General features: G+C 41.9%; 2 protein-coding genes across 9 annotated transcripts; both read right to left on the bottom strand.

Moving 5' to 3' along the window:
* Nucleotides 1–82,246: 82,246 nt before the first annotated feature.
* Nucleotides 82,247–215,867, bottom strand: INSC (INSC spindle orientation adaptor protein). 5 transcript variants are annotated; one of them, XM_053562570.1, is made up of 13 exons: nucleotides 215,670–215,867; nucleotides 174,912–175,012; nucleotides 154,935–155,280; nucleotides 153,859–153,911; nucleotides 152,835–152,958; nucleotides 137,992–138,105; nucleotides 131,639–131,764; nucleotides 110,474–110,645; nucleotides 105,677–105,855; nucleotides 94,851–94,917; nucleotides 91,599–91,754; nucleotides 88,527–88,603; nucleotides 82,247–82,874 (listed from the first exon to the last, which is right to left on the bottom strand). In XM_053562570.1, the coding sequence occupies exons 1-13, from the start codon at nucleotides 215,763–215,765 to the stop codon at nucleotides 82,746–82,748; spliced, it is 1,740 nt and encodes a 579-aa protein (XP_053418545.1). In that variant the 5' UTR covers nucleotides 215,766–215,867; the 3' UTR covers nucleotides 82,247–82,745. The 5 variants fall into 5 exon arrangements, with proteins under 5 accessions (XP_053418545.1, XP_053418546.1, XP_053418544.1 ...); XM_053562571.1 differs by lacking the exon at nucleotides 215,670–215,867 and adding an exon at nucleotides 200,579–200,622; XM_053562569.1 differs by lacking the exon at nucleotides 215,670–215,867 and adding an exon at nucleotides 183,909–184,018.
* Nucleotides 215,868–247,120: 31,253 nt separating this feature from the next.
* On the bottom strand, nucleotides 247,121–252,276 carry CALCB (calcitonin related polypeptide beta). Of its 4 annotated transcripts, XM_053561902.1 has the most exons (6): nucleotides 252,199–252,228; nucleotides 251,522–251,572; nucleotides 251,097–251,191; nucleotides 250,730–250,867; nucleotides 248,221–248,405; nucleotides 247,121–247,595 (listed from the first exon to the last, which is right to left on the bottom strand). In XM_053561902.1, exons 3-5 carry the CDS (start codon nucleotides 251,180–251,182, stop codon nucleotides 248,246–248,248), a joined length of 384 nt encoding a protein of 127 aa, XP_053417877.1. In that variant the 5' UTR covers nucleotides 251,183–251,191; nucleotides 251,522–251,572; nucleotides 252,199–252,228; the 3' UTR covers nucleotides 247,121–247,595; nucleotides 248,221–248,245. The 4 variants fall into 4 exon arrangements, with proteins under 4 accessions (XP_053417877.1, XP_053417875.1, XP_053417876.1 ...); XM_053561900.1 differs by lacking the exon at nucleotides 251,522–251,572 and having other exon boundaries at nucleotides 252,199–252,276; XM_053561901.1 differs by lacking the exon at nucleotides 252,199–252,228 and having other exon boundaries at nucleotides 251,522–251,742.
* Between the last annotated feature and the right edge of the window lie 36,082 nt (nucleotides 252,277–288,358).

The raw sequence follows: 288,358 nt of genomic DNA on the forward strand, positions 1-288,358 counted from the left end.
AAATATGACCTTGAGCATGGAAATGAACCTCTCTGAACCTAAATGTCAAAGGTGGCTAATAAGACCAATTTCCCAGACTTCATAGCCTTGTGATACAGCTCTTTATAATGAAGTTGATGATCTTGAGATTAGAATGTCCTGGATTATCCAGGGATACTCTAAATCCAACAACAAATGCCCTTACGGAAGAGGGAGAAGAGACAGAGGAGAAGCCACGTGAAAGCGCTGAGACAGACGCGGGAGTGAGGCAGGCATGAGCCCAGGAAGGCCTGAAGCCCCAGACGCTGGAATAGCCTCTTCCCTGGAGCATTTGGGAGCATCACTCTGCGGACTCTTTGACCTTGAATTTCCAGCCCCCTGGAATGATGAGGGAGTACATTTCTGTTGCTTTAAACCACCACGTTTTGGTCATTTGTCAAGGCGTCCCTGCAAAACCAACATAAAGATATTATTGTCCTTGTTTTATAGAGAAGACATCAAGGCTTCCAGAAGGGTGACCTACCTCAAGCCACTCAGACAGAATACACAGAGCTGGGATTTGAACACAGGTCTGCCTGACAGCGTAGTAGCCACTCTTAACCAGCACTTCAAGTCAAATAAGTGGTGCAGTGTGCCAAGTCCTGGGCCAGGTGCATGACAGATACCCCGAGAGCACTAACTCACTCATTCTACCTAAACTTTCCCTTCCTGTTGCCCATTCTACCAACTGGTCATTATAGGGTGAAACATCAGACGACTCTGTTTCTGCTAATCCTGAGCTGATGCATCACCTGTCCTGGACTGGCCTTCCACCTGGGATACAGTTACACACATCTAGAAGGTCCTTAAGAATCGACTTGTCTCATAAGTATTTCAGCTCCATGGCAGCTGGTGGAAAAGATAGATTGGGGCCTGTGCCTTGAGTTAATGTCAGTCTGAATTGAAGATGTGCCAGAATCATCAGGACAGATTCTTTAATTAACCTGCTAATCCTGTCAGGGATTGGGTTCACTCTCCTTCTCCAGGAATGTGTTATGTGTCTCTTCTTTCACCACTTTGTCATTTGCTCTATTTCAGAGTCAAGGTGTCCTTTAAGCTGTGTTTTAAAAGACTTTCTGTCCTCCAAGTCAACAGCTGTTGGAGAAGTGGCTCCACAAACAGTATCTCACTGCTTACCCATCACAGCTTTTCTCACAGCACTTGCTCATGGCAGGCCGTCAGCAATCTCGAGGCAATAAATACATACTGAGCCACTATTGTGTGTCTAGCCCTGTTCTGTACATTGCAAAAGACAAAAGAATGGATAAGAACTAGGTCTTGCCTTCATGCACCTGCTTTCAGGGAGGCATAAAATAAAGTGAGTGACTATAGTGTTTCCCAATATGTCCACCTCATGGTAGCCACAGAAAATAATAATAATTTTGAGAGCAGACAGGGATTAATTCGCAAGATGGTTTGTGGTCAGAGGCAACCAGCCCAGAGGCTCCAGCTTCCCAGGCCACACAAACTGGGGGGCCACTGGCTGTACACATTAGTAATCCATTCACCCTCGGGAAAACTTGCTACAGAAAACCATAATTCTCATCTTTCCTCATTGCAGGCACTTGTGTTTCACAGATGCATTCTGCAACTAAAAACCAATATGGGCAGAACTTTTCCGATTTGTAGAACACAGGACATTTCTTTAGCTAGAACCTTTTTTCCCACAATTGAAAACCTCAGAGTCAGCTATCCCTAGATGGCCAGACCAGCCTCACAGGAAACAAAATGAATGGGCAAGGAACATGTTATTAGCAGGAAAACTCAAAGACAATTGATAATGTTTAGTTCAACAGCTTGTTTTGTTCCTTATTTTATGTGAAGACTTGGGGGAAGAGAAGGTTTACAATTGGTTTCCTGGTGTGTGCATTTAGAGAGAGGATCATTCAAAAGAATCTATAAAAAGGGTTCTGATTTCTAGGCGTTTCACAAGTTGAACAGTTTTTGAAAACCATTGAAACAAAGTGAAAACTAATTCATCTGTCCTCCAGAACAGAACAAATTGGTGCTCTGGAGGTTATACAATTTTTATGTATAATGAATGAACGGATGAAGACATGAATTTCATCTTCCAAAGTTACCCTTACTTGGATTCGTTATTAACCTGTTGTTTTCGTCGATCCAATACAGCGTGTTAGGGGAAAGGAAGCTGGTGAGACAGCCCAGCATCATTGTGATGTACCAAGAAAGACAACAAACCTCAGTGGTTTCCTGCCAGAAATGCACAACATCCTTCTAACCATGAGAGAATGTCAGAGAAACCCAAAATGAGAGACAAGTTACAAAACAGATGACTTATACTGGATGCTTTAAAATATATCAAAATCTTATGGCTCAGCACCTATAGCTCAAGCAGCTAGGGTGCCAACCACATACACTGGAACTGGTGAGTTCGAATCCAGCCTGGGCCCACCAAACAATGACAACTATAACCAAAAAATAGCTGGGCGTTGTGGCAGGCACCTGTAGTCCCAGCTACTTGAGAGGCTGAGGCAAGAGGATCCCTTAAGTCCAGGAGTTAGAGGTTGCTGTGAGCTGTGACGCCACAGCACTCTACCCAGCTTGAGACTCTGTCTCCAAAAAGACAGCTTGAGACTCTGTCTCCAAAAAAAAAAAAAAAAAATCTTCAGACTAAATAGATAAAAGCAGATCAAACATTTATGAAAATTATAGGCCAGGGATACTATACAGGACATTATTAGAATGATTAGTCAGTTGATATCAATGTTAAATTTCTTGGGTTTGATCATTATACTGCAATTAGGTAAGGAAATAACTTTGTAATCGCATCTTCTTTAGAAGACCACACTGAAACATTTTGAGATCAAGGAGCATTTATAGAATAATAAAAGAGAAATGTGGCAAAAGGTGACAAATGTTGACAATTGGTGAAAGACATATGAGAGCTCTTTTACTATGATTGAAGCATTTATGTAAGATTAAAGTATTTCAAGTTAAAAAAACTGAAGATATTCAAATCATGAAAAATATATTGTGTATTTTCCATTGCTTTCCACTTCTGTATTCTTTGTTCCCTTCTTCTATTGCTTTCACAACTTCCACCAAAAAAAAAGTAAAAAAAAAAGGAAGAGTGAATCTGAAATCCTCTAACACCACAGGTTTTACTAACAAAGTAGGAAAAGTTCACGGATGCTCTGAAAATGTATTGGTTGAAGAGCAAGTAAAGAATCACAGTGGGAAGAGCTTGGCTTCTTTCTGCCACATGTCCTTGGTCATTATATATGGCCCCTTCCTCTGAAACATTTTCTAAACATTCCCCAACATTTAAGTTTAGAGAATGTGTTTCAAGAAGGGACCACACGTGGAGGAGACAGCATGACCTCTCAAAAATAGCCTCTCACACTGAAATTTTTCATATTTAAGCCTGACCAAATCATCTCTCATCTTGCCTAACAAGGGCTGGGTACTAATTTTCTCGAGCTGCCATAACAAAGTGCCACAGACTGGGTGGATTAAACAACAGCAGTTTTTCGTCTTACAGTTCTGGAGGGATACACACACTTCCTAAGATGAAATTAATTAATGATATTAATTAATATGACTAGTTTACAGATTTATGATCAATCCTAAAGTTGATGGTTTGGGGTGAGAAAGTGGACAGTTTACAAGAAAGAGATAGCAAACTAATAAACTTGTTTTCTGTTCCCCAATTCCCTAAATTAGTGGCTTCCCATCTGTTTAAGGAACCAAAGACCTGCGCTTAGCACAGAGGCTCCAGTCATCGTGGTGCTGAAAGACTCGACATCCCCAAGTATAAATTACAAGGTGTATGAAATGTAATCCTAACTATAAAACCATACAAAGTTTAGGCTAAAATAAAGTCCGGGTTTTTATCTCAATGGCATCAGGGTTCCTGCTCTAGCCCCATGTCCTATAATGAGCCCTTGATTAAAATCTGTTGGTTTAAAAAAAAAAAAATTACCTTTCATTATGATGCATTTCCTCATATTGAGAGTAACAATTTCCATTTGTGATGATCAGTCACAACATAGATGCAAATGCACTAAGTAAAATGAGGTGTATCAGAGCAACTGTCTTATAAAAGACTATTTTACATCCTAACCCAGCACGAGGAGAATTGCTCTTGCACTATGTACTATATGCAAATGCTCAGATTATAGCTAATTATATTGTTGCAAAGCAGAGCCAAGAATCTGCTACAATACTCCTACTCTCCTTGGGAAACACACCATGAAAAGAACTTTTTTTCCCTCCTTTGTAAATTACACTATGATATAATTGGGTCTCACTGTTCATGTAACACTCCGTTCAGGGATAGCGCAAGAGAAACGAACAATGTCTTACTAAGTTCCTGTTAAGATCATTAAATGTAGATCACAACACACTAGCAGACGCCCAAACCTTAATGTGTCACAGTAACAAAACCAGGAAAAGAAAAAAGTGACAAGCTGCGTCATATTATTTTTGTCTTACAATGGAGTTTAAGGTAATAAAGTGTTAATGAATTCGGCCCTGCGTAGTTGGCATTGTGAGAGAACTTTTTTTTTATTTTTTACTACTTTGTAGGAAAAAAATTGTCATATTCTGTTAGGCAGCTGTTTAGAGAAAAGCTTTGACAGTGTATAATTGACTCTATTTTTACCGCATTTTCATACGGCATTGTTAGGATTATATACTGTACTGAGTTCTGCTGTTCAGTTTTCCATACTAAGAAAATTTCCTCTTAGATGATTTTCTGCTGGAGATGAACTACAGCCCTGCTAACCAGCCAGAAGTGACACGTCCCCAGTTCCTCTCACTGGACACCTTTGTTTTCAGCAGGAAAGAACCTCTACGATAAACCCCCTCATTCCATTCTAACATGGAAGAATGTATAAACGTATTTCTGTAAGTACACACACACAGAGCCATCAAAGTGGTCACAGCATAGGTCTCAGAGGTTCTTTCCAGGAGGTAAGAGTTTGAGAATTGATGGTTTTTCCTTTTGAGGTTTTTGTTTTTGCTTTTAACAAAATTCTTTTGTCAAGAGCTTCTTTCTTTTGGGTGGGGTGTGCTAATAAGTTAGGCTCGTATCACCGTGCTCTGCCCACTTCTCCATGCTGGTTAGATATTGCAAACACACTTGAGAACCAGTTATTCCTAAAATCTTGTTCATTTTAAAATTTAGTTTCAATTCCTTTTAGATCCATATCAACATGTTATATATTCTAAGATCCCTCATTTGTCTCTGTTTTCCTCCACTTGTAACAAGGTAATATTGCCTTGTGGTTGGGAAGATCATGAAACTATTCAACAGCCAGCGTGACAGGGGCCCACTCACCAGAACACACAGTGGCTACAAACAATCCAGGCTGCCATCCTGGACATCAGCGACAGTTAAGACCATTTCCTTTCAGAGCCAGAAAGATTTATGTTGTAGTTTTGGCTCCATCACATAGTGACCATGGGACCTTAGGCCAGTTAACCTCTTAAAGCCAGTTCAAATGGTACAACCTCATGAGGGTATTGTGAAGATTAAGTGAGAAAACGCATTTATAAAGCACTTAGCAACATGTCCCGTATATAGTGAGTATTCAATAAGTGATTGCTGTAGCTGTTATGATCCATGACGGACAAGAACCCAGTGCATTAATTTTTTTTTAATAAAAGGGAGGCATTAATACTCTTGTCTTGACAAACTGTAAATTGATTCTCTGACTCTCCCGCCCCCACCCCCATTTGTGCACCTTCCCCTTGCCTATTCATATTTTTCCGTGAACTTGTGGTTGCTGCCAAATGAGTAGAGCAAAACGGGAGCTCAATTTATTCAAAACTGCATGTGTCAATGTCACCATGTGAAAAACGTGCCATCCCTCAGGCCATCACTTCCATCACACACACACATATGGAAAAACACATGGTATGTGTCTGAACGGTTCTGCAGATCTCTAAGGAAGGAAATGCCACTGTTACTCAGTGGAGAAGTGATCACGTATGAACAAATGATTACTTTTATAATAGTGACATTAACCGCCACAACTTGCACATGCTTTCTATATATATTTCTGGCTTTACCCCTCACTGCAGTCCTCTAAGATAGGCAGCATCATGATATCTATTTTACAGATCAAGAAGCTGAGGCACAAAGAGGTTAAGTGACTTGTCCAAGATCACATAGAAAGTTAAGGTCTGAGCTGGGATTCTCACCAGGAAATCTGGCTCTGGAGAGTATTGGTATTGGTTCTTTGTCTGACAGTTAAGTTTGTGAACTCACCCTAGAAAAAGTGCTACATACTTCGTTGATGAATATCACTATGGTCAACTTTGAATGACTGACTCTGGGGAGCTACACACGGATGCCAGAGCCTAGTCCACCCTTCAAAGCAATTTTGGAACTCTTTTTCTGGAATGGCCATCAAAGCTGTCTTTGTATTACCCTTGATGTCCTGAATGTCATCAAAATACCTTCCTTTCTTTTTTTAAAAAAATACCTTCCTTTCAATATTCCCTTTAAGTAAAGAAAAAAGTCATTGAGGGCCATTATCAGATGAGTAAGGGAGGGGGTGTTCCAAAACAGTTATTTGTTCACTGGCTAAAAACTCCCTCACAGACAGTGTCACATGAGCTGGTGCCTTGTTGTGAAGCAATAGCTATTAATTGCTGGCCAAAATTTTCAATTAATATTTTCCTAACTGTTTCTCTGTTGATATTTACTTGGTCTGCTATGCTTCTCTCAGTCCACTGATGATTCTGATCCCACGATTCAACGAATTTTTGCTATGTTTTTGTCAGTTCTGCTCATTACTGGTCACCTCTTCATCCATGATGCTTTCTCCCTCCCCACTTAGAAAAAATGTTTATTCCATTTGTACATTGCTGTTTCCTTCACAGCATTATTCCCATAAGCTTGGAACATGTTCCTGATTTCACTTTCACTCTTGCCAAGTTTAACAAGAAATTTACAAATGTTGCTTTGGTGCTCTAATTTTGGTGCTCTAATTCAAGCTCCCACATTCTCACTAGGGCACACAAAAATAAGCAACACTAATGAACTCCACTCAGCAAGACACCACCACATGTGGACATGAACACAGGTGTGAGGCACTGGCATACTAAAGTCATGAAACTATACTGTTTGTACAGTTTGTACAGTGCTGCTAACCTAACCGCACAGTGGCAATTTTGCACACAGTGGCAAATTAGAGAATTTAATTGTCAGACCTTTGTATGATCTAATATTTACCACTTTTTGAACATGACCTCTGTGCCAGGCACCCTCTGTTTGTGGTATCTCCTTTACTTACCCAATATCACAGTTAGTAAAGGATTTGACTCCAAACCTAGGCCTGGTTCCAAAGTCTTGCTGTCAGTCTCTAGAATATATCAGGTCCCAAGTTAATGGTGGCTTTGGAGGAAACTAGCAAACCCAGCTCATGTGTCACCTCCCTGAGAAATGGCTCCTTCAACACCTGCCAACACTTATCTCACCTTACTGGGAACCCACATAACATTTAGCACCTGCATCTCAAGAGTTTAATATCTTTGGGTTCCATAATCGTGTCACATGAGTTACTCGAAGCTCTCCAAAGAAAAATGTAAGTCACTTAAGAGCCGGGCTCATACCTTTCCCTAGAAGCTCTCCCTGAGCTTCTGGTTCAGAATTAGGCACATAATGAATATGCTTCCATTCATGGAGGATTTTATGTGAAATCTGAAGAATAGAGGTACCTGAGAAAAAGATCTGGGCAATCTATGTACCCCAAATTCTCACCCTTGGTTCATGCTCCAATTATCCCTTTCATAAGACAGAACCTTGTCACTTTGTATCAACAGCAAAACTCACAGAGCAGCAGAGACAATGTCATCCTCAGAATAACTTCTAAAGAAACAAGTGCAGAATGGAACGTACTCTCAATGCAAGTTTCATGATAATTTTATTAAAGGACCGGTCAAACTAGTGCCTTTTATGTGACTAACTTAACGTTTTGATGATGGCTTCATCTAATTCTCTCTTAAAAGCCCCATTGCCACTGCTGTGACATTGGTACTGATTCTCATTAACTCTTCAAAGTGTTCTTCCTGTCTATGACCTCTCCCTGTCATCCTGTATATGGCAAAAATAAAATGCTGGGTGATTACCAACTTCATTTCCTTTGCCCTCTGGGCACATGGATGGGTAGCATTCATAGCCCTTGTAGGTAGGTGAGGCCTTATAACTAGGTTCTGACAAATGAAATGTAGGCCGTTGTCATGCAGCCACTTCCAGTGTGGCCCACAAAAATCCCCCATGTGTGATCTTTCACTCTCCTCCCATCTCACGGTGACTATATATTTACATTTGACATTGCAAATGGGAGCACAGGGTGGAAGGGCCCAGGTTCCCGGAGACCCTAGTCAACCATTTGACAGAAAACTGCCTGACCCTCATCGAACTGGGGAGAAAAACAAAAATTATATTGGATTCTGATCTTCTGCAGTTGTTTGTTTAGCAGTTGGGGGTTACTTAACTATAATCCCCTCTATGATTATAGAAGTTGAGATGAATCAACTTTATGTAGAACTCCAATCATATCATGTCTGGAACTTACCAGGCCTTCTCTATCCCACAAAGGAGAGTTTTCTGGCCATATAGCATGGTTTGCTCATCTCTGAATCCCCAGTACTTACCCCAGGGCCTGAGGCAGAGAAGCCAACTAATAAACCTCTTTATTCAGTAAATATTTGAGAGAGTCCACAGCATACCTAACATTGTCACAGGCACGGAGGAGGCCAGGTGAACTAGATAAATGCTCTGATTTCCTAGAGGTTATATTTTATTAGGAGGAACAGACCGTAACATACAAACAAATAAATATGCATATAATTTCAGATCCTTATAGGTAAAATGAACAAAATGAAGTGAAACAATGGTACAGAGACTGACTTAGGCTGGAGGACCACTGCTCACAGTCAGAGAGAGGCTTCTCCAAGAAGACATTTGAACTAAGACTTGTTATTCATATACTCATTTAGCAAATATCTCTTGAGCACTTAATATGTGTTACTTGTTGTGCTAGGAGTGAGATAAAAATATTGGTAGATGTTTGCTGAGTGAATAAAAAAATTAGCATGAAATCTCATTCTTTTGTTTGGCATTTCTCACCTAGCTTCAATTTACCTTTGACAAAGAGGTATCAAGACAGAGAAGGGAGAAAAAGAGACAAAAAGTAAGTGTCTCAGTCTATGCAAGCTGCTGTAACAAAATACCTTAGACTGGGTAATTTATAAACAACAGAGATCTATTGTTCATACTTCTGGAGACTGGGAAGTCCAAGACTAAGGTGCCAGCAGACTCAGTTTCTTGTGGGGGCTTGCTCTCTGCTTCAGTGATGGCATTTTCTTGCTGAGTTCTCATAAGACAAACAAGCTTCCTCAGGTCACTTTTATAAGGGCATTAGTCCCATTAATGAGGGTGGATTTCATGACATAATTACTTCCCAAAGGCCCCATGTCTTAATAGTATCACCTTGAGGGATAGATTTCACCATAAGAATTGTGGAGAGATACAAAAATTCAGACCATAGCATTCCACACCTGATCCCCCCCAATTCATATCCTTCTCTCATGCAAAATACATTCCTTTCATCTCAACAGCCTCAGAAGTCTTAACTCATTCCAATATCAACTGTAAAGTCAGACTCAAAGTCTCATCTAAATATCAGCTCACTCCAGATACGGATGAGACTCAAGGTGTAATGCATCCTGAGGCAAATTTCTATCCAGCTGTGAATCTATAAAATCAAAGACATGTGCTTCCAAAATACCAATGGTGGTACCAGCATAGAATAGCCATTCTTATTCCAAAAGGAAAAATAAGAAGGAAGAAAGAGGTATCTGAGCAAACAACATTAAATCTCAAGGTTAGAGAACCATCTTCTTTGACTCCATGTCCTACCTCTGGACATACTGGAGTGAGGTTTGGGCCCCTGGTCTCCAGGTGGCCCCATACCCCCAGCTCTGCTGAGCACAGCCTATACCACAGGTCTCACAGATTGGAATTTAGTGCCTAAGTCTCTCTCAGGTTAGAGTTGCTGATTGGTGGTGACTCCACAGTTCTAGTACTCAGGGGGCAGTCTTGCTCCCATCCATCCCAGCTCTCTCTTCTGCTCTTGACCTCTTTCTTTCTCATGCCTAAATGTTTGACACCCTGTCCTTTTTCCTGGAAACACTGGCCACCCCCATTCTTTATCCAGTTAATTTCTCATCCTTATGTACTCAATTCAGTATCTCTTCTTTTAAGATATGATTCCTCTAGATGAGAGTTTCTCAATAGCAACACTATTGACATTTTGAGCCAGAGGATTCTTTGTTGGGGGTTGAGGGAACTGTCCTGTCTGGCATAGAATGTTTGCTAGCATCCCCAGCCTCAACCCTTTTGAGGCCAGTAGCAAACCTCCACTGCACTTGTGACAACCAAATATGTCTCCGGACATTGCCAAACATCCTCTGGGGGGACAAAAATCATCCACAGTTAAAAGCCGCTGCTTTGGATTGAGAAGGATGATCTTTCCCTACGTTCCCAGGAAATCCCTGTGATACACCCCAGCCTGTCTTCGATTTTAAAATACTAGGTTATAATGGCCACCTCCCTGCCCCCTATAAAACACCAGGGGAAGGAACCTGTGCCAGCATATATGGCTGAAACATGGCTGACTTGCAATATGTGTGAACAAATTATGCCTTCAGGAATAGAAAATATGCACCTCATCTCCCCATACTTCCCTTCAAATTAGACGTTCTTACCCAGGTGCTCTCTTTGTTGGACTCTCTGAGAAGCTGGACTTTTGTAAATACAAGTTGCTACTGCTCTTGTCCAGATCCTAGTCATGAAGAAAGTCAAGTTTTTTGGTTTCTTTCTAGGATTTAGTGTCAAATTTAAATTCAAACTTAAAAACTTTGCTCAGCCCCCACCCCAACCAAATAATAGCTTAGTACTAGTCTGAAAACCTCAGTTCCTTGAGAGTGGTTGGCCTTTTTTACTTATTTTGATATCTTTACCTATGCCCAGTTGCCCAGCACTATCTCCTGTATAGTCACTTACTGGGCAACAAACATGCATGCACTTTGTATAGGACACTCACTCAGAAAATATGTATTGAATACCTGCTGTGTACCAAGAGAATTCACACAGACACAGTTGTGTACCATAAATCTACCTCTATGGCTGCATATGATGACCAGGACCCACATAGACACAGGATACACACAGGGCATAAAGGCAGCCATTATAACCCAGTATTATGAATGCTAAGGATTCACAGATAAACATTCCACAAATGGGACCACATACGTGAGGATACATGAAAGTACATGCAGACACAGAACAGTGTACTATACACATGTATATGGTCCTACAAATGAAAGCCTATTACAGAAGAGTGTTGGGGCAAGTGACAGAAACTCAACTCATATTGGCTTTAATTAAAGAATCAAGGTCAGGTGGGGTCAATGATGCTGGGGGCCAAGCAAGGGTACAGCTGAGGATCAACTGAACTCAAACATGGAATTTATTGACTTTTTGACTATCTTTGGTCCCGATTTCTCTGTGTTCACTTCACACAGAAAGTATTTAGTCAAAAGTGAAAGACATGACCTCTTCCCATATATGGGAAACATAACTACCTCCTTATTCCCATTCCTAGATTACAATGGCTAGAAAGTAGATACATGGTAAGGTAAATACAAGTGTTTTCTGGTTCCAAAACCAAATCCAAGGGATGAGACAATTGATCCTGGTGACCTTCTGTTTTAGTCAGCTTAGGGACAGATCATGCTGTAGCAACAAAATTAAAACAACAATAAAATCTTAAAATCTCTATGGCTCACTCCCATAAGGCTTATTTCTCACTTGCATTACATGTTGGTCATGGGTTGGCTATGGCAAGCTTTACGTCACCTCCTCTTGGTACCCATTTTGATGGAACAGACTTTATTTGAATACCCCAAATATCATGGCAGGGGGAAAGGAGAAAAGGTGGCAAGCCATGAAAGAGCTTTTAGAACTTCTGTTCAAATGTGACATGTGTCATCATGGCTGTCATTACATTGGCCAAGAAAGTTGTTCTGCCATCCTGACATCAATGGCAGAATAAGGCAATAGCATTTTGAAGAACAATACAATCTATCACATCATCTCCTAAATATCCAGGACTAGATGTGTGGGCCCTCGAATTGAGTCATCCCTTGACAAATTAATTGAGCCCAGAGTTAGGATCAGGTCATACCAACATGGTAGTTCCAGCAATAATGCTGAGAATAAGGAAAGGACAAATAGTTGCTCCAAATGGAGATTGCTAGGTGGGAAATACCATTGTGTTATAGGGATACTATGGATGAACTGAAGTGCAAGTATGTAGTCATTGCCATAAACCATACATTGTGCACACACCGATATGGGCACACTTATGCAGACATTTACACACATGTGCACACATGCATACATATGAATCTGTAGTGGTGTATGTGTGTGCACATGTGCATGCACAATGCACACATTGGTCTTCCTTCTACCCTCATTTAAATGTCAACCCATGCACGCATGCCATCCTCAGGCACATATACACACTCTAGCTCAGCAGGAAGTGACTGTTTCTGTGGCTGGAGAGATCAAAGGCAGCTGCTCCCTCTGCATATTTAAGGAACCCCTGCTGTGCCCCTGTAGCTCTTAGCTGAGCCCCCTTCCTAGCCAAAGCCCCACTCAGGGGAAATGCCTCCCATCCCCCAGGGGAAAGGCTTTGGAATCTAATCCCTTTCTTGCCCAAGCCTTTTAGAAGGGACCCAGAGAGAATCCCCAAGAAGGCCTGGAGGAGATTCCTGGCCCCAGCTCCAGAGCTCACTGCTGTAGTCAGGGGTATCAGGCAGAGCAGACAGCCCCACTGGTCAGCCACGTTCAGGCCCAGGGAAGGAAGAATTCACACTGCCCCTTCACAGAGAACTTATATGACCTCCCAAGGAACACTCACGCTGTTCAGTGGCCCAAGTAGGATTTGAGTCTTTGTGGAGTACTACCCAATTGGGGAGCTCAGCCCCAGGTCATATTCCTAGATTTGCCAGAAATCTTACTTGAGCCAGTCACTTCCCCCTCTGAGCCTAAATTTCCTATAACTGTAAGAATCCAGAGCTACCAGTGACCCTTCAATCCAGGAATGCACACCTGCCCTGCTCCAACCTGTAGCATGCCATCGCAAGAATCATACATCTACCCTTCTGAACCAACTCTGGAGGCAGCCCCTGAATAATTTTGCACAAAATACTTTTTATAGAGATACTAATTCATCAAAGTAGGCACATGAAAGGAAACCTATTAGCAGGTTTCCTGAAGTCCAGGATTACAGCTCTGATGTAATCCTAGGACGTCATTGAACTGATGAGAAAAACGAGGCTCAGAGGAGAGAAACTTTTTCCAATTGCCCAGAAGGCAGTTAGGGAAGCAGAAATAGATGAACCCTCATTGCTTGCCTCTTCTTCCCACCCAGTTTTCATCCAAAAGTGGCAAATAGGTTTCATCTTATTTGCCACCTCTAACCATTTGACAATGGCTTCATGAACATGCTTTGAAAAGAATCCCAAGACTTAAGGTTAATTACGACCACTTGATATCATCACTGGTGTGCCCTATTCTGGACTCCGTTACATTTATTTGGAAGTAAATAATATACTTTTCTCTACATGTAAGAAAACAATCCTAGCCAGCCTACCAAATGATATATACTGTTTTCCAAAAATAAAGATGATTTGGATTGACATTAATTTCCCATACTCCTAATTTCCTAATCCCTTTACCAGAAATAGGCATTGTTAACACTTCAGTACATAACTTTCCAGGATTTTTCCATACATACTTTGTTTACTTGGTGAATATTTTTTTATAGCCTACCTTTCTTTTCATATCTTATTTTATTCATCTACAGCATTATTTTAACTCACTGTTCTTTGTGTGGTTATATTATATTTTATTTAACCAATACCTATCATATTGATATTTAGATTGTTTTCAATTAAATATCATTATCATAAAAAACATTATAACTAAATCTTTGCACATCTTCATGGTACATAATTTCCTTAGATTAAATTTCTAAAATTTGAGAGTTGGATGTATGAATAGTTTAAGAATATTTTTTACCTAATCCAAACTGCCTTACAGAAAAATTTGTACCAATTTACTAATTCTGTCACTTCTCTAGAACTTCCCCCAAACCAGATATTTCATTTTTAAATCTTTGCTTCTTAACACTTGTGAACATGAAAACGGAGTGATGCACTTTGGAGGGGTCCCCTGGGTACCCTGTGGGACACAGGCATCAACTGTGGAAATGGACATGTTGATTTATCAAAGTGGACAAGTGTCAGCATCATTTGAAGAAAAGGTGCTGACATATCAGATCATGGGACAATGCTTCCCATAATGGCATTGCATAGGCCCAGATTTAACACAATGCAGAATGCTATCTCCCTAGCCAGACAGCAAGCCCTGTGAGGGCAGAGATCATGCCATATTTGCCTCTGAAACCTACTGGGGCCTAGTGCAGAGCCCTGCACAGAAGTAGTGTCTCTAAGTCACTTGTCTTCATCTCTGTCAATAATGAGATTTATTGGTACTTAAGGCATCCAACCTCTGGTTTCACTCAGAAAACTGAAAAGAGAAATGGCCTGGCTCAGGGGAACAGCCATGGTCCTCATGCTGGAACATGGACCTCTGAATAAATAAATGAAGTTTGGATTCAGTTCTGGGCTCAAGTCCTAATTCACCTCCTTACTTTGGACAAGTTTATTAACCTCTCCAAATCTACTTGCCTCATGTGAAAAAAGAGATAATAATACCATCTCCATAGGCTAGGGTAAGTAAATGAGATAATGCAAATGAAAAGGTTTGCGAAGAACAGACACTATATTCACACACACACTATATATGTGTCTATTTTTTTCCTTATGGTCATATCAAACACACGGAGTTGTTTTATGGATGCCCTTCATCTGGGACACAAATGCACTTAAGATTTATCAATTCAACATTTCTCCTTTTATTTAAAAATCCTAATAAATGATTAGGGTCAGGCAAACAGATCCAAGTTTGAATTCTAGCTTCATCACTTCATAGTTTTGTGTCCTTGCATATGAAACCGAAATATTTTGAATCCTGAGTCACCTTGACTATAAAATCTGATGTGAGAACCAAAGGAAATGATATAAGTGCTCAGCCCAGCCTAGAGGTATAGCAGGAACTCAAGAAATAAACCCCCACCTCTCTAACAACTACAGGAAGGTTCCATCTATCAACCAACTTCAGCCTTTTATCTGTCTTCTTTTGTTGGGTTATGAATCACCCTAAAACTTCCCCACTTAAAATAACTCAGAATTCTGTGGATCATCACTTTGGGCCAGGATTAGCAGGGTGGTTCTTCTGTCAGTGTTTGCTGAGCTCATTTGTTTGACTACAGTCCGCTTAGTCCATGGCCTCACTCACACTTTGGCTGATGGATGAATATTGGTAGAGACAAATGAGGTAACTAGATCTTGGGGCTCACCATCTATCAGGCTATTTGGGGCTCATTCACATGATGGGGAGTGCAGATTTTCAAGAGGAACGAGAAGGCAGGTCACTGAGCACAAGTTTCCTAATGCCTCCCTGCCAAAGCCAAGAACATAGCCAAGCCCAGATTAAAAAGCTGAAGAAATAAACTCTATCTCTGGATGGCAAGAGCTCCAAAATCACATTATCGAGGTGTATCTATACTGGCATGAAAAGAATTCGTGGTCATTTTTGCAATCTTTTTCAAAGGTGAGTTCTTCTTCCGGGGCTGTCTGTGCTGTACGGCACAATCTTTCACCCAGAAAGCAAATATCCTCTATGCATGTCAGAAAAGTCTTCCATAACTTCCCCAGAGTTCCCTCAAATCAGTGCCAAAATGGTGCCATGATCTTTAGCCTAGAAGCATGCCGAGCAGGAGACGGAGACAAAAGAACAAATGCTTAAATTATCCGATGAATGTCAGATACATTAAACTAATTTATGTAATAATGTAAGCACAGTGATGGGAAGGTAATATGAGAGACATAAATTATACATTATTATTGTCAGCTCCAGCACTTATCTTAGTAGCGTGTCAAAATACATCCTGATATGTTAACATTTATAGAAATGAACAACAAGTGCTTGTGCTCAGGGATCCGGCAGTGAGAGGCCGGATGTCATTTGCATGTGTGCACCAAGCCGTCATTGTCTTTCCTGGGACTGACAAGGTAAGAAATGGGTGCCTCATGTGCTCAGCTTCCCTAGAGAGCCCTGGGCTGGAATCCGCCTGGCAAGGGCTGCAGGGTATATTAATGTAGGCAGTCATGAAAGCACATCCTCTTGGAGTCAAACTCACAACTTGCCAAGACGTGCTCTGAGTCTTTTCACCTCTCCAAATCTCAGTTTCCACACCTGTGAAATGGGAATAATAAATCTTTGAAAAATGACTATAAGGAAAAAAAGAAATTATTTTGTTTTTCTTGTCACTATCGAGTAGTGGTGACAGGAATTTAAAGCAAGCATAGGCCTTAGAAGTCTTAAAAAAAAAAAAAAAGCTGCCACACCCATCCCAAGTGCAGCTGGTGACTGCCTGACCATTGTTTTGTTTATCTCCATTCCATCCATAAGTTACTGCCTCATGTTCTCCATGCCCTATTGTGCTAATGGCTAGACTATAATCCTCATGTACAGTGTACAGGACTACAAAGCTCCTAATAGAAACATCCTAGGCCTGGTAAGCTCCACATGGAACTGTGGGTTGATTCTGAACACATCCAAGGAAGGCCTGGAAGGCCTCTGAGGCAGGCAAGACTCAGGATCTTAGAGACTCAGAAATCTCTAGACATCAGAGGAGTAGAATAGATCCCATAGGGAAATGCAACCCTGGAAAGGGAATCTGGCACACAGGGTCAAGCAGGTAGGCAGCCATTCTCAGGAGGAATGAATGCCCCAAGCATAAGCAGCCTGGGCCATGCATACACCCTGACTTCAGGAGCTCAGTGGAGAGCCCCCCAAAGCAAGGCAGAAGCAGATCAAAGCTGTTTAAATTCTGCCTGCCCAGTATACCTGCTGGCCTGCACATAAGGACAAACTGAATCTAGTGAGGCAAAAGGGTTAGTGACTTTAGAATTGGGGAGTTTGGGAAACAGAATCCAGACATGAGGGGGAGGCAGCCATGGTCCTGATGCTGGCACCTGGATCCCTGAATCTATCTCATTACTCCTCTCTTTCCTTAAGGCCCCACTTTATAGGCCTGTATTTCTTCCATGGTATGAACTTAGGCAAGTCTGGATCCCCTTATAGATCTCTGTTTTTCCATTTCCACCATTAGCCATAGAAGCCTCTTAGTGTGTGCCTCTTCTGGACCAATCGCCCAGGTCCAGCACCTGAGAATGGCGGTAACACCTCCTTAAACATTGCAAACTGGTTTCCCTCCCTGCCTTATCCTCATTCTGGCCCTCCCCTCCCTACTCCCAGGGTCTGTGTGAAGTTCTGGGGTTACAACAACAAGTATATTTGAAGTTTCCAAAAACATCTTCAAGGCCATGCATGCTCTGCCATAATACTACTGGACTTCTAATTCAACAAGTCAAAATAAATACATCCTAGCATGTAATAGCAGATTACCAAGGAAGCACACCATTAGAATATGACCTCCTCAAGGTCAGAATGCTTTTTCTAAAACCATCTATATATCACCATTTGCCCAGCCATGTCTAATGTGCTTTAGACGAAAGTCAGGAAATGTTTCATGACTGAGAAGTTGAGGATCATTCTTAAGAGAAAACTAGTGGAGAACAGACTCCTTTTTTTGTTGAATACATTCTGGTTGGTATGGCCAGACCAACACATGACATTCAACTAGAGCAGAGGTCAGCAGACTATAACCCCCAGACCAAGGATGGCTCCAACCCCTGCTTTCATAAATAAAATTCTATTGGAGCACAGCCACTCCCATTTTATCAGCTATAGCTGCTTTCACTTTGCAATGGCAGAGTTGAGTGGTTATGATTGTCCTTCACAGAAAAAGTTTGCTGAACTCTGAACTGGAGAATCATGGACTATAATGCCTAGTCAAGTGTAGACTGCCATGTGAACAGACCCTGAAAACTCTGTTTATACTATTTATTTCCTCCACAATAGAGAAGGTACCTTCTTCAACTCAGTTTTCCTAGGCATTGTTTTGTCCAGATGCCCCACCACCTGAGGGAGCAAGAGAGTGAAGGTGCCCAAGAAACTGGCTTCAGTTGACAGAAAGGCCATCCTGTCTTCATCTGATCTATAACCCCCCTGGCACCCAACTAGCAATATCGTTTCCCCCATCTCCTTGCAAAGGCAAGCAACTTTGCCCACCCATTTGCCATTCGACAAAAGTCTTTTAAACAGATGACTTTTAATAAGTTAATCCATTCATTGTCTGGAGCTCTGAAAACTGACATAAAAGCACAATGACGCCTAATTAAACTTGTTCTGTGAAAACTAATTTGTCAAACCCAGAAGCACAGTTCATAGATAAATGCTAATATTTGAAAGTCAAATTAAAGTTGAAAAGGTTTGTAATAACAGTTAATTAACTCTTGTTTTGTTTTCCTTCACTGCAAACTTGAACCAACTGCATTGCGGGTGCCTCTTTAACATTTTGGACCACAAAGATAAAATTCAAAGCTTTGAGATATGCCTTTGATGTTGGTATTCTCTGCAGATTCGATATTATTTTAAGTCTCTTTGTTTAAAAATTCATTTTTATTATCCCTGCATGAAATGCATGGCAATTCCCCAAATAACGAGCCATCAGTGCAATTAACATCGTCGATCGACACCAGCGTCCTGATAATTAATACAGACGCGCTGCCTCCCCAGCGAGAACTGTGAGGGCTTGATTTTTCAGAGCAACTGTTCATTTACAGACTCAGCTTCAACCTAATGAAAATGGATTGTGAAACTTTAATGAACAAGACTTTGCTGTCATAATAATAAAGACTTTGAAACAACGTGGAGGCCTCCATAGCAAGCGTCTGGCGCTGTGCTTGTTGCTACGGTACATCAAACCAATTAAGCCATATGATGAATATTTACACCGAGGTTTTTTTCAACTCTATGACATAAGACAAACTCGTAAAAGTGAGCATTAATTCTGCATCAACAGTTTCTGACACTACATTGCGGCAAAGATGCATCCGCCCAGCCAAGAGGCTCTGTCTGCCCACCTCTGTTTTGTCTTAATAGATGTCAACAAAGGATTAGAAAATTCTGAAAATCTAATTTGCGTATGCAGGTTGTGAATACACGTGAACACCTTAAGGTGTGTCTGTGTTTATGTGTATGTGTGTATTTTGCTTGCAGGCATGTATATAATAGCCCCCATGGGGGTCTGTGTCTGAATGTGAGCATCCCTGTCCCTTTGGGGGAGTGAGTGCCTCTTTGTCCAGGTGGATCTATGGGTGTGCATGGATTCATCTCCCTGTGCATGTACAATAGGTGTGTATACGTCTATATCTCTGGGAATGTGTATACAAGAGTGATTTTGTGGGTTGGGTTGGGTTTATGTAAGACTTTTTTTTTTTTGTGGTTTTTGGCCAGGGCTAGGTTTGAATCCACCACCTCCAGCATATGGGACCAGCGCCCTACTCCTTGAGCCACAGGCGCCACCCAAGACTATTTTTTTAATACCCACTCAACAATATTTATTGAGTATCCATTATGTAGAGTTACAATGGTTTTGAAATCTTTGAAAGCACCTCTGCTCATGGAGCTATGATCTGGTGGGGGGCTATACATATCAATTAATAGCCAATCACAGTGAAGCAGAATAAATGCTAGGATAGGGAAAGAGAGTGTGTTTTTAGTATGCATAGCTGGGATATATAGCACAAATTAAGAGAAATCAGGAGTTTTCTCAGAGGAAGTGCTACTTAAGCTGGGGCCTGAAAATTAGGAGTTAGCCAGGCAAAGGAAGGGAAGCCAGATGAAGAAGGGGTACCTAGATACTTTTGTGTGTATCTGTGCATTGGTCAGATGGTTTTTGCCAGAGTCACAGGCAAGACTACATGTATGCTTTGAGCCACTCGTTCATGCATATCGTTCTATATTCCCAGGCTGAGAATCATGGCACTCTCTCTGGAAATATCTCAAACTGATGTCATTCCTCTGGATTGTAAATGATCAATTGGAGAGTAAAGGATATGTTTTTGGAAGGCTCAAGGCTGTAACTCTGGATCTAATGATCACTTGCCCCCATTTCTAATCTAACCCAAGTTTTCAAGTCAAGCTTTCATGTACCAACTGCTGCCTACAGCTCTTATTTACAGATGCATAGAAGGTCCCAGGGGTTAATGGATAATGGATTTACTCTCTGATTTTGAACTTAACCTCAGTGGCTTAGGAATCTTGAAGTCCATCTACTCATAGAAGTAAGAGTGCCAAATATAGGCAAGCCAACCAAATTGCCACACACAATTGTCGGGACACAAAAGAGGAAGTCCTGACAGGAGTACAGTAAAAGCATTGTCCTGTCTAAAGGTCCCCTCTCTTTGCAACGTCCCCAGGGGGCCTCTACTGAAATATTGTCAGTGGCTGGGAATTCATCTCAATGATGAATTCTATCTTGTGCTACAGAATTAAACCAGAGTTAAAATCCATCTCACTATTGCTTCTGCTCACTGGTATAACACTGAGTGCTTCCTGCGTGAGCCCCTCTTTCCATTAAGATAAAGGAAGCAGTGAGGACGTGTGCTCCCCTTCAGGATGTGCTCCTGGTTGGTGGTGTCCATCCTCCTTGGTGGGCTTCAGTAGGTCTCTGAACTACAGACCATGAGGCAGTCTGACTGGCACCGACTCCTGGGACCATCTGACCAGCCTACTCTGCAGCAGAGCTGAAGGAAGACCATGTGCTTTGGTCAGGTTTGGGTCTGTACAGCCTCTGCTGGTCAGATCGCAGGAGATAGTGTCCCATTCCATTAGACTTTACCTCCTCCTCTGTCCTCGAGATTGAGGTTCGGGACCCTTGTGAATCATCACCCTAGGAAGCCAAAGATCTACAAAGTGCTTAGCAAGTGGTTTGGAAGAAGTGCCCACTTTGTATGTGTTATTATTACTATTATTATTGCTGTTCCTTAGTAATAGAATCACAAGTGATTAGCAAAGGGGAGACAATAAGGCTCATCCAAGACCCTAAACTGCCTTCCATGAACTGAAATTGTGCTGATAAGGAAATATGGGTTCTAATTAAGGTTCTATCATGAACAATTCTGAGGAGAAGGAAGAGGATGGTGATAATTTTGATGAAAAGAGCCACAGCAAGGGCAATCACCATTTCTACCATTGCACCAAGCACATTGAATTGGATATTTACAACCAACTTACAAAGGGAATACTATTATTTGTCCCCATTTTACAGATGAGGAAACTGAGGGTTAGAAAGGTTAAGTAACTTGCCAAGCTCATGTAACTGGTAAGTGATAAGATTAAAATCCTAGTGATCCAAGAGTCCCTGAGACCTGGCTTTTATTAATAGTTGCTGTCACTAACTTGCTGCATGAGTTTGGACAATACCTTTCCCCTTTTTGGGCCTCAAGTCCCAGGACTTTTATAATTCTGGTAGGCAAAAAACTTGGACTTGAGAAAGGTTCCCGGGAGCTGAATTCCCCCTCTGGGGTCACCACCCTCTACCTTCCTGCATATGAATTCCTGCCTGGCTGCCAGGGCAGCTCTCAGGCTCATCTGAACATGCAAATCAGAATTAATTATTCAAGACTGGGCTTACTTTGCATACCAATTCCATTTTCTTCTGTGTGGGAAGGTTCTCACCCCTTTTAACAGTTTAGAATAATGTGCATCAGACCTCCAAAATGAAAACAAAAGTTAAAAAAAAAAAAAACTGGAGGAAGAGGGATAAGCTGGTTTCTTTTGCTGGTTGCTCTGCCTGGCTGGGGCTGAGCTGAAGCTGGCTGGAGACCAGAAGGGCAGAGTCCCCAGCAGGCTCGAGTAGCCTCTGCTGTTGGTGGACAAGGGTTCTTGAATTTCCAGATCATGGATAGCTTTAGAATCTGATGAAGGCTATGGAATCCCTACTCCAGAAAAAATGCAAATGCAAAATGTGTGTACAACTATGAGATGTTCTCTGAGAAGAACATCTCTGTAAGACCCCTGGTTGTAGCTCAAATCAGGACTAAGATGAAGCTGAAGCCTACTGGATTCCTGGGCATGTAAGTGTGTCAAGGAGAGTTAGAAAATATACCTGAGGCACTGGTCCCTAACCTCAGAAGGCACAGTTTGCCAGAACTGCCTAAAGACCCCCACCCACCACCCAGCCCTGTCCTTGATTGAAACAAAGTTGGCCCAGGGCCCATCTCAAGGCACCAGAGATTTGATCCTCTTCAACCACATTCCTGCAAAAGATATCGAAATATTATTTCTAAATTATTATATTATAGAGAACCATAGGTATAAAAATGACCAAGAACTTGTCCAAATCACATGGGGTTAGGAGCAGCTAGGATTTGAATTCTGTTCTCCCATCGTGCCACACTCATTGCAACTAGACCCTTGAGAATAAAGTAACTTATCTCTGAGTAGGGTAATCACGAGTCCAGTTGCTGATATTTTATGTTTTTTTCCAATTTGCTATAATGAAAAGTTTTGTCTTATGGTGAAAAACAAATGAAATGGATATTAGAAATTAGAAAGTCTCTGAGAACAGAGACAAATGACCTCTACCACCACTGCAACAACCCATAAAAGTTGGTTTAACACGTAGGAATGACAAGCAGAGAAAATTGGCCAGAGGAGAAACAGAAGAATGAACCATGTGCTTAGAAAGAGGCAGAGAGCAGAAAGTAGGGTGTTATGCTATCATTCCTCCCCAGAAAAAGAGAGAAAGAGTCCCACCCTGGCTCTTGCCTCCCTCAGGAGACCTAGCTGTGCTTCTATTAAGAGTTCTGTGATACAGCTTTCATCTTTCCAACAAGTCTCCCATTTGCCCAAGCTGGTTTGAGTGGGATTAGTCTCCTGGAACCAAATGATACCTAAGACTGTGTGAAGCCTAACACAACTCATGTGCCTACCCTAGGATTGAATGTCTGGGACATCTGAGAGACTGGGGATGACATCTGAGAAATTATGTGTAACAGCTGCTTGGGTGTGTTTGTGTAACAGGCTGAGGGTGTGTAACATTCAAGCGTTTGTGACATCTTGAGAGAGTGTATGTGAGAGATCAAAGTAAGTGTATATATCACTGGAATAAGTATGCATAGCTAGCTGGAGTCAATAAATGTTTAAATCTGTGAACTGTCAGTTGTGATTTCTATCAATTTCCCCTCCACAATCTGGTCTTACACTCAGCTGAAGAGTCCCATTTTGTGTGAATCTCACCTGGGATCAGGGAGGAATTTCTCTGGAGGCTTTTGTGCCTAGGTTCACAGATCATCACAGAGAGGAGCAGCCAGTCAAAGTTGATTTCTCTGCAATCCCTTCAAAAAACTCAAGCCCTGGGCCAAGGGGCAGCTCACCCTAATTTTAGGGTCAAGTTAGGGCCTCTCATCTGAAAGTCAAAATGACAGTTGGGTGAATTCAGGGCAGAAATAACCATTCCTGTGTCATGGCACAGGTAAGTGAAAATTGAGGTCCACAGTGACGAAAGGACTTGTCCAAATCACATGGGGTTAGGAGCAGCTAGGATTTGAATTCTGTTCTCCCATCATGCCACACTCATTGCAACTAGACTCTGCAGATATAATTGTCAGTTTTACTCAGACCTACCCTGGTTTCAGTTCACTTCCAAGTTCATATCAACAGCTCTCACGTGGGCATCCATGGCAACACTGAGCCTGTGGCAGCAGAAGTAACTGCAGACCACACTTGCCGGTGGCTTTGAGCCCACTGGCAAAGGGTTGACATAGAAACGAAGGATATTGAGCCTGTGAAGTACACAGGCCTATACCTGAGAGATGCCAGGAAGGCAGACTCATTCTGTTGGTTTCTTGGAATGGATGTTATTTGGAGGACCAAGGGCATAGAGATTGCTGCATGATGAAGCCCTACTAAAAGGGATAAAGCAGAATCCAGAAAGCCCAGAGATACATGGCCTGGTCAAGCACTTCTAAAGCTCTAGCAGGAAAATGGGAAGACTCTAGCAATATCTAATGGACACTAGGAAGGCATTTTAACTTGGCTGAAGCCTAAGACTGTATTGTTTCACCAACTGCTGAAGCCTCGGAGAAGTGTGCCATCAGCAGCTGGCCTTGTCGCTACTGTTTCCAGACCTATTCAGCCTCTGGGGACCATCTTCAGTGGCCGATAAAACTGGATTAATTTTGAATCTAATCCCCAAATGATGTCTGCCTTTCCCAGATGTGAATTCCAACTGGACTTGAAGCTCCAACAGAATTTACCCTCAAAAGGGAGCCCTCTGGCTCTAGTCCTACCCTCACCCAGGAACAATATCTATCCCTGACAACTCACCAACTCACTGTGAATAAATCTATCAGAGCCATTCCTGGGAGCAGGATTTTATGGAAAAGGTGTGGTGGGCATATACAGCACCTGGCTAAGGTGGGGGAAAGGAGGAGAATGTAGGAAGATAAAGATGACAAGCTGAAGGCCCAGATGACAAATGCTTTCCCCCATCAATTTGCAGAAGGCTGGTCCCTCACATTTAAAGTGGCAGTCCTTGTGACTGAGCAATAAGAAAATGATTTCTGCATGTTAGGCACAGTTTTAAGAATTTTATATTTATTAACTCTCTTAATCTGTGTTTGCTCCAGCTCTTGGACTCACTTGCTACTTTGCACTGATAAATTAATTTATGGGCTAAAAGATGAGCAAAATGACTAAGACGGATGGGTGTGATCATGAGACAGTAAGAAAAAGAAATAGAATAGCCTAGAGGGTAACTCCTTTGTGTCACTGATATTAGTTTGGAAAACATGTTCCTGCCCTATATTCTCAATAAACTATTTTCAGTAGATCTATTTTATCCTAGCTGTCTTTTTTCCACTTGGCTATGAAACCATTGAATGAAAAATGGTAGATTTCAATTAGAAATAGAAGACGAAATCACAAGCACCACTATTAATGAGGTGATTTAAAAATATATATATATATTCAATCAAAAGTAATTGAGGCTGAGCATAGTAAGTCATGGAAAATTATAAACTATGCCCACTCTAGGGCATGACTGACTATTAAAATCTTTTTCACACCATTGCCTACAGAAAGCAGCTGGGCACCATGCCACCAGGGAGGTGGCAGCAGAATGGCCTCATTCCCTAAACAGGCTTGCAAAAAAGAGAACAATCAGTTGGATTGCTGAATCAAATTTAACTCTTTTTACGCCATGCCAAGTGGATTTTTAACAAAGAATAGTTAAGAATTGACTTCTCAAGAGCAAGTCATGAAATGGTTTATTCATTTGGAAAACATTTCTTGAATACATTTATTGAAGATCCACTATACACTTTTGTATTGGTTATCCCATTAATTCACAAAACAACTCTCTATAGCCCATTTTATAACTGTCATTTATAAAGGCGGAAATGAGTTCACAGAAGCTAAAGTGATTTGCCCAAAGTCACGAAGTTGCTCCATGGCAGATCTGCTGTCCAATATTTTGACTCCACCCCCAGCGTTCTTCTCATGGCCTCACAGATGGCCAATTTGCTAGTTCTGCACGCTGTAGCCATGGCTCAATAAAGACCAACAAATCAGTTATGATTTAATAAAAAAAATTAAAAAAAAAAAAAAAAAGACCAACAAATCTTAGTACACCAGAATTTCCGGCACCTAGGGATTTTCTTTAACATCCTTCTCCGTTTTACTCAGAGTTAAAGAGAAAACCCTTCTGTGTCAATCTCGGTAGCTGGTAAGTTTGGAACGATGTCTGGATCTCTTTTCAGGTACTGGCCAGTGCAGCAAACATGGTGGAACTGGAATATTTCTAGGAAGGAACCACTTCGAGAAATGACGTCTTTGCAAGTATTTCTCACTGTCCAGAACTGTGAATGGATTTGGAGGGAAGGTGAGAATCTGAGGATCCCAGAATGTCCAAGCCCTCTAATCAGCCCCTCATCCTTCTGGGACCCTTTTCTTTCCCCTTCCCCACACCTGTAGGACAGAATAGGACATTAAAAAAGGCAGAGGCTTGGATGTCTCGTATATGAGCTGATCCTAGCATCTATATTTGTTAATTCTATTTAGGCAAAGCATTTAGTTATCCAGAACCTATTTTGTCAAGGTTTGAGGCCACACTGTATGAGGCAAAGAACTTTGAACCAAAGAACATTTAACAAAACTCCAGGCTCAAATTCACCATCTATTACTGGTGTGACCATGGGATATTTATTTAATGTCTGATTCTCAATTTCTTCAACTTTAGGTGGAACTAATATACTCATTTACTTCACAAGATGGTTGTAAAGATGAAGTAATATCGGGTGGCGCCTGTGGCTCAAAGGAGTAGGGCACCAGCCGCATATGCCGGAGGTGGAAGGTTCAAACCCAGCCCCAGCCAAAAACTGCAAAAAAAAAAAAAAAAAAGAAGAAGAAGAAGAAGAAGTAATATCATAAATAAGAAAGTATCTGGAACATTAAAAGTGCTGTAAAAATTCTATCTGTCTTATTATTGTGACCTGTCTCAACAGAATCTCGATCTCTGACACATGCAATTAAGCCCTAAAACAGCATGAAAAGAGCAAAAGCTTTGGGATCAGACTGATGGTGGTTCAAACTTTGAATCTACCATTTATGCTTTGAATGCCCATGAACAAATTGATTACCCTTGCAGAATCTAGTTTTTCACCTACAGAGTGAAAATAGCACTTTCCTCATCGTGTTGGGGAGACAATTTCAATGGTGGGCTAGTAAATGTTTAACAACAACAAAAATAAATAAATAGCCACAAGCCCCACTTCTCACGTTTGCTGGTTTCCGTGCTGTAAACACTTTCACAGAGGCCAGCTTCAAGTTGGCCAAGTTGGGAAGAGATGCACGTAACTGGCTCTCCCAAGTGGGCCTGAGCCGGCCCATCCCTCAGATTAGATGAGTTAATGAATAAGAAGACATAGGACAGGTTTCCACTTACTGGGAAATCAATAAATGTTCATTAACTTTTATTTAACTTGGGCCCTGTCCTCCAAATCTCAGAATTGGAGGCAAACACTAAAACAAGCCAGGAAAAAGAGAATCTGTGATAAGCAGGTGCATTGCTGGAGTAAAGAAGGCAAAAACTGGAAGGAAGGGGCATCCTGGCACTGCTGTGAGGACAGATAACTAGAGAAAGCTAATCAGCAGAAAAAGAAGACTCTTTTCCCAAAGGTCTGAATGTAATGAGGGACCTGGATTTTATACCCACTCTCAGTACCATCCAGACCCTCTTCACTCCACCATCATCTAGGTAACTGGGGCAGTGTGGGATTAGTTGCCTGGCAACAATGCTCACCTTTTTACCCCTCTGCACACCCCTGTGCCCTGACCTCTGGTGACATTTCCCTTCCACAGCCTGCTGCCTATCCCTGTAACACATCTTTTCTGCAGCCGCTGACCCCTGGCTAAGCCAAGACTAGGGGGCATCCAGCTAGGGTACACCTGCCCAGAAATGCACAATTCTGCCTACTCTCATGTAAGAAAAGCATCAAAGACAAAGAGCTCGGACAAGTAGCCAGGAGATTTGGATTTAGTCTCAGCTTCACACCGGACCAGCTGCTGTGGGACCTTGGGAAGATTGCTTGACTTCTCTGAGATTTTGTTTCTTCATCCGCCAAATGGAGATTTTCCTCAAATCTGTACAACGGGGATTTTCTTTCATCTGTGAAATAGGGGATTATAATGCCTGCAGGGACGTCCACAGAGAGTTGTCCGCAGGTCTATGTGTATGACAGTCCTCTGATGTACATCAAATGCAAAAGAAGGTGATTATTACATTCAAACAGACCTCGAGCCTCTCTAGAGTTCCCCAAAGCCAGGCTGAGGCCTTGGCATCAGAAAACCAAGAGATGAATGAAGCCAAATCTCTTCCAGGACAAAGCAGGTGACATGTTCTAATGGATTCTGAAGAGGGTTTGTGTCCTGCCCTTAGCTGTTGTAGCACCGTTTGTACAGGCAGCCGGAATCCAGCCCAACAGCGAGAAGAAAATTGGCAGCCTGGGGAAGTGAGCAGCGCTCAGGTTGGACTTGATTAGGGACCAATTTGGGCCTGTTAGCTGAGCCTCCAGTATCATCTCAGCCAATTACTGGCCCAGCCTGGCCTGCAGCTGGCTTCTCCCTTCCAAGTGAGACACTTTTATTTCCAGAGCTCTCCCCTGCGCCTGAGGCAAGAGACCAGGGTGACTGTGGCCCATTAAAAAGATGGAGAGAGAAATAATTCACTCAGTAAGGTAATGGTGTGGGTGGGGCCTGAACTGGAGCTTTAATTAAAATTTAAAAAAAAAACCTCAATAAACAGTCTTGTGGCTTGAGTATAATAAGTATGAGAATTTATAAACTCTCCCAGCTATGGGACTCTGATGACTATTAAACTTCGCGTCTGGCAGAGGAATTTTGCCTGATGGGCTAACTGTGCTACTCCACCTCTGCCAAGCCAAACAGGCTGGCAACCTAAGCGGGAGGCCAGCAAAGTCTTGCTAAGACTACCCCCTACCCCTCAAGAGCTTCTTGGGTTCAGCTATCCCCCAGTCAGGGCTGGCCCTCAGGAAAACCAGTGTGTGCCAAAGGACTCTCCTTCCGGTTCATTTCCCAGCCTCTGCAGGAACCTGGCCCTCGCTCTTGCCTTTCTCTAGTCAAAGCATTGCTCCCAGGAACGCAAGAGAGGGCTCAATCTCAGAATAATGTGTTGCCTCTTCCCTAGCGCTAGTGCTGCCTTCTTACTGAACCACCTTCACTCTTCAGCACAGCATTCGAAGCCCCCACAATCTGGCTCATTCTCGGCTCATTTCTTGCTATTCTTTACTTCCCACTTGCCCCTTTCTGCACTCTTCAGATGGTCTCTTGCCTGTGGGCCTGTGCTTATGCTGTCCTTCTACCTAGAACATACACACCCTTATATTCTTGCCTGGTATATAGAACAGTCGCTAAGTGAATGAACCCTAGGGCCAACATAGAGTTAAATTCCAACTCTACCCCTCACCAACTGTTAAACTTAGGGCAAGTTTCTTCACATGTTAGTGCCTCCAATTCCTCAACTATAAAAAGCAGATTATGACATTGTGAGGCTTAAATATGCGTGAGCGTGTGTGTGCGCACGCATGTATTGTGTTTGGTACATAGTAGGCATTACATAGTTAACTTGTTATTGTTCTCTTTTAAGATAAAACATTAGCAAAATACATGACCTTCAGGCCCAATCCATCTGCCTGATTTCATAAATAAAGTTTGAGTGGCACACAGCCACACCACTGTTTGCCATTTATCTAGGACTGCTTTCCTGCTAAAGTGGTAGAGTGAGGCATTTGGGACAGAGACTATGTGGCCCCTAACAGGGCCTATTGACTATCTGTCTGTTTGAAGAACATTTCTGTTGACCCCTACTTTAAGATTCAGTTAAAGAACATGCTGACTCTAACACCTCCATCCTCAGGCTGCAGTAGGCACCCTTTCTTTATGTCCCCATGTCCCCTGAACCTTTCCCTTTTGAATGTTTATTACAGTATTTCAATGACCTGTTAGGGTGTCTGTTTCCATCATTGGAATGTGAGCTTTTCAAGGAAAGGTGCCACATTTCTTCACTTGCTCTTCTTTCACAGGGCATAACCAAATGAATTATGAATAATGGATGATCTAGAAAGAGATTCTACCCTGAGCAAAAAAAAAAAAAAAGACCCAAGTATAAATCTAGTAAGTGAACAATATCATGCAATTTGGAATGGGAGAAACCAGCTCACTGAGTGGGGGAAGGTTCTCAGCTTGGATACTGTAATCTGTGCTCCACAAGACAGGGTCATTTCAGAATGACATAGCTTCAAAAACCTGAGCTGATGCAGGAGAAGAAAGGACAGCGTCCTGTGAAGTTTGAAGAAATGTTCATGATAAAGCAGAGATGGGTCTGGAGCTCAGAAGCATAACAGGAAATAACATTCCTGAGTCATATGAAGGCTGGGATGATAGAAAAATGTTCAAGTCTGAGGTTTTCTAGAACTTTCTTCTGCCTACCTTTGGTCAAGAAAAGCAGGACATTTAAGGCTTGGAGATAAAGGTGAGGGATGCTGTAACTTTGATGTATACCTGATGTCACCTTCATACAAGCAGGGTTTACTAAGTTTAAACTCGGAAGAAACTACCTGGTCTTAACACCAGGTACAGAAAGCTTTCTACATGGCATGGAGGAAGGAGGGGATTTGGCCATGGCAGGTGAACAAATAGACAAAAAAGGAACCTCAGTCTCTGCCTTCAGGAAGGTCATCATCTAATGAGAAGTTAAAACCAGTAGGACTGCAATCGTCCTCATAAATCTGCGTGAAAACCCAACCAACAACGTGTACAATAAACCCTAGAGACTGGATTGGATCATATTACTGTGAAATCTCGGGTTAACCAAAGATTCCCAGCCAGTGACGCACTTACTGTAAGCAATATTTAAAACAATAAAACCTCCTGTAACAGGAAAAGAATTCAAAGAAGCCCTTGGGGTCCTTGTTAAAAGGTTTGGCCTATATAAACACTTGCTGCTATGTAAATTGGGTATCCAAGAACAGAGAGGGAAAGATCAGGTGAGATGGAACTTTGACAGATACCAGTGGGACCAAGGTCAGCAGAAATCCCAGAATGAGAAGGCAACAAAATCTCAGCATTTTCTGAAATGTATTCCTTAGGATGTTTCTAGATATTTTACCTAGAAATGGTTTTTTTTGTGTGTGTTTTTTTAATGTGCCTGCAGTAGAACTTTTAGTATGTCATTATGCAGGGTGACTCTTACTTAAATGTACACTGTTTCTTAAATGCGTTATATTTATTTGAGCAGGAAATATATTTTCTACAGAGAATTACCCAGCTCTCATGGTCTTCAGAGCAAACTTATGGATAAAGGTAACACTGTGAGCTCTTTGAAGAAAGCATGACTTGCCTTATCTTTTTTTGGTATCCTCATCACCCAGATCAGAACTTTGCACAAAGTGCTTAGTGGATGGAATCGAACTAAAGTAAGAGGCTGATATCCTGAGCTTGAGTCACTGATCTACCCTAGCCTCAGGCCTGTGTAGCCTAGAGAAGGTAGAGAGAAGTTCAATGAGGATGTTTCTCCAGTTTCCAGACTCCTATTAATCTCAACTTAAAACCCTGAAAGTTTTCCAGAAGCTTGGATAGTTCAGGTACTTCTCCCATCAGCTTTAGATAAAGAATACTTTTCCTTGAGAGATAATTGAGTCAGATTCTTCTGAAATGGTGAAGTCCCCAGGACTGTCCTTCAGTACTTCAGATGACCAAGCAACTCAAGACTCTTCCACAGTAGCTATTACACAAGAAAAATGTCGGGTGTCAATTTTATCAGCAATCAGCAAATTTTCCAAGCTGATTCCATTTTAGAGAATGTTACAACAGGAATGTGCATGCCAGATGTAAATCAATTTCTAATATTCTCCACGAACCAAATTCTATGCTGTGCGCTTACCTACACTATCGAAATGCCTGAAAATTCTAGAAATCATTTTATCGGCTACATTAATTTCCTCTTGAAACATCTCAACCTATCAACTCATAATGAACCATCAGAATTCTCCAATTGCATTTAAATATGTTAATAATCATAAGTAAACAAACCCAAGGCTGAAACTGTCCACAAAGAATGGAGGGCAGCCTGTTGGAGGTTCACAAACACAATGTAGAATAATTATACGCTCAAACACTTAACCTTGGGAACATGCAGAAAATTTACAAAGATCAATTGCTCATAAAAAAAAGAAAAAAATTTTAATCAAATGAGAAAGTTATCTAGTAAATGGTTAGAAAATTTATGGGAATTTCTTTGATAACACCATTTTGATTTGATTAGTTGTACTATTTTTGTATCTTTAGTAAACAGAGTTTGATTATACCACCGAGCTCCTTTTTTTCCGGAAATATTACACACTCATTACTGGCTAAGAAGAAAGTGAAGAAGGATTCAAAAAATACTTTTAAAATGATCGTCCAGCCTCTGTCTCCTTCTCCTTGTTTGTTAGTTGTATTCATTTTCCCAGGGCTGCCACATCAATCACCAGAGACTGGGTGGATCACACAACAGGAATTTATTTTCTCATGATTCTGGAAGTCAGAAGTCAGAAATCAAGGTGTCAGCAGGATTGATTTCTGCTGAGGCCTCTCCCTTGGCTTGTACATGGCCCTTTTCCCCTTGTGTCTTCACCTGGACTTTCCTGTGCCCTTTCGTGTCCAAATTTCTTCTTGTTGTAAGGAGTCAGTCAGACTGGTTGAGAACATACCTGTGCATTAAAATACCATAGAACCATAAAAAGGATGAGGCCCAGGTATGTGTTGTTTGAAAATGAAAAAATGTTGGGCCTTTGTTAATTAAAAAAGAAAAAAATCTGGATAATTAACGAGATATATGCGGTCAATCCTCTGTATTTATAGGTTCCACCAACCACAGATTAGAAATATTTGGGAAAAAAACAGTAAAAAATCACAACAAAATAAAATAATGCAAATAAAAACAATGCAGTATAACAACTATTTACACAGCATTTACATGGTATTAGGTATTATAAGTAATCTAGGGATTATGTAAGTATACAGGAAAATGTGAGAAAGTAATATGCAAATCTACACCATTTTATATGAGGAGAAGTATAATGAACATCTTTGGATTTTTGTATGGTAAAGCAGGGTCCTGGAACAAAACCCCTACAGATACAACTATAAATATATAGTTGTCCCTATATAAATCTCTCTCTCTCTCCATATATATGTGCCCTTTCCCTGTGCCCTTCTGTGTCCAAATTTCTTCTTGTTGTAAGGAGCCAGTCATATTGGTTGAGAACATACTTGTGCAGAAAATTATATATGTGTGTTATATATACATATGCGTATATATAACATATGTATACATAACATATGCGTATATATAACACACATATATAATTTTCTTGTTTCAAATAAGAATCTAATATAGATGAATAAAAATATGGATCAACTGAGAGATAATTATAGATTACGGAAAAATATAGATCAATTGTTACCAGTACTTACCTTTGATTGGGGAAGTTTAAACGTGATGTTTTGTTTGTTTACTTATCTGTTTACCTAATTTTTAAAAAATAAAATATACATTGCTAATGCAATAAAAAATTAAAATTACAAAAGCAAAAAAACTCTGCTAATTTCCCCTTCCTCACAGATATAAGTTCAAGCTTCTTAGTTTGACATTCATAAATCTTCGCCCTGACAACAGACTACCTTTCCAGGTGTACCCCCTGCCACCCCACCCCACCGTCTCCTCCCCGACACTCCCTGTTCCCCAGCATGTCATACCGTCTCCCCTCTGTACCTTTTCATTCATTTTTCTTTCTACCAGATTGACCCCTAGTCATTCTTTAAAACTCATATCAAACATCATCTCTGTGTGAAATTTTTCTACCCCTCAAGATGTAGCTGCTCTCTCTTCTGGACCCCGCAGTTTTTTGTTTATGGTTCTATTGCAAGAAGTAGATTCTTGTAATTTTGATTACTTTTTGTTTCTTTTACTCCTCCATAGAAACTTCAAAGACTGTATCAGGATCTTAGGAGTTAATAGCCCATGAGATGCTGGTCCCCTGTGCTGACATAGAATCCTCACTGTAGAGCCGAGTGGGAGGACCAAAGGAAACCTGAGCCCTGCTACAAAGTGGGACTTTATGGGGTCATCATGTCCTTCCTAATCTGTAGACGTTCAGACTGTGGTCCATGGAGGTCTCACTGTCACTGAATTCACCCCTAGCTACCTCCAATGAGGGAAGGAAACCAGCACAGAAACTGATGTTCTTATCAGTTGCTCTTAAAGGGCCACTGCATTCTCCTGACCCAATTTTTCCCACTAACTCAAGAACCAGTGAGAAGAACCTCTGAGCCATCATCCACACTTATCATTCCATTACCCTGTTCCCATGTATGGATCAGAAATACCTTCCCAGGATGCTGAAAGTCCTGCCCTGACCCCATTCCTCACCTCCTGCCATCCTCCTCTCTGACTTTCACGAACTGATTCTTGCCTCTCCATGATGAAGGGATGTTTTTATCAGTTGCTCTTAAAGGGCCACATTATTATTTTTCTTCTTCTTTATATTGTAGCAAACCTTTCCATATTTACAGAAGTAAATATTGACAAAGCTCATCATCTTCTGTCAAGTTTCCTGTACCCTAAAGGTTTGAGGCTTCTTTTCCTGCTGCCTTTTAAACCTTCTTAAAATGGAAGCACAAAAAGAGAGTTTACTCCCTGGAAACAGCATTGTAAACATCACTTCTTGGCATAACCCATGGATGCCAAGAGGTCTGGAAAAAAAAAAAAGCAGCATAAGTCAGAATCACAAAGATATAGGAACAACCCAAGTGCCCTTCAGCACATGAATGGATTAATAAATTGAAGTATATGTATACTACAGAATACTATTCAGCCATGAAAATATGGAGATTTTGTATCTTTTTTAACAACCTGGATGGATTTGGAGAACATTCTTTTTAAGCATGCAAGAATAGAAAAACAAGCATCACATGTACTTAGTATTGAATTGGAACACGTAGATTATCAACTACATGCTCACATGAGAGGAAAGCTCAATTAAACTCAAGAGGGGGGAAGGCGGAAAAGAGTTGAGAAAGTTTCCACGCAACAGGTGCATTGCACAGGTATACAGCACACTTCCTGGGTGAAGAGCACAACTGTAACTCCGACTTTAACCTCACAAAAGCAAATTGTTTAACTTCATCATATATACCCTCATCTTGATCTGTAATAAAAAAACAAAACCCAAAACAATAAAAGCTAACATGGATGTGAACAGAAAGGAACTCTTATACACTGGCGGTAAAACTGCAATGTTACATGGAAATTCCTCAAAGAATTAAAAGGAGAACCATCATTTGGCCCAGGAGTCCCACTGTTGAGTATTTACCCCAAGGAAGCAAAAAAGTAATTTTGTCAAAAAGACACCTGCACTCAAATGTTTATCACAGCGCACTTCACAATCACACAGATGTGAATCAACCCAAGTGCTCGTCAATACATGAGTAGATTAATAAAATGTGGAATGTGTATACCATGGAGTACTACTCAACCATAAAAAATGGTGAACTAATACTTTTTGTAAGCATCTGGATGGAACCAGAAACCATCCTTTTAAGCGAAGTATTGCAAGAATGGAGAAACGAACACCACATATACTCACTGTTAAACTGGAACTACTTTATCAACACCCATATGCACATTTGGCAGTAAAAGTCAATGGAAAGCAAATAGGTGGGAGGGAGAAAAAGGGAAGGGTAAATTCACGCCTAATAATAGGTACAATGCACACTAACTAGGTGATTGATGGGCACACTTATAACTTTGACTCAAACTTTACAATAGCAATCCTTGTAACATTCTGAAATAAGAAAAAAGAAAGCTGTGTCTGGAGGGCAAATGTCCAGGGAGTGGATGGTGGATGTCCCTCCCCCTGCACTGTGTGAGTGGGAATGCGTGGGTGTGCAGTCTCACACCTAGGGAGGTACCTCCCTTGCTTTCTTCTTAATTTCATGACCTTCTGCTCTCCAAACCACCTACAGGACACTTATCAGAGCTTATTCAAACTCACCACCCACACTGAGAGGGAACAACAAAAGGGAATGGGGAGACACATTGGTACAGCCTTCACTGGTGTCCTCTCCCTCCTCGGGGGCTCCCTCCCACCTGAAATCAGGGGTATCCAAATGCAGACAGAAGAGATCAAACTATCATTCTTTGCCAAAGATACGATCTTCTATCTATAAAACCCCAAAGACTTGCCAACAGATTCCTGGAATTGATGAATAAATTGTTAAAAAAAATTAATGTACACAAATCGATCGCATTCCTCTACACCAACTATGGTCAATTTGAGAATCAAATCAAAGATTCAATACCTTTCCCAATAGCAACAAAGAAAACAAAATACTTAGGAATATGTTTAACGGAGGAAGTAAAAGATACCTATAGGGAAAACTATGAGTTGCTGAAGGAAGAAATTGCAGAGGATGTAAACAAATGGGAAAATATATTATGCTCATGGAAAAGCCAAAAGAAAAAAAGTTTGGATTCTCTTTGGAAAACTGTTCACAGCAGTCCTCCTTGTCTATAGAAAAATGTAAGGGTGTTCAGATTTTCTTTATTTCGTCACAAAGAGTGAATTGGAGCCGTCTACCCTTACAAAGGGCACGATGGTGACATCACTGTCTTAGTCCATCTAGGCCACTAGATCACTCTACTACGGACTGGATGGCTCCTATACAACAGGAATTTACTTCTCACACTTCTGGAGGCTGGGATCCGAGAAGGAGGCCCTGGCAGATTTGGGGTCTGGGGAGGGCCCATTCCATAGGTGGTGGCTTCTCGGTGCATCTTCACAGGGCAGAAGGGCCAAAGCAGCTCCAGGGACCTCTTATTTAATCACCTCTCCAAGCCCCCACTTCTTAATACCATCACTGTGCAGCTTAGAATTTCAATGTAGGAATTGGGGGGGAGGGGAGAAAAAATATTCCAACCCTAACAGTCATCTTCCTAGTCTCAATTTCCGAATGTATGAAAACAGAACAGAACCTCCCGAGACTCTTCATTAACTTCTCTCATCCCCCAGGTCCTCACTGCAGTCCAAGTCGCATCATCTTTTACCTAGACAGGTGCTGTGTCATCACCAAGCTCGCTGCTGAAGTCAGCTGGCATTTTGTCACAGCAAGACTTCCTCTGTGAAAGAAGCAGTTCATTGATTTGCAGTCACAGGAAGCTCCTTGTCTACTTGCCCACTGACTGGTAACAAACAGTCCTAGAGCCACATCAGTCCACGGACCTCACTTGGTGTGGTTGATTATCCACTTTAAAATTTCATGTTGCATTTTTTTCATTGAGTTAAATGGTATGCTTAGTAAAGTATGTAATATGCACCAATCTTACCCATGCAATTTAATAATTTTTTTGCATATACATACTGTATAAGCACCATCTGGAAATACCATGCTTTCAGCACCCCACACCCTTCCTTTGAGCCCCCTCTGGGTGAATATCAGCCCTCTCAGAGGCAACCACTGTCCGGACTCTGTCACCAGAGATTAGTGTTGTCTGTTCTTGAACTTACTATGAATAAATTGTATCCCGTGTGCACTGTTGTGTCTGGCTTCTTTCATTCAAGGCTAAGTCTGTGATTGTCATCCATATTATTGTGTGGACAATAGTTTATTCTTTCTTAGGATCCCTAATTTTATTTTCATCAATCCTGACTTCCTCTCTGCGCTCTCTCTGGTCTCTTTTCTTCTCTATGAACATGCCAGGCATCGTCCAGCTAAATACTTTCATACGAGTGAGTACTCTACCTTACTTATAGCATGTTTTTCCTTTTCTTTCTCTTCTCACCCAAATATATTTCCTCCTTTAGACCTCAGATCCGATCCCCCTTCCTTAGGGCAAGCTTTTTCTAACTGCTACTACCCTTGTCTGAGGCTAGACAAGGTCACGTATTATATTCTCCACTTGTTTTCTTCGCCGATTATGCTCAGTCTTCTCCTTGAGACTGTTTTCTTCCTGGGAGCAGGACCCATGCACACCCTTTGTTTTCACCATGACATCCTCAGTTCCCATTGTTATAGATGCTCAGATATTTCTTGAACACGTGCATAAATGAGGAAAGTGCCCAGCTCAGTGCCTGGCCCACAGAAGCCTCCTTCCCTCCTCGTGTTGTTATAAAGTCTGAATACTGCACATTTTGTGTTCTCTGCCTAGGCAATCCCTACTCTTGGGAAGAAGTCCTGGAAGAAATCATATCGCTACTCTTATTCACAATGATTTCTGAAACATTTTCGCCAGAGACGTTCTTTTGAGACTAAAGGAAGCACTGCCTTGTGCTTCATAATAGAGTGTGACATTTCTCTGAGTTTTCTTTAGAGCTCTTCCAAGAAGGACCCCTTTCTGAACCATTAAGAAGGGTGTGCATGAGGATATATGCACAGACATAAAAGGACCAGGAGGAAATACAATAAAATGTTAACACTGGCTTTCTTGGGACGGAGGAACTGTGCAAGATATTTTTCTGCACACTTTACTGTAACTTCTAAATATTCTATAGTGAGCATACACTGTGTTCATAATAATAATAATACAGCCCTATTTTTAAGGAAAAGATACCTTTGGTATGTCTTCAGTGACACAGGAGGAAATCTCAAATTATATTTTATTGTTGAAACACACATAATTCCACAGTCTAGGAAAGCAAGCCCTGGTTGGAGGCCTAGTAGAAGGTAAAGGGCGTGTAATGATCAGGGTCTGTCTGCAGCCCTGGAATGGGATTCCTGCCTGTCTAGGGACCGCACAGACATTCTGGGTCCAAACAAGCCAGGAAAGCTTCCTGGGCCTCTGAAAGAAAGTTGCAGATCCTCCAGAGACAAAGTGACGTCTCTGAGTTTCTACACATATTTGAGAACAATTTTCCTGGCCTTCACCTCTTAGGTTGTTTTGTTTTGTCTTTGCCAGATTAAACTTCCTCATTTGAGTAAAATGGTCCTCAAATGACCTTATTCCCATCACCCTCATTACCTTCATCTTTGGCAGCTCCCAGTATTAATTATCTCTTTTAAAATCTGCTTCTATTGGCTGAACACAGCATGTAGGCCTGATTTGACTGTGGGAGGCTGCATGAGAGCCATCACCTCCCTTGTTTTGAACACTATACACTCATTAAGATCCAACTACTGTGGAGAGGTTAAGAGCAGAAAATCTCTAACCAGACTGCTTCCTTCAAATCCCAGCTCTGACATTAGCTGTGTGATGCTGACCTAGTTTCTGGACGTCTCTGTTCCTCCATCATGTTAAAAATGGTGATGGTAATGAACCAGAAGTAGCTAGGAGGATTAACCAGGTTCATCCCCATAAAGCACTTACAACAGCATCTGGCACAAGGAGAGGGCTACCTAAATGTTAACTGTTATTATTAACTGTGGCCAAAACAGCGGTGGTTTTCATTTAGGCGTTTCTGTTTTGTTTCTGTGAAGAGTTTAGCTGCGAAAACTCCCCATTGACTGGAAAAGATTGAAGTTAAAACCCCTTATATCTTAGAATTCCCCCAACTAAGAACTGTGCAACTGATTTTCGAACCTAGAGGCGGCAAAATGAATTTGCATTTTTCCCAGAGAAATTCCAGCGGGAAAGTGAGAGACAAAGTGAGAGGGGAGCAGAGAAAGAACAGTGACAGAGAAACGGAGACGGAAACGTAACAGATTGAAACTGCTAGCCTGCATCAGGAATGAGGGCCTCAGAAAAGCTGTTCATTTCCCAACTGGGTTTTCTTTTTTGTGGCTTCTTTCCTTCTTTTCATTTGTGTTCACACTTCTCCCTCTTGTGGCTCATCAGAAAATCACAGGTGTTCCTTGCTTTTCAATGACTTTCAAAGCTGGTGAACATTCAAGGCCAGCAGTTCCAAACAAGGCAGCTGGGGCAAACCCCACCTGAATCCTAGGAAGGGGAAGAGACAGCTTGGGGAGAGGAGGCCAGGCTACATCCTAATCCCTGCCTGCTCCTGATCCGAGTGTCATGTGATCAGAAAGAACCTTCTTTCTTGTCGTTAAAGGGAAGAAGAGCTCCAAAAATGGCCCGTAGGGCTGGGTCCTTTCAGGGTTAGTCCCCCAAAAGGTTTTGATAGGGGATGGATACTTTTATGGTCAGACCCGGTAGGAGAGACAAATGATAAAAATGAGTCCAAGAGAGAACAGTAGCCATCATTGCTGATACTCACCCTCCCTAAGCCAGCTCCCTGTCTTTGTGCAGACTTACAACCTTTGCGACTAGAATGTCACCCTTTCATGACACCTTTTGCCAAAAAGTGTTTTCTCTTCCCCCTCCCCACAGCACGTAACCTATGACCATAAAGTGGCACCAATCAGCTTTGCTTTCTATCACAATGACAGTGAGACTCTGTCTTAAAAAAAAAAAAAAGCTTTAATAATTTAAAAATAAAGTAAATGCCTGGGTAAGAAATAAAATCAGGGTACAAATCAAAATTAATTTCTCAGACTTGAGGCCACAGATGGGCTTTAGGAGTTATAAAGCTCCGGAAATTTTTAAGTACGAGTTTCATGTTAGCGAGGTTCTGTAGGGCAGTGATTTCCAGCCGGTGCGCCACAGCACACTGGTGTGCTGTGAGAGGATCTTTGGTGTGCTCTGAAAAATTTTAAAGATCATTAGCTAAATTATTTTTGAAAGAAGTTCAAAGTGCAGTAAGTATATTCTTTTTTTACTCTTTTTTTTTTTTTGATCAACATAATTTAAGTGTGCCATGGGAGTTTAACTATAAGTTCAAGGGTTTTGATGGATAAAAAAGGGTAAAAAACACTGCTCTAGGGAAAATGTTTTTTCTCTTTCATTGATTTTCAAGAGGTTTGTAATACACCACCCCCACAAAAAAATGTTAAAATAGTAACCTAAAGAGAATCCCCCAAATTGCTATTACCAGACACGTGAGAATCAACAGCCACAGAGTAATAGACTGAACTAATCAAATTGCAGAGACAAGAAATACCTTTACCAAGATGTAGCCAAGATCTCCACATCCAGATGGGGAAACTAAACCCAAAGAGAGGTCAGTGAGTTGGACTCCAATAAATTCAACATGTTTCACTGGCTCATAAATGACAGCCAGGCCCATAATGGTCTTCTTGTGCCATGGGGAATCTCCCCCCCAGAAAAACCATCCTGCAAAACGTCACCAGACAATGGTCATCTTGTCAGTCCTCATAGTCAAGGACATGCTTCTCTGTTCTGAACCAGATGACCGCATTCTTTCAGAGCTGATCGCAAAGGAAGCTTTGTTGACGGGGTTCTGGGCATCTCAGTGGGACTAGGGACACTCTCAGCTTTAGGGAAAAAGGAGTCGGCCACTAACTAAGATTGATGGGTGGTGCCAGTCCTGGCAGGCCCAACACAATGTGAGGATGGCCAAGTGGGGGGAGAAAATTCGTTTGCAAGATTAGAACGTATTAACACAAGTCAGACAACTGTCATGTCACAGTTCTTCACCATAATGCTGATTGGCAGGCAGGCATTTCTGATTCTGATGGCCACGGAGGCGAGGCGTCTGCAATCTGTCTCGCATGACATCCTGTCGGCTAGCAAATCCCCCCTGCTAGAGAAGTCCTCTTTTCTTAGAAAATGTGTCCCCTGAGTCTTGTTTGGCAGGCCCCTAGACCAAAGGTGCATGGCAAGGTGAGCAAGGGCCACGGAGGATGTGGTGGCTGCCAAGAACTTCAGCTGAAGAGGAAAGATAGGCTTTCTAAGCTCAAGGCAACAAGTGCTTTCTGATCACTCACAGGCCTGGTAACAGGCTGGGAATAGCAGGAAGATGCAAGAGATATCAAAAACGATAATCCCTGACTAAAGGAATGTCTAATCCCACTAGGGAGCCCAGACCTACACATGTGGCCAAGTTCAATAAGGGTGCAAAGCAGGCCACATATGTAGGTCATCAAGGCCTGACTGAGGCCAAGCATCTGACTAATGAATGCCTGATTGTCTCTGCCCCACTCGCTCTTCTCTGGACTCGACAGGAGCTCAGTAGATCAGCATAGCAATTCATTACCATCCAAGCTAGAAGCACTTGGAAATAGTCATAACCAGCTTATCCTCAAATCCTGGGTCCCATTCTTTCCTTATTGTTTTGCATTGTTTAAAATTTTGATTGTGGGTCTTCTAAATTGTTTTTATTAAATATTGGGTAAATATAAAAGAATATTTATAAAGATATGTGTATTAGTTCAGGTTGTTAAATTGTAGTGACAAACAATCCTAAAATGCCAGTGGCTTAACATAATAAGCATGGACTTCACACCTCTGCAAAATCAGCTGCTGGTCCAGATACTTCTCGAGGGTCTTTTCCATAAATCCATGCTGCTTTGATTTTATGACTCCTCTATCTCCACATGAGGCCATGGAAGAGGAAGAGTTAGCTGAAAGATCATACACCAACCTTTTCATGCTTTGCTCCAGAAGTAATACACATATACACACATGTGCACACGCGCGCGCGCGCACACACACACACACACACACACACACACACACACCAGTTCCTTGGCTTGAACCTGTTCATGACCTTGTCTAACTTCAAAGTTGTGGAGACTGGCAAGGAGAGGTGAAATGTTTTTGCACAATATTTGAGCATAGAGTAAACATTTTCATAGTCATCAGCAAGAGTTGTTTTTCTTTTTCTTTTGTACTTTTAAGAAACAGCCTATTTTTTAAATTCCTAAATATTAAGGGAGTATAAGTGTTTTTGGTTACATAGATCACTTTTGTAACTACTTGAGAACCGGCTATAGGTGTGCATTATGCAGTGTTCATTGTACCCTTTAGGTAGCTTTCTGCCCCTTTCCTTCTCCTCTGACCCCCTTGATGGATTTCCACTGAGCTTTACTTTCCTCTGTGCCCATATGTGTCCATCAGTTAGTTCCAGTTTAATAATGAGTACATGTGGTGTTTGTTTTTCCAATTTTGAAATACTTCGCTTAGGAAAATTGTCTCAAGTTTCATATAAATTATTGCAAAAAGCATTAACTTACCCTTTTTAAGGCTGAGTAGTACTCTAAGGTATACATATATCACATTTTATTAATCCATTCATCAATTACTGGGCACTTGGGTCAATTCCACGTCTTTGCAATTATGAATTGTGCTGCGGCAGACATTTGAACACAGGTGTCCTTTTGCTAGAAAGATTTCTTTTCCTTTGGGTAGATACCCTGTAGTGGGATTGCTAATCCAATTATAGGTCTACTTTTACTTCTATGAGCAATCTCCATACTGTTTTCCACAGAGGTTGTACTAATTGGCAGTCCCACCAACAGTGGGCAAGTTTTCCTTTCTCTCTGCATCTATCCCAGTATCTGTTGTTTTCAGACTTTTTAATAAAAGCCATTCTGACAGAGGTAAGGTGATAGATATTTCATTGTGGTTTTAATTTGCATTTCCTAATGATTGCTGACATTGAGCATTTTTTCTTATATTCATTGGCCATTTAGACAAATCCTTCTTTGCAAAGCTTCTGTTCACGTCTCACGAGCAGGTTTAAGAAAATGAACATTACAGTATATGCTCTGTGTGCCCGTCTCACGTGTCAGTTCTTTTTCTTCTTCCTCAAAGAACTATCTTCCTGGGGTTTATACTTGTCATTTTATTATTTTTCTTTATAATTTCATCACACATTTTTGTTTCTTTAACATATTACTCAGTTTTGCATTTCCTGAACTTCAAATAAATAGAATCACTCCGTATTTTGTGACTTTACTTTTGTTCAGTCTTGTTTTACTAAGATTTATTCATTTTTTCCTGCATAACTTCATTTATTTTTCACTGTTTTGTACTCCCTCAATTATTTGAAGAAATATAATAAGATATGTACCCAGTATACTGTCAAGTGGACATTTGGGTTGTCTCCACTTCGGATATCATAAAGGGTGCTGTTATTCCCATTTTTATACTTGTCTCTTAATGAACTTTAGCAAAAATTTCTCTGCAAAAAGTTGTCCAAATAAGGGAGTGAAAAAAAAGTTATCTAAGATAACTCACAGTATCTGAAAAGCAAGTAGGAATGATGAGCAAATAGGTGGTAAATATATGCATCTAAACAAATTTTGACTCTACAAAAATAAAATGATGTTTTATAAGCTAATAAATAAGTATAAACATACCAATACATAAGTAAATAACATTTCTGTGGCAAGGATTGATGGAAGAAAAAATAATTTGTTCAAAAGAACTAAAATATGATCACATAGAACTTGGAGCTAAGCAGATTTGCTATTGAGCCAGGTATGGGTTGAAAGAAGATGGAAGAATTGGACCCAGGTCCTAATCTAAGACTTTTAGTCTGACCAACTGAAAGGAAGTTTTCCCCATCTGAGATGAAGATGATTAGAAGGGCACAGACAGAACCCTCCCAGAGATGGAAAATCATCCAGGCCATCTGATATAAAGGATTTCTTTCTTATAGAAAACATTTATATGTAAGTCCTCAGTGAAAATTTTCAGAATAACGAAAATGTCAACAGTGTAAATCCAGATTACTCCTCTTGAAGAAGACCTGAAGGTTGATCAATTATGCAGAAGCAGCATGATGATTAGTAAATTCTCAGGAATTTGAGAGTAACCTGATATAAGGGTGTACATGGGATAACCACAAGGAGCACCATTTAACCATGACATAGAGGGAAGAGCCACTTACCCCCAGGGAATTGTATAACACAGTGACCTTGACCCAATCACTCTAATTTTATTTAGAAGAGTCATGGAGACAGAGAGGCCTGAGCCTATGCAGGAAGTATCTATAATGAAAAGCTTCCTTGGTGACAAGTGAATTGTCCTGAACTGAAACCTGCCGTGGAAGAAAGTCTGATGTTGGCTTAGAAGGCCAGCCTAATTGATTATGTGAAAAAGTTGCTTCCTAAATTCCTAAAAAAATCCATAAATATTAGATTTATGGGGAAAACTTTGATTCCCGTGGAGCTAAGCAATAAAGACTTGAACGAAAGAGTCAGACAAGAGGATGTCATGTAGGACACTGTTCAGAAGATGATCTCATTCATCTAAACCATCTGCTCCACACCGCACGGTCCTCCTTGCCATTGCTACAAAAGAAACTCCCATGAGAGTCTTTGAAGAAAAAGAAACAAAATCCAGAAGACACTAGGGATTCCAATCAGCCACGAATGGAGGGGGGGAAAAGTACCATATCACTTCCAAGTGGGGGAAAAAAGGCCTTTAGAAAATGGAGAAGTTGAAAAGCATTACACTGTTAAGTGCTAAAGATGTTGAAAGACCGTGGCCGTTTGATTTCAGATTAGAAGAAGAGACATTAGTGCCTTAAAAGGAGGCTCAGAATATGTAGAAACAGTCATGAAACATCATAATTGTGATTACTTGAATATTTGATAGGCTGATTTAGTATATAATAGGCAAAGATTTAATCAAAGTGCTCATTCCAAAAGGATAACTGAGTATTCTGAAAGTTCGAGCACCTGGAAGAGGAAGAGTATTGCTGTATTGATAAAATAATAATTGTTAATGAAATATATACACCTTTGAAAACAAAATTGTTGACATACTGAGTAGAGTATCATTGTTTCACAAGCAGTGACTGCTAGTTAATTAGGATATTTTATCATAAGGAATTCAAATTCAAATGAATGTAAAAATGTGAAAATTGCAGATTACCCTGTATTTCTTTGTATGAATAACAGATGTTACATTTTCTGTATCAATTCAAAGTTGGTAATGTAGGTAGTTAGGATAATTCTTACTTTCAAATATCATTTTTTTAAAAAAACTAAAGATATAGGAAAAATTGCCAAGTGTATAGGCTATCTATATACAGTAATATGAAATTTCAGCTTTCGTGACCATGTTAAGAAGGATTAGGTTGAGGTTATAGTACTATTATAAAAGTGCTATGAGCCAGGCATTGTGGTGGGTGCCTATAGTCCTAGCTACTTGGGAGGCTGAGGCAAGAGAATTGCCTATGCCCAAGAGCTGGAGGTTACTGTGAGCTGTGATGCCACAGCACTCTACGGAGGGTGACAAAGTGAGACTCTGTCTCTAAAAAAAAAACAACAAAAAAAAAAACTGCTATGGCTGGGTGAGTGAAATATAACATAGACAAACTCTGAATAATTATGTAACTTGGCCAGTTCTGATGTGAACAACAGTTAGCTTGGATTGGATCATAAAGTACTTCATTTATTGCTATCATAGCAACTCCTTTCTCTGTAACATCATCTCTTCTGGGAGGTTGAAGACGAATACTTTGTATAGGTCAAGGTATAGTTGATGTCTCCAGTCATCTGTTTCACAATATTATCTGATATTTTAGATATTATCACTTCTGCCATCCTGATTTTTCTATTTTTGAATCTAATCCTCCATTGATCAAGGATCAGATCTATTTAAAGGGACCAGTCTGAGTTAATTCCATTATCACCCAAAAGATGTCAACTATATTTTTATTATGTATTAAAAGATAATTTAATAACAAGGAAAGGATTTTCTGACCACATTAGTTCTTTTATAGTCAATAACTATCTGAATTTTGTTATTAATGGAAAGGCAACTTCTGCTTTTGTCCAAGATGTAGTAACAGGGACTGGACTTGATTTTCTTCTGAAGCAATTAAAGATTGAACAAAATATACAGATCAATTGGTTTTGAACACAGGACATCAATCAATGTAGGACAACAAGTTCTATGGGAGAGAAGAAACAAAGGAAATGAGACTTTTGGTTGTCCCATGTCCCTGCCTGATGTGCCCTATGATAATCCCCGTGTTACTGTCTGATGAGCATTTCCAGGTCATTGTGCAGGAATTTCCAGGCCATTGTGGAATGCAGGCAGAGCCTGGTAGTCTCCCTGAATTGAGAAGGTGGAGTTGGGAGTCTGAGAAGCCAAGGTAGCAAGAATTAATGGAGCAGATTACAAAGCAAGACAGCTCTGAAGATCAGGAGGCCTTTCTCAAGTTTTTAGTTGCTTAATAATACTTGTGGGTATATGAGGAAACTACCTAAGGCCAGTGAAAGAACTACTCAAAGGATTAAAGTAAACAATATCTAGTGCTATTACAGGGCCCAAATACTCTCTGTTCCCACCAGCCAGAATGGAAAAATCATATAATTTATAAGACATCAACTTCAGGGAGCTAAGAAAACCACTGTCTCAGTAGTGAGGAAAATTTATCACAAAATAGGGGATACTCTGGTTCTCTCTAATGAAAATTATAAGCAATTGTTTGAAAGCCAAAAACTTTTTCAAATAACTATATACTAGCAAAAGTTCAAGAATATGTATATAAGAAAACAAAAATATCCCACAACCTAAAAGTAAAATTCACAATGTCTTGAATCCAACAAATAATAATAAGGCATGAAAAAAGGCATAAAAGTAGAATCCATAATGATAAAAATAAATCTATAAAAACTGATCCTAAAATGGCACAGATGATAGAATTATTATAGGATATGAAAATAGTCACTATATTGTTTATGTAGAGAGCATGTTTTTTTTTTTTTTCTTTTTATTGTTGGGGATTCATTGAGGGTAAAATAAGCCAGGTTACACTGATTGCAATTGTTAGGTAAAATCCCTCTTGCAATCATGTCTTGCCCCCATAAAGTGTGACACACACCAAGGCCCCACCCACCTCCCTCCTTCCCTCTTTCCATTTCCCCCCCCATAACCATAATTGTCATTAATTGTCCTCATATCAAAATTGAGTACATAGGATTCATGCTTCTCCATTCTTGTGATGCTTTACTAAGAATAATGTCTTCCACGTCCATCCAGGTTAATACGAAGGATGTAAAGTCTCCATTTTTTTTTTTTTTATTGTTGGGGATTCATTGAGGGTACGATAAGCCAGTTACACTGATTGCAGTTGTTAGGTAAAGTCCCTCTTGCAATCATGTCTTGCTCCCATAAAGTGTGACACACACTAAGGCCCCACCCTCCTCCCTCCATCCCTCTTTCTGCTTCCCCCCCCATAACCTTAATTGTCATTAATTGTCCTCATATCAAGATTGAGTACATAGGATTCATGCTTCTCCATTTTTGTGATGCTTTACTAAGAATAATGTCTTCCACGTCCATCCAGGTTAATACGAAGGATGTAAAGTCTCCATTTTTTTTAATGGCTGAATAGTATTCCATGGTATACATATACCACAGCTTGTTAATCCATTCCTGGGTTGGTGGGCATTTAGGCTGTTTCCACATTTTGGCAATTGTAAATTGAGCTGCAATAAACAGTCTAGTACAAGTGTCCTTAATGATAAAAGGATTTCTTTCCTTCTGGGTAGATGCCCAGTAATGGGATTGCAGGATCAAATGGGAGGTCTAGCTTGAGTGCTTTGAGGTTTCTCCATACTTCCTTCCAGAAAGGTTGTACCAGTTTGTAGTCCCACCAGCAGTGTAAAAGTGTTCCCTTCTCTCCACATCCACGCCAGCATCTGCAGTTTTGAGATTTTGTGATGTGGGCCATTCTCACTGGGGTTAGATGATATCTCAGGGTTGTTTTGATTTGCATTTCTCTAATATATAGAGATGATGAACATTTTTTCATGTGTTTGTTAGCCATTCGTCTGTCGTCTTTAGAGAAAGTTCTATTCATGTCTCTTGCCCATTGATATAAGGGATTGTTGGCTTTTTTCATGTGGATTAATTTTTCTCTATAGATACTAGTTATCAAGCTTTTGTCTGATTGAAAATATGCAAATATCCTTTCCCATTGTGTAGGTTGTCTCTTTGCTTTGGTTATTGTCTCCTTAGCTGTACAGAAGCTTTTCAGTTTAATGAAGTCCCATTTGTTTATTTTTGTTGTTGTTGCAATTGCCATGGCAGTCTTCTTCATGAAGTCTTTCCCCAGGCCAATATCTTCCAGTGTTTTTCCTATGCTTTCTTGGAGGATTTTTATTGTTTCATGCCTTAAGTTTAAGTCCTTTATCCATCTTGAATCAATTTTTGTGAGTGGGGAAAGGTGTGGGTCAAGTTTCAGTCTTTTACATGTAGACATCCAGTTCTCCCAACACCATTTATTGAATAGGGAGTCTTTCCCCCAAGGTATGTTCTTGTTTGGTTTATCAAAGATTAGGTGGTTGTAAGATGTTAGTTTCATTTCTTGGTTTTCAATTCGATTCCAAGTGTCTATGTCTCTGTTTTTGTACCAGTACCATGCTGTCTTGAGCACTAAGGCTTTGTAGTACAGACTAAAATCTGGTATGCTGATGCCCCCAGCTTTATTTTTGTTACAGAGAACTGCCTTAGCTATACGGGGTTTTTTCCGGTTCCATACAAAACACAGAATCATTTTTTCCAAATCTTGAAAGTACGATGTTGGTATTTTGATAGGAATGGCATTGAATAGGTAGATTGCTTTGGGAAGTATAGACATTTTAACAATGTTGATTCTTCCCATCCATGAGCATGGTATGTTCTTCCATTTGTTAATATCCTCTGCTATTTCCTTTCTGAGGATTTCATAGTTTTCTTTATAGAGGTCCTTCACCTCCTTCGTTAGGTATATTCCTAGGTATTTCATTTTCTTTGAGACTATGGTGAAGGGAGTTGTGTCCTTAATTAGCTTTTCATCTTGACTGTTATTGGTGTACACAAAGGCTACTGACTTGTGGACATTGATTTTGTATCCTGAAACATTACTGTATTTTTTGATGACTTCTAGGAGTCTTGTGGTTGAGTCTTTGGGGTTCTCTAAGTATAAGATCATGTCGTCAGCAAAGAGGGAGAGTTTGACCTCCTCTGCTCCCATTTGGATTCCCTTTATTTCCTTGTCTTGCCTAATTGTATTGGCTAGAACTTCCAGCACTATGTTGAATAGTAAAGGTGACAGAGGACAACCTTGTCTGGTTCCAGTTCTAAGAGGAAAAGCTTTCAGTTTTACTCCATTCAGTAAAATATTGGCTGTGGGTTTGTCATAGATAGCTTCAATCAGTTTTAGAAATGTGCCACCTATGCCTATACTCTTCAGTGTTCTAATTAGAAAAGGATGCTGGATCTTATCAAATGCTTTTTCTGCATCTATTGAGAGGATCATGTGATCTTTATTTTTGCCTCTGTTAATATGGTGGATAACGTTTATAGACTTGTGTATGTTAAACCAGCCTTGCATCCCTGGGATGAAGCCTACTTGATCATGATGAATAACTTTTTTGATGATAAGCTGTAATCTATTGGCTAGGATTTTGTTGAGAATTTTTGCGTCTATGTTCATGAATGAGATTGGTCTGAAATTCTCCTTTTTGTTTGGGTCTTTTCCTGGTTTTGGTATCAGGGTGATGTTTGCTTCATAGAATGTGTTGGGGAAGATTCCTTCTTCCTCAATTTTTTGGAATAATTTCTGCAGTACAGGAATAAGCTCTTCCTTGAAGGTTTGATAGAATTCTGGAGTGAAGCCATCTGGACCAGGGCATTTTTTGGTTGGAAGATTTTTTATTGTTTCTTTGATCTCAGTGCTTGAAATTGGTCTTTTCAGGAGCTCTATTTCTTCCTGGCTGAGTCTAGGGAGAGGGTGTGATTCCAAATATTGATGCATTTCTTTCACATTGTCAAATTTCTGGGCATAGAGTTTCTGGTAGTATTCAGAGATGATCTCTTGTATCTCTGTGGGATCAGTTGTTATTTCCCCTTTATCATTTCTGATTGAGGTTACTAGAGATTTTACTTTTCTATTCCTCGTTAGTCTGGCCAATGGTTTATCTATTTTATTTATTTTTTCAAAAAACCAACTCCTTGTTTCATTAATTTTCTGAATGATTCTTTTGTTTTCAATTTCATTGATCTCTGATTTGAATTTGGATATTTCTTTTCTTCTACTGAGTTTAGGCTTAGATTGTTCTACTTTTTCCAATTCCATAAGATGGCTTGTGAGATTGTTGATGTGCTCTCTTTCTGTTTTTCGAATGTAGGCATCTAAAGCGATGAATTTTCCTCTCAAATCTGCTTTTGCAGTATCCCACAGGTTTTGGTAGCTTGTGTCCTCATTGTTGTTATGCTCAAGGAAGTTAATGATTTCCTGTTTTATTTCTTCCTTCACCCATCTGTTATTCAACAGAAGATTGTTTAGTTTCCATGCCTTTGGGTGGAGTCGAGCATTTTTGTTAGAGTTGAGTTCCACCTTTAGTGCCTTATGGTCTGAGAAGATACAAGGTAAAATTTCAATTCTTTTCATTCTGTTGATAATTGTTTTGTGTCCCAGGATATGATCAATTTTGGAGAATGTTCTGTGGGGTGATGAGAAAAATGTATATTCTTTATCTTTGGGATGGAGTGTTCTATATGCGTCTATCAAGCACAGTTGTTCTAGGGTCTCATTTAAGTCTCTTATATCCTTGTTTAATTTCTGTTTAGAGGATCTGTCCAGCTCTGTAAGAGGAGTGTTAAGATCCCCTGTTATTATGGTGTTATAGGATATCATATTGCTCAGACTGAGTAAGGTCTGTTTCAAGAATCTGGGAGCATTTAAATTGGGTGCATAAATATTTAGAATTGAAATGTCTTCTTGTTGTATTTTTCCCTTGACCAATATAAAGTGACCATCTTTGTCTTTTTTGACTTTAGTTACTTTAAATCCACATGTATCTGAAAATAAGATTGCAACTCCTCTTTTCTTCTGAATTCCATTTCCCTGAAAAATTGCCTTCCAACCCTTGACTCGGAGCTTTAATTTGTCCTTTGAAGCCAGGTGTGTTTCTTGCAGACAGCAAATGGATGGCTTGTGTTTTTTAATCCAGTCAACCAATCTATGTCTCTTCAGTGGGGAGTTCAAGCTATTAACATTTATTGAGATAATTGATAAGTGTGGTAGTATTTTATTCGTCTTATTTGGTGAGAGTCCATTGCTTAGTTTTATCTTTTGCATCAGTGTGGAGGTTTGGTTCTGTCCTTTAATTTCTGAGTTCTTACTTTGCTGCTGATCCATTGTGGTGGTCAGTGTGCAGAACAGGTTGAAGTATTTCCTGTAGAGCTGGTCTTGTTGTGGCGAATTTCCTCAGTGTTTGTATATCTGTAAATTATTTGATTTCTCCGTCAATTTTGAAGCTTAGCTTAGCAGGGTACAGAATTCTGGGCTGGAAATTGTTCTGTTTAAGTAGATTAAAGGTAGATGACCATTGTCTTCTTGCTTGGAAAGTTTCATTAGAGAAGTCTATAGTCACTCTGATGGATTTGCCCCTGTAGGTCAACTGGCGCTTACTCCTGGCAGCTTGCAGAATCTTTTCTTTTGTCTTGACTTTGGACAGGTTCATCACAATGTGTCTTGGAGAAGCTCGGTTAGAGTTGAGGCGACCTGGGGTCCGACAGCCCTCTGAAAGCAGTGTGTCAGAATCTTTGGTGATATTTGGGAAATTTTCTTTTATAATATTCTCTGGTATGGCTTCCATTCCTCTGGGGCATTCTTCTTCCCCTTCTGGAATTCCTATAACTCGTATGTTGGAACGCTTCATAAAGTCCCATAATTCTGACAGTGAATGTTCTGCTTTCTCTCTCTTCTTTTCTGCCTCTTTTACTATCTGAGTTATCTCAAAAACTTTGTCTTCTACCTCTGAAATTCTTTCTTCTGCATGGTCTAACCTGTTGCTGATACTTTCCATTGCATCTTTAAGTTCCCTGATTGACTGTTTCATTTCCTTCAGCTCTGCTATATCCTTTTTATGTTCTTCATATTGTTCATCTCTGATTTGATTCTGTTTTTGGATTTCCTTTTGGTTATTTTCCACTTTATTAGCAGTTTCCTTCATTGTTTCCATCATTTCTTTCATTGTTTTCAACATGCATTTTCTAAATTCCCTTTCTGTCATTCCTAACATTTCTGTATAGGTGGAATCCTCTGCAGTAGCTACCTCATGGTCCCTTGGTGGGGTTGTTCTGGACTGGTTCTTCATGTTGCCTGGAGTTTTCTGCTGATTCTTCCTCATGAGTGATTTCTTTTATCTGTTTCCTTGCCCTAATTTTCCTTTCACTTCCTCTTGCTCTTTAAGTTCTCGTGCCTGTGCACGAAGGGTTACAGGACCAGAAGGGTGGGAAGGTTTAAGAACAAAAAAGGGATGAAAGAAAGGAGGACCGAGTGATAAGGAAAAAAAAGGAAAATAGAGAAAGGAGAGGGGGTGGGTAAAAAGAATATTGACAGAAAGAGGGAGACAGAGCAATATAGGTGTACAGTAGGGTACTTTGATACAACCTAAAAAAAAAACCACCTTCTGGGGGTGCCCAGTTGGGTGGTTCCCTTGAGGTCAGCAGCTCTTTGCTAACCTGATCAGACACAGTACCCCACCTCCACCAAGTAGAGAGGAAAGACAAAAATGCTATAAATCAAACCAAAACAAGCAAACAGAATACTTTATGGGATAAAATTGGCTGGAAAAACCAAATAATAGTGGTAGAAACACTAACAAAAATGAAGTTCTAATTATTGAAATAGGCAGCAATGGGAAATTATAATTAAACTAGAAAAATTGAGAAAGAAAAGGATCTGTATGGAAAAGGTTGAACTTAAAAAACAAAACAACAATCCACAACATCAAAATAAACAAAAAAAAACAACCAAACCAAAAAAAAAAAAAAAAAATAACACACAACCAAAACCAAAGCAGTATGTATATGTTATTAAATATTGTCTGGGCAACACGTGGTCTTCTGGGGTATGAGATGTTAATCACAGTTCTGATACGACTGGAGGCTGCTAGTTTCTCAAACCCCAGCAGGTAGACACCCTAAATCTCTCTTCAGCCCACTTAAAAGGCACTTTGAACTTGTTCACTTACTGAGCAGAAGCTTTCTCAGGGAAGTGCTTGTCGCTGGAATCACTGCTGAACTGGCTATCCACTTACCCTGTGTGTCAAAACTGGTCTCCCTCTGCCCCCGAGGGTTAGGGCTGCAAGGCGGCTCAGACCCCGCCCTTAGGCTACTTGGTCGCTGGGTTACCAGCTCCCACCCAATTCCAGCTCTGCGACCCTGAGGGCGGAGCTTGCCGGGGCAGATCACTCACAATGTCTGCCTGTGACCCAGAGCCAAACACTATTAGCTCCGTCTGGCTCAGCGGCTCAGACTGGGGCCCTAGACAAGGGCCAAAGTTCTCCGCACTCCCGCTCAGGCTCTCCCCAAGGCAGTTCAGCTGAGTGCCAAGTCCAAAGACATCAAAACAGTTTTCACAGGTAAGGCCTTTCTGGTTTGCAGTCTCGCTGCTACTGAACTTACAGTTGCGGGCGGGTTTAGACGGATTGAACACACACGACCACTTGCCGGTTTTCCACAGCTTTAGTCCTCCTCTTGGGGTCCAGAAGTCTCTCGCTGACTCCTTGTATCCTCTCAGGGGTGATGATAGGCAGATCCCCCCAGCCAGAGATGCCTGGAGTCCTATATCCCCAGACTCACGGTGCCTAGATGCAAGGAAGCTGTTACTTGGCTGCCATCTTGCTCCGCCTCCGAGAGCATGTTAAGTTAAGAAGGCAGAGGAAAGATAGAGCATATGAAGAAATAAATGTTACTTTTTAAAATTTATTTTTATTTTTATTTTCTTTTTTTATTTTTTTGAGATAGAGTCTCAAGCTGTTGCCCTGGGTTCACAGCTCACAGCAACCTCAAACTCTTGGGCTTAAGCGATTCTCTTGCCTCAGCCTCCCAAGTAGATGGGATTACAAGCACCCACCACAAGGAGAGGCTACTTTTTGGTTGTAGTCGCCATTATTGTTTGACAGGCCCAGGCTGGATTCGAACCTGCCAGTTCTGGTGTGGGCTGCTGGCGCCCTAGCCGCTAAGCAACAGGCACTGAGCCAATAACAATATTTTTAAAAGACCTAAACCGAACATTTAAGGATAAAAACTGCCAAGTCTAAGATGAGAAGATATTAGATGACTCAAACAGCAGACTAGATATTGCAGTAGAAAGTTTTAGTTGACTTTAAGACATAGCAATAGAAACTATCCAAAATAAAACAAATTTTAACAAAAACTTAGAAAACAATTAGCAGAATATGAATGAGCTGTGGGAAATTTTCAAACTTTTGTTCAAAATGCATGTATTCGAGTTCCTGAATGAGAGGATCCAGAAATCTGAAAAGACTGAAATCACAATAATCATGAAAAAAGTTACATAAGGGTATATCAAAATCTAATTGATTAAGACAATAAAATGATAAAGAAAAATTTTAAAACCTACTAGAGATTAAAAACACAATGTATAGAGGAGCAAAGATAAGAATGACAACAAACCTCTCAATAGAAACAATGCAACCCAGAAGATAGAGAGCAAAAATAAATGGGGCCGGGAGAAGAGTGACCAAAAAAACCCCAAAGAAACAAACAAACAAACGAAAAAAAAAACTGTTAACCAAGAACTTTATATCCTGCAAGAAATACTTTTTCAATCATACGACATGCAAAGGCTGTAATTCAATAATACTGGTAGACGTATGCTACAAGAAATATTAAAAGAAGTTCTTCAGATAGTAGAAAAATGACACCAAATAGAATTCTGAATTTACACAAAGAAATAAAAATTGTAGGCAATAGCATCCATTTACTCCTTCATTGATTGATAGAAACCTTGATATAGCATAAGGTCAATATCTCTGGGTGTCTTCTCATCATTACTCTTTAACCCAGTCATGAAAATTTTCATTCCTAACCTTACTTGAGAAATTATGTGAAATGGGTGGGAGATTATCTTTGATGTTAAAATTATGACTTTTGAAGTATACAGAGAAAAATATATCTTTTTTCTGAGATCTATTTTACTTTATGATGGAAACAGTGTTCAAATTTCCACTTTTCTGTGTGTACTGGACCAGCATCCCATTGCTCACTGATTTTGGATACAGTTACAATGGTGTTCCCTTATACCACAAGCATGTGCATAACAAGACCACTTCTAATTTGGACATGGAATTTTATGTTATCTGTGATAGCAGCCAGGGCATATAGGAAAAATATTTGCCTTTCTTCTGGCCCCTAATTATACCCATTTAAGAAAAGTTCTACTTCCTTTTCTTGGTTCACTTTCTGTAAAATTTAGTGATTCATTCCTCACAAATGACGGACATAACCAGCAAATCTCTTTCTCATTACATATGTGTAACAATAAGTGATCTGAAAATTGCTAATGGACTGCTATGAAGACAATCGCAGTTCCTAAAGTATTTGTAAATGTTTCTATTCTGGTGTGTGTCCCTGCCATTCAAATTTTGAATAATGTACAAAGTGGCTTTTTGAGATCACACATGTCATCCACTGATTAAATTCCATCCCTGATTGAAGATAAACACAAGTATGACATGTCCCTTCAACTCGTCATTTAAAATGTGGATCAAGAACTGATCTGGAGAATGCAGGGTGCCTTCATTACTTCCTATGGAACATCTGGAGTATATGAAATCCATTGCTGCCTTTGTCTGTTTCAATGCTTCCTTGATGACTGTTATTCACATTTCTTCTTTGACACACTCCCTGTGAATGACTATGGCATTTCTCATTGAAGCTGCATTCAACTCTGAACTTTCCTTTTAAAATATATACATCCAAATTAGAGGCTGAACAGGGGCTTCCCTCTATTCCTGTGAGGTCTTCAAAATACATCTTTCTCTTTTCTAGCCAGTTCCTGGTATAGTCACATTAATGAGCAATGGTCAGTATTCTTTGTTATGATACTTGCCCTACATATTCCAAAATTCCATGTCATTGATGTAAAAGCTATGAGAGCTCACACTCCTCTTAATTGAAAAAAGAGTCAAGAAATTATCTGAACACAATATGTGGATCTTTCCCTGGTCTTATGAACATATCTGAACGAACTTATAAATCATTTTACCTGATTTGAGACCTTATAACATCTCTTTGACAAAAAGTTGGCAAGCTGATGCTTTTGGACTTATTTGAGTGGCCCAAAAAGTAAAATTGTGATGTTTCTCTCTTTTACTCTTAATAAAATAAATGAACCTAGAAATGCTTGTATAGAGGCTTAAAAATATCAAACTGAGCTTTGAAAAACAACAGATGATATTTCATTGAAGAAGAGTGGTCTTCATGTCTCTTTTATCCTTTCTCTATTAGTGTTAGAGTGTCCCATCCCCTTACAAATTGTATACAAATGTGTGATGTTTCGCTTTTCCTCTGAATCAAAGGGACACCCCTCATATTTACCATAAGACTATGGATTGGACTCCACCTATTTATGGGCAAATGACATGAGAACCAGTGAAACAAATTGCTCTGTTCTTAGAGTCATTCTAAAAAGTTCTTTGTTTAACCTATTTTATTCTGTTTTCCAAAAGTACAAGTAATATCCCCTAAGGACAAAACTAATTCTTGAGTAGATTATTTTTTCTTCACATCTGAGAAGAATTTGAGACGTCAACCCTATGTTCTGGTAGGTTATCCCTTATCCCCCTAGACCCCCACCATTCCTACAAATCATGTCAGAACTGAAGCAAACATGTCTGTGGTCTCAGGCCCAGTGGCCTTTTTCCCTGTGAATACCTTCAGAAACTTCTAGCCTGACAGAATAACAAGACTCTTGCGGATTTTATTTAGACAAAGAATTCTATGTGCTTTAAGTTTTAGATAAATTTTACTATGATGACTGAAAAAAATATTGCTAAAATATAAGGATAAAGAAAGATTAAAAGAAAAAACCCTGAAAAAATACCTACCATACCAAAGGAATAATAAGGATTTTTTAATGAAATAAACATATAATAAACATATAATGAAATAAACATATAATAAATAAACACAAAAAATAAACATATAATGGAGACAATATATACAACCGTGAATTAGTTCTTTTAATGGACTAATAGAATTTACAAACTTCTGGAAAACTTGATCAATACACAAGATAAAAGCTCAAAAATACTAGGAATGAGTAATGGGACATAATTCAGATTGAGCAGACTGTAAGTGGCAATAAAGGAATATTTTGACATTTTTATGTCAATAAATAATTGAAACATGAATTACAAAATCCTCCAAAACTCCAATTTACTATAACTGACTCTAGGGGAAAAAAGGTAAATAGTCCAATTATCCCTAAATAAATTGAATGGATACTTGAAAAATCTTTTCATAAAGAACACTAGATTATTTTACTGGAAAATAATATTGATCATTCAAAATATTCCTATCTTACAAATTATTCCCCAAAAGAAACTTGTATAAATTTTATTGAAGATAGCACAGTTTTGATTCTGAAAATCAACATGATTAAAACAAGAAGGAAATTAGCTAACCAGGAGATATTGCAGGGTTCTTCTGCCGGAAGTACATCTTTACAGTAAGTCTATTTGCATTCAAAGAACACATACGAAGACCTTAGAATACATTCGTCCCACTCAATTTACACATTATTATTGTTGTGTGTCTTAATTTAAGCTTATTTTTCTTAACCTGCAAACACTCCTATTACTGATTTATACAATGTCCTGCTCGCTTTATTTTTCATTCCTTCTAGCATCTCAGATCTTCCTTCTAGGATCACATTTCTTCTGCTTCAAATACATTCTTTATGGTTCTCTTTAATAAAAATTGATGACAAATTCTTAGTTATTGTTTATCTAAAAGTCTCATTCTCCTTTTATTCTTGAAAAATATTTCCAAATCAAAAATTACTTAATCTCAGTATGTGGTAGACAGAATATAGTCCCCTCCCCAAAGATGTCCACACTCATTCCTGCAACCTATGAATAGGTTACATTACAGGACAAAGGGAGATTTGCAGATACAATCAGGTTATTGGCCTTTAAAGAAGGGGAGTATTCTGGGATATCTAGGAGGATCCAGTCTAACCCACAAGAACCTTTAAAAGCAGAGGACTTTCTCTGCCTTCAGTCAGAGAGATGCAGCAGCAGAAGTCCCAAAGATTTCGAGTCTGAAAAGAAGTTGAGGTTCTGTTTCTCGTTCTGACATAGAAGGACCCATGTGCAAGAGTGAGAGAGAGGCCTCTAGGATCTGAGGGCTGTCCCCAGATGACAACCAGCAAAGAAACAGCAACTTCAGCCCTACAGCTGCAAGGAACTGGATTATGCCAACAACCACAAGGAGCTTGGAAATGGCTTTTCCCCAGAGCCAGTAAGAGTGCAGCTGGATGACAGCTGGATTTCAGCTTTGTGGGACTCAGAGCAGAGAAACAAGCTGAGCCCAGCTGAACTTCTGACCCACAGAACTATGAGATAATATATTTGTGTTGTTTTAAGCTGGTAAATTTGTGGTGATGTGTTAGGATAGCAATAGAAAAATCAATACGCAGTACATTGACAATATCACACTTAAGGTTTTCATTTCTGCTGTTGAGAAACCAGCTGCTTTTCTAATTATCAAATTATCACTTTTAAAGTTATCTGGTTTTCTTTCTTCTATTTGCCTTTAAGATCTTGTTAAATGAAACTGATGTTCTACAGTTTCATTTTTAAATATCTACATGTGGCTTTCTTTGTATTTATCCTGCTGGGAAAGCATGGAGTTTCTGAATGGGGTTATGATGTCTTTCACCAGTGTTGGAAATTTTGAACCCTTACATCTTCAAATATGAGCTCCACCCATTCTCTCTTTCCTCCTCTTTTGGAATCCAGTTTAATATATGTTGAAACCTATTGACTCTGTACTTAATTTTTCTTAACTTTTCTTCTATTTCATCTATCAAAGACTATCAAATGTAAAGGTATATCTTCCATTTCATTAGTTCACTCTTCAGCTGCTTCTAATCTGCTTTTAAAACTATTAAATTCTTATTTCAATTATTTTATTTTTATTAATTTTAGAAGTTCCAATTTTTTTCTTTTTTAAATCCATTTTGTTATTTTAATAGTCTTGCTCTTTCCTGATTCAAATATTGTGAATCTCCTTTTTATATCACTAAAAATTAAATGTTTTATCTGAGAAGCCAGACCTCTACATTCAGTAAAGTTCTAGTTCTAAATTTTACTTCTGACTCTTTTTCAGAATGGTATATTTTCTTCTGTTTCTCCTGGGATTTTTAGACTATGTTCATATATCTTAAAACTTTATCTGTGACAGTACTTTGAGGCTTTTGAAATTGTTTTCCCAGAGAGAATTGTGTCTTCATCTGATTAAAGGACCACTCTCAGAGCAGTTCCCCTTTGCCTCAGTCACAAAAGCTCTGTTATTCTGCCATCCTTACATGTTTATGTATCAGGCTCCAGAAGTAGATGCGTATTTCTCAAAAGTAGGTTCCTACTCTTCCATTTATCTGTACCCTGGGGTCTACTGTGATCTCCATAACATCAATATAATATAATAACTATTTTAAACATACAAAAAACAAGAGCAACTAACTGGCATTTTGTATTGTACGTTTAGTGTGCTAGGCTCTGCGCTAGACATATCCCATAGAGTATTTCTAATGCTTACAATGATGAGGTTGGGGTTACTCTCATTTTCTAGTTGTTGACTTGGATTTCCACTTAGATTTGGGTGATTCCCTTACCTGTATTCTGTCTTATGACATCAAGCAAAGACAAAGGCAATCATTTACAAAATGAATAAATTAGGTCATTACAATTCATCATGGAAGTGCTTCTCAAATCCATCACACTGCCATCCTTTAACATATCCAGTCAAGAGCACAGTAGCTGGATGGACCCAAATGACATTTACGGTCACTATCCTGTGTCCAAGGAAGGTAGAACTGGTTAGAAACTTGCTTCCAGAATCGAACAGAATAGAGATTGAGCAGGGTTCATAGTTTGGGGGATGTAAGCCAGCCTCCTCCATCAAGATGGGTTGGGTAGGCTTCTTTCTACTAACCCATAGCTGTTGGGTCTGTATCAACTTTGGCTGCAAAACCAAAGCTCCATCTATTCAGACTTCACTTTTTGCCCACTGGTCATTCTGCCATTTTCACCTTCTGATTCTCTCATGTCAGAAAACAGAGAGCTGTGGTTCAAGTACAAACACTAAGATTATGTGTGTTTTCTACTGTTCAGATGCACAAAACAGACCTGAGTGAGATCTGATAATTTTTTTCTGCCCAGCAATTATAATCAAATGCAGACAATATATTTAGTGGAATGAGTATAGGCTTTGGAGTCAGATAAAACTAAGTTCCTATCCTGGGTCTCATTAGTCATGAAATTTGTGGTAAAATATTTAAACTCTCCGAGACAAAGTTTCTCATCTGTAAACTGGGTGTGATAGTATCAGTGAGAATGAAATCCAAGGATGCGTGTAAACTGTCTAGGACTTAAATAAATTCTCATCTCTTTCCCACATCCTGTTCCTTCAACAGAAAGAATCTGAGAGCTTTTGCCTAACAGTACACAAATTATGACTGAAAGTTGCTTCAAAATCCAATTTCTACTTAAATCATACGACTCTTTCTTATATTGAGAAAGTATGACATGGAAAAGAGAAAAAAAAGTGTTGTGTATGTCCCAACCTTGTCAGTAGAAAACAATTATAATTCCATTATTATCTATGGGAGTACCTTTCAACATGTGTGCCACAATGAAATTCTTTTAAAAATAATCCCCACTCTTAAAAATAATTTCCCTGTCAACCTGCAGCTACTAAGTAATCATTTACTTTCTTGTCTTTATTAAGCAACAAAAATGTCTAATGACTACTAGAGTTTTTGAGGAGATGTATCCAGCTGATTATCTGAACTGCTTCCTCTTAGTTCATGCATCTAATTTACGCTTTTACAGACTCCCCAACAGATCTAGAGAACCAAGGTAGACTGCAATTTGATTCTGGAGAGATATCTGTGCAGGGAACTTGCATCTAGAGCCCAGTGGACCAGGATTTGACAAGATTTCCTTTGTAGTCTCGCTTTGCTACACAAAGGACAGAGCAATCGCTGAGTTGAGCCCTGAAAACAAAGACTTTGTTTTGTATGGTTACCACATACATTTTGTATGGCCCCTTCCTCTCTCTTTGGAATTTGACAAGCAAATTGGCATTTGTGTTTGCTGAGACTGTCATAGAATAGTGATTGTTAATTATACCCTAGATGTCCTGCCTCATTCTGCCATAGATGTATTATGCTAAATGTGTGCAGTGAGCAAAAGATCTTAAATTTGATTTCAAGTTGCATATCTCAGCATGCTGCCAGATCCGCCTCCAGTCAGAGAGCTCCTTAAGGGGTCTGCTTGGGGTCCTCCTGCTCCTGAATTCCTGGTTCTAACTTAGACCAGGAGGTATTCAAAGAATCCAGCAGATGTCAGTATGAATTCTTGAGTCTCTCCAGGTTGGATAGTAACAGATCAAATCGCATCACGCATTGCCCTAGAGAGAGGTCTCTCAACAGGATACTGTAGGAGTTTTAACTGCAGAGACTTTATTTTCTGTAAGGATCTGCTCCTCTAATTGGTAAAATTCTGACCTTACATCGTAACCCCAAAGCTGGATGAATGATGCAGTCGCAATTACAAAAAACCTTTATGAGAATACACAAGAGAATAAGGTAGCTGTTTCTAAAAATAAAAAGCTGCCCATGCCAGCCATCTGGTTTCCCCTGTGTAATTGGTCTGGATCAATTCTCAGTATCTTCAGTCTCTGACCCAGCAGGCTTTCCTTTTATAAGCAAAGAGGGGCAGGGCTTTAGATCAATTACAGCTTTAGAATCAACAACCACAGACAATACTGCGATGCTGGTCTTAGGCCTAAATATCTCTTTTATTCTTTTGGGGATAGTTTACATATCCCAAGTACATAGAATAATATATATAACAAGCACCCTAATGTCCACTCTACAGATTTAACAACTATAGTAATATTTTACCATATATACTACAGGTATTTTATTTATTGCCAGTGAAATAAAGTTCTCATAGGCCCCTCCCCAATCCCACTGCTTTTCCTGCCTCCTCCAGGGGTAGACGTTATCTTGAAGTTCATGTATATCCTTCCCACTTGTGTTGGTTTCCTGGGGTTGTCCTAACAAACTACCACAAGCTACATGACTTAACCCACACAAATGTATTGTCACATGGTTCTGGAGGCTGGAAGTTGGAGATTAAGGCGGTGACAGGGCTGTGCTCCCTCAGAAGGCACTAGAGCAGTGGTTCTCAACCTTCCTAATGCCGTGGCCCTTTAATAACAATTCTTGTGGGTCACAACCCACAGGTTGAGAACCGCTGCACTAGAGAAAGCGTCTGCTCCAGGCTTCTCTCCTGGCTTCTGGTGGCTCCTTCACTCGAAGCAGCATGACTCTAACCTCACGTGCATTCTTCCTGTGTGTCTGTACCCAAGTCTCCCCTCTTTATAAGGACACCGGCCATATTGGACTGGGGGCCCACCCTACTGTGGCGTGACCTTTTCTTAACTAAGTACATCTACAACAAGCCTATTTCAAAATAGGAGGACGGGTGCTGGGGTTAGAACCTCCACTGGGAGGTACTGAGAGTTAGAACTTCAACATGTAAATTTGGGGTGGGGCACAAAATGCAACCTATAACACTGCTCATGTATTAATACTTTCACTATATGTGGTTTTTCTATAAACATAGAAAACATGTATACTAATGCATATGTATTCTATATTCATACTATAAACATACTATAGTATTTTGATTTTGTGTGTATTCAACTTATTATAAGTGGCATTCTACTGTGTTTATCTTTTATAATATCCTTTTTTTACTGAACAGTATGTTTCTGAGATGTATCCCTGTGACAAAGGTTTCCAGTCTTTCATAGTATTGTGTTGTGTGAACCACTATAAATCTCTCCTATATACTAAAATTTGAAATATCTACAAAGTTCAAAAGGCCATCTGATCAGTAAATAATAACATGCATCTTGGGCTTGGACTATGTTAGCTCTCTGGATCCGGCCCATGCCAAGATTATGTGACTCTTCAACTGAGTTTCCTGATTTTTGTACCTTTGTCATTTCAGGCCTCAGCAGGCTCTATGGGAAGGAAGTTTCAGGCAGCAAGAGGAGAGCCATGTAACTGTTGGAAAATATCACTAAACAACAAAGAAAAGAAAAAAGACATTTGAAATGGTGAATATGTTTTGAAATTTAAGTTTGGTTTGAGAGAGCCCTGGGATGGCAGCAAAATGTCCCAAGCTGAAAGGATAGACCTTTAGGAGGAAGGCAGAGGCTGAAGATCAGGTGTATGAGCCCCCCCCACCACCCCAGCTTCCTCTAGGAAGGAGAAAACCCCACTGTCCTTAGATCAGGAGTCACAGTGAGTCCCCAACCCTGTAAGGGCTGTTAATGAGTAACCTGGAAGGCACAGAAGAGCTGTAGCCTCATCTGCTCATCTGAGGTCTCCCCATCCAAGGTTTCAGCCATGGGCAACCTGCGATTTGACAAAATAAAGGAAATTTCCTTCTTAAGGGTAGAAGATACAGATTGCCTGAGGTGGGTTCATGCGGCCCACCACAGCAAGGAGAGAAAGGGTCAGTGGTGCATCCAAGCACTCCAGAAGCCCATCAAAATCAGGTACCAAGTGACAGACAAGGAAATGGTCTTGCTGAGCAAGTTCTCAGAGAAAGTAAGAATGCCCACTGGTCACTTGACTCAACTACAACTTAGATGGAGTGACAAAAGGGATTGCTTCTGAGGAGCAATCCAGAGAAAGAGAGTTGGCTCAGGGCCACATTCTTCCTTTTTGATGGTGTGACGTCCGGGTGTGAGCCCCTCCTGCTTTGTTGTACCTCCATCTTTATTACTCTCGTAAAATCCTGAGTGGGGGAGCTGCATGTTATTCCCCAAAACTGGGTCCTTGAAGAAAATGCTTGGACAATCAAATGAGATTTGTCTTCTGGAGATGAGAAATGAGGTTAGATATGGAATTTTAAGGAAAGACCTCCACTTTCCTTGCTGGATACCTGGGGCCTTTAAAATGTCTTGGGCAAAGTTTGGAAATTCTCTCTAAAGACATCCATACAGGCTGGGTGTGGTGGCTCACCTTGTAATCCTAGCACCCTGGGAGGCTGAGGAGGGTGGATTGCTCTGAGCTCAGAGGTTCGAGACCAGCATGAGCCAGAGTGAGACCCATCTCTACCAAAAAAAAGATGGGCACTCTGGCAGGTGCCTGTAGTCCCTGCTACTTGGGAGGCTGAGGCAAGAGAATCACTTAAGCCCAAGAGTTGGAGGTTGCTGTGAGCTATGATGCCACAGTACTCTACTGAGGGCCACAAAGTGAGACTCTGTCTCAATAAAAAGAAAGGAAGGAAAAAAGAAAGAAGGAAGGAAGGAAGGAAGTAAAGAAGAAAATAAAAAGAAAGAACTTCAAGCTAAGAAGATTGAAAGCCAATTGAAACCAAAATTAAAAAAAAAAAAAAACACAACAAAAATTGGGAAAAAAAAAATCCCAACAACAAAGACATCCATACAAAAGTGCCAAACTGAGGCAAGGTGGTGAATTTCTTCAAGTGGGTCATGGGATGCATTTCTCAGGCTGAATCATTTCAATGGAACTCCCCAGATGGACTTTTAAATTGAGAATTACTTGGTTTGATGTAACCACGTCAGATTGTATATAAAAAAATCAATACATTGTACCCCACATATGCATAAATGTATTCAGGATCTATGTGTATTTGACTTAATAAAAAAATAAAATAAAATAAATTGAGAATTACTTTAGATGTATAGGTAAGTTAATTTATTAAATTTTAACATGGGAGAAATCTAAAGGATAAACTTGCCAAACACTGTTAGAAACCAGCATGTCTCTTCCCACCCTTGTTTTCAAGGCTCGTGGATTCAGCTGAAAGCACAGTGCAGTTGAGAGCAGTGGGAAAAGTCAGGCCTACAAAATGGGGCTAACACCCTGGAAGTTGTTGTTTCCCCAGCCTTCCCTGAAAGGAGAGACCTAAGAAACCTCACCCATTTGTAGGGTGACTCCCACATTCCACCTGTAGTCCATGGTCATCGGGGCCTGCACTTTTTTTTTTTTTTTTTTTTGAGATAGAAGTTCACAGCAACCTCCAACTCCCGGGCTAAAGCGATTCTCCTGCCTTAGCGTCCCGAGTAGCTGGGACTACAGGTGGCCACCACAATGACAATGCCTGGCTATTTTTTTGGCTGCACTTGTCATTGTTTAGCAAATCCAGACTGGGCTTGAAACCAACAGCCTCAGTATATGTGGCCAGCATCCTACTCACTGAGCTACGGCACCGAGCCAGAACTAAGTTTATTTTAAGAGTTGATGGTGGGATAGACCTCCAGGAGGACTCCTTCAGCCTCAAGGTGGAGGAGAGAAAAACTATTCTCTTGAAAGAAAATGCCAGGCTAACCCTGTGGGGTAACTGACAAGGTTCTCATTTCCATGTGTTGCCAAAAATTGAAAGTAAGCAAATAGTCCTTTGTGGGTTTTTCTGTAAATTTCTCTTTGGGCTCCACAGTTGTTTGGGGAGACTTGAAGTCTGAGACTTACACACACACACACACACATATACGTGTACTTATCTATAAATATCCTCTTTTTTTCTGTTATAGCCCCAAAAGCTGCTTGAGAAATTCAGATAAAAAAATCGTGGTGAAGAAGACAATAAGATTGTGGATATAAATAGAATCTCTATAAAAGGACCATCAGAAACATCTAATAAAAAGAAATTTTAAAGCAAGTGTTCCCAAAGTCTATCACTGCTTTAAAAATGGAACTGATAATGGATAGCATTCATTTAGATTTGCCTTTGATGTTTTACTCTGAAACTAGAATAAAGAGTAGCTATTTTAGAGATTTTCCTAGTACTGATCAAGAATTGCACAGAATTTTAATTTTCATTATTTAAATTATATTTCATTCCCATTCCTATTCTCTTTTCCCCTGAAATAATTTTCATAATTATTATTGTAATTTTAACAAGTTAGTATAGATTGTGTATCTATAAGGAATTAATTAATTTATTTTTAATGAGGCAAACAATTTATTTTCAAATAAGGTAAAAATTTGGAGTTTTCCAAGTTGTTATACTTCTACTATTAAGATCACACATAGTGTCTGGGCTTAATTTATATAATAAAATATGTGTATCAAGTAGTACGATCATGATCTTTAGATTTAGACAGTCTTTGGTCAAATTCTGTCTCCTGTTACTAGTTACAAGATCTTGTTCATTATAGTCTCTCTGAACCAGTTTCCTATTTTTAAAACAGGATAAATAATCACTACTTAGCAGGATTATGTTAGAAATTGAGTGAAGTAGTGTATGTACAGGGCCTGACATAGAACAGGTGCTCAAAACAATGGCAACTATGGTGGTAGCTTGTCACTTCTTGAAGCCAAGTCCCAGTTCTTCCATTTACTCTCTCTATAAATTTAGGCATGTCTCTTTACTCCTAGATGTAGTATGTAGAGACAACCCTAGATGGTCTCACAGGATTAATTATCTCTGTTTCTAATGCACTATGGATCTACACTTGCAATGCTGTCAAGAGAAATCAGACAAGGTGAATGGCTGCAAAGGTGGGATTTAATTAACTTTAACTATAGCCTTGTTTATTGAACACTTACCATTAGATACTATCCTGTTTATTTTTAATGTATTAAACTGTTTAATTCTCATACCCTATGATTAACACACTATCATTATCCCATCTTACAGATGAGGCAAATGAGGCACAGAGACATACGAATCTGGCCCAAGTGGTAAAGCCAGGATTCAGTCTGAAGTTTCAACAACTGTGCTTTACAGATTTTCTGAAAGGATTAACTTATCCACAACTAACCTACCACACTCCACTCTAAAATCAAAGGTAATTCCAGCACTTTATTCTTTTCTTTCTTTTTTTTTTTTTTCTTTTTGTGATTAAGTCTCACTCTGCCACACTGGATAGACCGCCATGGAGTCATAACTCACAGCAATCTCAAACTCTTGGGTTTGAGCAATCCTCTTCTCTCAGCCTCCCAAGTAGCTAGGACTACAGGTGTGCACCACAATACCCAGCTAGTTTTTCTATTTTTAGTAGAGACGGGGGTCTCACTCTTGCTCTGTGTGGTCTTGAACTCCTGAGCTCAAGCAATCCACCTGCATCAGCCTCCCAGAGTGCTGGGATTACAGGAGTGAGCCACTTTATTCATTTTTATTCTTCTTTCCTGAGCCTAGAGCAGCCCCTTGTGATAGCTGTGCTGGCGCATGATGGCTCTAAGAAGGTAAAGAGCCATTTCTACCTTTCTAGTTAAGTTTCTTGTGCTAAGTTCCTACTTTTATACTAATTATAATAGTTTCTGAAGTTAAACAGATGTGGGTTCAATCCCACATCAATCCTAACATTTTGATTTAGACGATGCTATTTAACCTCTCCAAGTCTCAATTTCCCATCTATAATAGAGAGTATAAATGGAAATATTAATAATAGCGCCTTGCTCATGAAGGTGAGAATAAGAGGTAATATTACAATATTACATGTAAAGCAAGTGGATGCAGGAGGTGCCCCATGAATGGGATAAGCTTTAATTCAATCTTTGGGGCCTACTTCCAACTAGCGAAAGATTCCATCAACTCTCCCTTGTTCTGAGTCTCAGAATGAAAGTCTTTGCCCCAGGGTCTCTGTCATGATTTCCTGTTATGGCAGCCTAAAAGCCCAGAAGCTGCTCTGGATATGGCCAAGTTTTCAGTCCATACTCCAAGGCTGCTTTAAAATCAGGGGAATTCTGAGGGTCTCATCTATTGGTGCTGAATCAAGTTGTCCTGGCTGCCCTACACTCCACAGCCTAGAGAAGGGAGGACAGAACATTCTCCTACTTTCTACGGGTCTTAACTATAAGTCCCATCCAGGTTTTGATGTCATCCTTTTATTCCTCTTTTAAAATTTCTTTTTCAAAAGTTCCACTTTTCTGAATAACATTATTTTTTTCCTTTTACAAAAAAAGCCCTTCGAGTCTTTGGTCTGAGTTTTCCATTCTGTGTTCAATTTCCTTTTCTTCCTCCTCTTCTTTTGCTTATTAATAAAGTTTCCTTTATGTGTAACACCATTTCTCCATGCTGTGAATTTGTGGGTGTTACAAAAAGGTATTGTTCAAGTGACAGTAATTATTCTGAGGTTTAATATAGCCAGAGACAAGACAGAGCAGAAGGGATGGAGCAGAAGGTTGTCCGAGGGAGGGATCCTCTCAAGGAGGATCTTACGTGGGGAGCTTTCCTATTATCATTTGTGTCTCAATGCCTTTGAATAGTGTCCCAGCTCCTACAGACTTTGATATTTCCTTTCTATTCTTATCACAATTTATATTAGAAAATTAGACTTATGTACTTACTCTTCCCAACCCTTCTTACTCCAAGCAAAAAAAAAAATTAGCAAGTTATAGAATATTGTCATTAAGCAAGAAAGTAAGTTTACTTCCATTTGCTGCATCTCTAACTTCCCTTTTGAACTCTGATCTCCTGATGTTAAATATTTGTGATTATTGTCACTTCATCTTCATAGTTGTAATAATTGTAGTCATCTGTGGCCTTGCTCCGCCATAACCAGTGTTTGGCCTGGTTGGAGAAGGGGAGAGTGGGGAACAGAGGGAAAAGGTGTGGGTTGTTTTCAGTTCTGGATGGTTTGTATTAATGGGAGTGGGACATGGAGTGACAAATGGAAGCTAAGGGACACTGACCCTTTGGACTTGCTGAAAATGAGTGAGCAGTTTGGAAAACATAAATATGACTAGGAACATAGTATATCAGACGGAGAAGACTTTCTGAAAATATAATCAACATGATGATTTTAAAATATGTCTTAAAATTCTTTAAGATCTTGTTCTGCAAACAGTGGAGGTTAATTGCCCTTTCCTTGAAAGTGGGCCAGATTTAGTGACATGCTTCTAACTAATAAAATGTGTCAGAAATAATCTAAGTGACTTCTAAGGCTAGGTCATAAGAAGGATGGATTCTGCCTGGATTTCTCTCTCTTGGAGCACTTGCTCTGGAAGAACATAAACGTCATGTCATGAAGACACTCAGCAGCTCCTGGAGAGGCCTGTATGTGTATGAAGAGGAAAGAGGCCTCCCACCAACAACCAGCACCAACTTGCCAACCATGTGAGTCACCCCCATGGAGGCAGACTCTCCAATCTTTTTGTGTCTTCATATGACCTCAGCTATGGCCAACATCCTTTTTTTTTTTTTTTAATTGTCACACAGTATTGGACAATTAAATTCTTGAGCTCATCCTAGAAAAAGTGCTGCATACCTCATTGCTGAATATCACTATGGTAACCTTCAAAGTACTCCAAAACAATTTTGGAACTCTTTTCTGGAATGACCATCAGAGCTGCTATAGTATGTGATCTGACAATTAAGTTCACTAACTCATACTAGAAAAAATACTTTGAAGTGTGGAGCTGGATTTGGTGCATAGCTTCCCAGAGGGAGTATTTCACTAACTTAATTTCTGACCTTGTACAGTGGATTTTTAGTGTATTCAGAGTTTTGCAATATTTATCACTAATTTTCATCACACCAAGAGAATGTCCATATTCATTAGAAGATACTCCTCATTCTCCCTCTCCCAAGCCCCTGATAACCACTAATCTACTTTCTGCCTATACAAATCTCACTATGCATCTCATATAGATGGAATCATATAATATGTATGTAATCTTTTGTACTGGCTTCTTTCACTTCTTACAGTGTGTTCAAAGTCGATCTATATTGTAGAACATAACAACGTCATTCCATCTTCTTGCCAAATAATCTTCTAGTATATAGTTTGTCACATTTTTTAAGCTATCAGTTGATGGACATTTGTGTTGTTTTTATTTTTGGGCTATTATGAACAATGCTGTTACAAACCTTAGTGTAAAATTTTGGCGTGGACATACATTTTCATTTCTCTTTAGCATATATCATGCAGGAGTGTAATTGCATTCTAGAAGTAACTAAATATTCTTCAAAGTGTCTGCATTATTTTATAATCCCGCCAGCAATATATGACAATTGCAATTTCTCCATATTCTTGCCAGTACTTGTTTTGTCAGCATTTTTAATTTTAGCCATCCTAATCAATATAAAATGGTATCTTATTGCAATTTGGATTTTCACTTCCCTAATTACTGATAATTTTGACCATCTTCTTACATACCATTTTTCCCCCAAATAATTACTTCACAAGATTTTTACATATCTTTTTGTCATGTGTGTGTCATCTTTGTAGAAATGTCAATTCAAATCCTTTGTCCATTTTTAATTGAGTTGTATTTTTATTATTGAGTTATGGGAACTTTTTATTGATTCTGACAGTAATCCCTTAATAGATAAATGATTCAAGAATATGTTTTCTCATTCTAGGGGTTGTCATGGCACTTTCTTAGTGGTCTTTTTGAAACACAGGAGTTTTAGTTTTGATGAAATCCAATTTATCCCCCTGTTCTTTTGTCACTGTGCTTTAGGTGTCACATCCAAGAAAAGATAAGTCAAGATTATGAAGATTTACACCTATATTTTCTTCAAATAGTTGTATTGTTTTGGCTTTGCTAATTTTTGTGTATGGCATGAGCTAGAGGTACAAACTGAGTCTTTTGCATGTGGATATGTAGCTGGAGTTCTTATGGAAACTTCAAACTTATTCTCCTCTCTTCAGTTGCTAAGCTGCTGGTTTTTACAACTACTAGAGTTTTGAGGCTGCTGGTTTTCAAGGATATCCCAGAGCTAGGGAAATGAGTATGGGGAATAGGACAAGTTAAAACACAAAAAAACTCACTGTTCATACAGAGATTCAGCATTTTTTCTTGAATAAATGATCCTTGAATTATTGTAAGCCTTTGATTCATTTCCAGAGCTCTAAAGTTGATTTTGACAATATTGAACAGTGTTGTAATTGCTTTTATGGAAGAGCCAACTTTTGGGAGTCCTTGTTCTGCCATTCTGGAAATGCTTCCAACATCTTGATTGGAAACTAATGAGATATCCTGAGCCATATCCAGTCAGCTAAGACATTTCTGAAAACCTGACCTATAGTAAATGTAAAAATAAATTTGTTATGTTGGTCATTGTTTTAAGCTACTGAATTTGGAGGAAATTTGTTTTGTGCAATGGATAACAAGATTCAATCACTACCTTTAAAGGTTTCAAAGACTGTTCACATGGAAAGAGATGTGTCCCTGAAATCAAAACTAGGACCAGCACCTGTGCTTTTCAGATATGGACTCATGTATGCTGGAATGTCATGACCTTGAGGATTGTCCATACAGTAAAGTAATGACTTTCCCTGGAGATGCATGAGCAATAATGGAGGATTCCGACAGAAGGGATATTGTTGAAGATGCTCATGTATAAGTAAAGTGAGGCACTTGATTATCTAAAGAGTCTTTTCCAAAATGATCACAGTAATGATGATGACAACTTACATTCACACAGAATTTTATAGTTTACTAAGAACTTCCATATAAATGATCACCCTTAATTTTAACACTAACTTTAAGAGGGAAGCCAAGCAGGAGCATTATCTCAACATTACACATGAGAAAACTGAAGGTCATAGAGGTACCATGCCTTGTCCAAACTCAACAACTGTGAAGTAGTAGAGCCAGGATTTTTAATTCATGAGAGAATCCCCTGACACTGACTCATAGTGGGTCTTTCCCATATCAGACTTCCTACCTATCCTAAAGAATCTAGGTGTCCAGAGTTACCCATTTAGGCAGTGCATGTAGCTGTCCCCGACCCAACATGTGGACTTCCTGAAAACCTAGTCCAAGTCTTAATCCTGTCATAGGTCCTACACATAGAGGGAGATTTCAGCCAATATACATGCTCTGGACCAAGGAAATTCTAACTTTCAAATTAATCAGCTACTTTCAGTGCCAAGCTGATCTGTGTGACTTTGTGAACTATGGCTAAACCTGACCAGTGAGGAATTTATGCCATGGCCTCAGTCATGAAGCCCTGAGATCACATAACTAGCCAATATCATGTGCGGTCTAGTAGTTGACTTATACAGAGGGCAGGTAGAAAGCCAGAGGGATGAGAGGGTTATTATGGAAAACCATAGGAGAGACACCAGGGCTGATGTGGAAGGTGGAGGCTCTTCTACTTTTCCCTGGAGCACACCTCTGATCCTTCAACAGAAAGCCTCAGGTACTCTGATTCCTCTCCTTAAGTTTGCCTCCTGTAATAGTTTGCTATACTTGATTCAGCTCTGCATCAACTTCTGGGTCCCTGGAATCACTCTACCATAGAAAGTTCTCTACGCATCTCTATCTTTCTTGCTCTGGGGCCTGGGACACAATCTAGTTTTCTCTTCCCGGCTGCTTCCACTGACTACCCCATCTCTTCTGTTCTTCTTTCTAAAGCCTGGCTGCAAGAAGAGCTCCATTTCCCTGTACTCTTACACTTCCTCTTCCCATTCTCTAAAACCAGTCCCATAAGTCTTATTGGATGGTTTTGATTCAGTCCCAAAGTAAAACAGGGTACATTCCATGTGCCAGCCTCTTAAAGAGGAGTGAGAGGGGGGCACAGTAAGATGGCAGAATAGAAAGATCGTTTAGCCGAACTCTCCTAGCACAAATGGAAAAAAGAGAGAACCCAGCCATACCTGGTGCAGGGACCTTACCCAGAGTTGAAGCTCAAGGAGAATAGTGAGAAGGTGGTGAGCTGGATATAGTGTATGATCTGGAGTAGTGGAAATCTTATGAATTAGGCAAGTGATTGCAACAGGCTGGGATCAGTTGGACCCCCATGGAGGTCCAGGATAGGAGAAAGCCTTTCTGGAGTTTTCAGTTGTTGGGGAAAGCTGTGCTTTGAGTAGAAGCTTAGAAGAGTAGGTGGACTCAAACAGTATACAGCAACCACATTTGAATGCCAATTGGAGTGGATTTGCCATAGGTTTGGTGGCTGGCGAGGCAGCAATACTGAGAAGGTCTCAGCAGCCAGGGGGGGCTGTCATTGTGGGAAGGTCAGGAAAAGGCACAGCTGTCTTAATTCCACCTGCCATGATTAGAACTCCACTCTTGGGACATGCTGAGGGATTCCCACACTCCATGGGAACTGGAATGAGGATACACTGTGGGACCTGTCCTTGAAAAATTCTTGTGAGCTTTAAGATCCCAACCCAGCAGGGTCTGAATGCTGAGGAAACAATCAGGAAACACTGAAGGCATCTAAGTGTGGAATAAGGACCACAGAGGTTGTTGGCTGCACTCAAAACCTCAGTACCACCTTGTGTCCCGGTGACATATTGCAACATATTGTCATCAAGAGCAAGGACTTCTGTTTATTTGGCTTTGTTCAGACTGAGGCCACTTCAAGACCTTATCTCTAAGTCAAGGTAGTTTGAAGCAAAGGAGGCAGTGAGAAGGAAAAAGAAGGACAGGGAGGTGAACAAAAAGAAAGAACACATGAGGAGGAAACAAAAGAAAAATTTGGGCAACATGAAAAGCCAAAACAGAGGAACTCCCCCAAAGGACCATGAGACAGCTACTGCAGAAAACTCTGCCTATAAAGAATTAATTGGCTTGACAGAAGAGGAATTTAAAATATGGATGATACAGACAATAAAAGGAGTGGACAAGAAAATGGAAAGACAGAAGCAAAAGTTGGACAAGAGATATGTAGAATATAGAAAGAATATGGTGGAGCTTAAGGAAATGAAGGATACAATCAGGGAATATAAAGCTGCAGTAGAAAGTATCAAAAATAGGTTAGACCATGGAGAGGGAAGGACTTTGGAGCTAGAGGACAAAGTTTTAGAGTTAACCACAATAGTTAAAGAGGCAGAAAAGAAGAGAGAGAAAGTGAACAGATGCATAGGGAACTACCAGACTCCATGAATCATTCAAACATATGAATAATAGGAATGTCTTAAGGAGAAGATTGTCCCAAAGGAAGGGAAGCCCTACTAGAGACTATCATAAATGGAAACTTCCCAAGTTTTACTAAAGTCCCCTATATACTCCTTTCAGATGGATATCATACCCTGGGTCCTCTCAACTCAAAATAATTCTGCAGGTAGTCAACAGTAAGCACCAACTGATCTACAGAGCCATTAGGGCTCTGTAGCCATTAATGTCTCTGCCATTACAAAGACAGCAGACTTTTCAACTTAGACCTTCCTAGCCAGAAGAGCATGGTTATCTACCTTCACATTGTTAGCAAAACAATTTTCAGCTCAAAATTCTGTATCCTACTAAACTAAGCTTCAAAATTGATGGAGAAATCAAGTCTTTTGTGGATATACAAGCACTGAGGAAATTCACCACAACAAGGCCAGCTCTATAGGAAATATTTAGACCTAATCTCAACACTGACCATCACAATGGGCCACCAGCAAACACCCAGAAACTAAAGGTCAAAACTTAGCTTCCACATGGTGCAAAGGATAAAACTACACAACAGACTTTCACAAAAGATGAATAGAACTCCACCACACTTATCACTTCTCTCAATAAATGTCAATGGACTGAATTCACAACTGGAGAGGCACAGGCTGGCTGACTGGATAAAAAAGCACAAGCCATCCATATGCTCTCTCCAGGAGACACACCTAGCCTTGAAGGACAAATTAAGACTTAGGATTAAGTGGTAGAAAACAGAATTTCAAGCAAATGGAAATCAGAAGAAAGGAGGGAGCACAATGTTGTTGTCAGATGCAAGAGGATTTGAAGCAACAAAAGTTAAGAAAGACAAAGATGGACACTTTATACTCATCAAAGTAATAATATAACAAGAATACATTTCATTTTAAGTATTTATGCATCCAACTTAAATGTTCCCAGATTTATGAAATAGACCTTGATGGATCTGAGCAATATGATATCCCTTAACACCATAATAGTCGGGGACTTTGAACACTCTCTGACTGAACTAGACTGATGCTCTAAACAGAAACTAAGCAAAGATATAAAGGACTCAAATGTGACCCTAAAACAAATGGTATTAATAGACATATACAGAATACACCATCCCAAAGCTAAGGAATATATATTTTTCTCATCAGCCCATGGTACATACTCCAAAACCAACCACATTCTAGGATACAAATCAAACCTCAGCAAAATTAAAAGAATAAAAATTATACCTTATATCTCCTCAGACCACAAGGCAATAAAGGTGGAATTCAACTCCAACAAAAACTTGGAAATCATCCCCACACAAAGACTTGGAAATTAAACAACCTTATATTCAATTGTGGTTGGGTTCTGGAAGAGATAAAAGAGGAATTGTTGAATTCCTCAAACATAACAACAATGAAGACACAAGTTACCAAACCTGTGAGATACAGCAAAAGCATCCTTAAGAAAGAAATTTATTGCATTAAATGCCTACATTCGAAAAACAGAAAGACAGCACATCAACAAACTCATGAACCATCTTAGGAAATTAGAAAAAGAAGAACAATCTAATTCCAAACCCAGTAGAAGAAAATAAATAATAAAATTAAATTAGAAATTAATGAAATTGAAAACAAAAGAATCATTCAGAAAAATAATGAAACAAAAAGTTGGTTTTTAAAAAAAATAAATAAAATTGATAAACTTTTGATCAGATTAACTAGAAACAGAAAAGTAATTCTCTAATAATCTTAATCAGAAATGAAAAAGAGGAAACGACAACAGATGCCACAGAAATACAAGAGATCATCTCTGAGTACTACAAGAAATGCTATGCCCAGAAATTTGACAATGTGGAGGAAATGGATCTATACCTGGAATCGCCCTCTCTCTCTAGACTTAACTAAGAAGAAATGGATCTCTTGGACAGACCAATTTCAAGGACTTGGATTAAAGAAACAATAAAAAAAAAAAATCTCCCAATAAAAAAATGCCCTGGTCCAGATGGCTTCACACCAGAATTCTATCAAATCTTCAAAGAAGAGCATATACTTATACTGCAGAAATTATTCTATAAAATTGAGAAGGAAGAAATTTTCCCCAACACATTCTAGGAAGCAAATATCACCCTGATACTAAAACCAGGAAAAGACCCAACTAGAAAGGAGAACTTAGAACAATTTCACTAATGAATACAGATGCAAAATTCTTAATAAAGGCTTGGCACCCATAGCTCAGTGGTTAGGGAGCTGGCCACATACACTGGGGCTAGTGGGTTCCAACCCAGCCCAGGCCTGCTAAACAACAATGATTCAACTACAAAAAAAAAAAAAAAATAGCTGGGCATTGTGGCAGGCACCTGTAGCCCCAGCTACTTGGGAGGCTGAGGCAAGAGAATTGCTTAAGCCCAAGAGTTTGAGGTTGCTGTGAGCTGTGATGCCATGGTACTCTACCAAGGGTGACATAGTGAGACTCTGTCTTAAAAAAAAAAAAAATTCTCAATAAAATCCTAGTCAATAGATTATAGCTACACATTAAATAAATCATTCAGCATGATCAAGTAGGTTTCATCCCATAGATGCAAGGCTGGTATAACATATGCAAGTCCATAAACATAATTCACCATATCAAGAGAAGCAAAAACAAAGACCATATGATCCTCTGAATAGATGCAGAAAAAGCATTTGATAAAATTCAGCATCCTTTTCTAATTAGAACACTTAAGAATATAGACATAGGTGGCACATTTCTTAATCTGATCAAAGCCATCTACCATAAACACACAGCTAACATTATACTGAATGAAGTAAAACTGAAAGCTTTACTACTTAGAACTGGAACTAGACAAGCTAGTCCTCTATCACCACTACTATTCAACATAATGCTGGAAGTTCTAGCCAATATAATCAGGCAAGAGAAGGAAATAAAGGGCATCCAAATGGGGGTGGAGGAGGCCAAACTCTTGCTCTTTGCCAACAATATGATCTTATACTTAGAGAACCCCAAAGACTCAACCCCAAAACTCCTGGAAGTGATCAAAAATATAGCAATATTGGATATAAAATCAGTGTCCACAAATCACTAGCCTTTGTATATGCCAAGATGAGAAGCTAATCAAGGACACAATTCCCTTCACAGTGGCTTAAAACAAAAAAAGAAATACCTAGGAATATACCTAACAAAAGGGGTGAAGGACCTCTACACAGAAAATGACAAAATCCTAAGAAAAGAAATGCTGAAGATATTAACAAATGGAAGAACATATCATGTTCATGGCTGGGAAGAATCAACATTGGGAAAATGTCTGTATTACCCAAAGAAATCTACAGATTTAATGCAATCCCCATTAAAATACCGTCATCATACTTTGAAGATTTGGAAAAAATAATTCTTCGTTTTAATGGAACCAGAAGAAACTCCATATAGCAAAGGCAATTCTAAACAAAGCTAGGGTTATTACCCTACCAGACTTTCATCTATACCACAGGGCCATAGTGATCAAAACAGCATGGTATTGGCACAAAAACAGAGACATTGATATTTGGAACCAATAGAAAACCAAGATGAAACTAACATCTTAAAGCCATCTGACCTTTGATAAACCACACAAGAACATACACTGGGGAAAAGAATCTCTATTCAATAAACGTTGTTGAGAGAACTGGATAACCACATGTAAAAGACTGAAACTGGACCCACACCTCTCACCGCCTACAAAAATTGATTCAAGATGGATAAAAGATTTAAATCTAAGGCATGAAACAGTAAAAACCTTCAAAGGAAGTGTGGGGAAAACACTTGAAGATATTGTCCTGGGGAAAGATTTTATGAAGAAAACTTCCATGTCAATTGCAACAAAAACAAAAATAAACAAATGGGACTTAATGAAACGGAAAAGCTTCTGTACGGCTAAGGAAACAACAACCAAAGCAAACAGACAACCTTCAGAATGGGAAAAGATATTTGAATATTGTGAATCAGACAAAAGCTTGATAACTAGGATCTGTAGAGAACTCAAATTAATCAACAAAAAAAGACCAAACAATCCCATATGGTCATCATCCCTAATCATCAGAGAAATGCAAATCAAAACTAGCCTGAGATATCACCTAATCCCAATGAGAATGGCCCACATCTCAAAGTCTCAAAGCTGCAGATGCTGGCACAGATGTGAAGAGAAGGCAACACTTTTGCACTGCTGGTGGGACTGCAAACTAATACAAACTTTTTGGAAGGAAGTATGGAGAATCCTCAAAGAACTCAAATTAAACCTCCCATTTGATCCTGTGATCCCATTACTAGGCATCTACCCAGAAAAAATAAATCATTTTATCATAAGGACATTTGCACTAAAGTATTTATCACCACTCAATTTAAAATCGCCAAAATGTGGAAACAGCCTAAATGCCCACCAACCCAGGAATGGATTAACAAGCTGTGGTATATGTATGCCATGGAATAGTATTCAGCCATTAAAACAGATGGAGACTTTACATCTTTGTATTAACCTGGATGGAGTTGGAACACATTCTTCTTAGTAAAGCATCAAAAGAATGGAGAAGCAAGAATCCAATGTGTTCAATTCCAATATGAAGGCAGTAGATGAGCTACTACAAGGGGTGGGGGCCAGGAGAATGAGCTAGTGGGGAGAGGGAGGAGGGAGGGGAATGGGAGTCATGGTATATGGCACACCTCTTGGGGTCAGCACACAATTATAAGAAGGACTTTTTCTAGCAAATGCAATCAGTATAAACTAATTGTTTCTACCCTCAATGAATCCCAAACAATAAAAATTAAAAAAGAGTGAGAAAGAATGTAGACTTTTCCACCTGTGCTCATCATTCTCACTTTGGCCCATTCAGACCTTACCCAGATCTGTTCTCTTTTCCCTGCTTTCTCCTCAAGGGTTCCATCACTCTGGCTCTCTCACCAATGTGCTAGCCAGTGGGAGGCCCTGGTGGGAGATCAGAAGGTGGAAACAGAGAGAGAAAATTTCTGTCCTGCTGCTTCCCTGCCCAGACTCTACGTCTCTGGCAGTGGCTGAGTCCCCATATGTCCCACCAGGTAGCCCCTCTTCCATGACTCCAGCACTCAGTGGACTCTGGTAACACTGTGATCTCACTGGACCCTCTATCTGCGCATGGTGAGGGCTTACCATTGTGGTCAGTCTCTAGCTGGCTCAGGATTCCTCAATTGCTCCTTCAACTCTGCCTACAAGTCTTCAAGTAGCCTCTTTCCTAAAACTTCTTTATTTGAACAATCTGAATAAAATTCTGTTTCCTGTTGTGATGTAGAGATTTTTTCGTATAGTATATATGTAGTATTACTCAAACAGCTTCTCTTCTTTTTTTGTCTCTTGTAGTTCTGTGTTATTATTGACCAACTGGGACAGAGTTTTGACCTTGGTGCAAGAAGCTGGGTCTTAGCCTTCATTCTGTGTTCTTTTGGAAAAATCATTTGCTTCTCCTCAACACCAGGCTCAGTTTCCTCAACTATAAAATGAGTATTAAACTAGATCAGGCCAGGCACAGTAGCGCATGCCTATAATCCTAACACATTGGTGGGGCAAGACTGGAAAACTACTTGAGGCTATGAGTTCAAGACCAGCCTGAGCAATATACCAGGGCCTTGTCTCTACAAAAAATAGAAAAAACAACAACAACAACAACTGGTGAGGCATGGTGGCATGAGCCTATAGTCCCAGCTACTCAGGAGACTGAGGCAGGAGGATTGGTTGAGCCCAGGAATTTAAGGTTGCTGTGAGCTATGATGATGCCACAGCACTTTAGCCTGGGCAACAGAATGAGACCCTATCTCAAAAAAAAAAAAAAAAAAGATCATTCTCAAAGTAAGACCCTTGTAAGACCTAAGACCTATAATCTCTGGGGATTCCTAAGACCTTTTCATAATACTAAGAAGGTCGTTACCTTCTGTCATTTGTTGACATTTGCCCTAATGGTGCAATAGCAATGACGAGTAAAATTGCACCTTAATATGATCAATGCAATGGCACCAAACTACTCTTATGTCATTGTAGTCTTCACTGCCTCATGCTTACATGTTTTTTTTTTTTTTAATTAAATCATAGCTGTGTACATTAATGTAATCATGGGGCACCATACACTGGTTTTATAGACCTTTTGACACATTTTCATCACACGCTTACATGTTTTAAATACCAACTTCAGTTATTAATATCCTCGAAGTGGATTATTAAGAAGTGGTAAAAATTCTTCTTTAAATCTTGACCCTTAGGTATGTGTTTTTTCTTTTTTTTTTTTTATATTCTGGGTGATATGAGAACTATCCTTTAGGCATTTTGACTGTGTGTTGAAACACGATGGGTGTCAGTTTCAGGAGAAAAGCACTGGTGTGATTGTTTGAATTGTAAGATAAACTAGTTGCTTTTGCCACAGAACACTAGTTTTATTTGAAAGAATAATTGACAGGCAAATTATGGTTATTCAGACTGGGGTGTTTGGCAGACAGATATTTTCTCAAAAATGAACAAAGTGAGGCTGTCTCTTTAAGGAAAACAACTGACAATATTTGTTGCCAAAAATAGCATGTGAGCTTTCAAGCTTATTAGCTTCCCAATATTTAAAGACTTAACTGATGAGATCAGTGATGATATTAACAAGTTATTTATTGACACTATATAATGAAAGATGTCAATATCTGGAAAATCTGCATAATTCAATGACATTTATCAAAAACCATTTTCATAAAAGTGGAAGCTTTTATTAGGACTCAGAAGACCTTGATTTAAATCCAGGGTCTGCTATTTATGCATCTATAAATGAGTTAGTTTTATAAATCTATAAAACTGATCTGAGTTTTCAGAAAACTCATAAATGAGTTTCCTCATCTGTGAAATGGGTGTACAGTAATAAATGTTAATGTATATTCATAGTTGATATATAGAATGATATACAAGGGCTTAGTAAATGTTTTACATATATATATATGTTTTTCATCATCATCATCATGATTTTAGGTGGAGAACCTAGACATCACCTTTTAGTATAACACCAAAAGTATAGTGAAGGCTCTGGTAATAAGTATTTCCTGATTCAGATCCTAGCACCACTTACTAACTAGTGACCTTGGGCAACTATGTAATAATATGATCATACATGGTAATGTATACTAATAATCATGTGATTATTGTGAGAAACAAATGAGCTAATGCATGTTAGATGCTCAGCCTAGGACCTGATACTGTAGGTTATCTCACTGTAATGAGTAACTGGGAATTCAAAAAATGTTTCTTGAATTGCATAAAATTATATCCCCATAGAATAGCATTAAGCCTTTCAAAAAGATACACAGATTTCTGTGATACTTTTAAGCAGTGATATTGGTAAACCATCTCTCTGAAAAAGTCAAAAGCTCTGATTTAAAGCATCGGTCAATCTCTGAGATATGAATACTCCCACGATGGTCAACTTCAGGCTACCAAAATGAAGTCACTGAATGCAGTATTGGGAAGAAACACTCACAGTTGTCACTTGTGAGCCAGCATGGGCAGGCTCCAACACAGCACAGCCTTCAAGTGTATTTTTGAAGAAGAATAATTTAATAAACCTCATCTGTGAACTCAGCTAACTAGGAGGTAAACAGGAGGCTATACAAGAGCAGAGAAGCCAAAGGAAACCAAGTTTCTAGTGTCTCTGGAAATATTTCTGAAAGTCGTTGTGATCTTTTACTAAGTCATTTAGAACTTGAGCCATTGATATACCCATGAAAACAAGACAATTCTCTATTTACTTTTAATAGTTGCAAAGGTTTTTGTGGAATGAAACCTTGGGAAGCAAGAGGTTACTTGGAGGTACAATTTAATCAGAAAACTCAGGACACATTTTGCATGATTCCATTTATTAAAGAAAAAAGACTTTTAGTATATTCTGTCCAACCATGAAATTCATTTTAAATTTTGAGAGAGAGCAAATACAACTTAAAAAAAAAAAACTGCTAGGCAGTTAAAATACTCTGGTTCAAAAGTTACAAATAAATGAGTCAAGATTAAGATTTCCTGTAAGAGTAAATAAGACGAAGTGAAATAGCCCGTGACAATCTGTTGTCTTAGCCAGTATGCATTTCAACATCTGTAACTGACAAGCCACGGAAGTCAAAAAATAAGAACAAAAAGACTCCCAAGATTGTTTGATGGTATCGTGCTAAGATTTCATTCAATTTCACTGTCTGTATTTTTCAGGTAAAAATAAATTAACTATAAATAAGGAGGTGCGGAGAGCTGGTGGGTGAACATGTGTGTTCACAGGTGTGCACTCAGAGGAAGCGTGAGCGTGGCTGGGTGCCTTTCCTCTCCATCCCCGCTATACGAAACTCTCCTCCATGTTGCTGCAGAGTAAGAAGGAGTCCACCAGGCGAGGCTGGACCAGCTGCTGGAAGTCAGAGTCCTCGAGGCCTTCAGGGCACACTCCAGCCAACCTGCGCAGAGCAGCCTGGGAAGGAGACAGGAGAGGTGACACAGGTCAGAGGTGACACAGGTCTGCATGTATTTCCTTCAACTGCCCCATAGATACATTTCAGGATGTGGTCTCATTATCCTCTTGGCCACCTGGCACCTAAGTACCACTTTGGTCACCATATCAACCTTATCATTTGATCACTTGGTTTCATTTGCACGAGGGTCACTATGGCAGATGTGAAAGCTCTGAAAGCTCTGAATAATCTTACTAGTAGTCTTGCCATCTTAAACTTTTAGTCATTTCAAGAACCTGATCAGGGTGGTGCCTGTGACTCATTGAGTAGGGCACCAGCTCCATATACAAAGGGTGGTGGGTTTGAACCCAGCCCCGGCCAAACTGCAACAAAAATATAGCCGGACGGTGTGGCAGGTGCCTGTGGTCCCAGCTACTTGGGAGGCTGAGGCAAGAGAATTGCCTAAGCCCAAGAGCTGGAGGTTGCTGTGAGCTGTGATGCCATGATACTCTACTGCGGGTGACAGAATGAGACTCTGTCTCTCAAAAATAAATAAATAATAAATAAAAAAGAAGAACCTGGTCATTTTTAAAGATTTGTCATTTTAAGGATCTGGTCAACTTAATGGCATATTTAAGGTCCAGATGTGTTTGTCCTAGAGACTAGAACTACCAGAAGCATCGGTGGGATTGTATTATTGCTTCCAGGTCCCTAGAGTATTCTTAGAACAGCAAGGTCCTATACAAAGCCCTGAAGGATGGGAAGGAAGAAAGAGAGAGAGAACAACGTCAGAGTAGCTAGGTAGCCAAAAAATTCAGGGTCTGGCAAGAGAGATGAACAGGAAAGAGAGATATAGGCAGAATGAAAGTGCTTTCCAGGCCCCCACACACTGAGCATAGAGAATGCTGTTCCTCTCTCATGTCCAGGAGTCCTTGCTCATACCCTTCCCTATAAGATGAAGTTCCTCCCCACTCTTTCCTGGCCAGGAGACACATTCATCCCTCAAGGCCTGGCCCATGGTCACCTCCCCGTGAAGCCTTCCCTGATTACCCTGAAACAGATAGTCTGCCCCTCTCCTGTGCACCCAGGACCCCTAGGCTGACCTTAACCTTTTCACAAGTGACTGTAACTCGTTTTGGAGTATTTATCTCACATATTATTCTAAGCTTCTTAAAAGTGAGGATCAAATTTTATATTTCTCGGTTATCTGCAAGAGGCAGCACAGGGCTCAATAAAAGTCTGCGGAAAATAAATGAACAAATGAAGTGCTTTCAATTCAAGGTCTACTGATAGAGGAAACTGAAACTAAATGTGGGCTATGTACCTACCTAGGCCTGTCGGCCGTAACTGAGACAATGCATACTAAATGCTGGATGATTATGCATTCCTTCCCTCTTCCTGAGCATGTATACAGCAGGGGAGCAAGGTGCCTCCTCCCCACCTATTCCTGGAAACAAACAGAGTGAGGGAATATCTACAAGAGCAGAAGCAGCAAAGGAGGGAATGCAAACACTTACTGAGTATCTACCCAGAGGATCTCATTTAACCCCCGTACATGATGCCACGAGCTAACTATCATGATCTCCGTTTTGGAAATAAGGAAACTAAAGGTCAGAAAAGAAAAGTGGCCTTCTAGAACATCACACAGCAGTCCACCTCCAGCGTACTCAGAGCCACACATGCAGGCAGGATGCTGCAACCCCAGGACACTAGGATACACTGAGTGTAAGGCCAGAGCAGAACACATTACCCAGATATGGCAGGTAGCCTGCTGCTGAGAAATCAGGCCAAGGAGTGAAAAGAGGAGATGGTTTGAGCTGATGGCTGGAGTCACAGGTGCCCTCGTGTCAAGCCAGATCAAGGAGAAGGAACCTGTGTCTGTGCATATGAGCAAGGTCTAAGATCCTGGAGTAGGAAGAAGATGCCTCTACTAACTGTGTCCTGCCTCTCCTGGAGCAGAAGTTACCCCAAGGGCTAAAGAGACTGAATTCCATAGCACTTCCTGATTCCTCTGGGCTCTAACTTGGAAAAATAAAACACCCCAATGCCCCTGAATTGTCAATGTGAAAATGGAAGCAGGAATCTTTTGCAGATGAAGATATGGGGCCATTGATGAACTTTGCATCATCAAGGGTTAAAATAAAGCATGGGGAGGGGGAGAGACAAAAAATCAGAGCACACAAAACAAATAAGGCAGAAAATAGCAGAGAAAGAAAAGACAGCAACGAGAAGGAAAGAGACTAAGAAGTAAATGTTAAAACAGACAGATGAGCTTGGTGAAGGAAAAGAGACTGTGCATAAAAGGTAGATGGAGAGAGAAAGGGAAATAATGACAAAGAAAATAAATGAGAGGGAGAGACAGCACCTTTGGGGGTGGGAGAGGTAGGAGGAGATGAGGAGGCAGAGAGGGAAAGGATGGAGCAAAGAGAGGGAGAGAGAGAGAGAGTGAGAGAAGGGGCTGATAGGGATAGAAAGAAGGGAGGAAGGGAACAAAGAAGGAAGAGAAACTGCTCAGAGAGAAAAGGCAGCCCCTAGAAAGAGAGAAAAGCACAGAACAAAGCAGCAGAGACTAACAGAGAGAGACAGAGAGAGAAGAGAAACCCTCAGGTCTCCAAGGTCACCAGAAAGCCTATAGGACGTGCACCCCACAGGAGCTGAGAGGGCACCCCCATACACGCGGTGTCCAGCAGCCTCCAAGGACCCTACACCTTCCCCAGCCTCCTCTTAACCTCTGCTTCCCTGGAAGGGTTAACAGCCAGTCATCCAGGAATCTCATTCCCAAAAAACCTGAAAACACCCGAGTATTAAACAAGCTCACAGCCCACTGACAGCTGCTTCATTAAGGAAAAATCAATTCTGCTTGAGAAAGGCCATCTGAACAGCCACCTTCCCAGACTTGGGAGACGACAATGGAAATGTCCTCCCTCCACCTGAAAAGAGCCTTTGAAACTAGAAAGAAGGCCCTGGGAAGGAGCAGGAAAGGTAGCTGCCCAATCTACCTGCCAGGCCAGGCTCCCAGTGACAGCTATCTCACCAGCCAGGGGACCCATACCCCAATGTTGGACCCCTTCTGGGGCCAAACCACAGACACCCACCAACACGGAGGCTGGCAGAAGAGGAACAAGTCTGTCAGTCCCAAAGTCCGGTAACACTTACCAAATTCAAGATTCTATGGAGATACAAAGATCTGGGGGAGGATGTGTGCTAAGAAGGTTCCAGGCTAGAGAGGGAGAAATATAAATCCTCAGGAATCAACATACAAAAACCAGAGCTATGAGAGGGGAAGAGAAAGAGCATGGCTGAAAACAAGATGGTCTGGACACAAAGTGCAGGCCTTCAGAGTCAGGCAGGCCTGTGTTTGAATCCAAGTGCCTCCCATTATAACACCTAGAACATGATTAATACAATGTGCCTCAGACTGGGTCAGAGGAAATCCAGGAGGGAGGCCCAGGTACAAACTGTTAACTTCCTGTCTTTGTAACACAGAGGGCACCTAGAAAGTGTCATGGAGGAGAGGGATTTAGATCTGAGCTTTAAGGAATGAGCAGGATTATAATAAACAGAGTTGCAGAAAGGGCATTTGCTTGGGGCAAGGGCCAAGGCACAGTCAGGGTACTCTGGCCTAGTGGAGGTGGACAGGGTCTAGAGACAGTGGGAAGCCTTTGGGCTCCCAGGATGGGTTGGAGCCAGACTGTGAGGGGCTGGACAGGTGGACAGGAGCTCACACCTAGATGATGGGGAACCACAGAAACCACAGGGGCTCCATGGAAGCATCCTTTAAGAAGATGAACTCAGCAGCCACATGGAGAATGGATTGGGGAGGGAAGGATTCCCTTCAAAATCCACCAACTCCTCCAGAAAAACAAACACAATCACTTTTCCACTTGAACATCCTTCAAGTGACTGAAGACAGTAGCCTATCCCTTTTGTATACTCTCCTTCGAACTAAAAAAGCAAAAATGGCAGCAACAATAACAACAAGCCCTTCAGGTCTGCATGGAGCTTCACAGTTTCCCCAGGGCTTTCAATGCTACTAACATTTCCTCGGGGCCTCTGCAGAGTCAGGCTGGCTGTGGGAGCTGCAAAGACAGAGGCAGTAGAAGCCAATCATCGCATGTCAGCCAGCTGTAAATTTCCCCTCATTTCATTTGCTAGATTGAGCAAAATTAAGAGGGTCTGAGAACACAGATGAAGAAAAGTTCTTTATTTTCACTAACCTCTAACTGAAACTTAGCATTTCTTTTGACAGTGAATGTAGCCTTAGCAGTCTCTGTGACCTGTATTCACGAGCAGAAACCACAGATACTTTCAGAGCCCATTACAGTTGTTGAAGTTCCCTTCACATATCATTTACAATCATCACTAATCAAGATTATAGTACTTATTAAACCCACTGCTAGGTCTTATTGAATGTATTGGTTAAAAAGCACATATAATAACATACCATGTGTTAAAATATTTTAATAATCATTATAGTAATATAGTTGGTTCCTTTTAAATTCTATATATTTTATGCATTTAAAAGATCATTCTGCAAAAGGGGGTCCATCAGCTTCACCAAAGGCACAAAAAGAGTTAATACCAGAATACCACAGAAGGGAAGAGATTTTTCCTTTTCTACATACAGCTGCATCCTGATAGCCTAGATGAGTGAATGTCACACAGAACCATTCAGTAAACATTTATTGAGTAGAATTTGGAGCACTTAGTGACTTGCCAAATGTCACGCAGCTCATTAATGGTAAGACCAGGACAGTCTGTCTGATTGTAATGCCCCACTGTTTCTACAACAGCACAACGGTCATCAGGAACTCCCAGAAATGAGATGAGCTCAGTTAGAAAATGATGAGGTGAGGAGAGGGCTTTACTGAAACAGTGTGGACAATCTTTAAATCCATGGCTCCTCCCTCCCTCCATGAGGACCAAAGACCTGGCTCTCTCTTCTGGAAGTTAAATGGCCCTGTTTATACAATGGCCTCCCTGCTACTCAATGTTTCCAAATGGAAGCTACACTTCTTGGGGACTTATTATGGCACTAGGAGGGAAGAGCATGTCGACAAAGCATGTGTTCCCTGCCTAGCACAGTCGAATGTTCCATGGCAGGTCTCTAGCATCAAGAAGTTGGGAGGAGGCCTCAGAACACTTGAGTTCAGGGGAAAGAGCTTGGTGGCTGGCTGAATAATTCATTCTTGTTTCTTCCCATCCTAGCCCATCAAGGAAGAGGGAGCTACAGCACTAGAAGAGCACCACCAGGGGGGCTTTTATCACTGTGTCCTCTTGGACCAGGCAGGAGACCACCCTGTCCTAAATCCTATTTTCTGTGGAACATCCCCACCACTACCACCTCACATTCTTCTGCCTGCCACTCTGGTTTTGATGTACCTTTAAGATTCCCCAGAACCTCAAGAGTTCACAGTTATAAAAACTACAGTGATAGAACAACAGGGATTTTCTCAGTGCCCCATCTTTCACATATATGACCTCATAATATTTTCTTCAGTTTTATTTAAGTGAAACAATATTTACAACTATCACCATATTATAGAGAAAAACAAAAGCCCAGCCAGGTTTTATGGCTTACTCAAGCCAAGCATGGCATAACCAATTCTCCTGGGCCCTGGTCTGCAATTCTCAAGGCCAGGGGAAAAGCTGGGGGAAGACAAAGCACTCACCAGGCAAGCCACGAGCACAGCGTCACTGCTGTTCCTCTCTGCTGGGGATCTGCAGAGCTCGATGAGACGGGACATACCTGCATGAAACACAGGGAGAACTGTACGCCTGGGACATGGAACCTGGCCAGACCTGACCCAGAGGTGCTGGTCCTCTCTCAGATACCCAGTCTGCATGGTGCCCTAAAGAGGTAGGTGGCTCCCAGGGCCCCATCGGTCCTGCAGTGTGCCAGGGAAGGAGGCTGATCCATCTGAAGGAGTTCATGGTGGAGACTTTCCACTTCCTCAGAGTAAACAGGCCCTGCTCAAGGCCAAGACCAGTCGGAGCATCAAAGCCAAACCCACAAGTGCCAGAACACTGGCTAGAATTGAATTTAGCACAAACTGCAGCAGAGATATTGCTCTAAGAACAAATTTTCCAGCTATACTTTCCTTTTTCCCCAATTGCTTATTTCAGTTAGAAAATATACTGTGGCTAAAATAACAAAAATACCCTACAGACTCTAATAATGTTTTCTAGGGCTCTACTGAGGAAAGTTAAATAAATGACTTAGCTTTTCAATGCAGATCGACTTTTTTCAAATTCTTTTTTTTTATTGTTAAATCATAGCTGTGTACATTAGTGCAATCGCCTGTACCCATTCTAAGATGCACCATAGATGTGGCCCCACCCATTAATCTCCCTCCACCAAAACCTCCCCCCTCCCTTCCCCTTCCTTGGCCCTTTCCCCATAGTCTTGTGCTATAGTTGGGTTATAGTCTTCATGTGAAAGCTATAAATTAGCTTCATAGTAAGGCTGAGTACATTGGATACTTTTTCTTCCATTCCTGAGATACTTTGCTAAGAAGAATATGTTCCAGCTCCATCCATGTAAACATGAAAGAGGTAAAGTCTCCATCTTTCTTTAAGGCTGCATAGTATTCCATGGTATACATGTACCACAATTTGCTAGTCCATTAGTGGGTCGATGGGCACTTGGGCTTCTTCCATGACTTAGCAATTATGAATTGGGCTGCAATAAACATTCTGGTACAGATGTCTTTGTTATATTGTGACTTTTGGTCTTCTGGGTATAAACCTAGTAAAGGAATTATAGGATCGAATGGCAGGTCTATTTTTAGGTCTCTAAGTGTTCTCCAAACATCCTTCCAGAAGGAACGTATTAGTGGGCATTCCTACCAGCAATGTAGAAGTGTGCCCTTTCCTCCACATCCACACCAACATTTCTGGTTTTGGGATTTTGTTATGTGGGCTACTCTTACTGGGAGTAGCCAAAACATTGCTGAGCAATAACCTTGAATAGCCAAAACATTACTGAGCAATAAAAACAAAGCAGGAGGAATCACACTATCAGACCTGAGACTGTACTATAAATCCATAGTGATCAAAATAGCATGGTACTGGCACAAAAGCAGAGAAGGATGTCCGGAACAGAATAGAGAACCAAGAGATGGATCCAGCTACTTACCATTATTTGATCTTTGACAAGCCAATTATAAAAACATTCAGTGGGGAAAAGATTCCCTATTTAACAAATGGTGCTGGGTAAACTGGCTGGCAACCTGTAGAAGATTGAAACTGGACCCACACTTTTCACCATTAACTAAGATAGACTCTCACTGGATAAAAGATTTAAACTTAAGACATGAAACTATAAAAATACTTGAAGAAAATGCAGGGAAAACTCTTGAAGGAATCGGCCTGAGTGAATATTTTATGAGGAGGACTCCCCAGGCAATTGAAGCAGTATCAAAAATACACTACTGGGACCTGATCAAACTAAAAAGCTTCTGCACAGCCAAGAACATAGTAAGTAAAGCGAGCAGACAGCCCTCAGAATGGGAGAAAATATTTGCAGGTTATACCTCCGATAAAGGTCTAATAACCAGAATCCACAGAGAACTCAAATTTATTAGCAAGAAAAGAACACGTGACCCCATCTCAGTGTGGGCAAGGGACTTGAAGAGAAACTTCTCTAGAGAAGACTGATGCAAGATCTACAAACACATGAAAACAAGCTCATCATCCTTAATCATTAGAGAAATGCAAATCAAAACTACTTTGAGATATTACCTAACCCCAGTAAGAGTAGCCCACATAACAAAATCCCAAAACCAGAAATCTTTTTTCAAATTCTTAAAAGAAAAACAAGCTGGTTCTAAGATAGTGTTAGAAGGTATGCAGACCGTCTGTGTTTACACCCCCATAAAGTCTTTGTGGGGAAGTAACCCTCTGCCTCCTCTTGCTGTTCCCCAGGGTACCTGGATGATTGGTGACACTGCTAGGATTCTTCTCAGTCCTTTCCCAGAGTGCCCTTTCCCAGCCTTCGCACCAGAATAACTCCTACTCACCCCTCACACCACAGCCACAGACTCACCTCCCTGTTAAAACATTCTTTGATCCACGTTTAATAAACGTGGACTACTTCTTTTGCTCACCAAATGTACCACAAACATGCTTTGAGCATCACTCCCATGACAGTCAAGAGCAAACATTTCTTTCTATGTCACCCTATAAGGTTATAAGCCCCTGTGGTTGGGACAACGTCATATGCAATGTTACGTGGCCAGCACTCAGAACGGGGCTTAGCATGGAGGGAGTGCTCTGAAAATATTTGTGGTATAAATAAGTGATAAACTGAATGAATGAATGATGTAATGAGTGAGTTAATGAATGAGTTAATAGTGAATAAATGAAGTCATAAATGTGTTAATGAATAATGAACTGAAGGACCAATGAACTGATGAGTGGATAAGTAAACAAATCATACATGGATACATGAGTAAGTGAATGGGTGAATGAAAGAATGGGGACCTAATTAACAAGGCGTCTGCAGCTGAGTCACTATTCTGGCCAACTTTACCCCTCTAGGCCCTTTTTCTTGTTCTTGCCATAGGTTACAAACTAGACTAGGGGCTGCACCCTGGACCTCTGTCCCAGCACTTCCCAGCACTCAGAGAGTGGGGCTCCCCCCACCCAGCCCTCACCCTGTGTTCACTGTTCCTACTGTGAAATCACTGCTGCTCCCATCTCCCAGCCTCCCATTCCACTCAGCCACAGTCAGTGCCACTTACAGCTGAGCCGCACGGCCTCCCGTGCCACGTCTGGGTCTCGGCTGAGCCGGGTCAGGGTCACTGCAGCTTTCTGCTGGACCCGCTCGCAGGCTGCCACCTCAGCAGGAGTCCCAGATCTCGGCTTCTCAGACAGCATGCCCATGATAAGCTGGACCCCTGGGCAGAAAGCAATGGATAGTTAGTACCAACCTGCAGTGTGGAGCCTTCCCCAGGGGTCAGATGGCTGCAGGCTATCAGGATGACGTAGGAGGGCTCACCCACAGAAAGCATGCTGGACAAGGCCACTTTTCTGATTCCATGTACCAAGTCATTATACCTCAAAGGGACACTTGCGGACATCTTTTTTTTTTTTTTTTTTTTAATGCTATTACTGAGCTTTGACATAGCCATATTGAATGCAGAGTACATGCATGATCCTCTCACCTCTCAACAGCCTCAAGAGCTGGGAGCTGGCTGGCGCTCGTAGCTCAGGGGTTATGCCACCAGCCACATATACTGAGGCTGGCAGGTTCAAACCCAGCCCAGGCCAGCTAAACAACAATGACAACTACAATAAAAAATAGCCGGCGTTGTGGCAGGCGCCTGTAGTCTCAGCTACTTGGAAGGCTGAGGCAAGAAAATCACTTAAGCCCAAGAGTTTGAGGTTGCTGTGAGCTGTGACGCCATGGTGCTCTACCGAGGGTAACATAGTGAGACTCTGTCTCAAAAAAATAATACTAAAAATAAAATAAAAAGGAGCTAGGTACTATCATAATTTCAGGCCGAGAAAGAAGTAAAATATCTTGCCCAGGCTCATACAGTTAGGAGTTACGGGAGGTGGTCTTGGAACTCAGATAACTGGCTTCTCTCCATCACCTCTTCACCTCTGATGCTGGCTGCATCTGAGACAGGTCTAGAGGTGACAGGAGGTGACCCACACCTAGGCTGGACAACAACTACATCAAATGTGATACAGCAGACTCAAGCACTCGAAGAAAGTAGAGTAGGTAGACTATGAGATTTAGCCTTGCTGAGAAGCCTCTCACCTTCCCCTAAAACCAGACCTGTCTCCTGATTGTTCTATTGTTCTGATTGAAACTATTCCCCACTCCTGGCCTTTGCTCACTCTTTCTGCCGAGTGGGTGAATACCCTCACCCTGCAAGCTGCAGGGAAAGTCCACCTCCTATGTGAACCCGGCCTAATCTTCCCTAGCCCACAACCCTTTTCTGCACCCAATAGTTCCTGCCAGCTTAGAACTTAAACCGGGCATGACCCAAGGATGCATTTTGCTTTGTTTCGCTGCTCCACAAACTGTCTAAATTTTTCTTAATAGCCAAATTAAGATATTTCCATAAAAATTCACATTTCTGACTTATAAACTATTGCCTCCCGACTGACAACACTAGACCCACATTTCTGCATGATAACACTTTGTTGACGCTTATTCCAAGCTTACTGTTTAAAAGGAGACTGATTGAGTCTCCGGTGAGCCACCTCACCATTTACATTGCCTATCGATGGTGTAGATGTCTAAGTTCACAACCTGTGACTTAGGCCATGGGTGCTGAAAGCCCAGCCTGCACTTGAGGGCCTGCCCTGTCCAGTCCTGGGAGCCCCACTCTCTTCGAGTAGCCCCTAACTGCATTGCCACATTGCTGACCCCTCAAATATTGCACCTCTTTTGCAAATAGTCCCTTCAACAAACTCTCTTCCATTAAACCCTGTGAGACTGACACTACTTCCTGAAAGAGCAGACTGGCTTAGCACAGCACTCATTCTCTTTTTCACATACTCTTCTAACATCTTCACATTAGTCCCCACATCACCCCTGTGAGGCAGGTGTTACTACTGTTCCCATTCTCCAGATGCAAAAACAGAGAGGCCGTGTGGTTAGTAAATAAGAGAGTCTGGTTTCAAACGTACTCTGCCTTGTTCCAGTTTTCAGGCTCAACCGCTACGCCATCCTCCCTCTATTGCACTGTTCAATTGCAGATGTTACACTTTTACCATGTTATCACTCTTGTTGAGTTGAGTTTTCCTTCTAAACTATGAGACCCTCTAGGACAAAGGCAAAGACATTTATCTCTATGTTCTCATTGTCTGTCTAGCACAGTGGTTCTCCACTGAATTAAAGGATCGTGGCATTAGGAAGGTTGAGAACCACTGCTCTAGCACAATGCCAAGCACAAAGCAGGTCTCGGTAACCATCTACTGAGTGAGTCAGTCAACAGCATCTCTGAAACCATAAAATGCTCCAGAGATGCCAGATATTCTAGTCTCAAATTCACAGTTCTGTGGATACCCACCCCAGTGACCACTTGAACATAAGGCTCTAAGTCCTGAAGGAACAGGCATGAATAAAACCATTCAGCCTCTTGGCCTCAGCTGGCTCAGCAAAATTTCTCATCATTAGCTCAATCACATAAAATTAACACAAAATGTCTTTCAATTAGTACTAGAGCAATGGGGGTTGGGGAAGGGTATGTTTGTTAAAGCAGCAGGGCAGCTTGAGGGGAGGGGGCTTCACAAGAGCAGAAGCAGCCACTGCCCAGGCTCTGAGCTCACTCTGCCTCATTAGCGTCTCTGGTTTCCAACTGGTTGCTAATTGCTCCCTTATTTCCCAGTCACAGGAAGCCCTTACCACACTGTTCCCAGCTGTGAGGCAGCAGCAACCTGGTCCTCCAGCATAGACTGCTTAGACCAGCTTCCAGGCCAGCAAAACCTAGTCCCACCTCACCTGGACCTTGATGACACCAACCCTCAGCACAAAGTGACAAGACAGAATGGCAGTGGGGTAGGGTGGAGGGGGGAACAGAAGAGATGCTCTTAGGAAGGGGTCAGAGAATCCAGGTTGCCCTGACTTTATAGCCCTCACCCCTGCCCAGACTCTTCAGTTTTCTACTGAGGCCAAATCCAAGAAGAAAGGAATGATTTAAATTTGGAATGCATCCCTTGGTAGGAATTGATTTTTCACTTTTGAATCATAATGAAATATCTGCCTTCTCCTCCACTTCACCACCCTGAGGCCATCTTATTCTTCCTCCTTGCTTTATTTTCCCATGGCACTGTCACCTAAATTATCCTCTTGTTCATCATGTTTCCCACTAGAATTGGAGCCCATGAAAGCAAATAATACAAGCTTATACATACCTCCTCGTGCGAATGTGGAGACACATCTATAGCTACATACCTACACATAGGCATTCACACAAATACAAAGGGGCCTGGTCCCGCACACCCAGGTCATCATATACAGTGTTGCAAAGACGTACCATTCTCCTGAATGATGTCAGAGGCACACTGCTCTAGGACAGACATGTTTGCCAAGATGGTCACAATCTGGAAAAAAGAATTGAGAAACTAAGAAAGTGGACACACCAAATGCAAATGGTGCTCTCTACAGACAGGGCAGCAGGGGCCACAAAGCTCCCCCTGGACTCTTTACCAGCCACCTGGCCCGTCCTTCCCTGCTACTCCCTTCTCTGCTCACAGGCTCCTGCCACCCAAATGTATTTCCCAACTGACTAAGGCCTGTTCATCAGCACATGGCCCTGGGCTGTCTCCCAAGGGAGCTAGACTAGAGAGAATGGTGTCACCCTGGGACCCAGTATCTTTCTGTAGGATTCCTCTGGTACCAGGTTCTGACATGCAGACAGAACTCCTAGGTCCTGGGCCCTTCTACCTCCTCTGTGCTGACTTGTCCTTCTGATAGCCAGCTCATGCCCTGGACGGCTGCCCCATCCCAGCTTTTCCCCAGATACTGATCCCTCCCAACTTGCAACCTGAAATGAATGAAGGCTAAGGTGACATTTGATAGCATGAGTAGGAAGAGACAGCATTACACCCCAAGCATCAGGGGTTACATGGAATCTAATGAGAAAGTTCCTATTCAGTTATACTTCACTGGTCTGTGGGCTAATAAGCATCACTTGTCAGTCACCACAGAAAGGCTCTTCCTGTAGGAAAGGGATACTGACGCCACGTGGACAGTGAGACTTGGTTACAACTTCAAGGGCTATAACCAACCTTCCCTGTAGCCCCAGTATAATGGAGGGGCCACAGAGAGCTCAAAGCACAAACTGAATTAAGGGATGGGCCAGCAAGAAGCCTATTCTAGGACCCCAAACTGTAAAGGGTATCAAAACACTACAGGGATATATAGGAAATATGGTACCTACTAACTTAGATACCACCCACAACACGGCACCCAACAAAAACAACACAAAAATCCTTTCACTTTCACAGAAGCCAACAGCGCTCTCAAGTGGTAATTAAAATAAGTAATAAAATGAAAAACACGGGCATATCTCTCTTGAGAGGTTTCTTCAAAGCTTGCAGCATGTAGGCAAAGGTCCCCACCTTAGAAATGGCAATTGACATTCTCCTGAGTACAATTCAGGAGCCTTAAATTCTGAAACTAGAGACTAATTTGATGTCTACCAAGAAAGAGTATTATCTAGATTTTAATTGGCTTAATATTGGCATATTACTCCGCATCACATAAAAGTTCCTTCTTTTAAACAGAAAGGAAAAAATTTGCCACCTTAATAGAATATCTATCTCCCTCTCCTTCCCCTCCAAACACTTGTTGAAAGGGAATCCCACGTTCTTAGGCTACTGCAGTGACCACATGTGACAGCCCCTTCTAGCTTGGGCCCAGTTAGGGGTCTGGGTGGGGAAGCATGGCTGGAGTCGGTGGCCAAGGGAGAGACAAGCGAACACCCCAAAAACGTTATCCTAAAGGCACTCTGAATCATCAGAGGTGTTATGAGAGGAGTGACAAGCTCACATTTGCATTTTAAAAAAGAAAATAGGACAAAAGGAAGTTTAGTACTTGGAAACTCTTTTTCTTTTCCCATCTTTTAGGATTGAGAGTTTGTGAGCTGAGAGGACAGAATGAGAGGAAAAGTTGAGTTGAAGATCCAGACAAAAAGGGAAGGTTCCCGAGAGGCATAACGCACAAAGTGGTCTGCTGGAGGAGGTACAAAGCTGAGCCCATATCGGTCTGGAGTTTATGTGGCTTTCTCTGGGTTGTCAGCAGCTGCAGGGAGCATGGCCTCCGTCCCCACCTCACAGGGGCTGTGCGCTCAAACCATCAACCGCCTGGCCTCGCTGAATAAAATCGCTTGCTTAGCCTGAAGATTCATGAAGGAAGGGAGGAAGGAAGAAATGAAGGGAGAAGGGGAGGAAGGAAAGAAAGGAAGGGAGAGAGGGACAAAATGAAAAAGGAAAAGGAAACCTTTGTCTGCAGTGAGGAGTTCATCACGCAGTAATTATTAGCTGTGTCACAGGCACCAAGTAGGTCTTTGTGTCAGACTAATTTAGATCCTGTTAATGAAAATTACTTCCTCTTTACAGAGCCTGTACCCCATGTGGTTTCTGGAGGTGCAGATGAAGTATTCAATTAAGCTCAATTTGAATAAATGCCAATTATGCCCTGCTTTAAGTCCCCCTTTTGAAACATCCTTGTACGCACCATGATGCAGAGGGGAAAGAGGTCAGTGTTTATCCTCATGGCCAAGCCCACCGCTGGGATTTCAGGGGCAACTAGTTTACCTGGTTGGATAAACGATAACAATGCTTCCAGGGGACAGAGTGCAGGAGCCGGGCAAAAAGCTCCTCTGGCCCAGGTTAATCCAGCCTGATGATGTTCCGTCAAATCCAATTCCTGCTGAGTGACAAGGCACTGTTGCCCCTGCAGCATTTGGTGAATCCAGAGGATATCACCCTTGAGAGCAGCCCTAGGTGGGAGACAACCCTCATGTAAATCCTGGCTCGACCACTAATTTTCCTTATGACCTTGGCCATGTCACTTAACCTTCTGTTCCTAGGTTGATGAAGTTGTTTCTATTGCTGCTATAACAAATTACCAGCAACTTAGTGGCTCAAAAAAACACAGTATTATTATTTTGCCGTTCTGGCTATTAGAAGTCCAAATGAGTCTTACACAGCAAAAGTCAGGGTGTTGACAGATCTTACTTCCTTCTGGAGGCTCTAGGGGAAAAATCCACTTCCTTGTCCTTTCCAGCTTCTGCAGGCTGCTGGCATTCCTTGCCCCTTGGCAATGATCCTTCTCGCCTCTGCTCCCTTCATCACATCTTGTTCTCTGATGCTGACCCTCCTGCCTCCCTTTTATAAGAATCCTTAGGATTACACTGGACTCTCCTAGTTAATCCATGATAATAGTCCTATACCAAGATCCCCAATTCAATCACATCTACAAAATCCCTTTTGGCATCTAAAGTAAATTATTCACAGGCCTAGAGAATTAAGACATGGACATCTTTGGGAGTGGGGGAGACCACAAGAGATAAAAATAAGATAATTCATAAGACTCTTATAAGGATCGGTGAGTTAAGCACCCTTTGTTAAATAAAAGGAATATAACTTCCCTTTGGGGAATGGAGTTTGAAAGGACCCAAGCCTTGAAAGACGGTCCAGGAGAGCTAACCACCAACACTCAGTTCCTGGCATGCAGGGCTGAGCACCGGTGTTGCCAAGACGCACTGCTAATGTGAGATCCCTTCCAGAGGGGGTCCTAGTCCCAGAGCAGGAGGAGCCCTTCCCGCTAGAGGAACAATGTGTGCCTGCTACATTCTGTGGCATTTGGAAATTATTTTTTCCTGGCCTCCAAAGACTTTTGGAAAATTGAAGTGAATAGCGAATTGACCCAGACTAACCAGGGACCTCCCATGTCACTGGTTCAAGAAGAAAGGCCCCTGTGTGGTAGGAAGGAGTTTGGCAAAGCCATTCGATGTCAAAACAGGCAGAGGAAAAGGCTCACCCTGTGCTGGCCTGTAACAATTGTTCTGGAACTTTGTCCTCAAACTGATACCAGGGTATGACCCAGGCCTGCCTCATCCACCCTCCACAGTATCTCAGCAGTCAGCCCTGTTCACACCCTTGGTCCTGCCCATGTTCCCATCCTTCAGCTATGTTGTAAACCAACACTGAAAACAACACTTCATAAAAGGCAAGTGAAGAATCATCAGGACATGCAAATAGAGACCAGTGCTCTGATCTAATACAACTTACAACACAGAAAATCTGCCATATGTGTAATGAAAAGTTATGATTACTTTTACACTGTGGAGGAATTAGGATAGAATGACCAACAGTTTATGTGATGATATAATTGTAATTTCTCCTTAATTGCCAGATAGAATAGTCAGATTTATATTATCACTGTTAACTCTCTAAACTCTACAGCAAAAAATGTTATCTGCAGCCCAGAGACCAGCAAGCAAAATCATTCTCAGGCTTTAGGGGAAGCTCAGAGCTTCTCTCTGCTCTGCCTTCTTCCTTCCACACCACTTTGTCTACCAAAGAGCAGAAAGAAATGTACCATTGCATTATGCACATTAGGTGAGACCCCTCCAGATACTCTTCCCCTGGTCTCCCCTCCCACTCTCCTATTCCCTTCTACTTTCTGGACTATAGTTATGGTTTTACCATTCATATGAATGTATAGGTGATTATATATTGATTTCATAGTAGTATTGAGTACATTGGATACTTTTCCCCCCATTTTTGAGATACTTTACTCAAAAGAAGAATATGTTCCAGCTCCATCCAGGTAAACATAAAAGATGTGAAGTCTCCATCTTTTTACGGCTGCGTATTCTATGGTATACATATACCACAATTTGTTAATCCATTCATGGATTGATGGGCACTTGGGCTGTTTCCATGCCTTGGAAATTATAAATTGGGCTGCAATAAACATTCTGGTGCATATGTCTTTGTTGTAAAGTGATTTTCAACCATCTGAGGATATACCTAGTAGAGGAATTGCAGGATCGAACAGCAGGTCTACTTTTAGTTCCTTGAGTATTCTCCAAACTTCTTTCCAAAAAGGTCATATTAGCTGGCATTCCCACCAGCAGTGCAGAAGTGTTCCCTTCTCTCTGCATCCACACCAACATCTGGAGTTTTGGGATTTTGTGATGTGGGCTAATCTTACTGGAGTTAGATGATATCTCAAAGTGGTTTTGATTTGCATTTCTCTGATGATTTAGGATGATGAACATTTTTTCTTGTGTTTGTAGGCCATGTGCCTGTCTTCATCGGAGAAGTTTCTGTTCAAGTCTCTTGTCTACATAGAAATGGGGTTATTTGTTCTTTTCTTATTGATTAGTTCGAGTTCTCAGTGGATTCTAGTTATCAGACCCTTGTCAGAAGCATAACCTGCAAAAATCTCCCATTCTGAAGGTTGTCTGTTTGCTTTACTCACTGTGCTCTTGGCTGTGCAAAAGCTTTTTAGTTTGATCAGATCCCAGTAACATATTTTTGGTTGCTTCGATTGCCCGGAGGTCCTCCTCATTAAATATTCTCCCAGGCCTATTTCTTCAAGTGTTTTCCCTGCACTCTCTTCTAGTTTCACGTCTTAAGTTTAAATCTTTTATCCAGTGAGAAGCAGTTTTTATTAACGGTGAAATGTAGGGGTCCAATTTCAGTCTTGTACAGGTCGCCAGCCAGTTCACCGAGCACCATTTTAAGAAAAGAGCCTATTGTCTTACCACAACAAAAAAGTAAGTGAAGTGATGGATATGTTCATCAGTTTGATGTAAGCATTTCACATTGTACATCAAATCAGTACACTGAACCCCATAAATGCATCAATGTACACAGTTACGATTTAATAATAATAATAATAATAAAGAGCAGAAAGAATCCAGACAAGGACGGACATAGGTTTGAAGAGTTAAGGGATCTAAGAGAGGAAAGGGGTGGTCTCTTCTATCACATTTCCTTTCCCGAGGCCAGAGAGGTGAAGGGACCCAGGAGACACAGCCCTCTCTTCCTCTCCTGCTTTCTTTTGAGCCTTTCCCTCCCCCTGGCAGACATGGCTAGAGGACCCAGGACTGAGAGGGCTGGACAGGCACCTGCCTAGGCCCAGAGACAAACACACTGCTCCTTCTTTCTGGTAATTGGATCTTTTCACTGATAGGCCCATCAGGTAGAAAAGACAAGACTAGAGGGCTGGGATTCAGCCTCAGGACAGAGAGCCACAGGAGCCATAACACTGTTTTGGATGCTGGGCTCATGCTGTTGGTGGACCAGGCCACAGGGTGGATCTCCCTGGTAAGACTCAGTTCTCCCTCCCTGGGGACAGCCTGGATGTCAGGGTATAAGCCTTACAGTGTGACAGCATGTAAATGCCCGCACACCCGGCAGGGGTGGGGATCTGGCAGCCTTTGGATTTCAAGATTATTCTTTTTTAAGCAACAAAGGAGGCTAGAAAAACTTCATCTTTTTCTGTTGCACCCTTTTAATGAAAAGGTTGTTCTGTAAAATTTGGATTTAGTCAAAAGGCCACACTTCAGGACCTTAAGGACCTAGAAAGCCACATGTGGCCTTAAGGCCACAGGTTCCCCACCCTGTGAGGGATTTCTGGAGCAGCCAAGACTGAGTGTTGTGGTCCTGAGCTCCTCCAAACCTCTCCAGAGAGGTTGATATGCATGTCTTCATACACAAACACACCCACCCCTCTGAGAGGCTTACAGACACACATACACATCCCCACACATCCACACAACTTGCATATGCCCACACAAATTGAAAAACACATACCACACATTAATTCTCACCCAATAATACTCCCCACCACATCAACTACATTTCCTGACCTTACCTTCTTGCCCCAAAGCTGGTATTCCCTGTCTCAGACCCATCATCATCCCTAGTTCTATCAGAGACCCCCAGCCCCATTCAATACTGAGTATTCACTTTAGTTCTAAATACTTTGTGAGCATTATCTCATCTAATCATCACAAGGACACAAGGAGGGAGGAAATGTTATAATCCTCATTACATGAATGTGGAAATAATGGATCAGAGAGGTTAAGTGATTTGTCCAGTGTAACACAGCTAGGAAATAACAGAGCTAGGATTTGAACTCAGGTCTGTCTGAACCCCAAACTCGTGCTATTTATGCTGTTTAGAATGTGCCATATATGTGTATGTAACATATGTACATAACAGAGCTTTATACTATAGAGGACTTTGGAGACGTAAGTCAAAATTATAATTTCTAGTAACTTGCATTTCTGATAAAAGGCATTCACAGTAAGAGCCTGAAGTGCTATAAAACCTGGTCATTCTGGCTCAGCACCCATAGCAGTGGTTACAGTGCCAGCCACATACACCGAGGATGGCAAGTTCAAACTCAGCCCGGGCCTCCTAAACAACAATGACAACTGCAACAAAAAATAGCTGGGCATTGCGGCAGGCGCCTGTAGTCCCAGCTACTGGGGAGGCTAAGGCAAGAGAATAAGTTAAGAGCAAGAGTTGGAGGTTGCTGTGAGCTGTGACGCCACAGTACTCTACCAAGGGCAACACAGTGAGGCTCTGTCTCAAACAAAACAAAACAAAACCTGGTCATTCTAAAATCTCAAAGAGATGATGTATTTCTTTATTTCTTTATTTTATTTTATTTTGCAGTTTTTGGCCCGGGGCTGGGTTTGAACCCACCACCTGCGGCATATGGGGCCAGCGCCTTACTCCTTTGAGTCACAGGCACTGCCCCAAGATGATGTTTCTATGAGAAGAGTTTAACGCTACCCTGTACCCCTGTGAAAGCAATTAATCTCTGAAGGTCCCAAAAAGGCTTAGGAAAATATAATGGTCATAAAGTATTTAGAACCAAAGTGGATGCTCAATATTGAATGAGGCTGGGGGTCTCTGATAGAACCAGGGATTACGATGTGTTTGAGACAGGGAATTTCAGCTTTGGGGCAAGAAGGTAGGGTCCGGAAATGTAGTTAATGTGGTGAGGAGTGTTGTCTGTCTGGTGTGAATTAATGTGTGGTGTGTGTTTTTCAGTTTGTGTAGGCATATGCATTGTGAATTGACAACATAGCCACATTCTTTCCATCCTGGGTTGTCCCTGCTGGATGGGCAGGACAGAGATTCCCCAACACCCCTGGAGGTGGGCTCTTTCCCCTGTTAAGTCTGTAGCTGGGGTCCCTGAACAGCATGACCCCTGGAAAATACCTCCTGGGCATGAAAACACATGACTACTCCAGTACCCTGTGAGGCAGAATATCCTTCTTGGTGCTGGCCCAAATCAAGCCTCCCACACAGCCCTTCTCTAGATTAGCTGAAATAGATGGAAGAGCCCAGGGCCAAGGCTGCTCCCCATCACCATCCACACCCCAGAGGCAGTACAGGATAGACAGGCCCAGCCACGCTTCTGTTGGACAAATTAAGCTGAGCCAGCTTGCCAGGACTGTGGAGGCGTTCTTGTTGAGATGTCCAAACAGAGGTGGGCAAAGTATAGATCCAAGACCAAGAGGCTCCTCCGCATGGCATTGGCGTCACTGGCAGATTCATTACCGGAAGCCTCATGGGGCATTTAATCTCCTAAGTATCTCGAGGGCGGTGAGCACTTCAGAGGCTAATTCATCTTCTTTGTCTTCATTACCAAGAGCCCTCTGATCACCTTAATCCTCCCTCTGCCACAGGAAAGAGCCATTTGTTTCTTTAATGGGTGCACTCTCACTAGCTAAGTGGTTGCTCTGAGCCAGGGCAGAAGGTGAATTCGTCCTGAGGACAGTGGGAGCCGTGCCTGGCTCACACAGAGGGGTCACAGGAGAAGCTCTGGACTCCAGATGCAGAGAGAACTATCTTCCTAAAGCTTGACCACATTCTCTCCCACCCCTGACCCCCTTCTTCCCAGGAATCCATGAGGTTTCAAGAGGGAGATCAGTCACTCCTTGAAATAAGAATGGGGTCTCTGCACATAGAGTCACATGGTGTCAGAGCTGAAAGAGGCCACGCCCATTCTATAGGTAGAGGAACTACTCTCTGGAGGCTCCCATTCCATGCTGTGTGCCATGCGTTCAAAGGCCATCAATAATAACACTGACCGTGGCTTCCACTGATTTAGTAGTTTCTCTGTAGCTGAACCTGTGCTGATAGTTTATATTTGTTAGTTTATTTAATTATTTCAACTTTACAAAGTGTGTGATGACTTGTCCTCATTTTACAGATGAAGAAAGTGAGGCTCAGAGCAAAATGCCCGAAAGGAAATGATTATTAACGTAGACAAGCTTTGAACTCAGGTCATCTGACGGTAGAATTTCTGTTCCTGTTGCCCCACTACTGGATCTTATAGGAAATGACCAGAGTCAGCCACAGGAGAAGCATGTGAAGGTGAAGGGACCAGAAATCATGTCAGGCAGGTGAGAGACCTAGCCACTGGTGGTATCTAACTGAAATAAGGCAAATTACAGTGCAGGCCCTCCAGCCCCTTCTCCACAAGCTATGACTACAGCGGACACTGGGCCTGTCCCCCTCAGGAGCCAATTAGGCCAACAACCAGCCCATTGGACCACCACTCCTTATCCGTTGGTACTGTCATACTTGTCTCTATGGGGGCTCGGCCAACTCTTAAGAGACTGGAAAGGAAGTCTGGAATCATACCATCCACAGTTTGGAAGGCCAAGCTGAGGATTTTGGATACTTTGCTATTTGTGCTCTTCCTTGGAGCATCACGTTTGGAAAGTAATGATATTCACCATTTACAGAGAACTTGGTAGAGACTAAGCCATGTATCAGGTTCTCACAGTATTATCGCACTCACTCTCATAATAACCCTGCAAAGTGGATGTTAATATCCCCATTAACAGAGGAAAAAACCAGCACCTAAGAGTCTTTGATTTGCCCAAAATCACCCAATAATTGGCCAGGACAGAGTCAACACCCCATCTCTGTGATCCCACAGCCTCACTGCCTCCTACATGTCATTTTCAAGGATGGCAGAAGATGAGAGTCCGAGTTCAAAGTCTAAATCAGGATTTAAATTTAATCAGGATTTAAAAACAGGTGAGCTACTTGACAGCCACATGATTTTCAGACATCCTCTTGCACCTCGAGGTTCTAAGCGATAAAATGCCTCAGATATCACCAGTGTCCTGGATTATTAGAACCCTCATACGCAAATGCTTAGATACTAGAACAAGCTCTCTGAATGAGAGTTTCAATGGTTAGCTGCCCTTCCACAGGTCCTAAGGACATGAAACAACTGATCAAGTGCCATTCTGCTTCTTCCTTCTTATGCTCCAAACAAGCATTTGGGGAATTTCCCCAAAGGATCCAGCTTTGGGCTAGAGGTCTTAAGAAATCTGGAGAACATGGGTCATGTCTTCTGAGTGGAAAAAAAAAAAATCACATGAAAAAATTGAGAGGAAAAAATATCATTAGGTAAGTCAGCACTGCATTGTGAGGTATGGACTTCAAGCAAAGGAGACAATTCCAGAGAGCAGAAGCCAAGACTCTCCTAGAGCTGTTGGGGTGGGAGCCAGAACTCAGAGCTGTGGCAGCTTCAGCTAAGAGATGAGGCAGAAAAGAACAGAAGGGGTGGGGCTGAAATGCAAATAAAGATAAGCTGGGGTGAGGGATGGAGGCACCTCTAACTTACAGCTCAAGTTCCTGATGGGGAACCTACCCCATGATGGGGAAATGGAGGCCACGGGTAGCCAGAGGTAGGATGCGATAAAATTCCAGGACAGCAGAGCTCAAAGAGCCTCTTAAACCTCCTGATTCAATGTTTGCAAACTCTTTTAGTAGTAAGACCCATTTTTCCAGCAAACAAAACTTTTCACAGAGCCCAAATATATATATATAAAACATTGTGTCTGATGTAGAAATTGAGGCCCAGAATGAAGATTTTGCTCTAAGTCCCTCTCCTTTATGGAGGCAAAGAGGGAAGCAAATCACTGCAGGGTACAACGTCAGATGGGCACCAACATGACTGGGACATGGGCCTTTGGAGGAAGTCCAGGTACTTCCCTGTGGATCTTTCTGCCTCCTAGGATGGGCATTTTAATGGAGACAGAGGAAGGCCCTGTGGTTGGGGCAAGAAAAGGGGGAAGGGTGCTCAAAGAGAGAATCCAAGGTCAATGAGGGATGTTGAAAACATATTCTTTTACCTTCCTACATAATGCAAACCTCAGAGTGCCAGCAAAAGGACCTAACAGGACTGACCGTGTGCTGCCAGGCCATGTGCCCCCTTGCCCCAGAAACCAAGAATGGGCCTCCTCCCTTTGTCTCCATGGTGATGGAGCCCGGGCATGCTCCCTTCTGAGCTTCTCACCTGGTCCCGGGTGTAAGGCGTGTCCACTCTCTGCTTGTCACCACAGGCTTCCAGGAGGACGCGGATGGCATTGAGCTGCAATAGCATCTCACAGGCCATTGTGTCAAAGAAGGTGATATTGGCAAGGGCCGCAGAGGCCAGCAGGAAGACTTCCCCTGATGAGGCCTCTTGGCACAGTTCTGGATGGCAAGATGGAAGAAAACAGCTTCAGTGCCCAGTGTTTTCTTATCAGTTCTCTCATTTGGTTTCTACAATAGCTCTGGGAGATCATCTGGGCAGATGTTACAAAATCCAATTTACAGGTAAGAAAAGTAATTAATAGAGAGGAAAAAGTGACTGTCTACAATTCAGGGGTCCTCAAACTGCAGCCCGCGGGCCACATGAGACGGTGTGATTGTATTTGTTCCCATTTTGGTTTTTTACTTCAAAATAAGTTATGTGCAGTGTGCATAGGAATTTGTTCATAGATTTTTTTTAAACTATAGTCCAGCCCTCTAACGGTCTGAGGGACAGTGAACTGGCCCCCTGTTTAAAAAGTTTGAGGACGCCTGGAGTTGGTGAAGCTGGGATTGGAGACCCGGTATGTGACTTTTATTCATGCCTTCATCCAACAAGAATTGATCATGGAATGGCACATGAATAAAACAGGTCAGGTCCTTGCCCTTGCTGAGCTTACATTCTACTAGGGTGCAAGAGAAAATGAACTTTTAAACGTGAATAATCACATATTCCAGTAATATAAGAGAGAAAATAAACAATGCCAAGACAGAGAATAAGTAGGGGCTACTGAGATGCATAAGGAGGGAACCCCTAAAAGTATGACTTTACAGCTAAGCCCTGAAGGAAAGAGAATGTTCTAGACCACAGGAACAGCATGTACAAAGCCGTGAGGCAGGAAAGAGGTCTTGCCCTTTACCATCTCTAGTAATGCAAACCAAACTGCTAATTTGCCTTAAGGAAGGCTGAAGGTAAAACAAAGCAGCTCTACCTCTCCTGCTGCCATCAGCAGAGCCTCAGTGCTTTCTTTTGGCACCAGGGTGAGGGTCATCTGGCTGTAGGAAAGTCCCATACACCAAACCCATGAATGTCAGGCTCTTTCTCTCCCATCCTAGCGGTCATGGTCCAGCCCTAGCCAGACTCCTCCACTTGACATCTGTAATTGTACACAGGTCTTTAAGGAGCACAGTGCCCCATTTCCCCCCCAACCCCCACACACACCTGACACATTCCCCTTTGGGCCCCACAGGGTCCTGGAGAGGCTCCTGTCTCAGGGGGAAGCATGAGAGGGCTCTGTCCATGGGGCTTCCCTCAGCCCCCTGGACATGACTTCTGAGCCTCAGCTTCAACTTAACCACCAATCAAGGCCCTTCCCAGGTGCAGGCCTCTCCTACTGATAACCGCTCTATTAAAACACGGGAGGAGAGGCCACACTTCAGGAAAATAGCCCCAGGAGAGGAAAGCTCAGGAGAAAGACTGAACTCTGTTCTGTCCTGTTCCCTACATCTCCCTCTGTCTCCCTCTCGCCACAAAGAGTCTGTTCTTCCAGGCTCTGATGCTGCAACTGATGCCTCTTGGCACCTTCCACTGCCTCACTTACTGGTTCCTACCTACCAAGGGACAGATAAAAACATTAGTCGCACACCCGCAGTGTGCCTCGTGCTGTGCCACTACATTCTGAGCACTCAAATAGAAAAGACTTGTCTCCATTTAGGACCTGCTGAGTCTCAGAGAAGCTTCTGGTAGCCACAGAAGCTACCATGCCTGGGGTGTGTACTCCATGACAGTCACTGCTGTTCCTATTTTTAGCCCATTAAATCATTTAATCCTTCTAACTATCTATTTTGTAAACAAAGGAATTAAGGATTTGCATGTTAAATGTTTTGCCCACGATCTTATGGATCTTATGGCCAGTAAGTAATTATTGGCGGCTAGAATCAAGTCCAGGTCTTCCCAACCCCAGAGTCCCTGTTTTTTTGGGTTTTTGGTTTTTTTTTCTATATTCCAGGTTGCTTCTTATATCTCAGGCTCTTCGACTGATTCCCAGTAATGCTCCTGCAAACCCAGGCTTCAGTCCTATCAGAAGGGTAATGCCTGACTCTGGGCAACTCTGCTCCCCACAGCCCAGGAGTGATCCCTCACAATCTTGATCTAAACTCCCAGGACTGAGAGAACAGCTTAGCCAAGGAATTAAGACCTCTGTAATTTCCTTTGTCTAGTGACTGTCTTATCCAACCTGGGGGGAACCACTGGCATCATTCAACCCCTTCCAGGCTACCCCCCTCCGTCCAGAGTTTGAAGTGAGACCGCAGAGCTCAGTGGCCCACTTCACTGTAAGATTGCTTCTGTGTCCAAGCACTCCTCATTCTCATGCAGTTGCCAGTGCTGCCGACACAGCAATTATTAACACGGCCATCTAAGTGCCTTTTAATTTTGCTGCACATTTATTTGAACTACAGTCTGAGTCACCTGGGATGTGTTAGGAAAATTAAATTGAGGATTCCAGTGACTCATTTATAAATGTTTCCTGGGAATGGCAAGAAATTGGAGGGCCATTTCCCACCAAAAAACAGAGCTCTGGCTTCTCGCCCAGGAGACATCTGCTGACTCTCAGGGTGGACTCTACAATGCATCTTTATCAGGGTGAAATAAATAGGAAGACTCCTTATCTCCAGGGAGAAATCCAGCCTGGGAGAAGAAGCAAGAATGGACCTATGACAACAGTGAAAGGTCATTTTAGCTATATGTGTTTCTGTTTATTTGTTTTATTATTTGATAACATGTATAAATTGGGAGATTTTCTATAAAACTTATCATTTTGGTCTTGTCTTTAAAAATCTAGGCCTTTCCTAGAAGGCAATAATCAACTGGGTTTTACCAATGACTATCCCTCGTTAGTCAGTGCATGGGCTGCTCAGTTCAACGCAGGACCCCCTTCTATTCTTCTTCCATCTGGCTCTCTTCAACTCATTTATATTTCTTGCTAGGCTCTGGTAGATGCTTGAGTATGAGGCTTCTGCATGTTTTGCGGCTTTGAAAAAATTCCTCATCCTCTCTAGGCCTAGATTTCCTCTCCTGGAGAGGAGGCAAGAAAGCTATGGTTTCTTGAGCTCCTTCTAGCCAAGACTTTCAACAACTGGCTTCCAAGTTTTCTCAACTTTGAATAAACGTGGGATGTTGGTAAATTGGCCTCTCCCAACCTGGCCAGTGGGTGCCACTGCCCCCATAGCTAGAATTAGCCATAAAGTCAACTTGTCTGATGTTTTGTCTGATGTCAAAGTACTTGCAGATCTTAAAATTCTAGATCCTGAAGGACCTTTTAAAGAAAGGACTCGCCAACCCTTGGTCTATGTATTATGAAACTATGAAGAGAGCTTTACAGCATGACATTGCAATGAGTGGAGCTGGCCCAGGGCTGATCAACAGCCCAATAGTTGTTTACTGAATAGATGATTGAAAAGCCAGAATCCAAACCCAGGTTCCACGCTGCCCCTAAATTTGTGCTCTCTCAGCTATTTCCAGCCTTGATATGGTGACTCTAAGAGCTAACCCTAAATTTTCTGATGAAACTAATTTTCTTAAGTGTCAATAAAACATGCATATAGAGGACAGTGACAGAGATAGGAAGAGAAGTAGAAACATGGATTGCCAACAGCACTTTTAAAACAAAGGAGGTAGAATGGTGTATGTACACCATGGAATACTATTCAGCCACTAAAAACGATGGAGACACTTTACATCTTTTGTATTAACCTGGATGGAGTTGAAATACATTCTTCTTAGTAAAGCATCACAAGAATGTAGAAGCAAGAATCCAATGTACTCAATTCTGATATGAGGATAATTGATGACTTAGTACATGGTGGGGGTGGGGAAATGGGGGAGTGGAGAGAGGGAAGGAGGGGGGTGAGGGGGTCACAGTGTGTGACACACTTCTTAGAAGTGGGACACAATTATAAGAAGGACTTTACCTAACAAATGCAATCACTGTAACCTGGTTCTCTGTACCTTCAATGAATCCTCAACAATAAAAAAATAATAATAAAATAGGGTGGCACCTGTGGCTCAATGGAGTAGGGTGCCAGCCCCATATACTGGAGGTGGCAGGTTCAAACCCAGCCCTGACCAAAAAACTGTAAAAAAAAAATAAATAAATAATAATAATAATAAAATAAAGGAGGTGATTTGTAAAACAAGTTCCCTGAGCATTGTATCCAGATTAGTCCTTCTCATTTCCCCAATTTAGCAAAGGAAAGCTAGGAGGAGAGCATATTCTAGATAAGGGCTATGACACTCCTGCCAGGAGCACATGTGTCTGACTAGGGGAATCTGGAAGAGTCAGTACTTTCAAGGCCCCATGATGTGAGGTTGCTGGTGGGATTTCTGTCCAAGAAGCCATTTGCCCTGATCATCACTGCCACACTCATTGGGTACAATGATTGAGACGTAAGGAACAAAGCCTATCAGAGTCTCTCAGGCCCAGGATCTGATCCTAAAAATGACAAGGCCCCATTCCTCCCAGGGTTTGTCCTGGACTCCCTTCTGAAAGGCCACATCATCCATAACTCAAGCTGCTTCTTTGGGGGCTGCATGCTTTTAATAGGAAATTAAACGTGACAGTAGAGCTCTTCAAAACCCAATTTTGATTCATTAACAGTGGGATTTCAGCAAGTTTCAGCAGGGATGCAAGAGATAGCTGGGGTACTGTGAAAAGTGGACAGGAAGGCCTTCCCGGCTCTTCCTGCGACCAACAGTGGCCAGGCCCTCTCAGCCAGGGCCTCACCACCCAGAGTGACTCACTGATGAGGGCTGTCACAATCTCCTCCATGCTCTCCAGGAAGCTACTGAGGTGTTGAGTGAAGGGCAGATGTGGGGAGGTGACCTGAGCCACCACTGCAGCAGCCTCAGCCCGCGTGGCCTCTGAGTGGCTATCATCGGTCAGGATGTCAGCCAAGCACAAAACGCCGTCCACCTGCAGATGAGAGAAGGAGCTTCCCTGTGCATGGGGGAGGGCATCACTGCTCATGATGTTAGTGAGACAGATCGAGACCTCCTTCGCTGGCTTCCCAGAACAGCCCAGGGTCCAGTGTGGAGCCATGGACAACCAGGTGACAAGGCCTCCAGAATGATCCAAACCATAGCACCTGGGAGGCTCTCCTTTGAGTCCAGCACAGGTCAGTGACCTCCCATAGGCTTTCTGGATAGCAGACATCAAGTCAAATATCCAGAAGCTGGACCCTGGTCATCTACCACAGCAAAAGGTAATAGAAAGAGCAGCCACTTAGAAATGTCTAGCCCCACTTTCCTTGCTATCTGACTTGCCATCAGTCACTTCACCTCTTTGAGATTCTGCTTCCATTAAGAGGGTATTGGGGGATTAAAGAGACAAAGCAGGCAATGCCCGATCCAGAAGAGATGCTCAGGAAATGCTGGCTCCCTCCTCCCTTCCTTGGATTTGGCAACAGGCTGGGTTCAGTCTTCCTTTCCCTGTCTTGTCCTCCACCATCCCCCACCACAGACAGGGGGCTGCTTCCCTACAAGCCTTGCTCTTGGTGCCTTACCAGTGAGGAGCAAGCCTGGTGGGACACGAATGCCAGATAAGGACGTCAGCTTCCCAGCAGCGATCAGGCCTGCTCTCGGCATGCAAATTGAGTGCTTACTGAGCGCTTACAACGTGCCAGGCACCACTCTAAGTAGAGTACATACGTTATTACTCCATCTACTCCTTATAATAAGCTTCTGAGGTCAGGATTATTTATCCCTATTCTATGGATGAGGAAACCGAGACAGAGAAAGTTCCACTGACTTTCTCTAGATCACAAACTTTAAAAGTAGTTGGTTTGGGATTAGAACCTGAATGGGTCTGGCTTTAAAGCCCAGGGTTTTTTTTTTTGTTTGTTTGTTTTTTGGAGACAGAGTTTTACTCTGTCATCCTGTGTAGACAGAGTGCTGTGAGCTCATCCATAGCAACCTCAAACTCTTGGGTTCAAGCAATGCTCTTGCCTCAGCCTCCTGAGTAGCTGGGACTACAGGCACCTGTCACAAGCCCTGGCTAGTTTTTCTATTTTTAGTAGAGGTTGGGTCAGGCTTTGCTCAGGCTGGTCTTGAACTCCTGAGTTCAGGTGATCCACCCTCCTCAGCCTCCCTCAGTGCTAAGATTACAGGTGTGAGCCACCACACCTGGCCTTAAAGCCCAGATTTTGAACAGGATGTTACGCTGCTTCCTGAGAATGGCACCTAAGCTCAGCCCTCAGCCTCAATCAAGGGGTCAGTACATGAGAACTGTTGGAGAAAGTGGGCAGTAACTTGTCAAGGTTAGCACAGAGGTACTATTGCAGCCCCTGGACACTCCCAGGCACCAGCCTGCCTGAGGACCCTGCCACCAAGCACCAAGAAGTCCTTCCCTGGTTAGGAGTGGGAGGTAGGGAACAGTGAGGGGTAGCCTGTGCTGAGGCTCGGGCTTCTGTCCCTGCCTCTTCTTGCCACTCAGCTCCAGTGGGTCTCCAGGGTGTTTTGTCTGACTAATTACCACCTCTGAGTTCTGTGCCTCCCTTAAACCGCTCTTGGGAACTGTAAAGTCCATTAGCTTTGAAAGCCTTTGGCAATCTCAGACTCAAAGGAGACAAATGTGGAAACAGGAGCCCAGGGAACTGTCTGCAATAAAATTCACCTGGATGTGCGTAATAAAAGGGAAAAAACAGCTGCTGGGCAGCCGCTGGCAGGACTGGATTCATGCCAGGTGTTTCACTAACAGGCCCTCAGAGAGGGGCCTCATTTGGGCCCAGGGAAGAGAAGGGGGGCTGCTCTGGGCCTAGAAACAGGGAGCACCCCTATTGCCAACATAGGAAGGCTCTCAGCCTTCCTGGCCTTTTTCGTTTTCCTCCTTTCAGCACCAATCAAGCCCTTTTCTAAGAAGCTACAGAATCTCTAATGGGGAATGTCTCAATCACTCCAGTCTCCTTAATCGTAGTTGCAGATGCTACCCTGGTCCCCAACTCAGGTGGGAACACTGGTCAAACTCAAACCAGCATCCTGCCCTAGTTACCAATGTGCACATGGAGACAGGCCAAAATGAACACACAGAGAGGCCAACGACTTGATGGTCCCAGGGCCTGGTGCCACCCAAGGACTGGCTCCAGGCCACTCCCCAGTCCAGAATTCGGCTCTGCAAACCCACTGAGTAAAACTTTCTAAGCACATACTGCATCCAGGCCTCTCAAAGTGGGGACTGTGACTTCCCACGAGGAAGCTCTACAGCAAGGCCTCCTGGAAGCTGCCCTTGATTTAGGCCCACACCTCAGCAAAGACGGTGTCTCCTTGGGGCACCCATGCACTTCTGCCACCGTCACAGCATTTAGCACACTGATGGGCCCTGATTCTTCAAGTGAGGCCTGCGGACCAGTTGCATCAAATTCAGGGAGAGTTTCTTAAGAGCAGATGCCTGTGCCCCACACAGACCTACCCCATGAAAATCTGGGGAGGCCTGGGAATCTGCTGATTAACAGGTGCACAGCTGACCTGCATGCACCAGAGATTTGGAGGAGCACAACCATAGTGTGAGCCTCTGTCTGGTCCCCCTGCTTCCCTGACACTTTGGCAAGCCTGGGGACCACAACTTGTTCACTCTTGGATACTCCAGGCCTGGCACAACGTATACGCTTTCAGTAAATGGAAAATGAATGCAAGAAAGTAAACTCTGACCTACGACTTGAGGACACACTTCAGACAAGGGAAGGCAGAGGAATGGCACTGCTGATGGAGGGAATATTGTGAGTGAAGGCAATTACAAGGAGAAGACAGTACTGGACAGATAGCTAACGTGAGGACATATATCCCACAGATTCTTGACCACAGGAAAGCACTCCCAGCCTGATATGGGCCCCGATTCCTTTGCTGCCCTTGGGTTTCCCAGAGGATCTGTGGCATCCTGTCTACACAGTCACCAATTGCTTCCTGTCTTGCTTTCCTTCTAACTTCTTTTATAGGCTTCCGATCTCTTTTGGTAATTTATTGGTTATGAAACAAATCATCCCTTCCAAAGAGAGAAAATTTGCCAAATGTATAAAGTATGAACAATAATAAAATGAACACCTACATGTGTATATGTATATGCCTGATATCCAGAAATTCTAAAAGAAATCTGAAAAGAAAAAGAAGTCACCTTGCCTGCTTTTCTAAATCTAGTATTTTTACTTTCCCATGCAGGATGGGCCATTACTCTGAGTTTTGTGGTTCTTATTTCCTTATTTTCTTTTGAGATTTAGTGCCTGTACATATTGTTTGGTTTTACAAGGTTTTGTACTTGACATAAGTGGTATCATATTGTTTACAGCAATTTCCTTGTTTTCCTGCAGTCAGCATTATGTTTATGAAACTCCTTCCTGTTGCTGCATGTGGCTAGAGTCCATTTCTTTTCCCTGTCATGTGGTATTTCATTGAACAAATCAATTGCAATCTACCTCTGCATCCTCTTGTCTGTGGGTGTTGAGTGGTTTCCCAGTCTCTGCTGTTATAGACAGCGCTGCTATAAATATTCTTCTAAATGTCTTCTGGGGAACGTATGCCAGCTTTTCCAAAAGTATCAGTCTAGGAGTGGAATTCCTGGGGCACAGTGTTTGCATACCTTTACATTTACTGGTATTGCCAAATTGTTTTGCAACATGGTTCCAGCAATTTATACTCCCACCAGCAATATATTAATTTATATTGATATTGTCAGATTTTTAAATTTTTGCCAATTCAGTAGGTGCAAAAATTATATTTTAAAAGGTATGTCTCCCTTACTAATGAGGTTGAGAATCTTTTTTACATCATTTTGTTTTGCTGGGATTTAGTTTGGGCTTTTGTTTTTTGTAGATTAGATTTCCTCTGCTATAAATTTCCTGTTCATATGTTTTTGCTCACTTTTCTATTTGGTAGCTTTTCATAGGCCACATTTCCCTGACCTTTGATGCTGATGCTGTCAACCTGTCACTTAGCCTGTTGCCAGCAGGCTGCTTCCTACCCAAGTTGATCTTGGTATCAACCACCATCTCAGCAGCTCCAACCCGGCCCAGCTCAGCACAGTGGGAGGCCACTGAAAGGCCCCACGCCTGTGGGCTCTAGGCTTTCCAGCTCCTGTGCCAACTCTTACAGTTTACTAACATGCACAGCCATTGAAGTCAGGCCTACCCAGGTCCTGCCTCTGTCCCTTATTAATGAAATAATTTCCTTACCTACTTTGAGCCTAAATGGATATAATAATGCCAGTCTCATATGGGGTTGTTTTTCTTTCTATAATGGGGATAAAAATATCAACCTCAGAGGATATTCAAAATCTTAAATGAGAGACTGCCTACCACGTGGTGGCCCCATCCTTCTCCCCCTCTCCCACCTGGCAGCTTGCAGTCATCCACCCTAGCTGTGGGCCCCAGAGTCCTAGCTCACCCACTTCTGTCTGCCCAGTCTTCTGTCACAGCTGCTCCCTGGAGCTCCTGTCTGCACACACTTTTAAATTGGGGCCCACTTGTGTGACATCGTCTGATCATGCTGGCCAGAACTGGAGTTTTGAAAATGGGAGGGATTCTGTTTTCATTCCTGACCACAAACAATAGCACACACAATTACCAACTCCCAAAAGGAAAAAGCAAGGAAAGCCATACTATCCCTGGATTTCTATAGTTCAACAAACATTTCCAGAGCACCCACACTGCAGACTTGGGCACTGACACAGAGATGAATCAGGAATTAGGCAGAAATGGAGAGACAAAGGCAGACAGAAACAAAATATTGAGAGGCTGAGATGGAGAGTGGGGGGAAAGGGGTGGGAGGAAGAGAGAAATTACATGCTTCCAAAGGATTTGGGAAACTGTTGGGAGCAAACCCTGCCTCTCAGCCCCTCTCCCCCTCGGCCTCTCAGTAAGCCCTGCTCCTGCTGAGAATTCTCTCGGCCTTTGTCCACTCTCCTCTGGGACTTGGTGACAGTACACTTTGGGATCCTCCCTCTCTAGCTAGCTACTTCTAATCCTTTGCTTTCTCAGCCTGTCCTCCTCTGCAGCCATCTACACTGGCATATGCCAGGCTTTGCTGCCAGCCCACTTTGTGCCCTATCAGACAAGGCACCCAAATCCAAGTGGTTTCAGTGGCTCAGCACAACCCCCAAACCCAGCCCTCTTTCCCAAGATCCATATTTACTTCCCAAAGTGCTATTGGATGATTTTATATTTCATCCAGAAATAATCTGCTTGAATGTTGCACATATACTTCAAACCCAATTCACTTGATGCTGAAGTGATCGTCTTCCCAATTTTCACTCCTAATTCCCCTCTCAGGCCCAGGTCAGATGCCACCTCCTCTGTGAACACACACCCCTCTCCCCAAGACAGAGGTGGTCTCTGTCCTCCCCACTGCCATACTTCTTCTGTCTGACCTCATCTAGAGTGCATATCACACTGGGTGATCCCATCCGGTTACATGCACACAGACACAAACACACCACCAAGTGTGAGCCACTCAGGGCAGCTCCTGCACCCAATTCTCTCTCAGCAGTCAACCCACAAAGTATGGGCTGAGTGATGAGGAAATGAACGCCCATGGAGAGGAAGAGACTGCTCAGGCCACACAGCAAGTTAATGCCTGGGACAGGACTCTAATCCTGATCTCTCCACTCCTTTTCCTGTGCCTCCTTTGGAGGGGCCTCTGGGCAGGACAGAAGGAAGATGTTGGTGACAGGGTCAGGTCAAGAGGGGCTGCTCTGCTCAGCTCCTTGTGATGAGCCCAGGAGTAGTCCAGCTTGAGGCCAGCTTCCTCAAACACAGGTCCCACTTGAGGAAAGTCTCCATCTGCAAACCAGTCACTTCCCATTCCCAGTTATAAACTTAATGATGCCAAGAAAACACTCTAATCAAGCACTTTCACCTCCCTAAAGAAATTGCTGCTGGAAGCACTTACAGATAATTAGCTTTTACATGGAATGGGAGGGGCCTTGGCCAGAGGCCAGATTTCCTAATGGGAGAGCAAGCAAGCAGTGATGAGGATGGTCTGGTCCGGTCAGCATCTGGGCAGCAGGGCTGATGCACCTGGAGTCTGGACAGAGAGTGAGCTGGCAAATGCTGAGAGTCTCCCTGGGGAGGGGGAGAAGCAGCACAGAAATTGAGTCTATTTTGTGCTGCTAGAACAAAATTCTCTGAAACTGGGTTATTTATAAACAACAGATTTATTACTCACAGTTCTAGAGGCTGGGAAGTCCAAGGCCAAGGGACCCACATCTAGCAGGGGACTTCTCGCTGAGTTATCCCACAGTGAAGGCAGAAGGACAGGCCAGCATGCATGAAGGAGAGGGAGGGGATTCATCTTCTTATCAGGAGCCCACTCTAGAGATAACTCACTCACTCCTGCACTAATGACATTCATCCTTTCCAAAGGGCAGAGTCCTCATGACCTAATCGCCTTTTTTGTAGGCCCACATCCCAACACTGTTGCACTGGGGATTAAGTTCCCAACACACAATCAAACCATAGCAGAACCCACGCAGTGAGGAGCATGTTGTACCGTAAACAACATGTCAGATTATGAACAATATTCTCCTACTGATAGTTAGAAAAACATCAGTGGTAGCTTTTATGCAGACATCTGAGGGACACAGCCAGCATACAAAGGTATATAACATGTGTCACTCGTACTGTTCTTCTAGTTTAGTTTTGTTTTGTGGAGGAGTTTTGGGGGGTTTTGTTTTGTTTTTTTTTTTTTTGAGACAGAGTCTTATTATGTCACCCGCGTTAGAGTGCTATTACGTCACAGCTCACAGCAACCTCAAACTCTTGGGCTTAAGTAATTCTGTTGCCTCAGCCTCCCAAGTAGCTGGGACTACAGGCACCTGCCATGATGCCTGGCTATATTTCGGTTGCAGTTGTCATTGTTGCTTTAGCTGGCCCAGGGCAGGTTCAAACCTGCCACCCTCAGTGTATGTGGCCGGCACCGTAACCACTGTGCTACAGGTGCTGAGCCTGTGGGGGAGTTTTTGTTGCTTTTTGTGGTTTAGTTTTTAGGAAAAGGCAGAGGAGTTGGTTGCTGGATTGTAACGATTAAACAGAATCATGTGAATGCAGTGAAAACTTCACCACATGAGGGAGAAAATGACCTAAAGATCCCCCAATTTTTTCCACCTTTCTGTCCACTCAGGCAACTAAAGGTGTCTGAAAACTCAAAATAAATGGGAATCACAGGGCAATTGGAATCCTGCTTAAGGGTCTAGCCACGGTGGGTCTGTTGCAGGGGTTCTCAAACTATGGCCCCTGGGCCACATGCGGCGGTGTGATTGTATTTGTTCCTGTTCTGTTTTTTTTTTTACTTCAAAATAAGATATGTGCAGTGTGCATAGGAATTTGTTCATAGTTTTTTAAACTATAGTCCGGCCCGCCAATGGCCTGAGGGACAGTGAACTGGCCCCCTGTTTAAAATGTTTGAGAACCCCTGGTCTAGGGTATAGTCAGAAGGGAAATTCGGTGATAGTCAGAGAGGGGAGGCAGGGTCGTGCCCAAGGAAGGAAAGGTAAGCGAAGAGCCAAGGCATGGGGTAAACATTTGGTGGAATAAATGAACCCATGGGGAAGAAGAATCCAAATGAAGGGTATAAAACAGACAAGAACACAGAATAAAGTCTGTGAAGAATTCAGGAGATTAAAGACTCCCCTTATAAACTGAGGTGTTTGTTTTAGGGAGTGGTAGTAGGGCTGACAGCTCAGTAGAAAGCCACAGAAACTATAGTAAAAAAGGCCACCAGAAGGATAATACTATCCTCCCTTAAACTCATATATCCCAGACCTCACTCGACCTCTTGCTATTTCAAACAAGAACCTTAGTTTAAGAGCTAAATGCCAAAGTGGATGAACAGAAATATTAATATGTAGCAGGGATTTAAACAATGGATGAAAGGGGTTATACAACTAGTTTGGCAGGCAAGTCAGTGAGGTAGCAGGCAGATGTGTAGTCAGGGAAAGCAGAAGTGAGTTACCAAGATGGAGAGAAATCATGAATTGAATCAATTAATACTTGATGTAGTAAATTCTTAAGTAAATAATTTTCCTGTTAAATGAGTTTCCTCATAGCAGATTTTCAAAGAGATGCTCTGAAGGCATCTGGGGGTGGGTTTCCCTTAGGTTTAGGACATGTGCTGGTCCTAAAATATCAACTTTGCAGCAAAGCTCTACTAAGCACAGCTGGGATCCAAATTGTACCCCAAGAGCTTCTAGATCAGTAGTTCTCAGCCTGGGTCCTAGATGCTGAGAATCATCCAGGAACATTTTAAAAGCACTAATATCCAGGATTCACCACCAGAAATGTGAATTTAATTGGTAGAACCTTGGCAATGTTCTAGTAAGTAAGTAAGTAAGTCGAATGGACATTTTGGGTTGAGCACCACTGTTACAGAGGTGCCTGTAATACAAAGAAATGGCACAAGCTTCAGAATGAGAAAAGCCTGGGCTGGTTGGTAAAATGGACAAGTTTCTCTCCTTTTCTGAGTCTCAGTTTTCTAATCCTTAAAATGATCATGATATCATACTGTTAGGCCTAGTGGACCTAGGCTAAGACAGAAAGGTGTCAGGCCTAGGCTATACTGGAAAAATACCAGTTAACTCCTGGCAAATTTCTAAAGTGCAAGCTTTCAAAAAAAAAAAAAAAAAGAAATGAAATAAGTCTAGTGCACCACCAAGATAAATGAAAAAGTACTAATTAATTTCTTGCTTCTAGTTTACTCCCAGTTTCTTACTTGGCTAACTCCCTGGGAAACGAACCAGGGGGCACCAACTGTCTCTGAACTGACCTTTAAACAATATCAGGTTGGGAAAGTACTGAAGCTAAGATGTATGGGGGGAAAGTACTGAAACTAAGATGCATAGGGGAAAAATATTAGAACAAAGATATATGATGTATGACTGACTAACTGCAAAATTCTGCTTCTGTATAATGCTTCCTTGCTACCTTTCCCAGATGAACCTGGACAGCCTGTGTGCCAACCAGGATGCAGATCAGGCCTTAAAAACCCGACCCCTTAAGCACTCGGGGCTGCTGTCAGAAATCCCATGTTGGGACTCTGAGGCAGTCGCCAATGGGCTCGTCAATAAAAGGACTCTTCTTTAAATGTAACTTGTTAGGCAACCTGGTCTTTGTGGAACTCCTGGGCAAAACAATACTTAACAATGAAATAGTGAATAAAATATAGATAGCATTCTGCCCAACATTAGTAATGATATCCATTATTATTACTCCTATTTAACATTGTACTGAACAATGTAATAGACAAGAAAAAAATAAAGAGGTAAAATGATCGGAACAGAAGAAGCAAAATTGTCATTATTTACACATGACATAGTTGTTTACATAGAAAACACAAAAGAATCTATACACTATTAAAACCAATAGGTAAATTTGGCCAGCTCATGGGTACAGGATAAAAATTGCACTTTCTATGTATTAGTAACAACAGTTAGAAAATTAAAAAAAAAATTTAAATATCACTTATGTTAGCCAAAAAACATATACAGGAAAATACATTTAAAATAAGATATACAAGATATCAACTCTGAAAACTCAAAACTTTGCTGAGAGAAATTAAAGATAGTCAATATTAAGTAGAGAGATACACTATGTTTATTGATGGAAAATGTCAATTATCCACAAAATTATCTTTAAACTTAAAGAAATCCAATCAAAATATCAGCAGGTGTTTTTGTGGACATTGACAAGCTGATTTTAAAATATATATAGAAATGCAAAGAAAAAGATAATTACTGTGATAATCTTTAAAAAGAAAAAAGTTGGAAAATTTATGCTACCAAATGCCCGTAGCTCAGTAGGTACAGTGCCAGCCACATACATCAGAGCTGGCAGGTTCAAACCCAGCCTGAGTCTGCTAAACGACAATGACAACAAAAAAAATATAGCTGGGTGTTGTGGCACCTGTCTGAGGTCCCAGCTACTTGGGAGGTTGAGGCAAGAGAATCACTTAAGCCCAAGAGTTTGAGGTTGCTGTGAGCTGTGATGCCACAGCACTCTACCCAGGGCGACATAGTGAAACTCTGTCAAAAAAAAAAAAAAATGTATCAGACTAGAAGGACTCAATGCCATATTGGCACCAGGATGGAACAAAAAGACTTCTGGAATAGAAAAAAGAAATCCAGAAACAGATTCATGCATACATAACTATGTTACTTACAAAAAAGGCATCCCTTTCAATTCGGTAATAAAGGCATAGTCTTTTCAATAAATGGTTCTAGCTCAATTAGGTATCCGTATGGAAAAAAATCAAAACTTGAACACCATTAAAAAATTAATCTGACATGAAGCATAAGCCAAAATGTGAAAGGTAAAATAACAAAGCTCCTACAAGAAAAAATAGGAGAATATCTCCATGATTTTGGAGAACACAATGATTTCTTAAATGGACACAAGCAGTACTATCTACAAAAGAAAAGATCAATAAATTGGACTGTAACAAAATTAAGAACTTCTACCTGTGAAAAGACCATTAAGAAGCAAACCACAGGTTTTCTCCCAGATGGCCAAGGGGAATCCTTCAAAGATGACCATAGTGATACTCAGGATTGAGGTATGTAGCACTTTTTCTAGGATGAGTTCATGAACTTAATTTTCTGTGTATACAGAAAGTACCCAAGAAATGTATACACATTTTAAGAGAGAAAGAAAATTGTATTAAAATTGTAGTATTCAATATCTACCAATAACAAAAGTTGAATACAGGTCACATTGGCTCACCTCTTGTAATTGCAGAAGCCAAACCTGACTTGAGTATTTCACTTTTAATACAGATTTTTCCTTCCTTAAAATGTGTATACACTTTTGGGGCACCCTTGGTGTGTGGATGTATGTGTGTGTACATGTGTGTGGAATATAATTTTCAAAGTTTATAAATCAATGAGAAAAGACAACTCAATGTTTTTAAAATGGACAAAAGACTCTGACCAACATCTCACAAAAGATAACCAAATGGCCATAAGCATATGAAAAAGTGTTCACAAACAATAACTAATCAGGAAGCTAAAAATTAAAACCATCATAAGATACGACTACACACTCAAGTAGGTCATAAGCAGAGGATGTGAAAGCTGTTATCATCAAAAATCTACAAACAGCTTGATCTGTAATTTTGAAGTAGCCCAGAGAGAAAATGGAATACTCCTTTGGAAACTGCCAGGTGTGTGTTTTTCCCTCTCCCCTCCTGCCCTCTTCATTCTGTACCTCTCCCTCTTTCTCATCTCCCTTCCCTTTCCCTTTCCTTGTCTCTCTCTGTCTCTGTGGGTGATGAGAAGACTTACGTCTTGCAGCCAAGGGCCAATGCCAGCTCCAGTTCTACGATTTGAGGGCTAGCCTGCTGTCAGTGTCGTGCTGTTACTGCCAGACTCGTCCCCTCATCCCAATCCTAACCCTCCTATCACCCTCCAATTCCTTCCCTGCCCCAGAAACCCCTTTCCCCTGCCCCCCTCCAACTAGCACGTGCCCCATTCCAGAAGCCCAGGTAAAGCCAGTGGTGGTGTCTGCAAGTGCCACCTCTGCACCTTGTCCCATGCCCTGAGCAACTCTGGCTTCCCCGTGGCCATAGTGTCCCTTCTCCCCAACACCAATATCCTGTTTACATCTAACTTTTGATTAATTTTCTCTCTTCAGCTTCTTTGGAGCTAGCTGGGAAATGCACATTAAGATTTTACCCTGTGGAAAAGCCCACTGCCTCTCTCACCCCCCAACACACACACACACACACACACACACACACACACAGTGGGCTTTCAAACACAGGGATCCATCTAGGAATTCACAGGGGGACAGAGAGCCCAGTTCACCTCTAACAACCCCTGTAGGATCACCACCCCCAAATACACACAACCCCAGGGAACAGGCGCCAGAATTCCCAGCCCAGCCAGCTCACCAACACCTTCTAACTTGTGTTCACAATAGCGCATCCCCAAATTATTTCCTATGCCACATATCAGCAGAACAGGCACTTTCACCACATGAGAAAACTGAAGTTCATAGGGATTAGAAAAGTTCCTTGTGGTCCCTCACTCAGCAAATCAACAGCAAAGAAACACCTGATCTGAAGGTCTCTCCACTGATGCCCAGCCCGGCGGGCTCTACCCAGGAGGCACAGCCAGTCTCCAGTGCCTTTATTCATCTGACCTCTCTTTATTCTCTGACTCCCAGAGCTCATCTTGGCCCACCAACCTCGCAAAAGTCTGTTTGTGACCTTAGAACTTGGTCTCAGGGCCTTAGGAGGAAGTGCAGAGAGGGAGAGAGGATAAGCTGGTGCAAATTACTAGGACTGAACTGAGTGGTGCAAGAGAGTAAATCCCAGGATTTACAATGTGTACACTCCTCCTGCTCCCAACCCATGCTAGGGTCTGCAACTGCTCCCAGCAGCCTGCCAGGGTGTTTTGAATGAAGTCGGACATTCTTCACTGTAATCAGCCATGTGGCTGATCACAGAAATGTCGGGGTGGGAGGTGGCGGGGTGTGCCTCTGGACCTCTCACCTACAATAGGGGAAGAATTCACCAAAATGCTTCAAATAGTACCGATTTGGTCCTACACCAAACACTCTCACCTGTGCATGCCAGCCCCTTCCCTGATGGGCTAAAGGGTGGGCGAGATAGTGTCTCTGTGGGGAAGCCCAGCCAGAGTCCCAAGGCCATGCAGCCTGGGACACACTCTGGGTGCAGCACTGCATGTGCCCTGTGTGAGCACTGAGAAGAGAGGAGAGCAATTGGAAGAAGGGCCAGAGAAGGAGGCATCTGAGCTGCGTTGACAGTGCAGGCGGGATACTCGGATCAGGACACCCCACAGGCAGAGGCTCCAGGGCAAGGAAGCATTTTTGTCTCCATAGTCTGCAATGCAGAGATTATTGCTCCACTTTCACCTATGATGAAACAGGGCTCAGACACAGTGGGTAAGCGGTGAAGCGAGGCATTTAACCCAGGTTTATCAAAGGGGCACCGTGTGGAGGCAACTTGCTCAGAGGGCACCTTCAGGGCCAGGCTGAGGGGGTTGGATATTGCATAGTGACAACTAGGATACCTAGGAAGGTTTCCACTCCAAGAAGCTACAGGACAGACTCTCCAGGGAAGCCTTAGAGTTGGACACCTATTGGATTCTAAAATTTGTCTATATCCTCCTTCTGGAGGAGGCTGGCACAGTGAAAAGAAGCCTTCAGTGCCCTGAATTTGCAAATCCTTCCCTCTCAATACACACACACTCACACGCACACACACAACCCCACTGCGGTTCCTGGGCCCCCAGCCCAGCAGCTCAGCAGCTCCATGAGAAGGCAGCCCCAGCGGTCCGGTGGAGCTGCCACTGGTGCTTTTGTCCACCAGGGGCCGCTGTTGCACAGCACATGGGGTCCCGCTGAGTCTGAGGATGGCGCCTGCTCCTGCAAGCCTGCGGCTGCTCTTTTGCACCAGACTGCCCGGCGATCCCATCCCTTGTCCAAATTCAGGTTGGACCTGGCAGGTATGGTTCAGTCCCCAAGCCAGCAGGGCCTTCCTTCAGTCTGGACAGTATTGGCCCTTAATCTCAGCCTGGATCCTCGTGAGGAGAGTCTGCATCTGTGTTCCTGCCTCTGGCATCCTAGCATCCTTAAGCACCCTCATCCCTACCCTGCAAGCAGAGGGAGAGGAGCCTTGACGTGTGTGGCAGTGAACAAGGCACACTTCCTCTGAGAAGACTCAGTCACAGACCTCACCCCTTCGCAAGGCTGGAGAGTGACAATACCAGTCTCTACCCTTCTCCACCTGTCAGCCAGAGTCACAGCACAGACAGCAGACCTGGGACCCTAGGGCTTCTGCAAAGCCTTAGCCAGTCCCCAGGGCAGTTGAAGGCCAGTGACTAGGGGTGTGAGTGGGGGAAAGCTAATAAATCCTAGGTGTTGTGAGGAAGGGGTTAGCTCCAAAAGGGGTAGGAAGGATCTGAGACCTCCAATCCGAGGAATTCTCTTTCTCCCTCTCTCCTGCAGCCACTCCTAGGTAAGGAGGGGCTGCAAGTCAAATTAAGCAAAGATTTTCTGCCTAGCACTCATAGTCCCTCTCTCCCCACCCAGCCTCACTTACATATTAGAATTAAATCTAGCAAGATAAAGTAACTGCCTGCTCCTGGAGTCTAAACACCATGACACCTTTCCATTAATGAGGTGGGGGAGAGACATCTATGAATGGGAGTATAAACAGGGTTCTCAGCCCAAGCTCTGTCCCTCCCAGCATCCAAACTCTCCAGCCTCAACTTACTTTTCTGTACAATGGGATGGAGTGCCCATCTCTCTCTGACTTCCTTACAAAATGACTGTGAGAAGCAAATGAGAAAAACTGGTTGAAGTTTGGTTGGTTGGTTTGCAAAACTAAACTATTTCTGACTATCTGCAATTGCACAGGGAGCCAGCAGTGGAGAGAGACTCCCCACCACTTTGCTTGCAGCCTACTCCCGCCTTTCCAAGGTCTCTAAGATTTCAAGAACTGGGTCCAGGCCTCCCCATCTCGGTCTCTCATCCGGCCCAGCTCTTCAGATCTCAGGGCATATTGATGCCAAGAAGCTGCCCCAGGAAACTGGGGGAGGAGGAGGGAGCTGCAGCAATTTCTCCAGCCTTTCCCCCCAGGGATTTTATTCTTGGACTTGAAATTGACTCCTCCTCCCCTCTCCCTGCTTTAATTTCTCTATTGATTTTCATTAAACTCTCCCTTTGGCTCCAGCACAGGATGAACTAACTCCTTATTTGAAAAAATAAAACAAAAGGGAGGGGATGGGAATAAAATAAAATGACAGTCTTTGGAAAGCGAGATTGTCTCTGGTCCTGAGCTGCAAGGCAGTTACTAGAACATCTGGTAGATTATCTTTGAGTGCCCACCACAGCTTGTGGCCATAGACCTGTAGGTTCCTGACCCCACATCCCCTGTCCTTCACCTAGACCACAGTCCCCAGCAGTACTCCCCCACAACGTCATCCTGGCCTGGCCCCATTCTCCCCAAGTCCCTACAGTCGCAGTACCTTCACCTTCCTTTAGCCACTGAGAACACTTGCAGCTCTGCCAGGGCCACTTAAAATCCCTGATACCCAGGTCCTTTGGGAGCAGTGCTGGGTTTGGGAAGACCAGTTTGGGAAGGTGCAGACACACAGGCCAGGGAGGAGGAAAGGGAAACAGACCCAGGGAGAGCGCTTCCTCCATGAAGGCCCAAAGGCCTGTGCTTAACGTCATCCATGTTGCTGAATCACCAAAGCGGCCCGCAAGAAGGTATTAATTAGTCTCATTTAGCAGAAAAGAAAGCCAAGGTTCAGAGAGAAGAAGGGACTTGCCCCCTAGTCCTCTTTCGGCCTCCCCCAAGGGAGTCTCCCCTCATAATGCCAGAACTGCAGTCTCCCCGCATAATGCCAGTCCACCTTTCCTGCTCCAGGCCCACAGGAAGGCAGCACGGGCCTCTCCACCTAACAGAGCTGATTCATCTGCTTTCATTGGACTATGTGGCTCTGGGGCCTTCACTCCCTCCCCGGCCCACCCTTCTCTTCCTCTGGTGTCCTCCCAACTGGGGTCCAGAGAATACTGCCTTCTCCTTGGGGCTCCCCCAATTCACTGAACACCGAGATTCTAAAAGACTTAGAGCCTCACAGGCTGACTCTCTAGCCATGGAGTCCCTCTCCCTCTGCTATATTCGTGACTGCTTTCTCCTGGTTTGCCTGGGAGCTCCTCCCAGGCCCTGCTGTACCCAGCTTACTGCCCTCTTGGTGCTGCCTACACCAGCACTCCAGCAGAGGTGGGGCCTCTTGTCTGTGGCCTTTGCCTGTTGGGGGTCAGACCTTCCCATTGTCCGTACTGCTGGGCCTCTCCCCCTTTGGCCATCCCAGGAAGCGGGGAGCACGTCTGCTTGTTTCTCCCCTCCAGAATCCAGCACAGAGCTGGAGAATGAAGGTGAGTGTCTGTTTAGGACATCTGTTACTGACCCAGGGGAACATGGCAGCGGCAAGGCTAAGGCCAGGATGAACTAGACCTCCACAGGACAGCTCTGAGAACAAAGAATGGAGCCTTGCAAGACCTTTCAGACTCTTGCTGAGAGGTCTGTACAGGTGTTGACATCTTGTACCCTCCAACCCAGCTTGGCAGGTGCCCATGTCTGTCTCCTGCCTTGGCCAGCACAAAGGGCTTGGTTCCCAAGGAGCCATCCCCTGTATTCCCTATGTCAGAAGGGCCAGTTTTCCCCAGAGTAGCAGAGTAAAGAGTAGGGGTTTAGAATCAGCCAGATGTGGGTTTGAATCCAAGCTCTACATGGGAACACAGTCATCTCCAAGTCTTGGTTTTGTCATCTGTCAAATGGAAAGGTTGTGAGAACTCATGCTCCAGGAGCACCCAACTTCTCTGCACTGTGCACTTTGCCATACTTCTGATCAAGCCAGCCCCTCTGTGTCATGCCAGGTCTCTCTTCTCCACCAGGTACTAACCTTCCATTCATTTTCAAAGTCCCAGCGATTAGCATTGTACCTGCCATAATCATAATAGCTACTATTTCTTCAGTGCCTACTGGGTGCCAAGCATCATATTATTCACGTGAGGTAGATGGTATTAGGCCCAACTTACTGACCAAGAACTTCACTTCTGAGAAGCTAAGTGAGTTCCCCAGAGTAACATGCCAAAGATCACAGGCAGAGGATCTGAGTTCAAATCCAGCAGTGCCTGACTCTCAAGAGACCCATCTCTCCCCTGCTTCACAACAGGCACAGGATGAAGGAATGACTTTGTAGAGTGAACCAGTGATGGTCATCACAAGAGAGCAAGTGAGTGAGTGAGTTTAAAATATGTGAATGACTGACACACAAAGGAATGAGGTGACTTCCCATGGATGAATGAATAGGGCCATAACTAAATTTGTGACCAAACAGGTCCCCCCAACCTGACAAACCTCGGGCACCACATAGCAGTGCTCAGGATGGAAGCAGCAGTGACCTGTCTAGACCCACACCTCCGCTGGGGGCTGCACAAGATCTAATAAACCTCTTCAAGGTTGGAGGGAAAGAGGGGGGAATTCCCATGAGAAAGATGAATTTCACCAAATCTAGCATATTTCTCACTGCCAATTAATTAAGCAAACCTCAGAGATGAAGCCAGACCAGTAAATCAAGAGGGGGAAGGCTGGAACTCTGACATGATCTAGTTAGGCTGTGATCCATGCCTGGTGAGTGGGAGGCTGGCAAGAACCCCAGGGCACCACACTTGCCCCCTCTGCCCTGACCAGCCTGTCATTCTTCAGTTTCCACAGCCCAGCCTGGGCTTGGGCCTCTCCACCTTCACCCTTAAACCCTGGCAGTGGCGAATCTCCCGAGAGCCTCTGAAGTGAGTGCTGAACAGCCTAGAGCACAGAAGGTGGCAGACGGACCAACAGGGGGCACAGGTGGAGGGTAGGGGAGATGAAAGCCATCTTGGGTGTCTACAAAACTTCTCACGACTTTGGAAGCAACCTGATGTGGTAGAAAAGAGAGTGGACTTTGAACTCATAATGTTATATTTGGGGTCCTGAGTTTACACAATGTTTCATAGCCCAGGTTGGCTCTGGCCCAGACAAATTAAATTACTCCCTGGGCCATTTATTAGCTGTGTGCCCTTGAGCAAGTGGCTCCACTTCTCTGAGTCTCCCTTCCTTCTTCTATAAACAGCAGGGATAATCACAACATGGAGTGCAGCTGTGGCACAGAACAAATGACTTGATGGATAGGGGCTTGGCAACATGCTTGCCCAAAGCAAGTATTACATATATGCTAGTTACTGTCCTAGTCATCAGAGTCTGACAACCTCCCTACCCACTAGAACAGGGCTCCTCAAGCAGTTTCTATAAATGACCAGATAATAAATGTTTTGGCTTTGAGGCTATCTTGTCTCTGTTGCAACTGCTCAATTCTGCTATTGTAGTTCAAAAGCAGAGGTGGATAACACTTAACCTAATGTGCCTACCTATGTTCCAGTAAAATTTTAAGGACTGGAATTGGAGTTTCACATAATTTTTCATGTGATATAAAATGTTATTCTTCTTCAGATTTGTTTTTCAACCATTAAAAAGTGAATTTTTACTTTATTTATTTATTTATTTTGAGACAGAGTCTCACTTTGTTGCCCTCGGTAGAGGTAGAGTGCTGTGGCATCATAGCTCACAGCAACCTCAAACTCTTGGGCTCAAATGATCCTCTTGCCTCACTGCCCAGCTATTTTTTTTTTCCCCTGAGACTGGGGTCTTGCTCAGGTTTGTCTTGAACTCCTGAGCCTATAGACACTCCACCTGCCTCAGCCTCCCAGAGTGCTAGAATTACAGGTGTGAGCCACTGAATTTTTTAAAAAAATATTCTTATCTTATGGGCCATGAGAATGCAGGCAGCAAGTTGACATTTCCCCCACAAACCATAATTTACCACCACTGTATTAGAAAGTAAGCTCTATAAAGTGGTTAGTCTGTTTGTTCACTGCTATCCTCCCACCACCTAAAACAGTGCCTAGCAAACAGCAGATAATAAATATTTGCTGAATGAATAAGTTACATACTATGTGATTTCATACAAGAAGTCATTTCACCTCTTGGGCCTCAATTTCTCCATGTGACGATGGGGATGCCGTTAAACTTGAAGCAAGCATCAAATAAAATGAGAGCCCACATGGCGTCACTTTGCTATCTCTACAACTGCTGTACAATGTAGTTTTTGCTTCTGACTACCTAGGGGCCCTTCTCATTGTAAGTCTCCTTCCTATGCAGTGCCTGGCCCAGAGGTGACGCTTCAAGGGTGTCAGTGTAGCATAAGCAATCTGACTTGGAGGAGGGGAATGCCCAAGCAGGCTACCATCCCCTATGCCAGTTGTGGGATGGGGAATTAGATCATTAGCCAGGATCAGCAAGTTTAAAATGGCAGGGACTTTGGTGCTATCCATTAAACTAGTGAGGCAGTGAGGTAGACGGAGTGTTGGACTCAGGCAGACAGGGTCCAAATTCCGGCTTTAACACTTACCAACTACGTGATTTTAGGCAAGTCATTTAAACTGTCTGAGACCTACTTTCCTTGTCTTTAAAATGGAGATATTAATAGTGCTCAGCTCTCAAGCCGCATGAATGAAGAGACATATGGAATGGTCTATCTCAGCACCTAGCACATAGCAAGCCCTCAGACCATGAGCATCCTGTTGGTGTTCAGCTCACCAGGGTCTGAGTCCCAGGCCAGGGCCAGCCCGTCTGCACAAAACAGCCTGTTCTCTTCCCTGAACTGAAACTTTCCTGCTGCCCTGCAAACTCAGGAAAGCCAAGCACTCCGCTGCTGCAGAGAGGACAGGTGATCCCAAGCCCCTTGTATCTTCCCCTTCCATTCTCCCTGCCAACCAGACAAGAAAGATGAGACATAAACCGCGTTTGGCCACAATCTGAGGAAGAAGGTCTATGAGAGAAATGAGTACCTGAAGCTGAAGATGCTCAAAGTGTTTCCTTCATTGTGTGTGTGTCTCTCTTTCTCTTTCCCCTTTCCCCCACTCCTCTATTTTGGCACCCGAACAAACACACCCAGAGGTGTGTCTGCTCACACAATCACAGAGTGCACTGGAATGGAGAAAAGTGTAATTGGTTTCGGTTGAGAGCTGAGTTTGGCTTCTGGTTCTTCCATTTAGGAGCTATATGACTTGTGCAAACCATTTTCCTTCAGAGCCTACTTACTCAGTGAGCATCAAGACCAAGGCATGAGCATGGGTCTCTCACCTCCAAATCCAGGGCTCAATGGCAACCAGAGATGAAGGGTTCCCACCCAGTGGGAAGGGGCATTCTGTCCAAACAGCTGGTATCAGCTCCTCTACTATCCTACTGTGTGACCTAAGGGAAATTACCACTCCATTCTGATCTGTGGCTTTCTCATCTGTAAAATGAGCAGATTCCCCATCTACTCTCTGTCCTTAACTAAGAGCATCTCTTGACTATGATCCTAGAACTTTGTCCCAGTAATAAAAAAGTTAGGGTGGAAAGTAAGATTACCATGTATATCAGAGTCCAGCCCATAGGGAGGAAGCTAGGGGTCCAGTGGGGGTTATCTGGGCAGCCAGGAGCACCCTGCAGGATGCAGACACAGAGGAAGGGGAGCAGGGTCCTCGCCCCATTCCTATTTAGACCAATTCAAAGGAACAGACTCAGATTCAGCCCCAAATCCTTCAAGTACCACAGGAATCTTCAGCTTCTTTCCTTCAAATTTTGTTGGGAAATCCCCAAACATCAGCCCAGCCTCCCCAGCCCTCCCAGCTAGCGTCCCTGAGGACCCATCTGCAGATTCAGACCCATCAGGGTCAGGATGGAGCAGCAGCTTCAGCCTTGCAACCTGGGCAGGGGCTAGGGGGTGGCTGGAAGTAGTCATGTCACCATCACCCTGGACTGGACTTGAGCTGAGGCACTAGGGCTTGTCAGCTGACCATGTTCTTCCTCTGACTCCACCCTACCATGTTGGTCCACATGCGTTTACTTGGAATGGGGCTTCAGTCTCCCTCCCAAGCATCCAGTCCTCAGTAGAGAAGAGGCTCACCCACTTGCGTAGGCACCCTGTGCCCACTCTGGTCTTGCTTGCTGTATCCCCCATGAGCTGGATCCTCTTCCTTCTGCTGGGGTCCCGCTGTGCGTGAAGAACCAACCACCACAGACCTCTGTACCACTGCTCCCTCGACCTGCCTGCCTCCTGTTGAGTCCCACCTATGGGATTCTCCTATTTGGCCACCCCACCCATGAAGTACTGAGGCCCCCTCTTGGGCCTGCCTTTCCTGGTCAGCCTCCTCAGTCCCCTTCCCGTTTGCTTCTTCATTGATTGCCATAGACAAGGTTCCAGCTACCCCATCTGAATGGCACCTGGAAAAAGAAGGGACCCAAGCACCACCATGAGGCCTGACTCCACCCCCCACCTGGCCCAGGGACCTCAGGCACTGTCCAGCCAGCTGCCCTTACCTTCTCCAGCTGGTGGACACCCTCTTCCACGCAGCAGATGGAGGCCAGCGTGCGGAGAGCCTGGGGGTACAAGCACCTCAAATTGTCCTGCCGGCAAACCTTGAAGAGCGCTACCACGCCACCCTCCTGCCAAGATAAAGGAAATGTCACCTGACTCCCTGTATGACCTTTCCTGGGGCTGACTGCAGAATAACTGGCATCCCTCGCTCAGCAGTTATGCTTTCAGCCTGCCCTTTCCTACCCCATACGCTCACACTCATGCTACAGTAAAATGCTGGCTCCAGAAATAATGTCACCCTTGAGAGTCCAAGCTGGAGGTGGGAATCCCTAAATGCTTCTGATGCTTGCTGGCAGGCGCCAAGTCAGGCATATTTTCTAGGGCTGTGGGGAGGGCAACCTCATTCTGTATAGTTCCTGAACACCTGGCGACTCCCTCTGAGCAGCTCCCCATGGAGCAAACCCTGGAGTCACAGCAAACAGGTCCCAGAAATAAATCTGAGGCGGGTAAGGGGAACTGACTAGATGGCCAGAGCTGGTTCTGGCTCTGCCAGCAATCCCCATGCTAGCACCCAGATCATTCCAACCATTACAGTAGGCAGACCAAAAAAAAAAACTTATTTCTATCATGTAAGTATTACAATTTACTCCCATTTTGTAATGCAAACTGAAGTCTGGATGGGTATAATAATTTACCCTAAATACACACTGTCATTGTTTTCACACCTTTACTCCTATTCATAAAAGGGGAAAACAATCCTTTATGAATAATCACCCCAGCTCTTGAATGTGAGCACATGCTTTTCCTTTTGAGAAAGCTGTTTATGGAAATCTCTTCCCAGTGGAGTATTCATCACCCAGCAAGAACTGAGAGTGAGGCACTTACCCTCCAGGTACCCTGATAACCATTTATATTATTCTATTGCAGTCATTGGAGCCCACCTTAGCTCTGAGAGGAAAATGAGAGAGTCAGCAGCCATCATGGTGTCTAACCATGGTGTCCACTGGCAAACCAATGGCAACACGATCTTGGGTGGCCTAAGCAGGAGAAGCTGGATACCCTGCATCTGGCTATGCCCAGTTCCCTCCTGCTCCCCTTTCCATGGGGACTGGCAAAAGGTGTAGCAGTAAAGAATTCATGAGCAAATGATCTCAACTGGGCCTCTGGGGCACTCGCCTTTAGCCTCATCACTCCTGCATCTAACTAAGCCCACTGCACAAGTCCCCAAAACTCAGCAAAATGCTATAGGAAAACAGTAGAGTTCAGCAAAATACCATCCTTTATCAGGTTTTTGAGAATAGAAACTGTTCTGTCAACAAAAATTATACTGAACACCTACTATGTGCCAGGCTCTGTTCTGTATGCTGAGGACGCAGCTGTGAATTACTGAAAACATGATGAGTGAGCAACTAGAAGAGGAAGCAATGACTACCATGGCCCAGCACAGGTTCACCAAAATAGTTCAGTCCCAGCTCTTCCCTTCCCCTCCACCCCCAAGAAATAGTCTCCTGGGCCCTTTTCACTGCTGCTGATTGCTTCAGAGACCAAGACAAAGGTGTCCAGCTCTATGGGAAGTGACAATATCTGACATTTTACAATCAGCTTAGAGTGATCACAAACTTTTATATCCCTATTTCCTCCTAGAATAGTTGACTTGACATGAAGGGGACATATCTTAGGGCTGGTAAATGCCTTCATGAATTCAAAAAATACTAGCTGTTTATTACATGCCAGACATGGTGCTGGGCTCCAAGCAAGACTGCCTCGATCCCCATCCATACTGAACTCATGATCTGGCAGGGAAGGCAAACAATTATAAATGTGGGTCCAAAACTGGGTGGAGATGCAATGAAATGGGATTGGGGTGCAAGGTTAAGGAAGCACAGAGCAGAAGCCCCTAACATAATCTGGGAGGGCTTTGTAGAAGGGTCAGACAGAATCACTCTGATTTAAACACACATCATTACTCCAATAAAAATACATCTGGCATGAGAGAGATGCCTACCCCCCTGATTCCTTATTCCACGATCCTTCACCCTTGCCTTCCTGTTTCCCACAGTTCCTAGACACTGGGAGCATTAGGGTTGCTCATGAAGACCTCACTTAGACAGTTACTGAAGCAAAACCAAGTTATTCTTTAATGTGAGAAGAAAAGAAACAGGAATTCTAAACTCTCCTTTCCTGCTGGTCATTAATAGCTTCTCTCCAGGTATAAGTATATGTACGTATGTACAGATATGTATTTATATACATATGCTTATTATTTTAAGCATATATATTGTATACATATCATTTCTAGATATATAGATATAGAGAGATTGTTAGATGATTGATGGGTAGATATTTACATCTGGAGCAGACAATGAAGAAACAGTGCCAAAGAACACACGGCCGAGAGCCAGGGTGGGTATGGCAGCTCTCCCTGGCTCAGGAGGCACCAAGCCCAGCACAACTATATTTAAGCCCCTGCATGCATTTGTATTGGAGCTTCATTATATCTTTCCAAAGTCTGTGAAAAATGGCCTCCTTAGCATTTTTATCCAATGGGAAAGGAAAGGAGAAATTCCTGGATCCAGATGAGGATTCTAGTCCAAATCCTGGCTCTGCTGCTGGTTAACTTTGGCTAAAAATGGGATGCTGGGGGAGCCTAGTACACAGATCTGGCCAGTCAGGTGAGGGTCTGGCTATGGAAGGCTTCCAAATGAGGAGAGTTTCTCATGACCTTGTGAAAGGTAAGAGGGAAGAGCAGGAAGGAGCCACAGAGGATGTAAGGTGAAGTGGTCTGTGGACCACTCTGGCCCCCATTCAAGACCCAAGAATAGCACTCATCCTAGAGTAAAGCCGGGGATTGCCTGAGCTAGCAGAATCACTGCTGGCTGGAGCTTGTTTAATTTTATCAAAAGCTCTGGGCTCAGAGCCCAGCTACATAACAGTATGAATTATTCCAACAGATTGAGGATGAGCTGTCATTAAGCTGGAAGAGACCACCTACATGGTGTGGGCTGGTGGTGGTGGACTAACAGAGGAGATGTGGGTGGTTTTGCTGAGGCCCTGGGGAGTTTTCTGCGTTCTGCACTGGGGAAGGGATGGGGTTTGCCATCATCATCACAGGGAGGGCTGGGCTTGTCCCTTGGTCTTCAGAGGAACACAAGAGACTGAGAGCACAGACCTCAGACAGGCTACCCAAGCTCTCTGATGGAGGCAGCTCAAGTAGATAAAGGTGCCAAAGAAAGACCACTGTGGGCCTCAAAGAGGTGGCTAAGGAAAGCCAGTTGCGGGGGGAACTGTCTCACATCTGTTACCACAATGGGCACCTCTACTGAGCATCCAAGGTGAGGGTGTCATGCAGGGCATGCCAGGGACTCCCAGCTCCAATGTCTCTGCCAAGACCATAAGTACAAACACTTTGAGTGCGCTGGAAGCAGTAATCTCACCATCTTTCAGGTTAAAAAGATGGAAGGCTCACTCAATCTACTCTCTGCTTCAACCCTCCATCCCTAAGAGCAGAGACATGAGAATGTTGAAATTACGATGCTGGGAATTCAGTGTATCAAAAAGATATCTGCACTCTTGTGTTGTATACTGCAGCACTATTCACAATGACCAAGATTTGGAATCAACCTAAATGTCCATCCATGTCAATGGATGAATGGATAAAGAAGTTGTATACACAATGAAATATTATATATCCATAAAAAAGAATGAAGTCTTTCCATTTGCAATGAGATGAGATAAGCCAAGAAATACAAATCTTGATGTTCTCACTTATATGTGGAAACTAAATATTTAAAAGAAGAATTGATTTCACGGAGGCAGATTGTAGAATGATAGTTACCAGAGAATGGCAAAGGTAGCAGGGCGGGGAGCATAAAATGGGGATAGTTAATGGGTACAGAAATATAGTTAGATAGTTAAATAGAATGAACAACATTTGATAGCAAAACACAGTGATTGTAATCAATAATAAGTTAGGGTATACTTTAGAGTGGAATTGGAATGTTCCTAACACAAAGAAATGATAAAGGCCTGAGGTGACGGATACTTCAATTACCCTGATTTATATATGTTTGTATAAAAACATCGCATGTACCCTATGAATATATACAACTCTCATGTACCCATAGAATTAACAATTAGAAATCAAAATATATATATTTTGAAATTTTAAAATAGAGTCAATGTATGTCTCTAGGGATAGCCATGCTACCTTTGCATTTCTCAATGTGTAGTACACTGAGAGTTTGCATTAAAATTGGAGTACATGAGAGATGGGAGATAGGGGAGCTTATTAAAAATTCTCCATACCCAGGTAAAACATATTCTCCTTAGGAAAGTGTCACAAGAATTGAAAAGCAAGTATCCAATGTACTCAATATTACTATGAAGCCAGTAGATGATCTAATATATGCCTACATAAAAGAAAAACTCAATTCAATTCAAACTGGAGAGAGTGGGGACGAGGGAGGGAGAAGAGGCGAGGAGGCAGGGGAATTGGTGTGCTCCCACTTAATGGGCACAATGTACGGGTATTGGCACCCCTCTTGGGTGTGAGACACAACTACGAGACAGATGCAAACATTGTAACCTAGTTGTCTGTACCCTCACAGTAGCCTGAAATAAAAAATAAAAATAAATTTTAAAATATTCTCCATGCCCAGTGAATCTGTTTCTGGACATAGCATGAGCCGCTGCATACTCAACAGCCCCTCTGGGACCTCTTCAGAAATCAAATCTCAGATCCTTCCCCACACTCAGCGATTTTGGATCTATGAATTTTTCACTTACTCATTCGACAAACATTCTTTGAGACCTGCTTTGTGTAGGCATTGCAGTAAGCATACAGAGATGATTCAGATGCTTCTGTCCTCAAAAAGCACACAGCTTAAAACATGCAAGACAATAGAACATACTAAGTGCTGAGACAGTGCTTGGTACTCTTTATCACAGGTGGGAGGGTTTCTGAAAAGCAATACGGAAAAACAGAGCTGAGTGTGAAGCTGAGCAAGAGTTTTCCAAGTGGCAATAGGGAGAAGGGCATTCATATCACAAAGACAAACAAGTGCAATGGTCGTAACTCATGACCTTGCCCATCAAGGGCTGCCGGAAAAAGGAGAGTAACACAAAGCTGAGCAATGACAAGGCCAACGGGAGATGGAGCTTTGAGAAGAGCGTGTGGACTTCTCAGAGAGATCCAACCCCACCCACAGTGAAAGGGACAATCAGCCTGGGGGCTGAGATAAATGCAGTCACATCTTGGGGAGGCACACCTCTGCCCCTCCCCTCAAACAAGGGACAGCCATGGCCACTCCAGCCCAAAGGCCAGAATGTAGGACCAGTCTTGCAGAGCCAGAGCAGAGAGAGAGGCTGTCTCTGGTCTCCTTTCAGCCTGGGGGAGGTAAAAACTAAAAGGAAGGATATGCAAACAGAATTGAGATGAATTATTCAAATCAAGCATGCTTTGCAATTTAGCTGGCATTCTTTTCTCTTGTATTCCTCTAGCAAGTCCCTGCATTCTGTTATATTCAGAGATTTGTACAGCCTCCCTCTTTTGTGAGGAATAGGAAAGCTTAGAACAGGCAGCGACTGGGTCTATTTTGGAACTCGTGTTGTTTTGATGCCTGCTGAACACTGGCCAGTGAACTTAGTGACAAAATAATGGAAGGCTCAGATTCTCCTTTCCCTTTTCCAGGGGACTCATGGGCAGATGCTAAGGCATTTGAGAGAGTTCAAGGGGTCATGAAAAAGAATAAGGGCATGGGATGGAACCCTGGAGAACAAATACCTCTGAATTTGAAGTGAAGGTCATTTTGCAGACCTATTCCATTTCTTCTGAAAACATTGCTGCTCATTATTATGGGGGTGTAGGTTATTGATGTGGGAATGTGGGTAGAGATGTGGGTAGTAGGGCTTAACCTATAGACAAGTCTATATGAAAAAAAATTTCTTCAAACTGGGTTTGAACCATCTTATATCTGTGATGTCAGGGGCTACATAAGGTTAATCAATCTTCTGAAATGCTATATGCCAGATAGCCTTTGTATCCACTACATCATCCTATTGACACCAGGGATGCCACAGCCACCAAGAAGGAACAGATGTGTGGATCTGAGAAAAGAAGGTTGAGGTTTGTAACAGATATCACCTAAAGATGATAGAGGTTCCAGGGTACCAGCTTTTTGTTTTAAGTAGGAAATGCGCTCACCCATTAAAGGTGAGGTGACTCTCCCTGTAAGGTCATGCAGCTAGCTAACTCTAGAACCAGGACAGACCTCCTGAACCAGCTGTTCCCACCAACAAGTGAACTTCCTCCTACTTTCCCCATCCTGTTATTTTGGCCCTTAAGCACGAAGCTTACCTTGGCTATGATGCGGCACAAGGGAGCTCCCTCCTGGGTCAGGCTGAACAGGTTCCCTGTAGTGGACTCCATGGTGTAGATATTGTCTGAGGCATCAATTTTTCTCACCAGGGCCTAACAAGAGACAGAAAAGTCAGCTGGTTACTCACCCTCATCTACCCTGTGCTCATCTTAATACTAGTGGGCCTTAATACCCTGCTCCTAATAGCCCTTCTGGAATCTATAATCCTGCTCCATCCACCACCCCTCTGTAGGGGCAATGGGCCTGATCTGGGCCTTCCTATTAGTTCCCCGACACCACCCCCAGGCTGAGGTGCTAGCTTTGGGAAAGACGTGAGTCAGGGTTATGTTTCAGAGATATGGGAGAACTTCACATCCCTGGGGCATGAGCAACAAATTTTCCAGGCCCATTTGGAGCATTTGATCAGTTCTCAACATTGGTAGGCTCAGCAAATACCATTTTGTTGTGCTACTGGCTCCGCATGTAAACAGAAACTGTCAGTTAAATAAAGGAACCATCAAGGTGAAAACTGGTAAGCTGCTACAGCTATGACCAAAGAATTGGCTCATTTTGGGTGGTGATTAACCAGTGGTGAACTCCCACTGAGTGACGGGTTCAGGGGTAAAGTCAAGAGAAGCCCTCCTCCCTTGTGGCACTGTACTGCCTGGGGCACATTTGCTAAGACCTTTGCACTCTATCATAGCTTCCTGCTTGGGTGTGTAGCCAGGCCAAATTGCAACACTGGGATCCTATCAAAGGGCGGGTAACTCAGTGGGGAAAGCCACACTGATCAAGGCTGAAGAGCTAAAGCTGGTGGGGAGAGGGGCTGGGAATGACTGAGCATTAGACCGAGGGAGGCACAGGGAGAAAAGCAAATGGAAGATTCATTAACAAATAAGATATGAAGATTATTCCTAGAAAAGTTAAGCAAATTTCTGGGAAAAAGTCTTTCATGAATCTTGAAACCACTTCATAATCAGCTATTTGCTTTGGAGCATTTGATTCATTGATTATAAATAATTTCTACCTATTCATTATTGCCAGTTGCTCAAGTTTCTCCTGGGAAGCGTGGAGATAGGAACTGGACAGAGCTGCCTTTGAGGGCTTCACACAGGAAGCTGGGTGCTCTGAGCAGCCACTTGTTCAGTTTCAGTTGCCATGTTTATTTTAAAACATTAAAACTAATTTGTTTTTCATTAAATCCTGGCAACTTAGACCACCTTACCTTTCTTTGCTTCTGTTTCCTTATCTATAAAATGCTATAAATAAAAGCATCTATCTTTTAAAGAAGTTGTGCCCCATTCTTAAGGTTGTCAGTATATTCTAAAGGCCTTTGAAAGGTATTTGCCAAATGGAAGCAAAACAAAATTTTTCACAATTACAATTTTGTGATCTTGGGCAATTGAGACAGTTTGCCCATTTGTGAAATAATTGCAATTAAAGGAGTTTGAGAGTCAAGGTAAATGGCTTTTCCTTTTTTCTTCTTTATTCAAACTCATGGAATTCTTAACACACACACAGCATGCTAATCTTCCATATAGCAGTCTGAGATTAATTATGCATTTAATCAAACAATGTTAAATACAAAAATTATTCTTCAAGATTTGATAGATGCCTCTTGTTAGAGATTCAACAAAAGGTAAAATTAATAACCAAAATTTGTCACTACAAATCTCTTGTAATGATCACACTTCTTAGAATCCTTCCCCATCATTACCGTAAGCACATGTGATGCATGAAAATACAGATTTCATATATTGGGGTCCTGTATCTAAATGATAATTACCTAATGTTCCTGATTAGTGTTTGCACTTGAAGCAAATTAGCATTACACTAAACAATTCAAACCCAATGTCTTTTGCAATCAGCTGCTAATATTAGACCATTTAAGTGGGAGAATAATTTCATGTTAATGTCTATACACATATATACAGTAATTACACCTCAGATATGTCTCAGTGAATCAGATCTCAGACAAAGAAAAGTTGTAAGCATCCTTTCCACAGCATAAATCTGTGATGTGAGATTAAAGGCTCTGCTGAAGTCTTCAAGGCCCTAAATATCACAATTATCTCAAAACTGGAAAGGAATCTCAGAAATTTTTTGTCCGAATCTTATTTCACAGTTGAAGAAACTAAGACATAGTCATGACCAAGGTTACACATGTGATCCAGGGTGAAGCTGGTCCCTGACCCCTGGGAATCCGATTTTCCATTTTCAAAAGTCAGTGAATGCATCTCCTTTAATGGTGGCAGAACCTCGCCTGGAGGTACATGTAGTGAAGCTGGAAGCCTCAGAGTTCTCACCAAAGGAGAGTGGCTCTCCATCCTGGCTTCCCACTCACATCTAATACTTTATGCCGTGTGGTGGGAACCAGAGCTTCTGCAGCAAGAGGCATAGCTGACTGGGGACCCTGCTCCTGCAGCTCCTCTGAATCGTCCCTGTGTCCTTGTCAAGACTACTTTACTCCCGAGCTGCTCCCAGCTGTGACTGAGCAGAGCCTGACTGTGGGGTCTCCAATGGATGACTTTGGCTTGGCTCCCTGTGAGTCTCTTCCTTCCCCCTTTCCTTTTAGAGATGTCAGGCCTGCAACATGACTTTTCCTGCCTGCTTCTCCTTCCTCCTTCTAGGAGTTGCCCATCTAATCCCATGTTAGTGACTACTTCAAAGCAACAGTCTAGAACTCCAGGGGTTTTTTACCCAGAAAGTCAAGCAAAAATTAGAGCAATTTCAAAAATAAGTCTCACTCTCTATCATGAGAAGAGTGGTGAAAAATTAAGGAAGATAGGCTGAATGACAAATATTTTCTTAAAAGATAGACTTAGGCAGATATGGAACAAAAAAAAAAAAAGATCTTTTTAGACCAAGAGAAAGGGATAAAAGAAGTTAAGGAGATGCATACGGACTAACTGCTGTACATACAGAATTAGAAAGAAGGATATATTGTTAATTGTTTCTCCACCAGAAAGAATGACTTAAGTCCAGTGAAATCTATCAAAAGTGAAGTAAACTCTCAAAGAACAGGCTGAAACAAGTCTCTCAGAGAGATCCAGGAAAATATTAGGAAGCCCCTTCCTAGAGCTTTAGATAGAGAGTCCACAGTTAGACATGTATGCAAAGGGGTTGCATACAACACAGGCAGAGTTGACAGGAGATCATAGACGGCTGCCAATTCTTTTCTACTCCTTCCATAGACTGATGAGTTCTAATTCCCTTTCCCTTGAATCTAGTCTAGTTTTAGAGCTTTGCTTAACCAATAAAAGTTACCACTTGGCAAAATATGATGTCCTAAGACTTCCAAAGCCAGATCATAAGCAGCCTTAAAGACTCCCCCCAACCCCCAACCCTACCCCCTAGAGTTCTTGGGATACTGTTTTGGGAGCCCAGAGCTGCCAGGTAAGAAGTTTAAGGCTGTCTTGTAGAAAAGCCACATGTAGGATCTTCACTGACACTCAGCACTGAGCCCAGCTTTGCAGCCATCCTTCCAAGGCACCATACATGTGAGTGAAGCTGTCTAGGACTCTCCAAACCATCTTCTGGCTGAATATTACCTCTATTGATGCCACAATGAATGGAAGAATCATTCAATCTAACCCAACCTGCTTAAATTCTTAAGGTACTTAAAATCATAAGATACAATAAAAACAGGTGTAGTTGGAATTTTTTATTATGCTTTAAGAGAGTTCTGGAACATAAGAAAAGAAAGAAAGAAGCATGAACTATTCAAAGAATTACAGGATAAATTTCCAGGTGACAGTCTGGAGAAGTGAGGGTGTAGTATTTCCTGTGTCCTAAGGGAACATGCCAGAGAAATGTATAAATTAGGACTCTGCAGGAAGACACATAAAGACTGGACATACTAAAGAGAAAATAATAATTGAAGGTCAAGTGCAGTGGCTCATGCTATAATCCCAGAACTCTGGGAGGCTGAGGCAGGAAGATCACTCGAGCTCAGGATTTGGAGACCAGCCTGATCAAGAGTGAGAGCCCTAACTCCACAAAAAATAGAAAAATTAGTCAGCCATTATGGAGGGTGGGGGGGGTCACCTGTAGTCCCAACTACTTAGGAAGCTGAGCAGGAGGATTGCTTGAACCCAGGAATTAGGAGATTGCTATGAGCCAGGCTGATGCCATGGCAGAAAACTCTGTCTCAAGAGTTTAATAAATATACATATAAAGAAAATTGAAAAATGTGTGACTCTTTGCACATTTTTAATTTGGTAGCTAGTCATTATATTATATTATATGTAATAAATATACATATATATTCATACATATATACATTTATACATATATGTAATAAATATACATATATATTTATTACACCTATATATAATAAGAAATAGATAATATAATAAGAAAAGAAAAGAAATATTATAAGAAAATACATAATATAATAAGAAAGGAAAAGAAAAAGCTGTTTAGGAAGGTAAATATGATATGAATAAGATCTGTTAGAACAGGAGGCTTTTGGCAGACCCAGAATATAACTTATTTCATTGTTCTCAATAAGGGAAATCCCCCAAGGTTTGTTGGGAAAAAAAATGTGCTGAAAAGGAAAGGGAAGTAAAAGTGGGGAAAGCTGTTCAGATCTAGTTGCTACATTTACTCTGAGTTAGAGAAGGAAAGAGACCCATGTGAGAAGGAGAGTAAACAATTAGAAATTCAATCTAGTCTCTCTAAAAATGAATAGGAAACTAAGAGAAGGAATGAGAACACTGAAGGAAGAGTTTGTGACTGCAAAAAAAGATGTAGCATAAAGAAATACTACTCAAGGCTGGAATATTCAAAAGATATAGAAAGATGCTATTTTGAGAAGCACCTGGCAGGGGTTCTGGTTCTCTCTGGGCCTGTGGGGTCAGACTTCAGGACCATCAGTAGCGCCCCCAGTCAGGTATCTGCCAAGGGTGATTCTTTCAAAGCAGCAAATGTGGAAAAACCTCTCTAGCAGTAGGGGTCTTATGGCCTAACCAGTTCTCTAGTAAGAGGTGGGGACATGAATTTTGGGGATAATTCATGATATAGAATTAGTGGTGCTTCTCAATCCTATGTCAAAAATTTTTTTCTTATAGCCCTAAAGAAAATTGAAAAATGTGTGACTCTTTGCACATTTTTAATTTGGCAGCTAAAGTCATTTACTATAAGTTTAAAAAACAAAATTGGAGTGCAGCGCCTGTGGCTCAAAGGAGTAGGGTGCCGGCCCCATATGCCAGAGGTGGTGGGTTCAAACCCAACCCCGGCCAAAAACTCCAAAAAAAAAAAAAAAAATGGGAAAGATAAAATTTCCAGCAGATTGTAAATACTGACATAAAATAAAACCATGACGTCACTCTTTCATATGTGTTCAATGGAATCCAAATACCAAAACAACTTGATACCAGCATTATCCATTTAAAAACGCATGAATAATCTCTTTCTTTAACATTTTGTATCTTTTCTTTTCATCACTAAATTTATATTCTCATTTCATTTTCCCTCAGAATTTTACCTTAATGCAATGCATTTAAGTTTTAAAGTGTTTTATTGATTACCCTTATCATGCTTATCATGAAATTTGAGATTTTATTTCCCGTTATTTAAGACTCCAAGTGGCTTTTCAAAAAAATTATTTTCGTGGTTGAGTTATTGCTACAATTATTATCAGCACAATTGGTCAAAACTATGCATTTTTCTAAATAATTATAAATCATAAAAATTGAAATTTTGGGCAGTGCCTATGGCTCAAAGGAGTAGGGCACCAGCCCCATATGCTGAAGGTGGTGGGTTCAAGCCCAGCCCTGGCCAAAAACTGCAAAAAAAAAAAAAAAAAAATTGAAATTTTTTGATAAATATATTTCTTAATGAAATGAATGAGTCTTTTCATCCTTTTTAGGCTTTCTAATTCATTTATGTATCCATGATTGAATATTGACTTACTGCTATATTTTTAGGTGTAAAGTCTGAAAAATCTTGTTCCCATAAATCAAGAGAGGAATGGGAAGAGTTTGTATAGCCATTTTGCCCAACCCTTTGTGCACCTTCCAAGTTACATAATTGCATAGTGATCTATCATCAAACACTATTTTTAATCATCTGATAGGTGTTAACTCCTCTAAATTGGTCCTTCTCTAAATTGCTAAAAGCAAAGAATTGGAAACCACTTGACTAGCAAAAGCATTTGTTACCCAACCGTCAGAGTCATTTGTTCACTTTCTCAATTTCTGGGAAACATTCTGAAAGTACTTTACCAAGACTTATCAAATAACTATCAATTATAACCATTACTTTTCACTTAGAGCACCTTAGATCACCCAAATTTTCCTGAAAGGATTGGGAAAATCAAAATATTATTAATTTCATTGCCAATACAATTTTTAATAAAATATTTTTATTTTTCAAATATATTTTCTCAAAACTTTAAAGCCACATCTTTTGCTTATTTAATTTGTAGAAAATACCCACCCAATAATTCAACTAGCAAAGAAATCCTTTTAGTCAACCCACGAGTCAGACTCAACTGTCTCTCAATAAAGACTTGATTACATTTTTTAATTAAAAAAAATTATATGTATTTTAAGAAATGCTAAAATACATATACTGACATAATTTTAAAAATCACTGCCTAAGGGAAAATGCTACAAATCATCAATATTAAAATAAAGTAGACCTAAAATAAAACTTTATTTATTTGCATGTTATAAAGCCAAAATAAAACAACTGAATTTGTAATCATGGAAAGTAATATGTAGCTAATATTTTAAGTTAATTGTAAATCTGAAGCTCACACCTGTAATCCTAGCACTCTTAGAGGCCAAGGTGAGTGGATTGCTTGAGTTCAGGAGTTGGAGACCAGCCTGAGCAAAAGCAAGACCCCATGTCTAAAAAATAGCCAGGTGTTGTAGCAGGCACCTGTAGTTTCAGCTACTCAGGAGGCTGAGGCAGGTGGATTGCTTGAACCCAAGAGTTTGAGGTTGCCATAAGCAGTGATGCCACAGCACTCTACCTAAGGCAACAAAGAGAATCTGTCTCAAAAAAATAAATTAATAAATAAATCTAAGATATGATAAAAGACATAGTATTCCTTCAGTAAGTAGGTATATATATGTATTAAACTTTGGTGTTCATCTTTAGGGAATAATTATATAAGAACTGATTATTTTTTCCCCTTTATATTTATTTATTTTTTTTTTTATTTTTATGCTTTTTTTATTAAATCATAACTGTATACATTGATATGATCATGGGGCATCATACACTCGCTTCATAGACCATTTGACACATTTTCATCACAATGGTTAACATAGCCTTCCTGGCATTATCTCAGTTACTGTGCCAAAACATTTACATTCTACATTTACCAAGTTTCGCAAAGGATACACAGAAGCAAGTTACAGTGATTGCTTTTGTTAGATAAGGACCCTCTAATGTTTGTGTCCCACCCCCAAAAGATGAACCCTATCCCTTGACTCCCCATGCCCTCCCTCTTTCCTTTTCTCAGTTCTCCCTGTCCCTCACCCCCCACTGTGTACTAGGACCTTAATTGTCCTCATATCAGAATTGAGTATATAGGATTCTTATTTCTCCATTCTTATGATGCCTTACTAAGAATAATGTGAAGAACTGAGAATTTAAAAACTATAAATAAATTGATCAACTTTAATGGCTCTCATGAGCAAACTGTCCTAAGGTATATACCGCCTAATTCTGTTGTTGTTGTTGCAGTTTTTGGCCAGGGCAGGGTTTGAACCCGCCACCTCCAGCATATGGGGCCGGCGCCCTACTCCTTGAGTCACAGGCACCACCCTATCCTGCCTAATTCTAATTAGTTCAGCTGCTAACAATTAATTATATCTTTTGCTAACAAGAAGTAGAAAGCAGTATAAATATTTCGAAAGGTATTTTGACAAAATAGATTTTCATTACTTTCTTAATGCACATCAAAGGTGTAAAAAAAATTATCTAAAACTTGCATCCGTATTTTATCCAATATACCTGGAAAAATTTGGTCACTCTCCTAACAATTCTGGTTACATTGAAAAGAATCAGCATCGTTAACTGTTAGAATATTTGGTCTCCAAAGATACTTTTCAGCTAATGTCACATCCTAGGAATGAGTGTGAAAAATAGCGGAAAATAGTTGATTATATTTAAATACATACTAAAAAAAAAAAGCTGTCTTCAGTATTTGATATATCCTCTCCATGCTGTCTTTGCTCTGGTCTAAGGGAATGTCCCTCCTTAACACCATTTGAGAATAAATGAATAGAAAAGATAAAATAAATTGGAAACTTTAAAAACCACCCCTCCAACCATATACTCTACCACTTATCTGAATTTAGAAAATTCTCACGGTGAGAAACATGCACAATTTCTAAGGCTTCTTCCAACATAAATATGTATAAAGTATGGAAATAATTCTTGGAGGCCTAAGGGTTTTATGGTTTGTGAATTAAGACATTTCCTTTGATGCCCCACTCTGATCCAAGGTTTTTGCACAGCAGGGCAATGCACTATAAGATTCAAGAAGGATGAAGAGTCTGCCTTTCGTATGGAAAATAATGAGAGGGGGCTATAAAAAACTCAGTGTATTATTCGGAAGATCATTTTCAAGAAGGAAAGCAAAAACTGAAGATCTAGAAATACATTTCCTTAAATCAATATGTGCCTGCATTTTGCCCAGGGAAAACTTTGGGAACCTGGGAAATGCAATGCATTTGAAGTAGTTTGAAGACCTCTGGTCTAAGTCACTTCAAGGAGCCCAAATTAATGCAGCTTAGGGTGGCAGAAACACAGAGTTTCGAGGGAGCTAGAAATTAAGACAGTTTGAATACTCGATGGGAAAGAATGCAAATCAAGCAAGTCCTATACAGAAGTTAGAAACTCCTGACTTTGCAAGAAGAAGAAAACGTTTCAAATGCCCTTCCAGGAGAAAGGAGACATTCTTCTACCATACTTGGCAAACACGGTATCACAGTTAACCTATGGCTCTGCTAGTGAGTGAGTGTTCACAAATCTTTGTGGACTATGGACACCAGAAACAAGCCGGCTGGCATCCCGCTAAGGCTGCAGCTAGCACCGCCACACCACCGTCCTCTTTTCCTCAGCTACAGACGACTGTCTGTTAAGGCCTTTGGCAACCTTAAGGACAGAGTCCTGGGACAAAATAGCAACTGGAGACTTTTTCCAGTGTGAGAACTGGCCCATTTTAACTTTCTGGGAGCATAGGCATAATGCTATGATATTACTATGTATCCAATATTAAGGGATCTGTGGACCTTTCCACTCATGGCAGGAAAGACAAGTGCAAATTGAGAAATCCTAAAGGAACCTTTCCTATTCCTGTAGGCACATCCTGGACTGCAGGTGCTGAGGGAAACGCAACTCCCCACACACTAGCATAAGGCCCTCTTGGCTGAGAAGAACGGAATAAGTAAATCAATGAGATTATATTAAGAGTAAAAGGGTTCAGGGTTTTTTTTTTTTTTACTTTATTTTCTCCTAGGTAACTTTAAATGGGATTGAGGGGCATATTAAAATTTTGAAAATCTTTATATATCTCAGCTGGAAAACATGTTTGGGTTATCTATGTACTGCCATTTAATTTCATTGCAGCCTCTGCTTACCTATCGGACGTTATGACTGAACGAAATATGAGAGTTGGAGATACAATGGGAAGCAAATTTTGAGCTATAGTTGCAAACCTAAATATCCTTAGAGTTCACCTAATGACCATAATATTATGAGAAATTTCCAAGCCTTCTGGAAGCAAATTCTAAACTGTCCATGGTGATTTCCGAAGGATTCACAACGGAGTAGAGGTTGTTATTTGGGAGGATGGCTTCATGAAGATAGGAGGGACTGCTCACAGACAGTTGGCCTCATCCCCCAAGTGATCCAGCCATGCTCCAGTGAAACCACAGCACTGGTGGTTTCAGCAATGTCACCTCCGCTGGTCTTGCTCCCACCTCTCCTTCTCACCTCACTGAGAGAGGAGAGTTATCTGATTGGGGAGTTTGGAAAAAGGAACTGAGTATGCTCAGCTTATTGCCGCCCTCTCTGGAAGGTCCTCTGGTCTGACATTTGTCATGGGATACATACTTGTCACTCAGGTGAGGACTAAGATTGTCCAGCTCAGCCTGAGTCAATCAGGAGAAATGTACTTGTGAGATGAAGTTTTAACACAATCACTTAGCCACAGAGCTAAGATTCATTTAGTTTTATGAGCATAAAGGTGATATTGAAACTAAAATAGAAATTATTGACTCAGTGACTGGGTGAATGAACATAACATCTATCCACATGAAGCTGACCAAGGAATGAAAGATACAGCCAAGAGTCAATTTGGTCAATAGAGTCCCCTCAGTTGTCTTCAAGTAAATCCATCTTTGTAGGTCAAGTCTTCTCTTAACTCCCACATGGCTAATCCTTGATTTTCATGTAAGCTAATCATTAGTGCTCATTAACTTTCCCTTGGTGGCCCCTAACATGTAACCTTTAAATTCTCCCTCTCCACAACCTAGTTAGTTATATCATCTTAATAAACAATTAGGAGGCTATGTTAGCAAAACTTGCTGTTAGTTCCACTTAAGGCAGGGCAGGTCTCTAGTGAATAAAGCAGATGACACAATCAGGAGATTGCCACCAATTACTCATGTGTTATCTCATTTAGCTCTAACCACAACCCATGGTGAGGAAACCAAGGGTCAGAGAAATTAAATAACTTGCCCAAGTTTGCACAGCCAGTAAGTAGCAGTCAGGATTTGATCCCTGATACACCTGCCAACTCTATGCTCAGTCCACGATCCCACAAGGCCCACATTCATAGAATTACATATCATCAAGATTGGATGAAACCTTACGCGTCATTCAATCCAACCTCTGCCTTCTACCCATGCACCCCCATCCCCACCCCCAGCCACAGCTCACCCATCTTAGTCACAGGAAGTTCCTAAGGCAGCCCCTCCCATTGCTGGGCAGCCTATTGCTTCACAAACTTCTTTTTACAGGGGTGTTCTGTACATTAGATCCACTATTTAACAAATGGTGCTGGGTAAACTGGCTGGCAACCTGTAGAAGACTGAAACTGGACCCACACCTTTCACCATTAACTAAGATAGACTCTCACTGGATAAAAGATTTAAACTTAAGACATGAAACTATAAAAATACTAGAAGAAAGTGCAGGGAAAACTCTTGAAAAAATCGGCCTAGGCGAGTATTTTATAAGGAGGACCTCTGGGCAATTGAAGCAGCATCAAAAATACACTACTGGGACCTGATCAAACTAAAAAGCTTCTGCACAGCCAAGAACACAGTAAGTAAAGCAAGCAGACAGCCCTCAGAATGGGAGAAGATATTTGCAGGTTACGTCTCTGACAAAGGTTTAATAACCAGAATCCACAGAGAACTCAAACGTATTAGCAAGAAAACAATAAGTGATCCCATCTCAGGCTGGACAAGGGACTTGAAGAGAAATTTCTCTGAAGAAGACAGGCGCACGGCCTACAGACATATGAAAAAATGCTCATCATCCTTAATCATCAGAGAAATGCAAATCAAAACTACTTTGAGATATCATCTAACTCCAGTAAGATTAGCCCATATCACAAAATCCCCAAACCAGAGACGTTGGCATGGATGTGGAGAAAAGGGAACACTTTTACACTGCTGATGGGAATGCAAACTAGTACGTTCCTTTTGGAAAGACGTTTGGAGATCACTTAGAGATCTAAAAATAGATCTGCCATTCGATCCAACAATTCCTCTACTGGGTATATCAGGAAGACCAAAAATCACATTATAACAAAGATATGTGTACCAGAATGTTTATTGCAGCCCAATTCATAATTCCTAAATCATAGAAGAAGCCCAAGTGCCCATCGACCCACGAATGGATTAATAAGTTGTGGTATATGTACACCATGGAATATTATGCAGCCTTAAAGAAAGATGGAGACTTTACCTCTTTCATGTTTACATGGATGGAGCTGGAACATATTCTTCTTAGTAAAGTATCTCAAGAATGGAAGAAAAAGTATCCAGTGTACTCAGCCCTACTATGAAACTAATTTATAGCTTTCATATGAAAGCTATAACCCAATTATAACCTAAGAATATGGGGAAAGGGAAGAGGGAGGGGAGGGGACGGGGGAAGATGGGTGGATGAAGGGTAATTGGTGGGACCACACCTACGGTGCATCTTAGAAGGGTACATGTGAAACTTACTAAATGTAGACTATAAATGTCTTAACACAATAACTAAGAAAATGCCAGGAAGGCTATGTTAACCAGTGTGATGAAAATATGTCAAATTGTATATAAAACCAGTGTATGATGCCCCATGATCGCATTAATACACACAGCTATGATTAAAAAAAAAAAAGAAGAAGAATATTTCCCAAATTGCATTTCCTGTAATACCAACACTTCAGAATAAGCAAATAGGCATTTTAATCGTAACAATTTTTAAATTCTGTGACCCTGTAAATTTTGATTATACTGCTTAACGTTCTGTGCTATGTACTGTCCTGGTCACAGGTAGACAACACAAACCCCACATACGGAAGCCACAAGTCAGATAAGGAACACTGAATGTGTGAAGACGCTTTAGAAGATGTACAATGCATCACAGGGGAAGTTCTCACGCAAAGAAGTGTGTTTGATTTCATTTACATCAAGACACCCCAAATATAGGCTACTGGTATAATTACCAGCATCCTAGGAGACAGTACTTGAGTCCCTCGCTTAGGAAACACATGCTAACATCACTGAATACAAATTACCCTGCCTTCAGCCAATATATTTGCTGGTGTCTCTGCTGTCCTATATGGAAAACTTTTAATGTAAAAAGAAGCTAAAGATCAGCCAAAAAATATTATGAGCGTGGCAAGCTCAGTCCTTAGAGGGGCTTAGAGGATACTACATCACAGAACACCCTGGCAGGGAAGGGGGAAAGTGCCAGGAAAGGAAACTAATATGAAGATGAATAGAGGACAAAATTCTGCCAATCCCACCAGGGGAGGAAGGAGGAGTCACTGATCCTGCCCCACTCCCAGGCCAGGCTTCAATGACCCAGGTGGTCAGACCTAGAGGTAAAGCAGGGGACAGCCAGGAAAGTGGGAGTGCCAGATAAGGAATTCTACCCTAAATAAGATCAGAATGAAGGGAAACCAGAATGGACCCAAGTACACAGCCCAAAAGGCCCCAGTACGCTCCTGGCAGGCCTAGGGAGCGTATCCCAGATCTCATGAACTACAGGATTAAAGACCACATATTCCCCTGCTCCCTGGTAGAAAGAGTTGATGACTGGTTCTAAACTCAGCTGATTTTCACTGACAATCCAACCTACCACTTCCATTTCAGGCCCCCCCCCACCTTTTTTTTTTTTTTTGGCTGGGGTTGGGTTTGAACCCACCACCTCTGGCATATGGGGCCGGCACCCTACTCCATCCAGCCACAAGCGCCACCTTCAGCCCCTTTAATTGAACCTGGCACTTCTAGGAAGGTGGTTACTAACGCGGCATAAAGAGTTGCAGCCGGCACCTGGGCCCTGCTCAGACGTTCCTCCTGGCCCCTCCCCACTGCTAACTTCAACATTTCTCTGTCATCAGCTCCTCACTTTCTTCACTTTGGCTCCCATGTCCTGTGGTTTCCTCTGAACTTGATGGTTTGGTTTGGGTTGGGGACCCCAACTTGAGCCACCACCTGCCCCTATCTGTGATGTCAACATTGGCTTGTGTGCATTAAGTGGCTGCCCCAGTGCCCCAACCTTAAGTTATTCCTCCCATTCGTGCCTGTCAGGGCAAGGGGAGTGACCTTGGAAGACCTTTCTGTGGTTAGGAGGGAGAGAATGTCTGGGACCAGCTGCACGGACATGGGACCAAGCCCTGTGGGGCGGAGGAGTGTGGACTGAGACAGGATGGGCAAGTGTCTCTGGCCAGAAGGGCCTGGGCCCTGGGCAAAATGAGCTCAGTGCTCAAGGAGAGAAAGGAAACTCTGGGCTCAGTAGAGAGCCTGAATTTGGAGAGAAGCCGACATGGAAAGGGATTTGTTATTTGTGGGAAGCTTTTATTTGGTGGTGGGAAAAGAATGGCAAATATGTAACACAATATTTCTGTAACTATAAATAACATGTAAATACCTTTCATAATGAGAACCTTATGGAATCTGCTTTACTGGGAGGCTCTTAAAATAGCAAAGGGCAAGGGTGGGGAATAACATGTATTTAACCCATACCAAGCACTAAGCACCTTCCATGTGTTTTTGCTTAGGCCTGTCACTTTTCTCCTGAGGAAGTTTCCTCAATTTATAGATGAGGAAAATGAAGCTGAGAGAGGTTCACCACCAGTTAAAAATAGATCTGTCAGGTTACAAAGTGTCCCCCTCTTTCTAAAATCAAGCATGAGCCTGCTTGGAGTCAGGGGCAGGACTATAGGACTTTTCTAGATTCCTCTCTCTTACCAGGATTTCCACAATTGGCTTATTCCTGGTGGGTACCTTAAGTCTTTCAGTGCGCTATGAATAATAACAGAAGTTCTAGGTAATGAGAATAATATTAAAAGTATAATTAACAAATGCCAGGCTGCCACCACTTTGCTGTGTGACCTTGGATAAGCACCTTCCCTCTCTGGGCTGCAGTTTTCATCTATGGAGAATGCACAGTTGGGTTAGGTGCTCAGGAAGGCTCGGCTCAGCTCTGCAGCTTTGTCTCTCCAGATGCTGGAATTGACTTTGGTGATCTCAGATGGATGCTTCCCAAGAAAGATCATGTGAGCAGCTTCTGCCAGCTTGGCCCAGCCCCTCTGTCTCCCCTGTCCCCCAAGAGTCCCCATGATGCCCTTCGCCACAGCCCAGCCTGCACTGACCTGCACCTCCCGTGTCAGGGCCAGCTCCAGCAGCTGGCCAAAGTGCTGGCCCAGCGTGCTCAGGGTCTCACTCACACAGGCCTTCATCGACTTCAGGACATGCTCGTTCTCTACCTGGAGGCACCTGGGGAGAAGGAACCATGTGGTGAGCCACTGGGAGGGCTGAGGAGCAGCACAGGGGCACCGCAGGGGCCAGATGTGGGCCTGCTCCAGGCCTGGGGGTGGGGTGGGAGTTTCAGAGGCAGGAAGCTGTGAAGAAGGCTTCTGGAGGGCGAGGTATTGCCAGTGCTATAGGCGTATGGCAACGTCTATGGCCCTTGAGGATTTTCTTCCCAGACAGAAAGAACAGATGGAATCTGGCTCAAGTTTACCCCTGTGGCCTGAAAATGTTCCACCCAGGAAAGCCAAAGACCCCAAGAGCCGCAGGGCATGTCAAAATCCACATTTCTCCTGCAGAACACAGGGGCTGGGAAGGGTGAGGAGAGTGTCAGCACACACCCGGGTGTGTACACATGTGAGGCTGAGTATGTGTGTGTGTCTGAGTGTAAACTTATGTATGTTTATGCCTATGAAACCTGGAGAAGTGCGTGTGAGTATATGTCTGTGCTTGTGTGAGGGTGTGTTTATATATCTGTGTATAAGTAAGTGAGTGTCTGTGATTGTCTGTGTTGTGTGTGTGTGTATGTGGGTGTATGACTTTCACCTTGACTTATTCTTTCCTTGATTTGGGAAGCTCTGGAGCCTCCTCACAGTCGTAGAAACCTTTTCCTTGTTACCAACTCTTTGAAAACCCTTTCTTCCTATGCCTGGCCCTTTTCTCTGCCCTTTACCTTATCCCCAGGGCCTGAAAATGGGGCAGAAAATTCCAAGGGAATCTTTTAAAGTTTCAGATAAAAGTCAGATAAAGTAAACTCCTAAACTGCCATCAGGCCTCCCCTTCCCATTCTCCCTCAAGAGACAGACACCAGCCCTTCCCCTGTTGAAGTAAGGGTCTGGCAGACTCTGACCCAGAGGTCAAATTTACCTTTCCGTGACTGCTGAGAGCTCTGAGCATTTCTCCATTAGCAGCTTCTCAATCTGTAGAAAAATAGATCAGTTTTCTTCAATTCAATAAGCATTGATTGAGGACCAACTGCTGTGCCGGGAACTCTAGGGCATAAAGATGAAGAATCAAGTAAATTGACTTGGGGGACAGGCACATGATCTATAAGGCAATGCGATCAGGGTCGCAAAAGAGATCATCGCCAGCTGCTTTGAGAGTTTAAGAAAATAAAACTGAGCCGGATAAAACCCATCTGAGAGGTTTCAGACAGGAAGGGGCATTTAAGCTGAGCTTTGAAGAAAGAATAGGAGTTACACGGTCTGCAAAGCAGAGGAAAGAAAAGGTTGAGGCAAAGGGGCAAGCACTAAGGTGAAAAGTGAATGGCAAAGGAAAGAGAGAAACAATAAGGGAGATTTTCAATCATTCACTTTGGGCTTTGAGAAGAAAATTCAATGTCATGGGCTGTGGACTCAGCAAAGCTCAGGTTGATGCCAGTTTGCACCATTCACTGCACACCTTGGGGCGAGTTACTCAGCCTCTTGGAATTTCTGTTTCCTCATCTATAAAATGAGGATAATAATAATACTAACTGATATTTTTAAATCAATTCCTTTGATGTTTTACATGTAACAAATAATGTATTCCTCTCACAAATCTATAAAAGAAATGCTATTATTATACCCACGAGGATGAAAGAACTGGGGCACAGGGAAGTTCAGAAACTTGCCAAGGTGCACACAGCAGAGCTGACATTTGGAGCCAAGCAGTCTGGCATTAAAGTTAATGTACTTAACGTCTATGCAGCTGCTCACAGTGGGGCTGCCTCCTTCACAGGTCATGTGGTGTGCACCGAAATGTGATTATGTGTAAAAACACCTCACACAATGTCTCACCTGTTAGGAACTCAGTCAAGGTCCCTACTGTCTTTTTTCCCTGCTTTGCTGGAAGAGAAAGGCCCTGAGGGACAAAAGGTTGGGACTCCGCATGATTCGGACCCACTCTGCTCCAAGGCATCTCCAGTCCCAGTACCAGCCCACCCCCATCCCAGGGCAGCTGACCTGGCCCATTTCCTGCGAGGAGCTCCTGCTGGCAGCGCTGTACTCGCTGACCATGGAGCGGGCGTGGCAGGTGAGGCGCACACTCATGCTGTGCACACGCGTCCAGCGGTCCTGGGCCAGCTTCTGCCCAATCCTGCGCAGCTCAGTGCTGATGACCCAGCCCCGCTTGAGCAGCAGCTGCAGGGGGTCTCCCGGGCCAGGGCCTCCTGCCAGGATAAGGTCGCCCTGTGCATCCTCCTCCAGGCCGATGGGCTTTGCCTGCAGGACGCACATGCACTCACACTCGGTCATGAGCTTCAGGTCCTCCATCCAGCGCTGGACCGAATCCACTTGCATCAGGTGCAGCCTACAACGAGGTGACAGCACCAGGATGACTATCAACCCTAGGCAATTTCCAAAGATTTCCATTCCGGGCCATCTGATGTTTACTAAGCACCTACTATATGCTCAGCCCTGTTTCTGCCATGCATGAACTTGTTTCTGGTTACCTCCATCTTACAGAGTATAAGCCTGAAGAAGGCTGGAGGACAGGTGACCAGATTAATAAACAGCAGGCAATGAAGTCTGACAGGATAGCAGGTGATCTTTACAATAAGGGGAAAATGGAAGTAGCCTAAATATCTTATGTTTTATGCACTATAGTACAGCGACATAGTTATATCGTGCCCATTATTTAAAATAAATAAAGGTTAAAGCAAAGAATAATGTATGTGTGAAGAAAGTGGGGGATACCATATGCAAAAGTGTAAATGTAACACACAGTTGTTCCAATAATGTTAACAAGCTGTAACTAGAAAAATATTTAGAGGAAAGACACTAAAATGCTAAAGACTTTTAATGGGTAGTAAAACTAAAAGGTTTTTCTTTTCATTTTTTTAACTTTTCTTTCATTTCCACATTTTCTGTACTGAGCATGTATATTATTACTTTTGTCTTGGAACAAAATTAACTTTATTTAGTACAACAGTGTGAGAACACAGATTAGATCCTAAGGTCTCAATCAAACAAAATGCACTCTAAAATTCCCTTCATCAAATAATAGTCAGTACTATCAGATCATGAATGAAGCACTGCACATATTTCATATCACCTAAGTGCCAGCACTGAGGGACAAGCAGAGATGAAGGTGTGAAGTCTCTTCTCACAGGGAGCTTTTGATCTAACTAAAGAATCAAGACAAACTAATGCAAAATTAAAAGACAATTCTTATGTGTCAATTAAAAATAAAACTTAAAAAACAAGACAAGACAATAACAGGTTTCACTATCATTTCACAACAGAAGACATGTATAGTTCATGATTAAGGCTGAATTCAAGTCCTTTTTTTTTTTTTGACTTGCAACAGCTTCTGATTAGTCCTTCTGTCCTAATCTTACCTATTTCAAACATTCTAGACTTGCTACCAATTCATTTCTTCATTCAATAAATATGTATTTTGTGTCTACCACGTGCCAAGTATTATTCTAAGACCTAGGCTAGAGCGGCAAACAAATAATCAGTTCCCTTGCGAAAGTTACATTCTGATGACAATGGCAGTCAATTTTCCAAATAAATAAGCAATGTAATATATAATATGTTGGAGGTAGAAAGTGCTATGAAGAAAAAGAGGAAGGGAAAGAAGGCTAGAGTGTGCTGGTGGTGGAAGGGGGAATGGGCATTTCAATTTAAAATTGGTGGATCAGAAAAGGCTGACTGAGAAAGGGACACTTGAGCAAAAACTTAAAGGACCTGAGGAAGGGAACCATGTGGGTAGCTGGGCAGAAATTCTTTCGGGGAGAGAGCAATTACAAAGGTTCTGGGGCGCCAGTGTCCTCGAGATGTGTTAAGGAATAGCAAGGAGGCCAGAGTAGCTGGGAAAGAGCTGACTGGGATGGAGGGTGGTGGTGAGAGTTATACGGGAAAGAGAGCAGGCCCTATAGGGCTGAGTCGGGCAAGGGGAGGACTTGGCTTTCATTTTGCATTAGGGTAACAAAAATGGCACCGGTGAGGCCAGCCTGGTGAGGCCCAGGTGTCAGAGAGGGTTGAAATTGTAAAGGCTCACTCTAATTATCAAGGCTAAAATCATGTATTCATGTTTACAGTTTTTCAGTGAGAAGGAGCAGGACTTTCTGAACGATGCAGGTGTTTACCTATAAGCCTTTTAAATGTAATTTTTAACCTCAAAGCTTATAGTATTTAACTATAGAAAGCCTAACACTTAATAGGTCTCAAAAATAGGTAATTGAATCAAGTAATCTTGAGACTACCCATGAAATATGGATTGTAAGGCTTGCCAAGCCAGCTGAAAACGTTTTTCGAACTTGCAGGAAGTTACACAAGAGGGACATGAGTGTCCAGGACTGGCACATAAGAATGCTCTGACATCTTACAAGGGTACATGTGAAATTTACTAAATGTAGAATACAAATGTCTTAACACAATAACTAAAAAAATGCCATGAGGGCTATGTTAACCTTTTTGATGAAAATATTTCAAATTGTATACACAATTGAACCCCACATTGTAAGCGCATTGTACTTCACGATTGCATTAAGGTACATAGCTATGATTTAATAAAAATAAATTTTAAAAAAAAGAGAGAATGCCCTGAAACCACCACATCCTTTGTTCTGAGACTACATTTTGGCAGGTGTGGATTCTGTCCATGGTTGGGATGTCAGACAAAATTTAGGTGAGTTCCCTGCCCTGTGGTTAAAGTGTTAAGTGTTGAGTAAGTAACTGGAGCCCACAAAAAGACATGATAAAATGCTTAGTTTTAAATAAAAATACTTGAAGCAGAAGTCCATAAAACCAGGGAAACCTTTCATACGAGATACTGTGCAAACATTCCTGTCTTCCACTAAGCAATGCTCTGGTTGGGTAGAGCTTGGACCCTTAGCAACCAGTGCCTTGATTCTCAGAATCTGGCCTGAACTTAAAGGAAAATGGTGTTCTAGTGAGGCATGGACATATATATATACACCTCAGTCCCTGGGAAGTACCTGTCCCCATGTGACAGGTACTAGTAACAAGATTAAAACATGCTCAGTTCAAAAAAGATCTAAAATATTAAGCAATATCTCCCAGACAACCTCTGGTGAACCTGAGTTAATGAAACACTGTTGACACCGACTGTGTGCCAGGCCTGTGTGGCTGATCCCTGCCCTTAAGAAGCTCACACAGTCCAGCAGAAGAAGCAGATGTAAAAAATAGAGCTCAACTTTACTCTCATCCATCCTGATGAGTATTTCTAGGAGTTCATCTCATACATTCTCCCCACTTCAGAAAAAGAAAACACCTGGCTCAGTCAACCAGCAGTGGAACCAGATGATTCTGTCCTCCTTCCTTCCTTACACCCTCACCCTGGGCAGGACCATAGCTGCTGTGCCCCGCCATGGCCACCCAAGATGATTGCCGCTCCTTCTGGTGAATGTCATGCTCACTGGCTCCACTGGACATCTCAGGATGCGACCATCACACCTTCTTCTCTTACTGCTACCTCTTCTAGGTACCATCGTGCCACCGCCAGATATGTCACTGGGTCTTCTTTGAATTGCTGTGGCTTCTGTTAGATACCACAGCTCCCAGTAGCACATGATGCTAGGGCTAGGTTGCCTGGATTCAAATCCCAGCGCTGCCACTTACTAACTGTGTCACTTTGGGCAGGTTACATAATCTCTGTGTGCTTCAGTTTCCTCATTGGCAAATGGAGAAAGATTAGGAGGAGAAAGTCATTTGAGAAACAAAAGCTAAATGCCTAGGCTTTCTGTAATTATTAAGTGAAGTGATTATACTGGGTGTGTCTGTATTACACATATATAAATATGTGTGTGTACAAACACAAACAAATATATGAAGTTCCTAACAGGCTATATATTATATGTGTTAATTACTATTAAGGCAGTTCTGCTAAAATAGCTATATCATCAGGACCCTTTTACTTAAAGGTCAAAGAAATGAAGAAAATTCTGGGCAGATGGCAGTCGTGGCAGCATAGTTTTTCAATCTTTCCAAATCCCACGTAAAAACTGACAGAGCAACTAGATAACAACCCTCATAGATAATAATTACAACAAAACTAGCTGATAGGACCAGGCACAGTGGTTCACACCTGTAATCCTAGCCCTCTGAGAGGCCAATGTGGGAGGATCCCTTGAGTTCAGGAGTTCAAGACCAATTTGAGCAAGAGCAAGACCCTCTCTATACTAAAAATAGAAAAATAAGCTGGGTGTTGTGGCAAGTACCTGTAGTCCCAGCTATTTGGGAGGCTGAGGCAAGAGATCACTTGGACCCAGGATTTGAGGTGAGCTAGGCTGATGCTAGGGCACTCTAGCCTGGGTGATGGAGTGAGACTCTGTCTCAAAAAAAAAAAAATGCTAGCAGATATGGTTATCCCCACAAATCCCTAAACACAAGCAAGTGGGGACAAACACCAATAGCTGTTTGACCTGCTTGGTATCATTTTGTGAGAAGAAGGAAGCAATCTGGTGCGTCTATTGCACATGAGAAAGGAGAACCCCAAAATAGCCACTGGATATTTGCTGGAAAGCACAGTGTGGGAATTTGAGAACAGGGGTTAAAACTACAAGGAGGTTTGCCTTTCCATTACAGGTGACTCCAAGGTGTCCTCCCAGCTCTCAAAACTGACCCACCAGGAATCTTTTTTATAACAGAGCACCACATGAAGGAGAAACTTCTGGGAGTGGAATCAGAATGGAGTGGATCAGGGACAACAAGGCAAAGGAAAGAGAAATTCAGCTCAATGTGAGGGGAAGAAGCAATGCCAGGGACGCTCAGAGAGCAGGTCACCATATTTTTAACTTTACACTCAAAAAGAAGGAAGTGGAACTACATGAAGTTAGAAGAGTTTTCCTGAACTCTGCCTCTCTCCAAAGGTTCAGAAAAACTAACTTTACTTAAAAAGGTGCAAAGAAAATTATTGACTTCTCATCCTGTACATAGTTTTATTCTTTTAAAAGAGAACAAAGAATGGAATAACATCTCTATAAGGAGAAAATGCTAGAAAAAAATATTTTCAAAACAAATAAAATCTATAACCTAGTATTTCAAAATAAGCTTAAATTTTAAGAAAATTATACAGGACATGAAAAAGCAGTATACGTTCTCCAGAAGGAGATGTCCTAAATCAGGAAAGAATTAGAAATAAATTCTCATTTATTAGGAGGAGAAAGTCATTGGAGAAACAGAGGCTACACAAGAAGAAACATGTAAGATAATGCCTTAAGAAAACCAAATGCAAAAATGAAGAAAATTTTGAAAATAAAAGAAGAAAGAAGGATTTGAGAGAAAGTGACAAGTATTAAACATAGATAAAGAAGATCTAACAAAAATTCCCAAGGAAAAAACCAAAAGCATAGAGACAGAATCAACGCAAAGAACTTTAAGTCAGGAATACTTCACTGTGAGGGAAAAAGATTTTAAAATGCACAGTGAAAGAGTGTATTACAAATATGTGGGGCACATTTTAATAAGATTATTGGAGGACAGAAAGGAAAGAAAAAGGAGAAAGGAGGGAGGAAGGAAGGAAAAAGGAAGGAAAGAATCCTTTGTGCATCTAGAAATAAGTGCAGATTTTTTTGAAGCCATACTTTACACCAGAAAAAATAAAAGAGTTACATATTCAAATACTCAAAAAAAATGCAGTTTGTGCCAAGGATTTTATATTTATCCAAAATGACTTTCAAGTATACAGTGAAAAGAAGCCCTGATGGCAGAAGTGGTGTTGGACAACAATCCTTCCAGAGTGAGAAGACAAAATCAACAAGGCTTGTACACTGATTCATACAGATGACAAATGAAAGGGAATCATCAAAGATGAGACCCAGATTTTTCTATTTGACCAGTTGAACAGAGAGCAGAACCAAGTTTGGAAGACACGGTGATGGGTTCCGTTTGAAACATGTGGAGTCTAATAGACCGGCTCTCTCTTCTTTAAAAGGAGTCTAGTCCCTCTTACTGGAGTGTTTTCTCGTAAAACTTCATTTCAAAATCTTCCAGGCACTCCCAGCATCCATGTGGAGTGCATGGCCCACATGCTCTCACAAGTTCCACTCCGAATATTTATTCATTCACTCAACAAATATTTACTTAGTGCCAAATATGTGCCAGGAACTCTTGTAGCTGCTTGGGAATATTAACAAACAAAAGAAACGCACATCCTAACCCCATGGAGGGTACATGCAAGCAAGGGAAAACAGACAATACTATGCATAATAAATATAATAAATAAAAAGGTGTATGATATGTTAAAGGCAGAACATTTCTATTAAAAAGTAGAGGTAGAATAAACAGGATCAAGATTGCTCATGTGGGAAGCAAGGAGATGGTGGCCATTCTGAATATGTGGTCAATGTAGGCTCATTGAGAAGTTAAGATCTGAGCAAACAGTGCAAGGGGATGAAAGAATTGGCCTTGCCGAAAGGTGAGTATGGGGCACTGTGCACAGAGGACACAGCTAGTGCTAAGGCCCTGGCAGGGAGTATGCCCAGTTTGCCTGAGAGAGGATGTAGAGACCAGCGTGGTTAGAGTGGCGTGCACAAAAGAAAGATTAATGAATGAGCTCAGAGAAGAGACCCAGGCAGATGACACAGGGCCTTGGAAGCCATTGTAAGCACTTTGAGTAAACAGAATACTTCCCATGACCTCCAAGGACTCTTGTCACCAGATGTCCTCCCAGCCCCTATACTCCTCTACAACCCAACCTGGAAGACTGTCACTCAGGGCTTTATAAAAACAACACACAGACTCATTTAGAATGACTTATCCTTTGTTAGGCAATGAACTATAAACTGTTTGATAAACAGTTAATTTTTAGGCATAATTATTTATGCGACAAGCTATAAATATTTTACAGCACGGGTAGGCTATTAACTTCCAGCCCGTCTGTATTAAGGCACTGGCAAGGCCCCAGCCGAGTGTGACCGAAGGAAATGTTGCTACTCTGATCTTTTTCAGTTTCTCCACTGTTTCCATTGCCCTGCTTCTGATCTGCTTCCGAATCCCCTGCTGAGCTGCATCAGCACAGGCCTTTCTGTGCATAAGGGTTTTTGTGTAAGTAGCAGGCAATTCTCTGTGCTGCCAACCCTACCCACTCCAAGTTTACATTCTACACGAAGGTTCTACACCCGTCAATGGTGCTGAGCAGCTTGCAACAGCCCTGTTCCTAACTGCAACTGCCCCATCTGTGCAATGCCAGAAACATGAAGGAGGTTTTCTCTCCTTCCAGGGCTTCTACAAATTGCCTCCAGCATCTACCTGCACTGGGCATATCCTCTCTTCCTCTGAGTTTCTCTGCGTCATCTCCCATCTTCATGCACGGACCCTCTGCTCCAAGCTGCAGCAGTGGAAAGGGTTTTCTGAGAACATTACCCAGAAGTCTCCTTCATCACTATTCATCACACCCACTTTATGGTCTATGTGTTCCATCTCCTTTTCTGTTATTTAAACTGTTCAATGTAGCATGTTAAGAGAGTGAATCCTGCATTTCAGATAACACCAGAGGTGCTGGGGAAGACAAGATGGGGCCCACCAATACACCTTGAAGCTAATAATGGGAGGAATTTGTGAAGGAGGCATGGATTATGGTGCTGCTATCACTTGGTCACATCCATTTCTTCAGGCCATGGCCCTCTATCTACAGGAGGGTTTAAGGGTAGAGAACAGATGTGACTATTCTAACAATTTTTTTAATGTAGCATAACTCCAAGGATGCTGTAAAAGAAACTATTGAGCACCTACATACCAGGCACATATCAAATACTTTACATACGATATCTACCTTGCATTCATAGAAGCACGATTTATGATCTGCATTTTACAGAGAAGGAAAAACCACCACTCAGAGGTGCTACTGCTGGTCAATGGCAGTGCCAAGATTTCAGTCCAAGTCTGTCTGACTCCAAAGCCTGTGTTCTCAGCATCTCCCCAATCTGTTCAGCACCCTAATGAAGCTTACTGTCATTTCTGATTCAGAGAGCTAGGAAACCTGAATTTGGTTCCAGGTAACTGTTTCCAGTACAGTGAGCCAATGTGTGTATTTAATAACTGCTTTCTCACAGCTGACTCAGGGCTGTATCTTATCGACTCCAGCATTTTAGATGCCCCTGATTAAGAGAAGATATTATCAACACTCCTGGCCTTTCATTGACATAAATGCCTTATTTTTTAACCTCGAAAAAGGGTATGTGTGTATATGGACTGTCAGAAAGAACATGGCTGGGAGCCATCACCTGTGTCCTCCTCCCACTCCCACTCCTTGGTAGTTACGTGGCTTGCATGGGACACCTGCTGTGGCTCCAGGCCCCCAGCCTTTGTTCTGGTCCCTTTCTCCCCACTTCCCCCTTGCCTTGCTGACTCCTACACATCCTTGAAGTCTTGACCTTAATCTTTCTTCTGAAGGAGCTTTCTCTCTGAGACCTCAATGAATTTATGTCCCTGTCTCCCACATGTCTGTGGCACCTGTCTTTCCACTGTTACACACTGGTCTCAATTATTTATTTGTAACTGTCTGCTTTATTCACAAGACAAGGCAAGGCAGGCCTATCTCTGTCCTGTCCTCCCTATATACCACTCCTAGTACTGGACCTAACATACTGAAGATGCTCAGAGTCTATTTATGGAACTGAATTAAGTTTAAAAATCTATCAAATGGCAATAACAATAACCTATGCTGTCACACCGTCTGTCTCAGTGGGCTTGAGGGAGATAAAAACCCATAATCATCACAGCTACAGTCCTTGAGGATGGGCCCTGTGCCCATGTGGGTTGATCCCCATGTAATATCTCAGTTAGTCCTCATGATGACCCTATCAGGAGGGGACTCTATGATATTATTTCCACAGATGAGGAAATCGAAGCTTAGCAAAGTGGAGTAACCTGAGATCACAGAGCTCATAAGTGGTAAAGTTTGGCTCTGAACCCAGCTCTTTGGACTCTGGACACTGAGTTCCTAAATGCTGCACTAACCTGCTGATGTGTCAACTTGATGTAAAAAATTGACGTATTTAGCTTTGTCTTTCCAAGTCTGTTTTCCTCCCTACTTTAAGGAGAATATTATTATTTACTAAAGCGAACTTGTAAGGGAATTCACAGATCTAATGTATCTGTTCTTCCTGTGCTTCTGGGTAGTTCAATGAACAGCAGGTGAGAGTATACAACTCACCACTAGAGGGATTCCAAGAGCTAGTTGCTACACCATCTGCCAGGCTCCAGAACTGTCCACCACCTGGACCCCTTTCCTCTCCCAAGCTCTAGCTCCACCCCTAAGCCTCAAGCTCTGACCAAGGTTTCTCTATCCCCCAAATGGGGAATCACCTCCACTTTAAGCTGTGCTGACCGCTCTGCCCTCCAAAAGGGCTCTGACATGCAGAGGCCAGGAGAAGTTGACTGTCCCAAGACCCACAGGCAGCCCACGCGGGGACCAAGCCAGGAGCCCTAGTCTCCTCTTGCTTTTTGTGAGCCTTTTCAGAACTAGCCTTGTTCTAAGAGCTTAGGCTACAAAACTGAACAGGAGAAAATCCCAGCCATCACAGAGCTCAGCCATGATCCAAAACAGGCAAGAAACCACCCACAATCAAATCTGGTAATAATTATCCCACTAGCTAATGTGTTGAGTTCTGTTGAGGAGCTAGCAGTTCCCAGGCCCTCTCTTTACATTATCTCCTTGAATCCTGTCCACAGTCCTGTGAGAGAAGTGCTACTGTTACCTTCATTTACAGATGAGGAAACTTCCATCCAGAAAGGTCACATAGTGAGTAATAGCAGAGCCATTACTCGAGCCCAGGCCTCCAGAGTCCAGAGTTTCAATTCTTATCAACTAAACACCACAAACTTCCATCAAGACACTGTGAGCAGGGTAGTCTAGGATCACAGAAGAAGGAGGCCTTGACTTTGCCTGGGAATATTTACACAAAGGAATTGACATTTGACCTGGTTCTTAGAGAACTGACCAGTAAACAAGAGTAGAAGGACTTCCACAGAGAGGGGTCACCATGTACAAAGACCTAGAGGCACAAAATAATAACAGGCAAGAAGTTGTCAGACTAACACGTCGGGGACCTCAGGGAGTGGCCAGAAAGGAGTCTGAAGAGAGAGGCAGGGGCCAGTGAGTCAAACACCTCAAAGGCCAGCATTAAGAATTTGGGTTTAATCCTGTTGGCAATTTGGAGCTGCTGAAAGGATGTTAGACTAGGAAACTAACATTATTTGTACAAAGAGTCAGTAGAAAATGGACCAGAGCAGAGTTCCATCCTAGACAGGAGGTTGGCCTGTGGGGAGATGCTGGTTACAGAACAGAGAGAGAAGACAGAGCCTGAACTGAGGCAGCGGCATGGGATAGGGAGAAGCAGAGGGCCTGGAAGTGGGAAGAGAGGACAGGGAAGTGACAGAGGGGCAAGGATCCGTGTTGACTGCTGGGTTTCTCCTGGAGCTGCCCTTGCTGAGTTAGGACACATAACCCGGGAGAAGCTGGTTTTCGTTTGGTTTGGTTTCAGGGTAAGGCAGTATGACAAGTGGGGAACACAAGGCCACAACAGACATGGGAGCCTACAGGAAGGCCCACCAAAGGGGGTCCCAAGCTTTCCCAGGGAGGCAACCAGGCCTGGTGGACCCCACACGGCCCCACCACGAGCCTGGCTATTCCCAGCCACGGTCTCTGTGCCGCCACATAATAAGCTGCTCTTCTCAATTTTAGAGTCTCCGGACTGTGGCTCATTAAGGTTTGGACTGCGTTAGTGCTGAACATCCCATAATTGCATAGCTTGCCTGACTCTCTGTCATTAGCTCTCTGTCTCTCTGGGCTCGACCTCTCCTATTAGATTTGCTGCCTGACCCCAACTTAAAACGTCTGGTTAAACAGGGCAGCTCTGGCTGTGCAGTGGGGGGCTGCTGCTGCCCCTGCCCCTCCCAACTCCCTCTGGTTCAACTGTCCTCAGCCATGAACTTCTAGCTGCCATCGCACTCTGCATGAAATCTCTCCTTCGCAAATATAGATGAGTGATCCTATTACTCACACAGAGGAAGGGAATTGAAAGTTGAGGTCAAGGCAAATGGACTGGCAGTGAGTCACATCCCCTTCATGGTGGAAAACAACCAGAATCAGGAGGCTGGAGGGTCTCTGGCCAAGGAAGTAGAGAGGCCAGGACTAGGGTTTGGGTTCCTCTGTTCCTGTGGTGAGCTGGAATCTGAACCTGATGCTATAAAATTGTCCCCTGGCCTGGGGAGAACGGAAGGCACCCCTGGCAGAGAGTGTGGGGTTCTCAGCAGATGCCTACTCCCTGAGTAGCCCTTCTCATTGCTCTCTGATGGAGGCTTCCTTAGACATCTGGAACTGGGTGACCAAGTCCTAAAATCTGAGCTTTCTGGAGTCTAGCAGACTCCAAACACAAAGCCCGAGGCAACCACAATCATCTCAACATACCAGCCTACTAGCCAGATGATTTTTTGTTTTTAAGCTGAAATTATCTAGGGTGGAGTTGGGGTGGTAGTAAAGTCTCATACCAAGACACTGCAGTATAAAACAGTTCATTCCCTAAAATATTTCCCCAGGACTGTTTGAAAGTCAGAGGGAGTTGGCCACCCACACAACATAAAGAGAGGCAACTACTACCAACAATAGAGAATCTTCTTTCTGTCTACCAAGCACCCTCTGCCTCAGCCCTCAGAGCAGTCTGATGATTGGAGATTACCATCCTCATTTTACAGATGTAGAAACTGAGGCTCAGAGGAATTATGTAACTAAGATCTGATTGCTAACAGTGATCATCAAGCTAAAATTGATTGAGTGCTTATTAATACTGAGTAGTGTGCTAAGTGCATGATTCTATTGTAATAGTTCACTACCCCTCAAAACAATCCTATGAGGTTCCCAATATTGAGTTTCGCTGGTACAGTGACTTGACCAACATCACACAATGGATAAGTGGAAACAAAGTTCCAGGCAAGGTGAGGCTAGAGCCTTTCTCCTAACTATTATGCTATGTTCTTTGGTGGTCTTGAGCACCAAACTGATATTCAAACCCTCAAATCCAAATCTGGGCTCTTTCAACCATGTGAGATTGCTCTTATAGGACACATTCCCACCTTTTTAAAGTCTGTGATTATTTGAAGATGATGGTGTACCTAGTAATTTTTCAAACCTTTGCCTCACTTCTTTCTGAGGGAGAATGGAGTACATGTTGTTGACCTTCAGGACAAAACTGCTGGTCTTCACCTTGTGATCACAGATTTCTGATGAACTTGTAGCAGAAATACCACTCAAGAAGAAAGCCCTGGAGAGTGTGGAAGTAGTGAACTCAGTGGCAGTGACCCTCTTAGGACTGCCTCAAGTCTCTGCACCCCCTCGTGACCTTGCCCTCCCTTGCCCTTGCCTTGAACTGGACCCTTCATTCTCCAAAGCCCCTCACTGGGGGCCCTTCAGATGCCAAAGGGAAGAGTTTTCCCAGTTGAGCAGACCAGTGCCCTGGCTGCCAGCTATTGGTACCAGCTTCTCATCCCCAGCTTGTCCTGCTGACCTGGTGTCCAGTGTCCAATGGGGTAAATAGTACATAGAAATATATGCCTACTCTTTTCTTGGCTTGTTTTAATTTCTTCTCACTTAGAATGGAACTTAAATGAAAAAAATCTCCCAAGTGTAGAATTTGGATTTCTTTGCCTTATCGGTATGCCACTGCTATGTAAAGTGGGGCGTTCTCTATAAAGGAACACATTACTATTTAAAAAAAAAAAACACTTAAAAACAGCATCCTAAACTTACCAAGCACCCCAGTGGGCTAGGCGCTGGACTAGGTGCTGCAGTTGCACAGAGGAGATGTGCATATGATCTCCATGAGGGCAGGGTTCTTTATTGCACAAGTTCCCTCCACCTAGGACAGTGCCTGGCATCTCATAGGCACTCAATAAACATTTGCTGAATGATAGTAAATAAAATATTATGGCTCATTACACTACATTTGGCATTTTGAGATTAGCAGAGAGAATTATGGGAGCACAGAGAAGGGATGCTTAACTCAAACCAGGGCATCTCAGTAGTTTTCTCACACCAATCTTTAAAGAATGCCCTCAAGTTTACCAGAAAAAAAGAACCAGAATTTGAAGAGGATAAAGTTTCAGACTAAAGAAACACCAGGTACAAAGGAGGGGAGATATGGACTCACATGCTAGGAAATGGCAAGTTTGTAAGTGTAGCCCGAGGGGTGGTGGCAAAGCTAGAAATGACTGGGTGGAAAACTGAGGCTTCTTAGGATGCAGGTTTGTCTGTATAGTACATAGCATTCCACCAATGCAGGTGTTCCCTACCCTCCTTTGAAGACTTCCCCTGGCTCTACCATGACACCTGAATAGGGTACACCCCCAGATGTTAGAGGGCTCCTAAACTACCATTCCTTGCAATTTCCATCCCACTCACAGGCAAACATGAGACCCCCTTTGTGCATTTTGTAGGAAGGAATGGGAATCTCTTGTTTTAGCAGTGAGGTGGCTTTCCAGGCCAAAGGCACTAAACTAGAATATTTGTGTTCAGTAAAAGGACCAGGCCATCCAAAAGTCTTTCAAAGACTTCTAGAATGTGAGCTCTGAAAGGGTCCCTGGGGATACTTCTGTCCATTTCCTCATCCTCAGATGAAGAAACTAAAGCTCAAAAAGGAGGGATTGTCCAAGGACAAACAGCAAGTTAGTGGAAGTCTGGCCCCTGCCACCTAACCCACACTCCCACTGCACTGTGCTATCCTGTAAGAAACTTGATGATGAGACAGGAGACCTGTTCTTCCAGGGAACTTAAAAGCAAACGCTAAAAATATTTCTGAATCATTCTTCTTCAGAAGAAATGAAATGTCTCCCCAATTCTCTGACACCTTCAGCCAATTAAATTTTTTACTCTCACTCAGAGTATTTAAATTAATCAAGACAAATCTCTAGCTTACCCTTTCCCTCCAAACAACAGTTACCTACAAAAACACATGAGAAGAGCTTGCTAAAAACAGAAAAGTGTCTTGGAGAAAGGAACAAAAGCCCAGCTATTTAATTTAATTTCTCATCGTCACCCTGAGACTCCCTAGCCAAGGGTTTGCCGTTTATTCACCAAGCATTTATTAAACACATATTCACTCAACAACCACTTACTAAGCTCCCACTAAATACGTTCTAATCACAGTCAGGAGCACAAATATGAATTTGACCCTCAGGCCCTCAAGACATTTATCATTGAGTGAAGAAGCTAATACACTTCTTTGAAGAGAAGTCGCTATCGGCCTACTCCAGGGCCTGGCTCAAACTAAGTTTTCGGCCCAAAGTGAATCTCGTTTGAGTAAATGAGTGAAAGCATTTTCTGTATTACAGATGATAGCTACATGAAAACTCCACTGGAGAGGGGAGCTTCCAGGATTTACCTACCAGAGGCTGGGTGGGAGAATAAGCTTAAGAAACACAGCCCAGGGAAGAAAGGACTCCACAATGTGGGGAAGGGGCCTGAAGAGGATTGTGATGGTTTCACCCCCCTCTCTGGCCTTATTTTCCCCCATCTTATAAAGAAGAGATTACGTAGAAGAGCTCTGAGGAAGGTTCCAGCAACAACATCCAACATGTCTATGATCCCAGTACCCAGCACTGTATAAGAAGTTAAATACAACCTCTCTTCTTAAAAATAACTATTAAATCATGGTCCCTCTGTCCTGCAAAGGTTGCACACCCTGTATTTCTGTGGATTTTCTTGGCAAATGGGAGAAGGGAGGGAATTTGATTCTAGCTTTGAGTGGCCTTCCTTTCGGCTTAAACAACAGAAAAATATCCAATTATCCCATTTACAATTATAGTGTGCACATTTCACCACAGGCATAGAAAATGACCCACCAGCAGAAAAGCAGCCACAGACCAGAGGTGCACACATGCAAGTCATTATCTATGTGGAGACAGGCTTGCCTCCAATGGCCCCACTGGCTCAGAAAAGCTGGCTGTCTCCCCATCAAGCCAGGGGGATATAGGAGGCTGTCTGCCAGGAGCCCTGGCTCATCTCAGACACCAAGCTAAACAGAAAGCATGTGAACAAGTGATTCAGTCACAGTGAGTCACAGAGGAAAGCCCCAGGTTGCATATTGATTAGGCCAAGACCAAAGGTAATGAATAAATCGTGAGTTCTATGAGGGTGGGGACCTTGACCAACTTGGTATCAATATGTCCCCAAGCATACAGCACCATACAAGGTTCATTATCTAAACGCAATAAATGTTTGTAGAATAATGTTGTTGAAGACTAATGAATAAACAATGACCCAAATAAATGAATAAATGATTGGTTTGTGTAGTGGTCCAAGAACATTGTGGAAAAGAGAGAGACAGGATGGAGCACTGAACAGCACTCCGGTTTAAGAACCAATTAGGAACAGGTATCCTAGCTCTGCTACTCCTGAGATTTGGACATGTAACTTCACCTCCACAAGTCTCAGTTTCCTCCTGGGATGGACATTGTGATGTGCTGCCCAGATTCCCCTTTACAGAAGGTTTTGTTACCCCAGCTGCTGGGAGTGTTTAGCCAACAGCCTTCAGATGTCAGGCCTTCCAGATGGTCATGCCCTTCCTAGAGCTTCTCATTTATTAAAAGAAAAACTTTAGATAAAACAAATTTAAAAGTGTTTAGCCAAGCAAAGGGCAATTCATGAATCAGGCAGCACTCTGAGCCAGAGAGGCCAGTGAGCTCTGCTGCAACCACATGGACAGGGAAGACAGGCTGAATCCAAAAAGAAAGGAAGAAAATGCATGTGATTGCCTAAAGTGGAAAGACTCTAGTTAGAGGTTAGTTGGCAGTTTCTGATTGACAAAGTCTCTAGCTTTCTTTTACTAATTACCCTGGCTTCAGTTTGCTTATACAGAAACTTAAACTGCTGAGGCAGCCCTAGTCCAATGGCCTCCCAATTAAAAAACCTCTTAAATACACTCTGCAGACAGATAAAATGGGACATAAAAGGCCTGGGCATTTCAGCCAATGAAAAACAACTGTGGTTCCAAAGCTCCCTGTGAGGTCAGCTAAGGTCACCAAGCCAACATTGCAGCTCATCTTCACCCTCAGCCCAGTCCTGCTTCCTTCCTCTCCTTGCCACTGGCATTAATCCCAAACGTGCTCCCTAATAACCACCTTGAACTCTTAACTCCACTTCAAAGGCTGCTTCCCAGAGAACCAACCCTATGGCCTCTTGTTTATAAAATACAGGCAAAAAGAATTATACTCATGGGCCACAGTGAAGACTCAATGAATTGCTGTGCATGGCATTAGCCAGCTGTTAGCAAGGGCTTGGAAGTGTGAGCCAGCTTTATTATGGAGGTTATAAAGGCCCATCCATTAAGCAATATTGCCACCTCGACCTTTCACTGGCAGGGACCCAGAGAGAAAATAACAAGATGCCTTAGCTTTAACTGTGGGCAGGAGAAGAAATGAAAGGAAGTGAGAAAGGAAGGGGACATCTGGACATAGCCCTGCATGCACCCTGGCCTCCAACTAACCCCCCAGAAACCTTCCCATAAAGACAGTTAAATCAAAGGACTGGACTATCGGGATTCCTGTAGAAAAAAGGACCAGGCTTTGATGGTGGAGGGCACAGCCCTGGGAGTGTGCAGATGGGTGCATATAGCTGAGTTCCAGCAGCACTACCATGCCCTGAGCCAGCAGGAACTTCTGCTGGAACTTCCCAGATGGAAAGACGACCAGAGACCAAATCCAGAGACCAAGGAACAAATGAAGACCAGCCAGGGACATAGCAGCCACTGTCTACTGCTGTCCAGGGAGATCATATCTGTTCCCCTTCACTCCCACCAATAAATCCTTGACCTTCTAGGGAGGAACCTGAACTTGAGATTGCAGCATTTTTCACTACGTGGTAGGGGTGGGTGAGTGGGTAGGATCTTGTTTCTATCACTGGTGGCCTGGGAAAATGAGGGTTGTGCACTACAAAGAAGCTAAGTCCCTGGAAAGATCTTCCTTCCTGGATCCAAGCACTTACGTTTCCATTTAAAGCACTCATCATTCCATCATGTTATAGAAGATAAAACTGGTGCTCACACAGGTTAAGGAGCTGCCCAAGGTCACAAAGCTGGTAAGAAGTGAGCTGGATTTGAACTCAAGTCTAATTCCAAGGTCTACATGCTTTCAACCACTTAGGCTAACATTAAAGATTCTAAGAGAATGGTACAATTATTTTATTGCTTTCAAATATAAACGTGTCCTAGCAGATTTGGATGTGCTCAGAGCTGAGGACCACTGCACCCCCACCAGGCCACCTCCCATTGCTCATGCCAATTCAGCATGGGATCACAACCCCTAGCCTAGGGGACTGTTGCTCCCTACCCCCTGCAATCTCCCAGAAGTCTGCACCTAGAACAGGCCTTTTGCCGCTATTTTCCCACAGGAGTCTCAAATGCTAATGGCCTAACCCACTTGATTCACCCAGACTGCTGGAATATTCCATGCAACACAACAGTACTTGTTTATTTATTTATTTATTTATTTTTGTACATGGAGGTGAACAACAGCACTGCAAAATGAAATTCAGTGTCAGTGGAACACAACAGAAGGAAGTCAATTATCCAACATTAATTATTTACTCGGAGACAATAACCATGGTGTTATTCCCCATGAGAGAGGCCTCTGAAGCTTGGAGCAGGAGGAAAGAAAAGGCGGCTGATTGTCTGCCTATAATGTGGCATCAGATTGAACAATAATTTGATTCCTAAATCACTTTTATGTAATTTAATTTCCTGTCACCCTTGAAAATTCTGAGGAGGTTTGAAGTAGGGAAGAAGAAGGGAGAGAGGAGTAGTTCCGAGGGTCCCAAGCAGGGGCAGAATCTGATCTTTGCACCACATTCTCTACACAGGGGACCTATGCCTCCTCTGCAGAAAGAGAATTTAACATGAACTAAGCAAGTCCTATGTGCCAGGCAGGTGCTTTATTCATATTATTTTAAACCCTCCTAACAACACAATGATACAAATATAAAGAAGAAACTGAAGACCAAAGTTACAGCTAATAAGGAGCAGAACCGAGAAGCAAGTAGAGGCCCTCGGGCTCCTAACTACTGCCCTGAACTGCCCTCCGATTATGGCTCCCTCAGCGCCAGCACAGGCTCAGATGTGACCTTCTCAGGACCACAGGTGTGTGTGGAAGGACCTGTGGCCCTGTGGCCAGAGCCCCATGTGGCTACACAGTCCCCAACCTACTCGATGTGCGGGTCAGGGCAGGGAGACTTAGACTTCACTTTTTCCAGAATACTTCCACTTTTTCGTAGTTTAGAATATTAGGTTGTTAGGAGTATCTGTGATTCCTATGCTCCAGTCTTCTGCTGAGGGTAAAGGATCATGAGAAAGGTTTCTGGAAGAATTCCTTGAGATCACCCACACATAAAGGACAGTAAACAATGGTCCCCCGTGTAGCTCTCAATGTGTGACAGACACTTTGCATTTATAAATTCATTTAATCCTCACATTAGCCCTATGAAGGAGGTGCTATTGCTATTGCTGCCCCTGTTCTCAACCTGAAGAAATGGAGGAGCAGCTGGGTGGGCTCCAGAACTTGCACAGGCACACAGCTGGTATGAAGTGGAGCTCAGCTTTGAAGCCAAGTGGTCATGTGTCCGATACCTGTGAGATACAGGTCTGTATCTCACCATCTCCAAATTGTACCTTAGAGGTGCTGCATGCAAAGATAACTGGGTCCCCATATGCTCCCTTATTTTCAGCTTCCAGCTGCACGGAAAATTCTTAATTACATTTCTAATGGTGTTTGAGTCCTCAGGAACAAGTATGAACTGTATGTCACGTCCTAAATCTTCTTTTGGACGGCAATGATGGCTTTGGAGGGGAGCAGCTTGGTGCCTGCACACAGCATTAACCTGGTTCCAGCAGACCTTTATAAACAATAATCTTTTCTGATTTTAAAAGTAACACATACTCAAAAAAAATTACTCAATAATAAAAAAAAAATGTAGAGATCGATGATGTAGTAAGTTCAAATCCCTGGTAATTCAGGTAAGGGATTGAGGATAAAGATTAAGGTGTTAGTGACACATGTAATATGTACAACAAAACTTTACAAAACAAAACAGTGATTTAACAGTCTTACAAAGGCTACTTTGGATTCTGTTGTCTCAAGGCAGCCCCTCAGAATTTCTCAGGAAAATAAAAAAGGACTAAGCAGAAGCCCTGAGCACCCTAAGGTTGCCAAGTTCCTCCATAGACGAATCTACATGAAAGTGACCAACTGTCCAGATTTGCCCAAGACTATGGAGTTTTCAGGGACACAGGACTTTCATGCCAAAATAAAGATCATCTTCAGTAAACCTCAACAGCTAGTCAGCCTGGATCTGGTGCCCTGGTACTGTCACCACTGGTTCTGGTTTGAGTCCAGGACCAGCCAGGTGAAATCTACACCAACCTCTCCATACCTTTCAGCTGTGTGCAGGCCCCTCTGGTGGCCCTAGGTCTCTCCTTCTTCAGATAAATGTCCCTGAGCTCTTCTCAGCTCACCATCGTGGCCTCATTTTCAGCTCAGTGTATGCCTCCCTCCCCCTCCCGCACTGTCCAAGTGAGGGCAGCAAGCACTACCCAGAGTCAAGCTCCAAGTTCAGTTCTCTCCTCGGTGTGCTAGGGGAAAGAGAAGACGTCCAAGGGTAGACTGGCACCTTGCAAGAGGCTACCCAAAGAACCCCTGTGGCTCTGGCCCCCCACCAGATGTGATTAGGAACCTCTTCTGGGGTCCTATATCCTAACAGTACATTCCACTTGATTTTATTGTCTGCCTCCACTTCAGACTACAGCTCTTTGGGGGCTGGGCGCTCCCTGATACCTCCATGTCCCAAGGCCAAGTTCCATTCACATTTGCTGAGTGAACGGGGCATCTCCAGTACTTCATTCTAGGCTCCCCCCAGGCCAGTGTGGAGAAGTGGGGCCATCTTCAGCCTCAGGATCCAGGTGCTGGGCCTCAGCCAGCTGTAGGACTTACCGCTGCCCTGGTAGGGGGATGGAGCCCAAGTGGCGGCCTCCAGGCAGTGCCATCATGTTGATCCCAATGTGCAGCAAGGCCTGCCCACAGCGGTCAGGACCCTGTGAAAACAGAGGGCAGGACAGCTCAATGAGGCCCCAACTCAAAGTATAACCACTTTCTCACCTGGATGTAGGCCGCAAGGAACTAAGGCAAACATGAATAAAAGGCCTCCTAGATCCCTCTCCTTTTGAATAAGTTTGCACTCCACAGACCTCACGCTAGTAAGGCAGAACCAGATTTGATCTTGTTTCTAAGTTCCTAGTCTGCTATAAACCTTGACAATCCCTCCTTATGTCCCATTGTCAAACATTTACCTGATCCATTTGGTATGTGCCAAATATTAGGACACACAGGCTAGAAAATATTGCATAGGATATACTTGTACTAAAAAAGTACCTCTGATTTATCTAAGATTAAGATTTAACTGGGCATCCTATATTATTTGCTAAATCTGTCATCTCTACATTCTAATCCCCTGACTCTATCCACCACAGCACTTTGTTATTCACTGTGATTATGCCTAAGGCTGTCTAAGCAATGTGACCTCATAATGGGCATAGTGGTTGTTTTCCCAGATCCACCTCACTTTAGATCAGTGGTTCTCAACCTTCCTAATGCCACGGTCCTGTAATACGGTTCCTGTGAGTCGTGACCTACAGTCGTGACCCACAGCAGTTCCTTGAGAACTGCTGCTTTAGATGATATAATTTCACCCAAACCATCAGTGATTGGTTTAGAAATAGACATGTGACTCAATTCAAGCCAATTAGTCATGACAGGATTCCTCCTAGGAAAAGTTTTCTTTCTCCTAACAGAGAGCCATAGTATCTGTCTCTACTATTTAACTTGAACAAGGAAACATACACTTGGTTGTTATTAAAGACCATCTTGCAACCATGGGAGGAGCTAGATGGAGAGCAAAGTTAGCACACAGAAAAAAAATAGCTGGGCCCTTGATCACTGAGACACTGAATCAACCATTGCAGGGATGTGGCTCACTCTAGGCTTCCTACTGCCTAAGATAATAAAAGTTCTTGTCATTTAAGTCAGTCTGAGTGAGAGTTTTTGTTCTGCATAGCCAAAAGCATCCTAACATATAATATAAAAGGGAACCAGCTCCCAGAGCCTCCTATCCCAGCAGTGAGGACACATTTGGCTTGCCTGTGCCTCATAGGTTAGATCAAAACTTGCTGCCCACCGGCTCCTCCTTTCTTGCCTTTTCTTGCCCTCCTCTGCCCATGGACATCCTTTCTCCATATTTCTTCCTTTTATTTCTCTGTTGCTCTCTCTGCCAACTCCTCAAACCAATAAATAAGCCCTCCTTGAGAAAAATGGACATTCTGGCACCTTTACCTGGGTGGAGCAACAGAGGACTCCTAACCATGATTACAAGTGACCCCTAAAGAAAAGAACAGACAAGGAAGATTTTAACTGTGATGAGGCTGAACGTAAAGTAACCCCTGATGATGATGGGAAGAAAGAATAAAATGCTCAATCTGGGGAGGCAGAAGCCAGAATAAACCAGATAATTCCAGACATTCACTGCCATTGTCTGTTTCCTGGTCTGTGGGCCCCACTAGACTGTGAGCCCGGCGCTGAGCCAAGGGCTGGGCACTTAGCCTGAACTCTGTGTGTCTTGAAGGAATGAGTGAAATGATTTGTTAATACATTTATGTTGAGCCTTCCCTCTGCATCTGTAACTGAGGATACTACTATGTAACATCTATTTTATATGGCTATTATGATGATGGTATGAGATAGGAAATGTGGAAGTATTGGGCCAGGGTAAGCTAAATAAAAGTAGCTGTTATTATTATTAGGCTCTTAGTGCCTAAGAGCCTATGTGCTATGTGCTAAGTCCTGTGGTCGGCTACGATAAGAGAGATGCAGACAGTGAGATAGACCAGGTAAAGCCCTCAGCACAGTGACAGTGCTCAGAGAGCATGATTACGTCTCATCACCATTGCAATTTCTATCACTATCATAATTATTGAGAGAATATATTTTTGGAACTTAGCAAGCCAGCAGTCTGAAAAGGATGGCATAAAAGAAAAAGCTAGAAACAACAAAGGGAGGTATTTGTTCTCTTTTTGATATGTTTGACTAAAGTACAAAAAGGACAATATCGACTTTTCAGGATAAAAGCTAAGATGTGATTCAATGGCAGTGAGCAAGCGAATCTTATTTTACTTTCATTTTTATTATGGAGACAAAGTAAAAATGTTGAAGAGGACATTGAAGCCTGAGGCAGGTGAGGAGACAAGGAGACAGGAAGGAAGCTCCTAGGCCCTTCCAAGTTTGACCCAATGGGATTCCCTAGGATGGAATATAGCATACCATGGAATAATAGATGAACCTCTGGATCTGATTCAAGTCGCATCTGAGGGACCCAAGAAAGTTGTCATGAGCAGAAACCTAAATGCAAGAAAATGTTCTGAATTTCTAAGGGGCAGATTTTACAAACACAGTTTGGTGACCACAAATTCTTCAGCAAATTCTGGACCACTGATCTGTGAACCCTTCGGAATGAAGTGGTGAGCACAAGAAGCCAACCAGACCACAGTAGTGACAAGTCACTCCAAAAACGTTTACTTCCTGTCCATCAGGAGCCTCTGAGTTCTTAGTGGAGGGGTCTGCAATGAGCCTAACATATCTTGCTATTTGTTAAAGCACACCAGTGAGATGCCTTCCTTCATCCTTTTCATCCATAGCTTCCCAGCAGTTACTATAAAGTGGAGCCTGCCAGCCAACAAAACCTCACTCCATGTGATCGCACATGTTCCAGAGGCTGGAGAGGTACCTTGAAGACATCTGGGCAGCATATGTATCACTACCCTATTCCCAGGCTGTATTATTCATGGCCACCTCTTTCCCCCAGTGGGACAAGACTCCTTGATGTCTGAAACTACATCTCATTCAGCGTGAGAATGGGCACAAGCACCCACCACAATGGCCTGCATGGTCAAAAGCCTGGGCTGTGAACCAGATTAGCTCTCAGAGGAACCACAGCTCAAGTTTCTGGGGAGGAGGGAGAATATCTGGAAGGTGAGACAGGGAATGGCAGGAGTTTAACCCATCTGATATTTATAAAGTTTCCATAGCAGTATCAATAATAATGGTAGGTAATATTTATTGAGCATGTACCATGTGCTAAGCACTGTTCTCATGTAGTATTAATTCTTTCAATCCTATCATCAGCCCCTTGTTAGAGATGAGACCTCTGAAATTCAGTAAGAAGCACAGACTAGTAAGTGACACGGGAACAGAATCCAGGTTTTAGGATTGGAGGCGAGATGCTGGCGCTGGTGAAGATGGTGAGAGTAGCAAACAACCAACATGTGTCCAGCATTTTTTAGAAAATAAAAATGTAAGTTTATTTTATATTAGAGAGAGGGAAGAGAGTGGGGGGAAGAAATGAGAAAGAAGAGGAGAGAGCAGAGAGCAGGGAGTGAGGGAAGGGAAGATGGGGAAGGAGAAAAGGAGCAAGAGAATGGCATGGGATCCCAAAGGAAGAAAGGAAGAAGGCCAGCCACGTGTCCAGCGTTTGCTAACAGGAAACACCCCGCTCCAGTGGAACCCTCCCAGAACTCCCATCACTCTTCCCTCTCTCCAGCACCTCCCACTGCTCTCACCTCCCAGACTATGGGTCCTCCAGAAAATGGAAGAACATCCCTCAGAAGAAAGAAGCAAACGCTGCAGTCAAATGGAGGGAGGAAGAGGGGCACAGACTGGGACATTTCTATTTTGTTTCTCATTTATTGGCGATTTTTGCGAAAGTCATATGGACAAAGATAGGCCCTAAAGGGATGGATGGGGGGGTGGGGAAGACCATAGTCCCAGATAAAGCTGTAAAGCATCACTAGTTTTACAAAGGTACCTATTTTAAGCCTTGGGTCATAGGATAACGCCCACTGCAAAGCTCTGTCTTCACTCTGATGCCTTTGCAGCCACCCCCTCCCACTCCCCAAAGTCTTACTCATCCTGTTGAACAAAGACTTGGAGACCTAATCCCCTCCAAAGTTACACAGCATGTCAGAAACCAAGACTGGATTCAAGATAACCCTTAGCCTTGTGCTACATGGTCTCATGAAAAAGCACATGAACTTTGGAGTCTGATAGATATAAATCCTGATGCCATATCTGGTAAGTACATGACCTTGAGAAAATTATCAGTCCACTAAAAATATGGTTCCTGCAGTTATACCTACCTCCCAAGAACTTCATAAGGATTAAATAAGATTACTTGCAAAAGTCCTTGACATTGTGCTCGACACATGGTAGTGTCAAAGGAGTGTCCTTCACCTTGGAAGCACGAGTTGAGAAATATATATCAAGGCAGAGATGCTGCTTTGCCCATTAAGAGAGGTGAAAAGGACAAATGAAGGAGTGAGCAGGAAAGAGGAAACCCCTTCAGTGCCTCCCCAAGGGCCCTTCCTAACTCGGTGAGAATCCCACCTGGCTCCTGCAGCCTTGCTTCTTCAGGCCTCTGAGCTGCCTCTCTTCCACCAGGAGGGGCTGGTTTACAAATAGGACTTGAAGCTGGAAGTGTTTCTGATTTAACTCAATGCCTGCTGTGACAACAGTTCCATTTGGACAGCTCATTTCTGCTCCCACATCCCATTAAGGGCAGCCCTTGCTCACCTCCATTTGGCTAAGGAGACTGGGCTCTTTGAGGAAATGGGGGCAATTTACAGTAAAGTATTCAATTAGAAACAGACAACAAGGGTGGTTTCTGCCATTGTCTAATGGGCTGATCCAGGTACAGCTCAAGGCATGGCTGGGATTGCTTCATCTGTAGAGTCCATTAGGGCTGTCAACATAGGAGGGACAGTAAATATTGTGGAAAGTAGTTAAGCTTCAGCAGAGGCACTAGGTACAGGGAGAAAAGTGCTGGGGAATCAGAGAGGAATGGGACAGGGCCAGGCCAATTTGGCTATAATTCTTTTTTCTCAAAGGCTTCAGAGAGTGCAAGAGCTCTCTGAAGCAACAGGCTGTCTTGTCACCTATCATTATAAATCACTCTACCTTTATGGCGGAAAAAGCCCTCACAGAGCACTGCTTTGCTGAGGAAGAAATCAGAGTTCTTCTGATGTGTCAATATCTGTTTCTCCATGTGTAAAATGGGGAAAATATAAACTCAACTTCTCAAGACTGTTGCAAGCATTAAGATAATCCACCTGTAAACATTTACTTTTCTTTCTGGTCCCCTAACATCTGAACCCACTTCCTGCAATTGAGAACTATTCCTGCCTTTAGAAGTCTGGGTGAAGGGAAAACCTGCCTCCCAAGATAGACTGAAAGGTCGGCTACATGTGTACTAACACATGACTTAGGTCCCACCAATCAGACACACACAGCAGATGCACATGACCTAGATTTCACCAGCCAGGTACATGGAGAAGAATGCGGCCTAGGTTTCACCATTCACAGACACGGAGCTGGGAGCTTAAGACTGGGAGGAGATTTCTTTCTGCAGCCTGAATGGCTGCGATAGAATCAAATTCACCTGTGCCTGGCATGATGCCTACACCTTAAAATGGCCCAAAATTAATGTTTTTGTCCATTTTGCCTCCCCTAGTCTGTGCCAAATGCACAAGATTTAGAATCCAGAGGCTAGCTTCTGGATGTCTAGCCAAGAATTTTGCTGGATGTGGCCCTTTCCCTTGTCCTCCATATTTTTCCATCTCCACTACCACTTCCTTGGTCAAGGGCATTGTCATCTCTCACTTAGCCCTCTCCAAGAGCCTCCTAATGGGTTCCTCCCTTCTCCTCCTCAGACTTGACCCTCTCCAAATCATTTTCTACACAACCACCAGAGAGATCTTAAGCAAAAATCTAATCACGTTCACATCAATCCACTGTTTAAAATCCTTCAATGGCTTCCTGTTGCTACTAGGACAAAGAACAAACCTTCTTGTGGCCTACTTGGCATGCATTGATCTGGCCCCTGCCTACCTCTCTAGCCTTTTGTCCTGTCCCTCCAGCTGCTCATCCATCCTGACTGCCATTTCTCCTTTCAGCAAGCCATGCCTCCCCCTCCAAGCGCTTTCGTGGAACCTCCTTCCTTTAGCAAGCTTGCCTCTGTCTCCCCTCACCAAGTTATCCCTGTGATCCTTCAGGACTCAGCCTGGCCTGGCCTGTGGATTTAATCAAGTCTTTCATTATTTGATTCCACAGCCCCTTCTCTATTTCTCCTTCATAGAGGTTATCACAATTATTCATAAATAATTAACTGTGACAAGAGGAGCTAATTGTTTTCTCTTTTGAGGTTTCCAGTGCAAGAAACAGAGATCTGTCCTGCTCGCTGCTGGGCCCCCCAGGCCTGACACTTGTTGACTGTGTGAGTTCCTGTTGAAGGAGCTTCCACTTCCTCGCTGATAAACTGGAGACAACGGTAATTATTTTCACGGTGATATGAGCATACAGTGAGACCATGTGGGAGGCCCTTTGGATACCATACACATTGCACTGAAAGGGCTCTACATTCAAACATCCACTAAGACAAAGCCACCTGTTCCTCTTGAGTTCTTATTGTCTTCCATCGGTCACACCCACCTGGCAGCCTCCCTCCCCACCCCGCTGTGTGTTCAGCAGGTTCTTCCAATGGATCAATGGACAGTCACAATGCTGTAAGAAAACTACAATGACAGATAACCAGGGGAACGCAGAGGGGCCCAGGGACAGAGGACTTTGAAGCACTACCCGGTCAGAAAGGAAAGTGGAAGAAGGGGGGCCCAGGAAGTTTCTCAGGTCATGATACCAACACTAAACTTAAAAAAAGAGTGTGGGAGTAGCAGAGGAAGGAGAGGGGCTGGAAAGAAGAGAGTACAGGGCGAAGGGAGGAGCATGTGAAAAACACAGAATCATGAGAATGGTTAAGATTAGGGAAGTCCAAGTGTTTCTAGAAGGCGCCTTCTGTGCTAGTTGTGGAGTTTCCAGGAAACTATCCCAGTAGTGTGGGAATGTAGAAAATGTACTGTTTACTTTCAGCTGGGGGAGTAGAATACTTCTTAGAAGAGGTGACATGTGAGCTGGGCCTCAAATACAGGGTAAGGTCTTGCCAGGTGAAGATAGGCCAAGGGCGTTCAGGGCCAAGACAGCAGTATCAGCCATGGTAAGGAGACCAAGAAAAATGTAACAAGTATTTAGGGACCAAATCCTTCTAGGAGTCTAGAAGGAGGGTGCTTCTATGGTCTGGACTATGAAATAAACGGATTCTTTAGACTATATTGTATGGGTAATAGGGAGCCATTGAAGGTGTTTGGGCAGAGGAGAAAAATGATCAGAGTGAAATTTCAGTTCCTGTGGTGAGAAGGGAAGCAGACAGAGTGAGATCAGCAAAAGGGGTTCATTTAAAAGGCAGGTACAAGTTTCAAAGGAAGCACTAACCCTAGAAATGGAGAGACAGGGGCCCAGGGGTGAAAGGGAAGGCTGTAAAGAGCTTTGGGAGGTAACCACAACACTTCTCCCTCCCCACCCCACTCTGGGCCTCTGTGTGACCTGTGCAAAGGTGGCAATAGTCATTGGAGATATCTCAGTACTACTAGCTGGGGTGGCTGGCATACTGTAGCAATCAGATAGTTTAAGAACCCTCATTCTCAAGAGAGGCACAAGAATCCAAGCAAGCTGCTGAATGGATCCAGCCTCATGAAATATAGAGAGCTCTGACTCCCTGGAGAAAGCCCCAAGAGCCACTTACAGCTGCCAGGGGACAGAGCCCAGCAAGTAGGCAGAGGAGACCTCAGGACTTACAGAGTATGTCCCTATCCCCCTGGGCCCTGAAAACCTTTATCAGGTAAGGGGGCCCCCTCCTAGACCTCAGCTTTGCTCCTCAACTCTGCAACCAGAACAGTTTCAGCAAACCACAGACAAGGTCCCACCCAAGCCTCCACCTGATTAATTGGGTGTGTCTACTTTCTAGGCCTTACCTAGAAGGCAACAAGAATCTCACCTACACAAGTAACTGAGAGAATGCCAGGAAGGCTATGTTAACCAGTGTGATGAAAGTGTGTCAAACGGTCTGTGAAGCTAGTGAATGATGCCCCATGATCATATCACATGATCATATCACTGTACACAGCTATGATTTAATAAAAAAAAAAAATACTGTGGACTTGACCCAGCTAAGATTAGAGCTCCCTGGAGAAATCCAGGCAGCCTTCCGGAAAGAGCCTACATCATGTTCCTACAGCATGGGAGCCTTAGGGATTATGTCCTTGTGATGGTAACAATAGCAACAACAACAAGGAAGAAAAGGAGGTAGCAGAAAGGGAGAAACACCTACTGGATGCTCCAAACCCTTTACATTTAGTCCACTGGCCCCATGAGGTAGGTCACAACTGTTATAACCCATCTCTTCCCCAATGAAGAGATGAAAGCACAGTAGTTAACATGGACAGATGGAAAGAGACATTCAGAAGATGAGGAAGAGACTGCCTGAGGTCACACAGGACCCCAACCTGGGGACATGCAGGCAGGTTTCCTCATTCTCATAAACTCCCATGCAAAATCCAAATAAGGCTTTGCCAGGTTGGAGGCTAGTGGGGGCCTCAGGGTGGTTTACCATAGGAGCTTATTGGAGCCTCAGTCCTCATCTGTAAAACAGGGCTGGTTATGCCTGTTCTTTCTCCTGTGCTGTGGTTATCAAGTGCAGAAAAATATTGTGGGCAGGGAAATTCAAGAGTCCCAGTCAGATTCCACTCAGCCTGAGAATGGAACAGGCAGATTGACTCATTTGGACCCACGAGTACCCAGAGGTCAGAGATAGGAGCTCAGTCTCTGGCTGTCCCCCAATGAGGCCCATGTGTCCCAGTACCTGATTTATGTGACAACCCATCTTCCAAATGTCTCCACCTTATCAAGCCAACTCCAAGGCAGCCTCTCCTGAAGGACCATGTGGCTATCCCAGAGGGAAGCTCAGGTTCCCAGAGTCAGAAAAGCCATAGCTGTCCCCACCTTATGTCTCTGGTGGGTTCTACTGCCTGTGAGTCTCTGACCATCCAGCTGCCCATCAGAAGAGCTCCCAGCCCTGAGCCACACAGGAGCTGCAGTAACCAGCATTCTGGGAGCTGGCCTTGAGTTCCAGATTTTCTAAAGGTCAAAGTGAGAATCAGGTGCCCAGACTTCAAGACCTCAGGTCAGGTGCAGGCCCAAGGGAAGCGTGGCTGAGCCTTTGATCTGCCCTGATCTCTGAATTCTGTGGGTTAAGAATACAGATTCAGGACTAAGACTGCCTAAGTTCACATCCCAGCTCCATCAGTTACGATCTGTACAACCTTGGGCATTAGGCTTTTTTACCTACAAAATAAGACATATAATAAAGACAAACTGAGAATGCTGCACACATCAGTAAGGTTACATAGGTGAAGTGCCCAGCACACAGTAGGTGTTCATATAAAGATTTATTCCATCTCTCTTCCTCACTTGAGGACAGTGCCTAGGGTAGGGAGGCAGCCATACAAAGCCAGTCTGCCACCTCCTGAACTCCAACTATTCAACTGCCTTTTACTCTTTAACTTTTTAATTATCCTTTCTTACTTTCTAACTTTTCCTGATGTGAATGTTAGCCAACTGCTCAATGTTCCTTAGATTAGATTTGCAAAAAGTGAGAGACCTTGCCCACTGGGCCCAGGTCCCAGGGTGCTAAAAGTAACAATCAGTATACTTTAAGCTAATGACTTACTGGTTGTGACTGCCACGAACAGACATAACTCTCAGATAAAGGCCATTAGAGAAAATTGAATAGCTCCAACGTGGTGAAAATTTGGATACATCTTGTTTCATAAATCATACTCAAAGTTCATACCGGGCAAGCTATTTCCCTCTGTGAGTCATGATGAGGACTCAGGTTGAAAGGGTCTATGTACCCTTGGGAAAAGGACATAAGAGACAGAATTGTACGATCTCTTAGTTTGATGACTATACTTTTCTCTTCTAAAGTCATGAGCAGATGACAGTGCTGTAACAGCAATGATAATCCACTCTTCTCTGATTATACATCATCCCCAAGTCTTCCAAACTGGAGTTTGCTCAATTTTGCTAACATTGGAAAGGAGGTAGGGTGGTGAGGATTGGGAAATCCAAAAGTGGAGGATTGGGATTCCAGTCCCAGTTTTGCTTCTTACTAGGACTCTCAGATCCTTAGTTTCTTCATCTGTAAAATGGGAATAGAACTTATTCTCAGGGTTATTGTTAGAATCACATAAGATCACGTAGCCTGCATGATACCTCAGAGAAAGTGAAGTAATAATACCAGAAGCTACTTTGACACAAGGGGCTAGTTAAGGGTACCACATCAGGTATCATCTTTGTGCCCAATGAAGGATCCATTCCACCCAGATTTTAGCTCCCAAGAGCTGCTTCCTACCAAAGAGGATTAAAGAACGGACTATATTAAATGTATCAGAAAGAATCAAAGCCTACTACAAAGAGATTAAACAAACAATCAGACAAAAAATCTAGTACATAGACATTGCATGCTTGAATGTTTGTTTCCCCTCCTAAGTTCATAGGTTGAAACCTAACCCTCAACGTGGTAGTTGGGAAGATGGGGGCTTTAGAGCTAATTACAGGCTTATCTCACTTTATTGCACTTCACTTTATTTTGATTCACAGATGTTGAATTTCCCTTTCTTTCTTTCTTTCCTTTACTTTTCTGTTTTTTTGTTTTTTTGTTTTTTTTACAAATTAAAGGTTTATGGCAACCCTGTGTCAAACAAAACTATTGGTGCCATTTTTCCAACATGTGCTCACCTCATGTTTTTGTGTAATTTTGGTAATTCTAGCAGTATTTCAAGTTTTTTCATTACTACCATATCAGTTACAGTAATCTGTGATTAATGATCCTTGATATTACTATTATGACTGATTTGGAGAGCCACAAACCACACCCATGTAAGATGGAGAGCTTAATTGACACGTGTGTGGCTTCTAACTGCTCCACCAACAGGGCATTCAGCCATTGCTGTTCCTCTCCTCAGAAGTCCCTGCTCCCTAAGACACAACAAAATTGAAAAGAGACTGGTTAACAACCTGACAATCACCTCTACATGTTCAAGTGAATGGAAGAGTTTCACATCTCTCACCTTAAAAGCTAGAAATCGTTAAGCTTAGTGAGGAAAAAGCTGAGACAGGCTGAAAATCAGGCTCCTTGAGCCACTTAGCCAGGTTGTGAATACAAAGATTCTTGAAGAAAATTACAAGTACTACTCCAGTGAGCACACAAATGATAAGAAAGCAAAACAGTCTCATTGCTGATATAGAAAAGGTTTGAGTATTCTAGATAGACAATCAAACCAGGTACAGCATTCCCTTAAACCAAATCCCCAAATCCTAATTTGAAACAAGGTTCTAACTCTCTTCAGTTTCTTTCTTACTTTTCTCTCTCTCTCTCTCTCTCTCTCTCTCTCTCTCTCTTTCTTTCTTTCTTTTTGTCACCCTGGGTAGAGTGCTATGGCATCATTATACCTCCCAGCAACCTCTCAATCTCTTTAGCTCAGGGGATCTTCTTGCCTCAGCCTCCTGAGTATCTGAGAGTATGGGCACTCAGCACAATGATCGGCTAGTTCTTTCTAATTTTAGTAGAGATAGGGGGTCTCAGTCTTGATCAGGCTGGTCTCGAACTCCTGAACTCAAGAAATCCACCTGCCTCGGCCTCCCAGAGTACTACCCTGTTTCCCCGAAAATAAGACAGCCTCCAGAAATAAGACCTACTTACAGGAAAGATAAGACGTCCCCTGAAAATAAGACCTAGCGCGTCTTTGGGAGCACACCTTAAAATAAGACACTGTCTTATTTTCTGGGAAACAGGGTAGGATTACAGGTGTGAGCCACCATGCCAGGCCAACTCTCTTTAATGCTACGAAGGCTAAGAGAGGTAAGGAAGCTGCAAAAGAAAAGTTTGAGGCTAGCAGAGGTTGGCTCATGAGATTTAAGGAAAGAAGAAGTTGTCTCTCCATTTTGATCAATTTTGAAATAAATAACATTCGCAAGAGTTTGGAAGATGATAATTCCAACCATTCACAAGAGTTTGGAAGATGATAATTCCAACCCTCATGGATGACTTTGAGGGGTTCAAGTCTTAAGTGGAGGAAGTAATTGCAGATGTGGTGGAAATAGCAAGAGAACCAGAATTAGAAGTGGAGCCTGAAGATGGGATTGAATTGCTGCAATCTCATGATGAAACTTGAACAGATGAGGAGTTGCTTCTTAAGGATGAGCAAAAAAGTGATTTCTTAAGATGGAAACTGCTCCTGGTAGAGATGCTGTGAACATTGTTGAAATTACAATAACAAATTTAGAATATTACATAAACTGTGTTGACAAAGCAGCCACAGGGTTTGAAAAGATTGACTTCACATTTGGAAGAAGTTCTTCGGTGGGTAAATGCCATTAAACAATACAGCATGCTACAGAGAAATCTTTCATGAAAAGAAAAGTTATTCAATATGAAAACCTCATTGTTGTCTTATTTTGAGAAATTTTCACAGCCACCTCAATTTTAAGCAACCAATACCCCGAGACATCAGCAACCATCAACATTAAAGCAAGACCCTCCACCACCAGCAAAAAAGATTATAACTCACTGAAGGTTCAGATGCTTGTCAGCATTTTTTAGCAATAAAATATTTTTGACATAGGCTAGAGTGCAGTGGCATCAATATAGCTCACTGTAACCTCAAGCTCCTGGGGTCAAGTAATCCTCCTACCTCAGCTAAGATTGTGTGCCACCACCCCTTCCTGCCTATTGAGTAATGCCAGGGTAACCTGAAGGCCCCAAGTAGCTAAGACTGTGTGCCACCACACTTGGCTAATATTTTAATTTTTGTAGAGACAGGGTCTCACTATGTTGCTCAATCTGGTCTCAAATTCCTGTCCTCAAGTGATCCTCCCATCTCAGCCTCCTAAATTGCTAGGATTATGGGCATGAGTCACCATGCCTAGCCCAATCAAGTATTTTTTTAATTAAGCTTTTGGAAAATTGTTTTAGACATGATGCTATTGCACACTTACTGGACTATAGCATAGTATAAACATAACTTTTATATGCACGGGAAACCAAAAAACTCGCACAACTTGCTTTATTGCAATATTGGCTTTATTGCAGTTGTCTGGAACCAAATCAGCAATATCTCTGAGATATGCCTATAAGGCATTAGGGCAGAGCCTTCAGGAATAAATTAATGGTGTTAATCAAGAGGCCTCACAGAAGTGGGTTTTCTCTCTTGGCTCTTCCATCTTCTGCCATGTGAGAATCTAGCCTTCCTTCCCTCCATACGCAAGGCAACATTTTTGAAGAAAAGGATGGCCTCACCAGATACCAAGCATACAGATGCCTTTTTTTTTTTTAATTCTTTATTAAATCATACCTGTGTACATTAATGTATTTATGGGGTACAATGTGCTGATTTGATATACAACGTGGAATGCTTACATCTAACTGATGAGTATAACTGTCTCCTTGCTTACTTATTTGTTGTGGTAAAAACATTCATCCTCTATTCTTAATAGTTTAGAAATGTATCATTGCACTATTCGGTTGAGGGAGGAGGCTGGGAAGAGGGACGGTATTTGGGGGGATCCAACCTAACATGGAGATGCCTTGATGTTGAATTTTCCAGCCCCCAGGACTGTGAGCCAATAAATTTCTGTTCATTATACATTACCCAGTCATTCTGTAACAGCAGCACAAAATGGATTAAAACACAGACCATTCTTTGGAAAAATACAGATAAAAACACTAAGATATGTCTGTAATTAGTCAAATTGACCCTGAAGAAATAATTAACATCATAGCTCACATCCTGAATGACCAAAATAGCACGGGACATTCAATTCAAAGGAGAATCTAGACTAAATCAGATTTGGCTCAGCCACAAAGATGAAGAGTTCTCAACAGTTCATTAATGAAAAATAGTCAAAGACAGAACCATCACCTATTCTAGAACCAGCAGATGTAAAAAGAATAACCCAGAGAGTGATGGCAACATAGCCATTCTCAACAAATCCTATTGTCATTGTCATAATATCTTCATTTAAAGGACCCCTTATGTAGAGAGAGAGAGAGAAAGTATCTGGTACATGGACCACATGGGCCACAACTAACTCTTTGGGGCAAAGAATGGATCAACAACCCATTCACAGAACACTACCCTGTCAATACTCATTTATGTCAGTATGACACGGATCATGGTAAGTGTCTAGCACAGAGTAGCAGCTCAGTAAATGTTAGCTCTTCCCCCAACAAAGTGTTCCATTGTTCTCCCAAACCATTTGCACCTACATGATTCTATGCATTGGTCATGGCATTCCAATATATCCCGATTGAAATTTCTTAATTTTCTTTTTCTACCTCCAGGCAATATCAATGCATCTGGGCTCAGTTCTGATCCTACCTCATATGGGAGGCCCTTCCAAATACCTTAACCTATACTAATTTCTCCGTCCAAAAAAGTAACCCAGAAAAAATGTGAGGTCTTGAATAATTGTAAATCATATCATAATAGAAGGTATACTTTTTCTATGTTCCCTTCCTCTTCCCCTTCCTGCCTGTCGACTAATGCCAGGGCAAGCTGAAGGCCACAATATGGAGAAGCAAATGAAGGAAGATGAATTCTGAATCACAGCCTGGAGTCAACCCACCCAATCCACAACAGTCTATGGAGTGAGCAAGAAAGAAACAAACTGTTAAACCACTAATATTGCTTGGGGGGTGTTATTTGCAGCAAATAATTTTAATTAATCAGGCTTATTGTAAGAATTAGAGTAAATACTATATTTAAGGCACTCATGAGTGCACTAGACACACAGAAGTCACTCAAAACACATGAGTTCTTTCTCTCTTCTTGCTCAGTCCTGGAGAGATGGTGGCATTTTGTTGGTCTACGGATAGTTAACTGTCTGGACACTGACTCTAATTCATGCATAATGCAAACAGAGTCCAGAATCCAATGAGGTAAGGGTGGAATGGGATAAATACCTACAAACACATAAAGTCCTATCAATTCTCAGACTAAAATTCTGTTTCTCAACCAGTGCCTTTTCTACCCATGTTCATCCATTCATAATTATAGATGAATTTACTAATGTCAGGTCGTTCTAAGATGCTTTTTAAAAATATTTTGACGTCCAAAGTTGGAATGTATGTTTCAGTCAGTGGCATAGCTTAATTGGAACCATATTTTCTTTTTCATGAAGTAACAGGGATCTCACAATATATGACATCTTCAGTTCAATAAAATATGGTGTTAGGCATTTAACTATGTGCCAAGAACTCTTATAAGTGGTTCACATAAATAACTTCACTTATTCCTCCAAATGTCCAGAATAATCAGTACTACTATTTCCCCCAGTTTAAAGATGTAGAAATGAAGACCCAAAGAGGTTAAATAAAAGTACACAGCTGATTTGACTGAGGGTAAAGACTGTCTCTTTAAGATCCTCCATACCATGACAATATTTTTCAGCAATTGATTTTTAATTAATAATTGAACTCCCTCCTTATATAAAAATTCACGGAATTTTTATTTCTGGAAAGATCATAGACCAAACACTCTAAAATGCTTCTCCATAAGAACAACTTCAAAGGATGAATAATGTTGCATTAATGTTTTTAAATACATCACTGATCTGGCAAAAACACAAGAAAGCTGGAAAGACCAAAAGCAGAACCAGGGGTCCTGAGCAAGAATCCAAGGGAGTTTCTTCCCTGAGAACATCTGCTGAATGGTGTAGACTCTGAACTTCTGTTTCATGTGTGTACATGGCTGGGGAGACAAGAAATAAATCCTAGGGACTTCTCAAGGGGAGGAATCAAAGAGAGAAACACAAGACCAGAAACACGGAATAGGGGTAAATGGGAAATAAACCTTCTATACCAAAAGTATCAGCAAGAAAAGTCAAGAATTAATGACCATAGTGTGACTCTCAATTAGGTTTGTGGCCTAAATTTGCATTATCTGTTTGGGAAGGGAGATCAACTAGAGTATTTAGTTCTAAAAGAGGAATCTCTTTGAAACATTTTCAAAGAACATAGGCTATAACATATGGCCAGGTAAATGTGAGAGGGAACAAAATAGAACTTCCATACGTTAAAATACAATAATGAAAATGAAAAACTCACTGGACAAATTAATCACAGATAAAGAAGGGATTTGAGAGAGAGAAAACAGAAGAAAGTATTGAATATGCAGTCCAGAAAAACAAATAGAGAAAGAAAATACGACAGAACTAAAGCTAAGGAACATAGAGGGATGTAGTCTAACAAGCATTTCATCATATTCGCAAAGAAATTAAGAGAGAAAGTGCAGGAAAGTCATATTCAAAGAAATGGTGGCTGAAAATTTTCCCAGAACTGTTGAAAGACAAAACGACTTTCAAATTCAGAATCCAGTGACTTCTAAGCAGGATAAATACAAAAGATATTCACACCCTGAACCACTCATAAGACAAAAGAGCACCAAAGCCAGAGAAGATTTTGGAAGCATCTAAAGGAGAAAGAAAATTAGATAGAAAGACAACCTTAATAGCAATGATGAGTCAAGAAACAACAGTAAAATAGACATATCTAATTACAGAAAATAACTATTCTGAAGTTCTGTATTCAGAAAATTTTTCTTTTAGGAATAAGAGTAAATAAAAGCGTTTTTCAGACAAGTAAAAATCCCATACTAAAGAAACTTCTGAAAGATTTACTTCAGACGGAAAGAATGTAATGTCAAATGGAAGGTTTGAGATATAAGAAGCATGAGCAAACTTATTTGTAACTATGTGGATAAATCCAAACAAACTTTGCCTAGAAGACCTTATTATGTCTCATTTATGAGATAAAGAAAAAAATAAATCTAAAATGTATATAAATTCAGAAGGAGATTACTAAAGTAAGCTAAGTGTTCTAATATTCTATTTGGGAGCAAGGAAAATAGAGATGAAAATTAACTTTAGGCTTGTTAGGTTGTCATTAATGCTATAACATCTGTAGTATTTAACTAAATCAATATACACAAAGAAAGAAATAGCCAATTCCCTCCAACTATGTAGAGGGGGGAAAGTAAATGAATAATAAAGAAAAAGAATATCGACATATAGTGGCTGGGCGCAGTGGCTCACTTTGTCACCTTACCACTTTAGGAGACCAGGCAGGAGATTACTTGAGACCAGGAGTTTGAGACCAACCTGGGCAACACAGCAAGACTCCGTCTTTATGCACAGACCTATAGTCTCGGCTACTTGGGAGATTAAGGCTACTCAAGAGGCTGAGGCAGGAGGATCATTTGAGCCCGGAGTATGAGGTTTCCCTAAACTATGATCATGCCACTGCACTCTAGCCTGGGCAACAGAGTGAGAGTCTGTCTCAAAAACAAAACAAAACAAAAACAATATAATAATCCTAGAAAGGGAAAATGAGCTAATTTACCAGCTATAAGCAGTGATTCTTAAGGGTGAATTACACAGGGGGGAAAGGAAGGAGCATGTGTGTGCTATAGGCTACCACAAAAAATATCCCCAAAGCACCTTAAAGTTCAAGACATCATGAAATATTTACCTAAAGAAATCTCGTGCTGATGTATTTATGTAATACAGAAAAAACTTCAGTGCAATGAGCATTATAGAAACAGAGATTCAATATGTAAAATCAAAAAACTCATCAAAAAGATATAACAATGAGGATATATTTAGTACATGACCTTGAGATATACAAAGTGAAAGGTAATAAAACTTCAAGGAGAAAGAAACTAGTCTATAATCACAAAAATTTATACCCATTTCTGTCACTAAGGGATAGATGGAAGAGAAAAATTATCAGTAAGGATTCAGGAGATTAAAATGGCACATTTAAATTAGATTTACCGTGTAGGAATAGAACACTGCATCAAATGTGTCAGGAAAACACATTCTTTTCAAGTATTCACAAACCATTTTTTTTAATCAATTAGTTTCCAGACCTTAAAGCAAGCCTCAGCATTTCAAAAGATTGGCATTCAATATACTACAGTCTCTACTCCATTATGAATATCCCCATACATCTGGATATTTTTAAACAAACAAGTCATAGGTCAAAGAAGAAATTAGAGCAGAAAGTAAAATATAAACCAGAATGATTATGGAAATGCACATGCAAAAATCATATATCAGGTAGATAAAGTAGAAGAACTTGGAGCAAAAATTACAGACTTAAAGACTTAAGTTAGAAAATAAAATCTGAAATTTACAGGAATTTCTAACTTCTAATAATATAAGAAATTTTTAAAAGAAGAAAAAAATAATCCCAAAGAAAATATCAAAAGGAAAATAGTTAAGATAGGAACAAACATTAAACAAAACACAAAATAAAATATAAATACAAATGATCAATAGAGTAAAAGTTGGGTTTTGAAGATATAAATAAAATAAACAAACTTCTAGTAAGATCAGAAAAATTAGAAAAAAGTGGAAACAAACAATATTAGCAATAAGAGGTTTATTATTACACATGCAGCAGAGACAAGAAAATATTATGTAATATTGAAAACATAAACAAAATTAATACCTTAAAAAATACAATTTACCAAAATTGACTCAAGAAAAAAATAGACCTATAACCACTGAATGAATTCATCAACAGTTTAAAAATCTTCCTATAAAGAAAACATGAGGCCCAGAGAAGTTCATAAATGAATTTATATAATTCAAAAAAGAGAGAGAGAAAGAAAAGAAAAAACACATTTCAGTTGATTTTATGATGCTCACATCATAAAGTATCATCGAAAAGAAATATATAGGCCAATCTCACATATGAATACTGATAAAGATATACTAAACAAAAATATATTAACAAACAAAATACAGCAATATATCATGAATAAATTGCATTAAGCCTAAAAATACATAGTTATTTTAACATTAGAAAGCAGATTAATGCAACTCACCACATTAATAAGCTAAAGAAGAAAAAAAGTATGATCATCTCAATAGATAAATAAAAGTAATTTGATAAAATTCAACATCCATTCATAATAAAAACCTTTTAACAAATTAGGAATAGAAGGGACCTCCCTTAAACTGATTAAAGGGCATCTACCAAGACAGAATATACACCATGAAAAATACAGTGAATGGTGACATGTTGAAAGCATTTCCCAGGACAGCAGAAACAAAATAAAGATAGCCCACTCTCACTAACTTCTATTCACTACTGTATTTGAGATCTTAGCTAATATGGAAAGAAAAAGATGTATGTGAATGGGAAGAAACAAAACTGTCATTATTTGCAGTTGATGTGCTTTTCCATAGAGCTACCATATTGCTGGCACACAACGGCACACAGCTGGGGCATTGAGTGGATGCTGAAGCTGGTCTCAGCTGTGCTCACCAGCCACACACCCTACACAGGGCTGTATTAACCAGGATTGGTTCACTGGGACAAGTCAAGTGTCCATGGATTGGTGTTTCCCCAAACACAGTAACATTCTCTAATCCTCATAAAAATGTCATAGCAATGCATCCTTGTTGTCTATGCAGAAAACCCAAAAATATCTACAAATAAGTTATTTTAATTCATAAAAGAGCTCAGAGAGTTGGCTGGAAATGAATATACAAAAATTAAGTGTAGTCCTAGCACCAGCACAAACATAGAGTAAAATTCAGAGGAGAGGTCACTAACAAGAGCAATAAAAATGTAAAATGCAAAAACTTAAACTTAGCATGTCCAAAATTCTCTTGGCATAATATAAGGCCCTTGTGGAGAAAATTATAAAATATTATTAAGAGATATTGAGGAAGGCCAAGCTACATTAAGAAATAGTTCATGTATATGAAATATCATGTTCACAAGAAGTAAATGTCAATTCATGAAAAACTAGTCTGTAGATTCAGTGCAATTTCTTTTTTGTTTTTCAGATTATTATGAGGGTACAATTAGGTTACAATGTTTTCATTTGTTAGATAGAGTTCCTGTGCAATTCTAATCAAATACCCACAGGATGTTTTCTTAGAACTTCACAAGTTGAATCTGAAATATAAAGCCAAGATACTCCTGAAAAAAAATATTGAGAGATCTTTTCCTACCAGATAATAAAACCTTTTTAAAAATAATAAAAACAATTTGATATTCACCCTGCAATGAACTTAGAGAATGAAATGGCAAGCCCCAAAATAGACCCAAGCAACTAGCTAAACTTAACTAATGAGATAAGATGGGGAGAGAGAGGGTGACAGATTCAGAGCTCAGACGCACACATCCCAAACCACACATGGAAAATAAATGAGGTTTGGGGAGGTGGTTGAAGCTCCTGCCTAGTGTGAGAGAAGAGAGCTCCTTCTTGCTTATGCCTTTCTACCCTTGAGGTTCCCTCTTGGCCCAGGGCAAAGAGCTGGCTGTACTGAGCAGAAGAAAAACAACCTAAAAGGGTTACTTTAAGAGTTCATTTCTGCATCCAAAAAGAGCCAATCCAACTTCAGGATCAAGCAGATGAAAGTTTCTAAACAATTTTGTATGGAATCAGAAAAAACCTCGAGTAGCCAAGACATTTACTCAGAAATAACAACAAAGCAGGAGGAATTACTCTACCAGACCTCAGACTATGCTATAAATCGATAGTGATCAAAACAGCATGGTATTGGCACAAAAACAGAGAGGTAGATGTCTAGAACAAAATAGAGAACCAAGATATGAACCCAGTTACTTACCGTTATTTGATCTTTGATAAGCCAATTAAAAACATTCAATGGGGAAAAGATTCCCTATTTAACAAATGGTGCTGGGTGAACTGGCTGGCGACCTGTAGAAGACTGAAACTGGACCCACACCTTTCACCTTTAACACAGATAGACTCTCACTGGATTAAAGATTTAAACTTAAGACATGAAACTATAAAAATACTAGAAGATAGTGCAGGGAAAACTCTTGAAGAAATCAGCCTGGGTGAGTATTTTATGAGGAGGACCCCCAGGGCAATTGAAGCAGCATCAAAAATGCACTACTGGGACCTGATCAAACTAAAAAGCTTCTGCACAGCCAAGAACACGGTAAGTAAAGCAAGCAGACAGCCCTCAGAATGGGAGAAGATATTTGCAGTTTATGTCTCCGACAAAGGTTTAATAACCAGAATCCACAGAGAATGTATTAATAAGAAAAGAACACGTGATCTCATCTCAGGCTGGGCAAGGGACTTGAAGAGAAACTTCTCTGAAGAAGATAGGCCCACAGCCTATAGACACATGAAAAAATGCTCATCATCCTTAATCATCAGAGAAATGCAAATCAAAACTACTTTGAGATATCATCTAACTCCAGTAAGATTAGCCCACGTCACAAAATCTGGTATATGTATACCATGGAATATTATGCAGCCTTAAAGAAAGATGGAGACTTTACCTCTTTCATGTTTACATGGATGGAGCTGGAACATATTCTTCTTAGTAAAGTATCTCAAAAATGGAAGAAAAAGTATCCAATGTACTCAGCCCTACTATGAAACTAATTTATGGCTTTCATATGAAAGCTATAACCGGGAGAAGATATTTGCAGGTTATGTCTCCGACAAAGGTTTAATAACCAGAATCCACAGAGAACTCAAACGCATTGGCAAGAAAAGAACAAGGGATCCCATCGCAAGCTGGGCAAGGTACTTGAAGAGAAACTTCTCTGAAGAAGACAGGCGCACGGCCTTCAGACATATGAAAAAATGCTCATCATTTTTAATCATCAGAGAAATGCAAATCAATACTACTTTGAGATATCATCTAACTCCAGTGAGACTAGCCTATATCACAAAATCCCAAGACCAGAGATGTTGGCATGGATGTGGAGAAAAGGGAACACTTTTGCACTGCTGGTGGGAATGCAAATTAATACATTCCTTTTGGAAAGAGATATGGAGAACACTTAGAGATCTAAAAATAGATCTTCCATTCAATCCTGTAATCCCTCTACTGGGCATATACCCAGAAGACCAAAAATCACACCATAACAAAGATATTTGTACCAGAATGTTTATTGCAGCCCAATTCATAATTGCTAAGTCATGGAAAAAGCCCAAGTGCCCATCGATCCACGAATGGATTAATAAATTGTGGTATATGTACACCATGGAATACTATGCAGCCTTAAAAAAAGATGGAGACTTTACCTCTTTCATGTTTACATGGATGGAGCTGGAACATATTCTTCTTAGTAAAGTGTCTCAAGAATGGAAGAAAAAGTATCCAATGTACTCAGCCCTATAAAAACTAATTTATAGCTTTCATATGAAAGCTATAACCCAAGTATAACTTAAGAATATGGGGAAAGGGGAAAGGGAGGGGAGGGGATGAGGAAGGATGGGTGGAGGGAGGGTAAATGGTGGGACCACACCTACGGTGCATCTTAGAATGGGTACAGGTGAAACTTACTAAATGCAGAATATAAACATCTGAAGACAATAACTAAGAAAATGCCATGAAGGCTGTGTTAACCAGTTCTATGAAAATATTTCAAATTGTATATAAAACCAGCACATTGTACCCTATGATTGCATTAATGTACAAGCTATTTAATTTTTTTAAAAAAGGGAAGGGAAGGTTTAAAAGGCTTCGGGTTTGGCCCCACACCCTTCGCTACCTGCTAAAACGGCAGATGGCAGGGCAGGATAGTTGGTAACAGCCACTGCAGAGGACCCTCTGCTGACCTGACCTGTGCATCTCTAGGCACAGGGGTCAGCCCAACCCTCATCACTGGGCCCTAGTGGGTGAGGCTGCCCCAGGCTAAGAGCAACCTTCCCTAGTACAGGTATGTTGTGGCAGGTGCTCTCATCTTCTGTCACCTAGTGAATACCACAATCCGTATCCCATGCAATCCTTACAATGCCCTTCTCAAACTCAAAGAGTGACCAAAAAAAGTACAAACCAGCATCCAGGAAAGCTGCAGCCTAGTCTTAGCTCTGCCAGGTAGTAACTGTATGACCTTCCTCAAGGTCTCTCTTTAGGTCTCTCTTTTCATGTGCAAATTAGCAATAGTATTACATATTTGGTTACTTGACACAGCCATGCCGATCAAAACATAATAATGGATATGACACTATGATACTGCTTTGTTTCCCTATCTGATACCATGAAAATAGAAGGGATTCTTTAGGCAATGTAGACTCTTAAAAGACCCAAATGAATGAACCCATTAAGGTGAAATATCAGACAAAGTGAAAAATGAACCCTGGACCAAGATAGAAATCAGGAAGTTAAGGTGCTAACCAAAATTCTGTTGGCATAATGTAAGCAGGAAATGTGAGAAATTATCCAGGACAGGTCCTCAGGAACTGTCTTTTCTAACCCTATAATTTACACAAAAGGAAACTGAGGCCCAGAAAGGCCAAGTGATTTGTCCAAGTCATACAGCAAATCTGTGGCTGAACCAAGAATAGAACCCAAGTTCTTTACTTTTTTTTTTTTCTCTATTTTTAGTAGCAATAGGGGTCTCACTCTTGCTCAGGCTGGTCTCAAACTAGTGAGCTCAAGCAATCTGCCATCCTTGGCCTCCCTGCGTGTTAGGATTATAGGAATGAGCCACTGTGCCTGGCCAGAACTCAAGTTCTTTCCAGCTCCCCACTAAGATTTTGTGTAAAACCTGACCTGGTCCATAATTGCTACCCTGAAGGGCATGATGACCCCATAACTGAAGAAAATACCACTCCCTTCCCTAGGGTGTTCACCAAGGGACATGAAACAGGGGGCACTTACTGTCCTGTGCCTACAAGTTAGCTTGCTCACAAGTATAACTCACTCTCTCAGTGTGGAAATCACTCTGCCAACTCTACAGCACAAGACAAAGAGGATGTGTTGACTAAAAGCTTAAGAACCAATTACCCACCCGGCACTGATGCAAACCCTGCGTTCCGGGCTGATAAGATCTACAGCCCAAATCTCGAAGACTTTTCAAGAAATTATCTGCAGCCTCAGCCCTCCCCACCAGGATCCTGAACACAGGGATGGAGGCACAGCAAAGGACATTTCCACCTGAAATCTTGCTGTTGCAGTCGGCAGGGAGATACTATTTTTTTTTTTGTAGAGACAGAGTCTCACTGTACCGCCCTCGGGTAGAGTGCCGTGGCGTCACACGGCTCACAGCAACCTCTAACTCTTGGGCTTACGCGATTCTCCTGCCTCAGCCTCCCGAGCAGCTGGGACTACAGGCGCCCGCCACAACGCCTGGCTATTTTTTTGTTGCAGTTTGGCCGGGGCTGGGTTTGAACCCGCCACCCTCGGTACATGGGGCCGGCGCCCTACTCACTGAGCCACAGGTGCCGCCCAGGAGATACTATTTTTAAAGAAGTGGCCTTCAGCTCCTTGGAACAGCAGGGAAACAAATAAGTAGGTTTGGTGAAGTCCCTGGGGGCCCAGCCTCAGGCCAGCCAAGCGCTGGATTCAAGCCTCAGATATGCATCCCAAGTGCCCTCCAAGGTCTGTTGGATTCTCTGCTTCTCTCCGCATCTCTCTGCTCTCTCTCTTTCTCATCAGGGGCTGTCTCCTCTTGCAGTGACCTCAGACACAGGACACCCCATCTCCTCTCCCTCTCTGCACCTTCATGGCAGTCACCTTCATGGCAGCAGCCCCCTTTAATCACCCAAATTCTTGCCTGTTAGTGAGACTTTGCCAAGGGTTCTGCCCATAACTGAGGTAGAAACTGATCACAGGCCAAGTCACATGAATACACAAGAGGTCCAGAGCCAGGCTCTACTCCTTCTGATCCACTGATCTGCTCTGAGACCAGCCTAACATCCTGCCTTTGTCTAGGTCAAGAGGGGAGACCGTGAGGTCCTAGGGGTCGGATGGAGAGTCTGCTGTGTATCAAGCCCAGCTAGATGACAGAGAAGGAGATGAATACAACAATCTTCTTCTTCTTAGAATTTCCTCTTCCATTGAAAGAGATATGTAAATGCATAATTAAATAAAACAGAATTCCTCCAGCATGAGTTCAGTGAAATGCTTGACCTTTCTCTGTCACAAATGCTCTATCTGGACTTGGATAATTTATGCTCCTTCTCTGGGCCTCCAGTTTCCCATCTATAAGAGTAGAGGGCTGGATTAGATGAGGTCCCACTCTGAATCCCCATGTTCCTACAGTCAAATGGCCCTCCTCCCAGAAGCTTCCAAAAGAGTCACTCATGGCCAGAGGCCAGACCCAATCCATTTTCTCTACTTGCTCTATCCAGGCCCCTGCCTGCTCTATGTTCTTTGCTCAAAGGCTTCTTCCAGGTTATAAGAGAAATGTAGGGTTTGTCCCAGTGACTGCCACTCCCAGCTCCTGGAGCTGTGTTAGCCATTAGCACCACCTGCATCCCTGCCCACCGTGCATCCGGGACCTGCCCTCACACTCCCCCTACCTCAGGGCTCCTGCTGACCATCAGGCCATCAGGCTCACACAAGGTGACAGTCTTCTTGCTGGCCCCCTAGCCACCAACCTGTCCCTTCTCATTCTGTTAGTTTCAGCCTCTTACAACAGAGTCCTCATTGTAACATCTCCTTGAAAACTTGACTCTGTAAAATCTTTCAGCTCAGATCTGAACCCCTTGCTTCAGGACAAGTTTCCTGTTACTCTTCAGGACTGACTTGCCCCCCCACCCCCACCCCACCCCGCCAAGATTCAGCTTAAATGTGACCTCCAAGCAGAAACTTACTCTGCTCTCCATGGGGCTCCTAAAGCACTTAAGTGTTGACAACATTCACCTTATGCTGGCCGGGGCCTGATTGGTTTGATTACTGACTGGTAATCGCTTATGGGTGCATCGTGTCTGCTTTCAAGTACCAAAGTTCCACAAGAATATGCCCAGTCAGCATCTGGCACAGAGCTCTATAGGTAACAGGTAAAGACTTGTTAAGGCAATAAAGATAGCTGGAAGATCACAGGGAGACTGAAGGAGTGGATGGATAGTGAGGAGGGCCTCATACCCAAGCAGTGTTACATAGACATTTGCAGAATAAAAAATAAATGAATGAGTGAACATTGGTCCCAGACAGCCACCATCACCTCTCACCAAAACTACTACAATAGGCTCCTGTCTCCTCTCTCTTTCTCCCCTTTCCAACAGTCCATTATCTTCATAGCAGCCACAGAATGTCATTTCTCTGCTCAAAACCTTCCAAAGTCGACCATATCATTCGGATTAAAACCCAGAGTCCTCCAGGTAATCTACAGAGCCTTTGTAACCCATCCCTCAGGTCACCATACTGACTCAACTCCTCCAACTTTCCCCATCTCTCACTCCACTCCAGTCACACCAACCTCCACATCCTTTCTCAAACAAGCCTCAGGGCCTTTGCTCTTGTGACCCTCTTTATCTGACTCCTCCCCCTGTATTCACAGAGCTTGCACTTTCCCTTCCTCCTGGCCTCTGCAGAAATGTCTGCTCACTGGGAGAAATCAAGAATTCCTCTTGATTCTGAATAATGTACAATCCCCTCCCACCGCTGGAACTCTCTCACTATTCTTCCTTTTTCTCCATAGCATTCACCATTTTGTTCGCTACCCTGTGCACTGTCTGCCTTAACAATACGAAGAACAAATCATATGAGGGCATGACATTTGTGTGTTGCCTATGCTGTATCTGCAATGCCAAGAGCAAAATACCTGACACATGTTAGGTGCTAAGTAGATAATTGTTGAATGAATGAGTGAGTGAGGGAATGAGTGAATGAGTCTGTAACTTAGACCCTCGTCACCTTTGGGCATTTTTCCAAGATGCTCTTATCTGATGTGGTTGCCATTGTCCTATGTCTGCTCAGTTCCAGCCCCATCTGCTGCCACAGCAGATGGACAGCATGCATTCTGGAGAGCTCTTTATAAATGACAACCCTCAGAGAACTGAAAGAGCAATTCTCGGGGGCGGGGCCAGGATTAGTCCATGGCTGGGTTTTTAAATGCCACGTTATAAAATCTTGCTATACCACCCTTCCCCCAGCCTCTCTGCAAATTCCACAGGGTTAAAGTGCAATCATAGTTTAAAACAAAGAAGAAAACAGTAGTGCTCATAGGGAACTATGGTTTCTTTTTCTCCTTTGGGCCTGAGCCCCTAGCACTTCTGCAGAGCCCAGCATCCACCTGACATCTGTCTGATCAAGGATCCTAATTCCTTCATCACCACTGAAAGAGGAGAAGCCAGAAAAACAGGAAGTAAGACAAGAGGAATAAGTGTGGCCAATTCTGGTCGCCACTCTTCCTGCTAATAGTCTGCAATCACATATGGCCCAGCACTCAACCAGCACAGTGACAATTCCCACCCCAATGGTCTCCTCACCTGGGATTCTGAGATGTGAGGGCACAGGAAAGAGGGATAAAGGAGAAGGGGTAAGGGACACCCATCAGCCTTGAGTCCTGTTATAAATCTAACATACTTTCTTGTTTGGATGGATAGGTGGGTATCTATGGTCAGGCAGTGGGGAGGTAAGTCACTGAATGGAGATGAAATAGGAAGTTGAGTGAGTGAGTGAGGAATGAGAGAGTGAATGAGCCAGAGGGATAGGATGGGCTGCTCTGTCCTAGTTCTGATGACACCTCTGCAGGGATGGCTCACTGAACCATATCTTCAATACACTCTCTATGCTCTCTTTTAGCCCTAAGTCTAGTGCACTTTCAGGGGTTGGAAGGAGATTTTCAGCTCCTGACCATTGTGGTTCATGCAAGTAACTGTCAAGCTCCAAGGGGCCTTCTTGGGTTTATAAAGATCTTTCATATAAGCAGCCAAGGAGCCAAGTCAGGACCACCTGGAGACCCCACCTACCTCCGATATCCTTTACAAACCAGGGACAGGGGTAGATGGACAAGCCATAGCTCAGGAATGCTTACTCATCTCCTCCAGGGAGTTCCTTAGAATCATCCTGGAATTGTGTGTCACTTATCACCAGCCCCCACAAAGCTTGTGAGTGACAGCCTAATTTGTTTGCCCAAAAGATGGTAAGGTTCTTGTGGGGTAGACATGGCTGATAGGCACCTCAAATGTAACATGTCCCAAAATGAATGGTCATCATTGTCCTCCTCAATCTACTCCTCTCTTAGAATTTTTGTTCCATTGAATGGATCATCATCTCTTTGGTTGCTCAGCTCATAAAATTTCATTCATTCACACAATATATACTTGTTATATCATCAGTAATGTGGTATCTGCTACATAAAGCAGTAAACAAAACCAGACATGGTCCTGGCCCTCACAGAACTCATCATCAAATTTAGGAGGTAAACACTAATTATTAAATAAATGTAAAATTCAACTATTATAAAACCTCAAAAGAAGTACATGGTATTGCAAAGCTTTATAAAATTGGATTTGAACTAGTCATAAAGATGATGAAAGTGACATTGAGTTGAGAATTCTAACTCATTCTAAGAGCATTCTAAGCAGAGGAACAGCAAACGCAAACACCTATAGTAGGAGGGAGCCTAACAAGACTGAGGGACCGAGCCTGAGCTGAGACCAGTGTGTCAGGGAGACCAAGGGAGTATTGTGTGGAGAGATGTAGGAGACGGACCAGGCAAGCAAGATATTGTAGAACTTAATGAAGAGTTTTGTCTTTATCTTAATGGTTAATAGGAAGCAACTAAGATTTTTAACAAAGGAAAATGAGATGAACAGAATTCTGTTATAAAAGGCATTCTGGCTGCTATGTGGGGAACAAATTGGGAGCGGAGCCAACAAAGATGTAGGAGGCCCACTTAGAGGGCTCTTGTGGTACTCCAGGAAGGGAAGAGGGATACTTGAGATGCTAGAGGAGAGGAAGAGAAGTGATGGATGTGAGAGATACTTATAAGACAATAGCAATAGGATATGGGGATGGACTGGATATGAGTTCTGAGGGAGAGAGGTGTTGGGGGCTATTGCCAAGTCTCTCTGACTCATGCAGCGGCATGGATGAAGAAGCCATATGGGGAGATGGGAGATAACTGAAGAGAAACAGGTATGAAAAGGGTAGTGCAGAGGAAGAATGCCAGAAATTCCATTTTGAACCTGCTGAATTTGAGAGGCCTTTGAGACATAAGCCTGGGACTTCCCTCAATTTTTTCATCTTCCCCATTTTTCTGCATTCATCAGTCATCATGTCCCATAGATCCCGTCTCCTGTCTGTTCAGACTTAATTCAGTCCCTGGTAATTACAGCCTGGATAATTACAACACTCTCCAGACTCTGTTTCCAATGTACCCACCTCACGCTTTAGGACCTTATAAATAAGGACCCTTATAAATAAGAAGCCCAGCCCTCTCTAACCACCCAGTCTAAAGTACTCCTACCCTATTGCTCTCCATCTCAGTCGTTTGGGTTTTTTTCTTCTAAAAATGCATAACAAATTACTGTATTTGTTTATAATAGAAATAAGCACACATATATGTCCTAGGTCTGTTTGCTAAGAAACAACTTCATAACACACTCATAACAAGCACATGTAGCCTCCAGATCTTGATTTCTAAATACCATTATCCACTAAAAGAATCCAAGGATCCTTTGACAAATGGCTGATTCTAGACATGGAGCAAGGAAAGACAAATGAGCCTATAACTTGTTGCTACAGCAGATAGTAAGAAAGCTGTCATAGAATCACAGAGATAAGTCAAAAAGAAGCAGAAGCCTGTTCTCAGCACCTCCCACTGATAAAATCTGGGGCAATCGTAACACCAAAATAAAATAGAGATAGAAATTTATTATTATCAAATATGCAAATAAATGTGATACATCGTATCAACAGAACAAAGGGCAAAAACCATATGATCACTTCAATTAATGCTGAAAAAGCATTTGATAAAATTCAAAATCCCTTCATGATAAAAAGAAAAACCCTCAAAAAAACGGGACATAAAAGGAACTTACCTCAACACAATAAAAGCCATATATGACAGACCCACAGCTAGTATCATATTGAATGAGGAAAATGTGAAAACCTTTCCTCAAAGATCTGGAAAGAGACAAGGATGCCCACTTTTACCATTGTTACTCAACACAGTACTAGAAGTTCTGCCTAGAGCAATCAGACAAGAGAAAGAAATAAAGGGCATCCAAATTGGAAAAGAAAATGTCAAATCATCCTTGTTTATGGAAAGTACGATCTTATATCTAGAGAAACCTAACGACTTCACCAAAAAATTTAGAACTCATAAACATATTCAGTAAAGTTTCATGATAACAAATTAACATACAAAAAACAGAAGCATTTCTATATGCCAACAGTAAACAATCTGAAAAAGAAACCAAAAAAGTAATCCCATTTGCAACATCCACAAATAAAATAAAATACCTAGGAATAAACTTAACCAAAGAAGTGAAACTATAAATTATTGACGGAAGAAATCGAAAAGGACACAAAAAATGGAAAGATATTCCATTCTCATGGATTGGAAGCATCAATATCATTAAAATAGCCATACTACTGAAGTCAATCTACAGATTCAACACAGTTTCCATGAAAATACCAATGACAGTCTTTACAGATACACAAAAATATTAAATTTACATGGAACCATGAAAGACCCAGAGTAGCCAAAACCATCCTGAGCAAAAAGAACAAAACTGAAGGAACCACAGTACCTGACTTCAAAATATCCTTCAGAGCTGTCATATCCCAAACAGAAGGCTACTGGCATAAAAACAGACACAGAGACCAATGGAACAGAATAGAAAATCCAGAAATAAATCCACATATCTAGAGTGAACTTATTTTTGACAAAGGTGCCAAGAACATACATTGGGGGAAAGAATAGTCTCTTCAGCACGGGAAAACTGAACATCTATGCACAAAAGAAGGAAACTAGACCCTTATCTTTCATGACAGAAAAAAGTTAAATCAAAATGGATTGAAAACTTGAATCCAAGACATGAAACTATGATACTACTAAAGAAAAATATTGGGGAAATGCTCCAGGACATTGGTCTGGGCAACGATTCCTTATAGTTACCAAAGCACAGGCAACCAAAGCAAAGTTAGACAAATGGGATTACATCAGGCTAAAAAGCTACTGCGCAGTAAAGGAAACAACAGGGTGAAGAGACAACCCACAGAATTTCAAATATATTTGAAAACTACCCATCTGGCGAGAGATTAATAACTACGAACATGTAAGAGACTCCAAGACTCAATATTTAAAAATCAAATAATCTGATTAAAAAGTGGGCAAAGGATCTGAATGAATAGACATTTCTCAAAAGAAGACATACAATTGGCCAACATGTGTATGAAAAAATGCTCACCATCATTAGTTATCAGAGATATGCAAATAAAAACTATAATGAGATATCATCTTACCCCAGTTAAAATGGCTTTTATCAAAAAGATAAGCAATAACAGGCTCAGCGCCCATAGCAGTGGCCAGGGCGCCAGCCACATACACCAAAAGCTAGCAGGTTCAAACCTGGCCTGGGCCAGCTAAATAACAATGACAACTACAACACATAGTAGCCAAGCATTGTGGTGGGTGCCTGTAGTCCCAGCTATTTGGAAGGCTGAGGCAAGAGAATCACTTAAGCCCAAGTGGGGAGGTTGCTATGAGCTGTGGCGCCATGGCACTCTACTGAGGGCGACATAGTGAGACTGTCTCAAAAAAAAAAAGATAGGGAATAAGGAATGCTTGCGAGATGTGGGGGATGGGAAACCCTCATACACTGTTGGTGAGAATGTATAAAACATTAGTACAACCACTATGGAGAACAGTATGGAGGTGCCTCAAAAACCTAAAACTAGAACTACCATATGATGCAATTCCACTGCTAAATATATATCCAAAAGAAAGGAAATCAGCATATCAAATAGGTGTACGCACTCCCATGTTTATTGGAGCTCTATTCACAATGACCAAGATTTGGAATCAAGCTAAGCGTCCATCAATGGATGAATGGATTTAGAAATTGTGGTACATATACACTATGGAATGTTATTCATAAAAATATTGAAATCCTGCCATTTGCAACAACATGGATGGAACTGGAGAACATAATGTTATGTGAAACAAGCCAAATCTCACTTGTTATTACTCACATGTGGAAGCTAACTATTAAAATAATTATTTGCAGGGAGACAGAGAGTAGGCTGAGAAGGGTAGTCAGGAGGGGAGGATAATGGACACAAAAATATAGTTAGATAATTAGATAAAATGCACACGATTGGATAGTACAACACAGTGACCATCATCAACAATATGTTAGGGTATACTTTAAAATAACTAAAGAGTGAAATTGGAGTGTTCCTAGCACAAAGAAATGATAAATGCTTCAGGTTATGGATACCCCAATTACCCTGTTCTAATTATATTACACCTTGGTCTATGACCATACCACCCTGAATGCCCTTGATCTCATCTAATTATTACATCTTGAACTCCTAGATCAAAACATCGCATGTATCCTATAAATACATAAAACAATTCTGTGCCTGTAATAATCAAATTTTAAATTTTATTTTATAAAAGGAGAATCCATGAGTCCCAGTTACAGAAAAGAAGAGAGGGGGAAGGGAAAGCTCTTTCTCACAGTAGAATGCCAGCTAATAAATATACAATTCAAAATTATCAACGACTAAAATTAGTGGGTGTAATTTTGATAAGGAATAGGATATATTCCTAGTTTCAAAGTATCTTCCTACAAATAACTTATTAGTTACAAAGGGGAAAAAAATAATAATTTCACAGTAGAGAAACTTACAGACATTACCTTAAACAAGTGATGAAAGCTTCTATCACCAGCACTGGTACAATCAGATGCTCACTGATATAAGAACTAGAGCAGACATAACCTCCCTTACATGCTGCTCCTGCCCCAATTGCACAGATTGAATCTAATCATGCAGGACCATCAGATGAACCCAAATTGAAGGCTATTCAACATAATAATTGGCCTGTACTCTTCAAAAAAGACAAAGCAGAAGAATTGCTTTGGATTAAGGGAGATTAAACACACCTGAGAATTGAATCCAATCTGTGGATTGGATCCTGAATGAGGTGAGAGAGGTGGGAGAGCCATAAAGACATTATTGAGACTGAATTACAGGGACGTGAGAGAATATCCTTTTCCTAAGGAGATCCATTGTGAAGGTTTTAGGGGGTAAAGAGTTATCATGTCTCCAATTTACTCTTCAGTTGACCAGAAATATAAACATTTTACATGCATTTTATGTATAAATTATATAACAATAAATATATAAAATAATAAAAACCTTTTTTATATTACTGGAGAAAGAAGAAACCAGAATGATAAAGCAAGCAGAAGATGATATAAACAAGTGAGGGTGATGGATAGAGGAATTTCTTATACCAGTCTTGAAGATTTTCATTAAGTTTTGATATCAAAAGTAAAAAGCACTCGATAAATTGTTGAATGAATGAGCAAGCCTAAATTCAACCGTGTCCCTCCCCTGTTTAAAATACCTCAGTGCTTGCTCATAAATATTATAAAAATCCAAATACCACAGGCCAGCAATCAAGGCCTGACATCTACACAGATCTTTGTAATGTCTTCCGTCTCATCCCTGTCACTACGGAGCACCCACAGCACAGGCCCCAGTCATGTTAACCGCTTAAAGTCCCCCCAGCTTACTGCATGAGGCAATACTTCTGTGCCTCAGCACATGCTGGCCTCTGCCTAGAATGTCCTCTTATCTTCCTGGCAAGTTCCTGTCATCTTTCAAGGTCCAGACCACAGACTCGCACTTCTAGGAAGGCCTCTCTGATTGCCCCGGTTGGAGCTGACCCATCCTCACTGACACACCTCCAGTACCTGTTTGGATTATGCCCTACACACAGGCCTGTGTTTGTTTACAAGTCTTTCTTGCCACATGGTCTGACTGCTGCTTGAGGACTGGGATGTCCCTTGCCCAGGCCCTGGCACAGCAAAGGATCTTAATTAATACTGAGGCATGAATAAATGATCAGAATTGACTGAATTTTCTGGATCTTCCATGAGAATCCCTGACTTGAGTCTCTTTTATTATCCTCAAAAACTGCAGAGAAGTGATGGAAATGAGTTCTTTGCTCATTTTATGCATAAGGAAAGGGAGGCCCAGTGAGGGTAAGTGATGAACCCAAGATACCACAGTGCCCGAGGATGAACCAGAGCTGGAATCCATGCCTCTTGCCAATCAGTCCAGTGTTCTTTCACAAAAGGTGGATGGCATGGGAAGGAAGCATATTGCCTTTTACAGTTTGACTATCCTATGCGCAATATGGCACTTAAAATAAATATTCTAAGTGCCATATCGGTTGTAGCATCACCGTTGCCTTTTGAGGAACCCTATTTAACAGATGAGGAAACTGAGGCAGATCTGGCTGGCTGCACATTGCCAGTATGTACTACCCACCTCTGACTCCAACAGAAGTGACAGAGCCTAAGTTGACTGCTCTGTGTCTCAGCAGAAGAGACTGTCTTTTAAACAAGCATCACACACAGGCCCACAATGCAGTTCACACTCTCCAACCGCAGGCCACATTTCACATGGTTTCCAATCCCAGGATATTTGGTTGTAAGAAAAACCCTCCATTTCCCCAGCAATAAGTGAACACTACACACAATTACCCAGCCAGATTGCTGACGCCTACAGATGCTGCATCACACCGAACAGGATCTGTTCTGCCCAGAGATGTCCTCAAAAGATCCTGAACTACTCCAGTGCTTGGCACTGAGGGGGCCTTAGGGCTGGGGTAGGAGAGGCCAGGCTGGCCAGACGGCAGAGTCTGGGGGGATGCTTGGTTCCCAGGACAGAGATTGCTCCAGGGAAGAAGTGAAGCTCAGAAGTCCAGCACTGCCCACTCCTTTGTCCCTTCCCCAGTTTGTCCAAAGGGGTGGTTTTCCTGCTTTTAAGGTCTTTCAAATAAGGAAGCTCCTAGTCTCCCTGAGTGGCCAGTGAACATTCACTATATACTCCAGAGTCAGACTGACCTGGGAAGGAATCATTCCGGCTCTGACCTTGGGATCATCATTCAATCTTGCTGAGCTTCAGTTTCCTGATTCTAAAAATAGTAGTACCTATTTCATAGGGTTGTTATAGAGGTTTCATGAAACAAAAGATTCAAAGAGACTGGCCTTAGTAGATACTAAATAAACATTAGTTTCCATGAGCCACCCTTCTCACACAGAAGTTCTAACCAGCTTACACAAAGCTCTCTTGCCAGATTTTAAGCCTGTTTTCAGTTGGTTTAGCTTAAAGTCCAGGGAACAACCATAGTATAAAAACGCAGAAGAGACACCATCAAGTTTTAGTCTTACCTTTTTTTTTTTTTATTAAATCATAACTGTATACATTGATATGATCATGGGGCATCACACACTCACTTCATAGACCATTTGACACATTTTCATCACAATGGTTAACATAGCCTTCCTGGCATTATCTCAGTTACTGTGCCAAAACATTTACATTCTACATTTACCAAGTTTCGCAAATACCCCTGTAAGATGCACCACAGGTATGATCCCACTGATCCCCCTCCCTCTACCCACCACCCCCCTCCCTCCCCTCCCTTTCCCACTTCCCCCTATTGTTAGGTTGTAACTGGGTTATAGCTTTCATGTGAGAGCCCCAAATTAGTTTCATAGTAGGGCTGAGTACATTGGGTACTTTTTCTTCCATTCTTGAGATACTTTACTAAGAAGAATATGTTCCAGCTCCATCCATGTAAACATGAAAGAGGTAAAGTCTCCATCTTTCTTTAAGGCTGCATAATATTCCATGGTGTACATATACCAAATTTAAGTCTTACCTTTTTGAGAAAACATTTATCAGGGAAGGAACAATCCTCTCACCCATATCAAGCACCAGCACATTACCCCGTACCAGGCCACAGGGTACTCTTTCTGCCTTTGTGATCAAATGCTTCTAGGAGGATTAGTCTTGAATGTGGCCAACAGCTACCAGTGTGGGTTGATTTAACACATATCAAGAAGCAGGACCCCAACATAATGCCTGAAAGCCCACCACCAGATTTGTTCTAATTATTCTTTGGTGCCCTTTAGCGATCCCTTTTCCAAACATTAATGGCCTTGGGCACAGTAAAACGATCAGTCTAGGAGAAAATTAGAAGTTTCACCAACTTTGCAATGTGGCTAGAGCCCTGCCCTGTATTTAGATGAGGCATATATTTGCAGATGAGGGGTAACATATGACTCCCTGACCACTTGGCAGATGTGAGACCCATTATGGGGAAGGAGAAAAGGCTGAGTGTTGGCTATGGCCTCACAGACCCAGGGAGGTCAGGAAAGCCCCACATGTACCCCCTCTACACTCCTAAGTCCAAGCTCCTCACCCCAAGCTCTAGTTGCACACGGGCTATCCATGACCAGAGATGTTATGGTCCACACTGGAGAAGGCAGGGCTCAAATCCAAGAGACACAGACCTCCCAGCAGAGCTATGGGTTAGGCAGGGGTCACATAAGGAGGAGGTGCCCATGGTTCTAGGTCCAGGCCTAGGGCAAAGGTCGAACTCCTTCAGGCACCCAGACACTTAAGCTTTTGAGACAGGGAGGAGCTGGCCGCTGGAGCACACTCAGAGAAGAAAGCGTTTATCAATGGCCCAATTCATTCTCAACAATGCCCATTGTCTGAACAAGCACAGAGATGGGCATTATCTCCCAAAGTCAAAATATCAAGACATGGTCACAAATTAGAATCCAAAGATACAGAAGTCAAAATTGAAACATAGGGTTTGAAAACCAGATTAAACTTTTGAAATCGAGGATGACTCAAAAACATCCACGCAATGTGGTTCCCATCATCAGAGAAAAATGCTTAACTGCTGATTGTTCATTTATTTCTTCTGATCTGCTTCTATAAAAAATGTGAGTTTGCAGTTTAAGATATGCATTCTTTAAAGTTGTTAAAGCAAAAATTAAAATTAAAAGCCATAGTTCCAACTAAGGTAGTTACCAGAATGGAACAGTATGATGGACTAAGAGCTTCCTAGCAGCTAGAGTGAGAAGAGAAATACAATAGGAAAATACTTCCTTCCCCTACCACCTTCACTCTGCAGGAAATCTTCTGGACTGACCACAACCTGCCCTTATTTAACCACCTCTAAGGGTCAGGTGTAGGACTAGGCCAAAGAGAAGAAAGATCCTAACACCCTCCTCAAAAAAAAAAAAATGGTTGCACTCAATTTGTTCCCCTATACATGAGAGGAATTGGCAGGTGAGAATTTAGGCACTCCTTAAGCCAAACCACAAACATGAAGAAGGGGAAAGTCAATACCACCCTTTTAACTTCTCAACTGTAGGAGCACATTTAGTCTTGGCACCTCACTGAAGCCTGTCACCTCACTGAAGCCTGTCCAGAACAGCGAGATGGGCAGGTCTAGATGTTAATAATAGTAATAAACAGCAGCTGACATCTCAGGGCACCTGCTTTTCCAATCACTGTCTAGGGTGTCCCTAGTGGTCCCTGGAGAAAGGAAGTCATGGAGAAGAAGAAGAAGACAATCACTAGAAGAAAGGAGAGGAGCAGAGCAAAGGCTATCCCTGCACCACCCTGCAGATAGGAGACTCAAAGTAGGGTAGATTGAAACCAAGGAGGAGTAGAAATTAGCCCAGCTCAACTCACTATTCTCCCGGTCAAATGGTTGCCCAGGTTCCTAACCCAGAAGGCTCACTAATTTTCTGCAGCTGGGATAATCCAGAGTATAAACTAGAATCTGGAACAAGTTATATGTTCTGAGCTCTGTCTCACATCCCAGCCTGGTCCACCTTGCCTTGCAAGACTGATCTTTTCACCTCTAAAAGCACAAAAGCTGCTTTTAAGTCTCAGACCTTAAGGTCCAAGGATGCTCTATGGGCACCCTCAGTTTCAGACTAAATGAGATACCCCAAAGGCACTATGTTACCATCTGCCCTGACTCCCCTCCAGCCAAAGCCCCTGACTTAAGATATTCCCTACTGAGCCCAATTTCTTAGATCCATTGTCAGAGGTACCATATTTAGGATGAAAGGGTGAAAAGGGGACCTAGAGGGTGAGGGTGGGGCCAAGCTACACATGTTTGTGCATTCACATTTTACAATACGGATGCATGTTGCATGCATGTTGTTGTCCACAGTGTACATGCTGAATGTGCATGTGTGTTTGCCTAGGCGTCTAGAGAGGAAGCATGGGCAAGATCAGCACGTGTGTGTGCATGTGTGTGCATGTGTGTGCACGTGTGTGTGTGCATGTGTGTGCGTGTGCGTGTGCTCTGTGTTTGTGGGTGGTCAGCTTATCCCCTTGTCGTCCTGCTGCTTCTCCTGGCACCAGGGTGGGACACCCCAAGCTGTCTCTCTGCCCTGACCCAGTCAGGTGGAGTCAGCCAGAGTCCCATTCATTCCAGTGCTAGGTGAGAGGGCTAAGCACTTGTCCTGGTCACAGCCTTGAGAAATCAAAGCTGTATGACCCACAGAGAAGAAACTTCAACTGGGGACAAGTCAAGTCACCCTAGAAAGTCTGAGTTCAGATAACCCTCCCAATGCCCCAGCTTCTGAGCTCACCTGATCACTCTCACTCACATCCATCTGTCCGCTCGTGGACCAGCCCAGCCTACGTGGAGGCCTTCCTACCACTTATGCAAACGATCTTCTTCAGGCACAAATACTGTCCACTGGGGACAACAGGTGCCACACAGACACACAGCCACCTGTGGGCACACTAACAAGCTCATTCACCCACACTCACACTTTGGGGCACATGGTAGAAAATTCTACCTGCTGTCATCACTTCCACTGGCATGCGCCTACTCGCACAAATATTCATTTGGACATACTTACACCCACTATCCAACAGTCACAAACCTGCTCTGTCCCCAACTAGGCTGGCAGATCCAGCTCCAACCCCTGAATTTAGCCAGGGATACTGTCTACTTACTCTGAGCCTGCGAGCCAGCGAGGGAGAGCGAGCAAGAGAGCAAGAGCTCAAGCGGGTTGCAGTGGATCAGCCAGCGGTGGCAGGGCACAGCTGGAGCTCCAGAGGCGGCGCAAAGTGGCCGCTGGGCCGGCCCAGCCCAAGGGCCGCCCGCTGCCCCTCCGCCCCCCGCCCCCTCCCCGCTCTGCCCCCGCCCGCTCCGAGCTGCAGACTCCCAAGGACCTTCCACCACAGCGCGCTCCCTGCCAAGCCTCTGTCCCGCGTCAGGCTCTGCTGCCTGTGAGTCTTAGCTGGGCCGACAGGGCTATTTCCGTGGCCCTGGCAGTGGAAACATTGCGCGCGCTCTCATCCGCCTGAGCGCTGGAATGGGGACCAGGTCAGGCTTAACGAGAGAGCCAGCCCGCCTCCGAAAGGAGTCAGGGTCGGGTGACTGCCCGGGAGCTGTGGAGGGGTAGGGGTGCCCACATGTGCCCCGCATGCCAACATCTGGGGAGAGGAAGGCGTGTGCCGCATCGTGATCATTTCCCTTGGAACTGAAACAAAACAAGAAGGGATTTGGGTGCGGTTCACATGCCTAACTTTGGGCAGCCCCCAAACGCCTGGGATGCGATTTGGTTTATTCACCACAGGTGCTTCCTTTTGGAATCTATGTTACCCACACGTAAGTCACCTTCCACATCCCAGACCTGCTGAATGACTGGAGGTTGTGGCAGAGACGCCTTCTAACTTGGGCATAACAGACAACCTCTCCCAGTGCTCTGCCAATGTCTAAGCCGAGAGGAGGAATCTCATTCCTGCCCAGAAGCTCAGGAATGTTGCTTTCTCGAACTGGACAGAAGCAAGCTCCCTTCACTCTGCCATGAATCCCCAGAGTCTGGAGGACCTCCACCTATTCTTGGGGCAGGCCCTGGCTTCTCTTGGGCCCTGTTCCAAACTTTGAACCCTGTCATTAGCAGGAAGTTCTCCCTGGTATCTAACTTAAATTTCTCATGTGCCAATTATGTAAATTTGCTCATAATATGTGTTCAAGGGAAGGGAGATCAACTTCACCACCATGACACATGACCAATTCAGGGTCTCATTTCAGCCTTCTCTACCTTGATGCTAATAATTCATCTATTCCCTTTTTCAGGCTCTGGCTGAAACTATTGCTCCCCTGCCCTTGACATTAACTCACCTGCCTCAGCTCTCTGGAGGCCTGGAGCTCTGTAAGTGGCTAAGTCATTCTCCTCAGACAAGCTAGCTTTGACTCCAAACTTCATCCATCCAAAACAGTCTTATTCTACTCCCCACTTCCTTGAGAGGGGCTTCAGTTCCTGTTTCAAAAGGTCTGTCTGAGAGCCTGGGAGGTAGACAGAGCTTGGTGCTCTCAACCAGCCACCAGGCTGAGCACTAGCAGGAGAGCCACAGCCTTCTTCAAATGGGCAGAGTTTGGAGAATCTTCTGAGTCCGTTTCTGGTAGGTAAAGTGGTATGATAAAAATTGTCTGGACTTTATCCTCAATGAGACTTGGCTTGGCATCCTGACACTACTACTTTCTAGCTGTGTGTTCTTGGACAAATCACTTAACCTCTCTGAGCTTCGGTTTTCCCATATGTATAATGGGAATCATAATAATCTCTGTCTACTTCATGAGGTTATTAGAAGTACGAAATGAGGTCAGGGATGTAAAAGGACCTGGAAAATTAAGATATTTTTTAATACACTAGAAATGTGACAAACATTAGATCTGTATCAATGTTAACAAAAGCCTCAGAGGTGATTTACATCCAAACTCTGTGCTTGGGTTTCAGGGCGAGAGAGGAACAAGCTTGCTTTGCTAGGTGTTCCCTTGCAGCCATTGGCATGAATGCCCCTCACCCTGCATTCCCCAACACACACACACACACACACACACACACACACACATCCACCTTCCCATATACATACAGCACAGCACAGCCTCCTGGACTCCTGGATTCCCCATAGGCCCCGGCCACCAGGACCCTTGCCGGCCACTTCTCCATTCCCCGGGGGGCGCCTCATGGCTCCAGTCTCAGCTGCAGCAACTCCGAGTCTCCTCACAGAGGCCCCTGTGAGCAGCTTCTCTCTCCCTGACCATCCTTCGGGGCCATAGCCCTGGGAAAGTCCTGAACTTAAGGCAAAGCTGGCCGAGGCCTTCCCTGAGGCAGTTCAGGACTGAGGCTGCTCAAGAGAGCTCAGAGCCGAAGCTTTCTTCCCCTTGGCCCCCTCCCATCTGCCTTCCTGGCTTCCCAGTACTATCCTGCTTAATTCTTAATGGAAATTCCATCCCAGGCGCTGGCCTAGCTGGCTCAGGGATCCCAGGCTTGAGCCAACAGTAAACTCCACCCAGATAGAAGGGGCCTTCCTGGCTCTATAAATACACTTACACATGTGTACATACATATACAAGGAGTACTTGCTCAGAGACATTCACCAACTCAGGTATTCTCACCCAGACACACCCATTGCCTGGAAGATACTGAGCATTCTAATCATTAACATCTATTGCATGGTAGGTACTAAGTACTTTAAAAGTATCGACTAATCCTCATGATATGTTCTGGAATTATGCTCCTGTTACACATGAAGAAACTAAGGCACGTTAAGAAACTAAGGGATGTTAAGAAACTTGCACGAAATATCTGGTAATAACGGTCCAAAACATAAGCACCAGGACCTGTGCAAAGAGTCTCTTGTTCCATTTTGCCACCATAGTAACTTTTTGTAGGAGTTATTATTATTTCCATAATACAGATAGGGAAAATGGAGGACAGGGAGCTTACATCCCCTGCCTGTGGCCTCACAGCTGGTAAGGCAGACTCTACACAGACTGGTGTGGGAACACGTATGGATGCACAGAGAGCCACGTAGGTGAACCTCTTTTCCCAAAGTGAAGTTCAGTGACTTTACATTGTTAGCTTGAACTTGGCCAAGGTTGGAGTATTTATTTATATCACAGGAAATGGGCAGACACTACAAATAAAGGTGTTGCATCATGTTTTGTTTTTTTTTATTTGTTTGTTTAGTTTTTGTTTTGGAAAGCTTGTTGTTGATCATTTACCACAGCCTACAGGACATTGTGGGTCTCTATTTGCAAGCATCCCAAGCAGTTTTGATGCAGGCTCACCTGGAGAAATCCTGATCTAGTGATGAGCTCTAACTCTAACCCCTCATAACACAGATAAGGAAACTAAGGCCCGGTCTTGAAAGAGCCCCAGTCAAGGTCACGCAGTAGGCTTCTCAGTGCAGAGCGGCAGGGGCCCTTTCCCACGCCTGCACCTTCGCATATCTGTGTGGTTTATTGGCTAGGAGGGAGACGGTGGGAAAGTCCTGCCACTGTGGGCCTATCAGACTGCTTCTCAGCATTGAGTGCCCTGGACACCAGAACCTGAACTCCACGGCTGCCCTGCCTTACCAAGCCTTAACTGCTCCTTTCTTCCTGTGCAAGTTACTTAGAGTAACAAACTGGGTCCCCTTATAATCAGAACCAGCTTCAAAAGTACAGCCACAGAACAAGTTAGTGAATGTAGGAACCTGACATTCCTGCCCCCTTCCCTTTCCCTACATCATGCACTACCCTCAGACAGAGTGTCAAAGCATGGGTGAGGGTGTGAAGGTGCAACTCTACAGGGTGGTGGCTTTCAAGGAGTGTTCCCGGAGCACCAGCACCATTGGCCACACATGGGATCGTTAACAACATGCACATTCTCAGACCTTATATCCGAGTGATTGAATTGGAAACCTGGGGCTGGGGTCAGGCCAGCTGTGTTTGAAAAGGTCTCCCAAGTGACTTTGATGCCTGCTGAACTTTGAGGACCATTGCTAGAGGAAGGGGCTACAGCTTCTGCCTCACTAACAAAGAACCAAGGGCCGTTCAGGTCAAGGAGAAAAGGCCATCAAGGTGCGTGATCAGCATGAGCTGTGTGGGGATAGTCTCACTCCTTCCTGCCCAGCGCCCTTAACCCTGTGCTCCTGGGGAATCACAAGAGGCTAAGCCATGGCTATGAAGCATCCTGAGCTGAGAGAGACCTCCTTTCCAAATCTAAGGCTGGCCTCTTTCCAAAAACAGTAGGGCAACCTCAGCAGAGACACTGCAGACAAAAGTTCCTTCTGCATCGCATTGGTGACTGCCGTAGGGGTGATTCAGTGCACCTTCCCTGGCTCTTTGGATTCTCAGAGCCATGCTCTGTCTGGCCTGGGACAGCTTTAGGTAAAGACCTGCCAAGATCCTGGCTCTGGAAGCCATCGTAGCCTCCCCAGCTTAGATTTTAGTCTTTCCTCCATTCCCTGTGTTCCCCAGGTTCAGGGAGAAAGATGAGGTTTGAGAGTAATTGAAGAAGTGAGGTCTTAGGGAAAAGGACAAAATAATAACAAAATAACAACTGCTACATTACCACGTGTTGACTTCTTCCTGTATACCAGCCCCGCCCATACAAAGTATTTTCCATGTTTTGTCTTGCATATGTCTCACCAGAGTCTAATGATGTAGTCATTACTAGCCCTACTTTAGAGGAAAGGAAACAGGCTGAGAGAGGTTAAATAGCTCTCCCCAAAATATGCAGGCAGAGTGTGGAAGATCAGAGAGTCATACCCGGGTCAGCCTGACTCTAGGCCCCACGAGTTTCAACACAGGTGCCGAGGTTCACCTGGGGCGAGAGGTCGTGCACCTGCTGCTGAGAGGAAAGGACAGGACAGGGGAGGAGAAAAGGGAGAGCTGGGAGACTTGTGGAGAATAAAGGGGCACAGGTGAGGGACAGGACAGAGAAGCTCCTTTGGGAAGGACAGAGAAGAAAGGCTAAGGTTAGGAAGGACAAAGGAGCCCCACTGGGGTTGAGAAACAAGGAAGACAGGGAGAGCAGTGCACCCAAGCCAGAGCTTAGTGACCCCAGATCTGACTTTGGAGACAAGAGCTGATCCCAGAGAGAATGGGGCCTGCGGATAGAGGTGATTGATGCACATGGGCACTGGGAGTCATAGAAATTTCCCCACCGGGAGGGTGGGGCAGCTCTGGAACTGGTGGTGAGTTCAAATCAAGACAGGTCCACTCAACGGCATCACCTCCACCCAGCTGTCTCTGAGTCATCTTCACTCCACTGTCTCCTCCTGGTACTTCCACCTGGCCAGCCAGTCCTCTCTGCCCTACTGCTTAAACCCTCCACCACTTCCTGTCTGCACTGCCCTCACCCCAGTCCACACCATCCTCCCACAACTGGGCTCCTGCTTAGAGCCTCTCCCTGCTGACCTCTCTAGACCACACAGCCGCTGGAGTCATCCTTTACCAATGTAAATAAGGGCTTGCTTTCCCTGACCGAAAACTCTTTAACAGCCTCTTTTTATTGTGCTTGGAATAAAAATTTCAAACCCTCTACCCTAGCTCACAAAATGCTACATGACTCTTCTCCCATTCAGAGTCTCAGGTCACATCATCTTCCTGAGAGAAGACATCCCTGACCTGGAAAGCACCAACCCCTGTCATTCTCTTGTGAATACTAATTACTCTCTGAAACTGCTTTGTTTATTTATGTGTTTGATCACTCTCTGCCTTTCCCACCCTCCACACCACAGGGATAGAGACCCTCTCTTCTAGCACAGTTTCTGACAGATAGATATTCAGCAAACTTTTATGTAATGGTTCATTCAAGCCTGATGGAGGGCGTAGCTGCCGGGCAGCAGAACAGAGGGGGCAGAGATCATCCAGGAACCATCTGCAAAAAAAGAAAAGGAGCCAACAGAAAACTTGTCCCCCCTAGGAAGAGGATTTAGGTTTCCAAGTATTTTCCCTCAGAAAGACATTCACACCCCTAGTTCATGAGACCCAACATTTCCCCTGCCCTGGGGGTCCAGGGACATTCTAATACATTCTAATAACATCGGAACATTCTAATAACAACATTTTTCCCCTTAAGCTAGCTTGATATTTTTTCTTTTGCTTGCAAGTTTAAAAGTCTTTATTTGCACCTCGCTTCGCGTCTTCTCAATGAAGACAGCAAAAAGAGAAGGCCCACAACACAGTGGATAAGGATTTGGAGGGTTTTTTATGTCTGCGACCCTGAACAAGTGTCTTGACTCCTCCAAGTCTCCCTGTCTACAGCATTTGAGAACCAGTCTAAGAATCCTTCCAGAATATCTAATGAGGACTCTAAGACCAAAAGTCAGGAAAGGGGCTGTCTTTCAGGTAAAATGCATTTGCTGTACATTTTCATATCCCAGGCAGGTCTCAGCAGGAAAGGCCATTCAAGTGTGATTTGGAAGATAGTTTAAGGAAAGACTATTTATATTGAGGGTTAAGAGAACAACAAGTTGTCTGAGGAATCCAGAGATTGACTGGAAGCCATTACCCCCTCCAAGTCTACCCAGAAGAAGCTGGGATCATAAAACTATCACTCCAAAGGAAGGAGGTGGGGAAGAACTTCCCCCAAGCTATTTCTGCTCCTTTCTCTGATCTCCAGCCAATACCTCCATTTGCTGAACCTGACCAGAGTGCAAGGGAGCCAGGTGATGTGATCTGAGGACCAGCTTCTCAGGACACAGAGCAGAGACCACAGAGAAGCTAGAGGGAGGGTGCATAGCACCAAGGGTTGATAAGCAAAACCCAGAAAAAAACCAAGACCTACAAACTCTAAATCCTCACAGACTCTCTCTTACTTAAATCCCTCAACAGAAGCACTGAACTCTCCAGAAAGCCTCCAAACTGCCATCATGGTTTTGTAAGCCCAGATTTATAGCCCTTGGCCTGCCAAAGGCAGAGGCTATGCTATAAAGCACACACAACAACTGGGATGGGAGCGTTCAGAGAAGTTTCACCAAGAGATGAAAAATCTGACAATCTGAATAATTGAAAAGCCTAAAGCCGATGCCCAGATACATTATTGAGGATGGATGGATAATTGCTCAGAAAGGTTCCTTCTAATAGAAACCATGCCCAGACCAGAACTTTTGTAGGAAAGAGAAAATAGATCTGTTTTAATTCCCCTACAATTAACACCACTCACAATTTAAAAGATATGCCTCCAGAACCTATCCTTGGGTAAGCCCCATTAGGGTGAGGTGGGGAGGGTGGAGTGCAGAGAGAGATAGGTTTCAATCTAGAAGACTAAGACCCTTCTAAGAGTAAGAGCCTTCCTAAAGGATGTGCCACTTTAGAACATGGTCACCTCACTGTTGCTGGAGGAAGTTTAGTGCTGTAAACATCAATGAATGAAGCCCAGCCCTATGCCTGGCTGTGCACATCACTTAAGATACAGCCGTGATTAAGGCAGGGCTTCTGACCTTGGGATACTCATAGCCTAGTAGTGGAGAAAGAGATATAAATAAACCTTTCCCATACTGGGAGATAATTAGTAGAAGAGTTGAGTTAAAATGTCCCACTATAATTACATATATCTGGTATGTAATATGTACATATACATATGTTACATGTATCTGGCATATATGTATATACATAGTATATTATATATTATGAGGCTATGTTATTAGGTGCACATATATTTATAATGTTTACATCCTGATGGCAAATTTTAAATTTTACCATAAGGTAGCCTTCATTATCTCCATAATGCTTTTTTGTCTTATAGTCAATTTTGTCCAAAATTAATATAACTCTACTCCCATCACTTTGGTTAGTTAGTTTTTATGGTATATTGTTTTTTTCCTTCTTTTATTTTTGCCCTTCCTGTGTTCTTATGTTTTAGATGGCTCTTGCAAAAGGCCTACAGTTAGATTTTTTTTTTAATCCAGTCAGTGTAAATGGAGGTTAGAGAGCTATGTGTTACACAAATGGTTATCTGTGAGAAGAGCTTTCCCAAAAAAAGGAATCAGTCAAACAAAAGTCTCTAAGGCAAGAGTGTGCCTCTGAGCCAGGCGTTCTCAAACTTTTTAAACAGGGGACCAGTTCACTGTCCCTCAGACCGTTGGAAGGCCGGACTATAGTTTAAACAAAAAAACTATGAACAAATTCCTACGCACACTGCACATATCTTATTTTGAAGTAAAAAAACAAAATGGAAACAAATACAATCACACTGTCTCCTGTGGCCCGCGGGCCACAGTTTGAGGACCCCTGAGGAAAGACCAGTAAGGTGTAGCTGAGTGAACAAGGGAGAAGGACATAGGAGCTAATAAAGATAGAGATAGGCAGTAGCTGGAGCAATGCCTTTGAGTAATAGAAAGATCCCATGCCCTTTCTCCTACTCAAAGGCATTGTTCTAGCTACTTCCTATCTAATAAAATTCCTTTTAGGGGGAAAGCTCTTCTCACAGATAACCATTTGTGTAACACATAGACTTGAATAAATGGAAGAAATGGCTCTATCTAGGGCCATAGAATGTTAATCTATGGCAGCTGGTAGGAAAAGAGTACCTGAGTGCGGATGCCAGTGGGCTCAGAAATGTTTTGGTGGAAGTCTATGGAGTTTCTTTTCTGAGTGATGCCATTATCTCTGTGAAGTGGAAGCAAGGATAGGAGCTGAGAATAAAGATGGCAGAGGAGGTGTTGGGAGTTTGAGGAAGTGAAATAAAATAATGGTCTAGAAGTTAATGGGAGAGTGAATGGACTAGGAACATATAATATGAATTCCTGGCAGCAATAAAGCCCTAATTGAAGCTCCTCTGATCATGGATTTGGGGATTTAAAATGAGGCAATTAATATAGTTGTACATTTTTCTCCAGTATAAAGGTCCTTGGCCCAGATGTCAAACTGGTGCTGAAACCTTCTCTCTCACATTCTGCTGAATGGTCATCTGGCCTCTCCATGAACACTCCAGTGCCAAGGAGCCTATCACTTCCTTAGGATCTCATGCTATCTTCAGATGATACAACTGACAGAAAGTGCTTCCCCATATTGAGTTGACATTCCTCTCCTATTAGTTCCCACCCTATTTCAACCTGTAAATCTGTTTCTGTTCCCTACTGTTTAAATTGCCTGATTTCCCCATACATCTGGTCATCCAGAAAATGATCCAAAAATTTAATGCCATATCTAGTTGTTAGTGAGGCTGAAAGAAGACCTCTTAAATTAGGCAGGTAAAAATACAAAATGGCACATTGCCTAAATCTAGCAAAATTACACATGCATTTACCATTTGAGTAGACAATCCCACTTCTAGAAAGGATAAAAAATGATATCACATTAGATTAAAATTACAGTAAGATGATCCCAGATTGTGGCCATGTGTATATCCCATAAAAGAAATAAATATGAATATTTTGCAACATTTAGCTCTAAAAATGATTTTCATAGAATTTTTATGAACAATAAAAATATGGAAATAACTTACAAGAATATAGAATTTCATTAAGTAACTTCTGGACATTTGCAATGTGAAATAGGCAAAAAAAGTACAAGAACATGGAATGTTCTTGATATACACCGAGGAAGGCAGATTTCAAAGAAGTGTGATGTGATACATTTTTATAAATATACACATAAGATGCACTATGGGTTAAATGTATATGTCCCTCCAAAATGCATATGTTGGAATTTAACCTCCAAGGTAAGAGTATGGAGAAGTGGGGCTGGGTTCGAACCCGGCCTCAGCCAAACTGCAACAAAAAATAGCCGGGGGCTGTGGCGGGCGCCTGTGGTCCCAGCTACTTGGAAGGCTGAGGCAAGGGAATTTGCTTAAGCCAAAAAAAAAAAAAAAAAAGTTTCATATACGGAGAAGTGGGGCCTTGAAGAGGTGATTTGGTCATGAGGGTCCCACCCTCATGGATGGGATTAGCCCTTATAATAGGGCTTGAGGGAGTGGATTCCCCCTTCTGTCTATGTACCACCTAAGGACATAGTGTCCCTTTTGTGGCCTTCTGCCCAATGAGCATCCAGCCATAGGCACCATATCAGAAGCAGAGAGCAGCCCTCGCCAGATGCTGAACCTGCTGGTGCCTTAGTTTTAGACTTTCCAGCCTCCACAACTGTAAGGAATAAATTTCCATTCTTTATAAATTACCTAGTCTATGATATTTTTCATAGCAACAGAAAAAAACTAAGAAAACATGCAAAACAAAGTACATACCTCATACTGTTAATAGAACTGTATTTTAAAAAATGAGTTTTTCTGCTAAAAAACACACGTTTTTTTATTTTTTGGCTTTCTTATAATTTTAGATTTTCTATATTGCGTATGTATTATTTATAATTAGGAAAACAAGTTATTTGGATTTTTGTTGGTTTTTTCCTTTTTGGGAGGGATGTTCGTTTTGTTTTTGGTAAAAAAAAAAAAAAATCTACCGGCCCTTTGACATTCAGGTCAAGACTAACTCCTCCACAAACCCCGCTAACTTTGTCTTCACCTCATTTCCAGTTAGGAGCTCTCTAAGCCACCTCTGAGCTCAGACAGCATTTTGAAATAATAAATTTTAATGAGGAAAGACAGGCTCAAGGAGAAGAGCAGAGTTGTTTTAAAATCCTCCTCAAAATCCGGGGATGCCCTTTGATACCCCCACTCCCTCCACTCCCCCGTCTCTGCCACAGCCCTTGCACTTTGAGGGAAATCAAGAATGCAACTTAATATTTTTATAGTTTCATGTCATAAGGTTAAATCTTTAATCCAGTGAGAGTCTATCTTAGTTAATGGTGAAAGGTGTGGGTCCAGTTTCAGTCTTCTACGGGTTGCCAGCCAGTTCACTCAGCACAGTGCATCTTACAAGGGTATATGTGAAACTTAGTAAATGTGGAATGTAAATGTCTTAGCACAATAACTAAGAAAATGCCAGGAAGGCTATGATAACCACTGTGAAGAAAATGTGTCAAACGGTCTATGAAACTAGTGTATGGTGCCCCATGATCACATTAATGTACACAGCTATGATTTAATAAAAAATAAAAGAAAAGAAATAAAATAAAATAAAATAAGCTGGGGAAAAAAAAAAAGAATGCAACTTAAAAGGTTTCTCTGCAGCTGCCCTTTGTCCAGTCCCTGGGTGTCAGTAAAGCTTCTCACACAAGAGGAACCTTCAAGCCTGCCTCTGGCCTGAGGATTACCATCTATCTGCCCCGCGGATCCCCCAGAGCTTTGGGAGGATATTGCCCCACCTCCTGGAGGGAGGCGCCACTAATTCAAATTTAAAGGCCAAAAACCAAGGCTCAGAGAGAAGAAAAAAATTAGAGACAATCTGGGGGATCTGCCTGGGACCCCGCAGAGAGGACGAGGAGATCCTGGCAAAGCAACCTGAAGCGCTGCTCGGTGCGCCCTCTGCTGGAGAAGGATCTGCCTCGCACCCAGAGGAAGGGATTCGGGGAGAAGCTGGGTACTTTAAGAGACTGCCAGGCCCCTACGTTTTGAATTTCAAAATTCTCACCCCACATCATGTTAAACTGCGTCTGTATGCAACATAAAATATAATTTCCATACAACTACATAAGAGTTGAATTGGCATAGACCAATGAACAGGAAGATGTATAAATAAGCATTTATTTACGAAGCCAATAATATATTTTGTAAACTTGAATATTCTCATGGGTCCTTGAAAAAATTTTAGGCCCTTGGCTCATGGTTCTAGGATCTAAATTATAAGAATTCCAGACTCTTGCCTTGAACTGAGATTTGCATCCTGTCTAGTGGGTACCACTCAGGTTTGGAGTACCAAGAAGGCAGCAGGAATGGGGGCTAGCAGTGTGACCACAGTGAGCTTGGAGAAGGCCCACAGAGATGGGACATTGCTGCAGCCGGTGCTTCAGTGATACACAGGAAAGGCATGGTACAGGGCCATGCTTCATCCTGCGTCACCACTGCAAACACCTGCCAGCTGAGTGCAAGTGCTCCATGACAGCGCCTCTGCAACTCTAGCCCATAAAGAACACGGGCCCCTGGGAACCCTCAGAGCCCGGCTGAGACCACCCATAACTTTCACAGACTTTGTTAAACCCAGGTGGAAAGTGATAGGTAAATAAATAGCAAAGGAATAGGAAGCATGGCTCTACTGTCCAAGGCTGGTTTTACCAACAGAGGCTTATTCTCAAAGGCCTATGACATTTCACTACCCGGAAAGGTAGTTGACCCTTTCAAAGGGTTGACCCTGTTCCCTAGGATGCACCTTCTCAGCCACTGGTGCCTCCACGTGGTCAGTATGGTCTCAACACCTGTCATCAGGGAGCTTCTTCCTAAATGTCTCAACAACCCTTTCCTGAAATCAAGACCAAAGAAGACAATAACTTATTTTTAGTGACCTGGACCTCTTCTCCCAAGTTCTAGTTTCTGATATGCAGGCCCATACCCCCAGATAACTGGGACAAATAACAAGCTTACCCTGCAGGTGAGACTGTTATCTACTACTGAAGGGCTCTGGCTTTATTCTTTACCAGCACATTCCTAGAAGCACAGCTTAATCCAAAATATTCAGTTACTAAGAACTAAAAGTTATGCAAATAGTTTATCATCCCCAACACGAGACATACTGAACACAGGGAATTTGTCTCTTTGTCTGTAAAAGGTCATAATATGATGACTTCTTTCTAGAAGTTTGGATCTGAAGGCTACTGAAGCATCATCAAATAGATGCTATAATTAAACAAAAAAAAAGATTTAATTCTGAAGGACATTTGCTACAGGTATTTGCTAATGTCTGGGAATAACATCTTCTCTTGAGCTTTTGCAGGGACAGAATAACCAGGCATAGCTGAACACTGAATTATGGTGGGCTTAGGGGCAGAGGTGAATGAAACAAAGCCTCTGCCTGGTAGAAGCACCAGCCTATAGAGAAAAAGTGTACTTTACAACAAAAGAAAACCAAGAGACAGAACAGTGAAAAGGATTTTCAAGTGATCCAGTACCTGGGTGTGGCCCCAACAGTGAGAAATCAGAAAAGAGACATGAGCCTGACTTTTCCTACCCTCTTAAATAATCAAAATGTCCATCTTTGCCCTCTTCTCTTGTCTCTATAAATTCTCACTAGATCTTTTTGTGTACTATCATGATCTCAATTATATCCTCTACAAATTCCAATAATTGTCATATTTAATTATTCATCATAGGTCTCTCAGAGTTACAGATCACTTTAGCCACTTAGAAATTCTTCAACTGTATCTGATTCTAGTGGATATTGTCTTTTCTGGGAAGGAGCAGGTGTTACCTAATAAGAATCCCTTCTTTTCTATTAGTACCCTCACCTACCATTTGGAGAATTCTGTGGTGCGCAGTCTCAATGAAAGGTAGTCCTTGCTTCCCATGATGGAAACTGCATGGAATAGATACTCTCCCTTCCTAACCCCAAATAAGAAAGATGCAAGCACAGTGGGCTCAGCTCTCTCCCAAGGCTTTAAATCTTAAGCAAAAGATGCAACAACTTAGAATTACTGAAAGTCATATTCATTGCAGTTGCAACAACAGCATAAAGACCTCTCTTTCTACTCTAGGATATTTTCTGAAGTTTTTTCTGGCTAGCCCTCAGAGCATCCATAATTATTTTCTATTTCTCAGCTTTGTCTTCCACTTAGCCATTGTAGCAGGCAGCCTTCAACATGGTCCCCTTACCTCCTAGGAGTCACACCTCTGTTCACTTCCCTCCCACAGTATATCATGGTTATTCTGTGTGTCCAATTGGACATGGGCAGAAGTGATTTGGGAACCAAAGACTGCAGCTTCGATTCACTTGGAAGTGAATAAAAGTTCAGTGTCCAGTTGCCCTTTTATTCTCTCTTCCCATATACCCCACATCCTCCTTCTCCAATCAATTGCTCTGGAAAAAGTCATAACACAATCATCCTTTTTTTGTTTTGTTTTGTTTTGTTTTGTGACAGAGTCTGACTTTGTTGCCCTGGGTAGAGTGCTGTTGCATTATAGCTCACAGCAACCACAACCTCTTAGGCACAAGTGATCCTTCTGCCTCAGCCTCCCCAGTAGGTGGAACTACAGGCACCCACCATAAAGGCCGGATATTTTTAGAGATGGAGTCTCACTCTTGCTTGGCTGATCTCCAACTCCTGAGCTCAGGTTCACCCACCTCGGCTTCCCAGAGTGCTAGGATTATAGGTATGAGCTACCACAGCCAGCCAAGGAACATCCCTTTGAAGAAGCCCACATGGTGAGAACGTGAAACCTCCTGCCAACAAGCCACATTGGTGGGCTTAGAGCAGGTCCTCCAGCCCCACGCATTCAAGTCTTTGGAGATCATAGCCTTGGCTGGTATCTTGGTTGCAACCTCATGAGAGACCCTGAACCAGGTCCATCCAGGGAATACACTCCAACATTACTGATCCTCAAGAATTTAATGAAATTTTGACAGCCCCAGTCCATTTCTACTGCTTACAGCTAAGAATATTAACTGATACCGAAATTGACACCATGAGTGAAGTGCAGGAAAGAAATGCTCAGGGAAATGTGCAGAACATCGGAAATGTAGGATTGTTCATCTAGCTGATATATGACAAATAGCATAAAAGCCCATTCATGTTCCAGAATTGGATCTCACAACTATTATGATAATTAATATGACACTCAGTATAAAACTGGTTTCCTGAAATCAAGTCTCCATTAAGTATGAGAGTTCGGAGAATCTAAGAATCTCAGAGTGCAGGTGATGCTCATGCCTCTAAAATCCCAAAACTCTCATTCAAGGCACACATTGATGAACCTCAGGGACTTTTCATAATAGCACTGAAGAAATTTCTCATCAATTATAGGGCCACAGTAACCAACTATGGAGGTTCAACTGTATTTGCATTTCACAGCAAAGTTCCTAACCCATCTGAAAGTGATGTTTTATGAGGTGTGAGATAGATCTAATTTTATTTTTTCCCACGTAGGTAACCAATTGTGCCCAAACACCATTTATTGAATAATTCTTCTGTTATAAATCAAAATTTTGTACTGATGCTTATCATGGGATAAAATGCATTCAGTGTATCTAACTTAGCAAACATCATAGGTTAGCCTCACCTACCTGGAACATGTTCAGAACACTTAACAGTAGCCTACTGTTGTGCAAAATCATCTAACACAAAGCCTATTTTATAATAATTTGTTGACTATCTCATGTAATTTATTGAACACTGTACTGAAAATGAAAAACAGGACGGTAGGTATAGATATTCAAAGTACATTCTATTAAATGTGTATCATTTGCACACAGTCATAAAGTCAAAAAATCACTAAGTTAAACTGTCTTAAGTTAGAGACTACATGTATATACACTGGTCTAACTCTGAGAGCTTGATCATTCTTCATTGCTTAACTGCTAGACCAATACCCTGCTGTCTTAATTATTCTAAGTTTATAATGAACCTTAATAACTGGTGGGGCAAATCATTCTTAAAACATTATTTTCCAAGAGCATTTTGGTTATTCCCTATCATTTTCAATTCTAAATACTTGTAAAACCAACTTACTTAATTTCAAAAAATAATTTTATTCAGATTCTTGAATTTGCATTGAATTTAATTTCAGAATATTTGACATATTTAAGACACTAAGTTTTTTTCCCAATTTTGTACATAGTATGCTTCTGCTATGAACAAAGTAGCATAATGACTCTCAGTAAAGTCTAATAATTTTCTCAACCCAGGTTTTTGCACATTGTTTATCTCATTTTTTCCTATGTTCTTTTTATTTTTGTTGCTATTGTCATTTTGTATCTCTTGTTTACCACATTTTCAAACACAATTACTACAAATCAGCCAATCTGGGGTATAATGATATTGATTCTAACAATTTATTTCTATTCCTATATTGTTTGGAAATTCTGTGTATATAAATTATAAAGATAATTTTCTCTATCTTTAAGCCTTCTTTTCCCTTATTTTAGTAAATTAGCTAAGAATTCTTATAAATTATTGGATAGAAAATAGTGGGCTTCTTTATGTCATACCTGATTTTAAAGGGAATATTTCTAATGTTTTCTCTCCAAAATAGATATTTGTTGTATATTTTTGGTAGATACCAGTAATGAGATGGAGAATGTTCCTTTCTATTCTCTGATTTCTTTAAGGTTTTTTTAGATCATGGCATCTGCTGAGATAATCATGTGACTTTTTTCCTTAGTTTGTTAATATTACTACAGATTTTTTACAGATTTCTGGATTTTTGAATATAAAATCACTGCTATGTGATTTGACAGTGATTATGATGCAATGTTTTATAAACAATTATATTTTGTTTGCTATTATTCTGAGCTATTGGGGGGAAGGTTGTAGAGATAGAATCTCACTATGTTGCCCAGGCTGCAGGATGGTCTTAAACTCCTATCTTCAAATGTTTCTCCTGTCCTGGCCTCCCAAAGTGCTGGAATTAGAGGCATGAGCCGCTGCATTTGGTGTTTTTTTTATTTTTGTAATGTTATTATTTTGTTTAAAGTATTTGTGTCTATGTTCATGAGTGAGACTGACCCGTAATTTTTCTCTCTCATAAATGTACTGTCTGATCTTATTATATATATCATGGTGGCCTAGAATAAATTGGGAAATATTTTCTATTTTTTCTATTTTGGGGAAAATTTTGTTCATGAGTAGAATCTGAAAATGAAATTTAAAAAATTTCGATTTATAAGATTTAAAAATTTAAAGATTTATTAAAAATTTAATAAATTTCATTTATAAGAGCATAAGTTAATAAAATAGTTAGGAATAAATATAACAGTAGAAGTGCAAGATTTCCACACCAAAAAGTACAGAATTATTGAAAGACATTAAAGAAAATCTAACCAATAAAAAAAATCCTGGTGATAATGTCAGCAAGATGAGAAACTAGAAGCTCCTAGCACTCATTTTTCTGACAAAGACATCAAAAACAATGAATAGACTACACTTAAATAGAAATAACTAAAGAAGAATGTTAGAGTACATCAAAGGAGTAACAGAAACCCTTTGAGCACAGAAACTTAGCACAGCCATATAGAGACCAGAAGGAAACATCAAACCTCCACCCCTCCCAGCCCCAGCCATGATCTGAAGGTAACGAGAAGGAGCTTCTTCCTATAGTGAGATGATAAGCAAGAGAATCCCAGCAGCCCCTGTCAACACCTTGGACAGCTACAGTTCTCATTGCTGGGGTCCCCTGCAATCCTTCAAGGTTATTTAAGCACAGCTGAGGTGCCTAGAACTCACACAGCTATGTTCACCCCAGAGAAGGAGCTGAGACTGGATCCTACCACTGTGGCTGACATGGCTACTGCACTATGACATCTTGGAACATGGCACCATCATCTCTGAGGCTAAATCACCACCCCAAACCACCCCGTTCAGTGGCTGGAAACCCCCAAGCCAAATTGCAAGCAGCTGTAAAACCCTTCATAGTAGGTCCAAGGAGCAGTAGAGCAGCTCTACCTACCCTTTCCCCCACCCACTCAGGCAGGAGACCTTAGACACCCACAGTCCTCACTGCTGGCATCCCTTGCAGTCCTCACAGGCACTAAGCCCAGCTGAAGGAGCTGCCTAGACTCCTCCAGAGGAAGCTTGACTTCTGTGGCCCTCATGGCTACTGCACTATGTCATTTAGGAAATGAAACTAATGCTAGAATGTGTCACACCCCAGGGTGAGTAGCACAGCCACAGTACCCCTTTATTTTTGAGGCTAACCCACTATCAAACCATCCCCACTTGCTGGCTTAACATCCCCATGCCAAGCTGCAAGCAATTGTTACACGCTTCCTGATGGGGCCAAGCAATGGTAGACCTGCTCAACCTAGTCCTTCCCCTACTACCTTGGACTGGAGCTGCAGCTACACAATCCCTTCTGGGGAAATAGCGTTTTGACAGAACCACTCCATCTACTTCTCTCAGCCACAACTGCACCCCACCTCTAGGGGCCTGAGCTGAGACTATACACTGCCTCCCAAGGAAACAGTGCTCTGGTGGAGCCCTGTAACCCAGAGAAAGGTGCCTAGGCTGCCTAGAAGAGTCATTCATCCTGGGCCTGAGCTGAAGCATCACTTTACCCTCCAATGCAGGTATAGCTCAGTGGCAGAACATTTGACTACACTTTACCCCCCCCCCCACAGGGCACTGGTACCTTGGATAAGCTAAGCAGCTACACAGCCCAGGATAAGATGATGTAATATGACGTGTCCCAAGGAAACGGAGCAGTTGCTAGCTGAGACATCTTGCCCTATAGGCCAAACATCTCTACTACCCTGCTTCCCTAGAACTCACTAGCTCCCTAGAGTCTGAGCTCCCCAGAAAGCAGAATCATCACTGTGTTGCTCCCTGCCTCCCAGGGTCAAAACAACAGCTGTGCTTGGGCATTCTATGTACTTGCTTCTACTGCATCCGGCCTCACAGAGTGGGGGATACTGACAAGTCCCACTATCTCAGGATCTAGGGTCACTACTGCATGGTGCCACATCCCCAGGGAATTGAGTTTTTACTGAGCTCTATTGGTTCAGTCTCCTGAATTGCAGCTGTACCCTCAGGAGCCTGAACCAATACAGCTCAAACTTCCATGCTCAAACTTCCAGAACACCCCTTCTTCCCTAGAGTTAGGCCAGGACTGTGTCCTGTCCCTCAGGGGTAGAATCACAACTGCAACCCAATCCCCTGAACCCAAGATGCTAGGAAGTGTCTCAGAGTTACAGTTCCCAGCTCTGTGAGTAAGATACATCCAACCCAAGACACTGAACCTGGGACCTTGACCCCACAGTCACTCTAAGCACTTGTACACTGAATCCGTCACTACTGGATGCTAACAACCTATACCACCATTGTCACAACCACAAACTTTTATTGCCAATATTGAATACAGCCAAGGAAGCTTCACTGACCTGGAACTACATCCTTCCCACTAAGAGCCAACAGAAAGTGAAAGTCCTTCTCTATAAAAGATACTTTAGAAACTTAGGAAGAGGAAATTATTCCACCCAGATGCATAGACATCAATTCAGAAATACAAATAACCTGTGAAAGTAAGGAAAGTTACTTTTTCCACCAAAGGAAAGTAATAATTCTCTAGTTAAAAACCACAAGGAAAAGGAAGTTAACAAAGTGCCATCAAAGGAATCCAAAATAATTATCTTAAGGAAACTCAATGATAATAAAGAAAATACAGACCATTCAACAAAATCAGAAAAATACTTCATGGTATCAATGAGAAACTTAACAGAGAGATAGCTATCATAAAAGAGAATCAAGCAAAAGCCTGTAGCTGAAGAATTCAATGAGTGAAATAAAAATTACAATAGCAATCAATATTCAATAGCAGATTTGATAAAGAGAAGAAAGAATTTCTAAAATGAAGATAGCTCATTTGAAACCTCCTGGGGTGGGGGGGGAAATTGAAAAGAACAAGACAATAAACAAGATTTGTGGGACACCATTAAGTGAATAAATTATTGTATTATACAAGTTCCAGAAGGAGAAGATATGAAAATGTATAGAACATTTATTTAATGAAATAATAGCTAAAAAATTCCAAGTCTAAGGAGAAATATGGATATCAGGATCCAGGAAGCTGGCTCAGCACCTGAGGCACAGTCCAGTGTTGGCCACATACACCAAGGCTGGAGGGTATAAATCCGACCTGGGACAGCTAAAGAACAATGACAACTGCAACAAAAAAATAGTCAGGTGTTGTGGGAGGCACCTGTAATACCAGCTAGTTGGGAGGCTAAGGCAAGAGAATTGCTTAAGCCCAGGAGTTTGAGGTTGCTGTGCTGCGAAGCTACAGCACTCTACTGAGGCTGTAGCCTCAAAGTGAAACTCTGTCTCATAAAAAAAAAAGAAAAAAAAATCCAGGAAGCTTGAAGTTTCCAAAATAGATTTAACCCAAAAATGTCCTTCCCCAAGGTTTATTATAGCCAAATTGTTGAAAGTCAAAGACAAAGAGGGAATTCTCAACAGCAAGAGAAAAGCATGAAGTCACATACAACAAAATCTCCATTAGAATAATAGCATATTTATCAGCAGGCCAAGAGAGAATGGGATGATATATTCAAAGCACTGAAACAAAAAAAAAGTCAGCCAAGAATACTATACCTAGCAAAGTTATCCTTCAGAAATGATGGAGAAATAAAGCCTTTCCCAGACAAACAAAATCTGAGAAAACTCATCACCATTAAACTGACCTTACTGGAAATGGTCAAGGAAATCTTGGCTCTAAAACTGAAACAACAATGATCACCACAAAAGTATAAAATGCGTTGGTAGAGCAGATACACAAGCAGAAACAAAAAGGTATCAAATCATATCACCACAGAAAACCACCAAACCACAATGGTAAATAACAAGAGGGGAAGAAAGGAACAAAGAATACATGAAACAAAAAGAAAACAATTAACAAAATAAGAGTAAACTCTCAACTATTAATAATAACCTTGATGGTAATCAGATTAAATTCTCCTCTCCAAAAATACAGACTGGCTAAATTAATCATAAAAAGAAGACCCAAATATAGGCTGCCTAGAAGAAACTCACTTCAACTGAAAAGATACTTATATACTGAAAGTAAAAGGATAGAAAAAGAAATTCCATATAACCAGAAACCAAAAGCAAGCAGGAGTAGCTACAGTTACCTAACATAAAGCAAACATTAAGTCAAAAACTGCAAAAAGAAGAAAAGGAGTGTATTACATAATGATGAGATGAATTTAGCAATAGGATATGGCAACTTTGGATATACATGATTTCAACACCAAAACACCAAGATGCATAAAGCAAATAATATTAGATCTACAGGGAGAGATCTAATGCAATAATAACAGAGATTTCAACTGCACACTATCGTCACTGGACAGATCATCTAGAAAGAAAATCAACAAAGAAACATTGGTTTTAAATGGCACATTAGTCCACATGGACCTAACAGATATTTACAAAACATTTCACTCAGTAGCTACAGATACATATTCTTTTTATCAGTACATGAATAGGATGGACCAGGATGGACCACGTTAGTCACAAAATAAATCTCAACAAATTTAAAAGAATAGAAATCACATCAAGAATATTTTTTGACCACAATAGCATAAAACTAGAAATCAGTAGCAAGAGGAACTTTTGAAACTATACAAATACATGGAAATTAAAGAATATGCTCCTGATGGGTGGTGCCTGTGGCTCAGTGAGTAGGGCGCCGGCCCCATATACCGAGGATGGCAGGTTCAAACCCAGCCCCGGCCATACTGCAACCAAAAAATAGCCAGGCGTTGTGGCGGGCACCTGTAGTCCCAGCTGCTCAGGAGGCTGAGGCAGGAGAATCACGGAAGCCCCAGAGCTGGAGGTTGCTGTGAGTCCTGTGACATCATAGCACTCTACCAAGGGCGGTAAAGTGAGACTCTGTCTCTACAAAAAAAAAAAAAAAGAATATGCTCCTGAATGACCAAACTCACTCCATGAGGTTAGCATTACCCTGATACCAAAGCCACACAAGAAAACAACAACAACAACAAAAAAAACCAGAAAGCTATATGCCAATATCCTGGATGAATATAGATACAAAAATCTTACACAAAATACTACCAAACAAAATCAAGCTACACATTAAAAAGATACTTCCCCATGGTCAAGTGAGATTTATCGCAGAGATTCAGGGTTAGGTCAGCATACACAAATCAATTAATATGATATATCACATCCCCAGAATGAAGAACACAAACCATATGATCATCTCAATAGCTTCAATATCTATTCATGATTAAAAACTCTCAAAAAAGTAGGTATAGGAGTGTGTCTCACCACAATAAAGGCTGTGTATGACAAACCACAGGCAACATGACACTGAATGTAGAAAAAATGAAAGTTTTTCTTCTAAGAACTGAAATAAGAATGTCTACTCTCACCAGTCTTACTCTGATAATACTGAAAGTCCTGCCAAGAACAATTAGGCAAAAGAAAGAAATAAAAGATATCCACATTGGAAAAGAAGAACCCAAATTTTCCTAGTTTGCAGATAACCATGATCTCATATAGAAAACCTTAAAAGCTCTACCAAAAAAAAAAAAAATTGGAACTAATAAATGAGTTCAGTAAAGTTTCAGGATATAAAATCAACACACAAAAATTAGTAGTGATTCTATACATCCAAAATGAATAGAGGAAAAAGAAATCAAGAAAGAAACCCCATCTAAAATAGCTATATCTACACATCTATATCTACATATATGAATATATATAACCTATGAATAAATTTAACAAAGGAGATGAAAGATCTCTCTCTATAAGGGAAACTATAAAACACCATGAAAGAAATTGAAGAGTACACAAAATAATGGAAAGACATCCCATTGATTGATAGAATTAATGTTGAGAAAATGACCATACTCCCAAAAGTGATATACAAGTTCAATGCAATCCCTATCAAAATATCAACAACAGTCTTCACAGAAATAGAAAAAACAATCTTAAAATGAATATGAAACAAAAAAGACCAAATGGCTAAAGCAATCTTGAGCAAAAAGAACAAAGCTAGAGGCATCACCTCTACCTGACTACAAAATATACTGAAAAACTGTAGTAACCAAAATAGCATGGTGCTACATAGACCAATGGAGCAGAATAAGGGACCCACATACCTACATACCTACAGTTACCACTTACTTACAGTTATTTGATTTTTTTACAAAAGTGCCAAGAATATTCAGTAGGAAAAGGACAGTCTCTTCAATAAATGATACTGGGAAAACTAAATATTGACATGCATAAAAAGGAAACTAGATTCTTATCTCTCACCACATACAATAATAAACTCAAAATGGGCTAGAATTTTAAATGTGAGACTCAAAACTATAAAATTACTAGTAGAAAACATGGGGGAAATTTTCATGACATTGGTCTAGACAAAAATTTTAGGTAGAAGACCTCAAAAACACAGAAACAGAAGCAAAAATAAGGAAATGGAATTATATGAAACTAAAAAGCTTCTGCACTGCAAAGGAAACAATTGAAAGACTGGAGAGACAACCTGAAGAGTAAAAAAAATACTTGCAAATTATTCATATGATAATGGATTAATATTCAGAATATACAAGGAACTCAAACAACTGAATAGCAAAAAACAAATGATGCAAATGGACAAATGAGTTGAATTGACTAACAGGTATATAAAATCACCAACAAGTATATTAAAAAATGCTCAACAAAATCATTAATCATGAGAGAAATGCAAGTCAAAACCACCGTGAGCTATCATCTCATCCATTTAGAATGGCTTGTATCAATAAGACGAAAAAATAACAAATGCTGTCAAGGATATGTAAAAGGTAGATCTTATACACTGATAATGGGAATGTAAATTATTAATAGTGTAGCCATTATGAAAATTGTATGGAGTTGCCTTTAAAAAATAAGACTAGAACTACCATATGATCCAGCAATTCCATTGCTAGGTATATATTCAAAAGAAAAGAAATCAGCATATTTAAGAGATATTTGCACTTCCATATTTATTGCAGTACTATTCACAATAGCCAAGGTATAAAATCAACCTCAGTGTCCATCAGTGGATGAATGTGTATGTAATGGAGCATTATTCAGCCATAAAAATTAAATTTGTCATTTGCAACAAATGGATGGGAATGGAAGATATTATGTTAGGTGAAATAAATGAGCACAGAAAGAAAAATATTTCATGGTCTCACTCACATATGGGAACTAAAAAAGCTGATCTCATGGAAGTAGAGAATAGAATGTTGGTTGCTAGCAGCTAGGAGGGAGGGGTGAATGAAGAGAGGTTGGTTAATGGACACAAAAATGTAGTTAGATAGAGGAATAAGTTCTAGTGTTTAACAGCACAATAGTGTGGCTATAGTTAAAAATAATTTATTGCATTTTTCAAAATATCTAGAATAAAAGATTTAGAATGTTTCTAACATAAAAAAGTGGTGAAGTGTTGGAGGTAATGGGTATCCTAACTATCCTGATTTGATTATTACACATTGTATTATTGTATCACAATATCTTATGTACTCCATAAATCTGTGTAATTATTACATATCAGTAAAAAAAGTATATAAATGTATATAGTTTTTTAAAAGACCTGTGTTCATGAGTTGGAAGATGTAATATTGTTAAGATGGCAATACTCCTTAAATTAATCTACAGATTCAACACCATCACTATTGAAATTCTAGCTACTTCTTTTGCAAAAACAGGCAAGCTGATCCTAAAATTAATATGAAAATTCAAGAAACCAAGAATAGCCAATACAATCTTAAATGAAGAATAAAGTTAGAGTATACACACTTCACAGCTTCAAAAAATACTACAAAACTACATTAACAAAAAAAAATGTGTTATTAGTGGTAAGGGATAGAAATAAATATCAATAGAATAAAATAGAAAGTCCAAAAATAAACTTAAACTTCTATGGTCAATTGATTTTCAACAAAAGATTTATGACAACTCAATGCAAGAAAGAATCGTCTTTTTAGTATGTACTGGCTGGGCATGGTGGCTCTCGCCTGTAATCCTAGCACTTTGGGAGAATGAGGCAGGTGGACTGATTGAGCTCAGGAGTTAAAGAGCAGCCTGACCAAGAGTGAGACCCCATTTCTACTAAATATAGAAAAACTAGCTGGAATTAATAGATATCTGTGTGCAAAAAAAAGGGAGAATTTTCACCCCTTCCCCACACCAAAGACAAAAATCAACTCAAAAAAATCTGAGACCTAAATCTAACAGCTGAAAGTATAAAACTCTAAGATGAAAAAATAGGTAAATCTTTGTGACTTTGGAGTAGGCAGTAGATTCTTATATACTATAGCTAAAGCACAGGCACTTCCTATAAAATATGTATAAACTGGACTTCCTCAAAATTTAAAACTTTTATGTTTTAAATGACACTATCAAAAAAGCAAAAAGATAACCCAAGGAAGGTCTATTTGATAGACCTGTACTAAATAGGCGACTTGCAAGTTTTCCCCTTCCTTGTGGATATCCATTTATTCCAGCACTATTTATTTATTATTTTATTTATTTATTCATTTGTTTGTTTATTTATTTAGAGACAGTCTCACTCTTGTCCTGGGTAGAGTGCCATGGCATCAACATGGCTCACAGCAACTTCAAACTCTTGGCCTCAAGCTATCCTCTTGCCTCAGCCTCCCAAGTAGCTGGGGCTACTGGCATGCACCCAATTAGTTTTTCTAGGTAGACTATAAAAAGTTAGATATATATGTTATACTTTCTAGAGAAGCAATTAAAGAATAAAAATAAAGAGGTACACCTGAAGGCCAATAGATAAATTATAGTGGAATACTTTTTTTCAATTTTAAGTAAAATTATGCAAAAAGATACACCATACAAAAAATAATCAAAAGGAAGCTATGTAAATAGCAGATAAAGCTGGTTCTGGAACATAGAAAATTATCAGAAATAGAGAGAAACATTGCATAAAAATAAAAGGATCAAGTCACCAGGAAGAAATAACAATTCTAAATGTGAATGCACCCAACAGATCCTTAAGATGTACGTAAGAAGTAAAAACTAATAGCATTGAAAGGAGAAATTTATAATCAGAGTTGGAGATTTCCACGGTCTTTTCTCAGTAAGAATATAAAAGATCTCAATAACATTATCAACTGATTTTTCCTAATTCCTATTTATAGAATATTCCATGGAACAACAGCAGAATACAAATTCTTTTCAAATGTATATGACACTTTACTCAAGATGAACAATACACTAGGTCATAAAGCAAATGATAAAATATTTTCAAAATTGAAATCATACACAAACTTAAGCTACAGATCAATAACAGAAAGATGAAAAATCCCCACATATTTAGAAATTTAAAATACACTTCTAAAGCACTAATGTGTCAAAAGAAATTTGTCTCAAGGGAGTTAAAAAATATTTTGACTTGAATAAAAATTAAAACGTAACATAGCAAAAATTATAGCTAAAGCATAGCTTAAAGGGAAATTAACAACATTAAATGTTTATATTAGGGAGAGAAAAAAAGAGATTTTTAAATCAACAACCTAAGTTTTTTCCCTAAGTAACTAGAAAAAGAATATCATAAAATACCAAAGCAAAAATAAGTAAGATATAATAAGAATAAAAGGAGAAATAGAGGTTGCTGTGAGCTGTGATGCCATGGTACTCTACCAAGGGCGACATAATGAGACTTTGTCTCATTAAAAAAAAAAAAAAAAAAAAAAAAGCAGAAATCAATGAGATTAAAAACAGAAAATAAACAAACAAGAAAAAAAGCTAGATCTCTTTAAAGATCATTAAAATTATACCCTCTAGCCAGAATGACAAAGAAAAGGAAAAAAGACAAATTACTAATATAATAAATTAAAGAGAAGATATTACTGAAGACCCTATAGACAATAAAAGCATAAGGGAAGATTGTCTATAAATTCTATAATGTCTATAAATTGTCTTCTCTGTCTATAAATTCAACAACTTAGATGAATCTATTCCCTGAGAGGCATAAAGTACCAAAACTCATTCAAGAAGGACAACTTGAATAGTATAATAAAAAAGATCCTATATATATTTACATTTAATTTAATATGTACTTGAAAATTCTTCAACAAGGAAAATGCCAACCCCCAGAGATTTCACTGGTAAATTATTCCAAACATTCAAGGAAGAAATAACACCAATTCTAAACAATCTCTTCCAGAAAACAAAAGAAGAGGGAACACTTCCCAACTAATTTTATGAGGACAGCAATACCCTGACAGCAAAACAAAAAGATTAAAGACACAAACTAATTAGCTCCTTGAACATAAACTCAAAAAATTCTTCAACAAATTTATTAGCAAATAGATTCCTGCAATATACAAAAAGGATAATACATCACAATCCAGTGGGGTTTTAGCCCGGAAACACATGGCTATTTTCAACATCTGAAAACCAAAGTAATTCACCATATTAACAGACTAAAGAAAATAACACCTGATCCTGTCAATAGATGCAAGAAAAAACACTTGATAAAATTCAATATCCAGCTATGATTTAAAAAAAAAAAACACTCTCAGCAAATTACGAATGGAAGGGATGTTCTTTACCTGACAAAGAGCATCTATTTAAAAAATTTATAGCTAATATAACATTTAACCTTGAAGGACTGTATTATTTATTGCAGCATAACAAATTACCCCCAAACTTAGTGGGTTAAAAGAAAAAAATTTTGTCCACAGTATTGTGGGTTAGGAATTTGGAAATGGTTTAGCAGAGTGGTCCTTGGTGTGTCTCACCAGGCTGCAGTCAAGGTGTGTATGTTGGGGCTGCAGTCACTTGAGGGCTTACCTGGGCCCAGAGGAGCTGATTGCAGCTCATACACGTGCAAGTGGTTGTTGTCAGGAGGCCTCAGATCCTTGCTGTGCAGGCCTCCCCTAGGGCTGGTTGAGCATCCTTATAAGTCAGCTGGCTTCCCCCAGAGCAAGTGACCCAAGAAAGAAAGCAAAGAGGATCCCATAATGTGACGTTCTAACTGCACGCCACATTCCTCTACCACATTCTATGAGTTAGAACAGTGGTTCTCAACCTTCCTAATGCCACGACCCTTTAATACAGTTCCTCATGTTGTGGTGATCCCCAACCATAAAATTATTTTCATTGCTACTTCATAACTGTAATTATGCTACTGTTATGAATCTTAATGTAAATATCTGCTATGCAGTATGGTCTTAGAATGACCCTGTGAAAGGGTCATTCGACCCCCCAAAGGGGTCACGACCCACAGGTTGAGAACAGCTGAGTTAGAAGCAAATCATTAAATAGAATTCACCCGGCAGGGGAGGGGATTTTTGGCTCCGCATTAAAAGGAAACAAGTCTCAAAAAAATTGTGGACATTTTTACTTAAACCACTACAAATACTGAATAGGATATTTGCAATTACCCCTGCAATTTCAGATCATATTGGGCTGGGCACAGTGTCACACACCTGTAATCCCAGCACTCTGGAAGGCCAAGGCAAGAGGATCCCTGGAGGTCAGGAGTTCAAGATTAGCCTGCTCAAGAGTGGGACTCTGTCTCTACCAAAAATAGAAAAAATTAGCCTGGCATAGTGGTGCACTTCTACAGTTCCACACTTGGAGGCTGTGGTGGAAGGATCGCTTAAGCTCAGGAGTTTAAGGTTGCAGTGAGCTGTAGTAAGGCCACACTCTACCCTGGGTGAAGGAGCAAGACTCTTCCTCCAAAAACAAAAAAACAAACCATTAAGGCCGGTGAGGTGGCTCATGCCTGTAGTCCTAGACTTTAGGAGGCCTTGTGGGGTGGATTGCTCAGGAGTTGGAGACCAGTCTGAGCAAGAGCGAGAACTAATCTCCACTAAAACTAGAAAAACTGAGGCAAGAGCATTACTTGGTACAGGAGTTTGAGGTTGCTGTGACCTATACCACCACAATAGCACTCTATCTGGACACAGAGTGAGACTCTGAAAAACAAACAAACAAAAAAAAAAAAAAAAACAATATTGGAAGTTTGACCCAGGGTAATGAGTCAAGAAAAAGAAATGAAAGATGGGCTAATTAAAAATAAATAAAACTGACTCCAGTAGAAAGCATTAACTGTCTACAGAGAAAAATCCCAAAGAAAACAAGCTCACAGAATGAATAAGTGCACTTAGCAAGGTCACAGAATACAAGGTTAATATTTTAAAATATTATATTATATCAGCACTTCTAACCAGCAGTGCAAAAATAGAAACAATAAAAAAATTTTAAGCACCATTCACATTAGCATCAAAAATTAAATAGTTATAAATCTAACAAAATAGATATAGGATCTTCATGCTGAAAACTAAAAACACTGATTAAAAAATCAAGGAGACTCACGTAAGTGGAAATATTGTTATTATTTGTTACTTAATATTATTAATGTGCTAATTCTTCTTAAATTGATCTACTGATTCAAGACAATCCCAATCATGGTCTCACCAGAAATTTTGTAGATATCAACACGTTGATTCTAAAGTGTATAAGAAAAGATGAAGAATCTAAAATAGCCATAAACATTTTGAAAAAGAATTAACACAAAAAAAAGAAAAGAATTAACAATGTTGGCAGACCCACAGAATCTGGTTTCCAGACTTAAACAGTAGGGTGGCATTGGCAAAGGATCATATAGTCATATAGATCAATGAGGCAGAATTGAAAACCCAAAAATATTCCCAATATTTTTGACAAAGGTGCAAGGGCAATTAAATGGTGAAATAATAGTCTATTCAACAAATAGTGGTAGAACAATTGGACATACCTATGCACATATATTAACCTCAACCTGCACTCTCACCTTATACAAAACTTAAGTCAAAATGGATCACTGACATGAATATAAACAAAACTATAAAACTTTAATGAAAATGGATAGAATAAAAATCATGGGGATCTTTGAATCTTGAGGTAGGCAAAGAGTTCTTAGATATGAGTCAAAAGCATAATATATAAAAGAAAAAATGACGAATAGACTTCAACAAAATTAAAATTTTTTCTCTACTAAAGACACTTTTAGGAAAATAAAGAAGCAATTCACAGGTTGGGGAAAAAAACATTTGCAAATCACATGTGTGATAGTAGTCTTACATCCACACTAGATTAAAGAACTGTCAAAATTCAATAATAAAACACAACCCAGTAAAAAATGAGCAAAAGATTTGAACAAACACTTCAACAAAGTGATTGAAACAGATGGCAAATGAGCACAGGAAAAGATGCCCAGCAGCATTAGTCATTAGGGAAATGAGATACTACACATATGCTTTTCAGGAAATAGTAGACTGGCTGGTGGGAATGCAAAGTGATACAGCCACTTTGGGAAATAATTTGGTAGGGGTGGTCCCAGCCAAAACTGCAAAAAAAAAAGGGGGTGGGAAAGAAAGAAAATAGTTTGGTAGTTTTCTCTTTTCTTTTCTTCCTTAGAAACAGGTTCACCCTGGCTGAAATGTAGTGGTGCAATCATAGCTCACTGCAGCCTTGAATTCCTTGACTCAAGTGATTGCCCCACTTCAGCCTTCTGAGTAGCTGGGACTGCGGGCTTGCATCACTACACCCAACAGATTTTCTTTTCATTGTTTTAGAAATGGGGTCTTGCTGTGTTCCTCAAACTCCTGGCCTCAAGTGATCTTCTTGCTTCAGCCTCCAGAGTCACTGGAATTACAGGCATGAGCCACCATGCTGAGCTCTGGTGGTTTCTTATAAAGTTAAATTACACTTGCCAAGTAACCACCAATCTCATTCTAAGGTACTTACACAAAAGAAATGAAAATTTATTATATTAGTTTCCTGGGACTGCTGGAACAAATTACCACAAACTTGGTGGTTTAAAACAATGGAATGTTTTTTTTCTTTTGAAACAAAGTCTCAAGCTGTTGCTCTGAGTAGAGTGCTGTGGCTTCATAGCTCACAGCAACCTCCAACTCTTGGGGTCAAGCACTCCTCTTGCCTCAGTTTTTCTATTTTTAATAGAGATAGGCTCTCACTTTGGGCTCAGGCTGGTCTCGATAAAATAATAGAATATTTTTAAACTTTTTTTCAAAAAGTAGAAATTTATTCTTTCAAACTTCTGGAAATCAGAAGTCCAAAATCTAGGTATCAGCAGGGCTGCACTTCTTCCCAAGACCTTAGGAGAGAATGCTTCCACGCTTCTAGCTTTTGGAAATCACTGGCTCCCTTGGCCATGCCTCGCTGCCACTGTCACCTCCTATGCATTTCTTCTTCTCTGTGTATCTCTTATAAGGACACATCATTGAATTTAGGACATACCTGACCAACCCAAGGATTATTTCATTTGAAGATTCTTAATTACATCAGCAAAGGACATGGACATATCTTTCGGGGGGACCCCATTCAGCCCACTCCACTCATCTTCACACAAAAATCTATTCATGAATGTTCACAGAATTTCTATTATAAATGCCAAAAAGTGTAAAAAACACGTGTTCCTCAATAGATAAATTGATAAATTGACTGTGGTACATTACTACAATGTAATACTACTCAGTAATAAAAAAAAACACTTCATTGATACATGCAACAACGTGAATCAATATCTCAAATGCCTATGCTGAGTAAAAGCAGCCAGACTTAAAACTATGGACCTCTGACATTCTGAAAAAGACAGAACCATAGATATGGAGAACAAAACAGTCATTATCGGATGTTAAAGACTGAGGGAGTGATTGACTGAAAAAGGGAAGTATAGAGGAATTTGGGGGTGTGATGGAACTGTGTTATGTCTTTTTTGTGGTAGTGATTACATGACCCAACATATTTGTCAAAACTTACAGAAATGTACACCAAAAAGAATGAACTTTTCTATCTGTAAAGTTAAAATGACATGTTTAAAATGAAATACTGGGGCTGATAATCTCCAAATGACATTTTCCTCTGCCAGCTGGACTCACTTTAGGCTCTGCCAACTGGGAAGCCTAAAAAGAAACGAGGCATAAGGAAGAAGGAGCCAGCTCTTTCCGATTTTGATTTCTGTTTCTGTCAACATCACCTACAAGTTGCTGTACTTTGGCAATGAAGTTGTTCCCAGTTTTTGTCTTCCATACTCTTAGAACGGTTTTATTGCATTCTCTCAGACATACTGGCATCTGCTGACTTCCCTTCTCAGTGGTCTGAGAATCCTTCTCTGAGTTTCTAGATTCTAATTGCCCCACCTCCTCCCTTTGTTTCTCCCTAGCCCCGTGATGCCAGCCTGCATCCTACAGTTTCGAATGCCGTGCTATCTCTTATTCTCTTTTTCCCTTTACTCAAATACCTACTTAGTCAATTCCTTATTGTCCATTCTTTCTGTTAAAATTACTGATGTGGGTTGTTTTCCAGACCAGAATTTTACTGATAGAAAGCCAAAGTGTTTCCTGTGCCCTACAAAGTCCGTGTGATCTGTGTTCCCCATCGACTCTCCAGCCTCATCTCCTTCTTCTCTTTCCATGACTCACTCTAGGTCTGACCCACAATTCACAGGACACACATGTTAAACCTCACCACAGAGATGCACAATGTGAAAAACATTACTGGAAAAATAATCCAGTCTCTCCAACAAATAAACTGCAAAGCAGTTAAAAAGATGGAGGAGACACCTCTAGGTTGGAAAAGATTTAAAACCTATCAACAAGAAGCAATTAAGAAAATACCTGAGACTGGGTGAGTTATAAAGAGAAGAGGTTTATTTGGCTCACAGTTCGGCAGGTTGGACAGGAAGCATCGTGCCAGTGTCTGATTCTGGTGAGGGCCTCAGGTGGCTTCCACTCATGACAGAAGGATAGGGGAGCTGGTGTGTGCAAACATCACGGGGGGGGGGAAGGGAGGTGCCAGCTTTTTTTTTAACAAGCAGCTCTCTCAGGAACTAATACAGCAAGAACTCAGTACTCTGTTAACGACACCCAGTCATTTATGAGTGATCTGCCAGGATGACCCCAACGACTCCCACCAGGCCCCTCCTCCAACATTTGGGATCAGATTTCAACAGGAAGCTTGGCAGGGCCAAACAAAACATATCCAAACCACAGCAAATGTGAAGCCCCACTCTGAGCCCTAATTTTACATATATATACATATGTATGATCATATATATACATGAATAATAACTGGGGAATTTGAATCATGACTGGATGTGTTATATTAAAGTATTAAGAAATTATTGTTAATTTATTTTAGTTGTTAAATGGGATGTGGTTGTGTTTAATGAGTCCTTCCCATTTAGAAAAGCACAGTGGAAAGGCCCAGGGCAGAGGCTCACGCCTGTAATCCTAGCACAGGTGGATTGCTTGAGCTCAGGAGTTGAAGACCAGACTGAGCAAGAGCAAGACCTCATCTCTACCAAAAATAGAAAAACCAGCCAGGTGTGGTGGTGCACACCTGTAGTCCCAACTATTTGGGAAGCTGAGGCAAGAGTATCTCTTGAGCCCAAGAGTCTGAGGTTGCTGTGAGCTATGACACCAAGGCACTCTACTCAAGGTGACAGAGTGAGACTGTCTCAAAAAAAAAAAAAAGGGAAGGAAAGAAAGAAATACACAGTGAAATATTTATGGATATATTGATGTAATCCACTAGGGGCTGAGGAATAGACCATACATAGATGTAACAACATTAACCACTCATCATTCTTGAAAACAAGGAATGGGTACAAAAAATCATCATATTTTATAAATACTGGGTTGTTTGTATGTTTAAAATTTTCCACGTATCTCCAAAATCTGAGAATCTATCATAATCAGGCAGCTAGGCCAAAGAATGGAGGCTCAGTGATCCAAGCAAACACTGTTGAAAGCACATAGTCCAGAGTTTTCACTTCTATACTCTAGAAACCACAATACCTGCATGGCCTGCGTCCACCTGCATGGCTATGGACTTCACGTCTCCCTGCCTCTGCTTCCTCACCTGTGAAGTAGAATAATGGCATCTAGCTCATGGTTTTGTCATGAAGATTAAATGAATTCACAGGCATAAAGCACTATCTTAAAATACCATGTGACCCATAGTCAGCCCTCAAAAAATATTTTTTATTAGTAGTGGTAGTACACAGGAAAACAAGTTGAAATGAATCACCAAGATCTTGAAACAAATGTATCCAAAATAGGCTTTTAATCTTGATGAAGTTCACAAATGGCACAATATTGACATTTTCTTAAACAAATTATACAATCATGTTCTCAGACAACAAGGCACAGCATCACCATTACCATGTGTCCCCAGAGGCCACAAGAGGCAGTGATTTCATGTCCCCCTAAGGTTTGGCAGAGCTGCCGTGATCAACAGGATGGCTCTCAAAGAATCAATTTGCTTGATACAGTCAATGATACAGCCCATGAGAAATGCCATCACATTTACTGGACATAGAATTAAATATAAAAATGATGCACAATAAATATGGAATTAGCTTATTTTGCATTCAGTTTCATTCCTTTCAAGTGACAAAAGTGCTTTTTTTCAGTATCTATTAGGATGCGAACATGTATCTTCCAAGGGCTGTTCTCACCAAGTTGTCGTCAACAGAAATTAATGTAAGTGGTGAGTGCAGCTTCATGGGGAACCTGAGATGAGAAAACAAGAGAGAAAGAAGAGGAAGAGGAAAACAAGGAAAAGGAAGGAGGAGGAAGGGGAGAAGGGATGAGAAGAAAAGGAAGAAAGGGAAAAGAAGTACAAGAAGGACACGAAGTGAATCATCACGATTATTACTGAAAAGAACAGTAATTTACAGGAGTGCTTCTTTAAACAGCATTTATGAATTATGGATACAAGACGTAGGCAGGCTTATGAGGCAAATGAAGATTACAATAATTCTGCGTTAGCTACTGACATTGGTAATAGGTTACGATTATGGCTGTCTGGTCTGAATGTGTGCTCAAGGGTGGAGTTCTTTCTCATTAAGGAGGACTGGCCTTGCTTAAAGATTGCAGGCCCCTCCCTTTCTGGATTTAGCAAGCTTTCTTTTTTTTTTTTCCATTTCTCTTCTCAGAAAAATAACATTGCATATCTCAAGCCTGTCCTAACATTCTGATTTCATGGTCAGTTCTAAAAGGAACCCACTCCCTCGAGAGGAAGAACGAAGTTGGAGAGAAGGGGCCTGAAGAACCTACCAGGGCCAGTGAGTTTTTAAATGTAGACCTTAACCTCCAAATCCCTACCACTCCCATCCCATACAACAAGAGCAGTTACCTTCTTCTTGGAGGCATTTAGCTGCTCAGGCTTGAATGTCCCTGCGGCGCCTGCCAAAAGCTTGGGAACCCACGTTGGTGGGCACAAAGTCGCTCTTTACCATACCCCCTGATCTGCTCAGCAAGCCTGCCAGCCGATGAGTCACGCAGGTGGCAGTGTTGCAGGCTCTCTTCTGGGCAGTGATGCTGATTGACAGGATGGAGAAAGAAGAGAAGACCTGTGAGTGAGAGACTGGAGGGGGGGCGGATGTTAGCAGGAGCATGCCCCGTGGGACCTTCATAAAGAGAATGGCAGCTCTTCCACAGACCACTTTACAGTAAGTGCTTTTAAGTACAATTATCAAAGCTGTCAAAGGGTATAGGCTGGCAACCTTTGGTAGGAGATTTGCCCAAAAACCATCACAAAAATATAAATAAATAAATAAATAAATAAATAAACAAACAAACAAGAAAAAGAGTTCTAATCCATGGGCACATGCTGAAACCCTGTTCTTATCATTCAAAGCCCAGCCCCACACCAACACACGCAAGGAGTATGTAGAAACCATATCCCAGCCACAAGCACCAAAAAAGAAAGAAAAGAAAAGAGAAAGAAAGAAAAGGAAAGAAAAACACTTTCCATGGGAAAATAAAATTCTCCTAAAGTCTTACCTGAAAGAAGCTCAGACATCAGCATTTGCAGCATCCTCTCCCAGAAGTACTTGCCTGTTCCTTACCATACTGTTCTTCCTGCTTGAACTGGGTCACAGACACCACACTCCAAGCCCTACACTGAGCTATCCTGAAGCCAAGGCTACTTCTAAGTGTAGGCGCTGGACACCCTCAAGCCCTGGATGTGGACTAGAGCAATGAACAGCACAGCTCAGGTCCTTTTATAAAAATAATTTCTTCATCAAATGGTGAGGCATGAAGGATGTGCTTATTTTACTACATTAAGGAACAGGAATTTGGAAGGTCTGTCATAAAATCCTCTAGGGTCTCAAGAAGCTTCTCTCACTCTCTCTTATCTCTAAACTGGTCTGTGAGTTCTGTTCTCTTTCCTTCCTTTCTGGGGTCCCCATAACTTTCTGTCCTAAGCAAAGCTACCAATACCAGCTTTTAGAACAATCAGAGCGGAATCTACAGGCATCACATTCATAAAGTGGAGCAGGAAAGGAAATCAGGCAGAGTAAGAGGAGTTCAGTTGGCATCCTGGAGCACCCCAAATTGTGGATAGCAGTCCCTCTGCAAGCTGCTGGCTATGTCCCTCCCATCTCTCAACAGACATTTCAGGCCCAAAGTTGATGCCAGGGAATGTATAAAAGTTGTTCAGGCACTGTGAGTACACACCCAGCACCTAGGTACTCAGATCACTACACCACTTAGATCTGGGCTTCAGGAAAAGATCGGCCAAACAGTATCATGCACCAAGGGCTGCCTCCATGGGCAATCACTCAGAAGATTGGTCCAGGCAGAGGGCACTTCAAGTGGGAGCAAGAAGAACAGGCAGGGGGCAGCTCACACATCCTCCATTAGGAGAGCTCAGGAGTCCAGTGGGGCAGGGCAGTGCGGGGAAGGGCTGAGTGGGGAAGGGTGATATTTTCTGGCATTCCACATGGTGTTCAGTCCTCCATGCTCAGCAGAGGGGTTCTTGGGGTGGATGGAGGTGCAAAACACACCTCTGCCCAGGTAGTGATGGGGCCAGGCTGGTCACTGCTCAGGCTCAGGGAGCACAGGGAGGAGAGGCTGGGGAAGGGTGCCCTCCTGGCTCAGTGACAACATGCATATCTCCACGGATGCTAGAGATCCAGATCTACCTCAGACACTGCTCTACCTGGCCCCTATAAGGCCTGCACCTTCACCTTGCACATGTGAAATGCATGCTCCTTGCAGATGTGAAACAACATATACAGGAGAAATTTCCAAAATCTCCTAACATTCCAGGTCCATCCTCTGGCTTCACACTTACCACCCCTAACTCATCCAGTGCTGAGAAGTCTCCCCAGTACTCAAAGACCACCTCTCACAGGGAATGATTCCATAACTTCCCTAATTGCTTTCAAAAATAAATGTTTTTAAAATGCTTTCTAGGGGCGGCGCCTGTGGCTCAGTCGGTAAGGCGCCGGCCCCATATACCGAGGGTGGCGGGTTCAGGCCCGGCCCCGGCCGAACTGCAACCAAAAAAAAAAATAGCCGGGCGTTGTGGCGGGCGCCTGTAGTCCCAGCTACTCGGGAGGCTGAGGCAAGAGAATCGCTTAAGCCCAGGAGCTGGAGGTTGCTGTGAGCTGTGTGAGGCCACGACACTCTACCGAGGGCCATAAAGTGAGACTCCGTCTTTACAAAAAAAAAAAAAAAAATGCTTTCTAACTACAGTCTCTCCAACTTACTTCTAAGAATGGCTGGGACCCAGGTCCTGGTGAACAGCCACGGTTTGCTGGACCCTGGCCAGTGTCTTCTCCCCTACCTGGACTACGCCTTCCTGAGTGGGAGGAGAGGGGAGGCCCTGAGCTGGGCAAGTTGGGGAGCCTTACCTGGAGCCCTCTGTTTCCAGCTCCTGCTCCAGCTCACTCGCCTTCATCTGCACATAGTCCTGCACCAGTGCAGCCAGAAGGAGGCGCGCTTCCTCCTCACTGAATGTAGCCAGGTCTGGGCTGCTCTCCGGGTCCGACCTGCGAAGGGAAGCAAGCCCAGTGCAGGCTGTGTGTGTCTGTCTGCCCCCTCCCAGGGGTATGCAGCCAGGCTTCCTGGTCCCTGCCTGTTTCCCAGTGGACAAAGCACTAGGCCATTGTTCACCTAAGGTCTGTGATTCACCAAGAGTCAAGCGCGACTTAAGCACAGAGCCATCTGATCCCAGGGGCAGTGGGGCGTGCAGTCCGCTCAAGCTACAAGTTGTCTTACCTGAATGGCGCCGCCTGGAGGCTGCCGGCCTGGCACAGGACCAAGATACTGAGAGCCAAGAAGGGGGAGAACTTCCGGAAGCCCATGATGTCTCCCTGTAAAGGGAGCATGATGTTACCACTGCACTCTGATTAATTAGGTTCTAGACCTGCCTCTCCCACGACTGCCATGCGACCTCAGGCAGGTGACTCCACATCCCTGAGCCTCTGTTCTGCTCATTTGCGGGAAGGGTTGCTATGAATCTCAAAAGTTACATTGCAGTGAGTGAATGACTTGGTAGAGCAGAAACAAGTTCGCTGCAGGAATGGGGGGTGGATTTTGGTTCTGTTCCGTGGAAGGCCAGCCAGGGAAAAGCCACACGCGAGCAAGCACACAAACCCACACCCTTTGCCCTGATTTACGTAGAAACCCTGATGTAGACTTACCCTCCGATTGCACCTGTCTTCTCACCTTCTCCTCCGCTAGACTTGGCGCCACTACGTGTCAGGGGAAGACAAGAAAGCTAGATCGAAACGGAGCGCTAATCTCTCAGACTTGAATTTGGGGAAATTTTTAACCAATTAACAGGTGGCTCGCCCGCATAGCCGGAGTCCTGCCGGAGCGCATTTTAGTAGCGGGTACTGAGAGCACTTTTGTGGTCAGCTAACAGCACTGTCCCGGATCCTGGCTGATGTCCTAGGGACGCTCGCAGGCTACAGGCGGACCAGGGAAAGCCCTGCCATCCCGGAGGAGCCAAATGTTATCCCTGAGGACACACACAGCACAAGACACTCCCGGACCAAACTCCACTCCAGCAGATCCTGCATCGGGACCGGCACCTTGGCCCGGGCCGCAGACCCGCCTACCAGAGCTAGCCACGCTTCTAGCGCAGATGCTGAGACCTGGGGGAGCTCCGGGCTCCTCCTAGGCCCTGCCACGCTCCTTGGGAGAAAAATCCCAGGACAAACCTAACCGCCCGCTTCTCCAGAAGGAAAAGGGCTAGAACCACCAGCCGTGGGTAGGACGATGGCAGTGGAGAGGCGAAAGAGAGGCAAGCAAGCAGACAGAGCAAACTGGAGGAACTTATCAGAGAGGAAAATTATCGGAATGGGGAGTTCCTCACCTGGCGACGCTAGTTTCAGGGCAATGCGAGTCCTAGGCTGATGTCCTAGGCTGATGTACTAGGTCCACCTGAGATGAGTGCACGCCTGCGGTGGGCGCCTTCCTGGCGGAGCTGGGGGCTCTTATTCCTGAGATAGCAGAAGGCGGGATCCCCTCCTCGCGCCCGACCAATCCAAAGTGGCCAGGACTAGCCAATCAGAGGACCGACCGAGCTCCGATGGCGTCATAGCTAGCGCTTCTCCCTCCTGTTCTCTGGGGAAGAGGGTGTCTGCTCCTATTATTTGCATTGATGTCATTGCTTGGAAAGATGGAGGGCCTGGGAGAAAGTGGAGAAGCTTTGACGTCCAGAAAATGAGGGCAAGTGCAGGAGAGTTTGGCGTCACCTGCCATGGGGGGCTCGAGCTTCTCTCACCTCCTTGACTCCTTGCACTCCCTCCAGCCACGCCAGTGTCCCCACCTGCAACCTGGCCCACCAGGGAAGTTGAGCTATAATCCTGAGTTCTAGGGGACCTCAGCTGAAATAGCCCATGGCAAGGTAGGAGGAGTGGCAGAGGAGGAGGAGAAGGCTTGAAAAGTTGATCGCTTTGGACCACCTGGAGTCCCTCTAGGATAGGAGTCTCCTGACTCCTCCCGCCCTGGCGCTCTGGGCTCCCTACCCCTAAAGAACATTATTTTGCTGCCACTGTAGCAGCCAACCCTCATCCTCCTCATTCCTCTGGCATGGGTAGCAGATGACGAGAGGACTGAGGAGGAGGTTAAACTGGCATCGCTTGGAAGAAGGGCTCAGCACCACTGCCCACCACCTCTGGTGTCCCTAAATCCTCGACTGCCAGTCCAGCAACCCTTATCCCAACCCAGAACCCTCCACTGCTGCGCCCGGGAGGTTTGCACAGCTGCCCTTAGTCTCAGGCCTCTGTTTGCCAAACGGCCTGGCCAGGACTGCTGTGCCCGGGTCTCTATGTCTCTCCCCCCGCCGCACTTCCCTGAAGGGCCTAAGAACTGAGAGCGCCGGAATCCGGGGCCCACCCGCCGAGGGGAGCGGCTGCGGCAAGTGCACGCGTCACCACTCACGTCCCAGGACCCCAGGCACACGCTCTGCTTTTCGCGTTCACACAGACTCCCGCAGACAGAGCTGACTAGCCCCTTGCGAAAGGGCGCGCGCGCACGAACCCAAACCAACTACGCCCAGACTGGAAAGCAGTTGCATGTGTTTGTCCTTTCAGTAACAGACTCGTTTTCTACACGCTGGGGTGCACGCTGTCCCCCAGACTCTCACAGCGGCACACATATTCACATACAAGAGCATCATCTTCCCTTTTTCCTTATGGAGAGCCGGTTTCTGGGAGTCGGTGCTGTCCATTGTCCTCGCTCTCGAATTCGGGGATAAAATCCCAGCTCTGGTAGAAGAGCCTTGGAGCAGACTGGGGGTAGGTTCGGTGGGGAGAAAGAGAGGGAGCGCGCTCCCCTGCCCTCAGGATCGCCCTGCTGCCTTTTGGTGGCTGTGTCCCCAAATGCGTCTGCCGATGCCTCTGGGCTTCTGGAGCGCGATCCGGATGCTTCACCCAGAGGTTCGGGGCTAGAGGTGAAGCTAGGGGCTCACGGGATTCGCGTGCCTGGTGCTTACTGTCTAGGGGCTCCCTGTCATTTTTCTGTGGCAGCACCTAGCTGGTGGAGCAAGGACCAGTTGACCGCCAGCACTTGAGCAATTGACACTGCAAAAGACATCTCTAAAGAATCCCTACCTCAGACTCGGGCGACTCCCACCCGGCCTGCAACTCGGCGCGCAGAACTGCTCCAGCCGGCGACGTGCAGTCTCTCCCTCTCCGGGAAGCAGCTTGTGCTCCACGCAGCGGGGTTTAGGGCTGTGGCGGACGGGCAGTACAGCAGGAGGACTTCCAGTACCTTCCTAATCCTACACGGGAAACCACAGCTCTCTAAAGTGTATTTTCTGTGTAATAGAAAGGTCTCCACTATGCGTCTAGATTATTCGGCTGGGTTTTGGATGAAAAGAGGAATACCAAAGAGGTCTTTATTTAGGCGCCCTTCCTCCCAAAGCAAATCTTAAGGGAGACTCCTGTGTCCTCCTTCCCATCCTTGCCCCAAAGAGGGGCTGCAGAGTGGAAAGGCAAAATTGAGAAGAGCTTCCTGCGTCGACCTCTGCGTCTACCCTGCCTCCTCCGCAGCCACTCCAGCCCCTGGCCCCATCCCTGAGGTCTGGCTGATCTGGTAGCCTAGTAGTAGCTCCAAACAACACCGCTCTCCACAAGACCCTGGGCTAGCTGGGGAGAGAGGGGTGGAGGCAGAGCAAACGGCCCCAGGCTCCCCAGCACACAAGAGGAGTCCTGACTGGTGTTTGCCCTCCCAAGAAGCCCAAAAATATTACTTTGAGGGAATTCGAACCTCTGGGGCTATAGGCTTTAAAAAGCTATTATCTTTTCTCCAAAGACTCAGTCTATGTCACTAGGACTGTTCTGAAGTGTTGGGACAGATGGCCTTGCTGCTGCTGGCAGGGCCCAGACCCCTACCACACCCTCTGCTCCCCAGACATGCTCTGGATGACCCAATTTCCATCCATTAGCTAGAAGAGCGATCAGTCATCCAAAGATGCCCCTCTCTTATTTAATAGAAATAAGCGCCCTAGTCAAACTTTTTGGATTCTAATGTGAGGGCTTCTCTTTGGGAGCCCCAACAGCTTGAAAAGCAAAACAAGACAGTTTTCCTCAGCCAATCCTTGTATATTAGAGAGCTAATGGAAGCAAAAGTCAATACAATAATCCTTCTAAATTGAGAAAATTGCATCTTGATTTCCCTGGAACTGTTCTGAGTTTCAAGGCATCTACAACCAAGCTAACCGTAAGATTTACGGAGAATAGTTTCCTAGGAATATCTGGCTATTAAATTGTCTCTTAAATATTCTGATGCTTAGTTTAAACATTTTATACCATTACTTTAAATTTTGAAATGGTAATCTTAAAATTTTAGAAGCATATTCCATGTACTACAGCTTTTGAAGTTTCTTTGTATTTATTTTATTTATTTATTTTTTCTTTTTTTAGACAGAGTCTAACTCAGTCGCCCTGGGGCTGAGTGCTCTGGCATCACAGCTCATAACAACCTCAAACTTTTGGGCTCAAGTGATCCTTTTGCCTCAGCGTCCCAAGTAGCTGGGATGACAGGCGTCTGCCACAACATCCAGCTTCCTTGTATTTATCTTAGCTGACTTTCTGTTTTCTTTACAAATTTCTGAGGAGAAATATGTCTTAGGAAAATTTATTTACTTAACATGTATTTATTTATTTAAATATTCCTTAGGAAAATGTATTTCTTCAACATGTATTTATTGAGGACTTTCTATGTGCCAGGCATTGTTTTAGGCACTAGGAATTCACAGCAAAGAAAATAAAACTCTTGTCCTCCTGGTGTTTATATTTCAGTGATGTACTTGGCAAGAGTCCTTGTATATCACCCCTTCCCCCAAAAGAACACATCCTACCCTAATCACAACTTCTCAATGTAGCAACCTCATCATTTTTTGTTGTTGAATAGATATTTGAAGTTTACTTTACATATTATTAAATATGTTAAATAAAATGTTTACATATACATATTATGCTTGGCCAAGCCACATAGTATACTCTAATTACATTTCCTTGCATATATATTTTATTTTGAATTAGTGATGCCCCTCTTCCCATTTGCTTAATTTTCTTTCTGCCTATCACTTGTTTATCCTTGTTCCTCATGCATGCTTCACTCTCTCACTTAGGTGGAGCATATTTGCCATTATATGGGAGCTTTTCTGGGAAGAATTCTAGGTGGGAAATCATTTTTACTCAGAATTTTAAACATATTCTCCTCTGTCTTCTATTTCCAGTGTTACTGTTGAGAAACCCATTTTGATTTTTTCTTCTTTGTTTTTATTTGCTGTTGTTGTTGTTATTGATTTTCTCTGTCCAGCCCCCCCCTTTTCTTTCCCCCTTCACCAGTGTTCTAAAATTTCATGGACTGTTTTTATTTCTTATTCTGAATACTGAATAAATACTTGCAATCTGAAGTTTCATGTCCTTCACAGGGAAAACTTTCTTGCTTTGTCTCTTTGAAAAATTTCTTCTCCCTCATTCTCTCTCAACTTCCTGGGAGGATTTTTTAATTTATGTATTTTTAATTCTTTTCAGCATATTTTTAATTTTTAAGAGCTTTACCTTTATTCTGTGAATATTACTTTTTATGGATTCTTATTTTTATTCAAGGAGTTCACCCTCTTCTCCTGCCTTTCTGAGGCTATTAAAGATATGTTACTTGTTTTGTTCTGTTCATATTATTGGCTGTCCTCACAGTTCTAGTTTTCCTTAGCTGCTAATTTATACTTAAGAGGGTGGCAATGAAGAGCTAATCAGAAGATATGCAAGGCAGAGTTGTCCATTGATGGGCCTGAATATAGAGTGATCAGATGGGAAGTGACCTTGCTGTTTGATTGGGGGAACCCTAAACCATCAGAAGCTATATGTCGTCTTTTAGGTTCTTGTTTGCCCTAAGAGGATCTACCAATCTCCTTGTGGAGACAAGGAGCAGGATGGAGGTTGGGGTGAAGTATAAACTGATACATAAGGTAGAAACTGAGAGTCTTGCTGTTCATTATGCTAATTCTCCAGAGGGATAGTCATCTAATTGCCTAGGATTTGAAAGGAAATCTTGGACTCACCATTCCTTTTAAAGGCTTGCAATCTTCACTACTTTTAGCCCATCTTGTAACTAACTCTACCAACAGAGGCAATCAACTGCCCAAAGGCCTTTTCTAGGATCCTTACGTCTTGATGTTTTCCCCTACCCTACTGGAGTTACACTAGAAACATACATCTATTGAGTGCTTTTTATTCTGCCAAGCCAATTAAGAAGACTGGCCAATCGGTGGAGATATAGGATTTATAGAGCCCGCAACATAGACTCAATCTACTGGGCATTCCAACTAGGCTGATTCCCACTTCCCATCACAAGCACCTGTCTGAAGGTTGCTTCCCCCAAATCCCAAAGAAATAGAATTGCCAACATCTAACCTGCAGAAGTCCCTTCTAGAGAATATTTTTAGAGTGGTCTGTGCCTGCCAAAGAATGAGCAAAGCATAGTGGCCCAGACCCAAGCTGGTCATTCTGAGAGATGGACAAATTCAGTGAGTGACGTCAAGGAATTACTCAGGTTGGGTTCCTCTGAGATAATTAAAATTCTCTCTTGGCTCAGGCTCACAGGACACAAACTGACTCTTCCCCTGTCTGACAGCATTGTTGACACTGAAACAGAGGTAGAAATATAAGTCCTTAAAACTTCCTTGTAAAGCTAATTAGAGTAAAATCTCCTTCATTCAATACTCACAGAGAGTGAGTATCGTCTAAGGTAAATTCCCAAGTGACTAAGACATACTTAACATGAAAAAATACATCTTTTTAAAAGTCTCTTTGCATAAAACCCTCTTAAAATGCACTACACTCTCTTCTTAACCTTCTCTGGATGACTCACCACCATCATCAAAAGAACATCAGTCACAGTGCTATGTCCTGAGTAAAGCCTGAGTTAGCCAGGATGCTTATCTCCACACCTGCTGACCCCCAACTGCTGTGCTTTTGAGCTCCTGGCCCACCATTTTCACCTGTTCGTTTCCTTCTTCACAGCCAGGATTCCAGTATTATGCTTTTGGCTCTTGATTTTTTTGTGTGTTTACTGTTTGTTTTTAAATTTCAGATTAACAATATGAGGGCACAAGTGTTTAGAATACAATCTGTGCTTTGTTAGGTAAGGGCCCTATTGTAGCTGTGTCCCACACCCAGGAGATGTGTCATATACACTTACATTATTGGGAGTCATTGAGAACACACCAATCACTCTCCCTTCTCTTCTCTCCCCCCCTTAGCTCCCCCAACATGAATTGAATGTTTTCTCTTGTGTGGACATGTATTAGTTCATTGATTGGCTTCAGATTAGTATTGAGTACATTGGATACTTGCTTTTCCATTCTTGTGATACTTCACTAGCCACTCACAACTCTTTAGCACATACAGTATAGCTAGTACAACTGAAGGGAAAAATTTTTAATTGTATTTATTTTAATTCACTTAAAAATAATTAGCTATATGTGGCTAGTGGCCACTCTCCCAGACAGCATAGGTCTGTAATGTAGAATGGTTGCTGTGAAATGCACACATACAGCCAAAATGACTGGTGTTCAAATTCTGACTCCCATGTTTATTACCTGTGTGACTCTAGGCAAATTTCTTAAACTTTCTGTTCTTCTGAATCATCCTATGTAAAATAGGGACAATAATATTACTTATTTCCTAGGCCTGTTGTGAGAATTAAATAAGGTAATAAACATTAAGTGCTTAGAACAGTGTACAGCAAATAGTAAATGCTTTATAAATATTAACCATTGTTTTACCTTGTGTCTCTCAAGAAGCAAATCCTAGAATTAGGGTATGAACAATTTATTTGGTGGTTAGTTGCACCAGTGAGGGAGGAGGGAAGTGAGACAGAAGAGGGACAGTGGCCATTAAGGAGTATGATAATGAACAGGTTGCTGCTATAAGCAACTGGTCCTTAATCCTTTTTCTTTTTTCTTATTTTTTAATTTTAGAATATTACAGGGGTACAAATGTTTTGGTTACATGAATCGCTTTTTCAGTTTGAGTAAAAGCTATAAGTGTGCTTTGTACCCATCAGGTGTGAAATTATCCCTTCCCTCCTGGCCCTTCCCACCTGCTTGCTTTCCATTCAGTTTTACTACCAAATGTGCACTTGGGTGTTGATCAATTACTTGCAATTTAATAGTGAGTACATGTGGTATTTGTTGTTCCATTCTTGTGATATTTCACTTAGAAGAATGGTCTCCACTTCAGTCCAGATCATTACAAAAGATATGAGTTCACCATTCTTTTATGACTGAGTAGTACTCCGTGGTATACATATACCACATCTTATTAATTCGCTCTTGTACTGATGGCACCTTTGCAATTGTGAATTGTGCTACAATAAACATTTGAGTATATGTGTCTTTTTGATAAAATAACTTTTTTTCCAGCAGTGTCCATAACTCTGTGGATAGGGCGGATAGGGCACCGGCTACATGCACCGAGGCTGTCAGGTTCAAACCCAGCCCAGGACCAGCTACACAATAATGACAACTGCAACAACAACAAAAAAAATAACCAGGTGTTGTGGTGTGTGCCTGCAGTCCCAGCTACTTGGGAGGCTGAGGCAAGCGAATGGCTTTAGCCTAAGAGTTGGAGGTTGCTGTGAGCTGTGATGCCATAGCACTCTACCCAGAGTGACATAGTGAGACTCTGTATCAAAAAAAAGAATAATAATAATAATAATAGCCTTTTTTTTCCTTTAGGTAACTACTCAATACTGGGATTGCTGGATCAAATGGTAGGTCCACTTTTAGTTCTTTAACTTATCTCCGTATGACTTTCCATAGAAGTTGTACTAGTTTGCAGTCCCACCAACAGTGTATAAGAATTCTTTTCCTTCCTACTCCATGCCTTTACCTGTTTGGGAATTTTTTGATAAAAGCCATTTTCACTAGAGTTAGGTGATATCTCATTGTGGTTTTGATTTGCATTTCCCTGATGATTAGCGATACTGAGCATTTTTTGTTATGTTGATTAGCCATTAATCTATCGTCTTTTGAAAAGCTTCTGTCCATATATTTTGTCCACTTTTTATGGGATTATTTGATTTTTTTGCTTGCTGATTTGCTTGAATTCTTTATGGATTCTGGTTATCAGCTGTTTGTCAGATATATAGCATGCAAATATTTTCTCTCATTCTGTAGGTCATCTATTTGCTCTATTGATTGTTTCTTTGGCTGTGCAGAAGCTTTTTAATTTAATCAGGTCCTATTCGTTTATTTTTATTGGTGCTGTGATTGCCCTTGGGGTCTTCTTCATAAATTCTTTGCCTAGGTTGATATTCATAAGAGTTTTTTTTTCCAACATTTTATTCTAAATTTCTTACAGCTTTATGCCTTAGGTTTAAGTCTGTTACCCAATGTGAATTAATTTTTATGAGTGGTGAGAGGCAAAGGTACTGTTTCAATCTTCTACAATCAATTGTGGCTATACAATTTTCCCAGCATCATGTATTGAATAGGGAGTCTTTGCCCCAATGTATGTTATTGTCTGCTCTGTCAAAGATCAGATGGCAATATGAGAATGGTTTTATATCTGGGTTTTTTGTTCTGATTTATTAATCTATGTCTCTGTTCTTATGCTGGTACCATGCTGTTTTGGTTACTATAGCCTTGTAGTATTGCTTGAAATCTGGTAAAATGATGCTTCCCAATTTGTGCTTTTTTATTAAGGTTGCTTTAGCTATTTGGGCTCTTTTCAGGTTCCATGCAAAGAATAGAATTAATATGCAATGAGATCACATCAGCACATAATACCCTGTTAGCTAATCTTTTACATCTTTTACATGAGAAACTTACACCCATTTCTAAGGTGGGTCAGTAAGCAGTGGCAGTCTCCTTATAACAATAAGAGGGGCCATAAGAGGCTGTCTTGGTGCTCTGCTGGTGCTTACCACTTCCATTTGTACCTATAGCTCACTACTGCATGCATCAGGACTGGATAGATGTGCTGAAGTGCATTATCATCATTTAACAGTATTCCCAGGGATGCTAATTCCCCAGCACATATAACCTGCTGTGCATGGCCAAGTTTCTGTGGCCAGAGAAGATCCCTAGGCAGAAAATCATTGACCACCAGCAAAGCACCAAGACAGCCTACTATGGCCCATATTATTGTTCTGAAGAGTCTTTAACTGCTATTTCTCCCTAGAAATAGTTAAAAATAAGTTTCTCATACAAAATATGTTGTTAAAAGATTAGCAAATGGAATATTTGGTGCTGATATGACCTCATTGGCTGCTCCAGCCCATCTTATTGAGGTCTTTCCCCAGAGTATTACAAGGCCTTTTGACAGCACCTTAGTCTTAGGGTCAATTATCTTCCGTATTCCTTTAATCAGTAGGCAAATACACAGATGCCCTCTATTCTCTCACAGCAATAAATCAAATCCATGCAGAAGTCATCAGTTCTTCTCAGCCCTCCTCTCCTTAGAAAGGATGCACTGATAGAGCTGGATGAAGGTTGGAAGCATTTGGGGGGGAGTGTCCCAATCCCAATTTGTAAGTTTTTTGGAATTGATCTGTTATTCCTTCTTGAACAGACCCCATTTATCAAACTAACATCTTAGAAGTTTTCCTTGGCCAATAAATTACTAAGGAATCTCTTCTGTTCATCAATGAAGATAATGAAACCAAATTTACTTATGTATACACATATAGGTGTTTTCAGTTCTCTCTTGATGAGTGAAGATTAAATTTTCATATGCACTCTTGAAAGGACAGAAGGCCATGGGAGATGGCAGTATGACTATTAAAAAGAATGCTAATTGTTAACATTTGGCATTGGCATTGTAATAATCTGTGTAATTAGTTGCACATAACAGAATCTTCTGAGCTAATTTAAGCAGGTCACAGTATTGGGTTCCTACAGAATTTTTTAAAAGGCTATAGAATCAGGTCTGGATGTAACAAAGCCAGGAATAATACATCAGGAGAAACCAACCACATCATGGAAAAGTTCTAGGAGGAAGTCCTTAGCTGCTCACCTTATGGTAATTTTTGACTCCAGGTAACCCCAGAATATCCATTATTCTCTCATATAGCCATCAGCCAAATGTGCTCACTTTTGCATTCCAGTTGTTCCCTAATGCCCCTGACTGTCAGAACCTAAGTCAGATATGGAGCTCTAGCTATAAGAGATCCTGGGAATTCATACTTTTAATTTTCTAGCCATTATAGAAAAGCTTGCAAGAAGACTTTGAACGAGTATTGAGTAAGCCATATACAGCCTCATGTGGATGTCTAATAATCCTCCTAATCATTTTCAAAAAAAAGATATTTTAGGGTTTTCTATCCAAATCTACCCTCTCCCACATATGTTTTTACCCATCATAGTAAATGGCAACACTAATAACTCCCTTTTCACTGATCTATATCCATCCACTAGTAAATCCTATTAACTCTACGCCTCCCACCCCCAAACACATCCCAAACCTGTCCCATCTCCAGCAAGAACCCTGGACTGAACCATCTCCTGCTATACAGTTGCGATAGTCTCTCACTAATCTTCTGACTTTAACTGTTGGCCATGTAATTCCTTCTCTGCATAACTCTCAGAGCGATCCTTTGAAAGTATTAATCATATTGAGACTCTCCCCTCTGACAACTCTCTGTATGGTTAGGATTTTTTTTTTAAAGTACATCCTTTTCTTATACTAAATACTTTTCTACATGGTTTAGCTTCTATCTCTCCAGCATTCTTTTATGCCAGTCTCCCTTCACCTGTATACTCAAATCAACTTTTTTAAAAGTCCTGGCACTAACACACCAAGACCTTTCCCAGCCCAGAGCCTTTGTGCTTGCTGGTTTCTCTGCCTAAAAATCTGTCTTTCACTATCACATCCCCTCCTATGAAGCCACCCCTAACTCCCACATACATATCATACTACTACTCTTTTGGTGGCTGTCTCCAAAATCACTGAATCACTGATCAATAATGCTGAATCATTTTTTAGTTTTCAGCTTAAAAATCAATGTCACCTACTTTCAAAAGATCTTCACTGACCAACCTATCTAAAGAAGTCGCTTTATGACACTAGCCTGCTTTACTTCCTTTACAGAACTTAGCACTCTCTGAAATTGTCTCTGAAATATACCTATTTGGATATTTTGTGTCTTTCTCCACGAGAATGCAAGATCCTTAAGAGAAGTCTCCTTGAATACCTTGTTCATCACTATATCCCCAGTACTTAGATCAGTGCTCAACATAAATGTTGGGTTTAATAAATATCTGAAAACTCATGGAAGCATGTGACTGCTCACTCTGAAACACTTAGCAGTGTGCAAAGGGCTTTTCTTAGATCATTTTATCCAACCCTTTCAACAAATCCATGAAGTAGATACTGAAGCAAGATACCTTGCTTTCCATTTGATAAAAGTAAATAGAGAAGTTAAGTAGTAGCTTAATGTCATATCTAGTAAGAGCAGGGCTTATGCATAAGCAGTCTGAACTCAGAACACACATTTTAAATATTTATGTATATTTACCTCTTGCATAGCAATTACAGATCTTTAAGAAGACACACAGGAAGCTCTTAAATAGCCATTTCAGCTCACTCAGGGAAAACAGGCATGTCAAATTCTAGGCAGCCCCAGTCATTTCCCCATACACCCAGCTGTAGTCATTACAGATGGCTCTTGGAGGCCTAAACTCACTTGGAGACCTAAATTCAGTCTTGTATAGGCTATCACTTTCTTTGGATCATCTCTATGGCTGGACTCTGACAATGACAAGCACCCTAGACACTTTCAGATGAGATGGGTGGTTTTCAGGGTTGTATGTCCATACACTAGATACATTCAGGCAGGGATCGCCCAGTCCCCAAACCAGAGCTCAGTGTCTCCTGAGTTCACTGCTTCTACACAGTGGGTAGATTGGATGGGTCAGAGATAATGCCTGTCTTCTGATAAGATGCAGAAATCAAAACCAACCAAAACCCTTGGCCCAGGGGCAATCAGTGAGATATTCCAACTGAAACCAGGTATATCCTAAGAAGACAAAGATGCTGTGCAAATTTCTGCCCAGAGGTGGCTAGCGTCCAGAACAGTGCTTGGCATATGGTCACCATGGAACAAATATTTGTCCAATGATAAATAATTGTGCAACAACTTTTGTTTGTTTGTTTGTTTTTGTTTGGGTTGTTCATCATTACTGCTGCTTTGTTGGGTCCTTGCTGGATTGAAGTTTGTGATCTGGAGTCAAGAAAAACTGAATTGTTCTGCCATCCTGGAGGGAGGAAAATTTAAAGTTCCCTTAGGAACTTTAAGTCTGAAAGACCCCAGTGTGAAAAGGAGATAGTTGAAGAAAAGAGGGAGGAAGAGGAAACAGCAGAAGTCCAAGAGCTCATTAAGATGTAAAACAAGTGAGAAACTCCCCTTGGAAGTTAGGGGATGAAGTGAAGGACAAAAAAATTGGAAAAAAAATGCTTAATATGAAAAATTAGGAGTTTTTTTTTACCTGGCTAGCTGTGATGTGACTCCTTCTGTAACCCCCATATCTTCAATATGTTTTGTTAGATTGGATACTCATATATGCACTTTTTTTTGAGACAGAGTCTTGCTCTGTCACTCAGGCTAGAAGACATTGGCATCCTAGTCCACGGCAAACTCCTGGGCTCAAGCGATCCTCCTGCCTCAGCCTCCTGAGTAGCTGGGACAATTGTCTAGCACCACTACATCCAGCTACCTTTTTCGATTTTTCTATCTTTTGTACAGACAGCTGACTCTTCTGGAATTCCTGGCCTTGAGCAACCTCCCCACCTTGGCCTCTCAGCGTGCAAGGAACACAGGTGTCAGCCACTGTGCCTGTATATTTTTGAGAAAATCAAGGAAGCGGTTGTCTTTCCTCTCAGAGTTCACATGAAGCAAGATTAAAGACAGCACATACAAACACAGGAACCCAGAGACTATAAAGCATGTAATAAGAGTTTGAGCTAACTCTTCCATCTTGTATGGGGTTGGTAGAGTCCAGATCGCCTCTGACCTATCCCTGCCTCAGGAAAGCCATTCTATGAAGGGTTTATTGCCTTCCTTTCAGTAGAAATACTACTGAAATCATTCCCCACCCTTTCTGTGAGATCCCACCAGAGATTGTTCACTGAAACATCATATCCTTGCACCAACCCCTTTGAACTTACTGTGCCTGCCCCCAGCTCAGCCTGTGACTCACTGTGACTCCCTATAGCAAAAGAAATCCAGCAGAGGTCAAAGCCCTCACCTCACCCTCCTTTTTAAGACCTTTGATGTTCTCATGTGTCATTTCACAATTGGGATCATCAATGAGTTGCCTCATCTCTGGTCCTCACTTTTCCTCTCTCCCAGTTAAACTCAACCTTCAGCCCACACAATGGAATTCAACAAAATGAGGTAACAGTTTTCTGCGTGAGTCACTCTGGGCAACTCTGTTCAGAGAGCACTGTGGGGTGAGCAGGCAGAGCCCAGGCAAGTGTTTCAGCCATCCAAGAACTGGCAGGGAGCCCAGGAGACACTCTCACCTGATGACAGACTAGCAGGAAGCATTCTGGAGGAAATGGTTCCCAACAGCCCCAGAGAGAGCCTCTGGCTTATGCACAGCCATGCTCTTCTCAATTAAAAACGCTGTCATCATTCCCTTTGTAATGTAACATCCTTCTGGACTGTGCTCACATTTCTACAGGCTTCCATCTACTCTGCATACTAAAGACAGAACCCTTTCATGATATGGTGACATCTCTAAGTTACTCTTCCTCCCAAACAGCCCTATATGATGAACAGAAAATGGTTTACTTGCCCTCAAAGGGCAAACACACAAGGAAGGAGATTTCCAGGAGCTGCTTCTCTTTGCTGAGCACTCAGAGGAAAATTATACGTGGTTGGAAGAAGGCTTTGTTTTCTACAAAGACTTTTAGTTATTCCTGAGAAGTCTCTCTGCTTATTCCGGGAGGAGATCGTCTCTCAGATGCTGTCAGTCAAACAGGGATTGGCAGCCAAGGAGAGGTACTCAGAGGTTTCCAACTAATGCAGCCAGAGGAAAACTGCCAAAGAAGCCGAGATCCTTAGGATAAGTAAATTGAAAGATATTTTGGGGATAAAAATAAATCCTTTTTGAAAATGAAAAATGGAGAGATGCTGTATATACAAATTGCCCTCTTCTGAGCAATGATGTCACCAGGGCTGACCCTACAGACCAATGACGCAAACAAAGATGTTCTCAGACATGCTTGATGGTCATTTCTGCCAAAGGTATCCATCCTGTTTCCATCTAATCCTTACAGAACTTGCTATGGGGTGCTCATAAGATTTCACCTTCATCATTTTCCATCTGATGCACCTGGTGTAGGACCGTCAGGATGAGGAATTCGTATAGGGATTGAGGGGAGCCAGTCTGAATCCAAAGATTGGCAAAGGAGAGTAGGATGGTCCAGGCTGGTGTCTGAGTAGAACCTGCCTCAGATTTTTAATTTCAGAAGCTATCTGTACTGGGTGTTAGATCTCACTGGTGAAACACGTGATCGGGAAGCCACAAAGGGAGGAACCACTCAAGAGTCCGAAATGTTTCAAGTCATGGCATATGGATCTCAGCCCAACACCCAACCAGAAAATTGGAGGAACTGGATGCCAATCCCCACCCCACGATGGAGGGTTTGAACTAGAGTGTCCAAACTTTGTCCTGATAATGGAGAAGAGAGCTAGGCAGATGACCGATGGGGACCAATACAGGAATTCAGCACTAAGTATCTGGTCATAGGAGAAGGAGGGAGAGTAGTACTTTAGTGCTGTACGAGGATCCTAAGATGCTGGTTCCTAATTATCTAAACATAACTATTAACAAAAGAAGAAAATGGTGATCTGAAGTGAGAGAGTCTACAATAGCTCCAGCAGCAGCTGAGCCGTGGAAGGTGATCCAAGGAACACACCACTCCAGGCCCCCAAACGTGGAGTATAGACGCTGTTAAAAAACAATGTAACCTAATCATTTGTAACCCTCATATTAATCTAAAATTTTAAAAAATATGTAGTATATTCTGCTGAGATGAAACTATTCTACTATGGACAAATTAAATAGACATAATTAAAATAGACAAATAGGAAATTAAAGACAGAGGCTGACATTGGGTTCTTGGCGATTCTTAAAAACTCCAAAAAAAAAAAAAAATATATATCCTCAAACAACTGTAAAGATCAAAGAGTTCATGGTTGAATTTTAAATAGCTAAACAGACAACCAGGAGTTTGTTGTTGTTGTTGTTGTTTTTAAGTTTTACAAGTCTTTCCCACCTTCCCGCCTCCACTCCCAGTCTCAGCTATTCTGTCTACCAACAAAGCCCCTCAGACCCTGGACGTGGCAATGTGATGAACGTGTGTTCAGTATGAAATAAGTAGTTCAACTTCAAGGCCCTAGGACAGGCTAGCTTGATTATTTTCCACTGCATGAAGTTCTCTTGAGGTAAGTACATTTAATAATGACAATAGCAAACAAGCCAAAATTTATTTCATAATTTTCATATGCCTAAGTGCTGTATATATAATACGTACACATCTAAACTAAGTGCTATACATATATATGATAAGGATGTTTTAAAAGGCATGTGTAGGGCAGTGCCTGTGGCTCAAGGAGTAGGGCGCCGGTCCCATATGCCTGAGGTGGCGGGTTCAAACCCAGCCCCGGCCAAAAAAATAAATAAATAAATAAATAAATAAATAAATAAATAAATGTTAAAAGGCATGTGTAATAAATATATGAGAAAATTCTAAATGATTTCCATTTTCAGGTAGTTTATCCTTGCTAAATAAAATTTGATAAAGAAAAACACCTTTCAAATGTCATTAAGGAGTAATACCTGAATGAGGTTGACCTAATGAAGATCTAAGTTTCTACATTGGTGTTGTAATTGGATAGACAAAGTAGGCATCTTCTTGGCAGGCAACCATACATGTCCTACAATAGCAAAGATCTTTATTCAATATGGATTATTGTAGATGATTGCACAATCTAACTAAACCATCCCAATAATTTTGATTGTTTTCACTTGTTATATTAATATATAAATTCTCAAAAAAACATAACTTAGGCTCAGCACCCGTAGCACGGTGATTATGGCACCAGCCACATATACCCAGGCTGGCAGCCCGAGCCAGCTAAACAACAATGACAACTGCAACAAAAAATAGCCAGGCATTGTGGTTGGTGCCTGTAGTCCCAGCTACTCAGGAGGCTGAGGCAGGAGAATCACTTAAACCCAAGAATTTGAGGTTGCTGTGAGTTGTGACACCACAGCATTCTACCAAGGGCAACATAGTGAGACTCTGTCTCAAAAAAAAAAAAAAAATAGTGATGTTTCACAAAATGATAGCTCAAGCACCTATAAAATTTTGACCGAGAAAACTAATTTATCAATGTTGACAATTAATATCTTTTTTTTTTTTTTGCAGTTTTTGGATGGGGCTGGATTTGAACCCACCACCTCTGGTACATGGGGCCAGCACCCTACTCCTTTGAGCCACAGGCACCGCCCCGACAATTAATATCTTAATTGGTTGTAATATAGGATTCCTGATTAAAAAAAAAAAAGAATAGACAAAATATTTCATTTCCAAATAACCAATTAACATATCTCTATTTCTCCTTAGACACCCTTTTAGTTCCTACCACCCTAGCCCCATTCTAAATATAAAATGTATCTCTAATCACAGAATCTGACCTAGAAGGTGTTATAAGTCCAAAATTAAACAGCTCTGAATTATAAAAAGGCATTCAAATTCAAATATCTTATACTATCCGGGAAATTGGTTTAAATTATTGTATGTTCAAGGAAAAAATAGTGAAATTGTTCAAAGGAGTAAAAGTCGCTTCCAGTAGGTTATGAGATTTAAGTTACAGAAAGGAATCAGGTAATGAAATTAAATGTCAGGGACAGTAGGTTTTTTCCTTTTCTTTTCTTTTTTTCCTTATAAGTGCACCTTGTGAGAAGATAAATCCATGGTCTAGTATTGCAATTTGTTCACAGCGTCTATCAGACCCTGGAGACAGCTTTGTAAGAACAGTAAGATTTCTAAAGCCAAATGCCCCAGTGCTTTCTGTGGCAGACACTTCGCTAAGTGCCCTTAGGAAAGCAAGAAGTATAAATGTTTTGCGATACCTCATCCTGGAAATGTATTCTTATTTACTCCTGTGGAATCTTCTAGGCAGGGAAGAGTCTAGTGGGGCATAGATGGGGACCAAATCATTACTTACCAGACTCAGTGCTGTGGTTTGAATATGTTCCCCAAAAAACACAGGTTAGAAATTTAATTCCCAATGCAACAGTGTTGAGAGGTAGGGCCCAATGAGAGGCGATTAGGCCATCACAGTGATTATGTCACCCTGGTGGGAAAGGTTCATTGTTGCTAGAGTGGATTTGTTATAAAAAGATGAATTGGGCCCCTCCTGCTCTCTCTCCTGCCCTCCCTTTGCCCTTCTACCATGGGAAGATGCAGCAAGAAGTCCCTTGTCAAATGTTGGCCCCTTGACCTTGGACTTCCCAGCCTTCAGAACCATGAGCCAATAAATTTCTTTTCATTATAAATTAGCCAGTTTTCAGTATTCTGTTATAACATTCACTTTATACATGACCCCCAGATTTTACACTCTTCCCACTGTTTGTACCCACCCCACCCCAACCAAGCAATCTTAACACAGTTCTTGAGGTCATAGAGCCAAGGCACTGTTCCCCCTCCAGCCTATAGATCAAGTGGTCTCAGACACAGGAATGATTGAGAAGAAGGGACCAGCAAGACCTCTGCCTCCCAGTCAGCTTCCTAGGGAAAAGAGGCAACACAACCGAAAAGTTTAAGAAAAACAACACTGCATGTGGGAGGAGGCTTAACTAATGGGAGAAGACACTGAAGGGATGAAATATATTCATCTCACTTCCTCCCTTCCTTTCCTACCTCACCCCCTCCAGTCCCTGAAACATGGACTTTTCCAAAGGTTCAGTGATACCATTTGGCTTCTCCCAAGATATCCCATGAGGTCAAGCCATCAGCTGTGTTTGTTATCTACGAGTGGTGGCCAGCTCAGTAACACATCCCTTGGTATTTGCTGTCCTTCCTTCCCCTGACTCACTTCCCACTTTCCCTCATTTCTGCTTTATTGAGATCAAAACTTCATTAAAATATTAAGACATAAGTGTTTGCCTCAGATCATTTTCTCTAGGGAACCCATGCTAAGACAGTACCAGCAATGGCTCTGGGAAAGCAGGCCCCATGATGGACTTGGAGGTGGATTGTTCACTGATCTGAAGGTAACAGAGACCCCTTTCGGTGGTAAGCAGGGTGGTGATGAACCCTGGCATATAGGCCTCACAGTTCACGAGTTTTTCTCCTACCTGAACTTAACTGGGATACAGAGCAGCAGGAAATTGAGTATTGAGATTATCTAGTGGCCGTTCCCCTTGGCATAATTAGGGGAGTTAACCTGTGTTAGGGTCCAGAGACAACTCCATATACCTGAGGGGGAGTAGCTATGTGTCCTCACTACAGTTGGTACATACGTTGAATGTGAGTTTGCCTTTCCTGCTTAGCACCATTTTTCATCTTCTCATAGATACAAGAATGCCTGTTCTGGTGGCATCATATGGACAAAGATATCCATGTATAGCAACTGGCTTTCCATGTACCCATCCTTAGAGGTGTCCAGTTTATGGAACAGTGACATGGCCTATTAAATACTCAGATAAGGCAGCATCTCAGGGAGGGTCTGCAGTACTGGGGAAGTGTCCTCCACAATTCAACATATGTATTAAACCAGACTTTGTGCTGCATCCTCAGTAATTAGAAAACACAAGTAAGAGGTGGAAATCAGAGTGGCACCTCTCACTGACCCACCTGTAGAATTTGTGCTTCTTATCCCCACAACCATAGGTTCTGCTGTAGATCTCAAGAAATCTTGGTGAACAAAAAGTAGACATTTGAGCTATACAAAGGACAACTGGTGAAATGACAACAATTACAGGGTACTGACTAACTGACTTCAAGATGGAAAGAAGTTTAGTTGACGTGTAGCCTCACACGTCATGAGGCTACATGAGCATTTGGATCAATTATTTGGCGGAATCTATTGAACAACTTCTTCAGGAGATAAATAAGGATTCAGAGGACTCCTTGGTTTTCAAAGGAAGGGATATTTATCATCAGATAACTGACAAGGTTAGCCCCAGACTGGAATTCAGCTTGACATTTTGGGGAGTGTATAGGAAGCAACTTGAGGTCTGGGCTTCAGTCAACATCCTGATGTTTAAGGACATTTGGGGCATCCCAATTTTAGTCCATTTATAGGATGCATTCTTGAATTGTGTCTTTTGTGCTTTATATGCTTCACTATTCCTGTATTAGAAGTTATTATTGTAGGCACATTTTATGTGAGTAATACAGACAGGACATCACTGACATCTCTACTTAGAGAAACCCTCTGTATGTTACACCCACATATTGCTAGGATATCTGGAAGATGGTCTCTGGTTAGAGTTTTAAGAAAAAACTGCATGACTTTGGTAACAAACAAGGAGAACAACTGAAGTTTAAAATAAAAGGAGAATTTAAAGTGTTAGTAGTAAACATTCACTAATGAAATATTCATAGACACAGCTGTTCTAAGGACAAAGGAACATGTTCATGTATGCAGTTCAATGGAACTTGTACTCTGAAGAATTACAGAAACTATACCTACAGCAAGATTCTGTTTGCAGACTAGGGAAAAATACAAAAAGACCCGACATAACGAGTGACCAAGAATATCTGAATTAAATGAGTTAAATGAATATCTAAATTCAATGAGGTACCAAGGTACCTAGTCTACAGTATGAATAAATAAAAAAAACCTTCTTTTATTTATTTTATTTATTTATTTTTTTTTTTTTTTGAGGCAGAGTCTGACTTTCTCACCCTTGCTAGAGTGCCATGGCGTCATAGCTCATAGCAACCTCAAATTCTTGGGCTCCAGAGATTCTCTTGCCTCAGTCTCCCAAGTAGCTGGAACTACAGGCGCCTGCCACAACACCTGCCTCTTCTTAGAGATGAGGTCTCGCTCTGGCTCAGGCTAATCTCAAACCTGGGAGCTCAGGCAATCTACCCATCTCAGCCTCACAAGTGCTGGGATTACAGGCAGGAGCCACCATACCCGGCCCTTCTTTAATTTTAATAAAAGGCTATTTACCTTGTCCTGTAGTTTTTAGTGAGAATCTTGTCCCCAGTTTCTGACTCGCTAACTGGACCCATCTATAACTTCCCATTCGAGGGACAGACCACTGTATTTAAACTCTTGAATGCTTCTAAAAACTTTAATTGATTCTTGGCATAAAATGTGTCCCCTTTTAACGAGGCTGTTTGGTATACTCTGGAGAGATGGAAATGTTGCAGATGAAGAAATTATCAGAGATCCTGAAAATACAATTCCATTTTCTGTCCTGCAGCGTTCTGGCACAGTTTCTGTGTATGTTGCCAAGTATTCTATTCACGAGCAGAACTGTTTGTAGAGTTCTCTGTTTGTGTAAATGAATATGACACAATAGCTGGTCAGTGGCAACTGATACGACTAGTCGGCTTTGCCCATTCAGACTTGTCAAGTAAGAAGATATAAGCTATATAAGCTGTGAGGTCTAGAAACTCAATTGTTTTCCAGTGCAACCACTGTCAGCCAGACTTGGGGAACTCACTCTCATAGTGTGGACTCACCAAAGTCTAATGTTTGTTTTTTTATGATGAAAGCTATGGCTTCCCCAGGGACCAGAATTTTATGCCACTTTCTGGAGTTCCCTCTTCCTCATGTTAAGATACCTAAGAAACTAAATTAGTCATCAGAATCTTTCTTAGTGAGCAGTAAAAGATAGGGTATAAGAAATTGGATAACCAAGATCTTGCCCTGCAACAGAGGTTACTTCTCCATTGATTAGAATCCTCTATTAGATACAGTCTTCATGTCCCTCGGATAATGCTGAACTGACACTGGAAACTTTTTAATCTTCAAATTTCCCCAAAAAACACAACTTCAAACAGATGGTAAAATTTCTGCTTGTTTTTTGCAAATATTCATGATGTTTATTACAAATATTATGCTCCCTTCTCCAAAAAAGCAGTGTAATAGGGTGGCGCCTGTGGCTCAGTCAGTAAGGCGCCGGCCCCATATACCGAGGGTGGTGGGTTCAAACCCGGCCCCGGCTGAATTGCAACCAAAAAAATAGCCAGGCGTTGTGGCGGGCACCTGTAGTCCCAGCTACTCGGGAGACTGAGGCAAGAGAATCACTTAAGCCCAGGAGTTGGAGGTTACTGTGAGCTGTGTGACGCCACAGCACTCTACCCAGGGCCATAAAGTGAGACTCTGTCTCTACAAAAAAAAAAAGCAGGGTAATACTGTCAGCCAAAATCACATTATGTACATATCTGACAGTGAGTAAGTTGTGGTTGAGTGATAGAGCAAAATCTAAAATATTTCTCCGGGCACAAGGTAGAACTGGTTTTAAAATTGTTTAGGTGGGCAGGGAGAAAATAATGATGATTTAAATCATTTAGTTTTGCAGTGGAGTGATGAAAAGTCAGAGTGATGCGGTTGTATGTCTTTCAGACTTGTGGCCATGTTTTCCCACATCTTTTGACACTCATAAATGCTGCTGCAGGCTGAATGTTTATGCCCTCCCACCCCTGCCAAGAGTTGTATGTTTAAGCCCTAACTCCTAGTGTGGTGGCATTTGGAGGTGGGGATCTTTAGAGGTAATTAAGTTTCAATGTGGTCATGAGGATGAGGCCACCAAGATGATAGACATTTACAGGTGTCCCTATAAGAAGAGGAAGAGACACCAGTTCTTTCTCTCCCAGGCACAGGGAGAAGAGACCCTGGGAGCACACGGCAGGTTGGCGCCCACCTACAAGCCAGAGAAAAGGCTCCAGAATGCTTGCCTTGCTGGCACCTTGATCTTGGACTTCTGGCCTCTAGGACCGTAAGAAATAAACTTTTATTGTTTAAGCCACCCAATCTATTGTATTTTGTTACACAACCAGAACAGACTAAGATAAATGCCATCTGCCATAAGATCTCACACATTGTTACACCCACCTTCCCTGAGTGATTCTTGCAGTGCTTTTTGCTTGTGCATCTGGAACAAGCAGATCAATCCTTAACCACTATTGTTTTTGGCATGGCTAGTCAGGGTAGGGTAGTGCTTAAATCCACCAATAAGTAACTGCGAGTCTCTTTAATGGCATCTTGGAAATCTTCCAAGAAGCAGCATAAATGCCCTGGGTTCATTTATAGGTCATAATTTATAATTTGTCTCTAGGGTTTTTAGAACGAAGTATGTATTTATGTTCATATTGATGGTTCAGCATCATTAACCCTGACTAAACAGGGATTGGGACAACGTGCAGGCTACTAAAATTCCTGTGGTGGATATATTCCTGACAGCCTCTTTGAGCTCATCAGTCTCGGGGGCTTCATTCACCTAGTAAATCACCAGCTCCATGGAAATTTACCAAACCAAACAAAAGGAAACAAAAGCAAAAGAACCAGACCACAGGTAAATCTGTGGGCACTATATTACAACTAAAATGTGAGATTATTGTTTCTGTGATCTTGTGACAGATTGTCTCTATTACAAAAATATTTATTTATGTCCTAAAATACGTCAGGCACTTTGCAGAGTTCTTTACCTGCTTTATTGTTCAAAGCAAGCTTTTAAAGTAGTTATTGTTGTGTCCACTTTACAGATTGGAATATTCTGGCTGAGAGAGATTAACTTTCCAAAGATTACACATCTAGTATACTGTGAACCGGAAAAGGGAACCCTTGTCCTTTAATCCATTTCATTCTCTTTTCACCAAATCCAGCTACGTTTTAAATCAACCATAAAAAGTTTAAAGCATCATAGAAATAATTAACTTTGGGAATCATTAGTGAAAAGGAAAATGTATGCCTGGAGCTGACATGATACATCATTGCCACAACCCTGCTGGAAAAGGAACTAACACAGAGGAAAGCAGGGTCAAGGTGTCGAGAAATAGAGCCAATCCAAGGACATTGTTTGAATTCTAGATACTGCCGTGACTGAAGACAGAATTACACCTTCCACCTGCTACTCACAGTAATCAATGAATCTTTTTTCTTAACTTTACTTTGAGATGGTCCTCTTGTCACTTATAACCGAAAGACTTCTGATTAAGACACTTAAATAGTCGTATCTACTTTGGGCTCTAAGTATTTGATATCTGATACAAAACATGACCCTTTATAATATCTATAGCTCTGTTAATAATGGAATTTATTATTTTCCAAGTTAAAATAACACCCTTAAATGTCTTATTCACCCAAAAAGTTTCCCCTCTATTTAAGAATCTGACCCAAATCAGATATGACCTTTCTGGGCCTGACTGCATGATGATTTATTAAATATCTTTGCCATGGAAATCTTAGGGAACGAAGAGAGGAAAGGGAAAAAAAAAAAACAGAGCGGAGGGTTTCATGTACTTTTTTATCACATATTAAGCATAATGTCTAGTAATTTTTCAGTGTCACCCTCTTAGCATTCAGCATGCTGCCTAGAGGTAGAAAATGTCGATTATTCAGGCCAACTTTAAACCCAAGCTGTGTTTCTCCTCCAGGCTGGGTCTAAATAACATGAAGTAGGACATGTGAAGGCTTCAGTCAAAACTCTACAGGAAATTTCTGAGTCATTTCTACATCACAGCAGCAGAGTGTATGTGCTTTGTCCTTTGGTACATTCCCTCAGATTGAAAACACAGAATAAATTCTACCTAAACACTCTCTTAAATTGAATTTCATTGAAACCATATTTGGTAGAAGTTTGCATCAAGGGGGTCCAATTTGATCTTATACAAAGGACTCAATCCTCTAAAATACAGCAAGTCTTCGATATGAAATTGATAAGGAAAAAAAATCCATTCCCTGCCAGGGCCACTGTCTATGTGGAATTTACATGTTCCCCCCGTGTCTGTTTCCTCTGGCCTGGAATTCAGCTTTTCATGTCTGTTATGTGGTAGAGAGACTAATGGCCTCCCAAAGATGTCCATGTCCTAATTCCCAGGACTGGTGAATATGTGACTTTACATGGCAAAAGGAACTTTGAAGATATGCTTAAATTAAAGATCTTGAACTAGAAGATTATTCTGGATTATCCGGGGAGTCCAATGTAATTATAAGGATCCTTATAAGAAGGAGGAAAGACACTGAGAAAAAGTGAGAAAAAAGGAGATGTGACCATGGAGCCAGATATTGGTGATGTATTTGGAAGATGGAGGAAGGGGCCACAAACCAAGGAATGGAGTTGACCTCTAGAAGTTAAAAAAAGCAAGAAAATGGACTCTTCCCTGAAGCCTCCAGAAGAAATAGAGCTCTGCCAACATTTGGGACCACCAGAATTTGTTAAGAAAATAAATTTGTGTTGTTTTAAGTCATTAAAACATTGAAAAACCTTTGTTACAGCAGCAATAAGAAACTAATATGTTGACTATTCACTGGTTGACCAACTGTCCAAATGCGTGCATGTTTCTGCAATGCTTTCTATAGACTATGTTCCTGCTTTTATCCCTAATGAAAGGCGAGTTACCTGCAATCTAGACAGGGATCAGACCTGTTGGTTTCCTGCCCAGCATCAGTGACTGATGCCTCACAGAGATCAACTGACCCTTAATTACCTCCAAAGAGCCAAGGGGTTTCCCAGTGGTATAGGAAGGTAGCCACCCCACCACCTCCACTTGAAAGGGGCTCGTCACCTGCATCCAACATCAGGTTGTCTTTACCGGGCTAGAAAATAATGTAAATATCTACTCTTTCTGTAAAGCCACAGAATAAATTGAGATCTAACTATGATTATCTCTGACAGGTGAGATATTTAGGTCATTTTTATTTTCATACTTATGCTTCTATGTTGCTTTTATAACTTTTCATATTACATATACACAAGTATGTTTTTGTAATGAGAAAATAATAAAATAACTTTCGGTCTGGAAAACAAAAGTCCTTTTTTACCTAGGCTTTCAAAATATATTTCCACATCTATGACAGCTTTGTTCTTGGAAAACAAGTTGACAATTTAAAAGAACCATCTCCTTTTCAAAGGCAATGCATATTAGGATACGACTGATGTACATATACCACAATTTATTAATCCATTCATGGGTCGATGGGCACTTGGGCTTCTTCCATGACTTAGCAATTATGAATTGGGCTGCAATAAACATTCTGGTGCAAATATCTTTGTTATAAAGTGATTTTTGTTCCTCTGGATATATACCTAATAGAGGAATTGAAGGATTGAATGGCAGGTCTATTTTTAGATCCCTAAGTGATTTCCAAACATCTTTCCAAAGGAGTGTATTAGTTTGCATTCCCACTAGCAGTACAGAAGTGTTCCCTTTTCTCCACATCCATGCCAACATCTCTGGTTTTGGGATTTTGTGATGTGGACTAATCTTACTGGAGTTAGATGATATCTCAAAGTGGTTTTTGTTTGCATTTGTCTGATGATTAAGGATGATGAGCATTAATAAATTGTGTTACATGTACACCATCAAATATTATGCAGTCTTAAAAAACATGGAGACTTTACCTCTTTCATGTTTACATGGATGGAGCTGGGACATATTCTTCTTAGCAAAGTATCTCAAGAATGTAAGAAAAAGTATCCAATGTACTCAGCCCTACTATGAAACTAATTCATAAGTATTCACACTTCCATATGAAAGCTATAACCCAACTATAGCTCAAGATCAAGGGGAAAGAGGAGAGGGAGGGGAGGGGAGTGGGTAGGATGGGTGGAGGGAGGGTCATTGATGGGACCACATCTATGGTGCATTTTACAAGGGTACATGTTAAATCTACTAAGGGTATAAAATAAATATCTTAGCACAATAACTAAGAAATTGCAGTGAAGGCTATGTTAGCCAGTTTGATGAAAGTATTTCAAATTGTATATAAAACCAGCACATGTACCCCATAATTGCATTAATGTACACAGCTATGATTTAATAAAAAAATTAAAAAAGAATTAATTTCAAAGAAAAAAATAAAAATGTGTATATATATTTTAAAAAAAGATATTAATGGTGGGTTCTATCGGATTTGGCTGAATGCTTTTTTCCGACTGTCTCCTCTGTCTGCAGTTGGCACCTGCAATTAAAATGGGGCTCTGCTTGCTGTGGGTGGAGGGACAAACAGACCCTGACCACAGTTCTCTGACCTCAGGACGATCCTATGGCATTAACTGCTTGTTATTTTATGTCAGAGATCAGCAGACTGTTTCTGCAAAGGGCGAGATAAACAATATTGGAGCCTTTGCAGGCTATATGATCTCCATCCCCACTGCTCAACTCTATCTCTGTAGTGTAAAGGCAATCATCCACAGTACTGAATGAAGAGTGTGGCTGTGCTCCAGTAAAACTTTATTTATAGACACTGCAATTTGCACTGCCTATAATTTCATGTGTCATAAAATATAATTCATCTTCTGATCTTTTCAACCATTTAAAAATGTAAAAATAATTCTTAGCTCACAGACCATGCGGAAACAGACTCCAGGTGGATTCGGCCCAAGGGCTGTAGTTCACCAGACTCTGGTTTATAGCATTATCTTTTACAAGGATTTCAAAGAGCATATTTTTTACCCTCAATTAATTATGTAATGAGGACTTTTCCTTATTAAAAATATGATTCCATTGTTTTCACACACCAAAGCCATTGCTTTACTTTGTGATTGTACGCATACTATGATTAGGCCTAAATACAGTACAATCTTCATAGTTGACTGCCTCCCCACATTGACCATCTCCCCACATTGACTATCTCCTTACATTGACCTCATTTTCATAGACTGGACATGTACCACACGTACATTTCAGTACAGTAGGCCAAGCTCTTTATGTTGACCACCTCCGTATGTTAACCAGTTTATTACAGTCCCTTGGGTGGTCAACTTACAGAGGTTCTACTATATTTAGAATCTTTACATGATTAAAAGTTACCAATATTCTCTTGATTTTTAAAATACTATATTTTATCTAATAAGATACTGGATAAGGATTAAAAATATCTCTTTGCAATACTATACATGCTATATATGATAGGCATGGCAAAAGGGAACCCAAGTGTTTATGATTTGCCTCCTAGCTATGCAACTGTTGTCCACATACTGTGGACACAAAATGATAAAACAAGAATGCCCCCAAGTGGCAGCAGCCATGGAAGGTGGAATCTCAGTCAAGAATCTCCTCCCACTAAAGGAGGCAGACCTGAATCTCTGTGTTGCTACTGCAAAGACAAAAACTTTGATTACTCAGATACAGAAGACAGAGTGCTCAAATTAGAGAAGGATAGGAAGCAACATGACCTGGCAAATGCAAAGTTAGGTCATTCTTAGGGCAATTAGAAATTATACTTTGCAAAGTATATTGGCGGTAATAATACTCCCTAGAAGTGCAGTTGATAAATACTGGACTCTAAGTGAACTTTGAGCAGGTTCATAAGCAGATTAAGAATGGATGCTTTCAGAAAGGAAGGAATAACCCAGGAAAATGATACCCACAGCTAACATGCTCTGAGCGAGAGTGCAGCGTGGTGTTTTAGTTCATGGACTTTAGAGCCAGACTGCCTGGGATTGAACTCTAGCTCTGCCACCTGCTACCTGTGTAAGTTAATCTTCCATGCCATCTCCGTGCAGTTAGGAAGCAATAGCATCTGCCTCTTAGAGTTTGTGAGTGGTAAATGAGTAAATATAAAGTTCCTAGAACAGTGTTTGGCATAACTTGAGAGCTATATTAATTAGAGTGTGACTACTGCTATTATAACTTTTTATATTTTTTATTTTGAATACTTATTTCTTGCCATGTGCAATGCCAAGATCATGAAAAGCATTAACTTATTCCATTCTCTCAAAAATTTTATGAGTTATGCAATTATTGCCTGTTTTACAGATGACAAAATTGAGGCAGAGAGAGGTTAAACAATTGCCCAACGTGCAAAATTTAGTAAGCCCTGGAGATGTACACAGTACTTGAGCCCAAACTGTGCAACCAATGCTCTTTACTGCCTCCTAGTGCAAAAGTATGGCTCAAGATAAGTGTGATCTGAAAAGGAAAAATCCCTGCCAACTCTTTTATCTCAACTCCAGTCTGTCCCCTCAACATTTCTATTTGGATGTATGACAGGCCTTGCAAACTTAACAGGTTCAAAATGAACTTCCAGTTCCCCCAAACCAGCTCCTCGCACAGTCTTCCTAATCATGGTTAATGGAGACTCCATCCTTCCAGGTGTTTAGCCCAAAAACCTTGGTGTCTTCCCCAAATTCCCTTCTCTCAGACTGTACATCCAGTCTAACAGTAGATGCTAGTTGGCTCTGCCTTCTAAATATTAATGTCCCAGATCTGTCATGTCGCACGACCTGCACTGCTACCACCCTGTTCTCACTATCAGTTGCTGCAGTGACTTCTAACTTACCCCCTCCTATCTGCTCTCACACCATTTCCAGGGTGTGACAATCTATGCTCAGTTTGGTGGCCAGAATGCTCTCATTCCCGGACTTATTCTGCTTTGGTAGCATTTACTACTTTCGATTTTATTGATTGATTTTTCTGCCTTGTCTACTATAATATAAATTTTATGAGGGCAAAAATTTTATCTGTCCTGTGCAATGTTAAAATAATAGGGCATATCACATCACTCCTGTGCTCAAAACCTTGCAAAGTCTCCCCTTACAATCAGAGTCAGTGTCAAAATCCTTGCCAGCCACGCCGGCCATCTCCACACGCTCCCACCTCCGGCCAGTGTGCGTCCCATTCATTCCATGTGGAACCCTTTCCCTCAGGAGCTCAGGCTTTTCTCCTACTTCTCCTTTAGGCCTTTCCCATTTCAATCATGGCTTCCCTCGCTACCAATCCAAAATTCAACTCCATCCCACTCACAACACTTCTAGCCTTTTTCTCTGCTTTATTTTTCCTCAGTGGCATTTATCACTGCCTACATTTTATATTTCAAACTCTTCTATACTTTATGTATTCATACCATTTATGGTCTGACTTCCCTACTAGACTTTAAGTCTCGTGAGGGTGGATATATTAGCCTGTTTCATGCACTATCACAGTGCCTAAGAAAGTCCTGGGTACACAGTAGGTGCTCAGTTAATACTGAGTAGTAAATTTCCAGAAGAAATATGTAAATGAATATTGGGTGAATAAATTAATGAGCTAAGAAATAGAAATGAATATTAGAATCTCATTTTATAGTTATCACGGTTATCAACGAGCATTAGAGTTATATCAAAATGCCAAACCACTTTTTAAAAAGATTGGAGAAAGTGGTTTAGACCAGAGGCCAAAATGGAGATGAAGGACTGGCCTGACTCAACTGTCCCGGCCCAGATGAGAAGCCAAAGCCCAAAGAACAGAAATGCAGCCGGCCTACCTGAGACAGGGCTCGGCGTCCTTTCCATGTGCCGATGCCTTATCAGCAAGACAGGAAGAGAGACAAACCCACTTCTTATTGCAAGGATCCTGCCCCTGCTGACGTTACGGTTGCTGCTATGTTCTCCTAGTGATTTACCATCAGGTCAATTACTCCTCCTCCACATGGAAAGAAGCAAGGAAAAGAGAGGAGAGAGAAAGGTCAAGGCTCTGTCCCCCAACACTTCCCTCAGAAGATATGCATACAACAAAACTAAATTTAAAATAATAATAACAGCAAGTTGTCCTGAAGTCACCCATCTAACTAAACTCACTCTGGTTTCCCATTCCATAATGTGACCTCAGATAGTCTCAGTTTAGCCTTTCTTATTATTTTATAATCCTTAGATAAAGAATGCCCCTAGACCTTATTATAAATAGATTTCTGGACTGGCTGGACCCAAATAACAATTGCAGTCAAGATGATGGTCCCTAAAATGAATAATAATAAGAAGAAAAATATCATTAATTGAGCATTTGCAATATGCCAGGCACCATTATAAGATCTTCATAAATTGAATCATTTAAACCTTACTTGGACTTAGAAAGGTTAAGGAACTTTATCTAAAGATGTACAACCAGTAAATAATGGAGCATGAACTCAAAGCAATTCTGTTTCATGCTGAAATCTATATTTTTAACCTTTTAATTTTAACTCCTTCTACTGCCACTGAGCCTCAAAACAAGGTGAGCTACTTCCTAAGAAGTCTCCCTCGGCCAGGGTTTTTCCTACCTGGGCAGGCTACGTGTTTATTCATACTCTAACTAAATGGTCCCACCTAAACTACTGTCACGCCAGATTCTATTGTTTAAATTTGGTGATTCTACATATTAAGGCATTTGACAAACTAGAGTATATTCAGAGAAGGAAAATACAGGACCCAAGAGATCTCAAAGGCCATCCAGCGTGCGAAGATATTGAAAGAACTGTGGATATTCACTCCCAAGTAAAGAAGACTGGAAGATGAAGAGGTAAGTAACTTTGTCTCAAATATCTGGTTTTGTTTAACAGAGAATAAATTTACTCCAAATACCAATCCAAGCAACAGTGAATTGAAGTTATAAGGAAGCTCATTTTAAAGAATCATTTTTAATCAGATAGTTCAGAAATAAACCACTCACAGAAGAGTTCCATCAAAGGCTCAGAGAGATGTTAGAGAAAGAACAATTCTTACATTACATGGGAGACGGGCCTGGACGTGAGATCTCCAAATTTATTCATCCACTTCGTTTTCACTTCTCAGTGGTGAATGAGAAAAAATCAAAACAATATACCAATTCCTTGAAACACTTTGGAAGATAGTATTTTATTTTGAGATTGAATCCTTCTCAGTTTCATGGTGCTAAATGTACTTTATTCATATTTGATATGATTATAGTTGTTTTACTAGTTTGTTTTGTTTCCCTTTTTTTTTGGCTGCGGCTGGGTTTGAACCCGCCACCTCTGGCATATGGGGCTGGTGCCCCACCCCTTTGAGCCACAGGCACCGCCCCGTTTTGTTTCCCTTTTTAGGGACCTTGCATGGCAAATAAACAGGCAGGAACAATATCTTCATCACAAATTTAAAGATAATTTTTATTACAATCTGTATAATGCAAAAGTCTAAGAGTCACTGGACCTTGCAGAACTAGGCGAAAACTAAGATGAAGGATTCTATGCAGCTTCTTGACATAGATAACGTAAGAAAATCAAGACTGGTAACCAGGTCACACATCCTGGGCACTTATGTGCCACAAGCTTTATGCCTATCATCTCATTTAATTCTGGCAAACTTTGTTAGTTAGATACTGTTCACATTTCCCTGAGAGACAGAGATGTTAAGTAACTTGCTCAAGGATACATCCCTGGTATATGGTGAAATAAGGATTGAAATCTAGGCTGTTGATCTCTTGGTTATTATGCAAAACTAACCTTATTTTAAAAATCAGCACTCCTTCCTCAAATCAAACAAGCAAGTAAATGAAATAAAGAAAAGAAAAAAGAAAACTTGTAGCAAGTTAAGAGTAAAAGAAAACTTCTTAACTTGGTAAAGGATTTCTACCTATAAAAAGTGTTATTCTTGGGTGGTGCCTGTGGCTCAAAGGAGTAGGGTGCTGGCCCCATATGCCAGAGGTGGTGGGTTCAAACCCAGCCCCGGCCAAAAACTGCAAAAAACAAACAAAAAAAAGTGTCATTCTTAATGGCAGAGTATTAGAGTCACTCCTGTCAATATCAGGAACAAGACAAGGAAAACTTTCATCATTACAATTATTCAATATAATAAACAATATACTAAAGAAAAATTTTTCAAAGTTAAACATTGGAAAGTGGAAGACGAATTATTATTTATATAGTGCTCCTCTGCTTAGGAGAGAATAGACTGTAAAACTACTAAACTAGTAAGAGTTAAAAGATGCCCAGATGAAAAGTTAGTTTTCTTATGTACCAACAATAAACAGTCACAAGTCCTAGTTCCAACTCTGCTTCTTGCTCCCTATTTCCCTTTCTTTTACTGTGACTTGGTTTTCCCGTCTTTAATGGAGGTTTGGCTGACTTCCCACTCCAGCTATGACGTGGCATCTCCCGGGTGCTGGCATTAGACATATCCAACCAGATCCGTTATGAGTCAAGAAATGGTTTATAAGAAGGGAAGGCCAAAATTGGCCTTGGGAGGTTTTCCTTTGCTCACAGTCACCACAGTTATCTTTATGGAGGTTTCTGGACTGTCCTCTGTGCCACGTTTTTCTCAAAGAAACCACTGGTCCCCTGGTTGACGATGCTGCAGGACGATCGAAGCAATGGGGCACAGCAGAATGCTGAGAGTCTCAGACAGATGGAACAGTGTGGAAAGTAAGGAAAAGCGAAAGGAATAAGTAGGGTCCTCATTCTGTCTTCAATAGTGGTGCACGATCGTTCCTCTGGGGGGGACTCTGCCCTTCTCTGGAACAGGCATCAATGATGAACCCTTTCCTTGGTGCTCCAGGGTAGCCACAAAGCTGGGCCCTGAGTCATGAAGCAGCTCATATTGTCTAGTGTCATTTGCTAGATAAAAGAATATATTTGGCTGTTTTCTATGTTCACTTGTGCTGCTGTAACACAGTTATCACAGACTGGATAATTTATAGGGAATAGATATTTATTTTCTCACATTCTGGAGGCTGGGAAGTCAAAGATCAAGGTGTAGCAGATTCGGTTTCAGGGAAGGGCTGCTCTCTGCTTCTCACTTAGTCCTCATGTGACAGAAGAGTAAGAAGGTACTAATGCTATGTCCTCAATGTGGAAGAGAAGGAAGGGCCATCTCTGAACTTCCTTTTTAAGATCATTCACATCCCATTTACAAGAATGCAACCTTCGTGACTTAATCTCTTCCCAAAAGGCCCCACCTCTTAATAGCTGGACTTTGATATTTAAATTCCAAGATGAGAATTTTGGAGAGATGCATGCATTCAAACACAGCACCTGTGCAGCTGAAATTGGCTTCAAAGTCATCATCAATATTCATTAGATCCTTCCTTTACTATCATTTCAGATTCCCCATCACCCTTGTCCAGCACTTCTGCTAGCCTGGATTGCTTTCTGGGTACAATAACCTCAATTTTCACCCTTGAGGAGCCTGAGCCTCTAATTATCATGTCTTTGTTGGGTCATCTTTGCTGCAATTGCCTATTCACAGTTAAAATGCCCCAAAGGGTCCCTGGGTTCTAGGGAGAATTCTCCCGCTTCCACCATGTAGCATTAACCCTCCTCCTAATGGTGATCAGGGTTAACTACCCCACAGTATAGGCACTTTCTTCTTTACCTATTGTTCTACTAGCAGGAGGAGACAAAAATTACCAAGCAGCATTCATAGCTTGAGGCTTGGTAGAATCCTGACCCTACTCCAGGGGGAAGCTTACCTCTTCTCCCAGGAATCAGGACTGAGAGACTTGCTGAGCCAAAAGTAGTTCAGATAAAAAGCTCAAATTCTCCAAGTGAGTCACTGGATGTGATAATGAGAGGCATATGCTGAAGTTTCTCAATACTGTTGTATTCTTATCAATTTCTAATATCTTCTCAGAGATTCTAATTAAACAGATGTAAAGAAGAACTTAGATTTCTTTATTTTTAAATAACTGCCTTCATAATTCTAATGATCACTCTCTACCCCTGTGCCACACCACTATGAGTGAAATGGATTCATTTATTCAAGAAATATTTATTGGCTGGGCGTGGTAGCTCACACTTATAATCTTAGCACTCTTGGAGGCCAAGGTGGGTGAATTGTTTCAGCTCAAGGGTTCAGAGACCAGTCTGAACAAGAGCAAGACCCTGTCTCTATTCTAGAAAAAAACTAGCCGGGCATTGTGGCAGGCACCTGTAGTCCGAGCTACTTGAGAGGCTGAGACACAAGAAATCTCTTAAGCTCAAGAGTTTGAGGTTGCTGTGAGCTATGATGATACCATGGCACTCTACGCAGGGTGACAAAGTGACACTATCTCTAAAAAAAGAAAAATAAATATTTCTTGAACTATATCCCCTTGCTCTAGGCATATTGTTCAACAGTGAGATATACAGAGATATAATTGGTGACATATATGTAGATATACATTTAAACAACTTCCAATTATTAGAAACAGAAGTTTAACATTGGTACAATATTATCTATGTTTGGAAAGTGATTTTTTCTTCTTTTCTCTTGGCTTAGTTTTCCCAGCAAGCTTTTTCATTTCACTCTATTATAAAACCTCCTGCTTGAATCCCTGTTTCCTTTCATTTCCTTGAAAGTACAAACTAGTTATAGTTACGATTTTTCTGTTGCCTAAAATAGATGTTCCAAAATGTTATTTCATCTACTTTTTGCATAAAATGTCCCTTTAATCCATTTTGCTATAAAATATTTGCATGGCTTCAATGCTTAATCTTTTCATGCCTATTTTTCTCTCTCTCTTTTTTTCCTATTTCTCTCTTAAGTCTAAAATTTGCCCAAGATTAGCATCGGTAGAATGTCCTTGACTCTCCTTCCTATTTACTCAAGCATTATCAATATTTCAATCTTGCCTAGTGCTAAAGGGATGGATTTTTATGATAAATATTCTCTCTTCTGTGGTACAAACTGTCTCTCAAAGATGGCTAGATCAGTGGGTAGGGACCTGCATCTATGTACAACTGCAGTTTGAAAAACTTGAGTCTGTATTTTCTTTCTGAATTTATTGTAAATCTTTCATGAGCATGCATTTTGTGCTAACCTCTATTCATGGGGGCATACTTTAAGTTTAGATATATTTTGCTATTTCTGATATAGAATCTATATTCAACACTGAGTCCTCTCTTTAAAAGGTTAGTGCACCTTTAATTCTGTGAGTCAATACTATTATTTCTGATTAGGAATTAAGGTCAGAAAAACATAATGGCACTTTTTAGTCACACAATTTCTCAGCCAACCTCTCCTCCACTCCAAGTAAGGTATCTTCCATCCTTCCTGCAGCCCACTCAGACCAGCAGGATCTGCTCCTTAGGTTGAGAAATACCACTGGTGTTCTTCCCCACCACCTCCACCTGCTTCCCACAGCCAGGAGGATCCTGTGCCTGCCCGTGGCTTCCTTTATCCAGACACTGTAATATGAAGATGAAGCCTGCTCTAGTTTCAGCAATTAATGAAGTTTTCTTTTTCTTAGTTCATTCTTCTGCTTCACTTCAGTAATTATCAGGCACAGATAAAAGTGCACTTATACCCCTGTCTTTCCCATTAAACCCATTACTTTTATAATCAGAAACAAACAAAGAGCCTTTTCATTTTTGAAAATAATATCCATTTGAAAAATATACTGGATAATAATTCCAGTTCCAGGAAATGGGTTTTTCTACTGAACAATTTGGTTTTCTTCTGAAGATGTAATTAGTTTTTTTTTTTTATTTATGTATTTATTTATTTATTTTTGGGACAGGGTCATACTCTATTGCCCAGGCTGGAGTGAAGTGGTATAATCATAGCTGACTGCAAACTCAAGTTTAAGCAATTCTCCCACCTTGGCCTTCTGAGTTTGGCCAATCTCTTCCTTTTTTATAGAGACAGGGTCTCACCATGTTGCCCATGTTGGTCTGGATCTCCTGGCCTCAAGCAAGCCTCCCATCTCAGCCTCCCAAAGTGCTGAGCATAAGGGCATGAACCATCATGCATGGTCCTTTTCCTTTTTTTCCCCAGAATCAATAACAGCTGCAGAGTTTATTATTTTTATCTCATCTAGATATAGTAAGGTACCTGAATCTTCTTAGTAACAGGAATTTTTCTGCCTTTAACTTCCCTGACAGCTCATGCCAAGCATTCAATAAAAAGAACACCCTAAGCTTCCTGATCCATGTAATCCACTCTGGATTCCCCATGAGTGCAGCACTAGATGTTATATATATTGTTATAGCTAAAGTTTATTTTATATATGTAGCTGATCTGTGATGATCAATGCAACTTAAACCAGATTTATAACTGCTTGAGAAAGAGCTTCAAATATTTTTTCTCATTGTTCCTAATTCCCCTAATCAAACCACTTAAAGTATTAACAAGAACAACTAAGTTCCTAGAGGCCATTAACATAAGTGTTTTAAATATGGAGTTTTTTTGTTTGTTTTTGTTTTTGTAGAGACAGAGTCTCACTTTATGGCCCTCGGTAGAGTGCCGTGGCGTCACAGCTCACAGCAAACTCCAGCTCTTGGGCTTAGGTGATTCTCTTGCCTCAGCCTCCCGAGTAGCTGGGATGACAGGCGCCCACCACAACGCCCGGCTATTTTTTTTGTTGCAGTTTGGCCGGGGCTGGGTTTGAACCCGCCACCTGCAGTATATGGGGCCAATGCCCTACCCACTGAGCCACAGGTGCCGCCCTCCTTATGGGAATTTTTAATTGGCATCTAAAATTCAGAAACGCAATTCACCTTAATGAGGTGTATATGATTTTGTATTATCTGTACCTGTGCAGATACCAGTTTGGAAACTGTGTGCTCTTAAGTTGGTGGAAATAAAACCATATGGAGAGTGATCCTTCTTAGTTTTTGTTTTGCTTTTTGGCAAGCACCTAACAAAA

The sequence above is a fragment of the Nycticebus coucang genome, chromosome 14 (assembly GCF_027406575.1).
Source record: "Nycticebus coucang isolate mNycCou1 chromosome 14, mNycCou1.pri, whole genome shotgun sequence".
In the NCBI taxonomy this organism is placed as follows: Eukaryota; Metazoa; Chordata; class Mammalia; order Primates; family Lorisidae; genus Nycticebus; species Nycticebus coucang.

Excerpts from the sequence above, each read along its gene's own strand:
- INSC (XM_053562569.1), bottom strand. The coding sequence starts at position 184,013 with ATGCTGGTTACTGCAGCTCCTGTGTGGCTCAGGGCTGGGAGCTCTTCT. Across the intron at positions 175,013-183,908 it reads GAACCCACCAGAGACATAAG|GGTCCTGACCGCTGTGGGCA; the intron begins GTGGGGACAGCT and ends CTGTTTTCACAG. Across the intron at positions 82,875-88,526 it reads CTGTGCTCGTGGCTTGCCTG|GCTGCTCTGCGCAGGTTGGC; the intron begins GTGAGTGCTTTG and ends TCTCCTTCCCAG.
- CALCB (XM_053561900.1), bottom strand. The coding sequence starts at position 251,182 with ATGGGCTTCCGGAAGTTCTCCCCCTTCTTGGCTCTCAGTATCTTGGTC. Across the intron at positions 250,868-251,096 it reads CTCCAGGCGGCGCCATTCAG|GTCGGACCCGGAGAGCAGCC; the intron begins GTAAGACAACTT and ends TTCCCTTCGCAG. Across the intron at positions 248,406-250,729 it reads CTGGAAACAGAGGGCTCCAG|CATCACTGCCCAGAAGAGAG; the intron begins GTAAGGCTCCCC and ends CCTGTCAATCAG.